Genomic DNA, 288358 nt, shown 5'->3' on the forward strand with positions numbered 1-288358 from the left:
GGCTGTGCAGCGTTGGGTGCGCTGGTGTCGTCTCTTCCCTGTCACCTCTCACATGCAATAGGACAGGCTTGTATTGTATTTCAGGCTGTGTTGTATGTGTATTGTACCTGTTTTTCTTATTCAATATGGAAAAACAGAAGTTATGCAGTGTTTGTAATACTAGATTCTCCCCATGTTCATCTGGCTCAGCATCATGTGAGCAGTGTAGTCAGTCATCTCAGAGTGCTGATATCAATATGGTAGAGAGTCCAGAGCCCTCCTGGTTTGGTGCTATCAAAACTATGATGTCTGATATGTCATCTCAGCTCACTGCAAATGCCAGTAAGACTCAGGAACTGCAACAAGCAGTGGTATGTCTAACTGCTAAACCAGCGCCATAACTACCTGTGTGCCAGGTGTGCCTGGCACACAGCGCAGTTGCCCTGCGGGCGCACGGCCAAAGGCTTGTAATGAGTCAAATTGACTCATTACAAGCATCCTGTTCTGTGCTGTGTGCACCTGTGCGCCACGCTGGAGGAGAGCAGCAGCGCCGGAGGCAGGGAAGGAGGAGGAGGGAGGGGGACTGGAGCCGCAGCAGCGCTCACAGCAGCTGACAGCCAATGCGGAAGTAGAGGGCATACCTCCCAACTGTCTAAATACTTAAAGAGGGGCGCGCTCCTGAAAGGGGGAGTGGCCTATTGAAAAGGGGCGTGACTTCACGGAGGACCTGCAATCGCGAGCCACGCCCCCAATTTTCATCACTGACGGGGCATGCCCAGCGCTCTGTGAGCTGCTGGCATGCCACCTCTCCTCCTGTCTCCAGTGAATAGACGCTGCGCACGCTGCTCTGCTAAGCAGGGCAGCGATGACAGGAGCCTCCCGGCTTCCCCCCCCCCCCCCCCACCGTGAGACACTGCGGCCCGTGGGTGGGACAGCGGGACAGTCCCAAAAAACTGGAACTGTCCCGCGAAAATTGGAACAGTTAGGAGGTATGGGAGAGGGGGCTGCTGCAGCGGCGCCTCTACCAATGACATAGCGCTGCTGCGGCTCCAGTCCCCCTCCCTCCTCCTCCTTCTCCGCTGCCTGGGAATGGATCTCCCTGCACGAGGAGCCTGACTGCCAGCGGGGAGAGATGGTAAGTATCTCTCTCTCTTTCTCTCTCTCTTCTGGCTGCCGTAATGTGTAAAAAGGGGGACACTGTCTGCCGCAATGTGTAAAAAGGGGGACGCTGTCTGCCGTAATGTGTAAAAAGGGGGACGCTGTCTGCCATAATGTGTAAAAAGGGGGACGCTGTCTGCCATAATGTGTAAAAAGGGGACTCTGTCTGCCGTAATATGTAAAAAGGGGACTCTGTCTGCCGTAATGTGTAAAAAAGGGGACGCTGTCTGCTGCAATGTGTAAAAAAGGGGACGCAGTCTGCTGCAATGTGTAAAAAGGGGGACGCTGTCTGCCATAATGTGTAAAAAGGGGACGCTGTCTGTCGCAATGTGTAAAAAAGGGGCGCTGTCTGTCGTAATGTGTAAAAAGGGGACGCTGTCTGGCGTAATGTGTAAAAAGGGGGACGCTGTCTGCCGTAATGTGTAAAAAGGGGACGCTGTCTGCCGTAATGTGTAAAAAGGGGACGCTGTCTGCCGTAATGTGTAAAAAGGGGATGCTGTCTGCCGTAATGTGTAAAAAGGGGGACGCTGTCTGCTGTAATGTGTAAAAAGAGGGACGTTGTCTGCCGTAATGTGTAAAAAGGGGACGCTGTCTGTCATAATGTGTAAAAAGAGGAACGCTGTCTGCTGTAATGTGTAAAAAGGGGGACGGTGTCTACCGTAATGTGTAAAAAGGGGACTGTCTGCTGTAATGTGTAAAAAGGGGGACTGTCTGCTGTAATGTGTAAAAGGGGCTCTACCTGGTGTAGTGGTGCTACTGTGCAGCGTAATTTGAATAATGGAGACTTCTGTGCATCGTAGTATGAATTGGTATTATTTTGTGGCCATGCCCCTTCCCCATGAAGCCACGTCCCTATATATTTTTTGCGCGCCTATGGCGCGCACTGCCCCTGTCTTGCATGGGGGGGCGCCAATACAGTTTCTTGCACACAGCGCTAAATGCCTAGTTACGGCATTGTGCTAAACATCCCCCCCTGTCTGCTACAGGTGCACAAAAACGTGCTTTACCTCCACTTCTAACAGATACTGATGATGATATACAGGATGATGTGGACCCCATAAGTGCGGATTCCACCCCTGCACAGGGTATTAAACCTCTCATATTGGCTATTCGGGATGTGTTAAAGCTCCCCCAGGAGGATGCTAATACTCAGCAATCATTTTTCCTCCCACAAGACAAACTGACAGTCACATTTCCTGATTCCAAGGAATTGGATGACTTATTTAAAATAGCCTGGTAAAATCCAGATAAAAAATATCAGGTGTCAAAACGGTTTTTGCATACATTCCCCTTTACCCCTGAAGGCAGGAAATTTTGGGAAGAGTCTCCAGCAGTTTCTAAAAAAGGCGGTACTCCCAGCTCCGGGCTCCTTTACGGTAAAGGACCCGGCAGTTAGGAAAATTGAGACCACTCTGAAATCTATCTACACTGCTGCAGGGGTAGCTGAAAGACTGGTCATTGCTGGTTGGTGGATGACACATGTAATTAATTCCTGGGCTAATCAAATTAAGGAAGGTCTCTCGGGTGATATGACCGTAGTTAATACTGTTGCGTTCCTGAATCACATTCAGGACACGGCAAGAGTCCTCTGTGACTCCCTTAAAGAGATTTGCAATATTAATGCTAGGACCACGGCTATGGCTGTGTCTGCACGCAGAGCCATATGGTTGAGTCAGTGGATTGCTGGTGCTGACTCCAAACGTAATGTGGAATCTCTTCCCTGCACAGTTGAATGGATCTTTGGAGGTGAATTGGACGCAAGGATTTCCAAAGCTACTGCTGGAAAATCCACGTTTCTCCCTTCGGGGGCTCCACCTGCTAGACGTACCTACCCGGGACGTCTACTCAGTCTTTTTGGTCCTCCAGATTTTGATCTAGGACCAGAGGGGCCTCCAACGCAGCTAGAGGCTCCAGAGGAAAACCTAAGAAACCAGCCGTTGCCGGATCTCAGGACCAGAACACCAGTTCTGCTTCCGCAAAGACATCAGCATGACGGTGCCCACCCACCCCAAGGGGATCTCATGGTGGGAGCTCAGTTACGTCACTACAGCCACATCTGGGAAGGTTCCTGCCAAAATGCTTGGGTAAGGGACCTTATCTCTCAGGGTTACAAGCTGGAGTTCGATGGTGCTCCTCCCCAACGATTTATCAAATCAGGCTTACCAGCTTTGGAAAATATGCGTGGTACGCTACTACTGGCCATAAACAACGAGGACAGTGTCACGACTCCAGTCTGTTCGTAGTACCAAAACCAGATGGGTCTGTGAGACCCATTCTGAATCTTAAGCCCTTAAATCCTTACCTGAAGGTTTTCAAATTCAAGATGGAATCTTTGAGAGCAGTGATCGCAGGCCTGGAACAACAGGAATTCCTGGTGTCCCTGGATATCAAGGACACTTACCTCCATATCCCAATTTGGCCTCCTCATCAGGCCTATCTGAGATTTGCCCTACTGAACGATCACTACCAGTTTCAGGCATTACCCTTCGGCCTGTCTACAGCTCCGAGGGTGTTCACGAAGGTGATGACAGAAATTATGTTTCAGCTCAGGGTCCAGGGGGTCAATGTAATTCCATACCTGGACGATCTCCTGATAAAAGCGAGTTCCAGGGAGCTTCTATTGCTGCATATTGGGGGTCATTCCGAGTTGATCGCTCGCTAGCAATTTTTAGCAGCCGTGCAAACGCTATGCCACCGCCCACTGGGAGTGTATTTTAGCTTAGCAGAAGTGCGAACGGTTGTATCGCAGAGCGACTACAAAAATTTTTTGTGTAGTTTCAGAGTAGCTCAAAACCTACTCAGCGCTTGCGATCACTAAAGACTATTCAGTTCCGGATTTGACATCACAAACCCGCCCAGCGTTCGCCCAACCATGCCTGCGTTTTTCCTGGCACTCCTGCATTTTTCCGCACACTCCCTGAAAACGGTCAGTTGCCACCCAGAAATGCCCACTTCATGTCAATCACTCTGCGGCAAGCAGTGCGACTTTAAAGTGTCGCTACACCTTGTGTGAAACTACAATGCCTCGGTGATGTCATTCACATCAAATCGCATCTTCAAGTCCTCAACTGACCACATTACTGGAGGAGCGGTCAGGATCCGGTTGGCTGTGCTAGTCTCCCAGGAGAGCAGTCCAGAATTTCTACTCACCCTCTCTGGGCGTCTCACATCCATCGCTCGTCCACATGCATTTTCCTAACCAGACGCTGGCCACCTGTCACTCACTTTGCGAATAAATCCTTTGTGCCGAAAAAGGGTGTGTGTTCTGCATGACAGGGGGAGTGGCCTCGCGGCAGTGATGCAATAGCGAGCCACGCCTGCCCCCCCCCCCCCCCCCCCCGCTTTCTGTCACTGAGGGGCAGGGCTGTTTATAGCCAATTTGGCTCCCAGTGAGAGATTTCAAAATGCGCCCCCCCCACCCCTCCCATTGACATAAAAAAAAATGCGCCCCCCCATATATATAAAAAGAAAAAGCATGTGCGCGCGCTCTATCCCGACAAGGTATAAAGTGGGTATGAGAAGTGATGGTGCGTAGGTTGAGTCTGGGTATAAAGTGGATCTGAGAGGAGATGCTGGAGTGATTATTGTGGAGTAGGGTGAGAGTGATGAGGAACTGAAGCAAGAAGGACAGGAAAGTGGATATGAGTGGAGATGGGGGAGTACATATTGTCTAGTAGGGTGAGACTGATTATGAACTAGAGTGAGAAGAACAAGGAAAGTGGATATGAGAGGGGATTGCGGAGTACATATTGTGGAGTAGGGTGAGGATGATAAGGAACTTGAGTGAGAAGGACAGGACAGTGGAATGAGGGGGGATTGGGGGAGTACATGTTCTGTAGTAGGGTGAGGATGATGAGGAACTAAAGTAAGAAGGACAGGAAAGTGAATATGAGAGGGGATGGGATAGTAAATACTTTGGAGAAGGGTGAGGGCAAAGAGGACCTGGAGTAAGAAGGACAGGAAAGATGATATGAGAAGGGATTGGGGAGTACATATTGTGGAGTAGGGTGAGGATGATAAGGAACTTGAGTGAGAAGGACAGGAAAGATGATATGAGAGGGGATTGGGGAGTACATATTGTGGAGTAGGGTGAGGGTGATAAGGAACTTGAGTGAGAAGGACAAGACAGTGGAATGAGGGGGGATTGGGGGAGTACATGTTCTGTAGTAGGGTGAGGATGATGAGGAACTGGAGTAAGAAGGACAGGAAAGATGATATGAGAGGGGATTGGGAAGTACATATTGTGGAGTAGGGTGAGGATGATGAGGAACTGGAGTGAGATAGACAGGAAAGATGATATGAGAAGGGATTGGGGAGTACATATTGTGGAGTACGGTGAGGATGGTGAGGAACTGGAGTGAGATAGACAGGAAAGATGATATGAGAGGGGATTGGGAAGTACATATTGTGGAGTAGGGTGAGGGTGGTGAGGAACTGGAGCGAGATAGACAGGAAAGGTGATATGAGAGGGGATTGGGAAGTACATATTGTGGAGTAGGGTGAGGGTGGTGAGGAACTGGAGTGAGATAGACAGGAAAGATGATATGAGAGGAGATTGGGAAGTACATATTGTGGAGTAGGGTGAGGGTGGTGAGGAACTGGAGTGATAAAGACAGAACAGTGTATATGAGAAGGGATAGTGTAGTACATTTTGTAGAGTAGGGTGAGGGTGATGAAGAGCTGGAGTGAGAAAGACAGGAAAGATGAGATGGTGGAGAACATATTGTGGAGTAGGGTGAGGGTGAGAAGGACAGGAAAGTGTATGAGAAGAAGCATTGGAAATGGAATAGAGTAGTTTGGTCAGTAGATAGAGTGGAGGGGGTGGAGGGGAGAAGAGGTGGTGTAACATGGGGCATAATTCAGATCTGATCGCTAGCAGGCGACTTTTGCACTGTTGCGATCAGATAGACTCCGCCCACGGGGGAGTGTATTTTCGCTTTGCAAGTGTGTGAACGCATGTGTGTCAGAGCTGTACAAACAGATCTTGTGCAGTTTCTGAGTAGCCCAGAACTTACTCAGCCGCTGCAATCACATCAGCCTGTCCGGGCCAAGAATTGACGTCAGGAACCCTCCCTGCAAACGCATGGACACGCCTGCGTTCTTCCAACCACTCCCTGCAAACGGTCAGTTGACACCCACAAACGCCTTTTTCCTGTCAATCTCCTTGCGAACGCCCGTGCAAATGGATTCTTCGCACACACCCATCGCTGAGCGGCGATCCGCTTTGTACCCGTGCGACGTGCCTGTGCATTGCGGTGCATACGCACGCGCAGGTTAGACCTGATCGCAGGCTGTACGAAAACGCAGCCTAGCGATCAGGTCTGAATTAGGCCCATGGTTAGCCTCTGCAGATGGTGGAGTAGGATGAGGAGGAGCAGATAGCGTTGTTGTGTTATTAGGAATAGGAATAAGTGGTGGTTCTTCAGGATGGGAAGATGTCAGTGAAAATATGGTTCAGTATTTGTCTATAGCTTTACTGTAGCTGCATCAAATTTATACTAAGGGGGACATTTACTAAGCAGTGATAAGAGCAGAGAAGTGAGCCAGTGGAGAAGTTGCCCATGGCAACTAATCAGAACTGAAGTAACAGTTATAATTTGCATACTATAAAATGATACAGAGCTGCTGATTGGTTAATGGGGTCACTCCTCCACTGGCTCACTTCTCCGCTCTTATCACTGCTTAGTAAATGACCCCCTATATCCTGTATTATACACAAAATTAAAGCTGCAGATTTACGCTCTTTATTGAAACATTGCTTCAATGCTGCGGCTGCCTCTGATTGCCGAGGTTAGCTCGCAGCCGGCACCAAATTCCACATGCCAGCGGCTGTCCCTGATTGGCTGCTGCTCAATGAGTTGTGATTGGCTTGTTACCGGTGCCAAATTTAACTGCCACCACCACGGCCGCTTTTGACCGGCATTGGGAACAGTAACACTAAAGATGGGCACACACAGTGGACGATATGTTGTCCAAATCGATGGATCGGGCCGACATATCGGGCACATAGTCTAGTGTGTACCCGCTATATCGCAGACGGTGCGCACTCCTGCGTCTCGTCAGCGACATCCTCCGTCGGCCCTACATGCAGGTACGACGGGGGATGTCGTTAGGGAGGGCCATTATATATAATTGTATTTATATAGTTCTCTTTCTCCAGCAGGACTCAGTGTCTATAAATGATGGGTATTAGCAGGCTGCAGAATGGGGTTCTAGCAGTCAGAGTAATCCAGCAGTCCGTCCAGCGATTTCTCTGGGTCAGGCAATGTGAGTGGCTAATTGTTCCTGGTATAATTAATGACGGCATTGTATGAGCTGGGAGTGTGCCTACAGGTGATGTGTGTGACTGCAGATCCAGCCCCGGGGCGCAACACACGCAGAAGTGGAGTTTCCCACTGGTGGAATTCACAGCCCTGAGGTTGGGTGACCGGGTGATTGATGTCTCAGAGGTATCGCCCATCACCTCTATATAAAGCATAGGTGAAATACTCTGCAGATTATATAAAGTCGCTGCATTGTAAATAGAGCCTGGAGCTCAGCAATTGCAGACACTACACGACACAAGCCTTAGTATCGGCCAATGCCTCGGTGATGTCATTCACGTCAAATCGCATCATCGAGTCCACAACTGGGCACATTACTGGAGGAGTGGTCAGGATCCGGTTGGCTGTGCTAGTCTCCCAGGAGAGCAGTCCAGAATTCCTACACGCCCTCTCCGGGCGTCTCACATCCGTCGCTCGTCCGCATGCAGTTTCCTAACCAGACGCTGACCACCTGTCACTCACTTTGCGAATAAATCCTTTGTGCCGAAAAAGGGTGTGTGTTCTGCATGACAGGGGGAGTGGCCTCACGGCAGTGACGCAATAGCGAGCCACGCCCCTCCCCCACCCCCCCGTGTTTTGTCACTGAGGGGCATGGCTGTTTCTAGCCAATTTGGCTCCCAGTGCGAGATTTAAAAACGCACCCCCACCCCCCCATTGACATTAAAAAAAATGCGCCCCCCCATATATATAGAAAGAAAAAGCATGCGCGAGCACGCTCTCCCGGCAAGGGGGCGTGACCTCATTAAAATGGGCGTGTCCTCATCAAAATGGGCGTGTCCTCATCTGATCTCATCATCTCGGCCACCACAGGGGGAAAAAAAAAATCCCCATTTTACACAGTACGACAGGCAAGTGTCCCCATTTTACACATTACGGCAAGCACGTGTCCCCATTTTACACATTACGCAGGCAAGTGTCCCAATTTTACACATTACGCAGGCACGTGTCCCCATTTTACACATTACGCAGGCAAGTGTCCCCATTTTACACATTACGGCAGGCAAGTGTCCCCATTTTACACATTACAGCAGGCAAGAGTCCCCATTTTACACATTACGCAGGCAAGTGTCCCCATTTTACACATTACGCAGGCAAGAGTCCCCATTTTACACATTACGGCAGGCAAGTGTCCCCATTTTACACATTACGCAGGCAAGTGTCCCCATTTTACACATTACGCAGGCAAGTGTCCCCATTTTACACGTTACGCAGGCAAGTGTCCCCATTTTACACATTACGGCAGGCAAGTGTCCCCATTTTACACATTACGCAGGCACGTGTCCCCATTTTACACATTACAGCAGGCAAGTGTCCCCATTTTACACAGTACGGCAGGCAAGAGTCCCCATTTTACACATTACGGCAGGCAAGAGTCCCCATTTTACACAGTACAGCAGGCAAGAGTCCCCATTTTACACAGTACGGCAGGCAAGAGTCCCCATTTTACACAGTACGGCAGGCAAGAGTCCCCATTTTATACAGTACAGCAGGCAAGAGTCCCTATTTTATACAGTATGGCAGGCAAGAGTCCCCATTTTATACAGTACGGCAGGCAAGTGTCCCCATTTTACACAGTATGGCAGACAAGAGTCCCCATTTTATAAAGTACGGCAGGCAAGAGTCCCCATTTTATACAGTACGGCAGGCAAGAGTCCCCATTTTACACAGTACGGTAGGCAAGTGTCCCCATTTTATACATTATGCAGACAAGAGTCCCCATTTTATACAGTACGGCAGGCAAGAGTCCCCATTTTACACATTACAGCAGGCAAGAGTCCCCATTTTACACAGTACGGCAGGCAAGAGTCCCCATTTTACACATTACGGCAGGCAAGAGTCCCAATTTTACACAGTACAGCAGGCAAGAGTCCCCATTTTACACAGTACGGCAGGCAAGAGTCCCCATTTTACACAGTACGGCAGGCAAGAGTCCCCATTTTACACAGTACGGCAGGCAAGAGTCCCCATTTTACACATTACAGCAGGCAAGAGTCCCCATTTTATACAGTACGGCAGGCAAGAGTCCCCATTTTACACAGTACGGCAGGCAAGTGTCCCCATTTTACACAGTATGGCAGACAAGAGTCCCCATTTTATAAAGTACGGCAGGCAAGAGTCCCCATTTTATACAGTACGGCAGGCAAGAGTCCCCATTTTATACAGTACGGCAGGCAAGAGTCCCCATATTATACAGTACAGCAGACAAGAGTCCCCATTTTACACATTACGGCAGGCAAGAGTCCCCATTTTACACAGTACAGCAGGCAAGAGTCCCCATTTATACAGTACGGCAGGCAAGAGTCCGAATTTTATACAGTACGGCAGGCAAGAGTCCCCATTTTACACATTACAGCAGGCAAGTGTCCCCATTTTACACATTACAGCAGGCAAGTGTCCCCATTTTATACATTACGGCAGGCAAGTGTCCCCATTTTACACAGTACGGCAGGCAAGAGTCCCCATTTTACACATTACAGCAGGCAAGAGTCCCCATTTTACACAGTAAGGCAGGCAAGAGTCCCCATTTTATACAGTACGGCAGGCAAGAGTCCCCATTTTATACAGTACAGCAGGCAAGAGTCCCCATTTTATACAGTACGGCAGGCAAGAGTCCCCATTTTATACAGTACGGCAGGCAAGTGTCCCCATTTTACACAGTATGGCAGACAAGAGTCCCCATTTTATAAAGTACGGCAGGCAAGAGTCCCCATTTTATACAGTACGGCAGGCAAGAGTCCCCATTTTATACAGTACGGCAGGCAAGAGTCCCCATATTATACAGTACGGCAGGCAAGAGTCCCCATTTTACACATTACAGCAGGCAAGTGTCCCCATTTTACACAGTACGGCAGGCAAGAGTCCCCATTTTACACATATTGGCAGGCAAGAGTCCCCATTTTACACAGTACAGCAGGCAAGAGTCCCCATTTTACACAGTACGGCAGGCAAGAGTCCCCATTTTACACAGTACGGCAGGCAAGAGTCCCCATTTTACACAGTACGGCAGGCAAGAGTCCCCATTTTACACAGTACGGCAGGCAAGAGTCCCCATTTTATACAGTACGGCAGGCAAGTGTCCCCATTTTACACAGTACGGCAGGCAAGTGTCAAGTGGGGGAGAAGGAAGGGAGGGGGGGGGGGAGAGAGACTACTTACATTTGAAGAGGTTCTTCCCGCTCTTTGGGCCACCTCCCCTTCCTTGCACCGGATGTCTCCTCCTTCTAGCTTGGCTCCCCCTCCTCTTGTCATCGATACTCCTGCTCGGGGGTGGAGTTTTGCAGAATGATGCAATTGCGTCATGACGTCACAATGCAACCTCGTCATTCCGTGAAACTCCGCCCTCCAACCAGGAGTTCTCGGGAAGAGGGAGGAGGGGGAAGCAAGGACCTGCAAAGTGCCGCGGCGGGTGCACCGTGCGCTTGCACGGCTCGCCCGCCGCAAGAAACGGCACTGCTGAGGGGGCACGCCCATCACTTTGTGAGCTTCTGGCATGCCTCCAGTACTTGACAAGAGCAGCCCAACTGCCCCCATCCCCCACCACGGGCCACACATATTCCACAGCGCTGTACATAGAATATTTGGCCATTCACATCAGCCCCCCCCACCCCCCCCCATGGTGCTTACAATCTATGGGGGTCATTCCGAGTTGATCGCAAAAAAAGGCACTTCTGCGCATGTGTATGCGGCGCAATACGCCTGCGCGACGTACTTTCACAATGGCCGATGTAGTTTCACACAAGGTCTAGCGAAGCTTTTCAGTCGCACTGCTGGCCGCAGAGTGATTGACATGAAGTGGGCGTTTCTGGGTGTCAACTGACCGTTTTCAGGGAGTGTTCGGAAAAACGCAGGTGTACCAGGAAAAACGCAGGCGTGGCTGGGTGAACGCGTGTTTGTGACGTCAAATCCGGAACTGAACAGTCTGCAGTCATTGCAAGCGCTGAGTAGGTTTTGAGCTACTCAGAAACTGCACAAAAAAACTTTGTAGCCGCTCTGCGATCCTTTCGTTTGCACTTCTGCTAAGCTAAAATACACTCCCAGTGGAAGGCGGCTTAGCGTTTGCACGGCTGCTAAAAACTGCTAGCGAGCGAACAACTCGGAATGACCCCCTATAAGGGCCCGGGACTCCAGTCCCCACAGTCCCCCCCTGATGGCTGCCCTGCACCCCGCTATGACCCCCTGGTACTGCTGAGGTAATCTAGAGTCACTCCGGAGGAGCTGCGCGTCCCTGTCAGTCACAGTCTGTGTCCACTGCAGAGGGAAAATGGCGCCAGTGAGCTGCTAGATCCGCTCATAGTGATGCCCCGCCCCTTCAATGGTCTTCCCGCTCTTTTTTATACTGGCTGAGGTGATTTTGTGCCTAAAATGGAGTCAGTCCCCTTTTAAGTCTGTAATGCCAGTGTCGGTACTGTGTACATAGTGTACTTAGACTCAGTTCGCCCCCTCAGAAGCGGTGCGTCTGCACTGTGTACTGAGTCTGCAGACCCAGCCGCCCAATGTAAAAGCCATGCGTCTCCGTACCCTCTTACCGCCATAATGGCCGGTGACTCGCCAACCAGGACGCCGGCTTAGTACTCACCACTCTTCATTCTTCTGGCTCTGTTAGGGGTGGCGTGCTGCGAGAATGTATGCTCGCCATGGTGGGGCTTGCGAATAGTTCCCTCAGCAGCTAGTGTCCTGTCAGCGGGGAACGGGACCATTAACCCTTCAAGAGGTTGGGCCGTTCTCCCCTCTAAGTCCCACGAAGCAGGCAGGCTGGTGCCAACCAGCCCTGCCTGAAAATAACAATCATAGAAAATAAATGCAGAATACTCTTCAGGGGCTTCCATTAGCGTGACCGGCTCCTCCGGGCACATTTTCCAAACTGAGTCTGGTAGGAGGGGCATAGAGGGAGGAGCCAGCCCACACTATCAAATTCTTAAAGTGCCCAAGGCTCCCAGTGGACCCGTCTATACCCCAAGGTACTAAATGGATTCCCAGTATCACCAAAGACGTAAGAGAAAGGGGTGCTCTCTCTGTCTGCTGTATCTGAAAGGGGCGCTCTCTCTGTCTGTTGTATCTGAATAAGGGGTGCTCTGTCTGTCTGCTGTATCTGAAAGGGGCGCTCTCTCTGTCTGTTGTATCTGAAAGGGGCGCTCTCTCTGTCTGTTGTATCTGAATAAGGGGTGCTCTGTCTGTCTGCTGTATCTGAAAGGGGCGCTCTCTCTGTCTGTTGTATCTGAATAAGGGGTGCTCTGTCTGTCTGTTGTATCTGAATAAGGGGTGCTCTGTCTGTCTGTTGTATCTGAATAAGGGGTGCTCTGTCTGTCTGCTGTATCTGAATAAGGGGTGCTCTGTCTGTCTGCTGTATCTGAATAAGGGGTGCTCTGTCTGTCTGTTGTATCTGAATAAGGGGTGCTCTGTCTGTCTGTTGTATCTGAATAAGGGGTGCTCTGTCTGTCTGCTGTATCTGAATAAGGGGTGCTCTGTCTGTCTGTTGTATCTGAATAAGGGGTGCTCTGTCTGTCTGCTGTATCTGAATAAGGGGTGCTCTGTCTGTCTGCTGTATCTGAATAAGGGGTGCTCTGTCTGTCTGCTGTATCTGAATAAGGGGTGCTCTGTCTGTCTGCTGTATCTGAATAAGGGGTGCTCTGTCTGTCTGCTGTATCTGAATAAGGGGTGCTCTGTCTGTCTGCTGTATCTGAATAAGGGGTGCTCTGTCTGTCTGTTGTATCTGAATAAGGGGTGCTCTGTCTGTCTGTTGTATCTGAATAAGGGGTGCTCTGTCTGTCTGTTGTATCTGAATAAGGGGTGCTCTGTCTGTCTGCTGTATCTGAATAAGGGGTGCTCTCTCTGTCTGCTGTATCTGAAAGGGGTGCTCTCTCTGTCTGCTGTATCTGAATAAGGGGTGCTCTGTCTGTCTGTTGTATCTGAATAAGGGGTGCTCTGTCTGTCTGTTGTATCTGAATAAGGGGTGCTCTGTCTGTCTGTTGTATCTGAATAAGGGGTGCTCTGTCTGTCTGCTGTATCTGAAGGGGCGCTCTATCTCTGTCTGCTGTATCTGAAAGGGGCGCTCTCTCTGTCTGTTGTATCTGAAAGGGGCGCTCTATCTCTGTCTGCTGTATCTGAAAGGGGTGCTCTCTCTGCCTGCTGTATCTGAAAGGGGTGCTCTCTCTGTCTGTCTGCTGTATCTGAAAAAGGGGTGCTCTCTCTGTCTGCTGTATCTGAAAGGGGTGCTCTCTCTGTCTGTTGTATCTGAAAGGGGTGCTCTCTCTGCTGTATCTGAAAGGGGCGCTCTCTCTGTCTGTTGTATCTGAAAGGGGTGCTCTCTCTGCTGTGTCTGAAAGGGGTGCTCTCTCTGTCTGTCTGCTGTATCTGAAAAAGGGGTGCTCTCTCTATCTGCTGTATCTGAAAGGGGTGCTCTCTCTGTCTGCTGTATCTGGAAGGGGTGCTCTCTTTGCTGTATCTGAAAGGGGTGCTCTCTCTGTCTGCTGTATCTGAAAGGGGTGCTCTCTCTGCTGTATCTGAAAGGGGCGCTCTCTCTGTCTGTTGTATCTGAAAGGGGTGCTCTCTCTGCTGTGTCTGAAAGGGGTGCTCTCTCTGTCTGTCTGCTGTATCTGAAAAAGGGGTGCTCTCTCTATCTGCTGTATCTGAAAGGGGTGCTCTCTCTATCTGCTGTATCTGGAAGGGGTGCTCTCTTTGCTGTATCTGAAAGGGGTGCTCTCTCTGTCTGCTGTATCTGAAAGGGGCGCTCTCTCTGTCTGTTGTATCTGAATAAGGGGTGCTTTGTCTGTCTGTTGTATCTGAATAAGGGGTGCTCTGTCTGTCTGCTGTATCTGAATAAGGGGTGCTCTGTCTGTCTGTTGTATCTGAATAAGGGGTGCTCTGTCTGTCTGCTGTATCTGAATAAGGGGTGCTCTGTCTGTCTGCTGTATCTGAAAAAGGGGTGCTCTCTCTGTCTGCTGTATCTGTAGGGGCGCTCTATCTCTGTCTGCTGTATCTGAAAGGGGTGCTCTCTCTGTCTGTTGTATCTGAAAGGGGTGCTCTCTCTGCCTGCTGTATTTGAAAGGGGTGCTCTCTCTGTCTGTCTGTTGTATCTGAAAAAGGGGTGCTCTCTCTGTCTGCTGTATTTGAAAGGGGTGCTCTATATGTCTGCTGTATCTGAAAAAGGGGTGCTCTCTATCTGCTGTATCTGAAAGGGGTGCTCTCTCTGTCTACTGTATCTGAAAGGGGTGCTCTCTCTGTCTGCTGTATCTGAAAGGGGTGCTCTCTCTGTCTGCTGTATCTGAAAGGGGTGCTCTCTCTGCTGTATCTGAAAGGGGTGCTCTCTCTGCTGTATCTGAAAGGAGCGCTCTCTGACTGCTGTATCTGAAAGGGGTGCTCTCTCTGTCTGCTGTTTTTGAAAAAGGGGTGCTCTCTCTGTCTGCTGTATCTGAAAGGGGCGCTCTCTCTGCCTGCTGTATCTGAAACGGATGCTCTCTTTGTCTGCTGTATATGAAAGGTGTGCTCTCTCTGTCTGCTGATTCTGAGAGGGGTGCTCTCTCAGTCTGCTGTATCTGAAAAAGGGGTGCTCTCTCTGTCTGCTGTATCAGAAAAAGGGATGGTCTTTCTATCTGCTGTATCTGAAAGGGGTGCTCTTTCTATCTGCTGTATCTGAAAGGGGTGCTCTCTCTGTCTGCTGTATCTGAAAGGGGTGATCTCTTTGTCTGCTGTATCTGAAAGGGGTGCTCTCTCTGTCTGCTGTATCTGAAAAAGGGGTGATCTCTCTGTCTGCTGTATCTGAAAAAGGGGTGCTCTCTCTGCCTGCTGTATCTGAAAAAGGGGTGCTCTCTCTCTCTCTGCTATATCTGAAAGAGGTGATCTGTCCATCCGTCCAGGGGCTCCGCCCCAGTGTAAAATGAAAATAATAAAAGCTAAAAACAAAAAGCCTAAAATTATAATTATACAAAATATATATATATATATATATATATATTTTATTGTTTGTGCTGTACCCCAGTGTACTATACAATTTTTATTTTATTTTCATAAGTACTGTGACACTGCTGGTCAGACCGCAGTATATTATTTCCTACTCATAATACACGTATTGTGTGATGCTGTTGGTGAAGGCCAACTCCAGTGTTTGACTACCATTTCTGACTCATATACGTATTGTGCAATGCTGTTGGTGAAGGTCAACCGCTGTGTTCGACTAGCATTTCTGACTTATACATATATTTCTGACTCATTTGTGTGACACTGTAACAGCCGGTGTGTGATATAAAAAAAATAATTATACATATTTCTGACTCATTTGTCCAGCACTGTCGGTGAAGCTAAATCGCAATGTGTAAAAATTAGTGATGTGCACCGGAAATTTTTCGGGTTTTGTGTTTTGGTTTTGGATTCGGGTCCGCGGCCGTGTTTTGGATTCGGACGCGTTTTGGCAAAACCTCCCTGAAAATTTTTAGTCGGATTCGGGTGTGTTTTGGATTTGGGTGTTTTTTTACAAAAAACCCTCAAAAACAGCTTAAATCAGAGAATTTGGGGGTCATTTTGATCCCATAGTATTATTAACCTCAATAACCATAATTTACACTCATTTTCAGTCTATTCTGAACACCGCACACCTCACAATATTATTTTTAGTCCTAAAATTTGCACCGAGGTCGCTGGATGGCTAAGCTAAGCGACACAAGTGGCCAACACAAACACCTGGCCCATCTAGGAGTGGCACTGCAGTGTCAGGCAGGATTGCACTTCAAAAGAATTGTCCCCAAACAGCACATAATGCAAAGAAAAAAAGAGGCGCACCAAGGTCGCTGTGTGACTAAGCTAAGCGACACAAGTGGCCGACACAAATACCTGGCCCATCTAGGAGTGGCACTGCAGTGTCAGGCAGGATGGCACTTCAAAAATATTGTCCCCAAACAGCACATGATGCAAAGAAAAATGAAAGAAAAAAGAGGTGCAAGATGGAATTGTCCTTGGGCCCTCCCACCCACCCTTATGTTGTATAAACAGGACATGCACACTTTAACGAACCCATCATTTCAGCGACAGGGTCTGCCACACGACTGAGACTGAAATGACTGGTTGGTTTGGGCCCCCACCAAAAAAAGAAGCAATCAATCTCTCCTTGCACAAACTGGCTCTACAGAGGCAAGATGTCCACCTCATCATCAACCTCCGATTCCTCACCCCTTTCACTGTGTACATCCCCCTCCTCACAGATTATTAATTCATCCCCACTGGAATCCACCATCTCATGTCCCTGTGTACTTTCTGGAGGCAATTGCTGCTGGTGAATGTCTCCACGGAGGAATTGATTATAATTCATTTTGATGAACATCATCTTCTCCACATTTTCTGGAAGTAACCTCGTACGCCGATTGCTGACAAGGTGAGCGGCTGCACTAAACACTCTTTCGGAGTACACACTGGAGGGGGGGCAATTTAGGTAAAATAAAGCCAGTTTCTGCTAGAGATGTGCACTTGAAATTTTTCGGGTTTTGTGTTTTGGTTTTGGGTTCGGTTCCGCGGCCGTGTTTTGGGTTCGACCGCGTTTTGGCAAAACCTCACCGAATTTTTTTTGTCGGATTCGGGTGTGTTTTGGATTCGGGTGTTTTTTTCAAAAAACACTAAAAAACAGCTTCAATCATAGAATTTGGGGGTCATTTTGACCCCAAAGTATTATTAACCTCAAAAACCATAATTTTCACTAATTTTCAGTCTATTCTGAACACCTCACACCTCACAATATTATTTTTAGTCCTAAAATTTGCACCGAGGTCGCTGGATGACTAAGCTAAGCGACCCTAGTGGCCGACACAAACACCTGGCCCATCTAGGAGTGGCACTGCAGTGTCACGCAGGATGGCCCTTCCAAAAAACACTCCCCAAACAGCACATGACGCAAAGAAAAAAAGAGGCGCAATGAGGTAGCTGTGTGAGTAAGCTAAGCGACCCTAGTGGTCGACACAAACACCTGGCCCATCTAGGAGTGGCACTGCAGTGTCACGCAGGATGGCCCTTAGAAAAAACACTCCCCAAACAGCACATGACGCAAAGAAAAAAAGAGGCGCAATGAGGTAGCTGTGTGAGTAAGATAAGCGACCCTAGTGGCCGACACAAACACCTGGCCCATCTAGGAGTGGCACTGCAGTGTCACGCAGGATGGCCCTTCCAAAAAACACTCCCCAAACAGCACATGACGCAAAGAAAAAAAGAGGCGCAATGAGGTAGCTGTGTGAGTAAGATAAGCGACCCTAGTGGCCGACACAAACACCTGGCCCATCTAGGAGTGGCACTGCAGTGTCACGCAGGATGGCCCTTCAAAAAAATACTCCCCAAACAGCACATGACGCAAAGAAAAATGAAAGAAAAAAGAGGTGCAAGATGGAATTGTCCTTGGGCCCTCCCACCCACCCTTATGTTGTATAAACAGGACATGCACACTTTAACCAACCCATCATTTCAGTGACAGGGTCTGCCACACGACTGTGACTGAAATGACGGGTTGGTTTGGACCCCCACCAAAAAAGAAGCAATTAATCTCTCCTTGCACAAACTGGCTCTACAGAGGCAAGATGTCCACCTCATCATCATCCTCCGATATATCACCGTGTACATCCCCCTCCTCACAGATTATCAATTCGTCCCCACTGGAATCCACCATCTCAGCTCCCTGTGTACTTTGTGGAGGCAATTGCTGCTGGTCAATGTCTCCACGGAGGAATTGATTATAATTCATTTTAATGAACATCATCTTCTCCACATTTTCTGGAAGTAACCTCGTACGCCGATTGCTGACAAGGTGAGCGGCGGCACTAAACACTCTTTCGGAGTACACACTTGTGGGAGGGCAACTTAGGTAGAATAAAGCCAGTTTGTGCAAGGGCCTCCAAATTGCCTCTTTTTCCTGCCAGTATAAGTACGGACTGTCTGACGTGCCTACTTGGATGCGGTCACTCATATAATCCTCCACCATTCTTTCAATGGGGAGATAATCATGGGGGTCATTCCGAGTTGTTCGCTCGGTAAAAATCTTCGCATCGCAGCGATTTTCCGCTTAATGCGCATGCGCAATGTCCGCACTGCGACTGCGCCAAGTAAATTTGCTATGCACTTAGGAATTTTACTCACGGCATTTTCATCGTTCTGGCGATCGTAATGTGATTGACTGGAAATGGGTGTTACTGGGCGGAAACAGGCCGTTTTATGGGCGTGTGGGAAAAAACGCTACCGTTTCCGGAAAAAACGCAGGAGTGGGCGGAGAAACGGGGGAGTGTCTGGGCGAACGCTGGGTGTGTTTGTGACATCAAACCAGGAACGACAAGCAGTGAAATGATCGCAGATGCCGAGTAAGTCTGAAGCAACTCAGAAACTGCTACGAGGTGTGTAATCGCAATATTGCGAATACATCGTTCGCAATTTTAAGATGCTAAGATTCACTCCCAGTAGGCGGCGGCTTAGCATGAGCAAATCTGCTAAAATCCGCTTGCGAGCGAACAACTCGGAATGAGGGCCCATATGCAGTGCCAGTAGACGACATGTCCGTATCCGTAATCGTTGGCAGGTCCTTCAGTCCGGACCAGATGTCAGCATCAGCAGTCGCTCCAGACTGCCCTGCATCACCGCCAGCGGGTGGGCTCGGAATTCTGAGCCTTTTCCTCGCACCCCCAGTTGCGGGAGAATGTGAAGGAGGAGATGTTGACAGGTCGCGTTCCGCTTGACTTGACAATTTTCTCACCAGCAGGTCTTTGAACCCCAGCAGACTTGTGTCTGCCGGAAAGAGAGATCCAAGGTAGGTTTTAAATCTAGGATCGAGCACGGTGGCCAAAATGTAGTGCTCTGATTTCAACAGATTGACCACCCGTAAATCCTTGTTAAGCGAATTAAGGGCTCCATCCACAAGTCCCACATGCCTAGCGGAATCGCTCTGTGTTAGCTCCTCCTTCAATGTCTCCAGCTTCTTCTGCAAAAGCCTGATGAGGGGAATGACCTGACTCAGGCTGGCAGTGTCTGAACTGACTTCACGTGTGGCAAGTTCAAAGGGCAGCAGAACCTTGCACAACGTTGAAATCATTCTCCACTGCGCTTGAGACAGGTGCATTCCACCTCCTATATCATGCTCAATTGTATAGGCTTGAATGGCCTTTTGCTGCTCCTCCAACCTCTGAAGCATATATAGGGTTGAATTCCACCTCGTTACCACTTCTTGCTTCAGATGATGGCAGGGCAGGTTCAGGCGTTTTTGGTGGTGCTCCAGTCTTCTGTACGTGGTGCCTGTACGCCGAAAGTGTCCCACAATTCTTCTGGCCACCGACAGCATCTCTTGCACGCCCCTCTCGTTTTTTAAATAATTCTGCACCACCAAATTCAAGGTATGTGCAAAACATGGGACGTGCTGGAATTTGCCCATATTTAATGCACACACAATATTGCTGGCGTTGTCCGATGCCACAAATCCACAGGAGAGTCCAACTGGGGTAAGCCATTCCGCGATGATCTTCCTCAGTTGCCGTAAGAGGTTTTCAGCTGTGTGCGTATTCTGGAAACCGGTGATACAAAGCGTAGCCTGCCTAGGAAAGAGTTGGCGTTTGCGAGATGCTGCTACTGGTGCCGCCGCTGCTGTTCTTGCGGCGGGAGTCCATACATCTACCCAGTGGGCTGTCACAGTCATATAGTCCTGACCCTGCCCTGCTCCACTTGTCCACATGTCCGTGGTTAAGTGGACATTGGGTACAACTGCATTTTTTAGGACACTGGTGAGTCTTTTTCTGACGTCCGTGTACATTCTCGGTATCGCCTGCCTAGAGAAGTGGAACCTAGATGGTATTTGGTAACGGGGGCACACTACCTCAAGAAATTGTCTAGTTCCCTGTGAACTAACGGCGGATACCGGACGCACGTCTAACACCAACATAGTTGTCAAGGCCTCAGTTATCCGCTTTGCAACAGGATGACTGCTGTGATATTTCATCTTCCTCGCAAAGGACTGTTGGACAGTCAATTGCTTACTGGAAGTAGTACAAGTGGTCTTCCGACTTCCCCTCTGGGATGACCATCGACTCCCAGCAGCAACAACAGCAGCGCCAGCAGCAGTAGGCGTTACACGCAAGGATGCATCGGAGGAATCCCAGGCAGGAGAGGACTCGTCAGAATTGCCAGTGACATGGCCTGCAGGACTATTGGCATTCCTGGGGAAGGAGGAAATTGACACTGAGGATGTTGGTGGGGTGGTTTGCGTGAGCTTGGTTACAAGAGGAAGGGATTTACTGGTCAGTGGACTGCTTCCGCTGTCGCCTAAAGTTTTTGAACTTGTCACTGACTTATTATGAATGCGCTGCAGGTGACGTATAAGGGAGGATGTTCCGAGGTGGTTAACGTCCTTACCCCTACTTATTACAGCTTGACAAAGGCAACACACGGCTTGACAAATGTTGTCCGCATTTCTGTTGAAATACTTCCACACCGAAGAGCTGATTTTTTTTTGGTATTTTCACCAGGCATGTCAATGGCCATATTCCTCCCACGGACAACAGGTGTCTCCCCGGGTGCCTGACTTAAACAAACCACCTCACCATCAGAATCCTCCTTGTCAATTTCCTCCCCAGCGCCAGCAACACCCATATCCTCCTCATCCTGGTGTACTTCAACACTGACATCTTCAATCTGACTATCAGGAACTGGACTGCGGGTGCTCCTTCCAGCACTTGCAGGGGGCGTGCAAATGGTGGAAGGCGCATGCTCTTCACGTCCAGTGTTGGGAAGGTCAGGCATCGCAACCGACACAATTGGACTCTCCTTGTGGATTTGGGATTTCGAAGAACGCACAGTTCTTTGCTGTGCTTTTGCCAGCTTGAGTCTTTTCATTTTTCTAGCGAGAGGCTGAGTGCTTACATCCTCATGTGAAGCTGAACCACTAGCCATGAACATAGGCCAGGGCCTCAGCCGTTCCTTGCCACTCCGTGTGGTAATTGGCATATTGGCAAGTTTACGCTTCTCCTCCGACAATTTTATTTTAGATTTTTGAGTCCTTTTTTTACTGATATTTGGTGTTTTGGATTTTACATGCTCTGTACTATGACATTGGGCATCGGCCTTGGCAGACGACGTTGCTGGCATTTCATCGTCTCAGCCATGACTAGTGGCAGCAGCTTCAGCACGAGGTGGAAGTCGATCTTGATCTTTCCCTATTTTTGGAACCTCAACATTTTTGTTCTCCATATTTTAATAGGCACAACTAAAAGGCACCTCAGGTAAACAATGGAGATGGATGGATACTAGTATACTTATGGATGACGAGCGACTGCCGACACAGAGGTAGTTACAGCCGTGGACTACCGTACTGTGTCTGCTGCTAATATAGACTGGATGATAATGAGATAAAATTAAAATATATATATATATCACACTAGTACTGCAGCCGGACAGGTATATATTATGTAATGACGGACCTGCTGGACACTCTCTGTCAGCACTGCAGACTCCTAAAGTAAGCTACTAGTATCAAGAAGATAGAAAAAAAAAAACCACGGGTAGGTGGTATACAATTATGGATGGACGAGCGACTGCCGACACAGAGGTAGCTACAGCCGTGGACTACCGTACTGTGTCTGCTGCTAATATAGACTGGATGATAATGAGATAAAATTAAAATATATATATATATCACACTAGTACTGCAGCCGGACAGGTATATATTATGTAATGACGGACCTGCTGGACACTGTCTGTCAGACTCAGCACTGCAGACTCCTAAAGTAAGCTACTAGTATCAAGAAGATAGAAAAAAAAAAAACCACGGGTAGGTGGTATACAATTATGGATGGACGAGCGACTGCCGACACAGAGGTAGCTACAGCCGTGGACTACCGTACTGTGTCTGCTGCTAATATAGACTGGATGATAATGAGATAAAATTAAAATATATATATATATATATATATCACACTAGTACTGCAGTCGGACAGGTATATATTATGTAATGACGGACCTGCTGGACACTGTCTGCAGAATGCGTTTATAAAAACACCACACGACGAGTGTTTAACTTTTTCAGGCAGACAATCACAATATACTGGTGGTCAGCAGACAATCACAATACTGGTGGTCAGTGGTCACTGGTCAGTCACACTGGCAGTGGCACTCTGGCAGCAAAAGTGTGCACTGTACTTAAATGTACTCCTGCTATAACTGCTCCCCAGTCTCCCCCACAATTAAGCTGTGTGAGCAGTGAGCACTCAGCACTGTCAGATAATGATATACAGTATTACATATGATGCAGCACACTGGGCTGAGCACAGATATGGTATGTGACTGTGTCACACTGTGTATCGTTTTTTATCAGGCAGAGAACGGATTAATTAAACTGGTGGTCACTGGTCACACTATCAGCAGCAAGTAGTACTCCTCCTAATAATATGCTCCCCAAAATTTGTGTCTCTCTCTAGTACTCTAGTCTAAACGGAGAGGACGCCAGCCACGTCCTCTCCCTATCAATCTCAATGCACGTGTGAAAATGGCGGCGACGCGCGGCTCCTTATATAGAATCCGAGTCTCGCGATAGAATCCGAGCCTCGCGAGAATCCGACAGCGGGATGATGACGTTCGGGCGCGCTCGGGTTAACCGAGCAAGGCCGGAAGATCCGAGTCGCTCGGCCCCGTGTAAAAAAACCTGAAGTTCGGGCGGGTTCGGATTCCGAGGAACCGAACCCGCTCATCTCTAGTTTCTGCAAGGGCCTCCAAATTGCCTCTTTTTCCTGACAGTATACGTACGGACTGTCTGACGTGCCTACTTGGATGCGGTCACTGATATAATCCTCCACCATTCTTTCAATGGTGACAGAATCATATGCAGTGACAGTAGACGACATGTCAGTAATTGTTGGCAGGTCCTTCAGTCCGGACCAGATGTCAGCACTCGCTCCAGACTGCCCTGCATCACCGCCAGCGGGTGGGCTCGGAATTCTTAGCCTTTTCCTCGCACCCCCAGTTGCGGGAGAATGTGAAGGAGGAGCTGTTGACGGGTCACGTTCCGCTTGACTTGACAATTTTCTCACCAGCAGGTCTTTGAACCCCAGCAGACTTGTGTCTGCCGGAAAGAGAGATACAACGTAGGTTTTAAATCTAGGATCGAGCACGGTGGCCAAAATGTAGTGCTCTGATTTCAACAGATTGACCACCCGTGAATCCTGGTTAAGCGAATTAAGGGCTCCATCCACAAGTCCCACATGCCTAGCGGAATCGCTCTGTTTTAGCTCCTCCTTCAATGTCTCCAGCTTCTTCTGCAAAAGCCTGATGAGGGGAATGACCTGACTCAGGCTGGCAGCGTCTGAACTGACTTCACGTGTGGCAAGTTCAAAGGGTTGCAGAACCTTGCACAACGTTTAAATCATTCTTCACTGCGCTTGAGTCAGGTGCATTCCCCCTCCTTTGCCTATATCGTGGACAGATGTATAGGCTTGAATGGCCTTTTGCTGCTCCTCCATCCTCTGAAGCATATAGAGGGTAGAATTCTACCTCGTTACCACCTCTTGCTTCAGATGATGGCAGGGCAGGTTCAGGAGTGTTTGGTGGTGCTCCAGTCTTCGGCACGCGGTGGCTGAATGCCGAAAGTGGCCCGCAATTGTTCGGGCCACTGACAGCATCTCTTGCACGCCCCTGTCGTTTTTTAAATAATTCTGCACCACCAATTTCAATGTATGTGCAAAACATGGGACGTGCTGGAATTTGCCGAGATGTAATGCACGTACAATATTGCTGGCGTTGTCCGATGTCACAAATCCCCAGGAGAGTCCAATTGGGGTAAGCCATTCTGCGATGATGTTCCTCAGTTTCCGTAAGAGGTTGTAAGCTGTGTGCCTCTTATGGAAAGCGGTGATACAAAGGGTAGCCTGCCTAGGAACGAGTTGGCGTTTGCGAGATGCTGCTAATGGTGCTGCTGCTGCTGTTCTTGCTGCGGGAGGCAATACATCTACCCAGTGGGCTGTCGCAGTCATATAGTCCTGACCCTGCCCTGCTCCACTTGTCCACATATCCGTGGTTAAGTGGACATTGGGTACAACTGCATTTTTTAGGACACTAGTGACTCTTTTTCTGACGTCTGTGTACATTTTCGGTATCGCCTGCCTAGAGAAATGGAACCTAGATGGTATTTGGTACCGGGGACACAGTACCTCAATCAAGTCTCTAGTTGCCTCTGAATTAACGGTGGATACCGGAACCACGTTTCTCACCACCCAGGCTGACAAGACCTGAGTTATCCGCTTTGCAGCAGGATGACTGCTGTGATATTTCATCTTCCTCGCAAAGGACTGTTGGATAGTCAATTGCTTACTGGAAGTAGTACAAGTGGTCTTCCGACTTCCCCTCTGGGATGACGATCGACTCCCAGCAGCAACAACAGCAGCGCCAGCAGCAGTAGGCGTTACACTCAAGGATGAATCGGAGGAATCCCAGGCAGGAGAGGACTCGTCAGACTTGCCAGTGACATGGGCTGCAGGACTATTGGCTTTCCTGTGTAAGGTGGAAATTGACACTGAGGGAGTTGGTGGTGTGGTTTGCAGGAGCTTGGTTACAAGAGGAAGGGATTTAGTGGTCAGTGGACTGCTTCCGCTGTCATCCAAAGTTTTTGAACTTGTCACTGACTTCTGATGAATGCGGTCCAGGTGACGTATAAGGGAGGATGTTCCTAGGTGGTTAACGTCCTTACCCCTACTTATTACAGCTTGACAAAGGCAACACACGGCTTGACACCTGTTGTCCGCATTTGTGTTGAAATAATTCCACACCGAAGAGGTGATTTTTTTTTTGTATTTTGACCAGGCATGTCAATGGCCATATTCGTCCCACGGACAACAGGGCCAGTATATACTAAAAATCCGAGTTTGGACGATTTGTGTTTTTTTTTCTAAGTCCCAATCCGGGAATTCACTAAGCACCAATCTCGGCAGTGTCTGGTCTATTCGTAATGGTTTGAATGACAACGTTCCGAAATGCGAATGAATAGACCATCGGTCAAACGGTACCGTACTGCTATATATACTGGTGGTCACTGTCAGCAAAACTCTGCACTGTACTCCTCCTATATAATACAGCTGCTCCCCAGTCCCCACAATTAAGCAGTGTGAGCACAGATATATGCAGCACACTGAGCACAGATATGGAGTGTTTTTCAGGCAGACAACGTATACTGGTGGTCACTGGTCAGCAAAACTCTGCACTGTACTCCTCCTATATAATATACTGGTGGTCCCCAGTGCCCACAATAAAGCAGTGTGAGCACAGATATATGCAGCACACTGAGCACAGATATGGAGTGTTTTTCAGGCAGACAACATATACTGGTGGTCACTGTCAGCAAAACTCTGCACTGTACTCCTCCTATATAATACAGCTGCTCCCCAGTCCCCACAATTAAGCAGTGTGAGCACAGATATATGCAGCACACTGAGCACAGATATGGAGTGTTTTTCAGGTAGACAACGTATACTGGTGGTCACTGGTCAGCAAAACTCTGCACTGTACTCCTCCTATATAATACAGCTGCTCCCCAGTCCCCACAATTAAGCAGTGTGAGCACAGATATATGCAGCACACTGAGCACAGATATGGAGTGTTTTTCAGGCAGACAACGTATACTGGTGGTCACTGTCAGCAAAACTCTGCACTGTACTCCTCCTATATAATACAGCTGCTCCCCAGTCCCCACAATTAAGCAGTTTGAGCACAGATATATGCAGCACACTGAGCACAGATATGGAGTGTTTCTCTGACGTCCTAGTGGATGCTGGGACTCCGTAAGGACCATGGGGAATAGCGGCTCCGCAGGAGACAGGGCACAAGAATAAAAGCTTTAGGATCAGGTGGTGTGCACTGGCTCCTCCCCCTATGACCCTCCTCCAAGCCTCAGTTAGATTTTTGTGCCCGAACGAGAAGGGTGCAGGCTAGGTGGCTCTCCTGAGCTGCTTAGAATAAAAGTTTATTTTAGGTTTTTTATTTTCAGTGAGTCCTGCTGGCAACAGGCTCACTGCATCGTGGGACTAAGGGGAGAAGAAGCGAACTCACCTGCGTGCAGAGTGGATTGGGCTTCTTAGGCTACTGGACATTAGCTCCAGAGGGACGATCACAGGTTCAGCCTGGATGGGTCCCGGAGCCGCGCCGCCGGCCCCCTTACAGAGCCAGAAGAGCGAAGAGGTCCGGTGAAATCGGCGGCAGAAGACGGTCCTGTCTTCAACTAAGGTAGCGCACAGCACCGCAGCTGTGCGCCATTGCTCTCAGCACACTTCACACTCCGGTCACTGAGGGTGCAGGGCGCTGGGGGGGGAGCGCCCTGAGACGCAATATAACAGATATACCTTAGGTTGGCAAAAAGAAATACATCACATATAGCTCCTGGGCTATATGGATGTATTTAACCCCTGCCATTTTTCCAGAAAAGAGCGGGAGATAAGGACGTCGTGAAGGGGCGGAGCCTATCTCCTCAGCACACAAGCGCCATTTTCCCTCACAGCTTCGCTGGAAGGACGGCTCCCTGACTCTCCCCTGCAGACCTGCTACAGAATCAGGGTAAAAAAGAGAAGGGGGGGCACTATTGGCAGCTAATAATAAAAACAGCAGCTATAAAAGGGAGTAACACTTATATAAGGTTATCCCTGTATATATATATAGCGCTTGGTATGTGCTGGCAAACTCTCCCTCTGTCTCTCCAAAGGGCTGGTGGGGTCCTGTCCTCTATCAGAGCATTCCCGGTGTGTGTGCTGTGTGTCGGTACGTGTGTGTCGACATGTATGAGGAGGAAAATGATGTGGAGGCGGAGCAATTGCCTGGGTTAGTGATGTCACCCCCTAGGGAGTCGACACCTGACTGGATGATCGTATTTAAAGAATTACGTGACAATGTCAGCACTTTGCAAAAAACTGTTGACGACATGAGACAGCCGGCAAATCAATTAGTGCCTGTCCAGGCGTCTCAGACACCGTCAGGGGCCCTAAAACGCCCGTTACCTCAGTGGGTCGACACAGACCCAGACACAGTTACTGAGTCTAGTGTCGACGGTGAGGAGACAAATGTAATGTCCAGTAGGGCCACACGTTACATGATCACGGCAATGAAGGAGGCATTGAACATTTCTGACACTACAAGTACCACAAAGAAGGGTATTATGTGGGGTGTGAAAAAACTACCAATAGTTTTTCCTGAGTCAGATGAATTAAATGAGGTGTGTGATAAAGCGTGGGTTTCCCCCGACAAAAAACTGCTAATTTCTAATAAATTATTGGCACTATACCCTTTCCCGCCAGAGGTTAGGGCGCGTTGGGAAACACCCCCTAGGGTAGATAAAGCGCTCACACGTTTATCTAAACAAGTAGCGTTACCGTCTCCTGATACGGCCACCCTCAAAGAACCAGCTGATAGAAGGCTGGAAAATATCCTAAAAAGTATATACACACATACTGGTGTTATACTGCGACCAGCTATCGCTTCAGCCTGGATGTGCAGTGCTGGAGTCGCGTGGTCGGATTCCCTGACTGAAAATATTGATACCCTGGACAGGGACAATATATTGTTAACTATAGAGCATTTGAAGGATGCATTACTATATATGCGTGATGCACAGAGGGATATTTGCACCCTGGCATCAAGAGTAAGTGCTATGTCCATTTCTGCCAGAAGAGCATTATGGACGCGACAGTGGTCAGGGGATGCGGATTCCAAACGACATATGGAAGTATTGCCGTATAAAGGGGAGGAGTTATTTGGGGCTGGTCTATCGGACCTGGTGGCCACGGCAACGGCTGGAAAGTCCACCTTTTTACCCCAGGTCACCTCACATCAGCAGAAAAAGACACCGTCTTTTCAAACTCAGTCCTTTCGTTCCCATAAGTAAGCAAAAGGCCACTCATTTCTGCCCCGGGGCAGAGGAAGAGGAAAAAGACTGCACCATGCAGCCGCTTCCCAGGAGCAGAAGCCCTCCCCTGCTTCTGCCAAGTCTTCAGCATGACGCTGGGGCTTTACAAGCAGACTCAGAGACGGTGGGGGCCCGTCTCAAGAATTTCAACGCCAGTGGGCTCACTCGCAAGTGGATCCCTGGATTCTACAGGTAGTTTCGCAGGGTACAAACTGGAATTCGAGGCGTTTCCCCCTCGCCGGTTCCTGAAGTCTGCTCTACCAAAGTCTCCCTCCGACAGGGAGGCAGTTTTGGAAGCCATTCACAAGCTGTATTCCCAGCAGGTGATAATCAAGGTACCCCTCCTACAACAAGGAAAGGGGTATTATTCCACGCTGTTTGTGGTACCGAAGCCGGACGGCTCGGTGAGACCAATTTTAAATCTGAAATCCTTGAACACTTACATAAAAAGGTTCAAATTCAAGATGGAGTCACTCAGAGCAGTGATAGCGAACCTGGAAGAAGGGGACTATATGGTGTCTCTGGACATCAAAGATGCTTATCTCCACGTCCCAATCTACCCTTCTCACCAAGGGTACCTCAGGTTTGTACTACAAAACTGTCATTATCAGTTTCAGACGCTGCCGTTTGGGTTGTCCACGGCACCTCGGGTCTTTACCAAGGTAATGGCCGAAATGATGATTCTTCTTCGAAGAAAAGGCATCTTAATTATCCCTTACTTGGACGATCTCCTGATAAGGGCAAGGTCCAGGGAACAGTTAGAAGTCGGAGTAGCACTATCTCAGGTAGTGTTACGTCAGCACGGGTGGATCCTAAATATTCCAAAATCGCAGCTGATTCCAACGACACGTCTACTGTTCCTAGGAATGATTCTGGACACAGTCCAGAAGAAGGTGTTTCTCCCGGAGGAGAAGGCCAGGGAGTTATCCGAGCTAGTCAGGAACCTCCTAAAACCAGGCCAGGTGTCAGTGCATCAGTGCACGAGGGTCCTGGGAAAAATGGTGGCTTCTTACGAAGCGATTCCATTCGGAAGATTCCATGCAAGAACGTTTCAGTGGGATCTACTGGACAAATGGTCCGGATCGCATCTTCAGATGCATCAGCGGATAACCCTGTCGCCAAGGACAAGGGTGTCTCTTCTGTGGTGGCTGCAGAGTGCTCATCTACTAGAGGGCCGCAGATTTGGCATTCAGGATTGGATCCTGGTGACCACGGATGCCAGCCTGAGAGGCTGGGGAGCAGTCACACAGGGAAGAAATTTCCAGGGCTTGTGGTCAAGCATGGAAACATCTCTTCATATAAACATTCTGGAACTAAGGGCCATTTACAATGCCCTAAGTCAAGCGAAACCCCTGCTTCAGGGTCAGGCGGTATTGATCCAATCAGACAACATCACGTCAGTCGCCCACGTAAACAGACAGGGCGGCACGAGAAGCAGGAGGGCAATGGCAGAAGCTGCAAGGATTCTTCGCTGGGCGGAAAATCATGTGATAGCACTGTCAGCAGTGTTCATGATGGTGTCCCGTCTAAACAAAAAACTAGACAGGTATTGCGCCAGGTCAAGGGACCCTCAGGCAATAGCGGTGGACGCTCTGGTAACACCGTGGGTGTACCAGTCAGTGTATGTGTTCCCTCCTCTGCCTCTCATACCAAAAGTACTGAGAATCATAAGAAGGAGAGGAGTAAGAACTATACTCGTGGTTCCGGATTGGCCAAGAAGGACTTGGTACCCGGAACTTCAAGAGATGCTCACGGAAGACCCGTGGCCTCTACCTCTAAGAAAGGACCTGCTCCAGCAGGGGCCTTGTCTGTTCCAAGACTTACCGCGGCTGCGTTTGACGGCATGGCGGTTGAACGCTGGATCCTGAAGGAAAAAGGCATTCCAGATGAAGTCATCCCTACCCTGATCAAAGCCAGGAAGGATGTAACCGCAAAACATTATCACCGCATTTGGCGAAAATATGTTGCGTGGTGTGAGGCCAAGAAGGCCCCTACAGAGGAATTTCAACTGGGTCGTTTCCTCCATTTCCTGCAAACAGGACTGTCTATGGGCCTAAAATTAGGGTCCATTAAGGTTCAAATTTCGGCCCTGTCGATTTTCTTCCAGAAAGAACTGGCTTCCGTGCCTGAAGTTCAGACATTTGTAAAAGGGGTACTGCATATACAGCCTCCTTTTGTGCCTCCAGTGGCACCTTGGGATCTCAATGTTGTTTTGAGTTTCCTAAAGTCACATTGGTTTGAACCACTCACCACTGTGGACTTAAAATATCTCACATGGAAGGTGTCGATGCTGTTAGCCCTGGCTTCAGTCAGGCGTGTGTCAGAATTGGCGGCTTTATCATATAAAAGCCCTTACTTAATTTTTCATTCTGACAGGGCAGAATTGAGGACTCGTCCTCAATTTCTCCCTAAGGTGGTTTCTGCATTTCACATGAACCAACCTATTGTGGTACCTGCGGCTACTAGGGACTTGGAGGACTCCAAGTTGCTTGACGTTGTCAGGGCCCTGAAAATATATGTTTCCAGGACGGCTGGAGTCAGAAAATCTGACTCGCTGTTTATCCTGTATGCACCCAACAAGCTGGGTGCTCCTGCTTCTAAGCAGACGATTGCTCGTTGGATTTGTAGTACAATTCAGCTTGCACATTCTGTGGCAGGCCTGCTACAGCCAAAATCTGTAAAAGCCCATTCCACAAGGAAAGTGGGCTCATCTTGGGCGGCTGCCCGAGGGGTCTCAGGCTTTACAACTTTGCCGAGCAGCTACTTGGTCAGGGGCAAACACGTTTGCTAAATTCTACAAATTTGATACCCTGGCTGAGGAGGACCTGGAGTTCTCTCATTCGGTGCTGCAGAGTCATCCGCACTCTCCCGCCCGTTTGGGAGCTTTGGTATAATCCCCATGGTCCTTACGGAGTCCCAGCATCCACTAGGACGTCAGAGAAAATAAGATTTTACTCACCGATAAATCTATTTCTCGTAGTCCGTAGTGGATGCTGGGCGCCCATCCCAAGTGCGGATTGTCTGCAATACTTGTATATAGTTATTGTTACAAAAATTCGGGTTATTATTGTTGTGAGCCATCTTTTCAGAGGCTCCTTTCGTTTATCATGCTGTTAACTGGGTTCAGATCACGAGTTGTACGGTGTGATTGGTGTGGCTGGTATGAGTCTTACCCGGGATTCAATATCCTTCCTTATTATGTACGCTCGTCCGGGCACAGTACCCTAACTGAGGCTTGGAGGAGGGTCATAGGGGGAGGAGCCAGTGCACACCACCTGATCCTAAAGCTTTTATTCTTGTGCCCTGTCTCCTGCGGAGCCGCTATTCCCCATGGTCCTTACGGAGTCCCAGCATCCACTACGGACTACGAGAAATAGATTTATCGGTGAGTAAAATCTTATTTTTTCAGGCAGACAACGTATACTGGTGGTCACTGGTCAGCAAAACTCTGCACTGTACTCCTCCTATATAATATACTGGTGGTCCCCAGTGCCCACAATAAAGCAGTGTGAGCACAGATATATGCAGCACACTGAGCACAGATATGGAGTGTTTTTCAGGCAGACAACATATACTGGTGGTCACTGTCAGCAAAACTCTGCACTGTACTCCTCCTATATAATACAGCTGCTCCCCAGTCCCCACAATTAAGCAGTGTGAGCACAGATATATGCAGCACACTGAGCACAGATATGGAGTGTTTTTCAGGCAGACAACGTTATCTGGTGGTCACTGGTCAGCAAAACTCTGCACTGTACTCCTCCTATTTAATACAGCTGCTCCCCAGTCCCCACAATTAAGCAGTGTGAGCACAGATATATGCAGCACACTGAGCACAGATATGGAGCGTTTTTCAGGCAGACAACATATACTGGTGGTCACTGGTCAGCAAAACTCTGCACTGTACTCCTCCTATATAATACAGCTGCTCCCCAGTCCCCACAATAAAGCAGTGTGAGCACAGATATATGCAGCACACTGAGCACAGATATGGAGTGTTTTTCAGGCAGACAACATATACTGGTGATCACTGGTCAGCAAAACTCTGCACTGTACTCCTCCTATATAATACAGCTGCTCCCCAGTCCCCACAATAAAGCAGTGTGAGCACAGATATATGCAGCACACTGAGCACAGATATGGAGTGTTTTTCAGGCAGACAACGTATACTGGTGGTCACTGGTCAGCAAAACTCTGCACTGTCCTATATAATACAGCTGCTCCCCAGTCCCCACAATTAAGCAATAAGCAGCACAAATATTATTAATAAATGGAGAGGACGCCAGCCACGTCCTCTCCCTAACATTTCCAATGCACGAGTGAAAATGGCGGCGACGTGCGGCTGCTTATATAGAATCCGAATCTCGCGAGAATCCGACAGCGGGATGACGACGTTCGGGCGCGCTCGGATTAACCGAGCCATACGGGAGAATCCGAGTATGCCTCGGACCCGTGTAAAATGGGTGAAGTTCGGGGGAGTTCGGTTTCCGAGAAACCGAACCCGCTCATCACTAGTAAAAATATATATTTCTTACTCATTTGTGCGACACTGTAACCGCCAGGGTGTGATATAAAAAATAATACATATTTCTGACTCATTTGTGCGACTCTGTTACTGCATATGATGCTGTTACCATTGAAAGAATGGTTGATGATTATTTTAGTGATAGCATCCAAATAGGCACGCCCTCTGACTGCCTGACAGCACAGCCAGGCTACGCTGCCAGGGGTCAATCTAATTGCGGACGAATTGGGGGGGGGGGGGGGGGGGGCAGCCTCACACATGCTAGGCGGCTCCCACCGTGTGCAGAGACGAACGCAGATCTGGTTGCACATGCAGCAATCTGCGTTCATCTCTTAGTAACCCCCACTGTACTTAGGGGGTCATTTCGAGTTGATCGCTCGCTAGCTACTTTTTGCAGTGCTGCAATAAGATAGACGCCGCCTATAGGGGATTGTATTTTCGCTTTGCAAGTGTGCGAACGCTTGTGCAGCCGAGCGGTACAAAAAAGTATTGTGCAGGTTCTGTGTTGCCCAGAACTTACTCAGCCGCTGCGATCGCTTCAGCCTGTTCGTGTCTAGAACTGACTTCAGACACCCGCCCTGCAAACGCTTAGACACGCCTGCGTTGTTCCAAGCACTCCCAGAAAATGGTCAGTTGACACCCACAAAAGTCCTCTTCCTGTCAATCTCTTTGCGATCGGCTATGCAAATGGATTCTTTGTTAAATCCATCGCTCAGCAACGATCCATTTTGTACCCGTACGACGTGAATGCGTATTGCGGTGCATACGCATGTGCAGTTTTGACTTGATCGCACCGCAGCAAAAAAACCTAGCATGCCATCAGGTCTGAATGACCCCAATGTTAGTCTGTAACATGATAAGGATGGGGTGGCAGAAAATCTATACATATGGGGGGGGGGGGGGGGGTGACATCCCCTTTCTCCTGTCATTAGCCTGAGAAGGCCAGACACAGACATACCATGGTTTCACTGATGATCAATGGTCCTACCTGAAGCTTCAGGAGCTGCTCTAGATGTCTGCTGGGGGCTCTTTCTGAGTCGCACGCAACGTGGCTGTAGTTGCGACAAGCCAGGGAAGCCGGATTTACCAGCTTATGCCAATGCGAGAATCCGTACAATCTGCCTGCATGCGGGAAGCCGCACTGCCCACTGACTTTGCGCCAACCACCGCAACTGTCATCATTACTAGCAGCACATGCGCAGGAGATCCATCATAAACAGGCTGACCTTCCTCATATGCGTTACATCCACGACACTCCTACTGGACAATGTGGTTCCATGCGCTGGCATCGTGCCCACCCATTTGCCAACCATGAAATGCTCATTTTCACAGACAGATCCGGCCAAGTTGCCGTCCAACTCGGCATCGGACGGACGCAAAGGTACGTAAGTTCCCATCTGCACAGGCACTGTATGCAAAAGCTCACTGCGTGCGACCATGCACAGCGGACCTCCTAACTGTCCCGATTTTCGCGCGGCAGTCCCATTTTTCTGGGACTGTCCCGCTGTCCTACCTGCAGACCGCAGTGTCCTGCGTTGGGGGGAAGTTGGGAGATCCCACTGCCCCTCGCCGCTCCCAGAGAGAGGGGCTGGGGTATTGCCTATCAGCTCACGGAGTGCTGGATATGCCCCCAGAGTGTTGAATATGGGAGGCGTGGCTCACAATCGCGGCATTCCCACAAAAACACACCCCTTTTGCTGAGATCACGCCACCTTTTTTGGTCGCGCACGCTGGAGTCCCGATTAGCACATGCAGAAAGTTGAGAGGTATGCACAGAGATCCATGCCACTTACCACTAGAGATGAGCGCCGGAAATTTTTCGGGTTTTGTGTTTTGGTTTTGGGTTCGGTTCCGCGGCCGTGTTTTGGGTTCGACCGCGTTTTGGCAAAACCTCACCGAATTTTTTTTTGGCGGATTCGGGTGTGTTTTGGATTCGGGTGTTTTTTTTTAAAAAACACTAAAAAACAGCTTAAATCATAGAATTTGGGGGTCATTTTGATCCCAAAGTATTATTAACCTCAAAAACCATAATTTACACTCATTTTCAGTCTATTCTGAATACCTCACACCTCACAATATTATTTTTAGTCCTAAAATTTGCACCTAGGTCGCTGGATGACTAAGCTAAGCGACCCTAGTGGCCGACACAAACACCGGGCCCATCTAGGAGTGTCACTGCAGTGTCACGCAGGATGTCCCTTCCAAAAAACCCTCCCCAAACAGCACATGACGCAAAGAAAAAAAGAGGCGCAATGAGGTAGCTGTGTGAGTAAGATAAGCGACCCTAGTGGCCGACACAAACACCGGGCCCATCTAGGAGTGTCACTGCAGTGTCACGCAGGATGTCCCTTCCAAAAAACCCTCCCCAAACAGCACATGACGCAAAGAAAAAAAGAGGCGCAATGAGGTAGCTGTGTGAGTAAGATAAGCGACCCTAGTGGCCGACACAAACACCGGGCCCATCTAGGAGTGTCACTGCAGTGTCACGCAGGATGTCCCTTCCAAAAAACCCTCCCCAAACAGCACATGACGCAAAGAAAAAAAGAGGCGCAATGAGGTAGCTGTGTGAGTAAGATAAGCGACCCTAGTGGCCGACACAAACACCGGGCCCATCTAGGAGTGTCACTGCAGTGTCACGCAGGATGTCCCTTCCAAAAAACCCTCCCCAAACAACACATGACGCAAAGAAAAAAAGAGGCGCAATGAGGTAGCTGTGTGAGTAAGATAAGCGACCCTAGTGGCCGACACAAACACCGGGCCCATCTAGGAGTGTCACTGCAGTGTCACGCAGGATGTCCCTTCCAAAAAACCCTCGCCCAAACAGCACATGACGCAAAGAAAAAAAGAGGCGCAATGAGGTAGCTGTGTGAGTAAGATAAGCGACCCTAGTGGCCGACACAAACACCGGGCCCATCTAGGAGTGTCACTGCAGTGTCACGCAGGATGTCCCTTCCAAAAAACCCTCCCCAAACAGCACATGACGCAAAGAAAAAAAGAGGCGCAATGAGGTAGCTGTGTGAGTAAGATAAGCGACCCTAGTGGCCGACACAAACACCGGGCCCATCTAGGAGTGTCACTGCAGTGTCACGCAGGATGTCCCTTCCAAAAAACCCTCCCCAAACAGCACATGACGCAAAGAAAAAAAGAGGCGCAATGAGGTAGCTGTGTGAGTAAGATAAGCGACCCTAGTGGCCGACACAAACACCGGGCCCATCTAGGAGTGTCACTGCAGTGTCACGCAGGATGTCCCTTCCAAAAAACCCTCCCCAAACAGCACGACGCAAAGAAAAAAAGAGGCGCAATGAGGTAGCTGTGTGAGTAAGATAAGCGACCCTAGTGGCCGACACAAACACCGGGCCCATCTAGGAGTGTCACTGCAGTGTCACGCAGGATGTCCCTTCCAAAAAACCCTCCCCAAACAGCACATGACGCAAAGAAAAAAAGAGGCGCAATGAGGTAGCTGTGTGAGTAAGATAAGCGACCCTAGTGGCCGACACAAACACCGGGCCCATCTAGGAGTGTCACTGCAGTGTCACGCAGGATGTCCCTTCCAAAAAACCCTCCCCAAACAGCACATGACGCAAAGAAAAAAAGAGGCGCAATGAGGTAGCTGTGTGAGTAAGATAAGCGACCCTAGTGGCCGACACAAACACCGGGCCCATCTAGGAGTGTCACTGCAGTGTCACGCAGGATGTCCCTTCCAAAAAACCCTCCCCAAACAGCACATGACGCAAAGAAAAAAAGAGGCGCAATGAGGTAGCTGTGTGAGTAAGATAAGCGACCCAAGTGGCCGACACAAACACCTGGCCCATCTAGGAGTGGCACTGCAGTGTCACGCAGGATGGCCCTTCCAAAAACTACTCCCCAAACAGCACATGACGCAAAGAAAAATGAAAGAAAAAAGAGATGCAAGATGGAATTGTCCTTGGGCCCTCCCACCCACCCTTATGTTGTATAAACAGGACATGCACACTTTAACCAACCCATCATTTCAGTGACAGGGTCTGCCACACGACTGTGACTGAAATGACGGGTTGGTTTGGACCCCCACCAAAAAAGAAGCAATTAATCTCTCCTTGCACAAACTGGCTCTACAGAGGCAAGATGTCCACCTCATCATCATCCTCCGATATATCACCGTGTACATCCCCCTCCTCACAGATTATCAATTCGTCCCCACTGGAATCCACCATCTCAGCTCCCTGTGTACTTTGTGGAGGCAATTGCTGCTGGTCAATGTCTCCACGGAGGAATTGATTATAATTCATTTTAATGAACATCATCTTCTCCACATTTTCTGGATGTAACCTCGTACGCCGATTGCTGACAAGGTGAGCGGCGGCACTAAACACTCTTTCGGAGTACACACTTGTGGGAGGGCAACTTAGGTAGAATAAAGCCAGTTTGTGCAAGGGCCTCCAAATTGCCTCTTTTTCCTGCCAGTATAAGTACGGACTGTGTGACGTGCCTACTTGGATGCGGTCACTCATATAATCCTCCACCATTCTTTCAATGGTGAGAGAATCATATGCAGTGACAGTAGACGACATGTCCGTAATCGTTGTCAGGTCCTTCAGTCCGGACCAGATGTCAGCATCAGCAGTCGCTCCAGACTGCCCTGCATCACCGCCAGCGGGTGGGCTCGGAATTCTGAGCCTTTTCCTCGCACCCCCAGTTGCGGGAGAATGTGAAGGAGGAGATGTTGACAGGTCGCGTTCCGCTTGACTTGACAATTTTGTCACCAGCAGGTCTTTCAACCCCAGCAGACTTGTGTCTGCCGGAAAGAGAGATCCAAGGTAGGCTTTAAATCTAGGATCGAGCACGGTGGCCAAAATGTAGTGCTCTGATTTCAACAGATTGACCACCCGTGAATCCTTGTTAAGCGAATTAAGGGCTCCATCCACAAGTCCCACATGCCTAGCGGAATCGCTCCGTGTTAGCTCCTCCTTCAATGTCTCCAGCTTCTTCTGCAAAAGCCTGATGAGGGGAATGACCTGACTCAGGCTGGCAGTGTCTGAACTGACTTCACATGTGGCAAGTTCAAAGGGCATCAGAACCTTGCACAACGTTGAAATCATTCTCCACTGCACTTGAGACAGGTGCATTCCACCTCCTATATCGTGCTCAATTGTATAGGCTTGAATGGCCTTTTGCTGCTCCTCCAACCTCTGAAGCATATAGAGGGTTGAATTCCACCTCGTTACCACTTCTTGCTTCAGATGATGGCAGGGCAGGTTCAGTAGTTTTTGGTGGTGCTCCAGTCTTCTGTACGTGGTGCCTGTACGCCGAAAGTGTCCCGCAATTCTTCTGGCCACCGACAGCATCTCTTGCACGCCCCTGTCGTTTTTTAAAAAATTCTGCACCACCAAATTCAAGGTATGTGCAAAACATGGGACGTGCTGGAATTTGCCCATATTTAATGCACACACAATATTGCTGGCGTTGTCCGATGCCACAAATCCACAGGAGAGTCCAATTGGGGTAAGCCATTCCGCGATGATCTTCCTCAGTTGCCGTAAGAGGTTTTCAGCTGTGTGCGTATTCTGGAAACCGGTGATACAAAGCGTAGCCTGCCTAGGAAAGAGTTGGCGTTTGCGAGATGCTGCTACTGGTGCCGCCGCTGCTGTTCTTGCGGCGGGAGTCCATACATCTACCCAGTGGGCTGTCACAGTCATATAGTCCTGACCCTGCCCTGCTCCACTTGTCCACATGTCCTTGGTTAAGTGGACATTGGGTACAACTGCATTTTTTAGGACACTGGTGAGTCTTTTTCTGACGTCCGTGTACATTCTCGGTATCGCCTGCCTAGAGAAGTGGAACCTAGATGGTATTTGGTAACGGGGGCACACTGCCTCAATAAATTGTCTAGTTCCCTGTGAACTAACGGCGGATACCGGACGCACGTCTAACACCAACATAGTTGTCAAGGCCTCAGTTATCCGCTTTGCAGAGAAACAATGGAAAGAAAAGGATTGTCTCTTTGTTGGCGCACTATAAGAAGAAGAATGAGTATTTAAAATTTAACTTTTAATTCCATATGGATAAAATACCTGACAATGTGAAAAATCATGAGACAAAATTACAAACATTACACAACAATAATAAAAAAATAACAGATCCTACTATGTGTCTTTATTGTGTCCATATAATTTATAATGCTTGACTGTGTGCAACTATAGTCAGAGCCTGACCACACGTAAATAACTGCTCATGTAAACCCTCATTCATTCAGGTATCTTTATTAATTACAATTTAAAAGGAGGGGTATAATACTGTGATCAGCAGTCCTTACTCATTAAGGTTTAAGGCTTTATTCCATGTTCATATTTATGCATGTGTGAAAGGAACCAAGTTATGTCAACTCTACATACAGTGATACTCAGTAGTTATTGCTCAAAATCCCGCAATTATGGCTCATGTATGGCTTTATCGTATAATTATTAGGTTGCTGTCTTATAGCATTACAGTGAATCGTGATTATAGTGATACAATCCTAGGGCTGCTTCTCTGTCTATTGGTTACACTCAGTGACCTGACAAGAGTATTTATGTATCAAAGATGTATTTCCACCATAAAGATAAATATAAGTGTCAGCTATCCGCTGTGTCTATTTATAACACAGAATTCCCACAGTCTAAGTACTATGCTGGCTAAATTTCAGGGGGATTCATTTGTATCTCCCACTTGTGGCTGTTCTATTGGTGTCTCAAAAGATAGCACCAGTAGTTAATTTTATAGCCTAGCCACATTCATTACAACAGTTATCACTTAGACTGCAGGTTTCCATACACTTTGTTAAGTCGTCACCAGTAGACCATCATGTCTATTTATTATATATAATATCCTGCTATAATATGATCCTGAAGCTGCTCCTCTGTATATCGATTACACTCTGTAGCCTAATCAGAGATACGCTTCCTACCTTAAGGATAAGTGTCAGCTGTCCGCTGTATATATATAACACAAAATTTCACACAGCCTGAATGTTCTACTAACTCGATTTGTCTAGGTGGTTCAATGGTATCTTTCTCTTATGGTTGTGCTATTGCCCTCTCATAAAATAGCAGTAATAAATAATTTTCATAGCATCACTACATTCATTGTAACAGTTGTCACTTGAACTGCAGGTCTCTATTCGATTTATTAAGATGTCCCTGATTATCCTGCTATAATGCAATCCTAAAGCTACCCCTCTGTCTGGTGGTTACACTCAGTAACCTGATCAGAGGTGTGCTTCCACCATGAAGATAAATATCAGTTGTCCGCTGTGTATACTTATGGCACAAAATTTCCCACAGTCTGAATGTTCTGCTAACCAATTTTATCGGGTTGGTTAACTTGTATCTTACCCTTGTGGTTGTTCTATTGCTCTCTCACAGAATAGCAACAGTATCTTTCATATTATTGTTACATACATTGTAACAGTTGCCACTTAAACTGCAGGTCTCTATTCACTTTATTGAGATGTCCCTGGTAAACTGCCGTATTTATTTATTATGTATGGTATCCTGCAAAAAATATACACAGCCGCGTTTGAAGATAATATCCGACAATTGGGCCACACTAGCTCTCACTGTTGAGTAGGTATAAATGATCTGCTGTGTGCATTAATTACACACCTTCCCCATAGTATATGACATAATGTGCTTGCGTGCTATGCTGGTCTAATTTGACCACATGCGTTCTTGCTAATCAGCTCAGGATTGAAATTCTACCTCTAGGGTAATGTAGCTATTCAGTTAATGACTCAGTATATCTGTGTGTATATTATTTATTTCCAAGTTTTATTGCTCATATAATATACACCTTATAGCTCACCTCACCTCTATCTCAGAGGATCTGACTGCTATTGAGTGAGCGTGAGCTGTTCACTATATTTGCTGATCATACAGAGTTCCCTCAGTCATTAAAAAAACTATATCTGCCTGATGGACTGATTGAATTGGATCAGGTTTGTTCTATCTGATAAGCTTCAGGTCCAGTTCTATCATATACTGAGCACAATGGCCCCCCTATTAAATGAACGTAAACCTGTAATCACCTATCAGTGATCTTTCATCCCATCCATGAGCTTGATTATATCATATACACACTGCACCTAATGGCTAAGAATTCTTATGGTAGATTTAGCTCTATGCACACATTTTTTAAAAACATTCATTAAACTATTATTGACACATAGCAAGTGAGCTGGCGTCCTGGCGCCGCTCTGAAACGCTTTGCAGCAGGATGACTGCTGTGATATTTCATCTTCCTCGCAAAGGACTGTTGGACAGTCAATTGCTTACTGGAAGTAGTACAAGTGGGCTTACGACTTCCCCTCTGGGATGACCATCGACTCCCAGCAGCAACAACAGCAGCGCCAGCAGCAGTAGGCGTTACACGCAAGGATGCATCGGAGGAATCCCAGGCAGGAGAGGACTCGTCAGAATTGCCAGTGACATGGCCTGCAGGACTATTGGCATTCCTGGGGAAGGAGGAAATTGACACTGAGGGAGTTGGTGGGGTGGTTTGCGTGAGCTTGGTTACAAGAGGAAGGGATTTACTGGTCAGTGGACTGCTTCCGCTGTCGCCCAAAGTTTTTGAACTTGTCACTGACTTATTATGAATGCGCTGCAGGTGACGTATAAGGGAGGATGTTCCGAGGTGGTTAACATCCTTACCCCTACTTATTACAGCTTGACAAAGGCAACACACGGCTTGACACCTGTTGTCCGCTTTTCTGTTGAAATACCTCCACACTGAAGAGCTGATTTTTTTGGTATTTTCACCAGGCATGTCAACGGCCATATTCCTCCCACGGACAACAGGTGTCTCCCCGGGTGCCTGACTTAAACAAACCACCTCACCATCAGAATCCTCCTGGTCAATTTCCTCCCCAGCGCCAGCAACACCCATATCCTCCTCATCCTGGTGTACTTCAACACTGACATCTTCAATCTGACTATCAGGAACTGGACTGCGGGTGCTCCTTCCAGCACTTGCAGGGGGCGTGCAAATGGTGGAGGCGCATGCTCTTCACGTCCAGTGTTGGGAAGGTCAGGCATCGCAACCGACACAATTGGACTCTCCTTGTGGATTTGGGATTTCGAAGAACGCACAGTTCTTTGCGGTGCTTTTGCCAGCTTGAGTCTTTTCATTTTTCTAGCGAGAGGCTGAGTGCTTCCATCCTCATGTGAAGCTGAACCACTAGCCATGAACATAGGCCAGGGCCTCAGCCGTTCCTTGCCACTCCGTGTGGTAAATGGCATATTGGCAAGTTTACGCTTCTCCTCCGACAATTTTATTTTAGGTTTTGGAGTCCTTTTTTTACTGATATTTGGTGTTTTGGATTTGACATGCTCTGTACTATGACATTGGGCATCGGCCTTGGCAGACGACGTTGCTGGCATTTCATCGTCTCGGCCATGACTAGTGGCAGCAGCTTCAGCACGAGGTGGAAGTGGATCTTGATCTTTCCCTAATTTTGGAACCTCAACATTTTTGTTCTCCATATTTTAATAGGCACAACTAAAAGGCACCTCAGGTAAACAATGGAGATGGATGGATACTAGTATACTTATGGATGGACTGCCGAGTGCCGACACAGAGGTAGCTACAGCCGTGGACTACCGTACTGTACTGTGTCTGCTGCTAATATAGACTGGATGATAATGAGATGTAGTATGTATAAAGAAGAAAGAAAAAAAAACCACGGGTAGGTGGTATACAATTATGGATGGACTGCCGAGTGCCGACACAGAGGTAGCTACAGCCGTGGACTACCGTACTGTACTGTGTCTGCTGCTAATATAGACTGGATGATAATGAGATGTAGTATGTATATATAAAGAAGAAAGAAAAAAAAAACCACGGGTAGGTGGTATACAATTATGGATGGACTGCCGAGTGCCGACACAGAGGTAGCTACAGCCGTGAACTACCGTACTGTGTCTGCTGCTAATATAGACTGGTTGATAATGAGATGTAGTATGTATAAAGAAGAAAGAAAAAAAAAACCACGGGTAGGTGGTATACAATTATGGATGGACTGCCGAGTGCCGACACAGAGGTAGCTACAGCCGTGGACTACCGTACTGTACTGTGTCTGCTGCTAATATAGACTGGATGATAATGAGATGTAGTATGTATAAAGAAGAAAGAAGAAAAAAAACACGGGTAGGTGGTATACAATTATGGATGGACTGCCGAGTGCCGACACAGAGGTAGCTACAGCCGTGGACTACCGTACTGTACTGTGTCTGCTGCTAATATAGACTGGATGATAATGAGATGTAGTATGTATAAAGAAGAAAGAAAAAAAAAACCACGGGTAGGTGGTATACAATTATGGATGGACTGCCGAGTGCCGACACAGAGGTAGCTACAGCTGTGGACTACCGTACTGTACTGTGTCTGCTGCTAATATAGACTGGATGATAATGAGATGTAGTATGTATGTATAAAGAAGAAAGAAAAAAAAACCACGGGTAGGTGGTATACAATTATGGATGGACTGCCGAGTGCCGACACAGAGGTAGCTACAGCCGTGAACTACCGTACTGTGTCTGCTGCTAATATAGACTGGTTGATAATGAGATGTAGTATGTATAAAGAAGAAAGAAAAAAAAACCACGGGTAGGTGGTATACAATTATGGATGGACTGCCGAGTGCCGACACAGAGGTAGCTACAGCCGTGGACTACCATACTGTACTGTGTCTGCTGCTAATATAGACTGGATAATAATGAGATGTAGTATGTATAAAGAAGAAAGAAAAAAAAAACCACGGGTAGGTGGTATACAATTATGGATGGACTGCCGAGTGCCGACACAGAGGTAGCTACAGCCGTGGACTACCGTACTGTACTGTGTCTGCTGCTAATATAGACTGGTTGATAATGAGATGTAGTATGTATAAAGAAGAAAGAATAAAAAAACCACGGGTAGGTGGTATACAATTATGGATGGACTGCCGAGTGCCGACACAGAGGTAGCTACAGCCGTGGACTACCGTACTGTACTGTGTCTGCTGCTGTATAGACTGGATGATAATGAGATGTAGTATGTATAAAGAAGAAAGAAAAAAAAAACCACGGGTAGGTGGTATACAATTATGGATGGACTGCCGAGTGCCGACACAGAGGTAGCTACAGCCGTGGACTACCGTACTGTACTGTGTCTGCTGCTAATATAGACTGGATGATAATGAGATGTAGTATGTATGTATAAAGAAGAAAGAAAAAAAAACCCACGGGTAGGTGGTATACAATTATGGATGGACTGCCGAGTGCCGACACAGAGGTAGCTACAGCCGTGAACTACCGTACTGTGTCTGCTGCTAATATAGACTGGTTGATAATGAGTTGTAGTATGTATAAAGAAGAAAGAAAAAAAAAAACACGGGTAGGTGGTATACAATTATGGATGGACTGCCGAGTGCCGACACAGAGGTAGCTACAGCCGTGGACTACCGTACTGTACTGTGTCTGCTGCTAATATAGACTGGATGATAATGAGATGTAGTATGTATAAAGAAGAAAGAAAAAAAAACCACGGGTAGGTGGTATACAATTATGGATGGACTGCCGAGTGCCGACACAGAGGTAGCTACAGCCGTGGACTACCGTACTGTGTCTGCTGCTAGTAGACTGGATGATAAATAATGATATAAAAAATATATATATATCACTACTGCAGCCGGACAGGTATATATTATATAATGACGGACCTGCTGGAGTGGACACTGTCTGTCAGCAGAATGAGTTTTTTAATTTTTATAGAATAAAAAAACACCACACAAGTCACACGACGAGTGTACTTTTTCAGGCAGACATTCAATCACAATATACTATACTGGTGGTCAGTGTGGTCAGGTCACTGGTCACAGTGGTCAGTGGTCAGTCACACTGACATTGGCACTCTGGCAGCAAAAGTGTGCACTGTTTAATATGTACTCCTGGCTCCTGCTATAACCTATAACTGCTCCCCAGTCTCCCCCACAATTAAGCTGTGTGAGCACAGTCAGATATTATACATAGATGATGCAGGACACTGGGCTGAGCACAGATATGGTATGTGAGTGTGACTGAGTCACTGTGTATCGTTTTTTTCAGGCAGAGAACAAGAACAGAACGGATTATTAAATAATAATAAATTATAAAATTGCACTGGTGGTCAGGTCACTGGTCATCAGTCACTAGTATAACTCCTCCTAAGCTCCAGTAAGTAAATGAAGTGTCTCACTCTCACTCTCCTATCTATTTTAATTTCTAAACGGAGAGGACGCCAGCCACGTCCTCTCCCTATCAATCTCAATGCACGTGTGAAAATGGCCGCGACGCGCGGCTCCTTATATAGAATCCGAGTCTCGCGATAGAATCCGAGCCTCGCGAGAATCCGACAGCGTGATGATGACGTTCGGGCGCGCTCGGGTTAACCGAGCAAGGCGGGAAGATCCGAGTCGCTCGGACCCGTGTAAAAAAACATGAAGTTCGGGCGGGTTCGGATTCAGAGAAACCGAACCCGCTCATCTCTACTTACCACACCCACGATAACGCACCAGCCAATCAGCTCCTAACTGTCATTTTTCAAACCCAGACTGTAACACGGCAGTTAGGAGCTGATTGGCTGATACTTTATCTCTCTCCACTTTTCCACTGAAATGTAATTGTCTGTAATAGTTAAAACCCCTCCTAAAATATTACTGTCACATTTATACAACAATCACTAGCTGTTCTACCCGTTCTCCGCACGGGAGTGTCTGATTGTCACGGTTGTACATATACATAAGTGTTAATAATTTTGTAAATCTATAGAGATGTAAATTTGAGACGTGTTAATGATAGTAAATATTAATCCATGGTTCTTGGCGTTACCCGTGGAGCACCCGTAGCAGAGATGGTAAAAAGTGATAGGACCATTTTTGTAGTTTATTACATTCTACACACTGGAGGTGCAATCCAAACTGTGATCCGATTGTCCGTTTGGGTGTTATCGTTCACGCAACGCAAGCCACGTGTCGGTAATTACGTCATTATGTCAACCACCTTGTCATCCCCTTAGGGGAGGTTTATTAAAATTCTGATTACGTAGTTTTCCTATTTCCCACCTGAAGAATACCTATGTTACATTTCATCTTCCTAACATATCGGGAAGTAAGAGAATTAGGGGGACATTTACTAAGCAGTGATAAGTGCGGAGAAGTGAGCCAGCGGAGAAGTTGCCCTATCAACCAATCAGCAGCTCTGTATCATTTTATAGAATGCAAATTATAGATGTTACTTCAGTGCTGATTGGTTGCCATGGGCAACTTCTCCACTGTCTCACTTCTCCGCTCTTATCACTGCTTAGTAAATGTCACCCTTAGTGAAGAGTCAGTGAGTGAGTGAGTGAGTGAGTGAGTGAGTGAGTGAGTGAGTGGGTGATTGAGTGATGAGTCAGTGAGTAAGTGAGGGCTTTGGCATTTACATATATATATATATATATATATTTTTTTTTTTTTTTTTTAAAGGAAAAATTACTTCACAGAAAGGGTAGTGGACAAGTGGAATAGCCTCCCATTAGAGGTGGTAGAGGCTAAGACTGTAGAGCAATTTAAACATGCTTGGGATAGACATATGAATATCCTTACAAAGAATTAAGGTTCAAGAAGGGTTGAGATTACCTAAAGGATAAAAAAAGGGGCAGACTAGATGGGCCAAGTGGTTCTTATCTGCCGTCACATTCTATGGGCGTCATTCCGAGTTGTTCGCTCGTTATTTTTTTCTCGCAACGGAGCGATTAGTCGCTAATGCGCATGCGCAATGTCCGCAGTGCGACTGCGCCAAGTTAATTTGCTATGCAGTTAGGTATTTTACTCACGGCATTACGAGGTTTTTTCTTCGTTCTGGTGATCGGAGTGTGATTGACAGGAAGTGGGTGTTTCTGGGCGGAAACTGGCCGTTTTATGGGTGTGTGTGAAAAAACGTTACAGTTTCTGGGAAAAACGCGGGAGTGGCTGGAGAAACGGAGGAGTGTCTGGGCGAACGCTGGGTGTGTTTGTGACGTCAAACCAGGAACGACACTGACTGAACTGATCGCAGATGCCGAGTAAGTCTGGAGCTACTCAGAAACTGCTAAGAAGTGTCTATTCGCAATTCTGCTAATCTTTCGTTTGCAATTTTGATAAGCTAAGATTCACTCCCAGTAGGCGGCGGCTTAGCGTGTGCAAAGCTGCTAAAAGCAGCTTGCGTGCGAACAACTCGGAATGACCCCCTATGTTTCTATATTAGAGATGAGCGTGTTCGGTTTTACTCGGATTTACTCGGTTCTCAAAACAGCATCTTATTGGCTCATGGATGTCACGTGTTTTGGATAGCCAATCAGAACAATCTGGATAAAACCAAACTGGCATTAATTCTGGCGTTACATCCGAACCCGCTCATCTCTAATATATAGTACATATAGATAAATTTATTTATTGGACCTTTTTCCTCCTACAATAATTGTAACGTAATCTTCATTTTAAGGCGTTGGACTACTCCTGGCCAGAATACACCTCCAATAACTGATAAACGCATTTCCTGTTGCTTGCGAGAATGCTGCACGACCTTCCCCCAAATCGGGGGACGCCTCCCTAAAACGCTCTCCATCCTCGCCTCAAATCTCTATGAGGGCAAAGAGTGGGTTTTAGCATACAGCGCATGCACAGAGACGAATATATGCATTATTGTGTATTTCCGTCACGTTCTGATTTGTACGGATCTCGTCGGGTCTGTTTTTGCGTGCAATGGCTGCTTTGGGGTGGGCACCAGCAACGAGCTCGCACTTAGCTGTTCTGTCACATGCGAGTTGTGATGGGAGTGTCATGGGTTTGTACAGTAGCTAGAGGTCCGTGCTACTCTCCTGTGAGTGTCACAGGTGTGGATGTAACGCTCCATGCCAGCCGTGTGTCTACGGGGAAGGGAAGCCGGTATCGGGTGCGCAAAATTAGGGGAGCAATGTCCCAAATCTGGATTTGCACTTTTTTACCTTTTCTAAATGATCCTAGCAGCAGGAATTGGGTGAATGCAATGCCAGGAAGAAATGCGTTACAGCCGACGCATTAACCTTCCGACACCAACCCTGTTGTGAAATCAGGGCAGCCTGTTCCCAACAGTGCATTAATGCCACAGGCGTCGCAGCGATCGGTGTGTGTGTATACACAGCCAGTGGCATTAAGTGCACTTATTCTAGGCATGCCTATGCACAGGTAAATCTGCACCTGGGAGCCAGGTGAACCGAGGTGTCTGCCTCTGATACAGAATGTGCAGATAGATTGTATCACCCCGTCCAAGCTGTCTCCTACAGGTGTGGTGGCAGAGCACGCTGAAGCCAGGAGAAGGAGGAGGAGGAGGAGAAGAAGGAGGACGTGTCCACACCTTCACACTGCTCCCTGTGTACCAGACAGTTGCAGCAAGGGAAACATTTCATTCCTCCTGCCTGCCAGTGACTGCACATACTATAGTCAGAGATCTCCAACCTGAGACAGCGACCCAACTGAGATGAGCCAGGGGACAGCCGGGGACTAGACTGGAAGGGTCAGCTGGGAACAGAGTAAGCAGATTGGAGACAGTGACTGAAAGAAGAGGACACACAAGGCGAAAGAGTGAGAAGGTTTATCATAGGGACAAGAGGGTCCTGTGGAAGGGACCATGTTACAGTAGATAAGGGGTCATTGGTAGAAAGGTAAAGGTTCACAGCTCCTGATAACAGCTCAGTTGAGGTTAGTTGGACGGGGTTAGCTCTAAGCCGTGACGGAGGAAAGTCAGACAGGTGGGGGCGACAGTGATAGAAGAGACCGTTAGAGGAGGTGAATGGTAGAAATAAATCGCCCACTCAAGACGTAAGGAGAATTCCAGGCCTGTGTCCTATCCCAGCCACCACCACCACCACCACCTCCACCAACTGTGGAGATGTCTGCCATTGTGGAGACAGTGGGATTTTTCTTCGGGGTGACCGGCTCCGTCATGTTGGGCATCACCCTCTTCAACGCCAACTGGCGCGTTTCCTCCGTCGACGGGAACGTCATCACGACATCCACGTTGTTCGAAAACCTGTGGATGAGCTGCGCCACCGACTCCACCGGAGTGTACAACTGTCGAGATTTCCAGTCCTTGCTGGCACTGTCAGGTGAGAAGGTCCTCAGGGTTGGATGGGTTGGAGATGACCATGTCTGTGGAACTTGAGTATCTGGGGAAGGGTGGGCGGAAAGAAGTGTTGCTGGTATGATTTACAAAAATCTGGAGTGGGTATGATTGGGAAGAAGATCTGGGATATAGAAAACTGTATGTAGAGTAGACTGTCCTTTAAAGTAGATGCACATTGGTTCCATATTTTATGAAATTGCCACCAACTTCTGCCATAAACTAGAGGTTACCATAAAGTCTCCCAAGATGAAGATTGCATGTACGTTCTAAACTTACTGTAGATATATATTTGTACGGATTTTATATACATTGTGTGTGTGTGTGTGTGTGCGTGGTAATAGATGACGTTGGGACAGAGAAAATCCTGACTTCATAGGAAGCTACAGGTTGCAGAACATATGGACGCTATAAATGACCATTACACTGTTTGAGCAGACTGTGTTGCAGCGAACGTTACACGGTGTAAAGTGCGGACTCTGTGGAAAGCTCGAGCTTATCTGTCATTATCTTAATATTTAACTATATTATAAACAAAGGTTTCTGTGCTACCTTCCTCTGCTCGCTGCAACAAATGCTGCTTCTTCTGCAGATATATGGAAGTAAGGCACCTTTTAGGCTTTATTATTTTAATAGATTATCTGTAGTAAGGCATATGATGTGTGATATGGCTGGGATTAATACAGCACTAGACACCCCAACAGTCCAGGTTTTTAGTATGTCCATGGTTTAGCACAGATGATTAAATCAAATTGACTGAAGTACTAAGGAAGTCACCTATTGCCAAGCATGGATATACTTAAAACCTGGACTGTTGGGGTGCCTTGAGGAAAGCATTTGAGGACTTCTGTACTAGTGAGTTACCTCTTAATACTCTAAAACATATTATTTTAAGGAGATGAGTTACTGCTTCTTATCTATACATATCATAAAATGGTAAGGGTTGTGTCTGTACATTGCAATCTTTTTTGGAGAAATATACTTCTAGGAACTGTTTATGACTTATGTAGAATTATTTTTTTTTTCTCTGTCTGTTCCTGCCCCCGCCACACAAAAACTACTTGATGAATTTTGATCATATTTTCACTATTATACGTGTAGCTTAGTGAGCAGTGACCTAGAAGAAACTGAGGTATGTACAGTATGATCTCGATGTTGCATCAGGGAGAGACGCAATAAAGGAAAAACCAGATGCTCGACACTCGGCTTGTACAGTGTGCAGGCTCCTCAAGTCCAAAATGTGTATATATATATTAGAAAATGAAGTATAAAAAGCGCCTGGTAGTGTTGGTGACTCACTCCTCGTGAAAAAAATTGTGATAATAAAACAGATAAATTATAGTAAACTTAGCTGCGGGTATTTCTGGTAGATGACTCTTATAGACAGCACATGTAAAGGAGAGATAAAATAGACATAGTGTGTACTGTTTTTAAAAAACCACAGGTGTTTTTCTGTATATATAACATACAATTTATAGGAACTATGCAGGTTCCAATTTTAAAGGAGAAACTATGTTTAGTTAAAAACAATAGTTTAATAGACACACTCCTGCCAGAACATGCAGGTTACACATATAGATAAAATAATACACAAAATCAAAGGACATATATAGCAGCTGGTTCAATTATAAAAATGCAGGTATTAATCGTACAATGTTAAAAAATATAGCAGGCTTATCTGTCCACAAATCTGGGTATTGGATTAAATTTCATCCATAAATGCAAGTATCAAACGTACAGGATATAAGGTAAAAACATGGCTTATCTGTCCACGGATAGGAAGTCAGAAAGGGGTGGGCATCCAGTCCCTGTCCCAACGCGTTTCGTCCTAGAATGAGGACTTCTTCAAGGGGGTGTATATATATATATATATATATATATATTGCACACCCCAAAAAACGCTATGGGCGTATGCATAGATATCAGGACCAGCTGCTTCTCCCATAAGCAGCTTTGCGTGGCTTGCTCACCAGTTAGTAGCTCCAAGCCTCTTTTTGTGTTTCTCCCTGGAGGAAAAACTGCAAATATTGTTTACAAAGAAATGTTGTGATCAATGTGTACAATATAAAATTGCATCACAATATTAGATGGCACTACTGTCTATGTAAAACTAGTTGCTCTGTGCAATAACAGACATCCCCACGAGTGAAGTTGTGTACAAATGCTAGTAATACATAGAGTGTAATAAGGCACTCTAAAGATGGGTTACTGCTTCATATACTACATACTGTAGAGGAGGTGGGATACTGCTTCATATACTGCATACAGTGTAATCAGGCACCCAGGGGGAGGGATACTGCTTCATATACTGCATACAGTGTAATAAGGCATTCAGGAAGTGGGCTACTTCTTCATATACCGCATACAGTGTAATCAGGCACCCAGGGGGTGGGATACTGCTTCATATACTGCATACAGTGTAATCAGGCACTCAGGAGGAGGGATACTGCTTCATATACTGCATACAGTGTAATCAGGCTCTCAGGAGGTGGGATACTGCTTCATATACTGCATACAGTGTAATCAGGCACCCAGTGGGCGGGATACTGCTTCATATACTGCATACAGTGTAATCAGGCACCCAGGGGGCGGGATACTGCTTCATATACTGCATACAGTGTAAACAGGCTCTCAGGAGGTGGGTTACTGCTTCATATACTGCATACAGTGTAATCAGGCACCCAGTGGGCGGGATACTGCTTCATATACTGCATACAGTGTAATCAGGCACTCAGGAGGCGGGTTACTGCTTCATATACTGCATACAGTGTAATCAGGCACCCAGGGGGCGGGATACTGCTTCATATACTGCATACAGTGTAATCAGGCACCCAGGGGGCAGGATACTGCTTCATATACTGCATACAGTGTAATCAGGCTCTCAGGAGGTGGGATACTGCTTCATATACTGCATACAGTGTAATCAGGCACCCAGGGGGAGGGATACTGCTTCATATACTGCATACAGTGTAATAAGGCATTCAGGAAGTGGGCTACTTCTTCATATACCGCATACAGTGTAATCAGGCACCCAGGGGGTGGGATACTGCTTCATATACTGCATACAGTGTAATCAGGCACTCAGGAGGAGGGATACTGCTTCATATACTGCATACAGTGTAATCAGGCTCTCAGGAGGTGGGATACTGCTTCATATACTGCATGCAGTGTAATCAGGCACCCAGGGGGCGGGATACTGCTTCATATACTGCATACAGTGTAATCAGGCACCCAGGGGGCGGGATACTGCTTCATATACTGCATACAGTGTAATCAGGCACCCAGGGGGCGGGATACTGCTTCATATATTGCATACAGTGTAATCAGGCTCTCAGGAGGAGGGATACTGCTTCATATACTGCATACAGTGTAATCAGGCACCCAGGGGGCGGGATACTGCTTCATATACTGCATACAGTGTAATCAGGCTCTCAGGAGGAGGGATACTGCTTCGTATACTGCATACAGTGTAATCAGGCACTCAGGAGGTGGGATACTGCTTCATATTCTCCATACATTGTAATCAGGCACCCAGGGGGCGGGATACTGCTTCATATACTGCATACAGTGTAATCAGCACTCAGGAGGCGGGTTACTGCTTCATATACTGCATACTGTGTAATCAGGCACTCAGGGGGCGGGATACTGCTTCATATACTGCATACAGTGTAATCAGGCACTCAGGGGGCGGGTTACTGCTTCATATACTGCATACTGTGTAATCAGGCACTCAGGGGGCGGGATACTGCTTCATATACTGCATACAGTGTAATCAGGCACTCAGGAGGAGGGATACTGCTTCATATACTGCATACAGTGTAATCAGGCACCCAGGGGGCGGGATACTGCTTCATATACTGCATACAGTGTAATCAGCACTCAGGAGGCGGGTTACTGCTTCATATACTGCATACTGTGTAATCAGGCACTCAGGGGGCGGGATACTGCTTCATATACTGCATACAGTGTAATCAGGCACTCAGGAGGAGGGATACTGCTTCATATACTGCATACAGTGTAATCAGGCACTCAGGAGGTGGGTTACTGCTTCATATACTGCATACAGTGTAATCAGGCACCCAGGGTCGGGATACTGCTTCATATACTGCATACAGTGTAATCAGGCACCCAGGGGTCGGGATACTGCTTCATATACTGCATACAGTGTAATCAGGCACCCAGGGGTCGGGATACTGCTTCATATACTGCATACAGTGTAATCAGGCTCTCAGGTATCTGTACATTTTATATATTCAATCTATAAGAATTGTACTTGACATACTCTATATACACCTCCTCTGCTATGTCTGTAACTCACACTTTACACTGAATGTGTGGTATATATTCACCGTGTCAGTAACCTTGGCTCCTTTACTTGTTATCAGTGTGACAGTGTAATGGTTAGCATTATTAGCTTGCAGCACTGAGGTCATGGGTTCCATTCCCACCACAACCCATAACTGTGTGGAGTTTGTGTGTTCTCCCCATGCTTTTGTGGGTTTCCTCCGAGTACTTCAGTTTACTCCCACACTCACAAAACACACGCAAGGTTAATGGGCATCCAACAAGCAAATTAACCCTATTGTGAATGTGTGTGCGTGTACACGTGATAGGGAATATAGATTGTAAGCTCCACGGGGGCAGGGGCTGATGTGAATGGCCAAATATTCTCTGTACAGCGCTGTAGAATATGTGTGGCCCGTGGTGGGGGATGCGGGCAGTTGGGATGCTCCTGTCAAGGACTGGGGGCATGCCAGAAGCTCACAAAGCGATGGGCGTGCCCCCTCAGCAGTGCCGTTTCTTGTGGCGGGCGAGCTGTGCAATCGCACGGGGCGCCCGCCGCGGCACTTTGCGGGTCCTTGCTTCACCCTTCTCCCTCTTCCCGAGTACTCCTGCTCGGGGGACAGAGTTTTGCGGAATGACGAGGTTGCGTCGTGACGTCACAACGCAATCGCATCATTCCGTGAAACTCCGCCCCCCGAGCAGGAGTACTGATGACAAGAGGAGGGGGAGCCAAGCTAGAAGGAGGAGGCGGCCGGCGCGAGGAAGGAGAGGTGGACCGAAGAGCGGGAAGAACCTCTTCAAATGTAAGTAGTCTCTCTCCCCCCCTCCGTTTCCCTTCCTCCCCCCCCCCACTTGACACCTGCCTGCTGTACTGTGTAAAATGGGGACACGTGCCTGCTGTAACGTGTAAAATGGGGACACTTGCCTGCGTAATGTGTAAAATGGGGACTCTTGCCTGCCGTACTGTGTAAAATGGGGACACTTGCCTGCCGTAATGTGTAAAATGGGGACACTTGCCTGCCGTAATGTGTAAAATGGGGACACTTGCCTGCGTAATGTGTAAAATGGGGACTCTTGCCTGCCGCACTGTGTAAAATGGGGACACTTGCCTGCGTAATGTGTAAAATGGGGACACTTGCCTGCGTAATGTCTAAAATGGGGACTCTTGCCTGCCGCACTGTGTAAAATGGGGACACTTGCCTGCGTAATGTGTAAAATGGGGACTCTTGCCTGCCGTAATGTGTAAAATGGGGACACTTGCCTGAGTAATGTGTAAAATGGGGACACTTGCCTGCCGTAATGTGTAAAATGGGGACACTTGCCTGCGTAATGTGTAAAATGGGGACTCTTGCCTGCCGTACTGTGTAAAATGGGGACTCTTGCCTGCCGTAATGTGTAAAATGGGGACACTTACCTGCCGTAATGTGTAAAATGGGGACACTTGCCTGCCGTACTGTGTAAAATGGGGACACTTACCTGCCGTAATGTGTAAAATGGGGACACTTGCCTGCGTAATGTGTAAAATGGGGACACTTGCCTGCGTAATGTGTAAAATGGGGACACTTGCCTGCGTAATGTGTAAAATAGGGACTCTTGCCTGCCGTAATGTGTAAAATGGGGACACCTGCCTGCGTAATGTGTAAAATGGGGACTCTTGCCTGCCGTACTGTGTAAAATGGGGACTCTTGCCTGCCGTAATGTGTAAAATGGGGACACTTGCCTGAGTAATGTGTAAAATGGGGACACTTGCCTGCGTAATGTGTAAAATGGGGACACTTGCCTGCCATAATGTGTAAAATGAGGACACGTGCCTGCGTAATGTGTAAAATGGGGACTCTGCCTGTCGTACTGTGTAAAATGGGGACATTTTTTTTTTTTCCCCCTGTGGTGGCCGTGATGATGAGATCAGATGAGGACACGCTCATTTTAATGAGACCACGCCCATTTTAATGAGGTCACGCCCCCTTGCCGGGAGAGAGTGCTCGTGCATGCTTTTTCTTTCTATATATATGGGGGGGCGCGCATTTTTTTTTTATGTCAATGGGGGGGTGGGGGGGGGTGCATTTTGAAATCTCGCACTGGGAGCCAAATTGGCTAGAAACAGCCATGCCCCTCAGTGACAGAAAACGGGGGGGCTCGCTATTGCGTCACTGCCGTGAGGCCACTCCCCCTGTCATGCAGAACACACACCCTTTTTCGGCACAAAGGATTTATTCGCAAAGTGAGTGACAGGTGGTCAGCGTCTGGTTAGGAAAATGCATGCGGACGAGCGACGGATGTGAGACACCTGGAGAGGGCGTGTAGGAATTCTGGACTGCTCTCCTGGGAGACTAGCACAGCCAACCGGATCCTGACCACTCCTCCAGTAATGTGCCCAGTTGTGGACTTGATGATGCGATTTGGTGTGAATGTCATCACCGAGGCATTGGCCGATACTAAGGCTTGTGTCGTGTAGTGTCTGCAATTGCTGAGCTCCAGTATCTATTTACAATGCAGCGACTTTATATAATCTGCAGAGTATTTCACCTATGCTTTATATAGAGGTGATGGGTGATACCTCTGAGACATCAATCACCCGGTTACCCAACCTCAGGGCTGTGAATTCCACCAGTGGGAAACTCCACTTCTGCGTGTGTTGCGCCCCGGGGCTGGATCTGCGGTCACACACATCACCTGTAGGCACACTCCCAGCTCATACAATGCCGTCATTAATTATACCAGGAACAATTAGCCAATCACAATGCCTGACCTAGAGAAATCGCTGGACGGTCTGCTTGATTACTCTGACTGCTAGAACCCCATTCTGCAGCCTGCTAATACCCATCATTTATAGACATTAAGGGGGACATTTACTAAGCAGTGATAAGAGCGGAGAAGTGAGCCAGTGGAGAAGTTGCCCATGGCAACCAATCAGCACTGAAGTAACATCTATAATTTGCATACTATAAAATGATACAGAGCTGCTGATTGCTTGATGGGGAAATTTCTCCACTGGCTCACTTCTCCACTCTTATCACTGCTTAGTAAATGTTCCCCTGAGTCCTGTTGGAGAAAGGGAACTATATAAATACAATTATATATATATAATTCGGCAGCATGGCCCTCCCTAATGACATCCCCCGTCGTACCTGCATGTAGGGCCGACGGAGGATGTCGCTGACGAGACGCAGGAGTGCGCACCGTCAGCGATATAGCGGGTACACACTAGACTATGTGCCCGATATGTCGGTCCGATCCGTCGAATCGGACAACATATCGTCCACTGTGTGTGCCCATCTTTAGTGTCACTGTTCCCAATGCCGGCCAAAAGCCGTGGTGGTGGCAGTTAAATTTGGCACCGGTAACAAGCCAATCACAACTCATTGAGCAGCAGCCAATCAGGGACAGCCGTTAGCATGTGGAATTTGGTGCCGGCTGCGAGCTAACCTCGGCAATCAGAGGCAGCCGCAGTACTGAAGCAATGTTTCAATAAAGAGCGTAAATCTGCAGCTTTAATTTTGTGTATAATACAGGATATAGGGGGTCATTTACTAAGCAGTGATAAGAATGGAGAAGTGAGCCAGTGGAGACATTTCCCCATCAACCAATCAGCAGCTCTGTATAATTTTATAGTATGCAAATTATAGATGTTACTTCAGTTCTGATTGGTTGCCATGGGCAACTTCTCCACTGGCTCACTTCTCTGCTCTTATCACTGCTTAGTAAATTTCCCCCTTAGTATAAATTTGATGCAGCTACAGTAAAGCTATAGACAAATACTGAACCATATTTTCACTGACATCTTCCCATCCTGAAGAACCACCACTTATTCCTATTCCTAATAACACAACAACGCTATCTGCTCCTCCTCATCCTACTCCACCATCTGCAGAGGCTAACCACGGGCCTAATTCAGACCTGATCTCTAGGCTGCGTTTTCGTACAGCCTGCGATCAGGTCTAACCTGCGCACGCGTATGCACCGCAATGCACAGGCACGTCACACGGGTACAAAGCGGATCGCCGCTCAGCGATGGGTGTGTGCGAAGAATCCATTTGCACGGGCGTTCGCAAGGAGATTGACAGGAAAAAGGCATTTGTGGGTGTCAACTGACCGTTTTCTGGGAGTGGTTGGAAAAACGCAGGCGTGTCCAAGCGTTTGCAGGGAGGGTTCCTGACGTCAATTCTTGGCCCGGACAGGCTGAAGTGTTCGCAGCGGCTGAGTAAGTTCTGGGCTACTCAGAAACTGCACAAGATCTGTTTGTACAGCTCTGCTACACATGCGATCACACACTTGCAAAGCGAAAATACACTCCCCCGTGGGCGGCGACTATGCGAACGCAGGACTGCATAATAAACCCTAGCGAGCGAACAGGTCTGAATTACGCCCCATGTTACACCACCTCTTCTCCCCTCCACTCTATCTACTGACCAAACTACTCTATTCCAATGTCTCTTATCATACACTCTCCTGTCCTTCTCACCCTCACCCTACTCCACAATGTTCTCCACCATCTCATCTTTTCTGTCTTTCTCACTCCAGCTCTTCATCACCCACACCCCACTCCACAATATGTACTACACTATCCCTTCTCATATACACTGTTCTGTCTTTATCACTCCAGTTCCTCACCACCCTCACCCTACTCCACAATATGTACTACACTATCCCCTCTCATATACACTGTTCTGTCTTTATCACTCCAGTTCCTCACCACCCTCACCCTACTCCACAATATGTACTACACTATCCCCTCTCATATACACTGTTCTGTCTTTATCACTCCAGTTCCTCACCACCCTCACCCTACTCCACAATATGTACTTCCCAATCTCCTCTCATATCAACTTTCCTGTCTATCTCACTCCAGTTCCTCATCATCCTCACCCTACTCCACAATATGTACTTCCCAATCCCTTCTCATGTCATCTTTCCTGTCCTTCTTACTCCAGGTCCTCACCACCCTCACCCTACTCCACAATATGTACTCCCCAATCCCCTCTCATATCATCTTTCCTGTCTATCTCACTCCAGTTCCTCACCACCCTCACCCTACTCCACAATATGTACTACACTATCCCTTCTCATATACACTGTTCTGTCTTTATCACTCCAGTTCCTCACCACCCTCACCCTACTCCACAATATGTACTCCCCAATCTCCTCTCATACCATCTTTCCTGTCTATCTCACTCCAGTTCCTCATCATCCTCACCCTACTCCACAATATGTACTCCCCAATCCCTTCTCATATCATCTTTCCTGTCCTTCTTACTCCAGGTCCTCTTTGCCCTCACCCTACTCCAAAGTATTTACTACCCCATCCCCTCTCATATTCACTTTCCTGTCCTTCTTACTTCAATTCCTCATCCTCCTCACCCTACTACAGAACATGAACTCCCCCATCTCCTCTCATTCCACTGTCCTGTCCTTCTCACTCAAGTTCCTTATCACCCTCACCCTACTCCACAATATGTAATCCACAATCCCCTCTCATATCATCTTTCCTGTCCTTCTCACTCAAGTTCCTTATCATCCTCACCCTACTCCACAATATGTACTCCCCAATCCCCTCTCATATCCACTTTCCTTGTTCTTCTCACTCTAGTTCATAATCAGTCTCACCCTTTCTAGACAACATGTACTCCCCCATCTCCACTCATATCCACTTTCCTGTCCTTCTCACTCCAGTTCCTCATCACTCACACCCTACTCCACAATATTTACTCTACCATCTCCTCTCATATCCACTTTCCTGTCCTTCTTACTTCAGTTCCTCATCACTCGCACCCTACTCCGCAATATTTACTCCACAATCTCCTCTCATATCCACTTTCCTGTCCTTCTCACTCCAGTTCCTCATCACTCGCACCCTACTCCACAATATTTACTCCACCATCTCCTCTCATATCCACTTTCCTTGTTCATCTCACTCTAGTTCATAATAAATCTCACCCTACTAGACAATAATTACTCCCCCATCTCCTCTCATATTTACTTTCCTGTCCTTCTCACTTCAGTTCCTCATCACTCGCACCCTACTCCACAATAATCACTCCAGCAGCTCCACTCATATCCACTTTATACCCAGACTCAACCTACGCACCATCACTTCTCATACCCACTTTATACCCACACTCACCCTACTCACCATTTCTTCTCACCTCCATTGTCTCCCCCTACTCTCGCTACCCACTATCTCTTCCCACCTCCATTTTCTTCTCCTTCTCACCCTACCCACTATGTCTTCCCACTGTCTTTTTATTCTTCTACTCACTTTCTCCCACTGTGTCTTTTGGGCTAGGCACCTTAGTGCCAGTGAGCCTCGGGCAAGAGCCTAAGTTGCCTAATGGATGATACAGATATGTCTCATGGCAATTATACTCTCTGCTAAAGTTTACTCTACACTGCCATCTCTTCTCACCTCCAATATCCCTTCAGTCTCATCGCCCTTTGTTCTCACCGATGACTTACAGTACCACGTTCTTGCTCTATACAGCATGTCTCCTTCAATACAGACAACTCTCCAGATAAGACCATCTACAATACGTCAGTGCATCAAAAGATTCCAAAGTTCTGTATGATAAAGACACTCATGTAAATAAACTCTGAACGAGACAACCTGAAAGCAGGTTCGCTAATAATTCATTTACAGAACTGATCGATGTATGTACTGTACTGGAAACTTTCACATATTATGTTTTTATTTACGTACTACTTTAGGACTGTCGTTCTTTACTCCGTCTTATATTTTACTGAGTGAAACCCCATAAAGAAAAAGAGCTGGGCCTGCCAAAACCAATTTAACTTGTCGTAGGGCTTATTTATGAAAATGATAATGTATTCAAGATTACATAAGAGGCTCCAAAATGCAGTCCACAAGGCACCCTTATGGTCCAGGTTTTACATATATCCGCGCTCTCCAAGCGTCGACGGTGAAGTCACCGACCCGTATATATTGCCGGGTCAGGCCGCCGGTCTGGAAGCGGTCTCACCGAGTCGCACCCGGGAAGGTGCCGTGCACAAATCCCGGGTGCCACTCGGAATTTAGGTATAAAAGCAGTATTAGAGTGGTTTAAATGTGTATGTTTTTTTTGTTTTTGTTTTTTAAATTTTATATATTTTTATTGCTAATTGGTCAATCGGTTTTTTTGTTTTGTTTTGTTTTTTATTCTTCCGGTATTGACAATCTTTGTTGCATCGGTTGGCCGGCAGGCTACTCATCCCATCTGCCTGAATTTCGTACGTGGCGGCTGGAGCCGTCTCCTTTTTTTCTTTTCCGCGGCATTCCCTACGCTGATGATTGGACGTAAATTCATATTCATAAAAGACGCTGGAGTAAGTCAGGAATAAAATAACATTTATATAGTAGAAGCTTTAGGAGGGTTAAAGAGCCAACAAATTAGTCATCTGCAAGACGGACATCCCCGTTCTCTTCTGGGAATGGTGCTTTTTCTGTAGTCATTTATTGTATGTATGCCTTGCAATTGAAAGCTGAGTACATTGCACTAATGTACAGTTTATTGATCTGACTGGCACTCCCATGCTCCATTACATAAGAAGTATGCAATATAATGTTTCCTCCATTTGCTGCTTACAACTTAATGACGAATAGCAAGAGATGACATTTATTCATAGCTGTTACCTCCAAAAGTCTGCCAAGTGCCTGGCATGACCCTGGAGAACATACAAGCAAGGACACACGGGCAAGAAAACGTTGGGACATCATCAACACAGCAACAGATTCACAACGAACTGACACAATTGCAGACATCAGACCATCTCTCGTTAAAATGCCAACATTAATAATTTACAATACTTCCTGCACAAACACTCATAGACTTCAAGTGTGGCAATAAAATCTGACAATGTGGCCTTGTTGAGAGCCGGGTCAGGCCGTTCCTGCGTTGGGTAAATCACACTCTCTCCTCTCCTGGATCATATTTCCTGTCGGAACATTGGGGGTAATTCTGAGTTGATCGCAGCAGCAAATTTGTTAGCAGTTGGGCAAAACCATGTGCACTGCAGGGGGGGCAGAAGTAACACATGCAGAGAGAGTTAGGTTTGGGTGGGGTGTGTTCAAACTGAAATCTAAATTGCAGTGTAAAAATAAAGCAGACAGTATTTACCCTGCACAGAAACAAAATAACCCACTCAAATTTAAATCTCTCTGCAAATGTTTTATCTGCCCACCCCCCTGCAGTGCACATGGTTTTGCCCAACTGCTAACAAATTTGCTGCTGCGATCAACTCTGAATTAGCCCCATTGCCTCATGCTTTATCCAGTCACCCTGCTCTGTACTTCCCCACCGTCTGTACTCTGGGGGTCCCAGGATTACCCTTTTGGGCCTTTCCGCTGTCTGTGGTTCTTGTTATTTGTTGTATAATTCTTTGGCAGTTCTATCTGGGGAGTAAATTGGTTATATCCATCCACCTCCTATCAGATATCCAAGAAGATCTCAACTATGCCAAAGCTTGAACTCATTAAAAAATTGTGTATCTTTGTCGCTCTCCCAGACTCCCGAACTTGCTCCAATGCTCCGCCGAGCACGCGAGTTAGATTGTGGAATCCTGCCCACATCCGAGGCATCAACCTGATCACAATCTAGCGACCTCTTTTTTCCCCCCTAGAGGCTCTATTTTCATTGGACAGCGTTATCCCTACATTGTCCAATGAAAATAGAGGCTCTATGATAAACGATGGCGCCGGATTGTGATCAGGTTGATGCCTTGATAAAGCGAGACAGGTGAAACGTACGTCTGCATTTCTGCAACACTCTGCCTTCTCCACATGATAAAAAGTTAGGTTGTAAACAGTATTAGCGCTCTCAGTGAAATTTAAGTGAGACGTAATGATCGGATTTCTCTCAGCTGATCATCTCTTTGATCAAAATGAGCTGAAATATAGTGTTTAACTGCAACAATCCACTGTGGATCTAATAGACTAAGAATATTATAAGTGAATATCTAACTTTGTAAAAAAAAAAGGTGTAGATTCGTTGAAAAGCGGCAGGAGAATGCTGCAGCACTATTACAGTACAATGAGGACTGATTGGGCACACACGTAGATACAAATATAACAACTACAGTATATAAACAGGAGCAAGAAAATGTCTATCTCATGGGTGGGGAACCTCAGGCCCGCGGGCCGTATAAGGCCTGCAGAGCCACTTGATCCGGTCCGGCCAGGCTCACCTAACCGTGAAGATGTTGGGCGCCCGCTGAGATTTTGTAACTAGCGGGCGCCCGGCTTCTTCCCCTCAGCAGCAGCCGGAGGCAGGAGCTCACTCCTGAGCTCCAGCTTCCGGCTCTGGCAGTGTGCGTGAGCGGCTGTGTGGCGCTATGGGAGAGATGTCATGATGTCTCTCCCATAGTTCTGAGGAGCAGACGGCCAAGCGGAGGGCAACGGTCTGGAAGCAGGAGCAGGGCTGGTGAGTATTGTGGTTTTATTTTCCTTTCAGTGTGTGTGTGTAAGCGGCGCTACTAGAGGGCATATCTAATGGGGCATATTTAATGGGGCATAACAACTAACTGGGGGCATATCTAATGGGGCATAACAAGTTACTGGGAGCATATGTACTGGGGGCATATGTACTGGGGCATAACAACTGACTGGGGGTATATCTGCTGGGGGCATATCTAATGGGGCAGAACAAGTGACTGGGGGCATATGTACTGAAAGAAATTGTACAAATGGGAATTAACCTTTCATGAGGGTTTCTTAACCAGGGTAAATGGAAGGAATAAATATTTAACTATAGATAGTCTCTAATGCACAGCATTTACAACTAATTAGGCTATAGAATTATGTGAGTGTGATGAGAAATACTAACTGCCTAATTATGGTATACAGTATTGGTTAGCAACGAAATAACACACTACGGGTGACTGGTCTTGGAATAAACCTTGAGTAAGGTGAAGAGTTTAGAGGCCAAATCGAATATGGGCGGGATGTATTAATGGGAAAATGCGGTAAAAACTCAGTTTTCTGGGTTTTACCGAATCTTCTATATGCACTAAACCCAGCCGCCAGATTTCCGATGCGGAGGGTGAAGACAGCAAAAGCTGGAATTACCCCACAGCAGCCTATGGGCTTCTCTCTGCATGGGATGCTGTCAGAGGGATCCAATCGGATCAGACGACCATGCTGTGCAGCGATTGGTTATCAGCTGGTGTGCGTCCCAAGGTTGCGTCATCATACACAATCGGTGGATCTGAGATGCCGCCAGTGGACGTCTCTTCGCAAATCACGACGGCTGCGGCATTTGGATACGTGCGCACAGCCGCCGCGTACGGGATCGCAGCTGCAACACCGTTTCTGAATCAGGCACATGGACAGATGTACAAGTGCGTCAGAGTCGTGACTGTCTAATTTACACTCGAATGGCAACAGAATAGGAATGTATTCCACAAATAACCGGGTACAATCCCGCTTCCTATTTATTATTCACATGTACCAGAGTGAAAATAAGATACCGATAGTCACTACATACAGTATATACATATATCAGAAGTCTCTGGGGACTGTTTTCTCCGGGGACAAATGATTTATAAGTCAGTTGTAGTTTATAATACAGAGAGCAAACAAATAACAACGTAAAAAATAAAAATGATATCCCTGCTATATGAGCATGGCAGCCACCGGGGGGGGGGACTGTGGGGACTGGTGTCCTGCACCCTTACATAGAGGGAGGCCCGCCCTTGGCTCCTACCACCAATACCTGGGGAACTGCACTAGGCTATAAAAGAACAGCGAGCTGATGTACAGGGAGAACTTCTTAAAACAATCCTTCCCTGCGCATCAGCTCTCTGAACCGTTCCTGTAGGTCCGCAATGCTCCACCTGTATGTGACATCACAATGTATGACATCACATAGGGGTGGAGCGGTGCCACAGAATTTTTTTTTGGTTTTTTTTTGTCAGCCCCGGGCCCCACAATTTCTGATGGCAGTCCTGTCTATGTGTACGGGCAGACCGGCTGATTTATAGTCTAAGAGTATATGAAGAACTACTATATACGATATGTATTTTGGGGATGTAGTTATGTGGTGGGAATAGAGTGGGAATAGAATCTCGCCACTGAGCCCACAGCGCGGCGAGCGCAGCAAGCCCAAAAGGGGCTTTGTTGCGCTGGCCCCCCGCCAGTATTCTGCGGCCGGCATCCCGGCAGCCGGTAAAACATGCCCAACCCATATTTTGAACGATTTACAGCTTATCGTTGGAAATGAAGGCAATAGTGACACCGTGACAAGAACAAATATGAGGTCTCATACATTCAGACGTGGGCTTAGCTGCTATCACTGCTTACATGGAAGCGGCAGCGATAGCACTAATATGGTAATGCCGCAGTAGACGTCACACCTCCTGCCGTATCACTGATCCCAGCTGCATCCAACGACGCAGTGTAGGATCATCTGTGACATCATCGCCTGGCTGCGTGACCCAAGCCACCGCCGCATCTGCCGCAGAGAGGCCAGGAAATCTCCATCCTACGACAGAGATCCTAGAGCAACACTTGAATTGCCCAGCCGGGCGACATCTAGCGGCCGCCTGGTGTGCAAAAAACTTGAATTCCCCCCATAGAGGTGAGGAGCAGCGTTAGCCTTTTATTATACAGAATATAGTCATATACCTGTGCTCTGTTTTAGTTTCTCAGTTACTGTGATGTAAGGTCCTGTGTACCCTTTATTGTTCTAATGTGTGTCGTATGTACGGCGCTGCCAAACACTTGTGGCGCCTTATAAATAAAATGTAATAATAATCTGTATTATATACTTAGTCACTACACTCAGTATCATTCCACAGTGCAACGCGTGACTGTAAGCTGTCGCCGTGCACATTATCACTAGAGATGCACCCTGCAGTTACGCTCCCACCCCAGTGCGGCCCTTTATCTCTGCAGCTGGTGTGTTCGGAGCCAGGACCTTGACACTGGGAATGTGCACACCTCAGCCATTCTTTCTCTCTGGCAATAAAGCAGTCAGTCACAGGCCCAGCATTACTATAACCTGCAATAAAACTAATTCTTTTATTGACTGCTATAAGTCCATCATCTGGTGGTATATGTCACCTGCCAGCCAGGAAAGCAGAGTCTGTGCTACATCTCCTACCTGAGCTGCTGACTCTATTACAGTACAAGGGGCCTCGCTACGCTGGACGGAACTAACAGGGTGCATCAGCTATATGGGGTGCAACTTCTCATGGTCTGTACACTGGGTGCAATTCTCAGTACACGTGCTTATACAGTGTGTGTAGCTTACTACACAGTATAACTTCTCATGGTCTGTACACTGGGTGCAATTCTCAGTACACGTTCTTATACAGTGTGTGTAGCTTACTACACAGTATAACTTCTCATGGTCTGTACACTGGGTGCAATTCTCAGTACACGTTCTTATACAGTGTGTGTAGATTACTACACAGAATAACTTCTCATGGTCTGTACACTGGGTGCAATTCTCAGTACACGTTCTTATACAGTGTGTGTAGCTTACTACACAATGCAACTTCTCATGGTCTGTACACTGGGTGCAATTCTCAGTACACGTTCTTATACAGTGTGTGTAGCTTACTACACAATGCAACTTCTCATGGTCTGTACACTGGGTGCAATTCTCAGTACATGTTCTTATACAGTGTGTGTAGCTTACTACACAATGCAACTTCTCATGGTCTGTACACTGGGTGCAATTCTCAGTACACGTTCTTATACAGTGTGTGTAGCTTACTACACAGTATAACTGCTTGTGCTTAGTGCACTGGGTGCAATTCTCAGTACACGTTCTTATACAGTGTGTGTTGATTACTACACAGTATAACTTCTCATGTTCTATACACTGGGTGCAATTCTCAGTACATGTTCTTACACAGTGTGTGTTGATTACTACACAGTATACCTTCTCATGTTCTGTACACTGGGTGCAATTCTCAGTACACGTTCTTATACAGTGTGTGTTGATTACTACACAGTATAACTTCTCATATTCTATATACTGGGTGCAATTCTCAGTACATGTTCTTAATCTTATACAGTGTGTGTTGATTACTACACAGTATAACTTCTCACGGTCTGTACACTGGGTGCAATTCTCAGTACACGTTCTTATACAGTGTGTGTAGCTTACTACACAATGCAACTTCTCATGGTCTGTACACTGGGTGCAATTCTCAGTACATGTTCTTATACAGTGTGTGTTGATTACTACACAGTAAAACTTCTCACAGTCTGTACACTGGGTGCAATTCTCAGAACACGTTCTTATACAGTGTGTGTAGCTTACTACACAATGCAACTTCTCATGGTCTGTACACTGGGTGCAATTCTCAGTACATGTTCTTATACAGTGTGTGTTGATTACTTCACAGTATAACTTCTCATGGTCAGTGCACTGGGTGCAATTCTCAGTACACGTTCTTATACAGTGTGTACAGATTACTACACAATATAACTTCTCATGGTCTGTACACTGGGTGCAATTCTTAGTACTCGTTCTTATACAGTGTGTGTAGATTACTTCACAGTATAACTTTTCATGGTCTGTACACTGGGTGCAATTCTCAGTACACGTTCTTATACAGTGTGTGTAGATTACTACACAGTATAACTTCTCATGGTCTGTACACTGGGTGCAATTCTCAGTACACGTTCTTATACAGTGTGTGTAGATTACTTCACAGTATAACTTCTCATGGTCTGTACACTGGGTGCAATTCTCAGTACACGTTCTTATACAGTGTGTGTAGATTACTACACAGTATAACTTCTCAAGGTCTGTACACTGGGAGCAATTCTCAGTACTCGTTCTTATACACTGTGTGTTGCTTACTACACAGTATAACTTCTCATGTTCTATACACTGGGTGCAATTCTCAGTACATGTTCTTATACAGTGTGTGTAGCTTACTACACAATGCAACTTCTCAAGGTCTGTTCTCTGGGTGCAATTCTCAGTACACGTTCTTATACAGTGTGTGTAGCTTACTACACAATGCAACTTCTCATGGTCTGTACACTGGGTGCAATTCTCAGTACATGTTCTTATACAGTGTGTGTAGCTTACTACACAATGCAACTTCTCATGGTCTGTACACTGGGTGCAATTCTCAGTACACGTTCTTATACAGTGTGTGTACCTTACTACACAGTATAACTGCTTGTGCTTAGTGCACTGGGTGCAATTCTCAGTACACGTTCTTATACAGTGTGTGTTGATTACTACACAGTATAACTTCTCATGTTCTATACACTGGGTGCAATTCTCAGTACATGTTCTTATACAGTGTGTGTTGATTACTACACAGTATAACTTCTCACGGTCTGTACACTGGGTGCAATTCTCAGTACTCGTTCTTATACAGTGTGTGTAGCTTACTACACAATGCAACTTCTCATGGTCTGTACACTGGGTGCAATTCTCAGTACATGTTCTTATACAGTGTGTGTTGATTACTACACAGTATAACTTCTCACGGTCTGTACACTGGGTGCAATTCTCAGTACACGTTCTTATACAGTGTGTGTAGCTTACTACACAATGCAACTTCTCATGGTCTGTACACTGGGTGCAATTCTCAGTACATGTTCTTATACAGTGTGTGTTGATTACTACACAGTATAACTGCTTGTGCTCAGTGCACTGGGTGCAATTCTCAGTACTCATTCTTATACAGTGTGTGTAAATTACTACACAGTATAACTTCTCATGGTCTGTACACTGGGTGCAATTCTCAGTACACGTTCTTATACAGTGTGTGTAGATTACTACACAGTATAACTTCTCATGGCCTGTGCACTGGGTGCAATTCTCAGTACACGTTCTTATACAGTGTGTGTAGTTTACTACACAGTATAACTTCTCATGGCCTGTGCACTGGGTGCAATTCTCAGTACACGTTCTTATACAGTGTGTGTAGCTTACTACACAGTATAACTTCTCATGGTCTGTACACTGGGTGCAATTCTCAGTACACGTTCTTATACAGTGTGTGTAGCTTACTACACAGTATAACTTCTCATGGCCTGTGCACTGGGTGCAATTCTCAGTACTCGTTCTTATACAGTGTGTGTAGATTACTACACAGTATAACTTCTCATGTTCTGTACACTGGGTGCAATTCTCAGTACATGTTCTTATACAGTGTGTGTTGATTACTACACAGTATAACTGCTTGTGCTCAGTGCACTGGGTGCAATTCTCAGTACTCGTTCTTATACAGTGTGTGTAAATTACTACACAGTATAACTTCTCATGGCCTGTGCACTGGGTGCAATTCTCAGTACTCGTTCTTATAGAGTGTGTGTAGCTTACTACACAATGCAACTTCTCATGTTCTGTACACTGGGTGCAATTCTCAGTACATGTTCTTATACAGTGTGTGTTGATTACTACACAGTATAACTTCTCATGGTCTGTGCACTGGGTGCAATTCTCAGTACTCGTTCTTATACAGTGTGTGTAAATTACTACACAGTATAACTTCTCATGGTCTGTACACTGGGTGCAATTCTTAGTACACGTTCTTATACAGTGTGTGTAGCTTACTACACAGTATAACTGCTTGTGCTCAGTGCACTGGATGCAATTCTCAGTACTCGTTCTTATACAGTGTGTGTAGCTTACTACACAATGCAACTTCTCATGTTCTGTACACTGGGTGCAATTCTCAGTACTCGTTCTTATACAGTGTGTGTAAATTACTACACAGTATAACTTCTCATGGTCTGTGCACAGGGTGCAATTCTCAGTACTCGTTCTTATACAGTGTGTGTAAATTACTACACAGTATAACTTCTCATGGTCTGTACACTGGGTGCAATTCTCAGTACACGTTCTTATACAGTGTGCGTAGCTTACTACACAGTATAACTTCTCATGGTCTGTATACTGGGTGCAATTCTCAGTACACGTTCTTATACAGTGTGTGTAAATTACTACACAGTATAACTACTCATGGTCTGTATACTGGTGCTCAGTACACGTTCTTATACAGTGTGTGTAGCTTACTACACAATGCAACTTCTCATGGTCTGTACACTGGGTGCAATTCTCAGTACACGTTCTTATACAGTGTGTGTAGATTACTACACAGTATAACTTCTCATGGCCTGTTCTCTGGGTGCAATTCTCAGTACTCGTTCTTATACAGCGTGTGTAGATTACTACACAGTATAACTTCTCATGGCCTGTGCACTGGGTGCAACTCTCAGTACTCGTTTTTATAAAGCGTGTGTAAATTACTACACAGTATAACTTCTCATGGTCAGTGCACTGGGTGCAATTCTCAGTATTCGTTCTTATGCAGTGTGTATAGATTACTACACAGTACATCTTATTGTGCTCAGTGCACTGGATGCAATTCTCAGTACACGTGCTTATACAGTGTATACAGATTACTACACAGTATAACTTCTCATGGTCAGTGCACTGGGTGCAATTCTCAGTACTCGTTCTTATACAGTGTGTGTAGATTACTACACAGTATAACTTCTCATGGTCTGTACACTGGGTGCAATTCTCAGTACTCGTTCTTATACAGTGTGTGTAGATTACTACACAGTATAACTTCTCATGGTCTGTACACTGGGTGCAATTCTCAGTACTCATTCTTATACAGTGTGTGTAGATTACTACACAGTACATCTTATTGTGCTCAGTGCACTGGGTGCAATTCTCAGTACACTCGCTTATACAGTGTATACAGATTAATACACAGTATAATGTCTCATGGCCTGTGCACTGGGTGCAATTCTCAGTACTCGTTCTTATACAGTGTGTGTAGATTACTACACAGTACATATTATTGTGCTCAGTGCAGTGGGTGCAATTCTCAGTACACTTTCTTTTACAGTGTGCGTAGCTTGCTACACAGTATAACTTCTTGTGCTTAGTGCACTGGGTTCAATTCTCAGCACACATGCTTCTTATACAGTGTGTATAGGTTAATACATAGTACAACTTTTTGTGCTCAGTGTGATGGCTGTAATCATCAGCACCTGTTCTTATACAGTGTGTATAGATTACTGCACACTGTACACAGTACTACTTCTTGTGCTCAGTGCAATGGCTGTAATCATCAGCACCTGTTCTTATACAGTGTATATAGATTACTACACACTGTACACAGTACTACTTCTTGTGCTCAGTGCAATGGCTGTAATCATCAGCACCTGTTCTTATACAGTGTATATAGATTAATACACAGTATAACTTCTTGTGCTCAGTACAATGGCTGTAATCATCAGCACCTGTTCTTATACAGTGTATATAGATGAATACACAGTATAACTTCTTGTGCTCAGTGCAATGGCTGTAATCATCAGCACCTGTTCTTATACAGTGTGTATAGATTACTACACACTGTACACAGTACTACTTCTTGTGCTCAGTGCAATGGCTGTAATCATCAGCACCTGTTCTTATACAGTGTATATAGATTAATACACAGTATAACTTCTTGTGCTCAGTGCAATGGCTGTAATCATCAGCACCTGTTCTTATACAGTGTGTATAGATTACTACACAGTATAACATACTTGCCTACCCTCCCGGAATGGGCGGGAGGCTCCCGAAATTCGGGTGACCCTCCCGACCCCCGGAAGAGCAGGCAAGTTTCCCAATTTCAGGGGTCACCCTCTGCCCGGCCGCCCACTTAGCGCATAAAGTGGGCGGTCCGGGCAGGCGATGACGCGATTCTTGTTGAATCGCGTCATCATAGCCACGCCCCCTGCTGTATAATGCCGGTAATAGCGGCATTACACAGCGGGGGGCGTGGCTTACATGACGTGTCCAGCAGCCATGCCCCCGTTCCGCCTCTGGCCCGCCCCCATTCCGCCTCTGGCCGCCCCCCTTAGCACGTCCCCACACTACCCGCCTGCCCTGCTGAGCCGACTGGCTGCTCTCTCCCGGAGAGAGCAGCCCAAAAGTCGGTAAGTATGCAGTATAACTTCCTGTGCTCAGTGCAATGGCTCTAATCATCAGTATCTGCTCATATACAGTGTGTATAGATTACTACACAGTATAACTTCCTGTATTCAGTGCAATGGCTTTAATCATCAGTATCTGCTCATATACAGTGTGTATAGATTACTACACAGTATAACTTCCTGTGTTCAGTGCAATGGCTCTAATCATCAGTATCTGCTCATATACAGTGTAAATAGATTACTACACAGTATAACTTCTTGTGTTCACTGCAATGGCTGTAATCATCAGTATCTGCTCATATACAGTGTGTATAGATTACTACACAGTATAACTTCTTGTGCTCAGTGCAATGGCTCTAATCATCAGTATCTGCTCATATACAGTGTGTATAGATTACTACACAGTATAACTTCCTGTGTTCAGTGCAATGTCTCTAATCATCAGTATCTGCTCATATACAGTGTATATAGATTACTACACAGTATAACTTCCTGTGCTCAGTGCAATGGCTCTAATCATCAGTATCTGCTCATATACAGTGTGTATAGATTACTACACAGTATAACTTCCTGTGTTCAGTGCAATTGCTCTAATCATCAGTATCTGCTCATATACAGTGTGTATAGATTACTACACAGTATAACTTCCTGTGTTCAGTGCAATGGCTCTAATCATCAGTATCTGCTCATATACAGTGTGTATAGATTACTACACAGTATTACTTCTTGTGTTCAGTGCAATGGCTCTAATCATCAGTATCTGCTCATATACAGTGTGTATAGATTACTACACAGTATAACTTCTTGTGCTCAGTGCAATGGCTCTAATCATCAGTATCTGCTCATATACAGTGTGTATAGATTACTACACAGTATAACTTCTTGTGCTCAGTGCAATGGCTCTAATCATCAGTATCTGCTCATATACAGTGTATATAGATTACTACACAGTATAACTTCCTGTGCTCAGTGCAATGGCTCTAATCATCAGTATCTGCTCATATACAGTGTATATAGATTACTACACAGTATAACTTTCTGTGCTCAGTGCAATGGCTCTAATCATCAGTATCTGCTCATATACAGTGTATATAGATTACTACACAGTATAACTTCTTGTGCTCAGTGCAATGGCTCTAATCATCAGTATCTGCTCATATACAGTGTATATAGATTACTACACAGTATAACTTCCTGTGTTCAGTGCAATGGCTCTAATCATCAGTATCTGCTCATATACAGTGTATATAGATTACTACACAGTATAACTTCTTGTGTTCACTGCAATGGCTGTAATCATCAGTATCTGTTCATATACAGTGTATATAGATTACTACACAGTATAACTTCTTGTGTTCACTGCAATGGCTGTAATCATCAGCACCTGTTCTTATACAGTGTATATATTACTACACAGTATAACTTCTTGTGTTCACTGCAATGGCTGTAATCATCAGCACCTGTTCTTATTCAGTGTATATATAGATTACTACACAGTATAACTCATACTTGCCCACTCTCCCGGAAAGGCCGGGAGGCTCCCGAAATTAGGGTGGCACTCCCGGCCCCCCGGGGAAGGGGGCAAGTCTCCCGCATCACGCTTGCCCCCCCCGCCGCACCACGCTCTCCTCCCGCTGCTCCCCACGGCCCCCACCACTTTAAGCCCGTTAAACAGAAAAAAGGGGCGGGGCGATGATGCGATCGCGCTAATTTGCGTCATCGTAGCCCCGCCCCCTGCTCTGCAATACCGATATTGTGGACATTACAGAGGAGGGGCGTGGCTATGATGATGCAAACTCATCAATACGCCCCCGTACCGCCTCCTCCATGCCCCCTCTTGTGTGACCTTGCTGCTCCCTCCCGGAGGGAGCAGCCACAAAGTAGGTAAGTATGGTATAACTTCTTGTGCTCAGTGCAATGACTGTAATCAGCAGCACCTGTTCTTATTCACTGTATATATAGATTACTACACAGTATAACTTCTTGTGCTCAGTGCAATGACTGTAATCATCAGCACCTGTTCTTATACAGTGTATATATAGATTACTACACAGTATAACTTCTTGTGTTCACTGCAATGGCTGTAATCATCAGCACCTGTTCTTATACAGTGTATATATTACTACACAGTATAACTTCTTGTGTTCACTGCAATGGCTGTAATCATCAGCACCTGTTCTTATTCAGTGTATATATAGATTACTACACAGTATAACTTCCTGTGTTCAGTGCAATGGCTCTAATCGTCAGTATCTGCTCATATACAGTGTATATAGATTACTACACAGTATAACTTCGCGTTCACTGCAATGGCTGTAATCATCAGTATATGTTCATATACAGTGTAAATAGATTACTACACAGTATAACTTCTTGTGTTCACTGCAATGGCTGTAATCATCAGCACCTGTTCTTATACAGTGTATATATTACTACACAGTATAACTTCTTGTGTTCACTGCAATGGCTGTAATCATCATCACCTGTTCTTATTCAGTGTATATATAGATTACTACACAGTATAACTTCTTGTGCTCAGTGCAATGACTGTAATCATCAGCACCTGTTCTTATTCAGTGTATATATAGATTACTACACAGTATAACTTCTTGTGCTCACTGTAATGGCTGTAATCATCAGCACCTGTTCTTATACAGTGTATATAGATTACTACACAGTATAACTTCTTGTGCTCAGTGTAATGACTGTAATCATCAGCACCTGTTCTTATTCAGTGTATATACATATTACTACACAGTATTACTTCTTGTGCTCAGTGCAATGACTGTAATCATCAGCACCTGTTCTTATGCAGTGTATATACATATTACTACACAGTATTACTTCTTGTGCTCAGTGCAATGACTGTAATCATCAGCACCTGTTCTTATTCAGTGTATATATAGATTACTACACAGTATAACTTCTTGTGCTCAGTGCAATGGCTGTAATCATCGGCACCTGTTCTTATTCAGTGTACATTGGCCCTCATTCCGAGTTGTTCGCTCTGTAATTTTCTTCGCATCGCAGCGATTTTCCGCTAACTGCGCATGCGCAATGTTCGCACTGCGACTGCGCCAAGTAAATTTGCTATGAAGATTGGTATTTTACTCACGGCATTACGAGGTATTTTCTTCGTTCTGGTGATCGTAATGTGATTGACAGGAAGTGGGTGTTTCTGGGCGGAAACTGACCGTTTTATGGGAGTGTGTGAAAAAACGCTGCCGTTTCTGGGAAAAACGCGGGAGTGGCTGGAGAAACGGAGGAGTGTCTGGGCGAACGCTGGGTGTGTTTGTGACGTCAAACCAGGAACGACAAGCACTGAACTGATCGCACTGGAAGAGTAAGTCTGGAGCTACTCAGAAACTGCACAGAGAAGTCTTTTCGCAATATTGCGAATCTTTCGTTCGCAATTTTGATAAGCTAAGATTCACTCCCAGTAGGCGGCGGCTTAGCGTGTGCAATGCTGCTAAAAGCAGCTTGCGAGCGAACAACTCGGAATGAGGGCCATAGATTAATACACAGTATAACTTCTTGTGCTCAGTGCAATGACTGTAATCATCAGCACCTGTTCTTATGCAGTGTACATAGATTAATACACAGTATAACTTCTTGTGCTCAGTGCAATGGCTGTAATCATCAGCACCTGTTCTTATTCAGTGTACATAGATTAATGCACAGTATAACTTCTTGTGCTCAGTGCAATGACTGTAATCATCAGCACCAGTTCTTATACAGTGTACATAGATTAATACACAGTATAACTTCTTGTGCTCAGTGCAATGGCTGTAATCATCAGCACCTGTTCTTATACAGTGTACATAGATTACTACACAGTATAACTTCTTGTGCTCAGTGCAATGGCTGTAATCATCAGCACCTGTTCTTATACAGTGTACATAGATTACTACACAGTATAACTTCTTGTGCTCAGTGCAATGACTGTAATCATCAGCACCTGTTCTTATTCAGTGTACATAGATTAATACACAGTATAACTTCTTGTGCTCAGTGCAATGGCTGTAATCATCAGCACCTGTTCTTATTCAGTGTACATAGATTAATGCACAGTATAACTTCTTGTGTTCTGTGCAATGGATGTAATCATCAGCACCTGTTCTTATTCAGTGTACAAAGATTACTACACAGTATAACTTCTTGTGCTCGGTGCAGTGGATGCAGTCCGCGGTACCTGTTACTTTTTCAGTATATATGGATTACTCCACAGTACCACTTCTCATGTTCGGCATGCTAAATGTAATTCTCAGTATCTGTTCAGTGTGTGTGTGTGTATGTGTGTGTGTGTGTGTGTGTGTGTGTGTGTGTGTGTGTATGTGTGTGTGTGTGTGTGTGTGTGTGTGTGTGTGTGTGTGTGTGTGTGATGCGCTCTAATAGAGGCCTGTTACGTTTTAGTGCGCGGTTTATTTGTTTATGCCTCTGACGTAACATAATCCGCCGCCCTGAGAGCGCGTTACTGGTTTATGGCGTTTGCACAGAGTCATCATCTTTACAACGCATTTGTGTGTATTGGATTTTCTATGTGCAACAGTTTCTCTAGGAAGGCGTCATATTATTCCCAGCGTGGCTTGTGTGCTTTACAAAGCGGCCGTAACACACGCTTTTATAGTTTTACACATGTGGACACAGCGGATCGTGCGACATAACGGGAGGCGGACGGCGGCTTCTCACGGACAGATGTGCCGGATGTGACTAGAGGGGTCTATTTACTAAGCCTCGGATGGAGATAAAGTACCAGCCAATCAGCCCTAGCTGTCATTTTTTCAAAACCCAGCCTGTGACATGGCAGTTAAAAGCTGATTGGCTGGTACTTTATCTCCATCCACTTTATCTCCACCCAAGGCTTAGTAAATAGACCATAATGGGGTGGAAATTGAGTGTATAAAAACCCCCTATTAAACCCTTCAAGCAGGAGTGGGCTCACTGCCTGCAGCAAGGCAGTGTAAGGCTGTCAGCTTGCTGATTGGTGGACGGCTGGAGCTATCCACCAATCAGAGGGCAGCATTCTCTACCTGCCTCCTAGACTACAGGCAAACAGTGAACGGCTGTCAGCACGCTGATTGGCGTATACCTGGAGCCGTCCGCCAATCAGAGTGCAGCATTCCCTAACTGCCTCCCAGACTGCAGCCAGACAGTGAATGGCTGTCAGCACGCTGATTGGTGAATGTCTGGAGCCGTCCACCAATCAGAGTGCAGCATTCTCTAACTGCTTCCTAGACTGCAGGCAGACAGTGAACAGCTGTCAGCATGCTGATTGGTGCATGGCTGGAGCCCTCCACCAATCAGAGACTGCAGACAGACAGTGAACGGCTATCAGCACGCTGATTGGTGTATGGCTGGAGCCGTCCACCAATCAGAGTGCAGCATTCCCAAACTGCCTCCCAGACTGCAGCCAGACACTGAATGGCTGTCAGCACGCTGATTGGTGGAGGGCTGGCGTTATCCACCAATTAAAGAGCTGACAGCCATTCACTGTATGGAAGCATGTGGAGAGATGGTGAAATGGGAGACGCAACCCAGAGTGCCTTGCGCCGTACGTCGGGCGCTCTTTATACCCACAGCCCGCTTTGTGAAGGCGACGGGCACACTTTACGCACAGGGCTGCGGAGACCATTCAGGCAGAGCCGCGCTTTGTAATATTACATCGTCGTTATTAATCGCCCATGATAATATTTGCTGGAAACAACCCGCCAGTTATCTGACACATATCACTCTGCACACTAATGGAATGATTAAGATAAGCTTTATGGCTTATGTGTTACCACAAGGAAAACACTTGTTAATGGCGCATATGTCACGCTGACCAGGCTCGCTGAAAAGCGTTCTGTTCGTGTTTATTTGTCTCTTGTGTTTGATTTGTGTAACGCGGTATTTGGCCGAGCGCTTCGCATGTAAATGTCTGCTTTGTAATGTAATCCCTGTGATCTTCTAGTGCTTCTAAAAAGCCTGGGTAAGTGGGTCAACATTACACCGCTGCTGGCCCTGGCTAATTCTCCTGTTGACACTAATAATTGTCTGATTATTCTCCTGTTGACGCTAATAATTGTCTGATTATTCTCCTGTTGACACTAATACCTCTCTGATTATTCACGGCATGCACCGGGCCCGGCGTAATCCTCCAATATTAGCAGTTTGCACATCTCCGGCGTGAAATGTATTCATGGTGAGGTTTCGAAATCCCATGACACAGGAAAGGTGACGCCGGAACCAAGGGGGGGGAGGGTAACGCCGCGGTGCACAGGGCGGTCAGTAAAAGACACAGGAGACTTTTTAGTCTCATGTGAGTGGTAGATACGTTCTACTGGATAGGGTATCTAACCAGGCTTGGCCGGATGTACCGTTGGTAAAGATAGAGTAATGTCTGACTACTATTCCGTTGGGTGCTTCCTCACCCACACGTCTTACCTTGTGTGGAGGAGGAATGGGGAGGTGTGTTAATGTCTTGGGAGTGTGGTGGCATAATAGCACATTACCAGCATCGAGAAGCGGGAGCCAGGAGCTAGGTCTCCATGAATGTGGCGGGCGCATAGTGAGGGTACACTGAAGGGAATACGGCTGACACAGGGGTGTGACTCCCAGAGGCAATTGAGTCGCCTGCCTCTGAGCTCCAAGCCTTGAATGGGCACCTGCATGTACAACAGCACCTGTGTGGTTCACAGCGGGATTCAAGTGTGACCGCTGCTCATCCAGCAGAGCTTTGCTGCACCCTGCTAACACCGGCAATGGGGGACAGGACGGCTCCCATCTGGTACTGCTCAGCCTGTATTGCAGCAAGTAACAGTGCACCTACTGCTGCTGCTGGACCCACCAGCCGTCTGCGACATGCGCATAGTGAGGGTGCACTAACATGATTCAGCTGGCGCATAGTGAGGGTGCACTAACATGATTCAACTGGCGCATAGTGAGGGTGCACTAACATGATTCAGCTGGCGCATAGTGAGGGTACACTAACATGATTCAGCTGGCGCATAGTGAGGGTGCACTAACATGATTCATCTGACACATAGTGAGGGTGCACTAACGGCGATGCGGCTGACACATAGTGAGGGTGCACTAACATGATTCAGTTGACGCATAGTGAGGGTGCACTAACATGATTCAGCTGGCACATAGTGAGGGTGCACTAACATGATTCAGCTGACTCATACTCAGCTGATGCATAGTGAGGGTGCATTAGCATGATTCAGCTGACGCATAGTGAGGGTGCACTAACATGATTCAGCTGGCGCATAGTGAGGGTGCAATAACATGATTCAGCTGGCGCATAGTGAGGGTGCACTCACATGATTCAGCTTGCGCACCGTGAGGGTGCACTAACATGATTCAGCTGGCTCATATTCAGCTGATGCATAGTGAGGATGTACTAACATGATTCAGCTGGCGCATAGTGAGGGTGCACTATCATGATTCAGCTGACGCATAGTGAGGGTGCACTAACATGATTCAGCTGGCACATAGTGAGGGTGCACTAACATGATTCAGCTGGCGAATAGTAAGGGTGCACTAACATGATTCAGCTTGAGCACCGTGAGGGTGCACTAACATGATTCAGCTGGCTCATATATGGCTGACGCATAGTGAGGGTGCACTGGCATGATTCAGCTGGCGCATTGTGAGGGTGCACTAACATGATTCAGCTGGCGCATAGTGAGGGTACACTAACATGATTCAGCTTGCGCACCGTGAGGGTGCACTAACATGATTCAGCTGGCTCATATTCAGCTGACGCATAGTGAGGGTGCACTAGCATGATTCAGCTGGCGCATAGTGATGGTGCACTATCATGACTCAGCTGACGCATAGTGAGGGTGCACGAACATGATTCAGCAGGCGCATAGTGAGGGTGCACTAACATGATTCAGCTGGCACATAGTGAGGGTGCACTAACATAATTCAGCTGACTCATATTCAGCTAAAGCATAGTGAGGGTGCACTAACATGATTCAGCTGGCGCATAGTGAGGGTGCACTAACGTGATTCAGCTGGCGCATAGTGAGGGTGCACTAACATGATTCAGCTGGCGCATAGTGAGGGTGCACTAACATGATTCAGCTGGCGCATAGTGAGGGTGCACTAACGTGATTCAGCTGGCGCATAGTGAGGGTGCACTAACATGATTCAGCTGACACATAGTGAGGGTGCACTAACATGATTCATCTGACACATAGTGAGGGTGCACTAACATGATTTAGCTGAAGCATAGTGAGGGTGCACTAACATGAGTCAGCTGACACATAGTGAGGGTGCACTAACATGATTCAGCTGATGCATAGTGAGTGTGCACTAACATGATTCAGCTGATGCATAGTGAGTGTGCACTAACATGATTCAGCTGATGCATAGTGAGGGTGCACTAACATGATTCAGCTGGCTCATATTCAGCTGACACATAGTGAGGGTGCACTAGCATGATTCAGCGGGCGCATAGTGAGGGTGCACTAACATGATTCAGCTGGTGCATAGTGAGGGTGCACTATCATGATTCAGCTGACGCATAGTGAGGGTGCACTAACATGATTCAGCTGGAGCATACTGAGGGTGCACTAACATGATTCAGCTGGCGCATAGTGAGAGTGCACTAACATGATTCAGCTGGAGCATAGTGAGGGTGCACTAAGGGGTATGTGTATCAAATCTTCTGAAGAGGAGAAATGTAGAAGTTTGAGTGTAGACTCTCCCGAGCATACCCCAGCCTAGCGTGAGTGCGGCTGTCTCTCTTTCCTATTTTCATGTCACCCAGGCCGGCAGATTTGGGTTTTATACAATCATCACTTAATATACAGTAAAAAAGACCCAATATAGAAGCTGACCTCCTTCCCAGCTAACTGCCCGCTGCTACAGGACCGATCAGGTGGCAAATGTTTGCGCCGGCGATAAGCGCCATGCCAGCAGTTTTATGGTGCCAGGGACTTTGGACGTTGGCTATACCGGCAGAGCACGGCGGATGGTGGCTGCAGGGTGTTGCAGCAGAATAACTGTTGAGTCCGGGAAGTGATAAGACACCTACTGTACTTTCATTTGTTCATTTTGCGTCATGTACCTGTGTGACCGGCCCGAGCCGTGTATGCCATGTCCAGTGTCTGACGCAGCTGCATTTTACCGGAACACCAGCCTAAGTCCTTATTCCCAGTACCCGTTATACAAGTTGTATTTATGACCACAGCGCACGGGAAATGCGCGGTGGGTGCACGTGGGATTGGAGATGCACTTGTACATTTGTTATAACGTTCTTGTGGGAACCCGGCACAACGCGTTCCTCTCCCCTCTCTTATCTCCCGGGTCTCTGTGGGGGGGAGAATCATTATATTATTATTACGCATGCAGTGAGAGTGTTGCTGACTGTGCAGTTACACAATGGGTTACATTGTGTTCTATGGATATTCCGCCATTGTATCTGAAATGTTACATTGCTGCAGATACGTCAAGAGAAACGCAGGATAGAATTGTGAATGTTGCTTTTGTTCTATCTGCACACAAACAGCGCAACCCTGACTGTGGCACAAAGTATGTACAGTAGTGAGAGGAGCAGGGTCCCACAGCAGCACAGAGTATATCAGGAGAGGAGTGATGTGTCAGTGAGGACAGGGCTGCATGTGGCAGGGGCAGTGACATGATGTGAGGAGGGGAATGGAGGCAGCAGGAAGTCACAGACTGAAAGTTATATAGTGGGAGGAGCAGGGTCCCAGCAGCACAGAGTATATCAGGAGATGAGTGATGTGTCAGTGAGGACAGGGCTGCATGTGACAGGGGCAGAGACATGATGTGAGGAGGGGAATGGAGGCAGCAGGAAGCCACAGACTGAGAGTTATATAGTGGGAGGAGCAGGGTCACCAGCAGCACAGAGTATATCAGGAGATGAGTGATGTGTCAGTGAGGACAGGGCTGCATGTGACAGGGGCAGTGACATGATGTGAGGAGGGGAATGGAGGCAGCAGGAAGCCACAGACTGAGAGTTATATAGTGGGAGGAGCAGGGTCACCAGCAGCACAGAGTATATCAGGAGATGAGTGATGTGTCAGTGAGGACAGGGCTGCACGTGACAGGAGCAGTGACATGATGTGAGGAGGGGAATAGAGGCAGCAGGAAGCCACAGACTGAGAGTTATATAGTGGGAGGAGCAGGGTCCCCAGCAGCACAAAGTATATCAGGAGATGGGTGATGTGTCAGTGAGGACAGGGCTGCATGTGACAGGAGCAGTGACATGATGTGAGGAGGGGAATGGAGGCAGCAGGAAGCCACAGACTGAGAGTTATATAGTGGGGTAGAGCAGGGTCTCCAGCAGCACAGAGTATATCAGGAGATGAGTGATGTGTCAGTGAGGACAGGGCTGCATGTGACAGGGGCAGTGACATGATGTGAGGAGGGGAATGGAGGCAGCAGGAAGCCACAGACTGAGAGTTATATAGTGGGGTAGAGCAGGGTCTCCAGCAGCACAGAGTATATCAGGAGATGAGTGATGTGTCAGTGAGGACAGGGCTGCATGTGACAGGGGCAGTGACATGATGTGAGGAGGGGAATGGAGGCAGCAGGAAGTCACAGACTGAGAGTTATATAGTGGGAGGAGCAGGGTCCCCAGCAGCACAGAGTATATCAGGAGATGAATGATGTGTCAGTGAGGACAGGGCTGCATGTGACAGGGGCAGTGACATGATGTGAGGAGGGGAATAGAGGCAGCAGGAAGCCACAGACTGAGAGTTATATAGTGGGAGGAGCAGGGTCACCAGCAGCACAGAGGATATCAGGAGATGAGTGATGTGTCAGTGAGGACAGGGCTGCATGTGACAGGGGCAGTGACATGATGTGAGGAGGGGAATGTAGGCAGCAGGAAGCCACAGACTGAGAGTTATATAGTGGGAGGTGCAGGGTCCCCAGCAGCACAGAGTATATCAGGAGATGAGTGATGTGTCAGTGAGGACAGGGCTGCATGTGACAGGGGCAGAGACATGATGTGAGGAGGGGAATGGAGGCAGCAGGAAGCCACAGACTGAGAGTTATATAGTGGGAGGTGCAGGGTCCCCAGCAGCACAGAGTATATCAGGAGATGAGTGATGTGTCAGTGAGGACATGGCTGCATGTGACAGGGGCAGGGACATGATGTGAGGAGGGGAATGGAGGCAGCAGGAAGCCACAGACTCAGAGCTATATAGTGGGAGGAGCAGGGTCCCCAGCAGCACAGAGTATATCAGGAGATGAGTGATGTGTCAGTGAGGACAGGGCTGCATGTGACAGGGGCAGTGACATGATGTGAGGAGGGGAATGGAGGCAGCAGGAAGCCACAGACTGAGAGTTATATAGTGGGAGGAGCAGGGTCCCCAGCAGCACAGAGTATATCAGGAGATGAGTGATGTGTCAGTGAGGACAGGGCTGCATGTGACAGGGGCAGTGACATGATGTGAGGAGGGGAATGGAGGCAGCAGGAAGCCACAGACTGAGAGTTATATAGTGGGAGGAGCAGGGTCCCCAGCAGCACAGAGTATATCAGGAGATGAGTGATGTGTCAGTGAGGACAGGGCTGCATGTGACAGGGGCAGTGACATGATGTGAGGAAAGGGAATGGAGGCAGCAGGAAGCCACAGACTCAGAGCTATATAGTGGGAGGAGCAGGGTCCCCAGCAGCACAGAGTATATCAGGAGATGAGTGATGTGTCAGTGAGGACAGGGCTGCATGTGACAGGGGCAGTGACATGATGTGAGGAGGGGAATGGAGGCAGCAGGAAGCCACAGACTGAGAGTTATATAGTGGGAGGAGCAGGGTCCCCAGCAGCACAGAGTATATCAGGAGATGAGTGATGTGTCAGTGAGGACAGGGCCGCATGTGACAGGGGCAGTGACACGATGCGAGGAGGGGAATGGAGGCAGCAGGAAGCCACAGACTGAGAGTTATATAGTGGGAGGAGCAGGTCTCCCAGCAGCACAGAGTATATCAGGAGATGAGTGATGTATCAGTGAGGACAGGGCTGCATGTGACAGGGGCAGTGACATGATGTGAGGAGGGGAATGGGGGCAGCAGGAAGCCACAGACTGAGAGTTATATAGTGGAAGGAGCAGGGTCCCCAGCAGCACAGAGTATATCAGGAGATGAGTGATGTGTCAGTGAGGACAGGGCTGCATGTGACAGGGGCAGTGACATGATGTGAGGAGGGGAATGGAGGCAGCAGGAAGTCACAGACTGAGAGTTATATAGTGGGAGGAGCAGGGTCCCAGCAGCACAGAGTATATCAGGAGATGAGTGATGTATCAGTGAGGACAGGGCTGCATGTGTCAGGGATAGTGACATGATGTGAGGAGGGGAATGGAGGCAGCAGGAAGCCACAGACTGATAGTTATATAGTGGGAGGAGCAGGGTCTCCAGCAGCACAGAGTATATCAGGAGATGAGTGATGTGTCAGTGAGGACAGGGCTGCATGTGACAGGGGCAGTGACATGATGTGAGGAGGGGAATGGAGGCAGCAGGAAGTCACAGACTGAAAGTTATATAGTGGGAGGAGCAGGGTCCCAGCAGCACAGAGTATATCAGGAGATGAGTGATGTATCAGTGAGGACAGGGCTGCATGTGACAGGGGCAGTGACATGATGTGAGGAGGGGAATGGGGGCAGCAGGAAGCCAGAGACTGAGAGTTACATAGTGGGAGGAGCAGGGTCCCCAGCAGCACAGAGTATATCAGGAGATGAGTGATGTGTCAGTGAGGACAGGGCTGCATGTGACAGGGGCAGTGACATGATGTGAGGAGGGGAATGGAGGCAGCAGGAAGCCACAGACTCAGAGCTATATAGTGGGAGGAGCAGGGTCCCCAGCAGCACAGAGTATATCAGGAGATGAGTGATGTGTCAGTGAGGACAGGGCTGCATGTGACAGGGGCTGTGACATGATGTGAGGAGGGGAATGGAGGCAGCAGGAAGCCACAGACTCAGAGTTATATAGTGGGAGGAGCAGGGTCCCCAGCAGCACAGAGTATATCAGGAGATGAGTGATGTGTCAGTGAGGACAGGGCTGCATGTGATAGGGGCAGTGACATGATGTGAGGAGGGGAATGGAGGCAGCAGGAAGCCACAGACTGAGAGTTATATAGTGGGAGGAGCAGGGTCCCCAGCAGCACAGAGTATATCAGGAGATGAGTGATGTGTCAATGAGGACAGGGCCGCATGTGACAGGGGCAGTGACACGATGCGAGGAGGGGAATGGAGGCAGCAGGAAGCCACAGACTGAGAGTTATATAGTGGGAGGAGCAGGGTCCCCAGCAGCACAAAGTATATCAGGAGATGGGTGATGTGTCAGTGAGGACAGGGCTGCATGTGACAGGAGCAGTGACATGATGTGAGGAGGGGAATGGAGGCAGCAGGAAGCCACAGACTGAGAGTTATATAGTGGGGTAGAGCAGGGTCTCCAGCAGCACAGAGTATATCAGGAGATGAGTGATGTGTCAGTGAGGACAGGGCTGCATGTGACAGGGGCAGTGACATGATGTGAGGAGGGGAATGGAGGCAGCAGGAAGCCACAGACTGAGAGTTATATAGTGGGGTAGAGCAGGGTCTCCAGCAGCACAGAGTATATCAGGAGATGAGTGATGTGTCAGTGAGGACAGGGCTGCATGTGACAGGGGCAGTGACATGATGTGAGGAGGGGAATGGAGGCAGCAGGAAGTCACAGACTGAGAGTTATATAGTGGGAGGAGCAGGGTCCCCAGCAGCACAGAGTATATCAGGAGATGAATGATGTGTCAGTGAGGACAGGGCTGCATGTGACAGGGGCAGTGACATGATGTGAGGAGGGGAATAGAGGCAGCAGGAAGCCACAGACTGAGAGTTATATAGTGGGAGGAGCAGGGTCACCAGCAGCACAGAGGATATCAGGAGATGAGTGATGTGTCAGTGAGGACAGGGCTGCATGTGACAGGGGCAGTGACATGATGTGAGGAGGGGAATGTAGGCAGCAGGAAGCCACAGACTGAGAGTTATATAGTGGGAGGTGCAGGGTCCCCAGCAGCACAGAGTATATCAGGAGATGAGTGATGTGTCAGTGAGGACATGGCTGCATGTGACAGGGGCAGGGACATGATGTGAGGAGGGGAATGGAGGCAGCAGGAAGCCACAGACTCAGAGCTATATAGTGGGAGGAGCAGGGTCCCCAGCAGCACAGAGTATATCAGGAGATGAGTGATGTGTCAGTGAGGACAGGGCTGCATGTGACAGGGGCAGTGACATGATGTGAGGAGGGGAATGGAGGCAGCAGGAAGCCACAGACTGAGAGTTATATAGTGGGAGGAGCAGGGTCCCCAGCAGCACAGAGTATATCAGGAGATGAGTGATGTGTCAGTGAGGACAGGGCTGCATGTGACAGGGGCAGTGACATGATGTGAGGAGGGGAATGGAGGCAGCAGGAAGCCACAGACTGAGAGTTATATAGTGGGAGGAGCAGGGTCCCCAGCAGCACAGAGTATATCAGGAGATGAGTGATGTGTCAGTGAGGACAGGGCTGCATGTGACAGGGGCAGTGACATGATGTGAGGAAAGGGAATGGAGGCAGCAGGAAGCCACAGACTCAGAGCTATATAGTGGGAGGAGCAGGGTCCCCAGCAGCACAGAGTATATCAGGAGATGAGTGATGTGTCAGTGAGGACAGGGCTGCATGTGACAGGGGCAGTGACATGATGTGAGGAGGGGAATGGAGGCAGCAGGAAGCCACAGACTGAGAGTTATATAGTGGGAGGAGCAGGGTCCCCAGCAGCACAGAGTATATCAGGAGATGAGTGATGTGTCAGTGAGGACAGGGCCGCATGTGACAGGGGCAGTGACACGATGCGAGGAGGGGAATGGAGGCAGCAGGAAGCCACAGACTGAGAGTTATATAGTGGGAGGAGCAGGTCTCCCAGCAGCACAGAGTATATCAGGAGATGAGTGATGTATCAGTGAGGACAGGGCTGCATGTGACAGGGGCAGTGACATGATGTGAGGAGGGGAATGGGGGCAGCAGGAAGCCACAGACTGAGAGTTATATAGTGGAAGGAGCAGGGTCCCCAGCAGCACAGAGTATATCAGGAGATGAGTGATGTGTCAGTGAGGACAGGGCTGCATGTGACAGGGGCAGTGACATGATGTGAGGAGGGGAATGGAGGCAGCAGGAAGTCACAGACTGAGAGTTATATAGTGGGAGGAGCAGGGTCCCAGCAGCACAGAGTATATCAGGAGATGAGTGATGTATCAGTGAGGACAGGGCTGCATGTGTCAGGGATAGTGACATGATGTGAGGAGGGGAATGGAGGCAGCAGGAAGCCACAGACTGATAGTTATATAGTGGGAGGAGCAGGGTCTCCAGCAGCACAGAGTATATCAGGAGATGAGTGATGTGTCAGTGAGGACAGGGCTGCATGTGACAGGGGCAGTGACATGATGTGAGGAGGGGAATGGAGGCAGCAGGAAGTCACAGACTGAAAGTTATATAGTGGGAGGAGCAGGGTCCCAGCAGCACAGAGTATATCAGGAGATGAGTGATGTATCAGTGAGGACAGGGCTGCATGTGACAGGGGCAGTGACATGATGTGAGGAGGGGAATGGGGGCAGCAGGAAGCCAGAGACTGAGAGTTACATAGTGGGAGGAGCAGGGTCCCCAGCAGCACAGAGTATATCAGGAGATGAGTGATGTGTCAGTGAGGACAGGGCTGCATGTGACAGGGGCAGTGACATGATGTGAGGAGGGGAATGGAGGCAGCAGGAAGCCACAGACTCAGAGCTATATAGTGGGAGGAGCAGGGTCCCCAGCAGCACAGAGTATATCAGGAGATGAGTGATGTGTCAGTGAGGACAGGGCTGCATGTGACAGGGGCTGTGACATGATGTGAGGAGGGGAATGGAGGCAGCAGGAAGCCACAGACTCAGAGTTATATAGTGGGAGGAGCAGGGTCCCCAGCAGCACAGAGTATATCAGGAGATGAGTGATGTGTCAGTGAGGACAGGGCTGCATGTGATAGGGGCAGTGACATGATGTGAGGAGGGGAATGGAGGCAGCAGGAAGCCACAGACTGAGAGTTATATAGTGGGAGGAGCAGGGTCCCCAGCAGCACAGAGTATATCAGGAGATGAGTGATGTGTCAATGAGGACAGGGCCGCATGTGACAGGGGCAGTGACACGATGCGAGGAGGGGAATGGAGGCAGCAGGAAGCCACAGACTGAGAGTTATATAGTGGGAGGAGCAGGTCTCCCAGCAGCACAGAGTATATCAGGAGATGAGTGATGTATCAGTGAGGACAGGGCTGCATGTGACAGGGGCAGTGACATGATGTGAGGAGGGGAATGGAGGCAGCAGGAAGCCACAGACTGAGAGTTATATAGTGGGAGGAGCAGGGTCCCCAGCAGCACAGAGTATATCAGGAGATGAGTGATGTGTCAATGAGGACAGGGCCGCATGTGACAGGGGCAGTGACACGATGCGAGGAGGGGAATGGAGGCAGCAGGAAGCCACAGACTGAGAGTTATATAGTGGGAGGAGCAGGTCTCCCAGCAGCACAGAGTATATCAGGAGATGAGTGATGTATCAGTGAGGACAGGGCTGCATGTGACAGGGGCAGTGACATGATGTGAGGAGGGGAATAGAGGCAGCAGGAAGCTACAGACTGAGATTTATATAGTGGGTGGAGCAGGGTCCCACAGCAGCACAGAGTATATCAGGAGATGAGTGATGTGTCAGTGAGGACAGGGCTGCATGTGATAGGGGCAGTGACATGATGTGAGGAGGGGAATGGAGGCAGCAGGAAGTCACAGACTGAGAGTTATATAGTGGGAGGAGCAGGGTCCCCAGCAGCACAGAGGATATCAGGAGATGAGTGATGTGTCAGTGAGGACAGGGCTGCATGTGACAGGAGCAGTGACAGGATGTGAGGAGGGGAATGGAGGCAGCAGGAAGTCACAGACTGAGAGTTATATAGTGGGAGGAGCAGGGTCCCCAGCAGCACAGAGGATATCAGGAGATGAGTGATGTGTCAGTGAGGACAGGGCTGCATGTGACAGGGGCAGTGACATGATGTGAGGAGGGGAATGTAGGCAGCAGGAAGCCACAGACTGAGAGTTATATAGTGGGAGGTGCAGGGTCCCCAGCAGCACAGAGTATATCAGGAGATGAGTGATGTGTCAGTGAGGACATGGCTGCATGTGACAGGGGCAGGGACATGATGTGAGGAAAGGGAATGGAGGCAGCAGGAAGCCACAGACTCAGAGCTATATAGTGGGAGGAGCAGGGTCCCCAGCAGCACAGAGTATATCAGGAGATGAGTGATGTGTCAGTGAGGACAGGGCTGCATGTGACAGGGGCAGTGACATGATGTGAGGAGGGGAATGGAGGCAGCAGGAAGCCACAGACTGAGAGTTATATAGTGGGAGGAGCAGGGTCCCCAGCAGCACAGAGTATATCAGGAGATGAGTGATGTGTCAGTGAGGACAGGGCCGCATGTGACAGGGGCAGTGACACGATGCGAGGAGGGGAATGGAGGCAGCAGGAAGCCACAGACTGAGAGTTATATAGTGGGAGGAGCAGGTCTCCCAGCAGCACAGAGTATATCAGGAGATGAGTGATGTATCAGTGAGGACAGGGCTGCATGTGACAGGGGCAGTGACATGATGTGAGGAGGGGAATGGAGGCAGCAGGAAGCCACAGACTGAGAGTTATATAGTGGAAGGAGCAGGGTCCCCAGCAGCACAGAGTATATCAGGAGATGAGTGATGTGTCAGTGAGGACAGGGCTGCATGTGACAGGGGCAGTGACATGATGTGAGGAGGGGAATGGAGGCAGCAGGAAGTCACAGACTGAGAGTTATATAGTGGGAGGAGCAGGGTCCCAGCAGCACAGAGTATATCAGGAGATGAGTGATGTATCAGTGAGGACAGGGCTGCATGTGTCAGGGATAGTGACATGATGTGAGGAGGGGAATGGAGGCAGCAGGAAGCCACAGACTGATAGTTATATAGTGGGAGGAGCAGGGTCTCCAGCAGCACAGAGTATATCAGGAGATGAGTGATGTGTCAGTGAGGACAGGGCTGCATGTGACAGGGGCAGTGACATGATGTGAGGAGGGGAATGGAGGCAGCAGGAAGACACAGACTGAGAGTTATATTTGGGAGGAGCAGGGTCCTCAGCAGCACAGAGTATATCAGGAGATGAGTGATGTGTCAGTGAGGACAGGGCTGCATGTGACAGGGGCAGTGACATGATGTGAGGAGGGGAATGGAGGCAGCAGGAAGTCACAGACTGAAAGTTATATAGTGGGAGGAGCAGGGTCCCAGCAGCACAGAGTATATCAGGAGATGAGTGATGTGTCAGTGAGGACAGGGCTGCACGTGACAGGAGCAGTGACATGATGTGAGGAGGGGAATAGAGGCAGCAGGAAGCCACAGACTGAGAGTTATATAGTGGGAGGAGCAGGGTCCCCAGCAGCACAAAGTATATCAGGAGATGGGTGATGTGTCAGTGAGGACAGGGCTGCATGTGACAGGAGCAGTGACATGATGTGAGGAGGGGAATGGAGGCAGCAGGAAGCCACAGACTGAGAGTTATATAGTGGGTAGAGCAGGGTCTCCAGCAGCACAGAGTATATCAGGAGATGAGTGATGTGTCAGTGAGGACAGGGCTGCATGTGACAGGGGCAGTGACATGATGTGAGGAGGGGAATGGAGGCAGCAGGAAGCCACAGACTGAGAGTTATATAGTGGGGTAGAGCAGGGTCTCCAGCAGCACAGAGTATATCAGGAGATGAGTGATGTGTCAGTGAGGACAGGGCTGCATGTGACAGGAGCAGTGACAGGATGTGAGGAGGGGAATGGAGGCAGCAGGAAGTCACAGACTGAGAGTTATATAGTGGGAGGAGCAGGGTCCCCAGCAGCACAGAGTATATCAGGAGATGAATGATGTGTCAGTGAGGACAGGGCTGCATGTGACAGGGGCAGTGACATGATGTGAGGAGGGGAATGGAGGCAGCAGGAAGCCACAGACTGAGAGTTATATAGTGGGAGGAGCAGGGTCACCAGCAGCACAGAGGATATCAGGAGATGAGTGATGTGTCAGTGAGGACAGGGCTGCATGTGACAGGGGCAGTGACATGATGTGAGGAGGGGAATGTAGGCAGCAGGAAGCCACAGACTGAGAGTTATATAGTGGGAGGTGCAGGGTCCCCAGCAGCACAGAGTATATCAGGAGATGAGTGATGTGTCAGTGAGGACATGGCTGCTTGTGACAGGGGCAGGGACATGATGTGAGGAGGGGAATGGAGGCAGCAGGAAGCCACAGACTCAGAGCTATATAGTGGGAGGAGCAGGGTCCCCAGCAGCACAGAGTATATCAGGAGATGAGTGATGTGTCAGTGAGGACAGGGCTGCATGTGACAGGGGCAGTGACATGATGTGAGGAGGGGAATGGAGGCAGCAGGAAGCCACAGACTGAGAGTTATATAGTGGGAGGAGCAGGGTCCCCAGCAGCACAGAGTATATCAGGAGATGAGTGATGTGTCAGTGAGGACAGGGCTGCATGTGACAGGGGCAGTGACATGATGTGAGGAGGGGAATGGAGGCAGCAGGAAGCCACAGACTGAGAGTTATATTGTGGGAGGAGCAGGGTCCCCAGCAGCACAGAGTATATCAGGAGATGAGTGATGTGTCAGTGAGGACAGGGCTGCATGTGACAGGGGCAGTGACATGATGTGAGGAAAGGGAATGGAGGCAGCAGGAAGCCACAGACTCAGAGCTATATAGTGGGAGGAGCAGGGTCCCCAGCAGCACAGAGTATATCAGGAGATGAGTGATGTGTCAGTGAGGACAGGGCTGCATGTGACAGGGGCAGTGACATGATGTGAGGAGGGGAATGGAGGCAGCAGGAAGCCACAGACTGAGAGTTATATAGTGGGAGGAGCAGGGTCCCCAGCAGCACAGAGTATATCAGGAGATGAGTGATGTGTCAGTGAGGACAGGGCCGCATGTGACAGGGGCAGTGACACGATGCGAGGAGGGGAATGGAGGCAGCAGGAAGCCACAGACTGAGAGTTATATAGTGGGAGGAGCAGGTCTCCCAGCAGCACAGAGTATATCAGGAGATGAGTGATGTATCAGTGAGGACAGGGCTGCATGTGACAGGGGCAGTGACATGATGTGAGGAGGGGAATGGAGGCAGCAGGAAGCCACAGACTGAGAGTTATATAGTGGAAGGAGCAGGGTCCCCAGCAGCACAGAGTATATCAGGAGATGAGTGATGTGTCAGTGAGGACAGGGCTGCATGTGACAGGGGCAGTGACATGATGTGAGGAGGGGAATGGAGGCAGCAGGAAGTCACAGACTGAGAGTTATATAGTGGGAGGAGCAGGGTCCCAGCAGCACAGAGTATATCAGGAGATGAGTGATGTATCAGTGAGGACAGGGCTGCATGTGTCAGGGATAGTGACATGATGTGAGGAGGGGAATGGAGGCAGCAGGAAGCCACAGACTGATAGTTATATAGTGGGAGGAGCAGGGTCTCCAGCAGCACAGAGTATATCAGGAGATGAGTGATGTGTCAGTGAGGACAGGGCTGCATGTGACAGGGGCAGTGACATGATGTGAGGAGGGGAATGGAGGCAGCAGGAAGTCACAGACTGAAAGTTATATAGTGGGAGGAGCAGGGTCCCAGCAGCACAGAGTATATCAGGAGATGAGTGATGTATCAGTGAGGACAGGGCTGCATGTGACAGGGGCAGTGACATGATGTGAGGAGGGGAATGGGGGCAGCAGGAAGCCAGAGACTGAGAGTTACATAGTGGGAGGAGCAGGGTCCCCAGCAGCACAGAGTATATCAGGAGATGAGTGATGTGTCAGTGAGGACAGGGCTGCATGTGACAGGGGCAGTGACATGATGTGAGGAGGGGAATGGAGGCAGCAGGAAGCCACAGACTCAGAGCTATATAGTGGGAGGAGCAGGGTCCCCAGCAGCACAGAGTATATCAGGAGATGAGTGATGTGTCAGTGAGGACAGGGCTGCATGTGACAGGGGCAGTGACATGATGTGAGGAGGGGAATGGAGGCAGCAGGAAGCCACAGACTCAGAGTTATATAGTGGGAGGAGCAGGGTCCCCAGCAGCACAGAGTATATCAGGAGATGAGTGATGTGTCAGTGAGGACAGGGCTGCATGTGATAGGGGCAGTGACATGATGTGAGGAGGGGAATGGAGGCAGCAGGAAGCCACAGACTGAGAGTTATATAGTGGGAGGAGCAGGGTCCCCAGCAGCACAGAGTATATCAGGAGATGAGTGATGTGTCAATGAGGACAGGGCCGCATGTGACAGGGGCAGTGACACGATGCGAGGAGGGGAATGGAGGCAGCAGGAAGCCACAGACTGAGAGTTATATAGTGGGAGGAGCAGGTCTCCCAGCAGCACAGAGTATATCAGGAGATGAGTGATGTATCAGTGAGGACAGGGCTGCATGTGACAGGGGCAGTGACATGATGTGAGGAGGGGAATGGAGGCAGCAGGAAGCCACAGACTGAGAGTTATATAGTGGGAGGAGCAGGGTCCCCAGCAGCACAGAGTATATCAGGAGATGAGTGATGTGTCAATGAGGACAGGGCCGCATGTGACAGGGGCAGTGACACGATGCGAGGAGGGGAATGGAGGCAGCAGGAAGCCACAGACTGAGAGTTATATAGTGGGAGGAGCAGGTCTCCCAGCAGCACAGAGTATATCAGGAGATGAGTGATGTATCAGTGAGGACAGGGCTGCATGTGACAGGGGCAGTGACATGATGTGAGGAGGGGAATGGAGGCAGCAGGAAGTCACAGACTGAGAGTTATATAGTGGGAGGAGCAGGGTCCCAGCAGCACAGAGTATATCAGGAGATGAGTGATGTATCAGTGAGGACAGGGCTGCATGTGTCAGGGATAGTGACATGATGTGAGGAGGGGAATGGAGGCAGCAGGAAGCCACAGACTGATAGTTATATAGTGGGAGGAGCAGGGTCTCCAGCAGCACAGAGTATATCAGGAGATGAGTGATGTGTCAGTGAGGACAGGGCTGCATGTGACAGGGGCAGTGACATGATGTGAGGAGGGGAATGGAGGCAGCAGGAAGACACAGACTGAGAGTTATATTTGGGAGGAGCAGGGTCCTCAGCAGCACAGAGTATATCAGGAGATGAGTGATGTGTCAGTGAGGACAGGGCTGCATGTGACAGGGGCAGTGACATGATGTGAGGAGGGGAATGGAGGCAGCAGGAAGTCACAGACTGAAAGTTATATAGTGGGAGGAGCAGGGTCCCAGCAGCACAGAGTATATCAGGAGATGAGTGATGTGTCAGTGAGGACAGGGCTGCACGTGACAGGAGCAGTGACATGATGTGAGGAGGGGAATAGAGGCAGCAGGAAGCCACAGACTGAGAGTTATATAGTGGGAGGAGCAGGGTCCCCAGCAGCACAAAGTATATCAGGAGATGGGTGATGTGTCAGTGAGGACAGGGCTGCATGTGACAGGAGCAGTGACATGATGTGAGGAGGGGAATGGAGGCAGCAGGAAGCCACAGACTGAGAGTTATATAGTGGGTAGAGCAGGGTCTCCAGCAGCACAGAGTATATCAGGAGATGAGTGATGTGTCAGTGAGGACAGGGCTGCATGTGACAGGGGCAGTGACATGATGTGAGGAGGGGAATGGAGGCAGCAGGAAGCCACAGACTGAGAGTTATATAGTGGGGTAGAGCAGGGTCTCCAGCAGCACAGAGTATATCAGGAGATGAGTGATGTGTCAGTGAGGACAGGGCTGCATGTGACAGGAGCAGTGACAGGATGTGAGGAGGGGAATGGAGGCAGCAGGAAGTCACAGACTGAGAGTTATATAGTGGGAGGAGCAGGGTCCCCAGCAGCACAGAGTATATCAGGAGATGAATGATGTGTCAGTGAGGACAGGGCTGCATGTGACAGGGGCAGTGACATGATGTGAGGAGGGGAATGGAGGCAGCAGGAAGCCACAGACTGAGAGTTATATAGTGGGAGGAGCAGGGTCACCAGCAGCACAGAGGATATCAGGAGATGAGTGATGTGTCAGTGAGGACAGGGCTGCATGTGACAGGGGCAGTGACATGATGTGAGGAGGGGAATGTAGGCAGCAGGAAGCCACAGACTGAGAGTTATATAGTGGGAGGTGCAGGGTCCCCAGCAGCACAGAGTATATCAGGAGATGAGTGATGTGTCAGTGAGGACATGGCTGCTTGTGACAGGGGCAGGGACATGATGTGAGGAGGGGAATGGAGGCAGCAGGAAGCCACAGACTCAGAGCTATATAGTGGGAGGAGCAGGGTCCCCAGCAGCACAGAGTATATCAGGAGATGAGTGATGTGTCAGTGAGGACAGGGCTGCATGTGACAGGGGCAGTGACATGATGTGAGGAGGGGAATGGAGGCAGCAGGAAGCCACAGACTGAGAGTTATATAGTGGGAGGAGCAGGGTCCCCAGCAGCACAGAGTATATCAGGAGATGAGTGATGTGTCAGTGAGGACAGGGCTGCATGTGACAGGGGCAGTGACATGATGTGAGGAGGGGAATGGAGGCAGCAGGAAGCCACAGACTGAGAGTTATATTGTGGGAGGAGCAGGGTCCCCAGCAGCACAGAGTATATCAGGAGATGAGTGATGTGTCAGTGAGGACAGGGCTGCATGTGACAGGGGCAGTGACATGATGTGAGGAAAGGGAATGGAGGCAGCAGGAAGCCACAGACTCAGAGCTATATAGTGGGAGGAGCAGGGTCCCCAGCAGCACAGAGTATATCAGGAGATGAGTGATGTGTCAGTGAGGACAGGGCTGCATGTGACAGGGGCAGTGACATGATGTGAGGAGGGGAATGGAGGCAGCAGGAAGCCACAGACTGAGAGTTATATAGTGGGAGGAGCAGGGTCCCCAGCAGCACAGAGTATATCAGGAGATGAGTGATGTGTCAGTGAGGACAGGGCCGCATGTGACAGGGGCAGTGACACGATGCGAGGAGGGGAATGGAGGCAGCAGGAAGCCACAGACTGAGAGTTATATAGTGGGAGGAGCAGGTCTCCCAGCAGCACAGAGTATATCAGGAGATGAGTGATGTATCAGTGAGGACAGGGCTGCATGTGACAGGGGCAGTGACATGATGTGAGGAGGGGAATGGAGGCAGCAGGAAGCCACAGACTGAGAGTTATATAGTGGAAGGAGCAGGGTCCCCAGCAGCACAGAGTATATCAGGAGATGAGTGATGTGTCAGTGAGGACAGGGCTGCATGTGACAGGGGCAGTGACATGATGTGAGGAGGGGAATGGAGGCAGCAGGAAGTCACAGACTGAGAGTTATATAGTGGGAGGAGCAGGGTCCCAGCAGCACAGAGTATATCAGGAGATGAGTGATGTATCAGTGAGGACAGGGCTGCATGTGTCAGGGATAGTGACATGATGTGAGGAGGGGAATGGAGGCAGCAGGAAGCCACAGACTGATAGTTATATAGTGGGAGGAGCAGGGTCTCCAGCAGCACAGAGTATATCAGGAGATGAGTGATGTGTCAGTGAGGACAGGGCTGCATGTGACAGGGGCAGTGACATGATGTGAGGAGGGGAATGGAGGCAGCAGGAAGTCACAGACTGAAAGTTATATAGTGGGAGGAGCAGGGTCCCAGCAGCACAGAGTATATCAGGAGATGAGTGATGTATCAGTGAGGACAGGGCTGCATGTGACAGGGGCAGTGACATGATGTGAGGAGGGGAATGGGGGCAGCAGGAAGCCAGAGACTGAGAGTTACATAGTGGGAGGAGCAGGGTCCCCAGCAGCACAGAGTATATCAGGAGATGAGTGATGTGTCAGTGAGGACAGGGCTGCATGTGACAGGGGCAGTGACATGATGTGAGGAGGGGAATGGAGGCAGCAGGAAGCCACAGACTCAGAGCTATATAGTGGGAGGAGCAGGGTCCCCAGCAGCACAGAGTATATCAGGAGATGAGTGATGTGTCAGTGAGGACAGGGCTGCATGTGACAGGGGCAGTGACATGATGTGAGGAGGGGAATGGAGGCAGCAGGAAGCCACAGACTCAGAGTTATATAGTGGGAGGAGCAGGGTCCCCAGCAGCACAGAGTATATCAGGAGATGAGTGATGTGTCAGTGAGGACAGGGCTGCATGTGATAGGGGCAGTGACATGATGTGAGGAGGGGAATGGAGGCAGCAGGAAGCCACAGACTGAGAGTTATATAGTGGGAGGAGCAGGGTCCCCAGCAGCACAGAGTATATCAGGAGATGAGTGATGTGTCAATGAGGACAGGGCCGCATGTGACAGGGGCAGTGACACGATGCGAGGAGGGGAATGGAGGCAGCAGGAAGCCACAGACTGAGAGTTATATAGTGGGAGGAGCAGGTCTCCCAGCAGCACAGAGTATATCAGGAGATGAGTGATGTATCAGTGAGGACAGGGCTGCATGTGACAGGGGCAGTGACATGATGTGAGGAGGGGAATGGAGGCAGCAGGAAGCCACAGACTGAGAGTTATATAGTGGGAGGAGCAGGGTCCCCAGCAGCACAGAGTATATCAGGAGATGAGTGATGTGTCAATGAGGACAGGGCCGCATGTGACAGGGGCAGTGACACGATGCGAGGAGGGGAATGGAGGCAGCAGGAAGCCACAGACTGAGAGTTATATAGTGGGAGGAGCAGGTCTCCCAGCAGCACAGAGTATATCAGGAGATGAGTGATGTATCAGTGAGGACAGGGCTGCATGTGACAGGGGCAGTGACATGATGTGAGGAGGGGAATAGAGGCAGCAGGAAGCTACAGACTGAGATTTATATAGTGGGTGGAGCAGGGTCCCACAGCAGCACAGAGTATATCAGGAGATGAGTGATGTGTCAGTGAGGACAGGGCTGCATGTGATAGGGGCAGTGACATGATGTGAGGAGGGGAATGGAGGCAGCAGGAAGTCACAGACTGAGAGTTATATAGTGGGAGGAGCAGGGTCCCCAGCAGCACAGAGGATATCAGGAGATGAGTGATGTGTCAGTGAGGACAGGGCTGCATGTGACAGGAGCAGTGACAGGATGTGAGGAGGGGAATGGAGGCAGCAGGAAGTCACAGACTGAGAGTTATATAGTGGGAGGAGCAGGGTCCCCAGCAGCACAGAGGATATCAGGAGATGAGTGATGTGTCAGTGAGGACAGGGCTGCATGTGACAGGGGCAGTGACATGATGTGAGGAGGGGAATGTAGGCAGCAGGAAGCCACAGACTGAGAGTTATATAGTGGGAGGTGCAGGGTCCCCAGCAGCACAGAGTATATCAGGAGATGAGTGATGTGTCAGTGAGGACATGGCTGCATGTGACAGGGGCAGGGACATGATGTGAGGAAAGGGAATGGAGGCAGCAGGAAGCCACAGACTCAGAGCTATATAGTGGGAGGAGCAGGGTCCCCAGCAGCACAGAGTATATCAGGAGATGAGTGATGTGTCAGTGAGGACAGGGCTGCATGTGACAGGGGCAGTGACATGATGTGAGGAGGGGAATGGAGGCAGCAGGAAGCCACAGACTGAGAGTTATATAGTGGGAGGAGCAGGGTCCCCAGCAGCACAGAGTATATCAGGAGATGAGTGATGTGTCAGTGAGGACAGGGCCGCATGTGACAGGGGCAGTGACACGATGCGAGGAGGGGAATGGAGGCAGCAGGAAGCCACAGACTGAGAGTTATATAGTGGGAGGAGCAGGTCTCCCAGCAGCACAGAGTATATCAGGAGATGAGTGATGTATCAGTGAGGACAGGGCTGCATGTGACAGGGGCAGTGACATGATGTGAGGAGGGGAATGGAGGCAGCAGGAAGCCACAGACTGAGAGTTATATAGTGGAAGGAGCAGGGTCCCCAGCAGCACAGAGTATATCAGGAGATGAGTGATGTGTCAGTGAGGACAGGGCTGCATGTGACAGGGGCAGTGACATGATGTGAGGAGGGGAATGGAGGCAGCAGGAAGTCACAGACTGAGAGTTATATAGTGGGAGGAGCAGGGTCCCAGCAGCACAGAGTATATCAGGAGATGAGTGATGTATCAGTGAGGACAGGGCTGCATGTGTCAGGGATAGTGACATGATGTGAGGAGGGGAATGGAGGCAGCAGGAAGCCACAGACTGATAGTTATATAGTGGGAGGAGCAGGGTCTCCAGCAGCACAGAGTATATCAGGAGATGAGTGATGTGTCAGTGAGGACAGGGCTGCATGTGACAGGGGCAGTGACATGATGTGAGGAGGGGAATGGAGGCAGCAGGAAGACACAGACTGAGAGTTATATTTGGGAGGAGCAGGGTCCTCAGCAGCACAGAGTATATCAGGAGATGAGTGATGTGTCAGTGAGGACAGGGCTGCATGTGACAGGGGCAGTGACATGATGTGAGGAGGGGAATGGAGGCAGCAGGAAGTCACAGACTGAAAGTTATATAGTGGGAGGAGCAGGGTCCCAGCAGCACAGAGTATATCAGGAGATGAGTGATGTATCAGTGAGGACAGGGCTGCATGTGACAGGGGCAGTGACATGATGTGAGGAGGGGAATGGGGGCAGCAGGAAGCCAGAGACTGAGAGTTACATAGTGGGAGGAGCAGGGTCCCCAGCAGCACAGAGTATATCAGGAGATGAGTGATGTGTCAGTGAGGACAGGGCTGCATGTGACAGGAGCAGTGACAGGATGTGAGGAGGGGAATGGAGGCAGCAGGAAGTCACAGACTGAGAGTTATATAGTGGGAGGAGCAGGGTCCCCAGCAGCACAGAGGATATCAGGAGATGAGTGATGTGTCAGTGAGGACAGGGCTGCATGTGACAGGGGCAGTGACATGATGTGAGGAGGGGAATGGAGGCAGCAGGAAGCCACAGACTCAGAGCTATATAGTGGGAGGAGCAGGGTCCCCAGCAGCACAGAGTATATCAGGAGATGAGTGATGTGTCAGTGAGGACAGGGCTGCATGTGACAGGGGCAGTGACATGATGTGAGGAGGGGAATGGAGGCAGCAGGAAGCCACAGACTCAGAGTTATATAGTGGGAGGAGCAGGGTCCCCAGCAGCACAGAGTATATCAGGAGATGAGTGATGTGTCAGTGAGGACAGGGCTGCATGTGATAGGGGCAGTGACATGATGTGAGGAGGGGAATGGAGGCAGCAGGAAGCCACAGACTCAGAGTTATATAGTGGGAGGAGCAGGGTCCCCAGCAGCACAGAGTATATCAGGAGATGAGTGATGTGTCAATGAGGACAGGGCCGCATGTGACAGGGGCAGTGACACGATGCGAGGAGGGGAATGGAGGCAGCAGGAAGCCACAGACTGAGAGTTATATAGTGGGAGGAGCAGGTCTCCCAGCAGCACAGAGTATATCAGGAGATGAGTGATGTATCAGTGAGGACAGGGCTGCATGTGACAGGGGCAGTGACATGATGTGAGGAGGGGAATGGAGGCAGCAGGAAGCCACAGACTGAGAGTTATATAGTGGAAGGAGCAGGGTCCCCAGCAGCACAGAGTATATCAGGAGATGAGTGATGTGTCAGTGAGGACAGGGCTGCATGTGACAGGGGCAGTGACATGATGTGAGGAGGGGAATGGAGGCAGCAGGAAGTCACAGACTGAGAGTTATATAGTGGGAGGAGCAGGGTCCCAGCAGCACAGAGTATATCAGGAGATGAGTGATGTATCAGTGAGGACAGGGCTGCATGTGTCAGGGATAGTGACATGATGTGAGGAGGGGAATGGAGGCAGCAGGAAGTCACAGACTGAGAGTTATATAGTGGGAGGAGCAGGGTCCCAGCAGCACAGAGTATATCAGGAGATGAGTGATGTGTCAGTGAGGACAGGGCTGCATGTGACAGGGGCAGTGACATGATGTGAGGAGGGGAATGGAGGCAGCAGGAAGACACAGACTGAGAGTTATATTTGGGAGGAGCAGGGTCCTCAGCAGCACAGAGTATATCAGGAGATGAGTGATGTGTCAGTGAGGACAGGGCTGCATGTGACAGGGGCAGTGACATGATGTGAGGAGGGGAATGGAGGCAGCAGGAAGTCACAGACTGAAAGTTATATAGTGGGAGGAGCAGGGTCCCAGCAGCACAGAGTATATCAGGAGATGAGTGATGTATCAGTGAGGACAGGGCTGCATGTGACAGGGGCAGTGACATGATGTGAGGAGGGGAATGGGGGCAGCAGGAAGCCAGAGACTGAGAGTTATATACAGAGGCGTAACAAGGGTAGGGTGAGTGGGGCACGTGCCCTGGGCACCTTGGCAGGCCCAGGAGAGGGGGGCGCCCCACTCGCCCCTGTCACGCTGAAATGTGAGGGAAGGAGAGCGCAGCGTCTCTTCCTCCCCTCACCGCCGCTGCCAGCACTAGCAGCGCTGCCAGCAGCGCTGCTGTGTCCGGTCTCCGGCGGCGTTAGCCAATCAGAGCTTGCGGACCGGCTCCTGATTGGCTGCCGGTCCGCGAGCTCTGATTGGCTAGCAAACCGGCGCAAGACAGCCGCCGGAGACCTGGAGCGGTGAGGGGAAGGAGAGGCGCTGCGCTCTCCTCCCTTCACATAGATATCAACAAGCGGTGAGTGACGGGGGGGGGGGGGGGGGGGGGCGGCACGGCACAGTGGGGCATGTATCTGGAACCGAGTGGGGCATGTAACTGGCACTGAGTGGGGCATGTATCTGGCACTGTGGGGCATTGTAACTGGCACTGTGGGGCATTGTAACTGGCACTGTGGGGCAATGTAACTGGCACTGTGGGGCATGTAACTGGCACTGTGGGGCATGTATCTGGCACTGTGGGGCAATGTAACTGGCACTGTGGGGCATGTATCTGGCACTGTGGGGCATGTATCTGGCACTGTGGGGCAATGTAACTGGCACTGTGGGGCATGTATCTGGCACTGTGGGGCAATGTAACTGGCACTGTGGGGCATTGTATCTGGCACTGTGGGGCATTGTATCTGGCACTGTGGGGCAATGTAACTGGCACTGTGGGGCATGTAACTGGCACTGTGGGGCATGTATCTGGCACTGTGGGGCATGTATCTGGCACTGTGGGGCAAAGTAACTGGCACTGTGGGGCATGTATCTGGCACTGTGGGGCAATGTAACTGGCACTGTGGGGCATGTATCTGGCACTGTGGGGCATGTATCTGGCACTGTGGGGCAATGTAACTGGCACTGTGGGGCATGTATCTGGCACTGTGTGACTGTGTGTCACACTGCATGTGACAGGAGCAGTGACATGATGTGAGGAGGGGAATGGAGGCAGCAGGAAGCCACAGACTCAGAGTTATATAGTGGGAGGAGCAGGGTCCCCAGCAGCACAGAGTATATCAGGAGATGAGTGATGTGTCAGTGAGGACAGGGCTACATGTGACAGGAGCAGTGATATGATGTGAGGAGGGGAATGGAGGCAGCAGGAAGCCACAGACTCATAGTTATATAGTGGGAGGAGCAGGGTCCCCAGCAGCACAGAGTATATCAGGAGATGAGTGATGAGTCAGTGAGGACAGGGCTACATGTGACAGGGCAGTGACATGAAGTCAGGAGGGAAAAAGAGCCACAGCAGCACAGAGTATATCAGGAGATGAGTGATGTGTCAGTGAGCACAGGACTGCATGTGACAGGAGCAGTGACATGATGTGAGGAGGGGAATGGAGGCAGCAGGAAGCCACAGACTGAGAGTTATATACTGGAAGGAGAAGGGTCCCCAGCAGCACAGAGTATATCAGGAGATGAGTGATGTGTCAGTGAGGACAGGGCTGCATGTGACAGGGGCAGTGACATGATGTGAGGAGGGGAATGGGGGCAGCAGGAAGCCACAGACTGAGAGTTATATAGTGGGAGGAGCAGGGTCCCCAGCAGCACAGAGTATATCAGGAGATGAGTGATGTGTCAGTGAGGACAGGGCTGCATGTGACAGGGGCAGTGACATGATGTGAGGAGGGGAATGGAGGCAGCAGGAAGTCACAGACTGAGAGTTATATAGTGGGAGGAGCAGGGTCCCCAGCGGCAGAGAGTATATCAGGAGATGAGTGATGTGTCAGTGAGGACAGGGCTGCATGTGACAGGGGCAGTGACATGATGTGAGGAGGGGAATGGAGGCAACAGGAAGCCACAGTCTGAGAGTTATATAGTGGGAGGAGCAGGGTCCCCAGCGGAACAGAGTATATCAGGAGATGAGTGATGTCAGTGAGGACAGGGCTACATGTGACAGGGCAGTGACATGAAGTGAGGAGGGAAAAAGATCCACAGCTGCACAGAGTATATCAGGAGATGAGGGATGTGTGAGTGAGGACAGGGCTGCATGTGACAGGGGCAATGTCATAATGTGAGGAGGGGAATGGAGGCAGCAGGAAGCCACAGACTGAGCGTTATATATTGGGAGGAGCAGGGTCCCCCAGCAGCACAGAGGATATCAGGAGATGAGTGACGTGTCAGTGAGGACAGGGCTGCATGTGACAGGGGCAGTGACATGATGTGAGGAGGGGAATGGAGGCAGCAGGAAGCCACAGACTGAGAGGTATATATTGGGAGGAGCAGAGTCCCCAGCAGCACAGAGTATATCAGGAGATGAGTGATGTCAGTGAGGACAGGGCTGCCTGTGACATGATGTGAGGAGGGAGAAAGATCCCCAGCAGCACAGAGTATATCAGGAGATGAGTGATGTGTCAGTGAGGACAGGGCTGCATGTGACAGGGGCAGTGACATGATGTGAGGAGGGGAATGGAGGCAGCAGGAAGCCACAGACTGAGAGTTATATAGTGGGAGGAGCAGGGTCCCCCAGCAGCACAGAGTATATCAGGAGTGATGTATTGGAGAGAACAGGGCCATATTTATATCTGTCACCCTTCCTGGGCCATGGTTAAAGTTCTGTGCTCTTAGATGACTTTTGGAGACTTCCAGCTGTGTCGCTATGCTACGGACACAATAACGGGCTGACGATCGGCTTCACCCCGTCCCGGGACTGACCCACGTAACCCAGGTCCACAAACTGACCAGGAATGACAAAAAAAAAAACTCAACAGCAGATAAAGGAACTTATGACAGAACAGTTTATGGTCCGTGCAGCTGAATGAGAGGGCTGGCTCGGGGACAAAGATGTCTGTATGAACTTTGCAAACCACAAACTTTAATCTCCCATTGAATTCATCTTCCTCTGTCCTTCGACAGTCAGCTCCCTGTCTCCGCTTTCTGCGCTCGCACCACAGCGGTAACTTAGACACTGTCAACAAAGCCTTTGCAGGTGATGAAATATGACTTGGGCTCAGGAAATTTTGCAATGGCACGCTGAATAATAAAATGTAACAATACGGCCATGAATCACAGGTGTGGCGGTTTCGGCGTATTGAATCACTTCTGATATACTAAGCTACCATATCCTCCCAGACTGGCACACTGTATAAATCAATTACCAACAATTAGCATTTGTAACGTTACCCATTAACACTGGCTGAGATGTTTGGGACGCAGAAGTCGATAGCGTGCGAGCGGTGAACACACCGGAGGTACAGTAGAATTCACGTGAAGCTGTAAATTGTCAAAGTCTAGTGATCCTTGCCCGCCCCTTTCCGTTTACAGTGCCACTATGCCAACCTTGTAAATGGCTTTGCCCGGGCGCCAAGTATATAATAATGCAAGATAAGTTCTTCTGTTTGCAAAAAAAAAAAAAGGTTCCAACAATTGCACTTGTGATACGAAAGCCTGGATGAAACACCCCTCTCGTTGCATTTAGCCGGGTCTTGATCTGGGGTGGCAGCTCTTGTTAAATGAAAGGGAATTTTGTATGCACCGCACTGCGCCGGCGTGTCGCACGGCTGCAATGAGCATCGGCGCCCTGCAACGGGATTGTGCAAAGGATCCATTTGCACGGACGATTGCAAGGAGATTGACAGTAAGAAGGCGTTTGTGGGTGGCAACTGAGCGTTTTCAGGGAGTGTCCGGGAAAATGCAGGCGTGTCCAAGCGTTTTCAGGGAGGGTTCCTGACGTCAATTCCGGTCCCGGACAGGCTGATGTGATCGCAGCGGCTGAGTAAGTCCTGGGCTGCGCAGAGACTGCACAAGATCTGTTTGTACAGCTCTGCTACACTCCCCTGTAGGCAGTGACTATCTGATCGCAGGACAGCAAAAATTGCTGCCTAACGATCAGATCTGAATGACCCCCCACATACTGTATATGGGGAATATTCATTATCCTTTAAATGTCACAATTTCCACACTCCCCGTGATCCCTGCAGCCAGGCAGCCCGGTAATAAGGTGACGGCGGGGGGGGGGGGGGGAGGCTGCGGAGAGGCACCCAGCAATGTCCCATCGGGGAACACGGCCGCATCGCGATTTCTGCAGCCGGGCACCCCCGGTAATAAGGTGATGGTAGAGGGGAGCAGGGGGAGGTGGAGAGATACCCAGCAATGTCCTGGCCGGGAAAGGGGGGAGGGGCCTGCGGAGCCATCTCTGCAGCTGGGGCACCACAGGTAATAAGGTGATGGTAGAGGGGGGCAGGGGGAGGTGGAGAGATACCCAGCAATGTCCCGGCCGGGAAAGGGGGGAGGGGCCTGCGGAGCCATCTCTGAAGCTGGGGCACCACAGGTAATAAGGTGATGGTAGAGGGGGGCAGGGGGAGGTGGAGAGATACCCAGCAATGTCCCGGCCGGGAAAGGGGGGAGGGGCCTGCGGAGCCATCTCTGCAGCTGGGGCACCACAGGTAATAAGGTGATGGTAGAGGGGGGCAGGGGGAGGTGGAGAGAGACCCAGCAATGTCCCGACGGGGAAAGGGGGGGAAGGGGCGGGGCCCGCGGAGCCATCTCTGCAGCTGGGGCACCACCGCAGGTAATAAGGTGATGGTAGAGGGGGGCAGGGGGAGGTGGAGAGTGACCCAGCAATGTCCCGGTGGGGAAAGGAGGGGGGGGCTGCGGAGCCATCTCTGCAGCTGGGGCACCACAGGTAATAAGGTGGCGGCGGGGGGTATCCGGACTCTAGGTCGACACGCATTAGGTCGACACCTATTGGTCGACATTGAGTTGGTCGACACATGAAATAGGTCGACACTGCCATTAGGTCGACCTGAACACAGGCGACGTGGAAAAAGGTCGACATGAGTTTTTCATATATATTTTTTCCCTTATTTGAACTTTTTCATACTTTACAATATACGCGGACTACAATTGGGAACGGAAACCTGCATCGAGCGCAGCGGTGGCAGAGCGAGTCACCTTGCCCGAAGCATGGCGAGCGAACCCGGTGCACTAGTTGGGGTTCCCGGTCACTTTACGAAGAAAACGACACCGCGAAAACATAAAAAAACTCATGTCGATCTTTTTCCACGTCGACCTAATGACCTCGTTGACCCATCCGGAGGGCGCCGCACCATGGCAAGATCCACTACTGCTGTACCCTCCACTGCCCGCTGTGTCCCCCGGCTGTGTCCCCCTGTGAAGGGAACTAGACGCGTAGCGTCTAGTTTCCCTTCATGGAGAGGACCTTTGCTGTGCGGTGCGCGATGACGTCATCATGCACCGCTCAGCATTTCAGCGGCGCTACTACTGTACAGGGGGCGTATCTGTACACGCCCCCTGTATGAAGCCACGCCCCTATGCACTGCCCAGGGCGCAAAAAGGGCTCGAACCGGCCCTGCGCGATCTATCAATATACCACACCCCAAAATATGTGCATACAGAGTTAGAAATATGACCCAAGGTGTAAGCTGTGTATTTTAGTTATACTACCCCCTTATTATATACAACCTCCATAGACAAGCATTATGCACCTATTCATACATGTGTGTAGGTTGGGAGAAAGGACTGGCAGGCTCTGGATTGGGAAGACAAATATTTAGGGCTGGAATAATTTGGGGTGATTAGGGCAACTATCATTCCGTGCGACATTCATGTGTTCGTAGTAGTGCGTGACTCTCCAACGTGAGAACGCAGCGGGCGGCGCTAACAATGGTCGGCAGAGGATCAGTAACGGAAGGAAACATTTGTGATTCAATATTGAAATCCTCACATTTAAAACATTTCTGTGTCGATGTCGGATGAACTTTTTTTTTTTACCGCGCAAAAGCCCTAGGGGTATATTTACAAAGATTCGTGTTTTGGCCGTTTTGAAGGGTGTTTGATCTCGAATGGTATCGGGTGCATTTTACTGCAACTTTTTGAATCCTGATACGATCATTCACTAAGCTGCCGAGTTTTGCACATTCGTTTTTTCCGATGTCGATGTGATTTGTAATATCAGGCAGTGTTTTGCGGGAGTGATGAGTAAAACACTGCCTGAAAAAACACAAGGAATCCCGGCCGGATCTGTGAGATCCGTGCAGGGCTTCATTGTGTACCTTAAAAAGTTGTTTAAAGTCTTAAAAAATCTGAAAAAAATTGCGTCGGGTCCCCCCTCCAAAGCACAACCAGCCTCGGGCTCTTTGAGCCGGTCCTGGTTAAAAGAATATGGGGAAAAAAATGACAGGGGTTCCCCCCTATTTAATCAACCAGCACCGGGCTCTGCGCCTGGTCCTGGTTCCAAAAATACGGGGGACAAAAAGCATAGGTGTCCCCCGTATTTTTTAAACCAGCACCGGGCTCCACTAGCTGGGGAGATAATGCCACAGCCGGGGGACACTTTGATATCGGTCCCTGCGGCCGTGCCATTAAAACCCCAACTAGTCACCCCTGGCCGGGGTACCCTGGAGGAGTGGGGACCCCTTCAATCAAGGGGTTACCCCCCTCCAGCCACCCAAGGGCCAGGGGTGAAGCCCGAGGCTGTCCCCCCCATCCAAGGGCGGCGGATGGGGGGCTGATAGCCTTGTGAGAAATTGTGAATATTGTTTTTAGTAGCAGTACTACAAGTCCCAGCAAGCCTCCCCCGCAAGCTGGTACTTGGAGAACCACAAGTACCAGCATGCGGTGGAAAACCGGGCCCGCTGGTACCTGTAGTACTACTACTAAAAAAATACCATAATAAAAACAGGACACACACACGTGACAGTACAACTTTATTACATACATGCACACCTCCATACATACATACTTACCTATGTTCCCACGAGGCTCGGTCCTCTTCTCCATGTAGAATCCTAGGGGTACCTGTGAAAAAAATTATACTCACATAATCCAGTGTAGAATCCGACCTTTGAATAATCCACGTACTTGGCAAAAAAATAAAACGGAAACCCGACCACGCACTGAAAGGGGTCCCATGTTTACACATGGGACCCCTTTCCCCGACTGCCAGGACTCCCCCTGACTCCTGTCAAAGAGGGTCCCTTCAGCCAATCAGGGAGCGCCACGTCGTGGCACTCTCCTGATTGGCTGTGTGCTCCTGTAGTGTCTGTCAGGCAGCACACGGCACAGATACAATGTAGCGCCTATGCGCTCCATTGTAGCCAATGGTGGGAACTTTGCGGTCAGCGGTGAGGTTACTTTCGGTCAATTTTTTTTTACAGATTTTACACTTAACAGACCCTTTCCCATAGATAACCATGCACAGATCTCACTGATCCGTGCATGGTTGTCCAAACTCGACTGGAAAAAGCAGGTCTATTTTATTGCTGCTTTTTTTAACGAATCGAAAAAAAACAGACCCTCACTTGAGCACTCAGAAACTAACACACAAATACGAATGAATAGTAAATGCCCGTATTCTATGAAATAACAGCCGCGTTTGACCGATGGTCTATTCATTCGTATATCTGAACGAAGTCATTCAAACCATTACGAATAGTCCAAACACTGCCGAGATTGGTGCTTAGTGAATTCCCGGATTGGGACTCAGAAAAAAAAACACAAATCGGACAAACTCGGATTCTTAGTAAATACTGGCCCTAGTTGGTATAATTCGATGTTCACGCAGCTGAGCGATTACGGGCAGACTGCGCATGCGTCATGGTATCTTTGCGATGTAGCTCGCAGTGAGCACCTTGAGTCCTGTTGGAAAAAGAGCACAATATAAATAAAATTATTATTAAAAACGCAGATTGACGGAAGGGACCATTTAGGGGAGGTGACTGGGAGTGGCAACAAAAATGCAGGCGTGTCACAGCCGTTTTTGGGGTGCGTGCCTGCCTCCAGCTGTGATCGTGTGCGTAGAGAAACACGGTGCCAGCGTCGCTACCGGTTGTCAACTCAGAGTACTAATCGCTCACATTGAAGCCATATTCTGGTGGAGAAACTGCCCCTAGCCTGGGGCAGCTGCAAGTTTTGATGCTGCAACCGATGGTGGCGTCTAAAGCAGAGACGTGCGCAGGCCCTCGTGTTTTGGCTTTGGTTCGGTTTTGGATTCATTTAAAATGGATAAAAACATTTTTGGACCTGTTGTTGTACCTATAGTATTATTAGCATCAAAAACATTTATTTTCAGTCACTTCTGGCATGAAATGGTGCCTTTATTCGCCAGCGAGGGGTGGCCATGCCATTAAAAATGCACAAGAATCGTTTTTTAGATTCGTGATCCAACCCCAGAGGGACCTAAGCTGGAACTTGGTTCGAGGCAAATACCTCAAAGTTCAGATGTGAACACTGATCTCTACTTTAAAGACGCACCAGGCGTGATTGAGGCATCTGGAGACACTGACAGCGGGCATCTAAGTCCTTCCGTGTTGGGACACGTGGCTGTACACCAGGGAACGGCTTTGTAGTGACAATTGTATTTGGTCACAGGTCGGCAAAATACACAAACATGGAGAAGCTGAGTCCAATCCAATATTAGGTCCATGTTCTTGAGCCCCCGTAACTCAGTGGTGTTGCTGGAATCTTTTCCATAGGTCGAGGAGAGAAGGTGACTTGTTGTTATTAGTGTGAGATGGACTGGAGGAGAAGATGTGACTTGTTATTAGTGTAGGATGGACTGGAGGAGAAGATGTGACTTGTTATTAGTGTAGGATGGACTGGAGGAGAGGAAGTGACTTGTTATTAGTGTAGGATGGACTGGAGGGGGTATATTTACTAATATTCGTGTTTTTGCCATTTTTAAGGGTGTTTGAACTCGAATGGTATCGGTGCATTTTACTGCAACTTTTTGAATCCTGATACGGTCAGTTACTAAGCTGCCGAGTTTTGCACATTCGTTTTTTCCGATGTCGATGTTATTCGTAATGTCAGGCAGTGTTTTACGGGAGTGATGAGTAAAACAGTGCCTGACAAAACACAAGGAATCCCGGCCGGATCTGTGAGATCCATGCAGGGCTTCATTGTGTACTTTAAAAAAGTGTTTAAACTGTTAAAACATCTGAAAAAAATTGCGTGGGGTCCCCCCTCCTAAGCACAACCAGCCTCTGGCTCTTTGAGCCAGTCCTGGTTGTAAAAATATGGGGGGAAAATTGACAGGGGTTCCCCCATATTTGAACAACCAGCACCGGGCTCTGCGCCTGGTCCTGGTGCAAAAAATACGGGGGACAAAAAGCGTAGGAGTCCCCCGTATTTTTTGAACCAGCACCGGGCTCCACTAGTCAGAGAGATAATGCCAGAGCCGGGGGACACATTTATATAGGTCCCTGCGGCCCTGGCATTAAATCACTAACTAGTCACCCCTGGCCGGGGTACCCTGGAAGAGTGGGACCCCTTAAATCAAGGGGTCCCCCCCCTCCAGCCACCCAAGGGCCAGGGGTGAAGCCCGAGGCTGTCCCCCCCCCCCATCCAAGGGCGGCGGATGGGGGGCTGATAGCCTTGTGCAAAAATAAGAATATTGTTTTTTTGCAGCAGTACTACAAGTACCACAAGTACCAGCATGCGGTGGCAAAACGGGCCCTCTGGTACCTCTAGTACTACTACAAAAAAAATACCCAACAAAAAACAGGACACACACACCGTGACAGTAAAACTTTATTACATACATGCACACCTTCATACACACATACTTACCTATGTTCACACGAGGCTCGGTCCACTTCTCCATGTAGAATCCACGGGGTACCTGTGACAAAAATGATACTCACATAATCCAGTGTAGCAAGTGTCCTCTTTATAATCCACGTACTTGGCAAAAAAACAAACCGGAAACCCGAACCACGCACTAAAAGGGATCACATGTTTACACATGGGACCCCTTTCCCCGACTGGCGGGAACCCCCATGACTCCTGTCAAAGAGGGTCCCTTCAGCCAATCAGGGAGCGCCACGTCGTGGCACTCTCCTGATTGGCCGTGCGCTCCTGAGCTGTCAGTCAGGCTTTTTTTGGTAGTAGTACTAGAGGTACCAGCGGGCCCGTTTTGCCACCGCATGCTGGTACTTCAAGTACCAGCTTGCGGGGGAGGCTTGCTGGGACTTGTAGTACTGCTACAAAAAACAATATTCTTATTTTTTCACAAGGCTATCAGCCCCCCATCCGCCGCCCTTGGATGGGGGGGGGACTGCCTCGGGCTTCACCCCTGGCCCTTGGGTGGCTGGAGGGGGGGACCCATTGATTTAAGGGGTCCCCACTCCTCCAGGGTACCCCGGCCAGGGGTGACTAGTTAGTGATTTAATGCCAGGGCCACAGGGACCTATATAAAAGTGTCCCCCGGCTGTGGCATTATCTCTCTGACTAGTGGAGCCCGGTGCTGGTTCAAAAAATACGGGGGACCCCTACGCTTTTTGTCCCCTGTATTTTTAGCACCAGGACCAGGAGCAGAGCCCGGTGCTGGTTGTTCAAATATGGGGGAACCCCTGTCAATTTCTTTCCCATATTTTTACAACCAGGACCGGCTCAAAGAGCCAGAGGCTGGTTATGTTTAGGGGGGGGGGGGGGGAGGGACCCCACTCAATTTTTTTTTCCAGTTTTTACAGTAAACAGACCCTTTCCCATAGATAACCATACACAGATCTCACTGATGCGTGCATGGTTATCCAAACTCACCTGGAAAAAGCAGGTCTATTTTTTTGCTGCTTTTTTTAATGAATCGCAAAAAAATACACCCGCACTTGAGCACTCAGAGACTAACACCCAAATACGAATGAATAGTGAATACCCCTGTTGTATGAAATATCAGCCGCGTTTGACCGATGGTCTATTCATTCGTATTTTTGAACTTTGCCGTTAAAACCATTATGAATAGCCCAAACACTGCCGAGATTTGTGCTTAGTGAATTCCCGTGTTGGTACTTAGAAAAAAACCCACAAATCGGTCAAACTCGGATTATTAGTAAATATAGGCCCAGGAGAGAAGATGACTTGTTATTAATGTGACATGGACTGGAGGAGAGGAGGTGACTTGTTATTAGTGTGGGATGGACTGGAGGAGAGAAGGTGACTTGTTATTAGTGTGACATGGACTGGAAGAGAGGAGGTGACTTGTTGTTAGTGTAGGATGGACTGGAGGAGAGAAGGTGACTTGTTATTATTGTGGGATGGACTGGAGGAGAAGATGTGACTTGTTATTAGTGTCGGATGGACTGGAGGAGAGGAGGTGACTTGTTATTAGTGTGAGATGGACTGGAGGAGAGAAGGTGACTTGTTATTATTGTGGGATGGACTGGAGGAGAAGATGTGACTTGTTATTAGTGTAGGATGGACTGGAGGAGAGGAGGTGACTTGTTATTAGTGTGGGATGGACTGGAGGAGAGAAGGTGACTTGTTATTAGTGTGAGATGGACTGGAGGAGAGGAGGTGACTTGTTATTAGTGTGGGATGGACTGGAGGAGAGGAGGTAACTTGTTATTAGTGTGGGATGGACTGGAGGAGAGAAGGTGACTTGTTATTAGTGTGACATGGACTGGAGGAGAGGAGGTGACTTGTTATTAGTGTGGGATGGACTGGAGGAGAGAAGGTGACTTGTTATTAGTGTGGTATGGACTGGAGGAGAGAAGGTGACTTGTTATTAGTGTGAGATGGACTGGAGGAGAGAAGGTGACTTGTTATTAGTGTGACAACGACTGGAGGAGAAGAGGTGACTTGTTATTAGTGTGAAATGGACTGGAGGAGAGAAGGTGACTTGTTATTAGTGTGTCATGGACTGGAGGAGAAGAGATGACTTGTTATTAGTGTGGGATGGACTGGATGAGAGGAGGAGACTTATTAGTGTGAGATGGACTGGAGGAGAGAAGGTGACTTGTTATTAGTGTGGTATGGACTGGAGGAGAGAAGGTGACTTGTTATTAGTGTGGGATGGACTGGAGGAGAGGAGGTGACTTGTTATTAGTGTGAGATGTACTGGAGGAGAGGAGGTGACTTGTTATTAGTGTGGGATGGACTGGAGGAGAGAAGGTGACTTGTTATTAGTGTGGTATGGACTGGAGGAGAGAAGGTGACTTGTTATTAGTGTGGGATGGACTGGAGGAGAGGAGGTGACTTGTTATTAGTGTGAGATGGACTGGAGGAGAGGAGGTGACTTGTTATTAGTGTGAGATGGACTGGACGAGAGAAGGTGACTTGTTATTAGTGTGGTATGGACTGGAGGAGAGAAGGTGACTTGTTATTAGTGTTGGATGGACTGGAGGAGAGAAGGTGACTTGTTATTAGTGTGGGATGGACTGGAGGAGAGGAGGTGACTTGTTATTAGTGTGAGATGGACTGGAGGAGAGGAGGTGACTTGTTATTAGTGTGAGATGGACTGGAGGAGAGAAGGTGACTTGTTATTAGTGTGGTATGGACTGGAGGAGAGAAGGTGACTTGTTATTAGTGTTGGATGGACTGGAGGGGAGAAGGTGACTTGTTATTAGTGTGGGATGGACTGGAGGAGAGAATGTAAGAGGCACGGGGGTGGGGCCCTGGGGAACAAAATTCGAATCGCTCACTTACCAGCCTACGTACCTCACGCCTCCTGTCCTCCACCTACAGTCCGTCGAAGTAGCTCAGACGATACTGGCACACGTCCAGACACAGAAGAACTTCCTGGGGTGACCTGAAACGAATGAGGGACACACTACGCAGGGGTGGCCTACACTGGGCTCAGTGAAGGGTCATCATTGGCACTTGTGGCCTCAGACTGGGTGCCCCCGTAGTGGTGCGAAGCACCAGGGGCGACCCTGAACGAAAACGCCCAAAGTGGAGGTGGGGGAGGGGCAACATACACCATGAACACACACAAAACACCTTTATGCTCACCAGCTATATACTCGGCTTCCGCCAGACGACTGGCCCTTCTTCTTCTTTGCTCCTGTAAGAGAACACACAACACAGCCCACGGGACGTGGCGCTGCTTACACTTTATGACGGAGAGACACTTATACAAAGGTTATAGCACAACACCGTAATACTGTTTCAACCTTGTGGTACTCACCAACGCGTACTTCCGACAGCCTACCTTCCATGGGGGCCTGGCTGTGGGGAAAACTGAGAACTCATCACACACGTGGCGTAGCGCCAACTTATGCGAACCTGCGGTGTAGCACCGACTTCAGCAACCTGCGGCCTAACGCCGACTGCAGCAACCTGCGGCGTAACGCCGACTTCAGCAACCTGCGGCCTATCGCCGACTTCAGCAACCTGCGGCCTATCGCCGACTTCAGCAACCTGCGGCCTATCGCCGACTTCAGCAACCTGCGGCCTATCGCCGACTTCAGCAACCTGCGGCGTAATGCCGACTTCAGCAACCTGCGGCGTAACGCCGACTTCAGCAACCTGCGGCCTGACGCCGACTTCGGCAACCTGCGGCCTATCGCCGACTTCAGCAACCTGCGGCCTATCGCCGACTTCAGCAGCACACAATTGTGTTGGGCTTCCTTGCCCTGGAGGCCCCCTACCTATGACTGCCTATCTGGGGGGTAATGGGGCCTTGCGCCCTCTGCTGATCAGGCCACGGGCCTGCCTATGTTGCCTCAGGCCTAGTGCCTGTTTTGCCCCATGGGCCTAGTGCCCGCCTACTGGTGCCACAGGCCAGTGGCCTGACTATCCCTATGGGCCTAGTGCCCACTATGTGCCCCCGGGCCTAATGCCCACTCAACTGTGCCACGGGCCAGGAGGGCCAGTCCAGAAATGCCCACGGGCCGGGAGGGCCCGACTTTATGCCCACAGGCCGGAAGGGCCTGACAATGCCCACGGGCCTAATGCCCGATCCCTGGTGGTCTAGGGGTGGGGGTGGGCACCTGCACTTACCCGTCCAAAGGGCCACGGCTGGACCAAGCCTGGTCCGGCCACGCCCACCGCGTTGTCTTCGCCGGAGGCGGGATGGCTCCCACCACCTCCGGGCTTCCTGGAGACTTCACCTGGGCAGCGGTGGCCGGTGCAAGCTCTTTTGCGTTGCACACCGCTGGCCCAGGGCTTCCGAGGTCTTCACCGACGGGGGTCGGCTCCTTGTACTTCACCCGGCGGGCGGCGGCGTGTCTCAGCTCTTTTGCAACTACCGCCGCCCTCCGGGACTTCCGGCGCCGTCTTCGTTCTTCTATCTTCAGGAGCTCTTCTCCGCTCCTTCTCCGTCGCCGAACTGACTTCCCGCGCCCGGCGCTGGCTAAAACAAACCAGTGCCGGGGCTATGACGCGGCGAGCCGGGATTGGCTCGCCGCCGCCACTCCCGATTGGCTGCCAGTTCACGAGCCGTGATTGGCTCGCGTCTGGCGCCAAATTCAAAAAGCGGCGCTGTGATTGGCGGGGCCGGAGTCCCGGAGGATGCAGGCCTGCCGCCATCACCCGCGTGGAGCGGCGGTGGATATGCACTGCCGCCCCCACGCCCGCTGCCGAACTCTGCACTCAGCGGGGCAGGTGGAGACCGGACCAGATCCGGTCCCCAGCACCGCCCGAAACCCGCGCTACCTCCGGCCACATGGGACGGCGCCGGGCCGTCCCAGGTGAGGAGGGACGCGCACGCTAGTAGCAGGGCCAGTGACCGCACGAGGACACTGGCCCTTGCTACAAGAAGGTGACTTGTCATTAGTGTGGGATGGACTGGAGGAGAGGAGGTGACTTGTTATTATTGTGGGATGGACTGGAGGAGAGGAGGTGACTTGTTACTAGTGTGGGATGGACTGGAGGAGAGGAGGTGACTTGTTATTATTGTGGGATGGACTGGAGGAGAGGAGGTGACTTGTTATTAGTGTGACATGGACTGGAGGAGAAGAGATGACTTGTTATTAGTGTTGGATGGACTGGAGGAGAGAAGGTGACTTGTTATTAGTGTAGGATGGACTGGAGGAGAGGAGGTGACTTGTTATTAGTGTGGGATGGACTGGAGGAGAGAAGGTGACTTGTTATTAGTGTGGGATGGACTGGAGGAGAGAAGGTGACTTGTTATTAGTGTGGGATGGACTGGAGGAGAAGATGTGACTTGTTATTAGTGTGGGATGGACTGGAGGAGAGGAGGAGACTTATTATTAGTGTGAGATGGACTGGAGGAGAGGAGGTGACTTGTTATTAGTGTGAGATGGACTGGAGGAGAGAAGGTGACTTGTTATTAGTGTGGGATGGACTGGAGGAGAAGAGATGACTTGTTATTAGTGTGGGATGGACTGGAGGAGAGAAGGTGACTTGTCATTAGTGTGGGATGGACTGGAGGAGAGGACGTGACTTGTTATTATTGTGGGATGGACTGGAGGAGAGGTGACTTGTTATTAGTGTGGTATGGACTGGAGGAGAAGAGATGACTTGTTATTAGTGTTGGATGGACTGGAGGAGAGAAGGTGACTTGTTATTAGTGTGGTATGGACTGGAGGAGAGAAGGTGACTTGTTATTAGTGTAGGATGGACTGGAGGAGAGGAGGTGACTTGTTATTAGTGTGGGATGGACTGGAGGAGAGAAGGTGACTTGTTATTAGTGTGGGATGGACTGGAGGAGAAGATGTGACTTGTTATTAGTGTGGGATGGACTGGAGGAGAGGAGGAGACTTATTATTAGTGTGGGATGGACTGGAGGAGAGGAGGTGACTTGTTATTAGTGTGAGATTAGTGACCTACTATATGGGCAGTCGTGGAATCATCCAGAGGAGAATTCTACCTTTCCATAATTTGTTAATGACAGCGGTTTAAACACGTCTTATTTTGTCATTTAATATTAATAAATATTAAACCTAGTATACTATACTGTGAAGATATGGTGTATTTGAAAAGCACTGTATGGCATTTTTACTTCCATGATTGAGAGGTTATATAACAAAGAGAAACTGGTGGAGAAGGTCACCTCGCTATGATGTAAAATAGTTTAGAAGAGGTCATCATATATACTGTATTTCACTTTCCAAACTTCCATTGTTTAATCTATGCTGCTGACATATGGTGGTGAATGTCATTATGTATGTATATACAGCATACAGTACTTTGGGAATCACCAGCGTCTGAGAGGTAAGAGGTACACCTTAATGTAATAACAAGCTCTGAACGTTCCTAGGGTTCCCAGCATGAATGAAATACTGGTGTCAGTGCAGGGAACGGTGGCTCTCTATAGCAGTGGGAGGATCTGACGTCTGTGTCTGACAGAAGATTATAGGTGATCATTACATACTGGCCCTTTCATGGGGCAAATTCCCAGCGCATTCTTGCTAAATCCACAAAGGATTACCTTGTTGATGCATGTAGATCCATTCAAGTGGCTATTTGTTGATCCAATAGCAAGAAAGAGTATCTCACCTGGTAACGACACTGGGGGGTGACAAAGGAGAAAGCTGCCTCGGATTGCGTTCCGTGTAACTCTAGGCAAGTCACCTCACCTGCCAGTGCCTCAGGCACCAAATTACCTTCTGAGAAAGGACTCGGTGTGCCTTATCTAAACGTGTGTACCGTGAAAAGCACTTTCCCATACATCTATTCAGTCTATTATTTCTATAATTACCGATTTCACGCTTGCGGCATCTCAATGCTGGATGGACAGCATTGCAATTTTGCAATAGTAGCTATAGGATTTCCAAACAGTTGTTGTGTCTGGCCTGTCTATCACCTCACATGGATGTCCCGAGGCTTCACAGCCAAATACTCATACCTACATAGCTTAGGCGGCACACTGCTGCGACCGATTTATTATAATTTGCCGTAGTCGGGTCTGCGACATTTGGGGTGGGGATCGTCTAATATTGTGATGTATATTTTATATTGTACACATTGATCATAAAATTTCTTTGTAAACAATATTTGCAGTTTTTCCTTCAGAGATTAGCAAAGAAAGATGCTTGAGGCTACAAACTCGTGAGTAAGCCAGGTAAAGCTGCCCGTGGGAGAAGCAGCTGGTCCTGGGATGTACCTCTGCAGCCCTGAGCGACTTGTTGATTGCCATAGCAAAGCAGACACAGGAAACTGAAAAGGAAAATTGTTGAGTATAAGAGGTTTACATGGTATAAACACAATCCCACCTGCGCCACATCCTGTTAGGATCTCTGTCTCAATTAGGTTCCTCTGCAGAGCAGTCACTTTAAGTCTGGTTCCGTTACATAACTTGAGGAAGTGAGTTCAGAAATTCCAAGGGGTAGTTGGTGGCATCAACCTGGTCTATGACTGTGTTTTCAGAAAGGTATAGCACTTTGATGGGCCATCTATTGGATTGACGTGTAAACTAAGGCTTTAAGTGTCAAGACAACCTGCCTGATTAGTGATTAATATAGAGCCTGATTTTCTTGTGAAATAGATCTTGTACAATATATATATATATATATATATATATATATATATATATGTATTTATATATACATACACATATTACTATGCGTTCAGGATGTGCAATATATTTATATATACAGGTTGAGTATCCCTTATCCAAAATGCTTGGGACCAGAGGTATTTTGGATATGGGATTTTTCCGTATTTTGGAATAATTGCATACCATAATGAGATATCATGGCGATGGGACCTAAATCTAAGCATAGAATGCATTTATGTTACATATACACCTTATACACACAGCCTGAAGGTCATTTTAGCCAATATTTTTTATAACTTTGTGCATTAAACAAAGTGTGTGTACATTCACACAATTCATTTATGTTTCATATACACCTTATACACACAGCCTGAAGGTCATTTAATACAATATGTATAATAACTTTGTGTATTAAACAAAGTTTGTGTACATAGAGCCATCAAAAAACAAAGGTTTCTCTATCGTCCTTGTGGATGCTGGGGTTCCTGAAAGGACCAAGGGGAATAGCGGCTCCGCAGGAGACAGGGCACAAAAAGTAAAGCTTTCCGATCAGGTGGTGTGCACTGGCTCCTCCCCCTATGACCCTCCTCCAGACTCCAGTTAGATTTTTGTGCCCGGCCGAGAAGGGTGCAATCTAGGTGGCTCTCCTAAAGAGCTGCTTAGAGAAAGTTTAGCTTAGGTTTTTTATTTTACAGTGAGTCCTGCTGGCAACAGGATCACTGCAACGAGGGACTTAGGGGAGAAGGAGTGAACTCACCTGCGTGCAGGATGGATTGGCTTCTTGGCTACTGGACATCAGCTCCAGAGGGACGATCACAGGTACAGCCTGGATGGTCACCGGAGCCGCGCCGCCGGCCCCCTTGCAGATGCTGAAGTAAGAAGAGGTCCAGAATCGGCGGCTGAAGACTCCTGCAGTCTTCTAAAGGTAGCGCACAGCACTGCAGCTGTGCGCCATTTTCCTCTCAGCACACTTCACACGGCAGTCACTGAGGGTGCAGGGCGCTGGGAGGGGGGCGCCCTGGGAGGCAAATGAAAACCTTTTTTGGCGAAAAATACCTCACATATAGCCCCCAGAGGCTATATGGAGATATTTAACCCCTGCCAAGATTCACTAAATAGCGGGAGACGAGCCCGCCGAAAAAGGGGCGGGGCCTATCTCCTCAGCACACAGCGCCATTTTCTCTCACAGAAAGCCTGGAGAGAAGGCTCCCAGGCTCTCCCCTGCACTGCACTACAGAAACAGGGTTAAAACAGAGAGGGGGGGCACTGATTTTGGCGATATTGAGATATATATAAAGATGCTATAAGGGAAAACACTTATATAAGGTTGTCCCTATATAATTATAGCGTTTTTGGTGTGTGCTGGCAAACTCTCCCTCTGTCTCCCCAAAGGGCTAGTGTGGGTCCTGTCCTCTGTCAGAGCATTCCCGGTGTGTGTGCTGTGTGTCGGTACGTGTGTGTCGACATGTATGAGGACGATGTTGGTGAGGAGGCGGAGAAATTGCCTGTAATGGTGATGTCACTCTCTAGGGAGTCGACACCGGAATGGATGGCTTATTTAGGGAATTACGTGAGAATGTCAACACGCTGCAAGGTCGGTTGACGACGTGAGACGGCCGACAAACTATTAGTACCGGTCCAGGCGTCTCAGAAACACCGTCAGGGGCGTTAAAAACGCCCATTTACCTCAGTCGGTCGACACAGACACAGACACGGACACTGAATCCAGTGTCGACGGTGAATAAACAAACGTATTTCTCATTAGGGCCACACGTTAAGGGCAATGAAGGAGGTGTTGCATATTTCTGATACTACAAGTACCACAAAAAAGGGTATTATGTGGGAGTGAAAAAACTACCTGTAGTTTTTCCTGAATCAGATGAAATAAAATGAAGTGTGTGATGATGCGTGGGGTTACCCCGATAGCAAATATTGGCGTTATACCCTTTCCCGCCAGAAATTAGGGCGCGTTGGGAAACACCCCTTAGGGTGATAAGGCGCTCACACGCTTATCAAGTGGCGTTACCGTCTCCAGATACGGCCGCCCTCAAGGAGCCAGCTGATAGGAAGCTGGAAAGATATCCTAAAAAGTATATACACACATACGGTGGTTATACTGCGACCAGCGATCGCCATCAGCCTGGAGATGCAGTGCTGGGTTGGCTTGGTCGGATTCCCTGACTGAAAATATTTTATTCATATAGAGCATTTAATAGGATGCATTCTATATATATGTACGTGAGATGCACAGAGGGATATTTGCTCTCTGGCATCAAGATAAGTACGTTGTCCATATCACCCAGAAGATGTCATGGACACGACAGTGGTCAGGTGATACAGATCCCATACGGCACATGGAAGTATTGCCGTATAAAGGGAAGGAGTTAGTTGGGGTCGGTCCATCGGAGGGGACCACGGCAACAGCTGGGAAATCCAACCTTTTTACCCCAAGTTACATCTCAGCTGAAAAAGACACCGTCTTTTCAGCCTCAATCCTTCCTTTCCCATGAGGGCATGCAGGCAAAAGGCCAGTCATATCTGCCCAGACATAGAGGTAAGGGAAGTAGACTGCAGCAGGCAGCCCCTTCCCAGGAAAAGAAGCCCTCCACCGCGTCTGCCAAGTCCTCAGCATGACGCTGGGGCCATGCAAGCGGACTCAAGGTGGGGGGGTAGTCTCAAGAGTCTCAGCGCGCAGTGGGATCACTCGCAGGTTGACCCCTAGATAGTACAAGTATTATCCCAGGGGTACAGATTGGAGAGTCGAGACATCTTCTCCTCGCAGGTTTCTGAAGTCTGCTTTACCAACGGCTCCCTCCGACAGGGAGGCAGCATTGGAAACAATTCACAAGCTGTATATCCAGCAGGTGATAATCAAAGTACCCCTCCTACAACAAGGAAAAGGGTATTATTTTTCCACACTATATTGTGGTACTGAAGCCAGACGGCTTGGTGAGACATAGTCTAAACTGAAATCTTTGAACACTTACATAAAAGGTTCAAATCGAGATGGAGTCACTCAGAGCAGTGATAGCGAACCGGAAAAAAGGGGACTATATGGTGTCCCTGGACATCAAGGATTACCTCCATGTCCAAATTTGCCCTTCTCAACAAGGGTACCTCTGGTTCGTGGTACAGAACTGTCAATATCAGTTTCAGACGATGCCGTTTGAATTATCCACGGCACCCCGGGCCTTTTACCAAGGTAATGGCCGAAAAGATGTTTCTTCAAAGAAAAAAGGCATCTAAATTATCCCTTACTTGGACGATATCCTGAAAAGGGCAAGTTCCAGAGAACAGTTGGAGGTCGGAAGAGCACTATCTAAAGTAGTTCTACGACAGCACGACTGGATTCTAAATATTCCAAGAATCGCAGCTGTTTTCCGACGATACGTCTGCTGTTCCTAGGAATGATTCTGGGCATAGTCCAGAAAAAGGTGTTCCTCCGGGAGGAAAAAGCCAAGGAGTTATTCGACCTAGTCAGAAACCTCCTAAAACCAGGCCAAGTATCAGTGCATCAATGCACAGGAGTCCTGGGAAAAATTGTGGCTTCTTCCGAAGCGATTCCATTCGGCAGATCTCAGGGGATTTGCTGGACGAATGGTCCGGATCGCATTTTCAGATGCATCAGCGGATAATCCTGTCTCCAAGGACAAGGGTGTCTCTTCTGTGGGGGCTGCAGAGTGCTCATCTTTTAGAGGGCAGCACACTCAGCATTCAGGACTGTGTTCTGGGGACCACGGATACCAGCCTGAGAGGCTGGGGAGTAGTCACACAGGGAAAAAATTTCCAAGGAAGTGTGGTCAAGTTTGGAGACTTCTCTCCACATGAATATACTGGAGCTAAGGGCAATTTACAATGCTCTGAGCCTAGGAAGACTCCTGCTTCAAAGTCAACCGGTGCTGATCCAGTAGGACATCATCATGGCGGTCGCCCACGTTATCAGACGGGGCGACACAAGAAGCAGGAGGGCAATGACAGCAAGGATTCTTCGCTGGGCGGAAAATCATGTGATAACACTGTCAGCAGTGTTCATTCCGGGAGTGGGCAACTGGGAAGATTTCCTCAGCATAAATGAATTCCACCCGGAAAAGTGGAAACTTAATCTGGAAGTTTCCACATGATTGTAAACCGTTGGGAAAGACCAAAGGTGGTTATGATGGCGTCCCACCTGAAGCGCCAGGTCAAGAGACACTCAGGCAATAGCTGGGACGCTCTGGTAACACCGTCGGTGTACCAGTCGGTGTATGTGTTCCATCCTCTGCTTTTCATACCCAATGTATTGAAAATAATAGGAAGGAGAGGAGTAAGAACTATACTCGTGGCTCCGGTTTGGCCAAGAAGGACTTGGTTCCCGGAACTTCAAGAGATACTAAGAAGGGTCTTGATTCGGCAAGAACCGTGTCTGTTCCGGGACTTACCGCAGCTGCGTTGACGCCAAGGCGGGTGAACGCCGGATCCTAAGGGAAAGAGGCATTCCGGAAGAGGTCATCCCTACCCTGGTCAGAGCCAGGAAGGAGGTGACCGCACAACATTATCACCACTTAGGTGAAAATATGTGCCAGGGTGTGAGTCCAAGAAGGCTCCACGGAAGAATTTCAACTAGGTTAATTTCTACATTTCCTGCAAACAGGAGTGTCTATGGGTCTCAAATTGGGTCCATTAAGGTTCAAATTTCGGCCTGTTGATTTTCTTCCAGAAAGAAATTGGCTTCAGTTCCTGAAGTCCAGAAGTTGTTAAGGGAGTACTGCATATACAGCCCCTTTGATGTCTCCAGTGGCACTGGGCGATCTCAACGTAGTTTTGGGATTCCTAAAAAATCACATTGGTTTAAACAACTCAAATCTGTGGATTTGATATATCTCACATGGAAAATGACCATGCTGTTGGTCCTGGCCTCGGCCAGGCGAGTGTCAGAATTGGCGGCTTTATCTCACAAAGCCATATCTGATTGTCCATTCGGACAGAGCAAAGCTGCGGACTCGTCCCCAGTTTCTCCTTAAGGTGGTGTCAGCGTTTCACCTGAACCAGCTTATTGTGGTACCTGCGGCTACTAGGGACTTGGAGGACTCCAAGTTGCTGGATGTTATCAGGGCCCTGAAAATATAGTTTCCAGGTTGGCTGGAGTCAGGAAATCTGACTTGCTGTTTATCCTGTATGCACCCAACAATGCTGGGTGCTTCTGCTTCTAAGCAGTCGATTGCTCGTGGGATTGGTAGCACAATTCAACTTGCACATTCTGTGGCAGGCCTGCCACAGTCTAAATCTGTTAAGGCCCATTCCACAAGGAAGGTGGGCTCATCTTGGGCGGCTGCCCGAGGGGTCTCGGCATTACAACTTTGCCGAGCAGCTACGTGGTCGGGGGAGAACACGTTTGTAAAATTCTACAAATTTGATACCCTGACAAAAGAGGACCTGGAGTTCTCTCATTCGGTGCTGCAGAGTCATCCGCACTCTCCCGCCCGTTTGGGAGCTTTGGTATAATCCCCATGGTCCTTTCAGGAACCCCAGCATCCACAAGGACGATAGAGAAAATAAGAATTTACTTACCGATAATTCTATTTCTCGGAGTCCGTAGTGGATGCTGGGCGCCCATCCCAAGTGCGGATTATCTGCAATACTTGTACATAGTTATTGCTAACTAAATCGGGTTATTGTTGTTGTGAGCCATCTTTTCAGAGGCTCCGCTGTTATCATACTGTTAACTGGGTTCAGATCACAGGTTGTACAGTGTGATTGGTGTGGCTGGTATGAGTCTTACCCGGGATTCAAAATTCCTCCCTTATTGTGTACGCTCGTCCGGGCACAGTACCTAACTGGAGTCTGGAGGAGGGTCATAGGGGGAGGAGCCAGTGCACACCACCTGATCGGAAAGCTTTACTTTTTGTGCCCTGTCTCCTGCGGAGCCGCTATTCCCCTTGGTCCTTTCAGGAACCCCAGCATCCACTACGGACTCCGAGAAATAGAATTATCGGTAAGTAAATTCTTATTTTCACTATCTCACTCTCACTCAAAAAAGTCCGTATTTCGGAATATTCCGTATTTCGGAATATTTGGATATGGGATACTCAACCTGTATTGCACACCCTGAATGCATAGTTATATATGTATGGAGTTAATGTGAAAACTCCTGAACATGTGCAAAAGAGGCTTCAGCCTAACCTAGTGCTTACTCCAGCTCAAAAGGTGGAACAGCCCCCTCCCAGAGCCGTGGTGCCTTCTTGCCATGCTTTCTATATCCCGCCAACCCTTCCTTTATATAAATTAATCTACCGACTCCCAAAGCATTCATCTGGGGATTTAGAACAGAATTCACCTTGAAAAATAATCCAAGTTTTAATCTAATCAGATTTTAATTTTCCCTATTGCTCTAATGTAAGAAGTAGGGATTATACTAGTCACTCTGTTTGCAGAAATTACTGTTCAGTATCCAGTCATTGTTTTGTAGCCATTGCCAGCAATGTACTAAACCTTGGAGATTGTAAAAGCGGAGAGAAATAAAGTAACAGGCAATCAGTTCCTAACTATAATGTTACAGGCTGTGTTTGAAAATGACAGCGATGAACTGATTGGCTGGTACTTTATCTCTCTATACTTTATCACTCTCCAATGCTTAGTAAATCTCCCCCATATATATAACAGCATATGTTGCATGCACTGCAGTGGATTTCATGTGTAGTGGTGCAGTGGTTTTCCTGTGTAATGCATGTGCTGCAGTGGTTTTCCTGTGTAATGCATGCTGCAGTGGTTTTCCTGTGTAATGCATGTGCTGCAGTGGTTTTCCTGTGTAATGCATGCTGCAGTGGTTTTCCTGTGTAAAGCATGTGCTGTAGTTGTTTTCCGGTGTAATGCATGCTGCAGTGGTTTTCCCGTATAATGCATGCAATGCAGTGGTTTTCCTGTGTAATGCATGCAATGCAGTGGTTTTTCGCTGTAATGCATGGCTGCAGTGGTTTTCCTGTGTAGTGAATGTGCTGCAGTGGCTTTCCTCTCTAATACATGCGCTGCAGTGGTTTTCCCGTGTAATGCATGCAATGCAGTTGTTTTCCTGTGTAATGCATGCAATGCAGTGGTTTTTAGCTGTAATCCATGGCTGCAGTGGTTTTCCTGTGTAGTGAATGTGTTGCAGTGGCTTTCCTCTCTAATACATGCGCTGCAGTGGTTTTCCTGTGTAATACATGCTCTGCAGTGGCTTTCCTGTGTAATGCATGTGGTGCAGTGGCTTTCCTGTGTAATGCATGTGGTGCAGTGGTTTTCCTGTGTAATGCATGTGCTGCAGTGGTTTTCCTGTGTAATGCATGTGGTGCAGTGGCTTTCCTGTGTAATGCATGTGGTGCAGTGGCTTTCCTGTGTAATGCATGTGGTGCAGTGGTCTTCCTGTGTAATGCATGTGCTGCAGTGGCTTTCCTGTGTAATGCATGTGGTGCAGTGGCTTTCCTGTGTAATGCATGTGGTGCAGTGGCTTTCCTGTGTAATGCATGTGTTGCAGTGGCTTTCCTGTGTAATGCATGTGCTGCAGTGGCTTTCCTGTGTAATGCATGTGGTGCAGTGGCTTTCCTGTATAATGCATGTGGTGCAGTGGCTTTCCCGTGTAATACATGTGCTTCAGTGGTTTTCCCGTGTAATGCATGTGGTGCAGTGGCTTTCCTGTGTAATGCATGTGGTGCAGTGGCTTTTCTGTGTAATGCATATGCTGCAGTGGCTTTCCTGTATAATGCATGTGGTGCAGTGGCTTTCCTGTGCAATGCATGTGCTGCAGTGGCTTTCCCGTGTAATACATGTGCTGCAGTGGTTTTCCCGTGTAATGCATGTGGTGCAGTGGTCTTCCTGTGTAATGCATGTGCTGCAGTGGTTTTCCTGTGTAATACATGTGCAGCAGTGGTTTTTCCCATGTAATGTATGTGCTGCAGTGGCTTTCCTGTGTAATGCATGTGCTGCAGTGGCTTTCCTGTGTAATACATGTGCTGCAGTGGTTTTCCCGTGTAATGCATGTGCTGCAGTAGTTTTCCCGTGTAATGCATGCACTGCAGTGGTTTTCCTGTGTAATGCATCTGCTGCATTGGGTTTGTGAATTTTTAGTGCATGCGAAGTTGCAAATAATCGCTCAGTCTGCATTGCGTGCAGTTTTTGTGCATCTCTAAATCAGGCCATAAGTGTCCTGGGTGCTGTAATTGGTCCAGTACAAGTGTTGGTGGTGCATGCGTCGGTGCACTGAAGCTGGTATACAAGTTGAGCGTGAGCATCTCAGTGCAGGGAGCTACAGCAGAGGAAGTACTTGTCCTGTGTAATGCATGTGCTGCAGTGGTTGTCCTGTGTAATGCATGTGCTGCAGTGGTTTTCCTGTGTAATGCATGTGCTGCAGTGGTTTTCCTGTGTAATGCATGTGCTGCAGTGGTTTTCCCATGTAATGCATGTGTTGCAGTGGCTTTCCTGTGTAATGCATGTGTTGCAGTGGCTTTTCTGTGTAATGCATGTGGTGCAGTGGCTGTCCTGTGTAATGCACGTGGTGCAGTGGCTTTCCTGTGTAATGCATGTGGTGCAGTGGCTTTCCTGTATAATGCATGTGGTGCAGTGGCTTTCCTGTGTAATGCATGTGGTGCAGTGGCTTTCCTGTGTAATGCATGTGGTGCAGTGGCTTTTCTGTGTAATGCATATGCTGCAGTGGCTTTCCTGTATAATGCATGTGGTGCAGTGGCTTTCCTGTGTAATGCATGTGGTGCAGTGGTTTTCCGGTGTAATGCATGTGGTGCAGTGGTTTTCCGGTGTAATGCATGTGGTGCAGTGGATTTCCTGTGAAATGCATGTGCTGCAGTGGTTTTCCTGTGTAATGCATGCACTGCAGTGGTTTTCCTGTGTAATGCATGTGCTGCAGTGGTTTTCCTGTGTAATACATGTGCTGCAGTGGTTTTTCCCATGTAATGTATGTGCTGCAGTGGTTTTCCTGTGCAATGCATGTGCTGCAGTGGCTTTCCCGTGTAATGCATGTGCTGCAGTGGTCTTCCTGTGTAATGCATGTGCTGCAGTGGTCTTCCTGTGTAATGCATGTGCTGCAGTGGTCTTCCTGTGTAATGCATGTGCTGCAGTGGCTTTCCTGTGTAATACATGTGCAGCAGTGGTTTTCCCGTGTAATGCATGTGCTGCAGTAGTTTTCCAGTGTAATGCATGCACTGCAGTGGTTTTCCTGTGTAATGCATCTGCTGCATTGGTTTTGTGAATTTTTAGTGCATGCAAAGTTGCAAATAATCGCTCAGTCTGCATTGTGTGCAGTTTTTGTGCAGCTCTAAATCAGGCCATAAGTGTCCTGGGTGCTGTGATTGGTCTAGTACAAGTGTTGGTGGTGCATGCGTTGGTGCACTGAAGCTGGTGTACAAGTTGAGCGTGAGCATCTCAGTGCAGGGAGCTACAGCAGAGGAAGTACTTGTCCTGTGTAATGCATGTGCTGCAGTGGTTTTCCTGTGTAATGCATGTGCTGCAGTGGTTTTCCTGTGTAATGCATGTGCTGCAGTGGTTTTCCCATGTAATGCATGTGTTGCAGTGGCTTTCCTGTGTAATGCATGTGTTGCAGTGGCTTTCCTGTGTAATGCATGTGGTGCAGTGGCTTTCCTGTGTAATGCATGTGGTGCAGTGGCTTTCCTGTGTAATGCATGTGGTGCAGTGGCTTTCCTGTATAATGCATGTGGTGCAGTGGCTTTCCTGTGTAATGCATGTGGTGCAGTGGCTTTCCTGTGTAATGCATGTGGTGCAGTGGCTTTTCTGTGTAATGCATATGCTGCAGTGGCTTTCCTGTATAATGCATGTGGTGCAGTGGCTTTCCTGTGTAATGCATGTGGTGCAGTGGTTTTCCAGTGTAATGCATGTGGTGCAGTGGATGTCCTGTGTAATGCATGTGCTGCAGTGGTTTTCCTGTGTAATGAATGCACTGCAGTGGTTTTCCTGTGTAATACATGTGCTGCAGTGGTTTTCCTGTGTAATACATGTGCTGCAGTGGTTTTTCCCATGTAATGTATGTGCTGCAGTGGTTTTCCTGTGCAATGCATGTGCTGCAGTGGCTTTCCCGTGTAATGCATGTGCTGCAGTGGTCTTCCTGTGTAATGCATGTGCTGCAGTGGTCTTCCTGTGTAATGCATGTGCTGCAGTGGTCTTCCTGTGTAATGCATGTGCTGCAGTGGTTTTCCTGTGTAATACATGTGCAGCAGTGGTTTTCCCGTGTAATGCATGTGCTGCAGTAGTTTTCCCGTGTAATGCATCTGCTGCATTGGTTTTGTGAATTTTTAGTGCATGCAAAGTTGCAAATAATCGCTCAGTCTGCATTGTGTGCAATTTTTGTGCAGCTCTAAATCAGGCCATAAGTGTCCTGGGTGCTGTGATTGGTCTAGTACAAGTGTTGGTGGTGCATGCGTCGGTGCACTGAAGCTGGTGTACAAGTTGAGCGTGAGCATCTCAGTGCAGGGAGCTACAGCAGAGGAAGTACTTGTCCTCTGCAGAATAAACATGTACAAATGCTGTAATAATGCAGTAGCGTTACAACACGTGGACCATTGAAAAGAAGTGGTTCCGGTAGTTAATTCTTTACTATTGGCAGTAAAATAACCAGGGGAGAGAACTAAGTGGAGATTTACAGCTCATTACATCTGACTATCCTGTACTGAAAGGGGAGAACTGTTCAATGAGCCCATTATTCAGTATAATTGCATCTTAATCCTTATTTTAAAGCACATAATGTACTGTGTGAGAGGCAATGGTGCCAGCTTCCTGTACACTATCACTGCTACATCCTGCAGTATGGTCATTGTACAGTACCTCCCTGCAGTATGGGCATTCTACAGTACAATCCTGCAGTATGAGCATTATACAGTACAATCCTGCAGTATGTACATTATACAGTACAATCCTGCAGTATGAGCATTATACAGTACAATCCTGCAGTATGTGCATTACACAGTACAATCCTGCAGTATGGGCATTATACAGTACAATCCTGCAGTATGGGCATTATACAGTACAATCCTGCAGTATGAGCATTATACAGTACAATCCTGCAGTATGTACATTATACAGTACAATCCTGCAGTATGTACATTATACAGTACAATCCTGCAGTATGAGCATTATACAGTACAATCCTGCAGTATGAGCATTATACAGTACAATCCTGCAGTATGAGCATTATACCGTACAATCCTGCAGTATGGGCATTGTACAGTACCATCCTGCAGTATGGTCATTGTACAGTACTGCCATGCAATATGAGCATTATACAGTACTGTCCTGCAGTATCAGCATTATACAGTACAACCCTGCAGTATGAACATTATACAGTACAATCCTGCAGTATGATCATTATACAGTACTGCCCTGCAGTATGATCATTATACAGTACTGCCCTGCAGTATGATCATTATACAGTACTGTCCTGCAATATGAGCATTATACAGTACAATCATGCAGTATGTACATTATACAGTACAAATATGCAGTATGGGCATTATACAGTACAAATATGCAGTATGGCCATTATACAGTACAAATATGCAGTATGGGCATTATACAGTACAAATATGCAGTATGGCCATTATACAGTACAAATATGCAGTATGGCCATTATACAGTACAAATATGCAGTATGGCCATTATACAGTACAAATATAAAAAGAAGAACAATTGGGTGCGCTATCAATAGCAGCTGGTAAGGGGATGGTAAGTCCCCAAAAGATGAACAACAAGAAAATAAAAAATTACCAGCGCTGGCTGATCATGTAGATAATGAAACAATCCAATAACCAAAAGGCTTCAATATAAAGTATCACATTTATTATACAAATGTAAATAATTAAATGATTAACATTAAAATTAAATCATAAAAAATATAAAAAATAGGGGTAAAATTGTATATCAGTTTTCAATGGGAATGCCACAAGGTGCCTGAATTATTAAAAAGTCCACATTAGGCAATTTATTGACACTCAAAAGGACCTTGATCACTGGAGATGTCCATCACTAGTCGGTTATTTTTGCATAAACCGACAAATTGCAAATGTGAGGTAGTTACCAGTGATCCTTGGAGCAGATAGAGTCCACCTGTAGTTAACTGGATCAGTTGTCCTCTTTGGCATGGAGGGATATGTCCAGAATAGTGGATACTGCTAGATGATTGTCCCAATTGTAGTATTACCGAGTGTCAGGAGAGCCAGTGGTGCTGATGAACATCTTACTTGCTCCTGAGGAAGCTGGACCATTTAAAACCAGCGAAACGCGTTGAGCTACTATTTCATCCTGATATTCATCAGCACCACTGGCTCTCCTGACACTCGGTAATACTACAATTGGGACAATCATCTAGCAGTATCCACTATTCTGGACATATCCCTCCATGCCAAAGAGGACAACTGATCCAGTTAACTACAGGTGGACTCTATCTGCTCCAAGGATCACTGGTAACTACCTCACATTTGCAATTTGTCGGTTTATGCAAAAATAACCGACTAGTGATGGACATCTCCAGTGATCAAGGTCCTTTTGAGTGTCAATAAATTGCCTAATGTGGACTTTTTAATAATTCAGGCACCTTGTGGCATTCCCATTGAAAACTGATATACAATTTTACCCCTATTTTTTATATTTTTTATGATTTAATTTTAATGTTAATCATTTAATTATTTACATTTGTATAATAAATGTGATACTTTATATTGAAGCCTTTTGGTTATTGGATTGTTTCATTATCTACATGATCAGCCAGCGCTGGTAATTTTTTATTTTCTTACAGTACAAATATGCAGTATGGCCATTACACAGTACAAATATGCAGTATGGGCATTACACAGTACAAATATGCAGTATGGGCATTATACAGTACAAATATGCAGTATGGCCATTATACAGTACAAATATGCAGTATGGCCATTATACAGTACAAATATGCAGTATGGCCATTATACAGTACAAATATGCAGTATGGGCATTATACAGTACAAATATGCAGTATGGGCATTATACAGTACAAATATGCAGTATGGCCATTATACAGTACAAATATGCAGTATGGCCATTATACAGTACAAATATGCAGTATGGCCATTATACAGTACAAATATGCAGTATGGCCATTATACAGTACAAATATGCAGTATGTGCATTATACAGTACAAATATGCAGTATGGCCATTATACAGTACAAATATGCAGTATGGACATTACACAGTACCATCCTGCAGTATGGACATTATACAGTACAAATATGCAGTATGGGCATTATACAGTACAAATATGCAGTATGGCCATTATACAGTACAAATATGCAGTATGGACATTACACAGTACCATCCTGCAGTATGGACATTATACAGTACAAATATGCAGTATGGGCATTATACAGTACAAATATGCAGTATGGCCATTATACAGTACAAATATGCAGTATGGGCATTATACAGTACAAATATGCAGTATGGACATTATACAGTACAAATATGCAGTATGGGCATTATACAGTACAAATATGCAGTATGGCCATTATACAGTACAAATATGCAGTATGGCCATTATACAGTACAAATATGCAGTATGGGCGTTATACAGTACAAATATGCAGTATGGGCATTATACAGTACAAATATGCAGTATGGCTATTATACAGTACAAATATGCAGTATGGCCATTATACAGTACAAATATGCAGTATGGCCATTATACAGTACAAATATGCAGTATGGGCATTATACAGTACAAATATGCAGTATGGCCACTATACAGTACAAATATGCAGTATGGCCACTATACAGTACAAATATGCAGTATGGGCATTATACAGTACAAATATGCAGTATGGCCATTATACACTACAAATATGCAGTATGGGCATTATACAGTACAAATATGCAGTATGGACATTATACAGTACAAATATGCAGTATGGCCATTATACAGTACAAATATGCAGTATGGGCATTATACAGTACAAATATGCAGTATGGCCATTATACAGTACAAATATGCAGTATGGGCATTATACAGTACAAATATGCAGTATGGCCATTATACAGTACAAATATGCAGTATGGCCATTATACAGTACAAATATGCAGTATGTGCATTATACAGTACAAATATGCAGTATGGGCATTATACAGTACAAATATGCAGTATGGCCATTATACAGTACAAATATGCAGTATGGACATTATACAGTACAAATATGCAGTATGGGCATTATACAGTACAAATATGCAGTATGGACATTATACAGTACAAATATGCAGTATGGACATTACACAGTACCATCCTGCAGTATGGACATTATACAGTACAAATATGCAGTATGGCCATTATACAGTACAAATATGCAGTATGGGCATTATACAGTACAAATATGCAGTATGGACATTATACAGTACAAATATGCAGTATGGGCATTATACAGTACAAATATGCAGTATGGCCATTATACAGTACAAATATGCAGTATGGGCATTATACAGTACAAATATGCAGTATGGTCATTATACAGTACAAATATGCAGTATGGCCATTATACAGTACAAATGTGCAGTATGGGCGTTATACAGTACAAATATGCAGCATGGGCATTATACAGTACAAATATGCAGTATGGCCATTATACAGTACAAATATGCAGTATGGCCATTATACAGTACAAATATGCAGTATGGCCATTATACAGTACAAATATGCAGTATGGCCATTATACAGTACAACTATGCAGTATGGCCATTATACAGTACAAATATGCAGTATGGCCATTATACAGTACAAATATGCAGTATGGCCATTATACAGTACAAATATGCAGTATGGGCATTATACAGTACAAATATGCAGTATGGCCATTATACAGTACAAATATGCAGTATGGCCACTATACAGTACAAATATGCAGTATGGGCATTATACAGTACAAATATGCAGTATGGCCATTATACACTACAAATATGCAGTATGGGCATTATACAGTACAAATATGCAGTATGGCCATTATACAGTACTGTCCTGCAGTATGGTAATTCCAAAGTACAAACCTGCAGTATGGACATTGGGGGTGATTCCGAGTTGTTCGCTCGTTAGCTGATTTTAGCAGCATTGCACATGCTAAGGTGCCGCCCTCTGGGAGTGAATCTTAGCTTAGTAGAATTGCGAACGAAAGATTAGCAGAATTGCGAATAGAAATTTCTTAGCAGTTTCTGAGTAGCTCGAGACTTACTCACAAATACAAATAGCGATCAGTTCAGTCAGTTTCGTTCCTGGTTTGACGTCACAAACACGCCCAGCGTTCACCCAGCCACTCCCCCATTTCTCCAGACACTCCCGCGTTTTTCCCTGAAACGCCATGCGTTTTTCCGCACACTCCCAGAAAACGGCTAGTTTCCGCCCAGAAACACCCACTTCCTGTCAATCACACTACGATCAGCAGAACGATTAAAAAACTTTGTTAGGCCGTGAGTAAAATACCAAACGTTTGTGCTAATGTACTTGGCGCAGGCGCGCTGCGTACATTGCGCATGCGCAGTTTGCGACTAATCGCTCCGTAGCGAAAAAAAATAACGAACAACTCGGAATGGCCCCCATTATACAGACATAAATGAGCCCTTTAGTTAGTGACATAGTAAACGGGAGATAAACTTAAACCCTAATACCCCTATCAGACTTTTGCTTGACGGGAATTTGCCGGATCTAAAAGCCGTCAAGTTCCTGGGTCTCAGCCCCGATCCTGGGGGTGGGGGTGGGGGGGGGGGGGGGGGGGGGGGGTTATGGGGACGGGGTGGGCGTTTAGCCCTACCAAAATCCTAAGCAAAAACCCGGGATTTGGGTGCCAGTGTGAAAGGGGAATTACACTGAGCATGCTGTAATCATCTCACGCCCCCTTGTGGTCAATTTAGATTCTGCAACTTCTTTTGGAACCTCAGCAGCACATACTGAGCACTCTGTATGAAGCTATGGGTTTTCTTATAGGTTGTGCTGTCTTTGCACTGGAAACAGGGACAAGAGCCAAATATAGATGACAAGCAACGGCGTTTGCAGACAACTATAATTTCCAATATGTTTATTAATTCCATTCTTGTGCGTCACCTGGATGAAATGGGGGGCGCAATTTTGGCGGCACGGTCAAATTTGTAGCAAATCACTGTTGGTTTTGACCTGTAGATTTAATTGCAATTTGGAAGGTAAAAATTTCACGTCACTATCGACGACCAGCGGCCAAAATTGCCAGCAGTTTGAGACATAAAGCGTCAGTAAATGTCTAGGTCGGTGAGATTGCTCGGACTGCGTGCATTTTCTCCTGTCTATCTTGCCAGAAAGTAATGGCGGCACATATTAAATACAGTATATGTATTTAATATACATTTAATTAAGAAGCTGAAACAATTTAATAAATATATTTCTGGTGCTTAATTATTGAATTATTTTTGTATTATATTATATTAATAGATTTAGGGGGATATGTACTAAGCAGTGATAAAAGTGGAGAAGTGAGCCAGGGAAGAAGTTGCCCATGGCAACCAATCAGCTGCTCCTCATAAATTTATAGTATGCAAATTATGGGGCAGATGTAAGAACGTATGCTATGTGATTTTTGCGCATAGCGCACGCTAACTGCTGCTCTTACCGCATCACCGGAATGTATGAAGTGGCTCACAGTGGGATCCCAATGATTGCACTTTGCGCCTGCTGCCCGTTCGTCGGCGGCGCTGCGCCTATGTCTAGCCGATGCACTCCCGATGTACGACGGCCGGGACAGCGCGGCACCGATCGTTATGTCCCTTGTGTCTCTTCGCCAGGTCGGGGCTGGCGTCGGACGTGTTTTACAGGTTGTTTTTTTTTTTTTTGTCCTTTTAAACAACTTTATTGTTCGCCGCCACCACGTCTCCCCTGCGGCCTCTGACGTCACCCCTACACGTCTCCTCAAAGCCCGGCACCGCGCGGCGTCCTCACAGCCTAACCGCGTATGTGCTGCCTCACTCCGCAGGGCCCGCTGGGAGCTGAGGTGACGCCGCATGCACGCTACTACAGCTTGCGGCGAAAACAGTCTGGCCGATGTGGGAGGACGCGTGTCGCGGGACAGGTGACATAGCGCCCTCCCACATCGGCGGGGGGCCTCTATAATACATTGTGGTGGCGGGACAGGACGTATCACCACGATAATGTGGCGATACAACAGCAGGTAAATAACGCTCGTTAGAAGGTTTTTCATACATCTGCCCCTATGAATGTTACGTCAATGCTGATTGGTTGCCATGGAGAAGTGAGCCAGTGGAGAAATTTCCTCATCAACCAATCAGCAGCTCTGTATCATTTTATAGTATGCAAATTATAGATGTTACTTCAGTGCTGATTGGTTGCCATGGGCAACTTCTCCACTGGCTCACTTCTCCGCTTTTATCACTGCTTAGTACATGTCCCCCTTAGTGTGCCTGGAGGCAATTTGTGACCTTGCAGTTTATCACAAGCTATCTTATAAGGTAGCGACGTCTTAGTAACAATATTTACTGAAATATGAAAGAATTAAGTGGTCTATTTACTAAACCTTCGATGGAGATAAAGTACCAGCCAATCAGCTGCCAATTGTCATTTTTCAAACATAGCCTATAGAATGACAGTTAGCAGCTGATTGGCTGGTACTTTATCTCCACCCGAGGCTTAGTAAATAGACCCCAAAGCCTGTTAGTGGGGGGAACCGCTGCTGGGAAGTGCTGACATTGGTTGTATATATGTCTCCAGGTTACCTGCAAGCTTCCCGGGCCCTGATGATTTCCTCGCTGGTGTTTGGACTTTTCGCATGCCTCAGTGGGATGATCGGGCTACAGTGTACCAAGGTGGCTGAGGGGAATGAAGCGCTGAAGGGGAAATTTGCCACGGTTGCTGGAGCGTTGTCGGTGTTTTCAGGTGAGATGAGACTCGGCTCTTGTGGGAGCCCCATCCCCACCCTTGTCCAGCCCAGGAGAAGTCTGGATGGGAGATGCAGTTGGCCTGTTCGAGGGGGGGAGTCCAGGTTTCAATGCCACTAAGCCCATCACTGGCAAAATGCCATGAATTGCTGATCAGTGTTGAGGGTGAGGGTGAGGGACTAAAATGATGTGATTCACCTACTCTTGCGGGCATGCAGGAGGCATGCATGATCAAAACACTCAATGTCCACTTCACAGCACTCCCCCATCAATGGCCACCTCACAGCAACCGCCCTCTGTCAGTGTCCACCTCACAGTACTCCCCCTATAATTTCCACCTCACAGCACCCCCTCATCGATATCCACCTCACAGCACCCCCTTATCAATGTCCACCTCACAGCACCCCCTTATCAATGTCCACCTCACAGCACTGCCCCATCAGTGTCCACCTCACAGCACCCCCTTATCAATGTCCACCTCACAGCACCCCCTTATCAATGTCCACCTCACAGCACTGCCCCATCAGTGTCCACCTCACAGCACTCCACCCTTCAATGTCCACCACACAGTACTCCCCCTTTACTGTCCACCACACAGCAATCACACGTCAATGTCCACCTCACAGCACCCCCTTATCAATGTCCACCTCACAGCACCCCCTTATCAATGTCCACCTCACAGCACTCCCCCGTCAATGTCCACCACACAGTACTCCCCCATCAATATCCACCTCACAGCACTCCCCCGTCAATGTCCACCACACAGTACTCCCCCGTCAATGTCCACCTCACAGTACTCCCCCATCAATATCCACCTCACAGCACCCCCTTTTCAATGGGTCTAATTCAGACCTGATCGTAGCCCTGCTAAATTTTGCAGGGCTACGATCAGGCACACTGACATGCGGGGGGACGCCCAGCACAGGGCTAGTCCGCCCAGCATGTCAGGCCCGCCCCCTCCCCCCCTCCCCCGCAGAAGTACAAAAACATCGCACAGCGGCGATGCATTTGCACTTTAGGAGTACCTCCCGGCCAGCGCAGCTTTTGCGTGCTGGCCGGTAGCTACTCATCGCTACCCGGGTTGCTTCGGCTGCATGTGACGTCACGCAGCCGCTGCGGCCCGCCTCCCGCACGGTCCGGCCACGCCTGCTTTGGCTGGACCACGCCCACAAAACGGTGACCAAATGCCGCCGTGCCGCCCCCTCCCGCCCAGCAACCGCCTCTGCCTGTCAATCAGGCAGAGGTGATCGCTAGGCAACGACAGCCGTCGGCTGTCAGCCATGCGCCAGCGAACTGTGGCGCCGGCGCGTGCCCACTTCTGATCTGATCACTGCAATGAACGGCAGCGATCAGAATGACCCCAATGTCCACCACGCAGCACCTCCTTATAAATGTCCACCTCACAGCACCCCCTTATAAATGTCCACCTCACAGCACGCCCCCATCAATGTCCACCTCACAGCACTCCCTTATAAATGTCCACCTCACAGCACCCCCTTATCAATGTCCACCTCACAGCACCCCCTTATAAATGTCCACCTCCCAGCACTCCCTTATCAATGTCCACCTCACAGCACCCCCTTATAAATGTCCACCTCCCAGCCCCCCCTTATCAATGTCCACCTCACAGCACACCCCCATCAATGTCCACCTCCCAGCACTCCATTATAAATGTCCACCTCACAGCACACCCCCATCAATGTCCACCTCACAGCACTCCCTTATCAATGTCCACCTCACAGCACCCCCTTATAAATGTCCACCTCACAGCACACCCCCATCAATGTCCACCTCACAGCACCCCCTTATCAATGTCCACCTCACAGCACCCCCTTATAAATGTCCACCTCCCAGCACTCCCTTATCAATGTCCACCTCACAGCACACCCCCATCAATGTCCACCTCACAGCACACCCCCATCAATGTCCACCTCACAGCACACCCCCATCAATGTCCACCTCACAGCACCCCCTTATAAATGTCCACCTCAGAGCACGCCATCAATGTCCACCTCACAGCACCCCCTTATAAATGTCCACCTCCCAGCACTCCCTTATCAATGTCCACCTCACAGCACCCCCTTATCAATGTCCACCTCACAGCACCCCCTTATAAATGTCCACCTCCCAGCACTCCCTTATCAATGTCCACCTCACAGCACCCCCTTATAAATGTCCACCTCCCAGCCCCCCCTTATCAATGTCCACCTCACAGCACACCCCCATCAATGTCCACCTCCCAGCACTCCATTATAAATGTCCACCTCACAGCACACCCCCATCAATGTCCACCTCACAGCACTCCCTTATCAATGTCCACCTCACAGCACCCCCTTATAAATGTCCACCTCACAGCACCCCCTTATCAATGTCCACCTCACAGCACCCCCTTATAAATGTCCACCTCCCAGCACTCCCTTATCAATGTCCACCTCACAGCACACCCCCATCAATGTCCACCTCACAGCACACCCCCATCAATGTCCACCTCACAGCACACCCCCATCAATGTCCACCTCACAGCACCCCCTTATAAATGTCCACCTCAGAGCACGCCATCAATGTCCACCTCACAGCACCCCCTTATAAATGTCCACCTCAGAGCACACCCCCATCAATGTCCACCTCACAGCACCCCCTTATAAATGTCCACCTCAGAGCACACCCCCATCAATGTCCACCTCAAGGCACACCCCCATCAATGTCCACCTCACAGGACTCCTCTGCTTCAATAACCACAACACAGCAACAGCAACTCCCCCCTCCCCCTCCCCTTTCATGGCCCTCCTGGATCCGCCTGTATAATCTCCTGGGATTTCTGACACACAGCAGCCTCTAGAGTAGGGCTGGCCAAACCAGTCCTCGAGATCTACCAACAGATCACATTTTCCAGACCACTTAGCTGGTGCACAGGTGTAGTCATTACTAATTAAGATGTGCTGCATTCATTCCTAACTGACAATTCTACACATCTCCAGGAGGCCTGGAAAATATGAACTGTTGGTAGATCTCGAGGACCGGTTTGGCCAGCCCTACTCTAGAGTTTATAGAAGGGTGTATAAAACAAAAACCATCCAGTAAAGGGGCAGCTCTGCGGGTGAGGGTGGCCAGGAGAAGTAGTCAGTGGCCCCCACAGTCACCAGCCTCAGTACAATACAGCATTGACGGGATGTGCGGGAATGGGAGGAGTCGCAGGAGTGTGCAGCAGGTGCGTGACACAAAGCACCACCTCTGATGTGTCCAGCACTTTTCTTTGTCCACGCCATGAAGAATTCCGGCTGATCTGGGGTCAAAGCAGGGTCCTTCCCATTACCAGGAAGATGTACCTGTAATAAAGTGTAGTATTCCTCATCACTAAACATCATTTCCAGGTTGTGGCTGTACGTATACTGTCTATATGCTGTTACATCTGACGTGCTCATTTTCCTGCACCCTCTGTCTCCAGGACTCTGCGCCGGAATTTCCGTCTCCTGGTACGCATTCAACATCACCCAGGAGTTCTTCAATCCCTATTACCCCGGAACCAAGTACGTATTGATTGTCAGCTCACCTGGCAACAACTTATAGTACAGACAGCAGAGAAAGACTGAAAGATATAATGAAATAACTAGACAGGGGGTCTCCACCTAGAAAATATAATAGCAGCTATCTGATTATATGGTGATTAGTTTATACTTGTATTAGCCAAGTCCCTGGATACACTTCAGAGGAATTCTTTTCAAAAGCAACTATGAAAACTAAATAGTATTGTGTGGAAGATATACATTATAGGCTTGGGCGGCAAGGTAGCATAGTGATTAGCATTGTTTTCTCACAGCAATTGAGGCTCTATCTGTGTGGAGTTTGTATGTTCCCTTTTGTGTTTCCATGGGATCCCTCTGAGTGCTCGGTTCACATCTCACACTCAATAAAACATACTGGTTGGTTATTTGGTTTCTGACAGAAAGGAAATTTGCTATGTACGCACACCTATGTGATAGGGAATATAGATTGCAAGCTCCATCGAGGCAGGGACTGACTGAATGACTGACGTATTCTACTGGATGGAAAGCGCTGCTTAGTATGCGTGCGCTATAATCTGCCAATAAATATATTTACAGTAAGACCATTGCAAGTGAGCAGGCATGTTTGCCCATTGTAAACTTCTGCAGAAATAGGGAAACACCTTTTCCCTAGAAACTGGGAAAAGTTATTGCTTAATGTTTGCATTCAGTCTACTGTAGCTTTATCAAATATTACCTAATGGTGGCAATCAATAGCTAAAAGGATAAACAGCAACGAGCAAATGCAAAGCTAAATAAAAGAAATGGAAACATCCTAAAATACTGTGTGCTGCTGTGAAGCATTTTGAGTGGTTGCGTGTTGTCTTGGACCCTCCCACTACAGACTTTACCCCACACAAGGATTTGTGTGGTTCATTGGGTTGACCCTAACTAGGTCGACAGTCATTCGGTCGACCACTATTGGTCGACAGTGACTAAGTCGACACCTGAAATAGGTCGACACCAGTGGCGTAACTAGAAATTTTTCTCCCCCAAGCCAAAAAATTCTTCGGCGCCCCCCCCCCCCTTCATGCTCCATAATTGGGAGCAAGAAAGGGATAAATATGCGCGCGCCGAAGGCGCGCGCGTCAAAAAAGGGGCGTGGTTTTGTTGGAGTGGGCGTGGTTTCGCATAAAGGGGCATGGCATTGCAGGAAAAGACTACCTTATACCCCAGTTTTGCACCCTGCACGCCCAGACGTTGGCCACCACAGGAAAGAAAAATAATCCTGATTCATGCCCCTTACATTATTTGTCATTTTTCCTCCTTATAGTAATGCCCAGTATACATTATTCCACATACTGCAATGGCCCTTAGACATTATGCCGCACTCAATAATGCACATGACACATTATGCCACACACCATAATGCCCCCGACACATTATGCCACACACCGTAATGCCTGTGACACATTATGCCACACACTGTAATGCCCCCGACACATTATGCCACACACCGTAATGTCTGTGACACATTATGCCACACACCGTAATGCCTGTGACACATTATGACAAGAATCGCAATGCCTGTTATACATTATGCTACACACTGCAATGCCCCTGATACATTATAGCACATACAATGTCTGACACATTATGACACACACCGCAATGTCCGTGATACATTATGCCACACACTGCAATGCCCGATACATTATAGCACATACAATGCCTGTGACACATTATGCCACACACTGCAATGACCTTGAGACATTATACCACAATGCCCGTGATATAGTATACCATACACCGTAATGCCTGTGACACATACCGCAATGCCCTGCCCGTTATACCCTATGCCACACATCGCAATGCCCGTTATGTATTATGCCACACTGCAATGACCCTGAGACATTATACCACATACCACAATGCCCGTGATATAGTATACCACACACCGTAATGCCTGACACATTATGACACACACCGCAATGTCCGTGATACATTATGCCACACACTGCAATGACCCTGAGACATTATACCACATATCACAATGCCCGCGATATAGTATACCATACACCGTAATGCCTGTGACACATTATGACACACACCGCAATGTCCGTGATACATTATGCCAAACACCGTAATGCCCATTACACATTAAGTCCTACAGTAAGGCTTCTAATTACTTTTCAATTACCTGCTCGTTGTCAGGGGTTTCATGCACTGGGTGTCATGCTCGTTGCCAGGGGTTTCATGCTCTTGGTTCCATGCACGGTGCCAGGGGTTTTCATGCTCAGGGTGTCATGCTCGTTGCCAGGGGTTTCATGCACTGGGTGTCATGCTCGTTGCCAGGTGTTTCATGCACTGGGTGTCATGCTCGTTGACAGGTGTTTCATGCACTGGGTGTCATGCTCGTTGCTAGGAGGTAGTCCTTGTTGCTAGGGCTGTGCTCCCAGTGCCACATATGTCCCCAGTGCCAGATATTCCCCCACAGTGCCAGGTACTTACATGCCCCAGTGCCAAATATAGTCGTCCCCCCCATGTGCCAGGTACACATATACCCCCCCAGTGCCACATATGCCCCCAGTGCCAGATATTCCCCCCAGTGCCACATATGCCCCCAGTGCCAGATATGCCCCCAGTGCCATATATTCCCCCCCAGTGCCAAATATGCCCCCAGTGCCAGATATTCCCCCCCAGTGCCAGATATTCCCCCCGTGCCATATATGAGCCCAGTGCCAGATATTCCCCCCGTGCTATATATGCCCCCAGTGCCAGATATCCCCCCCAGTGCCATATATGCCCCCAGTGCCAGATATTCCCCCCCCAGTGCCAGATATCCCCCCCCCAGTGCCAGATATTCCCCCCAGTGCCAGATATTCCCCCCAGTGCCATATATGCCCCAGTGCCAGATATCCCCCCCCAGTGCCAGATATTCCCCCCAGTGCCATATATGCCCCAGTGCCAGATATCCCCCCCAGTGCCATATATGCCCCCAGTGCCAGATATTCCCCCCAGTGCCATATATGCCCCCCGTGCCATATATGCCCCCAGTGCCAGATATCCCCCCCCAGTGCCATATATGCCCCCAGTGCCAGATATTCCCCCCCAGTGCCATATATGCCCCAGTGCCAGATACCCCCCCCCAGTGCCAGATATGCCCCCAGTGCCAGATATTCCCCCCACTGCCAGAAATGCCCCAGTGCCAGATATTCCTCCCTCCCCCCCATCGTGCCATATATGCCCCCAGTGCCAGATATTTACCCCCCCCCCCCGTCGCTTTTTGGAGGGACACGGAGGGCACAGCTCGTCTCTCCTGTGTCCCTCCTGCTGCATCATCTCCGGCGGCCGCGGGTCTAATAGGGGGGAAGTGCCGGTTCGTGAGCCAATTAGAGCTCACGGACGGCACTTCCCCCTATTAGACCCGCGGCCGCCGGAGATGATGCAGCAGGAGGGACACAGGGAGGCGCGCTGTCCCTCCGTGTCCCTCCAACAAGCGGCGGAGGGAAGGAGACTGCAGACTGACATGCGGACGCTCGTCCGCATGTCAGTCTGCTGTAAATCAGTGGCGCCCCCGCAGCCCCTCGCCCCCAAGCCACCGCGAGGACTGCGGGGGCAGTAGTTACGCCACTGGTCGACACGGTCATCATGAGGGTTTTTTATGTGTAGTTTTCTTCATAAAGTGATCGGGAACCCCAATTAGTGCACCGTGTCCCCTCCCATTCCCAATCGTAGTCCACGTGGATGGTAAAGTATTAAAAAGTTAAACATCAGGTGTCAACCTGCAGAACAAAAAAGGAAGAATAGAGGTGGATGGTTGCGCTGTAAGGATTTATGCAGGCCTGGGGGTAGTCTAGGAGTTCCCTACAAACTCCAAACGGTAAAAATGCACAAAAATTGTTAAAGTGACTCCTCCCACTTAGCGCTAATCCAATGCTACACTTTTTGCAGGAACTTCTATTTTCTCAATAAAATGTAATGTACCGGCTTGATGTGAATAAGGGCCCTCATTCCGAGTTGTTCGCCTCGGTAAAAATCTTCGCATCGCAGCGATTTTCCGCTTAATGCGCATGCGCAATGTCCGCACTGCGACTGCGCCAAGTAAATTTGCTATGCAGTTAGGATTTTTACTCACGGCTTTTTCATCGTTCTGGCGATCGTAATGTGATTGACAGGAAATGGGTGTTACTGGGCGGAAAACAGGCCGTTTTATGGGCGTGTGGGAAAAAACGCTACCGTTTCCGGAAAAAACGCAGGAGTGGCCGGAGAAACGGAGGAGTGTCTGGGCGAACGCTGGGTGTGTTTGTGACGTCAAACCAGGGACGACAAGCACTGAACTGATCGCAGATGCCGAGTAAGTCTGGAGCTACTCAGAAACTGCTACGAGGTGTGTAATCGCAATATTGCGAATACATCGTTCGCATTTTTAAGATGCTAAGAATCACGCCCAGTAGGCGGCGGCTTAGCATGAGCAAATCTGCTAAAATCCGCTTGCGAGCGAACAACTCGGAATGAGGGCCAAAATATGAATTTTAATACTACACAAGGGCCCTCATTCCGAGTTGTTCGCTCGCAAGCGGATTTTAGCAGATTTGCTCATGCTAAGCCGCCGCCTACTGGGAGTGAATCTTAGCATCTTAAAAATGCGAACGATGTATTCGCAATATTGCGATTACACCTCTCTTAGCAGTTTCTGAGTAGCTCCAGACTTACTCGGCATCTGCGATCAGTTCAGTGCTTGTCGTCCCTGGTTTGACGTCACAAACACACCCAGCGTTCGCCCAGACACTCCTCCGTTTCTCCGGCCACTCCTGCGTTTTTTCCGGAAACGGTAGCGTTTTTTCCTACACGCCCATAAAACGGCCTGTTTCCGCCCAGTAACACCCATTTCCTGTCAATCACATTACGATCGCCAGAACGATGAAAAAGCCGTGAGTAAAAATCCTAACTGCATAGCAAATTTACTTGGCGCAGTGCGGACATTGCGCATGCGCATTAAGCGGAAAATCGCTGCGATGCGAAGATTTTTACCGAGCGAACAACTCGGAATGAGGGCCAATGATTAAAAGTGAGACAAAAACAGAACCCAACATGGGAAACAGAGTCCTACCAAGATGATAATCGGAGCCGCAGGTGTTATGAATGCAAGGTATTTCCCGGGAACAATACCCTGCATGTGGCTCCGTCAGGCGTGTTCCCCAGTGGTCCCTTTCACAGTCAAGGATGTCCAGAAGCACAGGAAAGTACTGGAAAGCAGGTGCCGACGCGTTTCGGGACATCAAAGTCCCTTTTTCAAGGCTTTTTCATACAGCCTTGAAAAAGGGACTTTGATGTCCCGAAACGCGTCGGCACCTGCTTTCCAGTACTTTCCTGTGCTTCTGGACATCCTTGACTGTGAAAGGGACCACTGGGGAACACGCCTGATGGAGCCACATGCAGGGTATTGTTCCCAGGAAATACCTTGCATTCATAACACCTGCGGCTCCGATTATCATCTTGGTAGGACTGTGTTTCCCATGTTGGGTTCTGTTTTTGTCTCACTTTTAATCATTGTGTAGTATTAAAATTCATATTTTATTCACATCAAGCCGGTACATTACATTTTATTGAGAAAATAGAAGTTCCTGCAAAAAGTGTAGCATTGGATTAGCGCTAAGTGGGAGGAGTCACTTTAACAATTTTTGTGCATCAGGTGTCAACCTGTTCTATGTCGACAATTTTAATGTGTCGACCATTTTCCTATATCGACCATTTCAGTGTCGACCAATAGTGGTCGACCTAGTGACTGTCAACCTAAATAGTGTCGACCTACCATCCGGATACCAGATTTCACAGTCTGAGACGATGATTTATTCTCACCCTACAGATATGAGATTGGGCCGGCGCTTTACCTCGGCTGGTCGGGGTCCCTACTGGATATCGTTGGAGGGGGGCTGATGTGCTGCTCCTACAAGCAGGTGACGAAGGCTAAAAGGTAAGTGCTGGGAAACATGTGGTGGATGTGGGTGTGTGCGTGACTGGGCCCAGGACCAGCCTAGATTTACCCAATTTGCCCCTTTGTACATTGTCTATGTACCGGCCCATCACCCATTTGAATTGCGTCATTGAGGCTCCTCCCCTGTGATGTTTTGCAGTTATTCACAGCTTTGTATCGTAGACGCGATGATGGGATTCATGTTGAATTACGTCGTCACTGCCCATAGTCATATATAGTTCACAGGGAGGCCAGGGGTGAATGGCCCACATTTCCGGGATCCAGAAGGCTTCCCCACCAATATCAAAAGTCTCCTGGGAGAGTGGGCATGTATGATATGTATACATTAATACAGTACATAAATAATACAAGACTAACGTTGGGCTGTGTGAGGATATGGCATGGTGTAGTACTGTCTGTACTGGGCTGTGTGTGTGTAGATATATGGCATGGTGCAGTTGTGTCTGTACTGGGCTGTGTGTGTATATGGCATGGTGTAGTAGTGTCTGTACTGAGCTGTGTGTGTATATATGGCATGGTGTAGTAGTGTCTGTACTGGGCTGTGTGCGGATACATGGCATGATGTAGTAGTGTCTGTACTAGGTGTGTGTATATATGATTTGGTGTAGTAGTGTCTGTATGGGCTGTGTATGTAATGTATATGGCATGGTGTAATAGTGTCTGTACTGGGCTGTGTGTTTATACATGGCATGGTGTAATAGTGTCTGTACTGGGCTGTGTGCTTATATGGCATGGTGTAGTAGTGTCTGTACTGGGCTGTGTGTGGATACATGGCATGATGTAGTAGTGTCTGTACTAGGCTGTGTGTATATATGATTTGGTGTAGTAGTGTCTGTATGGGCTGTGTATGTATATGGCATGATGTAGTAGTGTCTGTACTGGGCTGTGTGTATATATGATTTGGTGTAGTAGTGTCTGTATGGGCTGTGTATGTATATGGCATGGTGTAATAGTGTCTGTACTGGGCTGTGTGTGTGTATATGGCATGGTGTAATAGTGTCTGTACTGGGCTGTGTGTTTATACATGGCATGGTGTAGTAGTGTCTGTACTGGGCTGTGTGCTTATATGGCATGGTGTAGTAGTGTCTGTACTGGGCTGTGTGTGGATACATGGCATGCTGTAATAGTGTCTGTACTAGGCTGTGTGCTTATATGGCATGGTGTAGTAGTGTCTGTACTGGGCTGTGTGTGGATACATGGCATGATGTAGTAGTGTCTGTACTGGGCTGTGTGTGTATATATGACATGGTGTAGTAGTGTCTGTACTGGGCTGTGTATGTATATATGGCATGGTGTAGTAGTGTCTGTACTGGGCTGTGTGCTTATATGGCATGGTGTAATAGTGTCTGTACTAGAATGTGTGCTTATATGACATGGTGTAGTAGTGTCTGTACTGGGCTGTGTATGTATATATGGCATGGTGTAGTAGTGTCTGTACTGGGCTGTGTGCTTATATGGCATGGTGTAGTAGTGTCTGTACTGGGCTGTGTGTGTGTATATGGCATGGTGTAGTAGTATCTGTACTGGGCTGTGTGTGTATACATGGCATGGTGTAGTAGTGTCTGTACTGGGCTGTGTGTGTATACATGGCATGGTGTAGTAGTGTCTGTACTGGGCTGTGTGTGTATATATGGCATGGTGTAGTAGTGTCTGTACTGGGCTGTGTGTGGATACATGGCATGATGTAGTAGTGTCTGTACTGGGCTGTGTGTGTATATATGACATGGTGTAGTAGTGTCTGTACTGGGCTGTGTATGTATATATGGCATGGTGTAGTAGTGTCTGTACTGGGCTGTGTGTGTATATATGGCATGGTGTAGTAGTGTCTGTACTGGGCTGTGTATGTGTATACATGGCATGGTGTAGCAATGTCTGTACTGGGCAGTGTGTGTGTGTATATATGGCAAGGTGTAGTAGTGTCTGTACTGGGCTGTGTGTGTGTATACATGGCATGGTGTAGTAGTGTATGTACTGGGCTGTGTGTGTGTATATATGGCATGGTGCAGTAGTGTCTGTACTGGGCTGTGTGTGCATACATGGCATGGTGGAGTAGTGTCTGTACTGGGCTGTGTGTGTATATATGGCATGATGTAGTAGTATCTGTACTGGGCTGTGTGTGTATATATGGCATGGTGTAGTAGTGTCTGTACTAGGCTCTGTGTATATATGATATGGTGTAGTAGTGTCTGTACTGGGCTATGGTGGTCATTCCGAGTTGATCGCTCGCTAGCAGTTTTTAGCAGCCATGCAAACGCTATGCCGCCTCCCACTGGGAGTGTATTTTAGCTTAGCAGAAGTGCGAACGAACGGATCGCAGAGCGGCTACAAAGTTTTTTTGTGCAGTTTTAGAGTAGCTCAAAACCTACTCAGCGCTTGCGATGACTTCAGACTGTTCAGTTCCTGTTTTGCCGTCACAAACACGCCCTGCATTCGCCCAGTCACGCCTGCGTTTTTCCTGGCACGCCTGAGTTTTTTCGACCACTCCCTGAAAACGGTCAGTTGCCTCCCAGAAACGCCCACTTCATGTCAATCACTCTGCGGCAACCAGTGCGATTGAAATGCTTCGCTAGACCCTGTGTGAAACTACATCGTTCGTTGTAATAGTACGTTGCGCGTGCGCATTGCGCCGCATACGCATGCGCAGAACTGCCATATTTTTGGCCTCATCGCTGCACAGCGAACGAATGCAGCTAGCGATGAACTCGGAATGACCACCTATGTGTGTATATGGCATGGTGTAGTAGTGTCTGTACTTTGCTGTGTGTGCATATGACATGGTGTAGTAGTGTCTGTTCTGGGCTGTGTGTTTGTATATGGCATGGTGTAGTAGTGTTTGTGCTGCATATGTGTGCTGACCACTATTGTTTCTGATTGTTTTATTTCCTGTATTTTACAGTAAGTACACCTATAATTATCGGTCAACGAATTCGGTGTCTGCTGCTAAGCCAGCGCCTCAAACTGCTCTCCCGCGCTATGAATCCAGCAACAGTATCTCAAAATATGGCAAGAATGCATATGTATAGGACTATACACTGATGAAGACTGTGCAACACAAAGTGCGTTCCGGCCGCAGCGCCTCTTCGCACGGCCTCCATCCATATCAAGCTTCTGTCTTCCGTTTTCAACAATGGTCCATCAGCATTTTCATTCCCCAGGCCTTGGTGCGTTGCTGCACCATCCAAACACTGGACATCAGAGAGTAATATATTGGGTTTTATTTTTCATGGAAATATTGATCTTTTGGTGTTGGCAAATTAATTTTGGGCTTTTACAGGAAATCGCTTGTATGTACCTTTAACCTAAAGTCTGTAATGTCCAAAGACGGTTGATCCAGGCCGGCTTGAGTGCTACAAGTTATTAAAAACAAGACTTCATATGAAAGGTCCAATTTCAAGGACCTTCTCCAACTTGCTCAGTTTCAATAAGAAGACTTCATATGAAAGGTCCAACTTCGAGGACCTTCTCCAACTTGCTCAGTTTCAATAAGAAGACTTCATATGAAAGGTCCAACTTCGAGGACCTTCTCCAACTTGCTCAGTTTCAAAAAGAAGGCTTCATATGAAAGGTCCAACTTCAAGGACCTTCTCCAACTTGCTCAGTTTCAAAAAGAAGACTTCATATGAAAGGTCCAACTTCGAGGACCTTCTCCAACTTGCTCAGTTTCAAAAAGAAGACTTCATATGAAAGGTCCAACTTCGAGGACCTTCTCCAACTTGCTCAGTTTCAAAGAGAAGACTTCATATGAAAGGTCCAACTTCGAGGACATTTGGCAACTTGCTCCGTTTCCACCTACAATGTTTTATACCTACAATTTCTGCTGAAGAAATATTCTTTTAAGATTTACTAAACACTATTTTTTTAATGTATTAAAAAAAAAATACTTTGTATTCTGTGAATTTGATTATGCTGTTGCAGCTTTTTCAGAGTCCAAGTCTATGGGGTCCGTTATCGAAGGATATACTGTAGGATTCCGCCATTGTTAGTGCGGCGATTCCGCTGGAAAGACATTTATATACCGGAAAGAATCGTGACAGTGGCGGATTTCTGTAATGAGTTTAAGAGACTTGTTGGAACGCTTATAGAAATAAAGACAACCGATGACTTGTGGTAATGACCTAGCTCTCCTCTCAGGAACGACGTGCAATTTGTTCCATGGCGGCTTTCGCCAATACCGGGATGAGCGGAAACATCATTTCCACGAGCAACATCATAAATTCCTAAACTGTATTAGATTGTGAGCTTTTTTTCTTTTTTGCATTGTCTATTTTTGTAAAAACCTGTCTTAATTGTTGTCGATAATTATTCCAAGTATTAACAGTTGAATGCAATCTGAAAAATTAAACTATTGTTTGATATCATTTGAGGAGTGATGGGTGTTCCACGACTGTAACAAATGCGATGGTCGCATCAACAGGTGGTCCTCACGTTCATCCTGTAATTTCTTCTGCCTCAAAGAAACCCCTGACTGTGGCATCCCAATGGCCTTCTAACCCTCCCTTCTAGCAGCCTAAACCTAACCCTCCAACCCCCACAGCCTAACCCTATCTGCAACCGGGGTCCTTAAGGCATAAGCAAACACGGGGGAGGGGGGGGGGGGGGTTCCAGTTGTCCAGAAACCAGTTCCCCACAGCCTGGCCAGCAGCCACTACATGCAGTATAAAGGTCGGAATGTGTTAGTGTAAAAGACACGCAAAGTTTATTCTTACATTTAAAAGTGCCACTTTGGAATTTTAGATTGTGGCAACAGCACAAAAAAGACCAACATTGTATGTTACTCATAAAAAAAAGCTATGTGTGTGATGTCTGCATGGTTTCACTTTTTGACAGCTGCTGATAATCAGTAAAATAGTAGTGCTATTTAAAAACCTTGGGTACACATTTCACTGCCAGGTCTAAAATAAAAGTATGACCAAAAGAGGCCATGGTCATACCAAGTTCAAGTCAAATGAATATTGATGAAGGTCCACCTGTTAAACAAAAAATGTAAACTTATTTTGGTCCTTCAGAAAATACGTCACTAGATGCAACTTTAGCTTGAACCAGGGCCGGCAAAAGAAATCTTGGGGCCCTATACAGTGATAGCTCTGGGGCCCCCTCAGATGAACTGCACTCCCCAGACCTGAACACCGCACAGCAGACCCTACCAGATGAGACCAGTGCAGGGCATGGGAATCCAGGCCAGTGGAGCTGCTGCCATGTCCCGTAACTGCCTGCAACAGAGCCGAACCCGGAAGAGTGGATGCACACTCGCTCCGCACAGTCACTGTGTGTGAGAGGCTCCTGTCACTCTGAGGCTGCGCCCACACCGCCTACAGCTCACTGTCCTATTTGAACAAAACGGCTCACTACCCTGACGGGTACTCATCAGCATATAATTGAGGCCCCTCTGATCCTTGAGGCCCGGTACAGTTGTCCTCTTTGTACACCCCCCCCCCCCCCCGCGCCCCCATGACGCCGGCCCTGGCTTGAACAACAGCTTTAGACAGACTGGCGTTCAACTTTTAAGTACCGTATATACTCGAGTATAAGTCGACCCGAATATAAGCCGAGGCACCTAATTCTACCACAAAAACCTGGGAAAACTTATTGACTCGAGTATAAGCCTAGGGTGGGAAATGCAGCTCTAGCCGTACACAGCCCTCAGTGCCAGATATGCCCTCATAGTGCCAGATATGCCCCCACAGTGCTGCCAGATATGCCCCCACAGTGCTGCCAGATATGCCCCCACAGTGCTGCCAGATATGCCCCCACAGTGCTGCCAGATATGCCCCCACAGTGCTGCCAGATATGCCCCCACAGTGCTGCCAGTTATGCCCCCACAGTGCTGCCAGATATGCCCCCACAGTGCTGCCAGATATGCCCCCACAGTGCTGCCAGTTATGCCCCCACAGTGCTGCCAGTTATGCCCCCACAGTGCTGCCAGATATGCCCCCACAGTGCTGCCAGATATGCCCCCACAGTGCTGCCAGATATGCCCCCACAGTGCTGCCAGATATGCCCCCACAGTGCTGCCAGATATGCCCCCACAGTGCTGCCAGTTATGCCCCCACAGTGCTGCCAGATATGCCCCCACAGTGCTGCCAGATATGCCCCCACAGTGCTGCCAGATATGCCCCCACAGTGCTGCCAGATATGCCCCCACAGTGCTGCCAGATATGCCCCCACAGTGCTGCCAGATACGTTCCCTCCCCAAGTGCCAGGTATGCCCCACAGTGCTGTTACTTACCCCTCCGTCGATCCCGCGCTGTCTTCTGGAGGGACACGAAGCACACAGCGTGCGCGGCTCTCCTGTGTCCCTCCTGCATCTTCGGCGGCCGCGGCGGGTCTATTATAGGAAGTGCCGGTTCGTGATCAGAGGTCACGAACGGGTATTTCCTGTAATAGAACCGCCGCTGCTGCCGCCGGAGATGCAGGAGGGACACAGGAGCGCCGCGCGCTGTGCGCTCCATGTCCCTCCTTCACACTGCTCTGCCTCTGCCTGCACTGACTCGAGTATAAGCCGAGGTGGCTTTTTCAGCACAAAAAAAAGTGCTGAAAAAGTCGGCTTATACTCGAGTATATACGGTATATTACTTGGCCAAAACAAATTCTGGAGTTTGGGTCTGGTCAGCGTTCATAAGGGCCTAATTCAGACCTGATCCGCGTTGTGCGAAATCGCACAGCGGCCGATTATCGAATGACTGCGCATGCAAAATCCTGCATTTGGTCACTAGGCGAACTCAGTTTGATTGACAGGAAGCGGACATTTGGGGGTGGTAACTGGTCGTTTTCTGGGAGCATCAGGAAAAATGCAGGCGCTCCAAAGCGTCCGCACTGCGTAGGCAGACTTGCACGGGACGGATTTTCACTATGTCTGGGCGGTGACTACCTGATCGCAAACCTCTGCAAATTTGCAGGGGAGCGATCCGGTCTGAATCAGGCCCATAGATCGATGACTGCAGAAAAATGCAGTTTGCATGACATCATCAGTGTAGTCAATTTCCAGTGTAGAGAGTTGTGCTGATATACAATTTTGCATTGCTTTTTTCCCAGTTTTTTTTTCTTAATCCCAATGCCAAAATGAACCCTCAAATTGTAGTCCGGTTATCCTGAAAACCAGGATTTTGAAAATAATTTCGGCACTGGAATGAAAACCTGGAATTCATAAATAATTTCGGAACTGGACTGAAAACCTGGAATTCATAAATAATTTCAGGACTGGACTGAAAACCCGGAATTCATAGATAAATTTGGTACTGCAATCCATAGTCCTGATGTTATCTGATACAGGTCAGACTGCAGTCGTAACATGAATTGTGACATCACTGACCTGTGCTTGAATCAACACCCCCCCCCCCCACTCTGTACATTTTTGTAGCGAGTCTGCAAAGCTGTCAGTCACTCTGTGGGCCTAATTCACACCTGATCGATATGCTGCATTTTCCCACAGCCTGCGATCAGGTCTAAACTGCGCATACGTATGCATCGCAATGCGCAGGCGCATCGCACGGGTACAAAGCGGATCGCCGCTCAGTGATGGGTTTGTGCGAAGGATCCGGTCGCACAGGCGATGGCAAGGAGATTGACAGGAAGAGGGCGTTTGTGGGTGGCAACTGACCGTTTTCAGGGAGTGGTTGGAAAAACGCAGGTGTGTCGAATCGTTTGCAGGGAGAGTTCCTGACGTCAGTTCCGGGCCCGGACAGGCTGAAGTGATCGCAGCGGCTGAGTAAGTTCTGGGCTACTGAGAGACTGCACAAGAACTGTTTGTACCGCTCGGCTGCACATGCGATCGCACACTTGCACAGCTACAATACACTCCCGTACGGGCGGAGCCTATCTGATCGCAGCAGTGCAAAAATCGCCTGCTGCGGCAGTTTGCAACTCAGGAGTGACAGACAGCATAGTGGTCAGATTTTGTTAAGTCATACTTGCCGATATTGCTGACCCCTCTTCCCGAAGGGGGCAGCCTGGTCGGCGAACAGGAGGGCGTGTCCGGTAGTAAGGGGGGCGTGATGGCATAAAATACGACATTGTGCTCCACCCCCCGCTATCCAATGCCGAGGAAGCAGGCGCTGGAGAGCGGGGGGCGGAGCTATGATGACGCGATTCAGCGCAAATCGCATCATCGGGTCCCCCTCGGACCGCCCACTGGTGCGCCGTTGTGGGCGGCCAAGCAGGAGCAGCGGGGGGATGAGGGACACTTGCCTACCTTTCTGGGCTGGGCGAGAGCGCTACACGATTTTCGGGAGCCTCCCTGCCATTCCGGGAGGGTAGGCAAGTATGTGTTAAGTGTAAACACTACTTCTTTCATGTATACCATTTGGCTAATTCATTAATGTCAAGTGGTGACTTTAAATGTCAATCCATCCTCACCATCGAATGCAAATGAATACAATACTTTCTAAATCAATACAGCTCTCCAAAATGAATAGTAATTTCCCCTCACATCCAATGAAATAAACAATTATTACGCTTTACAGTAGCTCAGACAGCGCTTCACACTGCCGTCAGTAGCCAAGAAACTGCGTACGACGACACAGGTAAGATACCGTCTGCATTTTTGTCTTTTCTGAAAAGACAGGAAAACATTACAGCCGATCCATACGTAAGAACAATACACTAGAGCCAAAAATGAGGTGAGAACAATAATGGCAGACATATTGTCAAGGCACGATTCACTAAAACCTGATTCCAGGAAAAAATATCTTTAGGGGTCAATTCAATTAGACGCAGGCGTGAAAGGTCACGCCAAACTTGATTTCAGCCCTTACAGCTGAATTAATACAGCCACTAACTGGGAGCTTCTTAATGTTCTCCTTTGAACCTAAAGAACTGTTGTGGATCAGGTGTGTGTGTTTGCGGGATCCGGTTAGGGTCCTAGCGCTCAGGATGCCGGCAGTAGGAATCCCAAAACTGGAATCCTGACGTCGATCGAAATGCCTTTGGTCCTGAACGGGGTGTGTGTTAGGCTTAGGCTTCGCAGAGGAAGGGTTAGGCACCACAAGGGAGGGTTAGGCTTCGAAGGAGGGAGGGTTAGGTTTAGGCTGTGGGGAGGGGGTTAGGCATAACCAGGAAGGGTTAGGCTTCAGGGGAGGGAGGGTTAGGTTGTGGAGAGGGGGTTAGCACCACCGGGGAGGCTTAGGGATAGGCTGCGTGAGGGGAGAGTTAGGGTCAGGCTGCGGGAAAGGAGGGTTAGGGATTAAGGGTACTATACTTAGCAAGTGGGTGCCGCCATCCCAAGTGCTTGGATTTCGATACCATTCCATGTAGGTAGGAGTACACCTCCACCTCCCTATACAGATTAGTCAAAACACAGTCATAAAGAATAGCTCAGAGGTCCAAAATGAAGCATAATCCAACAACAAAGTCAGAGGTTTAGAACGTATCATGGCAGGAAATAGATTCCGAGCGGAGTCCCGCAACGGAGCCTGGTCAGTACGCAATTGGTTCGGTCAAGGAGAAAACAGGTAGGTGGTCGACAAACGAGACAAATGACTGGAGCATCAGTCTCACAGTTCGCAAAGGGTCCACAAAGAAGGATCTCTGGTATGGCTCCACGTGTAGATCTATCGGCCACAGATTTACTATAGGTTTCTAAAGAAGTCATAGCAGTAGAAGTCTTCCGTTATTCCAATAACTGTTGGATAATGTTTAAGTAACTATGGAAACTTTGAAGAATTAACAACGTCACTTAAGATAATGTCACTGTGACTTTGTGTGGTCAGGATCCCGGCGTACGGGATGACGGCAGTCAGGAATACCGACGCCGGATTTTCCGACACTGCTCGGAATACCAATGCTGCGATTCCGGCATGGATCGCAACGCCAGTGCCGAGATCCTGATACTATCCCGTTTTAAAGTGTACCGTGGATATCAGACAGTGCATAGGGGATACAGAGAGTAACACGGGTGCCAGGCGACAACAGTATAGAAAAGTCTCTTGCGGCTTTCGTAATGAATTACGGGTGTTCTCTCCATTACAGTGACCCTTATCTCAAATCCTATGCAGGTGGGAAGTCTACCCGCTTGCTACATTTTATGTTCGTTGTACCTTCCACAGCCCATGGGAAATGATACCAAACTGAGGTTCAAAGTTACTCATACCATATGAATAACAAGAAGATGAGCATACCCACTGAGCAATGTATGGATCCTCTATTACGGTTTATCAGGTCCAGTGAGTCAAATAACACAACCAATATAAATTAAGGGATGGTATCAGGATCCCGGCGCTTGGGTTGCTGCCGGTCATAATACCGACAGCCGCGTCCCGACGTGCAAGAACCCGACACCTGCTAGGTAAGCAACCTAACCCTAATTCCCAACCCCTCTAACTCTAACACTACCTACCTGCAGCCTGATCCTCACCGTTCACCCCCTCCGCAGCCTAACCCTAACTCTGCCCGGTGGTGCCCAAACCTACCCCCCCTCCCCGCAGCCTAAATATAACCCTCCCACCATCTGCAGCCTAACCCTAACCGCCCCCCCCCCTCCCTTCAACCCACCCCTACCCCCGCAGCCTAACCCTTCCCCCGCAACCTAAACCCCCCCCCCCCCGCCCCCTCGGTGTTGCGACTGCCGGGATCCCGAACGCCAATTAAAGCTGAGTACACACTGAGCTATATATCAGCCAAATATATCAATATATAGATATATCCCTCCAATGGCCAATGTATATCGTGAGCCCGTCAGTGGGTGTGTACCCCAATATCTCTGTGAACAACATCTGCCGATCAAAACCAAGCTAGGTTGACAACAACTTGGACAGACAGCAACTACAACAGTGACAATGACAGACTCTGAGACTACGACGCATTTGAGCCGCACACCACCCGTCCCGGGGCTGCTGTCTCGCCAGCGGCCGTCGCCGTGTGCAGCAATGGCCGGTGGGCAAAGCCGAGACGTACAAAGTAGACAAAAGATGCCTAGATGTGAAAACATCTAACCTACAGCCGTATCTACAGCCAAGGCCTGGGAGACCCCTGACATCCAGGGCCACCCGTCTCCTTCCACACCCCCCGATGGGTCGCCCCACATGAGCTGTACGTCAGGAACAGCGGTCTCTGTGCCCATAGATGCGTACTGACGCCGAAAAACAATGCAGGAACCAAGGCCGCTGTTGAAGGCACTGATAAAGCAGCTGCCGGGACCCCATAGAGAGAATATCGGCCTCCTGCATAGGCCCACTGGCCCAGAGGATCACATCAACATGGCCCTTACCAATCTTATCTGGGCGATGCCATAAATATTGTAAAGTGGGGCGCCAGGGTGCAATGACGCGTTTACTGGCACCATACCCCCACCCCCATGGGGCATCCAATGATGGGCCCAGGTATAAAACTGGCCCTGTACCAGACATATCGTGCAGGCCAGCAACACAGCTATATGCAGCTCTGCTCTATGGCACAGAGACATGTGCAGCGCCCCCTGCTGTAACAACCAGGGAACACATCAGCAACTAAATAAGCTATTCCGACACTCGCCTCTGGGGGGCGCTGTGATTGGTAATTCAATGGGCATATGCGCTAGCCAATCACAGCGCAGCGGGGGCGTGTCTAGGTGAGTGGCAAATCTCCGTCAGGCTCAGCTAATGGAAAAGTGACAAGGGCGTGCGGACGTTGGGAATTACTTAGCAAGTCATGTGAAGGCAACGGACCAATCACAGGGCGGCAAGTGGCGAAGAGGCGCTTAAAAGCAACCAATGAACAGGAGAAGAGACGGACCCAAAGGAACAAGCTACGGCCAATGAGAGGTGGGTGAGGGCGGAAGTGCCGCTTGTACGCCGCTGTCTCTAGGAGACGTGAGGCGTCATGCGTGAGGAGTAGAGTGCTGATGACTGGCCCTTTCGCCGAGCTGTTGACCAATCAGGAGCCCCCACGCTATCTCGGCCGTGAATGTGGTTGGTCAGTACAAGGAACCCGGAAGCGGCTCTGGGAACAGGAGACAGGTTGTCGTGTGTGACGTCATCAAACCCGGAAGCAAAAGTCCTGGTGTCACAGTGTGTGCAGGATAATGTGACAGGGGAGCTGCAGGTACTCACTCCGTGTAATTCTATCCTGCTGCCAGTGTCTGTGTGCCCCAGTGTATGTATGTATGCTGTATGTATGTATATATATATATATATATATATGTGTATGATGTATGTATATATGCATGCTGTATGTATTATGTATGTATTATATTTGTATATATGCTGTATGTATGTCTATCTATCTATATATACACACACTATGTACTGTACTCTTCATATGTGGATATACTGTACTCTGTGTGTATATAGACTGTGTGACTGTGCTGTCAGCGTGTATCTCTGTATAAGGGCAGGGTGAGGGGTGTATATAGACTGTGTGACTGTGCTGTCAGTGTGTATCTCTGTATAAGGGCAGGGTGAGGGGTGTATATAGACTGTGTGACTGTGCTGTCAGCGTGTATCTCTGTATAAGGGCAGGGTGAGGGGTGTATATAGACTGTGTGACTGCGCTGTCAGTGTGTATCTCTGTATAAGGGCAGGGTGAGGGGTGTATATAGACTGTGTGACTGCGCTGTCAGTGTGTATCTCTGTATAAGGGCAGGGTGAGGGGTGTATATAGACTGTGTGACTGCGCTGTCAGTGTGTATCTCTGTATAAGGGCAGGGTGAGGGGTGTATATAGACTGTGTGACTGTGCTGTCAGCGTGTATCTCTGTATAAGGGCAGGGTGAGGGGTGTATATAGACTGTGTGACTGTGCTGTCAGCGTGTATCTCTGTATAAGGGCAGGGTGAGGGGTGTATATAGGCTGTGTGACTGCGCTGTCAGTGTGTATCTCTGTATAAGGGCAGGGTGAGGGGTGTATATAGACTGTGTGACTGCGCTGTCAGCGTGTATCTCTGTATAAGGGCAGGGTGAGGGGTGTATATAGACTGTGTGACTGTGCTGTCAGCGTGTATCTCTGTATAAGGGCAGGGTGAGGGGTGTATATAGACTGTGTGACTGCGCTGTCAGTGTGTATCTCTGTATAAGGGCAGGGTGAGGGGTGTATATAGACTGTGTGACTGCGCTGTCAGTGTGTATCTCTGTATAAGGGCAGGGTGAGAGGTGTATATAGACTGTGTGACTGCGCTGTCAGCGTGTATCTCTGTATAAGGGCAGGGTGAGGGGTGTATATAGACTGTGTGACTGCGCTGTCAGTGTGTATCTCTGTATAAGGGCAGGGTGAGGGGTGTATATAGACTGTGTGACTGCGCTGTCAGTGTGTATCTCTGTATAAGGGCAGGGTGAGGGGTGTATATAGACTGTGTGACTGTGCTGTCAGTGTGTATCTCTGTATAAGGGCAGGGTGAGGGGTGTATATAGACTGTGTGACTGCGCTGTCAGTGTGTATCTCTGTATAAGGGCAGGGTGAGGGGTGTATATAGGCTGTGTGACTGCGCTGTCAGTGTGTATCTCTGTATAAGGGCAGGGTGAGGGGTGTATATAGACTGTGTGACTGCGCTGTCAGCGTGTATCTCTGTATAAGGGCAGGGTGAGAGGTGTATATAGGCTGTGTGACTGCGCTGTCAGTGTGTATCTCTGTATAAGGACAGGGTGAGGGGTGTATATATACTGTGTGACTGAGCTGTCAGTGTGTATCTCTGTATAAGGGCAGGGTGAGAGGTGTATATAGACTGTGTGACTGCGCTGTCAGTGTGTATCTCTGTATAAGGACAGGGTGAGGGGTGTATATATACTGTGTGACTGTGCTGTCAGTGTGTATCTCTGTATAAGGGCAGGGTGAGAGGTGTATATAGACTGTGTGACTGTGCTGTCAGTGTGTATCTCTGTATAAGGGCAGGGTGAGAGGTGTATATAGACTGTGTGACTGCGCTGTCAGTGTGTATCTCTGTATAAGGACAGGGTGAGGGGTGTATATATACTGTGTGACTGAGCTGTCAGTGTGTATCTCTGTATAAGGGCAGGGTGAGGGGTGTATATAGACTGTGTGACTGCGCTGTCAGCGTGTATCTCTGTATAAGGGCAGGGTGAGGGGTGTATATAGACTGTGTGACTGCGCTGTCAGCGTGTATCTCTGTATAAGGGCAGGGTGAGGGGTGTATATAGACTGTGTGACTGAGCTGTCAGCGTGTATCTCTGTATAAGGGCAGGGTGAGGGGTGTATATAGGCTGTGACTGCTGTCAGCGTGTATCTCTGTATAAGGGCAGGGTGAGGGGTGTATATAGACTGTGTGACTGCGCTGTCAGTGTGTATCTCTGTATAAGGGCAGGGTGAGGGGTGTATATAGACTGTGTGACTGTGCTGTCAGCGTGTATCTCTGTATAAGGGCAGGGTGAGGGGTGTATATAGACTGTGTGACTGCGCTGTCAGCGTGTATCTCTGTATAAGGGCAGGGTGAGGGGTGTATATAGACTGTGTGACTGTGCTGTCAGCGTGTATCTCTGTATAAGGGCAGGGTGAGGGGTGTATATAGACTGTGTGACTGCGCTGTCAGCGTGTATCTCTGTATAAGGGCAGGGTGAGGGATGTATATAGGCTGTGTGACTGTGCTGTCAGCGTGTATCTCTGTATAAGGGCAGGGTGAGGGGTGTATATAGACTGTGTGACTGTGCTGTCAGTGTGTATCTCTGTATAAGGGCAGGGTGAGGGATGTATATAGACTGTGTGACTGCGCTGTCAGCGTGTATCTCTGTATAAGGGCAGGGTGAGGGGTGTATATAGACTGTGTGACTGCGCTGTCAGTGTGTATCTCTGTATAAGGGCAGGGTGAGGGGTGTATATAGACTGTGTGACTGTGCTGTCAGCGTGTATCTCTGTATAAGGGCAGGGTGAGAGGTGTATATAGGCTGTGTGACTGCGCTGTCAGTGTGTATCTCTGTATAAGGGCAGGGTGAGGGGTGTATATAGACTGTGTGACTGAGCTGTCAGCGTGTATCTCTGTATAAGGGCAGGGTGAGGGGTGTATATAGACTGTGTGACTGAGCTGTCAGTGTGTATCTCTGTATAAGGGCAGGGTGAGGGGTGTATATAGACTGTGTGACTGTGCTGTCAGCGTGTATCTCTGTATAAGGGCAGGGTGAGGGGTGTATATAGACTGTGTGACTGTGCTGTCAGTGTGTATCTCTGTATAAGGGCAGGGTGAGGGGTGTATATAGACTGTGTGACTGTGCTGTCAGTGTGTATCTCTGTATAAGGGCAGGGTGAGGGGTGTATATAGACTGTGTGACTGCGCTGTCAGCGTGTATCTCTGTATAAGGGCAGGGTGAGGGGTGTATATAGACTGTGTGACTGAGCTGTCAGCGTGTATCTCTGTATAAGGGCAGGGTGAGGGGTGTATATAGACTGTGTGACTGTGCTGTCAGTGTGTATCTCTGTATAAGGGCAGGGTGAGGGGTGTATATAGACTGTGTGACTGTGCTGTCAGTGTGTATCTCTGTATAAGGGCAGGGTGAGGGGTGTATATAGACTGTGTGACTGCGCTGTCAGCGTGTATCTCTGTATAAGGGCAGGGTGAGGGGTGTATATAGACTGTGTGACTGCGCTGTCAGTGTGTATCTCTGTATAAGGGCAGGGTGAGGGGTGTATATAGGCTGTGACTGCTGTCAGTGTGTATCTCTGTATAAGGGCAGGGTGAGGGGTGTATATAGACTGTGTGACTGCGCTGTCAGTGTGTATCTCTGTATAAGGGCAGGGTGAGAGGTGTATATAGACTGTGTGACTGCGCTGTCAGTGTGTATCTCTGTATAAGGGCAGGGTGAGGGGTGTATATAGACTGTGTGACTGCGCTGTCAGTGTGTATCTCTGTATAAGGGCAGGGTGAGGGGTGTATATAGACTGTGTGACTGCGCTGTCAGTGTGTATCTCTGTATAAGGGCAGGGTGAGAGGTGTATATAGACTGTGTGACTGCGCTGTCAGTGTGTATCTCTGTATAAGGGCAGGGTGAGGGGTGTATATAGACTGTGTGACTGCGCTGTCAGTGTGTATCTCTGTATAAGGGCAGGGTGAGGGGTGTATATAGACTGTGTGACTGCGCTGTCAGCGTGTATCTCTGTATAAGGGCAGGGTGAGGGGTGTATATAGACTGTGTGACTGTGCTGTCAGTGTGTATCTCTGTATAAGGGCAGGGTGAGGGGTGTATATAGACTGTGTGACTGCGCTGTCAGTGTGTATCTCTGTATAAGGGCAGGGTGAGAGGTGTATATAGACTGTGTGACTGCGCTGTCAGTGTGTATCTCTGTATAAGGGCAGGGTGAGGGGTGTATATAGACTGTGTGACTGCGCTGTCAGTGTGTATCTCTGTATAAGGGCAGGGTGAGGGGTGTATATAGACTGTGTGACTGCGCTGTCAGCGTGTATCTCTGTATAAGGGCAGGGTGAGGGGTGTATATAGACTGTGTGACTGTGCTGTCAGCGTGTATCTCTGTATAAGGGCAGGGTGAGGGGTGTATATAGGCTGTGACTGCTGTCAGTGTGTATCTCTGTATAAGGGCAGGGTGAGAGGTGTATATAGACTGTGTGACTGTGCTGTCAGTGTGTATCTCTGTATAAGGGCAGGGTGAGGGGTGAATATAGACTGTGTGACTGCGCTGTCAGTGTGTATCTCTGTATAAGGGCAGGGTGAGGGGTGTATATAGACTGTGTGACTGAGCTGTCAGCGTGTATCTCTGTATAAGGGCAGGGTGAGGGGTGTATATAGACTGTGTGACTGTGCTGTCAGTGTGTATCTCTGTATAAGGGCAGGGTGAGAGGTGTATATAGACTGTGTGACTGCGCTGTCAGTGTGTATCTCTGTATAAGGGCAGGGTGAGGGGTGTATATAGACTGTGTGACTGTGCTGTCAGTGTGTATCTCTGTATAAGGGCAGGGTGAGGGGTGTATATAGACTGTGTGACTGCGCTGTCAGCGTGTATCTCTGTATAAGGGCAGGGTGAGGGGTGTATATAGACTGTGTGACTGAGCTGTCAGCGTGTATCTCTGTATAAGGGCAGGGTGAGAGGTGTATATAGACTGTGTGACTGTGCTGTCAGTGTGTATCTCTGTATAAGGGCAGGGTGAGGGGTGTATATAGACTGTGTGACTGCGCTGTCAGTGTGTATCTCTGTATAAGGGCAGGGTGAGGGGTGTATATAGACTGTGTGACTGTGCTGTCAGTGTGTATCTCTGTATAAGGGCAGGGTGAGAGGTGTATATAGACTGTGTGACTGCGCTGTCAGTGTGTATCTCTGTATAAGGGCAGGGTGAGGGGTGTATATAGACTGTGTGACTGCGCTGTCAGCGTGTATCTCTGTATAAGGGCAGGGTGAGGGGTGTATATAGACTGTGTGACTGTGCTGTCAGCGTGTATCTCTGTATAAGAGCAGGGTGAGAGGTGTATATAGACTGTGTGACTGTGCTGTCAGCGTGTATCTCTGTATAAGAGCAGGGTGAGAGGTGTATATAGACTGTGTGACTGCGCTGTCAGTGTGTATCTCTGTATAAGGGCAGGGTGAGGGGTGTATATAGGCTGTGTGACTGCACTGTCAGCGTGTATCTCTGTATAAGGGCAGGGTGAGGGGTGTATATATACTGTGTGACTGTGCTGTCAGTGTGTATCTCTGTATAAGGGCAGGGTGAGGGGTGTATATAGACTGTGTGACTGCGCTGTCAGCGTGTATCTCTGTATAAGGGCAGGGTGAGAGGTGTATATAGGCTGTGTGACTGCGCTGTCAGTGTGTATCTCTGTATAAGGGCAGGGTGAGGGGTGTATATAGACTGTGTGACTGTGCTGTCAGTGTGTATCTCTGTATAAGGGCAGGGTGAGGGGTGTATATAGACTGTGTGACTGTGCTGTCAGTGTGTATCTCTGTATAAGGGCAGGGTGAGGGGTGTATATAGACTGTGTGACTGCGCTGTCAGTGTGTATCTCTGTATAAGGGCAGGGTGAGAGGTGTATATAGACTGTGTGACTGTGCTGTCAGTGTGTATCTCTGTATAAGGGCAGGGTGAGGGGTGTATATAGACTGTGTGACTGTGCTGTCAGTGTGTATCTCTGTATAAGGGCAGGGTGAGAGGTGTATATAGACTGTGTGACTGCGCTGTCAGTGTGTATCTCTGTATAAGGGCAGGGTGAGGGGTGTATATAGACTGTGTGACTGAGCTGTCAGTGTGTATCTCTGTATAAGGGCAGGGTGAGGGGTGTATATAGACTGTGTGACTGTGCTGTCAGTGTGTATCTCTGTATAAGGGCAGGGTGAGGGGTGTATATAGACTGTGTGACTGCGCTGTCAGTGTGTATCTCTGTATAAGGGCAGGGTGAGGGGTGTATATAGACTGTGTGACTGTGCTGTCAGCGTGTATCTCTGTATAAGAGCAGGGTGAGGGGTGTATATAGGCTGTGTGACTGTGCTGTCAGCGTGTATCTCTGTATAAGGGCAGGGTGAGAGGTGTATATAGACTGTGTGACTGTGCTGTCAGTGTGTATCTCTGTATAAGGGCAGGGTGAGGGGTGTATATAGACTGTGTGACTGCGCTGTCAGCGTGTATCTCTGTATAAGGGCAGGGTGAGAGGTGTATGTATACTGTGTGACTGAGCTGTCAGCGTGTATCTCTGTATAAGGGCAGGGTGAGGGGTGTATATAGGCTGTGTGACTGTGCTGTCAGTGTGTATCTCTGTATAAGGGCAGGGTGAGGGGTGTATATAGGCTGTGTGACTGTGCTGTCAGTGTGTATCTCTGTATAAGGGCAGGGTGAGGGGTGTATATAGGCTGTGTGACTGTGCTGTCAGTGTGTATCTCTGTATAAGGGCAGGGTGAGGGGTGTATATAGACTGTGTGACTGCGCTGTCAGCGTGTATCTCTGTATAAGGGCAGGGTGAGGGGTGTATATAGGCTGTGTGACTGCGCTGTCAGTGTGTATCTCTGTATAAGGGCAGGGTGAGGGGTGTATATAGACTGTGTGACTGAGCTGTCAGTGTGTATCTCTGTATAAGGGCAGGGTGAGAGGTGTATATAGACTGTGTGACTGCGCTGTCAGTGTGTATCTCTGTATAAGGGCAGGGTGAGGGGTGTATATAGACTGTGTGACTGCGCTGTCAGTGTGTATCTCTGTATAAGGGCAGGGTGAGGGGTGTATATAGACTGTGTGACTGTGCTGTCAGTGTGTATCTCTGTATAAGAGCAGGGTGAGGGGTGTATATAGACTGTGTGACTGTGCTGTCAGTGTGTATCTCTGTATAAGAGCAGGGTGAGGGGTGTATATAGACTGTGTGACTGTGCTGTCAGTGTGTATCTCTGTATAAGGGCAGGGTGAGAGGTGTATATAGACTGTGTGACTGCGCTGTCAGTGTGTATCTCTGTATAAGGGCAGGGTGAGGGGTATATATAGACTGTGTGACTGCGCTGTCAGCGTGTATCTCTGTATAAGGGCAGGGTGAGGGGTGTATATAGACTGTGTGACTGCGCTGTCAGTGTGTATCTCTGTATAAGGGCAGGGTGAGGGGTGTATATAGACTGTGTGACTGCGCTGTCAGCGTGTATCTCTGTATAAGGGCAGGGTGAGGGGTGTATATAGACTGTGTGACTGCGCTGTCAGCGTGTATCTCTGTATAAGGGCAGGGTGAGGGGTGTATATAGACTGTGTGACTGCGCTGTCAGTGTGTATCTCTGTATAAGGGCAGGGTGAGGGGTGTATATAGACTGTGTGACTGTGCTGTCAGCGTGTATCTCTGTATAAGGGCAGGGTGAGGGGTGTATATAGACTGTGTGACTGTGCTGTCAGTGTGTATCTCTGTATAAGGGCAGGGTGAGGGATGTATATAGACTGTGTGACTGAGCTGTCAGTGTGTATCTCTGTATAAGGGCAGGGTGAGAGGTGTATATATACTGTGTGACTGCTCTGTCAGCGTGTATCTCTGTATAAGGGCAGGGTGAGAGGTGTATATAGACTGTGTGACTGCGCTGTCAGCGTGTATCTCTGTATAAGGGCAGGGTGAGAGGTGTATATAGACTGTGTGACTGCGCTGTCAGTGTGTATCTCTGTATAAGGGCAGGGTGAGGGGTGTATATAGACTGTGTGACTGTGCTGTCAGTGTGTATCTCTGTATAAGGGCAGGGTGAGGGGTGTATATAGACTGTGTGACTGCGCTGTCAGTGTGTATCTCTGTATAAGGGCAGGGTGAGGGGTGTATATAGGCTGTGTGACTGTGCTGTCAGTGTGTATCTCTGTATAAGGGCAGGGTGAGGGGTGTATATAGACTGTGTGACTGCGCTGTCAGTGTGTATCTCTGTATAAGGGCAGGGTGAGGGGTGTATATAGACTGTGTGACTGTGCTGTCAGCGTGTATCTCTGTATAAGGGCAGGGTGAGAGGTGTATATAGACTGTGTGACTGCGCTGTCAGCGTGTATCTCTGTATAAGGGCAGGGTGAGGGGTGTATATAGACTGTGTGACTGCGCTGTCAGCGTGTATCTCTGTATAAGGGCAGGGTGAGGGGTGTATATAGACTGTGTGACTGCGCTGTCAGTGTGTATCTCTGTATAAGGGCAGGGTGAGGGGTGTATATAGACTGTGTGACTGTGCTGTCAGTGTGTATCTCTGTATAAGGGCAGGGTGAGGGGTGTATATAGACTGTGTGACTGTGCTGTCAGCGTGTATCTCTGTATAAGGGCAGGGTGAGGGGTGTATATAGACTGTGTGACTGTGCTGTCAGTGTGTATCTCTGTATAAGGGCAGGGTGAGGGGTGTATATAGACTGTGTGACTGTGCTGTCAGTGTGTATCTCTGTATAAGGGCAGGGTGAGGGGTGTATATAGACTGTGTGACTGCGCTGTCAGTGTGTATCTCTGTATAAGGGCAGGGTGAGGGGTGTATATAGACTGTGTGACTGTGCTGTCAGCGTGTATCTCTGTATAAGGGCAGGGTGAGGGGTGTATATAGACTGTGTGACTGTGCTGTCAGTGTGTATCTCTGTATAAGGGCAGGGTGAGGGGTGTATATAGACTGTGTGACTGCGCTGTCAGCGTATATCTCTGTATAAGGGCAGGGTGAGGGGTGTATATAGACTGTGTGACTGCGCTGTCAGTGTGTATCTCTGTATAAGGACAGGGTGAGGGGTGTATATAGACTGTGTGACTGCGCTGTCAGCGTGTATCTCTGTATAAGGGCAGGGTGAGGGGTGTATATAGACTGTGTGACTGTGCTGTCAGTGTGTATCTCTGTATAAGGGCAGGGTGAGAGGTGTATATAGACTGTGTGACTGTGCTGTCAGTGTGTATCTCTGTATAAGGGCAGGGTGAGGGGTGTATATAGACTGTGTGACTGCGCTGTCAGTGTGTATCTCTGTATAAGGACAGGGTGAGGGGTGTATATAGACTGTGTGACTGCGCTGTCAGCGTGTATGTCTGTATAAGGGCAGGGTGAGGGGTGTATATAGGCTGTGTGACTGTGCTGTCAGTGTGTATCTCTGTATAAGGGCAGGGTGAGGGGTGTATATAGACTGTGTGACTGCGCTGTCAGCGTGTATGTCTGTATAAGGGCAGGGTGAGGGGTGTATATAGGCTGTGTGACTGTGCTGTCAGTGTGTATCTCTGTATAAGGGCAGGGTGAGGGGTGTATATAGACTGTGTGACTGTGCTGTCAGTGTGTATCTCTGTATAAGGGCAGGGTGAGAGGTGTATATAGACTGTGTGACTGTGCTGTCAGCGTGTATCTCTGTATAAGAGCAGGGTGAGGGGTGTATATAGACTGTGTGACTGAGCTGTCAGCGTGTATCTCTGTATAAGGGCAGGGTGAGAGGTGTATATAGGCTGTGTGACTGCACTGTCAGCGTGTATCTCTGTATAAGGGCAGGGTGAGAGGTGTATATAGGCTGTGTGACTGCACTGTCAGCGTGTATCTCTGTATAAGGGCAGGGTGAGGGGTGTATATAGACTGTGTGACTGCGCTGTCAGTGTGTATCTCTGTATAAGGGCAGGGTGAGGGGTGTATATATACTGTGTGACTGTGCTGTCAGCGTGTATCTCTGTATAAGGGCAGGGTGAGAGGTGTATATAGACTGTGTGACAGTGCTGTCAGTGTGTATCTCTGTATAAGGGCAGGGTGAGGGGTGTATATAGACTGTGTGACTGTGCTGTCAGCGTGTATCTCTGTATAAGGGCAGGGTGAGGGGTGTATATAGACTGTGTGACTGTGCTGTCAGCGTGTATCTCTGTATAAGGGCAGGGTGAGAGGTGTATATAGACTGTGTGACTGCTGTCAGTGTGTATCTCTGTATAAGGGCAGGGTGAGGGGTGTATATAGACTGTGTGACTGCGCTGTCAGCGTGTATCTCTGTATAAGGGCAGGGTGAGGGGTGTATATAGACTGTGTGACTGTGCTGTCAGTGTGTATCTCTGTATAAGGGCAGGGTGAGAGGTGTATATAGGCTGTGTGACTGCGCTGTCAGCGTGTATCTCTGTATAAGGGCAGGGTGAGGGGTGTATATAGACTGTGTGACTGCGCTGTCAGCGTGTATCTCTGTATAAGGGCAGGGTGAGGGGTGTATATAGACTGTGTGACTGCGCTGTCAGTGTGTATCTCTGTATAAGGGCAGGGTGAGGGGTGTATATAGACTGTGTGACTGTGCTGTCAGTGTGTATCTCTGTATAAGGGCAGGGTGAGGGGTGTATATAGACTGTGTGACTGCGCTGTCAGCGTGTATCTCTGTATAAGGGCAGGGTGAGGGGTGTATATAGACTGTGTGACTGCGCTGTCAGCGTGTATCTCTGTATAAGGGCAGGGTGAGAGGTGTATATAGACTGTGTGACTGAGCTGTCAGCGTGTATCTCTGTATAAGGGCAGGGTGAGGGGTGTATATAGACTGTGTGACTGTGCTGTCAGTGTGTATCTCTGTATAAGGGCAGGGTGAGAGGTGTATATAGACTGTGTGACTGTGCTGTCAGTGTGTATCTCTGTATAAGGGCAGGGTGAGGGGTGTATATAGACTGTGTGACTGCGCTGTCAGTGTGTATCTCTGTATAAGGGCAGGGTGAGAGGTGTATATAGACTGTGTGACTGTGCTGTCAGTGTGTATCTCTGTATAAGGGCAGGGTGAGGGGTGTATATAGACTGTGTGACTGTGCTGTCAGTGTGTATCTCTGTATAAGGGCAGGGTGAGGGGTGTATATAGACTGTGTGACTGCGCTGTCAGTGTATATCTCTGTATAAGGGCAGGGTGAGGGGTGTATATAGACTGTGTGACTGCGCTGTCAGTGTGTATCTCTGTATAAGGGCAGGGTGAGAGGTGTATATATACTGTGTGACTGTGCTGTCAGCGTGTATCTCTGTATAAGGGCAGGGTGAGGGGTATATATAGACTGTGTGACTGCGCTGTCAGTGTGTATCTCTGTATAAGGGCAGGGTGAGGGGTGTATATAGGCTGTGTGACTGCGCTGTCAGCGTGTATCTCTGTATAAGGGCAGGGTGAGAGGTGTATATAGACTGTGTGACTGCGCTGTCAGTGTGTATCTCTGTATAAGGGCAGGGTGAGGGGTGTATATAGACTGTGTGACTGCGCTGTCAGTGTGTATCTCTGTATAAGGGCAGGGTGAGGGGTGTATATAGACTGTGTGACTGCGCTGTCAGTGTGTATCTCTGTATAAGGGCAGGGTGAGGGGTGTATATAGACTGTGTGACTGTGCTGTCAGCGTGTATCTCTGTATAAGGGCAGGGTGAGGGGTATATATAGACTGTGTGACTGCGCTGTCAGTGTGTATCTCTGTATAAGGGCAGGGTGAGGGGTGTATATAGGCTGTGTGACTGCGCTGTCAGCGTGTATCTCTGTATAAGGGCAGGGTGAGAGGTGTATATAGACTGTGTGACTGCGCTGTCAGTGTGTATCTCTGTATAAGGGCAGGGTGAGGGGTGTATATAGACTGTGTGACTGCGCTGTCAGTGTGTATCTCTGTATAAGGGCAGGGTGAGGGGTGTATATAGACTGTGTGACTGCGCTGTCAGTGTGTATCTCTGTATAAGGGCAGGGTGAGGGGTGTATATAGACTGTGTGACTGTGCTGTCAGCGTGTATCTCTGTATAAGGGCAGGGTGAGGGGTGTATATAGACTGTGTGACTGTGCTGTCAGCGTGTATCTCTGTATAAGGGCAGGGTGAGAGGTGTATATAGACTGTGTGACTGTGCTGTCAGTGTGTATCTCTGTATAAGGGCAGGGTGAGGGGTGTATATAGGCTGTGTGACTGCGCTGTCAGCGTGTATCTCTGTATAAGGGCAGGGTGAGGGGTGTATATAGACTGTGTGACTGCGCTGTCAGTGTGTATCTCTGTATAAGGGCAGGGTGAGGGGTGTATATAGACTGTGTGACTGCGCTGTCAGTGTGTATCTCTGTATAAGGGCAGGGTGAGGGGTGTATATAGACTGTGTGACTGTGCTGTCAGCGTGTATCTCTGTATAAGGGCAGGGTGAGGGGTGTATATAGACTGTGTGACTGTGCTGTCAGTGTGTATCTCTGTATAAGGGCAGGGTGAGGGGTGTATATAGACTGTGTGACTGCGCTGTCAGCGTGTATCTCTGTATAAGGGCAGGGTGAGAGGTGTATATAGACTGTGTGACTGCGCTGTCAGTGTGTATCTCTGTATAAGGGCAGGGTGAGGGGTGTATATATACTGTGTGACTGTGCTGTCAGCGTGTATCTCTGTATAAGGGCAGGGTGAGGGGTGTATATAGACTGTGTGACTGCGCTGTCAGCGTGTATCTCTGTATAAGGGCAGGGTGAGGGGTGTATATAGACTGTGTGACTGTGCTGTCAGTGTGTATCTCTGTATAAGGGCAGGGTGAGGAGTGTATATAGACTGTGTGACTGTGCTGTCAGTGTGTATCTCTGTATAAGGGCAGGGTGAGGGGTGTATATAGACTGTGTGACTGTGCTGTCAGCGTGTATCTCTGTATAAGGGCAGGGTGAGGGGTGTATATAGACTGTGTGACTGTGCTGTCAGCGTGTATCTCTGTATAAGGGCAGGGTGAGGGGTGTATATAGACTGTGTGACTGTGCTGTCAGTGTGTATCTCTGTATAAGGGCAGGGTGAGGGGTGTATATAGACTGTGTGACTGCGCTGTCAGCGTGTATCTCTGTATAAGGGCAGGGTGAGGGGTGTATATAGACTGTGTGACTGTGCTGTCAGCGTGTATCTCTGTATAAGGGCAGGGTGAGGGATGTATATAGACTGTGTGACTGCGCTGTCAGTGTGTATCTCTGTATAAGAGCAGGGTGAGGGGTGTATATAGACTGTGTGACTGCGCTGTCAGTGTGTATCTCTGTATAAGGGCAGGGTGAGGGGTGTATATAGACTGTGTGACTGCGCTGTCAGCGTGTATCTCTGTATAAGGGCAGGGTGAGAGGTGTATATAGACTGTGTGACTGCGCTGTCAGCGTATATCTCTGTATAAGGGCAGGGTGAGGGGTGTATATAGACTGTGTGACTGCGCTGTCAGTGTGTATCTCTGTATAAGGGCAGGGTGAGGGGTGTATATAGACTGTGTGACTGTGCTGTCAGCGTGTATCTCTGTATAAGGGCAGGGTGAGGGGTGTATATAGACTGTGTGACTGTGCTGTCAGCGTGTATCTCTGTATAAGGGCAGGGTGAGGGGTGTATATAGGCTGTGTGACTGTGCTGTCAGTGTGTATCTCTGTATAAGGGCAGGGTGAGGGGTGTATATAGGCTGTGTGACTGTGCTGTCAGCGTGTATCTCTGTATAAGGGCAGGGTGAGAGGTGTATATAGACTGTGTGACTGCGCTGTCAGCGTGTATCTCTGTATAAGGGCAGGGTGAGGGGTGTATATAGGCTGTGTGACTGTGCTGTCAGTGTGTATCTCTGTATAAGGGCAGGGTGAGGGGTGTATATAGGCTGTGTGACTGTGCTGTCAGCGTGTATCTCTGTATAAGGGCAGGGTGAGAGGTGTATATAGACTGTGTGACTGCGCTGTCAGCGTGTATCTCTGTATAAGGGCAGGGTGAGAGGTGTATATAGACTGTGTGACTGTGCTGTCAGTGTGTATCTCTGTATAAGGGCAGGGTGAGAGGTGTATATAGACTGTGTGACTGCGCTGTCAGTGTGTATCTCTGTATAAGGGCAGGGTGAGAGGTGTATGTATACTGTGTGACTGAGCTGTCAGCGTGTATCTCTGTATAAGGGCAGGGTGAGAGGTGTATATATACTGTGTGACTGTGCTGTCAGCGTGTATCTCTGTATAAGGGCAGGGTGAGGGGTGTATATAGACTGTGTGACTGTGCTGTCAGCGTGTATCTCTGTATAAGGGCAGGGTGAGGGGTGTATATAGACTGTGTGACTGTGCTGTCAGCGTGTATCTCTGTATAAGGGCAGGGTGAGGGGTGTATATAGACTGTGTGACTGTGCTGTCAGTGTGTATCTCTGTATAAGGGCAGGGTGAGGGGTGTATATAGGCTGTGTGACTGTGCTGTCAGTGTGTATCTCTGTATAAGGGCAGGGTGAGGGGTGTATATAGACTGTGTGACTGTGCTGTCAGCGTGTATCTCTGTATAAGGGCAGGGTGAGAGGTGTATATAGACTGTGTGACTGCGCTGTCAGCGTGTATCTCTGTATAAGGGCAGGGTGAGGGGTGTATATAGACTGTGTGACTGCGCTGTCAGCGTGTATCTCTGTATAAGGGCAGGGTGAGAGGTGTATATAGACTGTGTGACTGCGCTGTCAGTGTGTATCTCTGTATAAGGGCAGGGTGAGAGGTGTATATAGACTGTGTGACTGTGCTGTCAGTGTGTATCTCTGTATAAGGGCAGGGTGAGGGGTATATATAGACTGTGTGACTGCGCTGTCAGCGTGTATCTCTGTATAAGGGCAGGGTGAGGGGTGTATATAGGCTGTGTGACTGAGCTGTCAGTGTGTATCTCTGTATAAGGGCAGGGTGAATATAGACTGTGTGACTGTGCTGTCAGTGTGTATCTCTGTATAAGAGCAGGGTGAGGGGTGTATATAGACTGTGTGACTGCGCTGTCAGCGTGTATCTCTGTATAAGGGCAGGGTGAGAGGTGTATATAGACTGTGTGACTGAGCTGTCAGCGTGTATCTCTGTATAAGGGCAGGGTGAGAGGTGTATATATACTGTGTGACTGTGCTGTCAGCGTGTATCTCTGTATAAGGGCAGGGTGAGGGGTATATATAGACTGTGTGACTGCGCTGTCAGTGTGTATCTCTGTATAAGGGCAGGGTGAGGGGTGTATATAGACTGTGTGACTGCGCTGTCAGCGTGTATCTCTGTATAAGGGCAGGGTGAGGGGTGTATATAGACTGTGTGACTGTGCTGTCAGCGTGTATCTCTGTATAAGGGCAGGGTGAGGGGTGTATATAGACTGTGTGACTGTGCTGTCAGTGTGTATCTCTGTATAAGGGCAGGGTGAGAGGTGTATATAGGCTGTGTGACTGTGCTGTCAGTGTGTATCTCTGTATAAGGGCAGGGTGAGGGGTGTATATAGGCTGTGTGACTGAGCTGTCAGTGTGTATCTCTGTATAAGGGCAGGGTGAATATAGACTGTGTGACTGTGCTGTCAGTGTGTATCTCTGTATAAGAGCAGGGTGAGGGGTGTATATAGACTGTGTGACTGCGCTGTCAGCGTGTATCTCTGTATAAGGGCAGGGTGAGAGGTGTATATAGACTGTGTGACTGAGCTGTCAGCGTGTATCTCTGTATAAGGGCAGGGTGAGAGGTGTATATATACTGTGTGACTGTGCTGTCAGCGTGTATCTCTGTATAAGGGCAGGGTGAGGGGTATATATAGACTGTGTGACTGCGCTGTCAGTGTGTATCTCTGTATAAGGGCAGGGTGAGGGGTGTATATAGACTGTGTGACTGCGCTGTCAGCGTGTATCTCTGTATAAGGGCAGGGTGAGGGGTGTATATAGACTGTGTGACTGTGCTGTCAGCGTGTATCTCTGTATAAGGGCAGGGTGAGAGGTGTATATAGACTGTGTGACTGCGCTGTCAGCGTGTATCTCTGTATAAGGGCAGGGTGAGGGGTGTATATAGACTGTGTGACTGAGCTGTCAGTGTGTATCTCTGTATAAGGGCAGGGTGAGGGGTGTATATAGACTGTGTGACTGTGCTGTCAGCGTGTATCTCTGTATAAGGGCAGGGTGAGGGGTGTATATAGACTGTGTGACTGCGCTGTCAGTGTGTATCTCTGTATAAGGGCAGGGTGAGAGGTGTATATAGACTGTGTGACTGTGCTGTCAGTGTGTATCTCTGTATAAGGGCAGGGTGAGGGGTGTATATAGGCTGTGTGACTGCGCTGTCAGCGTGTATCTCTGTATAAGGGCAGGGTGAGGGGTGTATATAGGCTGTGTGACTGCGCTGTCAGTGTGTATCTCTGTATAAGGGCAGGGTGAGGGGTGTATATAGACTGTGTGACTGCGCTGTCAGTGTGTATCTCTGTATAAGGGCAGGGTGAGGGGTGTATATAGACTGTGTGACTGCGCTGTCAGCGTGTATCTCTGTATAAGGGCAGGGTGAGGGGTGTATATAGACTGTGTGACTGTGCTGTCAGCGTGTATCTCTGTATAAGGGCAGGGTGAGGGGTGTATATAGACTGTGTGACTGCGCTGTCAGTGTGTATCTCTGTATAAGGGCAGGGTGAGGGGTGTATATAGGCTGTGTGACTGTGCTGTCAGCGTGTATCTCTGTATAAGGGCAGGGTGAGGGATGTATATAGGCTGTGTGACTGCGCTGTCAGCGTGTATCTCTGTATAAGGGCAGGGTGAGGGGTGTATATAGACTGTGTGACTGCGCTGTCAGTGTGTATCTCTGTATAAGGGCAGGGTGAGAGGTGTATATAGACTGTGTGACTGCGCTGTCAGCGTGTATCTCTGTATAAGGGCAGGGTGAGGGGTGTATATAGACTGTGTGACTGAGCTGTCAGCGTGTATCTCTGTATAAGGGCAGGGTGAGGGGTGTATATAGACTGTGTGACTGTGCTGTCAGCGTGTATCTCTGTATAAGGGCAGGGTGAGGGGTGTATATAGACTGTGTGACTGTGCTGTCAGTGTGTATCTCTGTATAAGGGCAGGGTGAGGGGTGTATATAGACTGTGTGACTGCGCTGTCAGCGTGTATCTCTGTATAAGGGCAGGGTGAGGGGTGTATATAGACTGTGTGACTGCGCTGTCAGCGTGTATCTCTGTATAAGGGCAGGGTGAGGGGTGTATATAGACTGTGTGACTGCGCTGTCAGCGTGTATCTCTGTATAAGGGCAGGGTGAGGGGTGTATATAGACTGTATGACTGCGCTGTCAGCGTGTATCTCTGTATAAGGGCAGGGTGAGAGGTGTATATAGACTGTGTGACTGCGCTGTCAGTGTGTATCTCTGTATAAGGGCAGGGTGAGAGGTGTATATAGACTGTGTGACTGTGCTGTCAGTGTGTATCTCTGTATAAGGGCAGGGTGAGAGGTGTATATAGACTGTGTGACTGTGCTGTCAGTGTGTATCTCTGTATAAGGGCAGGGTGAGGGGTGTATATAGACTGTGTGACTGCGCTGTCAGTGTGTATCTCTGTATAAGGGCAGGGTGAGGGGTGTATATAGACTGTGTGACTGCGCTGTCAGTGTGTATCTCTGTATAAGGGCAGGGTGAGAGGTGTATATAGGCTGTGTGACTGCGCTGTCAGCGTGTATCTCTGTATAAGGGCAGGGTGAGGGGTGTATATAGACTGTGTGACTGTGCTGTCAGCGTGTATCTCTGTATAAGGGCAGGGTGAGAGGTGTATATATACTGTGTGACTGTGCTGTCAGCGTGTATCTCTGTATAAGGGCAGGGTGAGGGGTGTATATAGACTGTGTGACTGCGCTGTCAGTGTGTATCTCTGTATAAGGGCAGGGTGAGAGGTGTATATAGACTGTGTGACTGTGCTGTCAGCGTGTATCTCTGTATAAGGGCAGGGTGAGGGGTGTATATAGACTGTGTGACTGCGCTGTCAGCGTGTATCTCTGTATAAGGGCAGGGTGAGGGGTGTATATAGACTGTGTGACTGTGCTGTCAGTGTGTATCTCTGTATAAGGGCAGGGTGAGGGATGTATATAGGCTGTGTGACTGTGCTGTCAGCGTGTATCTCTGTATAAGGACAGGGTGAGAGGTGTATATAGACTGTGTGACTGTGCTGTCAGCGTGTATCTCTGTATAAGGGCAGGGTGAGGGGTGTATATAGACTGTGTGACTGTGCTGTCAGCGTGTATCTCTGTATAAGGGCAGGGTGAGGGGTGTATATAGACTGTGTGACTGCGCTGTCAGTGTGTATCTCTGTATAAGGGCAGGGTGAGAGGTGTATATAGACTGTGTGACTGTGCTGTCAGCGTGTATCTCTGTATAAGGGCAGGGTGAGGGATGTATATAGGCTGTGTGACTGTGCTGTCAGCGTGTATCTCTGTATAAGGACAGGGTGAGAGGTGTATATAGACTGTGTGACTGCGCTGTCAGCGTGTATCTCTGTATAAGGGCAGGGTGAGGGGTGTATATAGACTGTGTGACTGTGCTGTCAGCGTGTATCTCTGTATAAGGGCAGGGTGAGGGGTGTATATAGACTGTGTGACTGTGCTGTCAGTGTGTATCTCTGTATAAGGGCAGGGTGAGGGGTGTATATAGACTGTGTGACTGTGCTGTCAGCGTGTATCTCTGTATAAGGGCAGGGTGAGAGGTGTATATAGACTGTGTGACTGCGCTGTCAGCGTGTATCTCTGTATAAGGGCAGGGTGAGGGGTGTATATAGACTGTGTGACTGAGCTGTCAGCGTGTATCTCTGTATAAGGGCAGGGTGAGGGGTGTATATAGACTGTGTGACTGAGCTGTCAGCGTGTATCTCTGTATAAGGGCAGGGTGAGGGGTGTATATAGACTGTGTGACTGTGCTGTCAGTGTGTATCTCTGTATAAGGGCAGGGTGAGAGGTGTATATAGACTGTGTGACTGTGCTGTCAGTGTGTATCTCTGTATAAGGGCAGGGTGAGGGGTGTATATAGACTGTGTGACTGCGCTGTCAGTGTGTATCTCTGTATAAGGGCAGGGTGAGGGGTGTATATAGACTGTGTGACTGCGCTGTCAGCGTGTATCTCTGTATAAGGGCAGGGTGAGGGGTGTATATAGACTGTGTGACTGTGCTGTCAGTGTGTATCTCTGTATAAGGGCAGGGTGAGAGGTGTATATATACTGTGTGACTGTGCTGTCAGTGTGTATCTCTGTATAAGGGCAGGGTGAGGGGTGTATATAGACTGTGTGACTGCGCTGTCAGTGTGTATCTCTGTATAAGGGCAGGGTGAGGGGTGTATATAGACTGTGTGACTGCGCTGTCAGCGTGTATCTCTGTATAAGGGCAGGGTGAGGGGTGTATATAGACTGTGTGACTGCGCTGTCAGTGTGTATCTCTGTATAAGAGCAGGGTGAGGGGTGTATATAGACTGTGTGACTGCGCTGTCAGTGTGTATCTCTGTATAAGGACAGGGTGAGGGGTGTATATAGACTGTGTGACTGCGCTGTCAGCGTGTATCTCTGTATAAGGGCAGGGTGAGGGGTGTATATAGACTGTGTGACTGCGCTGTCAGTGTGTATCTCTGTATAAGAGCAGGGTGAGGGGTGTATATAGACTGTGTGACTGCGCTGTCAGTGTGTATCTCTGTATAAGGACAGGGTGAGGGGTGTATATAGACTGTGTGACTGCGCTGTCAGTGTGTATCTCTGTATAAGGGCAGGGTGAGAGGTGTATATAGACTGTGTGACTGTGCTGTCAGTGTGTATCTCTGTATAAGGGCAGGGTGAGGGGTGTATATATACTGTGTGACTGCGCTGTCAGTGTGTATCTCTGTATAAGGGCAGGGTGAGAGGTGTATATAGACTGTGTGACTGTGCTGTCAGCGTGTATCTCTGTATAAGGGCAGGGTGAGGGGTGTATATAGACTGTGTGACTGTGCTGTCAGTGTGTATCTCTGTATAAGGGCAGGGTGAGAGGTGTATATAGACTGTGTGACTGTGCTGTCAGCGTGTATCTCTGTATAAGGGCAGGGTGAGGGATGTATATAGACTGTGTGACTGTGCTGTCAGCGTGTATCTCTGTATAAGGGCAGGGTGAGAGGTGTATATAGGCTGTGTGACTGCGCTGTCAGTGTGTATCTCTGTATAAGGGCAGGGTGAGGGGTGTATATAGACTGTGTGACTGAGCTGTCAGTGTGTATCTCTGTATAAGGGCAGGGTGAGGGGTGTATATAGACTGTGTGACTGTGCTGTCAGTGTGTATCTCTGTATAAGGGCAGGGTGAGGGGTGTATATAGACTGTGTGACTGCGCTGTCAGTGTGTATCTCTGTATAAGGGCAGGGTGAGAGGTATATATAGACTGTGTGACTGTGCTGTCAGCGTGTATCTCTGTATAAGGGCAGGGTGAGGGGTGTATATAGACTGTGTGACTGTGCTGTCAGCGTGTATCTCTGTATAAGGGCAGGGTGAGGGGTGTATATAGACTGTGTGACTGTGCTGTCAGCGTGTATCTCTGTATAAGGGCAGGGTGAGGGGTGTATATAGACTGTGTGACTGCGCTGTCAGTGTGTATCTCTGTATAAGGGCAGGGTGAGAGGTGTATATAGGCTGTGTGACTGTGCTGTCAGTGTGTATCTCTGTATAAGGGCAGGGTGAGAGGTGTATATAGACTGTGTGACTGTGCTGTCAGCGTGTATCTCTGTATAAGGGCAGGGTGAGGAGTGTATATAGACTGTGTGACTGTGCTGTCAGTGTGTATCTCTGTATAAGGGCAGGGTGAGGGGTGTATATAGACTGTGTGACTGCGCTGTCAGCGTGTATCTCTGTATAAGGGCAGGGTGAGGGGTGTATATAGACTGTGTGACTGCGCTGTCAGTGTGTATCTCTGTATAAGGGCAGGGTGAGGGGTGTATATAGACTGTGTGACTGTGCTGTCAGCGTGTATCTCTGTATAAGGGCAGGGTGAGGGGTGTATATAGGCTGTGTGACTGTGCTGTCAGCGTGTATCTCTGTATAAGGGCAGGGTGAGAGGTGTATATAGACTGTGTGACTGTGCTGTCAGTGTGTATCTCTGTATAAGGGCAGGGTGAGAGGTGTATATAGACTGTGTGACTGCGCTGTCAGCGTGTATCTCTGTATAAGGGCAGGGTGAGGGGTGTATATAGGCTGTGTGACTGTGCTGTCAGTGTGTATCTCTGTATAAGGGCAGGGTGAGAGGTGTATATAGACTGTGTGACTGCGCTGTCAGCGTGTATCTCTGTATAAGGGCAGGGTGAGGGGTGTATATAGGCTGTGTGACTGTGCTGTCAGTGTGTATCTCTGTATAAGGGCAGGGTGAGGGGTGTATATAGACTGTGTGACTGCGCTGTCAGCGTGTATCTCTGTATAAGGGCAGGGTGAGGGGTGTATATAGGCTGTGTGACTGTGCTGTCAGTGTGTATCTCTGTATAAGAGCAGGGTGAGGGGTGTATATAGACTGTGTGACTGTGCTGTCAGTGTGTATCTCTGTATAAGGGCAGGGTGAGAGGTGTATATAGACTGTGTGACTGCGCTGTCAGTGTGTATCTCTGTATAAGGGCAGGGTGAGGGGTGTATATAGACTGTGTGACTGCGCTGTCAGCGTGTATCTCTGTATAAGGGCAGGGTGAGGGGTGTATATAGACTGTGTGACTGCGCTGTCAGCGTGTATCTCTGTATAAGGGCAGGGTGAGGGGTGTATATAGACTGTGTGACTGCGCTGTCAGCGTGTATCTCTGTATAAGGGCAGGGTGAGGGGTGTATATAGACTGTGTGACTGTGCTGTCAGTGTGTATCTCTGTATAAGGGCAGGGTGAGAGGTGTATATAGACTGTGTGACTGTGCTGTCAGTGTGTATCTCTGTATAAGGGCAGGGTGAGAGGTGTATATAGACTGTGTGACTGCGCTGTCAGTGTGTATCTCTGTATAAGGGCAGGGTGAGGGGTGTATATAGACTGTGTGACTGTGCTGTCAGTGTGTATCTCTGTATAAGGGCAGGGTGAGGGGTGTATATAGACTGTGTGACTGCGCTGTCAGTGTGTATCTCTGTATAAGGGCAGGGTGAGGGGTGTATATAGGCTGTGTGACTGTGCTGTCAGTGTGTATCTCTGTATAAGGGCAGGGTGAGGGGTGTATATAGACTGTGTGACTGTGCTGTCAGTGTGTATCTCTGTATAAGGGCAGGGTGAGGGGTGTATATAGACTGTGTGACTGTGCTGTCAGCGTGTATCTCTGTATAAGGGCAGGGTGAGGGGTGTATATAGACTGTGTGACTGCGCTGTCAGTGTGTATCTCTGTATAAGGGCAGGGTGAGGGGTGTATATAGACTGTGTGACTGTGCTGTCAGCGTGTATCTCTGTATAAGGGCAGGGTGAGAGGTGTATATAGACTGTGTGACTGCGCTGTCAGCGTGTATCTCTGTATAAGGGCAGGGTGAGGGGTGTATATAGACTGTGTGACTGCGCTGTCAGCGTGTATCTCTGTATAAGGGCAGGGTGAGGGGTGTATATAGACTGTGTGACTGTGCTGTCAGCGTGTATCTCTGTATAAGGGCAGGGTGAGGGGTGTATATAGACTGTGTGACTGTGCTGTCAGTGTGTATCTCTGTATAAGGGCAGGGTGAGGGGTGTATATAGACTGTGTGACTGTGCTGTCAGTGTGTATCTCTGTATAAGGGCAGGGTGAGGGGTGTATATAGACTGTGTGACTGCGCTGTCAGTGTGTATCTCTGTATAAGGGCAGGGTGAGGGGTGTATATAGACTGTGTGACTGTGCTGTCAGCGTGTATCTCTGTATAAGGGCAGGGTGAGGGGTGTATATAGACTGTGTGACTGTGCTGTCAGTGTGTATCTCTGTATAAGGGCAGGGTGAGGGGTGTATATAGACTGTGTGACTGCGCTGTCAGCGTATATCTCTGTATAAGGGCAGGGTGAGGGGTGTATATAGACTGTGTGACTGTGCTGTCAGTGTGTATCTCTGTATAAGGGCAGGGTGAGGGGTGTATATAGACTGTGTGACTGTGCTGTCAGCGTGTATCTCTGTATAAGGGCAGGGTGAGAGGTGTATATAGACTGTGTGACTGTGCTGTCAGCGTGTATCTCTGTATAAGGGCAGGGTGAGAGGTGTATATAGACTGTGTGACTGCGCTGTCAGTGTGTATCTCTGTATAAGGGCAGGGTGAGGGGTGTATATAGACTGTGTGACTGTGCTGTCAGTGTGTATCTCTGTATAAGAGCAGGGTGAGGGGTGTATATAGACTGTGTGACTGCGCTGTCAGTGTGTATCTCTGTATAAGGGCAGGGTGAGGGGTGTATATAGACTGTGTGACTGTGCTGTCAGCGTGTATCTCTGTATAAGGGCAGGGTGAGGGGTGTATATAGACTGTGTGACTGCGCTGTCAGTGTGTATCTCTGTATAAGGGCAGGGTGAGGGGTGTATATAGACTGTGTGACTGCGCTGTCAGCGTGTATCTCTGTATAAGGGCAGGGTGAGGGGTGTATATAGACTGTGTGACTGTGCTGTCAGCGTATATCTCTGTATAAGGGCAGGGTGAGGGGTGTATATAGACTGTGTGACTGTGCTGTCAGTGTGTATCTCTGTATAAGGGCAGGGTGAGAGGTGTATATAGACTGTGTGACTGTGCTGTCAGTGTGTATCTCTGTATAAGGGCAGGGTGAGGGGTGTATATAGACTGTGTGACTGCGCTGTCAGTGTGTATCTCTGTATAAGGACAGGGTGAGGGGTGTATATAGACTGTGTGACTGCGCTGTCAGCGTGTATCTCTGTATAAGGGCAGGGTGAGGGGTGTATATAGACTGTGTGACTGTGCTGTCAGTGTGTATCTCTGTATAAGGGCAGGGTGAGAGGTGTATATAGACTGTGTGACTGTGCTGTCAGTGTGTATCTCTGTATAAGGGCAGGGTGAGGGGTGTATATAGACTGTGTGACTGCGCTGTCAGTGTGTATCTCTGTATAAGGACAGGGTGAGGGGTGTATATAGACTGTGTGACTGCGCTGTCAGCGTGTATGTCTGTATAAGGGCAGGGTGAGGGGTGTATATAGACTGTGTGACTGAGCTGTCAGCGTGTATCTCTGTATAAGGGCAGGGTGAGAGGTGTATATAGGCTGTGTGACTGCACTGTCAGCGTGTATCTCTGTATAAGGGCAGGGTGAGAGGTGTATATAGGCTGTGTGACTGCACTGTCAGCGTGTATCTCTGTATAAGGGCAGGGTGAGGGGTGTATATAGACTGTGTGACTGCGCTGTCAGTGTGTATCTCTGTATAAGGGCAGGGTGAGGGGTGTATATATACTGTGTGACTGTGCTGTCAGCGTGTATCTCTGTATAAGGGCAGGGTGAGAGGTGTATATAGACTGTGTGACAGTGCTGTCAGTGTGTATCTCTGTATAAGGGCAGGGTGAGGGGTGTATATAGACTGTGTGACTGTGCTGTCAGCGTGTATCTCTGTATAAGGGCAGGGTGAGGGGTGTATATAGACTGTGTGACTGCGCTGTCAGCGTGTATCTCTGTATAAGGGCAGGGTGAGGGGTGTATATAGGCTGTGTGACTGTGCTGTCAGCGTGTATCTCTGTATAAGGGCAGGGTGAGGGGTGTATATAGACTGTGTGACTGTGCTGTCAGCGTGTATCTCTGTATAAGGGCAGGGTGAGAGGTGTATATAGACTGTGTGACTGCTGTCAGTGTGTATCTCTGTATAAGGGCAGGGTGAGGGGTGTATATAGACTGTGTGACTGCGCTGTCAGCGTGTATCTCTGTATAAGGGCAGGGTGAGGGGTGTATATAGACTGTGTGACTGTGCTGTCAGTGTGTATCTCTGTATAAGGGCAGGGTGAGAGGTGTATATAGGCTGTGTGACTGCGCTGTCAGCGTGTATCTCTGTATAAGGGCAGGGTGAGGGGTGTATATAGACTGTGTGACTGCGCTGTCAGCGTGTATCTCTGTATAAGGGCAGGGTGAGAGGTGTATATAGACTGTGTGACTGAGCTGTCAGTGTGTATCTCTGTATAAGGGCAGGGTGAGGGGTGTATATAGACTGTGTGACTGCGCTGTCAGCGTGTATCTCTGTATAAGGGCAGGGTGAGAGGTGTATATAGACTGTGTGACTGTGCTGTCAGCGTGTATCTCTGTATAAGGGCAGGGTGAGAGGTGTATATATACTGTGTGACTGTGCTGTCAGTGTGTATCTCTGTATAAGGGCAGGGTGAGGGGTGTATATAGACTGTGTGACTGCGCTGTCAGTGTGTATCTCTGTATAAGGGCAGGGTGAGAGGTGTATATAGACTGTGTGACTGTGCTGTCAGCGTGTATCTCTGTATAAGGGCAGGGTGAGGGGTGTATATAGACTGTGTGACTGTGCTGTCAGTGTGTATCTCTGTATAAGGGCAGGGTGAGGGGTGTATATAGACTGTGTGACTGCGCTGTCAGTGTGTATCTCTGTATAAGGGCAGGGTGAGAGGTGTATATAGACTGTGTGACTGTGCTGTCAGCGTGTATCTCTGTATAAGGGCAGGGTGAGGGGTGTATATAGACTGTGTGACTGCGCTGTCAGTGTGTATCTCTGTATAAGGGCAGGGTGAGGGGTGTATATATACTGTGTGACTGCGCTGTCAGCGTGTATCTCTGTATAAGGGCAGGGTGAGGGGTGTATATAGACTGTGTGACTGTGCTGTCAGTGTGTATCTCTGTATAAGGGCAGGGTGAGGGGTGTATATAGACTGTGTGACTGTGCTGTCAGCGTGTATCTCTGTATAAGGGCAGGGTGAGGGGTGTATATAGACTGTGTGACTGCGCTGTCAGCGTGTATCTCTGTATAAGGGCAGGGTGAGGGGTGTATATAGACTGTGTGACTGCGCTGTCAGCGTGTATCTCTGTATAAGGGCAGGGTGAGGGGTGTATATAGACTGTGTGACTGTGCTGTCAGTGTGTATCTCTGTATAAGGGCAGGGTGAGGGGTGTATATAGACTGTGTGACTGTGCTGTCAGTGTGTATCTCTGTATAAGGGCAGGGTGAGGGGTGTATATAGACTGTGTGACTGCGCTGTCAGTGTGTATCTCTGTATAAGGGCAGGGTGAGGGGTGTATATAGACTGTGTGACTGTGCTGTCAGCGTGTATCTCTGTATAAGGGCAGGGTGAGGGGTGTATATAGACTGTGTGACTGTGCTGTCAGTGTGTATCTCTGTATAAGAGCAGGGTGAGGGGTGTATATAGACTGTGTGACTGTGCTGTCAGCGTGTATCTCTGTATAAGGGCAGGGTGAGGGGTGTATATAGACTGTGTGACTGTGCTGTCAGCGTGTATCTCTGTATAAGGGCAGGGTGAGGGGTGTATATAGACTGTGTGACTGCGCTGTCAGTGTGTATCTCTGTATAAGGACAGGGTGAGAGGTGTATATAGGCTGTGTGACTGTGCTGTCAGTGTGTATCTCTGTATAAGGGCAGGGTGAGGGGTGTATATAGACTGTGTGACTGCGCTGTCAGTGTGTATCTCTGTATAAGAGCAGGGTGAGGGGTGTATATAGACTGTGTGACTGTGCTGTCAGCGTGTATCTCTGTATAAGAGCAGGGTGAGGGGTGTATATAGACTGTGTGACTGTGCTGTCAGCGTGTATCTCTGTATAAGAGCAGGGTGAGGGGTGTATATAGACTGTGTGACTGTGCTGTCAGCGTGTATCTCTGTATAAGGGCAGGGTGAGAGGTGTATATAGACTGTGTGACTGCGCTGTCAGTGTGTATCTCTGTATAAGGGCAGGGTGAGAGGTGTATATAGACTGTGTGACTGTGCTGTCAGTGTGTATCTCTGTATAAGGGCAGGGTGAGAGGTGTATATAGACTGTGTGACTGTGCTGTCAGCGTGTATCTCTGTATAAGGGCAGGGTGAGAGGTGTATATAGACTGTGTGACTGTGCTGTCAGCGTGTATCTCTGTATAAGGGCAGGGTGAGGGGTGTATATAGACTGTGTGACTGTGCTGTCAGCGTGTATCTCTGTATAAGGGCAGGGTGAGAGGTGTATATAGACTGTGTGACTGTGCTGTCAGCGTGTATCTCTGTATAAGGGCAGGGTGAGGGGTGTATATAGACTGTGTGACTGCGCTGTCAGCGTGTATCTCTGTATAAGGGCAGGGTGAGGGGTGTATATAGACTGTGTGACTGTGCTGTCAGCGTGTATCTCTGTATAAGGGCAGGGTGAGGGATGTATATAGGCTGTGTGACTGTGCTGTCAGTGTGTATCTCTGTATAAGGGCAGGGTGAGAGGTGCAGTTACTGCTTCTGCCTCTGTTATACATATAAATGATCTGTGTTACGTTACGTGTGCTGACAGGTGCAGCGGAGAGAGGACTTGGACATCGGGAACGAGAGTGCCACACCGGCATGGAGAGAGAAAGACGAGGTGTGAGCGGGGTCCTGTCTTCTCTCTCCCTACTGTGTGTGATCCTGGATCTACACCTGGATGGTGAGCATTTATCTCATTGTAATGTCATTGTAGTGTAAGAACACTGGGATCTCTGTTTCTGAGATGACTTGTACTTGTAGGTTTGTTCTTACCAACCGTTCTGGAAGAACACCTTCTCCGACGTCTTGTACTATTTGTTTAGTGCCAACAGATGGATCAACCGGTCGCGGGAGTCTTTTCAATGCTCAAACTTTCAGAGCCGTATTAAGGGACTTAGGGTGCATACACACGGTGAGATTCGGACTTATCCGATTCTCACCGTGCGACAGGGGGCCGGGTCGGCACTTAGCCAGTATCGCAAGCACATAATAACTGTGCTTGCGATGCTGGCTATGTGCGATTTCAATCCTGACTATCTCTTCTATAGAGATAGTCAGGATTGACTTGCCTGCACAGCCTATTTTTTCTTCCGATGCCGACCGCGCGGGGCCGCGCATCGGATCGGGATCGCAAGGTGACTGTCACCTTGCGATCTGCACTATATTTTCTTCCGATTCTGACTATATAGTCAGAATCGGAAGAAAATATAGTGCAGATCGCAAGGTGACAGTCACCTTGCGATCCCGATCCGATGCGCGGCCCCGCGCGGTCGGCATCGGAAGAAAAAATAGGCTGTGCAGGCAAGTCAATCCTGATTATCTCTATAGAAGAGATAGTCAGGATTGAAATCGCACATAGCCAGCATCGCAAGCACAGTTATTATGTGCTTGCGATACTGGCTAAGTGCCGACCCGGCCCCCTGTCGCACGGTGAGAATCGGATAAGTCCGAATCTCACCGTGTGTATGCACCTTTAGTGTAATATCCGTTAAATGTTTACAATGGAAAATTAAATGGTTAAAATGCAAATACAAAAATGCACCCTTCAATAGGACGCGTCGTCATGTTTTTTTTTTCAATCAGAAAGTTTCTCTGAGGATATTACATTCTACAGGAGACGTACAGTGCAAGTAAAAACAATGCGTTCTAATCTGAGCAACATATTACCTGTCCTCTGTGTAATTCAACATTTTCATTAGTTTTAAAATGAATGTAATGAACGCTTCCAGTAATAAGCAATGTCATGTTTATAGACAGAGCAGGATAATTAGGAATATAGTATGTTAATGCGGTCGGGGCAAATCAAAACGCAATCCTCCCCCCCCCCCCCCATATTAATCTGTTCTTGCAAACACTGTAACATTTGTAAGCACTGGAATTAGTAAAAAAAAAAAAAAAGTCAACAACATATACAGGTCCCATAAAGAACCTACAGCTATAATGTATCTCCCTATGGAATCAATATAACATAATCAAGTTTCATATGCATATGTGTGGAAAAAAATCATACCATTTTTAGTCCAATGTTCCAATACAGAGTTATAATACATTTTTAGAACCCATTATTAAAACCCTTCATGGACAAAAAAAGGGGGAAAAAAAATAAAATCTAAAGGCAATAAGCATACCAGTAGTCTGCCCGCTAAGCTGTTTCAGCATGGCCGCACGCCCTGCCTGATTTTAAATTGATTAACGGCGCACTTCACTTATTGCGGTGCCCAGCTGAAGCAGTGTGCCCTCTTCCAACCCGACCCGCGGGCTGCAGTGTCCTACATTTGGGGAAAGTTGGGGTTTAGCTCCCGTGAATAGATGCTGTGTGCATCTATTCATAGTGAGGTCAGAGCTTGGGGTCAGCACAGCATGTCCGTTAATGCTGGATACATCCCCAAGAGTGACAGAGACAAGGCCATTCCTCCTCAATTTTCGGATGCAAACGCACCAAAAGTGCCTGATTTTTTTCCCTCGATGGCGCCCCGCCTGTTCTTCACTCTTAAGCTTGAGGACTGTAGAAGCACACCTTTTGCTGTCACCAAGACGGTCGCTTGGGTAAGGAAGAACAATTAAAAACTAGTGAAATGGTTGAAGAAATTAGTCTCTCTTTGTGGGATCCTTCTGCTATTGTAAACTGTCCAAGTTTTAGCCTTCTCCTACATGGCAGATTATCAAAAACATACATGTTTTTATTTTAATGAAACTGTTTTGGAGTTCTAATTCTATGGGGTCAATTCTATTCGGCAACTAAAGAATAGCGCCGGGAATTAGCTCCCGACGCTATTCAATTCAGCTAAAGTTAAGTCGGCGATGTCCCGTTCTCGCCGACTTAACAGGTAGTTTTGTCGGGAGAACGGGCATTCTCCGACTTAACTACCCGGCGCGAGGCTGATTCCCGACAGAATCAGCCTCGCGCCGGCCGCGAGGCTGCACTTTTGTCGGGTTTCTTCTCTCATCCCCCGGGGATGAGAGAAGAATTCCCGACAATTGCGGGCAACTAGTAGCAGAATTGAATAGCGTCGGGAGCTAATTCCCGGCGCTATTCTTTAGTTGCCGAATAGAATTGACCCCTATATGTGAAGTTATCACCATTTTTACTTAGTAAGCACTGTGTGGCTTTTTGTCATATGACCATTTCAACTTAATAATTGTGACTTTTTTTGTCATATTAAACTCAATAATGTTCTGTCACACGTGTTCCTAAAGAATTCATGTTTCAGATTTGGATATGGAGTGAATTGTTTGAGCTACAGTAAATTAATTTAGATTGTCCTTCCATTTTAGGTTCTGTTTTGATTTGAGTAATACTTACACCCCCACATGTCGTGCATGCTCTGGTGGGTCTTGTGCTATCGCACATCAGAGAGTTAGAAATAGGCCTTTATGCACTGACCTGTGGCTATAAATTTGATCAGTAATCTTGGCGCCTACAATCTAATGCGTGGGCTGTAAACCTGGCAGATGACCGTTTCTAGATGTGGGTAACCTGGCCCGTGCTCTATTGGACCTGTCAAGTGCATTCTGTCATTTCATGAAGCAAAATCCCACTTATAAATCCACTAGTAATTGTTGACATCGCTGAGACACAAAGTGCCTCATACCTCAGTGATGTTGCTGGTGACTAGCGAATTCATTCAAAGGTTGCTCTGGCTCACCAAATGGCTGCCTGCCCCAAGCTTAGTTGACCGGCCCTTTGAAATTGCCATCATGGGCTCGAGTGGAAGAGCGCCCCTAGAGGTCTCATTACCATGGAATAGGTCATCTTTCTGACATGGGACAGCTGATTATTCTGTATGATGTCTGGTAACTGTGTCTCTCGTGTGTTTGATGGACAGGATCTCTGGCCGCCAGCCAGGCAGAGGTGGAGAACCATCTGGAGATGGGCCGGAAGCTCCTGGCCGCGGGACAGCTGGCTGAGGCTCTCTCTCACTATCACTCGGCTGTGGGTGAGTACAGGGCTACGTATGGCATAATCCGTGGTGATATGTGATCATAATAGTTGTATGAACTCCTGAGATCTGACGCCATCGCTTCCTCCGTCATTATTAACACTTGTGTATTATAAGGAGTAACGGAACCTCTGCTGCAAGTCGCACAGTAAGAGCAGAGTTGGCTGGCGATGTGAGAATATATGACACTGTGCAGACCACTGATTGTGCGGGATTACCCTCCACACAGCACGTTCCGCCACCTGAGCCCACTGCGAAATGCAGCTGAACTGTAATAATGTGGAGATAATGGTACGCGATGAGGCGCATATTCCCAGAACGTGAGCCTTAGTGCAGACTGTGAGGCTGTGTGCATACTGGGGTTTTCCTGTATACATCCTCCGATACACAGCATGTAGTTACTGCTTTGTGCACCAGGGGGCAGCACTCCCACACTCCTGACAGCTGGCCAGTCGGCATACTGTAATTACAGGGTAATCTATGAACTCCGGTTGAAGTGTATTGTGTCACGCCGCTACAGTAACTTCTTTATATCCCTCTTATTGCAGACGGAGACCCCAGCAACTACCTGACGTATTACAAGCGGGCAGCGGTTTATCTGGCGATGGGGAAGTTTAAATCGGCTCTCCCGGATCTCAGCAAGGCCATAGCGCTGAAGCCGGACTTCCTGGCGGTAGGGGCTGGGTAATGGGAGGCTGTTGGGGGAGGGAGGTGGGGGTTAGGGCAGAGCAGGTTCTCATAGCGGTGGGTTGTGGATTTGGTGGAAGGGAAGTACCAGCAGTGTCCCCCCCCCGAGCCCGTCTCCTCCGTGTGAGGCTTCTCTCCTCCCTGAGCTCACCTTTGGACCTTGCGTTACGGTTTTGACAGATGTATCGCCACCGCAGAGTAGCGCGAAGCACATATTCTTCCTTTTGCATCAGACAGGGTGGGCCGTACCCCAGTAACACGATCATGGTTCGTGGGGTCCGGCCAGCCGCTTACTGGTATCCTTATTGCATCTGTGTGGTTGTTTTCCCGCAGGCCAGACTGCAAAGGGGGAACATATTGCTGAAGCAGGGGGACACGGAGGAGGCCAGAGAGGATTTCCAGGCTGTGGTGAGTTGCCCACATCAATCAAGTGCAACCTTTCCATATAGATTGTATTGCATGTGTATAGTTCTTGCAGCCACTTACAATAATGTGTGTACATAGCGGCAGCTGGTCCTACTGGAGCTTACAGTCTAATTACCCATGCATCGTCAATGTACAGAGCTACAGAATATGTTGTCGCCTTATAAATAAAGTATATTAATACAACTTTAGGGTCCGCCCTGACAGAAGCCGATTAACCTTCCAGTATCCTCCCCCCCCCCCCCGGCAGATGCAGAGTAACCCCACCAACGAGGAGGCCAGGAACCAGCTGGAGCGACTGCGGGAGCTGGAGGCTAGCCGGGAGGAGGCCTGGGCGGCCCATGACAGAGAGGATTATGGGGAAGCCATCAGCTGGCTGGAGAAAGTGATTGAGGTAATGCGTGGCTGGATGTCTGACCCCGCTGTATGTACCTTGTTATCAGGGCCAGTGAATGGCATTTATACCTGTAACATGTTTGTATGGCTCTGCCCTCTCTAGCACTCCCCCTGGGATCCCAGTGTTCGGGAGCTGAGGTCTGAGTGTTACCTCCAAATTGGAGATGTAAGCAAGGCCATCCATGATCTGAAGCCCACAACCAAGCTCCGTAATGACAACAGAGCTGCCTTCCTGAAACTGAGCCAGCTCTATTACACCATGGGCGCGCACGAGGAGAGCCTGAGGTGAGGGGGGCCTGTATACACCATGGGGGCGCACGAGGAGAGCCTGAGGTGAGGGGGGGCCTGTATACACCATGGGGGAGCACGAGGAGAGCCTGAGGTGAGGGGGGGCCTGTATACACCATGGGGGAGCACGAGGAGAGCCTGAGGTGAGGGGGGGCCTGTATACACCATGGGGGAGCACGAGGAGAGCCTGAGGTGAGGGGGGGCCTGTATACACCATGGGCGCGCACGAGGAGAGCCTGAGGTGAGGGGGGATCTGTATTACACTATGGGGGTGCCTGAGGTGAGGGGGGATCTGTATTACACTATGGGGGTGCCTGAGGTGAGGGGGGATCTGTATTACACTATGGGGGAGCCTGAGGTGAGGAGGGGGGATCTGTATTACACTATGGGGGAGCCTGAGGTGAGGAGGGGGGATCTGTATTACACTATGGGAGAGCCTGAGGTGAGGGGGGATCTGTATTACACTATGGGGGAGCCTGAGGTGAGGGGGGATCTGTATTACACTATGGGGGAGCCTGAGGTGAGGAGGGGGGATCTGTATTACACTATGGGGGTGCCTGAGGTGAGGAGGGGGGATCTGTATTACACTATGGGGGAGCCTGAGGTGAGGAGGGGGGATCTGTATTACACTATGGGAGAGCCTGAGGTGAGGGGGGATCTGTATTACACTATGGGGGAGCCTGAGGTGAGGGGGGATCTGTATTACACTATGGGGGAGCCTGAGGTGAGGGGGGGGATCTGTATTACACTGTGGGGGAGCCTAAGGTGAGGGGGGATATGTAATACACTATGGGGGAGCCTGAGGTGAGGGGGGATATGTATTACACTATGGGGGAACCTGAGGTGAGGAGGGGGGATCTGTATTACACTATGGGAGAGCCTGAGGTGAGGGGGGGATCTGTATTACACTATGGGGGAGCCTGAGGTGAGGAGGGGGGATCTGTATTACACTATGGGAGAGCCTGAGGTGAGGGGGGATATGTATTACACTATGGGGTGCCTGAGGTGAGGGGGGATCTGTATTACACTATGGGAGAGCCTGAGGTGAGGGGGGATCTATATTACACTATGGGGGAGCCTGAGGTGAGGGGGGATCTGTATTACACTATGGGGGAGCCTGAGGTGAGGAGGGGGGATCTGTATTACACTATGGGGGAGCCTGAGGTGAGGGGATCTGTATTACACTATGGGGGTGCCTGAGGTGAGGGGGGATCTGTATTACACTATGGGGGAGCCTGAGGTGAGGAGGGGGGATCTGTATTACACTATGGGGGAGCCTGAGGTGAGGAGGGGGGATCTGTATTACACTATGGGAGAGCCTGAGGTGAGGGGGGATCTGTATTACACTATGGGGGTGCCTGAGGTGAGGGGGGATCTGTATTACACTATGGGGGAGCCTGAGGTGAGGAGGGGGGATCTGTATTACACTATGGGGGAGCCTGAGGTGAGGAGGGGGGATCTGTATTACACTATGGGAGAGCCTGAGGTGAGGGGGGATCTGTATTACACTATGGGGGAGCCTGAGGTGAGGGGGGATCTGTATTACACTATGGGGGAGCCTGAGGTGAGGGGGGGGGTCTGTATTACACTGTGGGGGAGCCTAAGGTGAGGGGGGATATGTAATACACTATGGGGGAGCCTGAGGTGAGGGGGGATATGTATTACACTATGGGGGAACCTGAGGTGAGGAGGGGGGATCTGTATTACACTATGGGAGAGCCTGAGGTGAGGGGGGGATCTGTATTACACTATGGGGGAGCCTGAGGTGAGGAGGGGGGATCTGTATTACACTATGGGAGAGCCTGAGGTGAGGGGGGATATGTATTACACTATGGGGTGCCTGAGGTGAGGGGGGATCTGTATTACACTATGGGAGAGCCTGAGGTGAGGGGGGATCTGTATTACACTATGGGGGAGCCTGAGGTGAGGGGGGGGATCTGTATTACACTGTGGGGGAGCCTAAGGTGAGGGGGGATATGTAATACACTATGGGGGAGCCTGAGGTGAGGGGGGATATGTATTACACTATGGGGGAACCTGAGGTGAGGAGGGGGATCTGTATTACACTATGGGAGAGCCTGAGGTGAGGGGGGGATCTGTATTACACTATGGGGGAGCCTGAGGTGAGGAGGGGGGATCTGTATTACACTATGGGAGAGCCTGAGGTGAGGGGGGATATGTATTACACTATGGGGTGCCTGAGGTGAGGGGGGATCTGTATTACACTATGGGAGAGCCTGAGGTGAGGGGGGATCTATATTACACTATGGGGGAGCCTGAGGTGAGGGGGGATCTGTATTACATTATGGGGGAGCCTGAGGTGAGGAGGGGGGATCTGTATTACACTATGGGGGAGCCTGAGGTGAGGAGGGGGGATCTGTATTACACTATGGGGGTGCCTGAGGTGAGGGGGGATCTGTATTACACTATGGGGGAGCCTGAGGTGAGGAGGGGGGATCTGTATTACACTATGGGGGAGCCTGAGGTGAGGAGGGGGGATCTGTATTACACTATGGGAGAGCCTGAGGTGAGGGGGGATCTGTATTACACTATGGGAGAGCCTGAGGTGAGGGGGGATCTGTATTACACTATGGGGGTGCCTGAGGTGAGGGGGGATCTGTATTACACTATGGGGGAGCCTGAGGTGAGGAGGGGGGATCTGTATTACACTATGGGGGAGCCTGAGGTGAGGAGGGGGGATCTGTATTACACTATGGGAGAGCCTGAGGTGAGGGGGGATCTGTATTACACTATGGGGGAGCCTGAGGTGAGGGGGGGATCTGTATTACACTATGGGGGAGCCTGAGGTGAGGGGGGGGATCTGTATTACACTGTGGGGGAGCCTAAGGTGAGGGGGGATATGTAATACACTATGGGGGAGCCTGAGGTGAGGGGGGATATGTATTACACTATGGGGGAACCTGAGGTGAGGAGGGGGGATCTGTATTACACTATGGGAGAGCCTGAGGTGAGGGGGGGATCTGTATTACACTATGGGGGAGCCTGAGGTGAGGAGGGGGGATCTGTATTACACTATGGGAGAGCCTGAGGTGAGGGGGGATATGTATTACACTATGGGGTGCCTGAGGTGAGGGGGGATCTGTATTACACTATGGGAGAGCCTGAGGTGAGGGGGGATCTATATTACACTATGGGGGAGCCTGAGGTGAGGAGGGGGGATCTATATTACACTATGGGGGAGCCTGAGGTGAGGGGGGATCTGTATTACACTATGGGAGAGCCTGAGGTGAGGGGGGGATCTGTATTACACTATGGGGGAGCCTGAGGTGAGGGGGGATCTGTATTAGGATCTGTATTACACTATGTGTGAGCCTGAGGTGACGGGGGATCTGTATTACACTATGGGGGAGCCTGAGGTGAGGGGGGATATGTATTACACTATGGGGGTGCCTGAGGTGAGGGGGGATCTGTATTACACTATGGGGGAGCCTGAGGTGAGGGGGGATATGTATTACACTATGGGGGTGCCTGAGGTGAGGGGGGATCTGTATTACACTATGGGGGAGCCTGAGGTGAGGAGGGGGGATCTGTATTACACTATGGGAGAGCCTGAGGTGAGGGGGGGATCTTTATTACACTATGGGAGAGCCTGAGGTGAGGGGGGGATCTGTATTACTCTATGGGGGAGCCTGATGTGAGGGGGGATCTGTATTACACTATGGGGGAGCCTGAGGTGAGAAGGGGGTATCTGTATTACACTATGTGTGAGCCTTAGGTGACGGGGCATCTGTATTACACTATGGGGGTGCCTGAGGTGAGGGGGGATCTGTATTACACTATGTGTGAGCCTTAGGTGACGGGGCATCTGTATTACACTATGGGGGAGCCTGATGTGAGGGGGGATCTGTATTACACTATGGGGGAGCCTGAGGTGAGAAGGGGGTATCTGTATTACACTATGTGTGAGCCTTAGGTGACGGGGCATCTGTATTACACTATGTGTGAGCCTGAGGTGAGAAGGGGGTATCTGTATTACACTATGTGTGAGCCTGAGGTGACGGGGCATCTGTATTACACTATGGGGGTGCCTGAGGTGAGGGGGGATCTGTATTACACTATGGGAGAGCCTGAGGTGAGGGGGGAATCTGTATTACACTATGGGGGAGCCTGAGGTGAGGGGGGGGGAAATCTGTATTACACTATGGGGGAGCCTGAGGTGAGAGGGGGATCTGTATTACACTATGGGGGAGCCTGAGGTGAGGGGGGATCTGTATTACACTATGGGGGAGCCTGAGGTGAGGGGGGATCTGTATTACACTACGGGAGAGCCTGAGGTGAGGGGGGATCTGTGTCTCACACACGTTACACACGTGTTCTCTGGGTTGTGTTGTAGCCATGTGCGGGAGTGTCTGAAGCTGGATCAGGATGACAAACCTTGCCTATCACACTATAAGCAAGTGAAGAAGCTTTCCCGGCAGCTGGAGTCCGCCGAGGAATTAGTCCGAGACCAGAGGTAAGTGCGTCTCCCATCCTTTCCCCGGCAGGGACGAGTCACTGTGGGGGCGGTGAAACATTAGGAGACACTACTGTGTATAATAACACTGCGCTATCACCGAATGATTCCCCTGGGCGTTTACCTCTCTTTGAATACTCACGCCTGGTGCCGTTATCGCCGCGGTGCCGATCACAAAGTCTCATTCAGTAATCCTACCATCGGCCGCAGCACTTTGAAGGCGTCCTGCGGCTGGCCTTCTAGAGCTCAGTAACGTTAGTATCCGGACCATCGCTTACGGCGAACCGCTTGTGTCCTGCGCAGGTTTGAAGCCGCCATTGAGAAGTTCGAAGCCGCCATAAAGACGGAGCCAAATGTTGAGATTTACAGAAAAAGAGCCAAAGAGAGGATCTGCCACTGCTTGTCCAAGGTGCGTACCGTGACCCCCGACCTTACCTGCGCACGTCTCTGTGTGACCGTACAGGGTAAGGGCGCAATTAACTCATCAGGAAATAATACACGTCGCACAGAATTATGGGTGAGATCTGCACTCGTCAGGTTATTATCTCCGTCTCTCACCGTGCACGCTACTGGCGAATCCCCAGGTAAGCTTCCTGAGAGTACGAGGAGCGTTTAACCCACCGTACTCTGTCCCCCCCAGAGCCAGCACACGGAGGCAGCCATTAAAGTATGTACAGAGGCGATACAGAGGGACCCGCAGAATGCGCAGACGCTGAGAGACCGGGCGGAGGTCTTCATCCTGAACGAGGAGTATGAAAAAGGTCTGTGTGGGGGGGCATTTAACGATTCGAATCCAATTAGGTGCGCAATTTATGCGGTAGATACAATATTACCACAGTACGCAAGCCCCCGATACCAGCGCTGTCCAGTTAAAAATAATGGTCGTAGTGCTATTTACCACAAAAACCCGTGGGAATAAAAAAAGTCTGAAAACCCCCCTCCCCCCCAAAGAAAAATAATAATATAATAATAATTGGGTAACCATAATTATGTTTTATTCCTGTTCCGAAGAAAAATGTTTTTGTTTTTTTTAATGCCCACTTTGTACATTTCTTCTTCAAGTAAAAAATAAATTAAAAAAAATGGCAAAAAAATCAATAAACTTTTTTTTAAATTGCAAACGAATAAAATGCTAAAGGGGAAAAAGCTGATTTTGGGATAATTTTTTTGAGGCCACCAAGAAAGAAAAAAAAAAGGTAAACAAACAGATAGGAAAAAAAAACCCAATTATAATAAATACTGTAATTAAATTTGGGGTGCGTAAACTAAAGCAAAAGTTTATTTTGAGGTTATGAAAAACTTCCAATTGCCTAATTAGTCATTATGGGAGTAAGGTGGGGGGGGGGGGGTCCAAGGGGTTTTGGGGCAAGTCCTCACTTTTTTTATTTTAAAATATGTATTTTCCCTGATTTTACACCTGCTCTGGGGCTGCAAGAAATGAGCCGCGTTGAATAGTACAAACCTCGCAGCTGCTGGAGAAAACTGTGTTTTATGAAAAATTTGCTTTCAGTTGAATTTGTACCGTAGGTGTGCCCCAGTGCAAAATACTCTTTCCTCCATATTTGTCGGTTCCCTGCATCCTATGGCCTTCATTCCGAGTTGTTCGCTCGCTAGCTGCTTTTAGCAGCATAGCACACGCTAGGCCGCCGGCCTCTCGGAGTGTATCTTAGATTAGCAGAATTGCAAACGAAAGATTAGCAGAATTGCGAATAGAAAATTCTTAGCAGTTTCTGAGTGGCTCTGGACCTACTCCTAGACTGCGATCACCTCAGTCCGTTTAGTTCCTGGTTTGACGTCACAAACGCGCCCTGCGTTCGGCCAGCCACTCCCCGGTTTCTCCAGACACTCCCGCGTTTTTCCCTGACACGCCTGCGTTTTTTTTGCACAACGCCGGGAAAACGCTGAGTTACCACCCAGAAACGCCCCTTTCCTGTCAATCATTTACCGATCAGCAGTGCGACTGAAAAGTGCCGCAGAATCCACAGCAAAACTGCTAAGTTTTTAGTTAAATAACTAAGCGCATGCGCCCTGCGTGCCTTGCGCATGCGCAGTTTGCAACAAATCGCAGCATAGCGAAAATCGGCAACGAGCGAACAACTCTGAATGACCCCCCCCCCCCATATCCTTTCCCAGTTGCTAACATTTGGTTTGCTCTCGCCTCGCTCTTCCAGCCGTGGAGGATTTCCAGCAGGCGAAGGAACTAGACGGTGACAATGAAGAAATAAAGGAAGGCTTGGAGAGGGCTCAGAAGCTGCTCAAACAGTCCCAGAAGCGAGATTACTACAAAATCCTGGGCGTGAAGAGGTAACGCTGGCTGAGGGTTGTGCGGGTGATGTGGGGGAATGTACATTTCCTGATTGTGGGCCCGTATGTATTAGGGAAATAGATGATGAGTAGCCGAGCGCCGCTCTCTTACAGAAACGCCAACAAGCAGGAAGTGATCAAAGCGTACAGGAAGCTGGCGCAGCAGTGGCACCCCGACAACTTCCAGTCGGAGGAGGAGAAGAAAGCGGCGGAGAAGAAATTCATTGATATCGCAGCAGCCAAAGAAGTGTTAACAGATCCAGGTATGTTGGTGCACAGTCTTATATAATGGGGTAGGTTGCTGTACTTGCACTGGTATGGCAATGTTTGGGCTTCCAGTAACAACAGAACACTTTGTGTTACTACTTTAAGCTGGTTTATCTACATTGGACTTTGAGACCCACTTGCACTTTCTCCGCCATATCTCTCTTCTCTCCTCTCCTCCTCCTCTTCTTCTTCTCCTTGTTCTCTTCTCTCCTCTCTTCTCCTCCTCTCCTCTGTTCTCCTTCTTCTCTTCTCTCCTCTCTTCTCCTCCTCTCCTCTGTTCTCCTTCTCTTCTCTCCTCTCTTCTCCTCCTCTCCTCTTCTCTTCTCTCCTCCTCTTCTCTCCTCTCTTCTTCTCCTCTTCTCTCTTCTCTCCTCTCTTCTCTCCTTCTCTCCTCTCTTCTCTCCTCCTCTTCTCTCCTCTCTTCTCCTCCTTCTCTCCTCTCTTCTCCTCTTCTCTTCTCCTCTTCTCCTCCTCTCTTCTCCTCTTCTCCTCCTCTCTTCTCCTCTTCTCCTCCTCTCTTCTCCTCTTCTCCTCCTCTCTTCTCCTCTTCTCCTCCTCTCTTCTCCTCCTCTTCTCTCCTATCTTCTCTCCTCTTCTCTCTCCTCCTCTTCTCTCCTCTCCTCTTCTCTAAATCACTGGGCACAATTCAAAAAGGAGGGACAGAAGTTAAAATATGTTTCTGCATGCAGACTCCTGTCATTCAGTAAGGTGTACCTAGGTAGTTAGTGCGGTATCCAAGAGCTCCGTGACAGTTCCGGAATCTTTTTATTTTGTTATTTAAAGCTATTTAGCTTTACCACGATCCTATACACTTCTATATTTCGCCTGGGAAACCTTTTTCCATTATAAGAATTGTACAATACCAAGGACCAAGCAATGTTCTTTCTCTATCGTCCTAAGTGGATGCTGGGGTTCCTGAAAGGACCATGGGGAATAGCGGCTCCGCAGGAGACAGGGCACAAAAAAGTAAAGCTTTTACCAGATCAGGTGGTGTGCACTGGCTCCTCCCCCCATGACCCTCCTCCAGACTCCAGTTAGATTTTGTGCCCGAACGAGAAGGGTGCAATCTAGGTGGCTCTCCTAAAGAGCTGCTTAGAGAAAGTTTAGCTTAGGTTTTTTACTTTACAGTGAGTCCTGCTGGCAACAGGATCACTGCAACGAGGGACTTAGGGGAGAAGTAGTGAACTCACCTGCGTGCAGAGTGGATTTGCTGCTTGGCTACTGGACACTAGCTCCAGAGGGACGATCACAGGTACAGCCTGGATGGTCACCGGAGCCGCGCCGCCGGCCCCCTTGCAGACGCTGAAGAGAGAAGAGGTCCAAAATCGGCGGCTGAAGACTCCTGAGTCTTCATAAAGGTAGCGCACAGCACTGCAGCTGTGCGCCATTTTCCTCTCAGCACACTTCACACAACAGTCACTGAGGGTGCAGAGCGCTGGGGGGGGCGCTCTGAGAGGCAAATAAAAACCTTATTAGAGGCAAAAAATACCTCACATATAGCCCACAGAGGCTATATGGAGATATTTAACCCCTGCCTAACTTCAAAAATAGCGGGAGACGAGCCCGCCGAAAAAGGGGCGGGGCCTATCTCCTCAGCACACAGCGCCATTTTCTCTCACAGAAAAGCTGGAGAGAAGGCTCCCAGGCTCTCCCCTGCACTGCACTACAGAAACAGGGTTAAAACAGAGAGGGGGGGCACTGATTTTGGCGATATTGTATATATATAAAAGATGCTATAAGGGAGAAACACTTATATAAGGTTGTCCCTATATAATTATAGCGTTTTTTGGTGTGTGCTGGCAGACTCTCCCTCTGTCTCCCCAAAGGGCTAGTGGGTCCTGTCCTCTGTCAGAGCATTCCCGGTGTGTGTGCTGTGTGTCGGTACGTGTGTGTCGACATGTATGAGGACGATGTTGGTGAGGAGGCGGAGAAATTGCCTGTAATGGTGATGTCACTCTCTAGGGAGTCGACACCGGAATGGATGGCTTATTTAGAGAATTACGTGAGAATGTCAACACGCTGCAAGGTCGGTTGACGACATGAGACGGCCGACAATCTATTAGGACCGGTCCAGGCGTCTCAGAAACACCGTCAGGGGTTTTAAAAACGCCCATTTACCTCAGTCGGTCGACACAGACACAGACACGGACACTGAATACAGTGTCGACGGTGAATAAACAAACGTATTTCTCATTAGGGCCACACGTTAAGGGCAATGAAGGAGGTGTTACGTGTTTCTGATACTACAAGTACCACAAGAAAGGGTATTATGTGGGAGTGAAAAAACTACCTGTAGTTTTTCCTGAATCAGATAAAATAAAATGAAGTGTGTGATGATGCGTAGGGTTACCCCGATAGCAAATATTGGCGTTATACCCTTTCCCGCCAGAAATTAGAGTACGTTGGGAAACACCCCTTAGGGTGATAAGGCGCTCACACGCTTATCAAGTGGCGTTACCGTCTCCAGATACGGCCGCCCTCAAGGAGCCAGCTGATAGGAAGCTGGAAAAATATCCTAAAAAGTATATACACACATACGGTGGTTATACTGCGACCAGCGATCGCCATCAGCCTGGAGATGCAGTGCTGGGTTGGCTTGGTCGGATTCCCTGACTGAAAATATTTTATTCATGTAGAGCATTTAATAGGATGCATTCTATATATATGTATGTGAGATGCACAGAGGGATATTTGCTCTCTGGCATCAAGATAAGTGCGTTGTCCATATCTCCCAGAAGATGTCAGGGACACGACAGTGGTCAGGTGATACAGATCCCATACGGCAGATGGAAGTATTGCTGTATAAAGGGAAGGAGTTATTTGGGGGTCGGTCCATCGGACCTGGGGACCACAGCAACAGCTGGGAAATCCAACCTTTTTTACCCCAAGTTACATCTCAGCTAAAAAAGACACCGTCTTTTCAGCCTCAATCTTTCCTTTCCCATGAGGGCATGCAGGCAAAAGGCCAGTCATATCTGCCCAGACATAGAGGTAAGGGAAGTAGACTGCAGCAGGCAGCCCTTTCCCAGGAAAAGAAGCCCTCCACCGCGTCTGCCAAGTCCTCAGCATGACGCTGGGGCCGTGCAAGCGGACTCAAGGTGGGGGGGTAGTCTCAAGAGTCTCAGGGCGCAGTGGGATCACTCGCAAGTTGACCCCTAGATCGTACGAGTATTATCCCAGGGGTAAAGATTGGAGAGTCGAGACATCTTCTCCTCGCAGGTTCCTGAAGTCTGCTTTACCAACGGCTCCCTCCGACAGGGAGGCAGCATTGGAAACAATTCACAAGCTGTATATCCAGCAGGTGATAATCAAAGTACCCCTCCTACGACAAGGAAAAGGGTATTATTTTTCCACACTATATTGTGGTACTGAAGCCAGACGGCTTGGTGACACATAGTCTAAATCTAAAATGTTTTGAACACTTACATAAAAGGTTCAAATCGAGATAAAGTCACTCAGAGCAGTGATAGCGAACCGGAAAAAAGGGGACTATATGGTGTCCCTGGACATCAAGGATTACCTCCATGTCCAAATTTTGTCCTTCTCATCAAGGGTACCTCTGGTTCGTGGTACAGAACTGTCAATATCAGTTTCAGACGATGCCGTTTGAATTATCCACGGCACCCCGGGCCTTTTTACCAAGGTAATGGCCGAAAAGATGTTTCTTCAAAGAAAAAAGGCATCTAAATTATCCCTTACTTGCACGACCTAAAAAGGGCAAGTTCCAGAGAACAGTTGGAGGTCGGAAGAGCACTATCTAAAGTAGTTCTTCGACGGCACGACTGGATTCTAAATATTCCAAGAATCGCAGCTGTTTTCCGACGATACGTCTGCTGTTCCTAGGGATGATTCTGGACACGGTTCAGAAAAAGGTTTTTCTTCCCGAGGAAAAAGCCAAGGAGTTATCCGACCTGTCAGGAACCTCCTAAAACCAGGAAAGGTGTCTGTACATCAATGCACAAGAGTCCTGGGAAAAATGGTGGCTTTTTACGAAGCAATTCCATTCGGCAGATTCCATGCAAGAATTTTCCAAAGGGATCTGTTGGACAAATGGTCAGGGTCGCATCCTCAGATGCACCTGCGAATAACCCTGTCGCCAAGGACAAGGGTATATCTTCTGTGGTGGTTGCAAAAGGCTCATCTATTGGAGGGCCGCAGATTCGGCATACAGGATTTGATCCTGGTGACCACGGACGCCAGCCTGAGAGGCTGGGGAGCAGTCACACAAGGAAGAAACTTCCAGGGGGTATGGACGAACCTGGAAAAGTCTCTTCACATAAACATTCTGGTACTAAGAGCAATCTAAAATGCTCTAAGCCAGGCGGAACCACTTCTGCAAGGAAAACCGGTGTTGATTCAGTCGGACAACATCACGGCGGTCGCCCATGTAAACAGACAGGGCGGCACAAGAAGCAGGAGTGCAATGGCAGAAGCTGCCAAGATTCTTCGCTGGGCGGAAAATCACGTAATAGCACTGTCAGCAGTGTTCTTCCCGGGCGTGGACAACTGGGAAGCAGACTTCCTCAGCAGACACGATATTCACCCGGGAGAGTGGGGTCTTCATCCAGAAGTCTTCCACATGCTAATAAACTGTTGGGAAAGACCAATGGTAGACATGATGGCGTCTCGCCTCAACAAGAAACTGGACAAGTATTGCGCCAGGTCAAGAGATCCACAGGCAATAGCTGTGGACGCACTGGTAACACCTTGGGTGTACAAATCAGTATATGTGTTTCCTCCTCTGCCTCTCATACCAAAGGTATTGAAGATTATACGGTGAAGAGGAGTAAGAACAATACTAGTGGCTCCGGATTGGCCAAGAAGGACTTGGTACCCGGAACTTCAAGAGTTGGTCACGGACAACCCGTGCCCTCTACTTCTGAGAAGGGACCTGCTACAACAGGGTCCCTGTCTCTTTCAAGACTTACCGCGGCTGCGTTTGACGGCATGGCGGTTGAACGCCAGATCCTAAAAGGGAAAGGCATTCCAGAAGAAGTCATTCCTACCTTGATTAAGGCAAGGAAGGAAGTCACCGCGAAACATTATCACCGCATTTGGCGAAAATATGTCGCGTGGTGCGAGGATCGGAGTGTTCCGACGGAGGAATTTCAACTGGGTCGTTTCCTACATTTCCTACAATCAGGATTGTCTATGGGTCTCAAATTGAGATCTATTAAGGTTCAAATTTCGGCCCTGTCAATATTCTTCCAAAAAGAATTGGCCTCAGTTCCTGAGGTACAGACTTTTGTTAAAGGAGTACTGCATATACAGCCTCCTGTGTTGCCTCCGGTGGCACCGTGGGATCTAAATGTAGTTTTAGATTTCCTCAAATCCCATTGGTTTGAACCATTGAAAAATGTGGATTTTAAATATCTCACATGGAAAGTGACTATGTTACTGGCCCTGGCTTCCGCCAGGAGAGTATCTGAATTGGCGGCTTTATCTTATAAAAGCCCTTATCTAATCTTCCATTCGGATAGGGCAGAACTGAGGACTCGTCCGCATTTTCTCCCTAAGGTGGTATCAGCGTTTCACCTGAACCAACCTATTGTGGTGCCTGCGGCCACTGGCGACTTGGAGGACTCCAAGTTGTTGGACGTTGTCAGAGCCTTAAAAATATACATTTCAAGGACGGCTGAAGTCAGAAAATCTGACTCGCTGTTGATACTATATGCACCCAACAAGTTGGGTGCCCCTGCTTCTAAGCAGACGATTGCTCGTTGGATTTGTAACACAATTCAACTTGCTCATTCTGTGGCAGGCCTGCCACAGCCTAAATCTGTTAAGGCCCATTCCACAAGGAAGGTGGGCTCATCTTGGGCGGCTGCCCGAGGGGTCTCGGCATTACAATTCTGCCGAGCAGCTACGTGGTCGGGGGAAAACACGTTTGTAAAATTCTACAAATTTGATACCCTGGCAAAAGAGGACTTGGAATTCTCTCATTCGGTGCTGCAGAGTCATCCGCACTCTCCCGCCCGTTTGGGAGCTTTGGTATAATCCCCATGGTCCTTTCAGGAACCCCAGCATCCACTTAGGACGATAGAGAAAATAAGAATTTACTTACCGATAATTCTATTTCTCGGAGTCCGTAGTGGATGCTGGGCGCCCATCCCAAGTGCGGATTATCTGCAATACTGTACATAGTTATTGTTAACAAATTCGGGTTATATTGTTAAGGAGCCATCTTTAAGAGGCTTTTTCTGTTATCATACTGTTAACTGGGTTTAGATCACAAGTTGTACGGTGTGATTGGTGTGGCTGGTATGAGTCTTACCCGGGATTCAAATTGCCTCCCTTATTGTGTACGCTCGTCCGGGCACAGTACCTAACTGGAGTCTGGAGGAGGGTCATGGGGGGAGGAGCCAGTGCACACCACCTGATCTGGTAAAAGCTTTACTTTTTTGTGCCCTGTCTCCTGCGGAGCCGCTATTCCCCATGGTCCTTTCAGGAACCCCAGCATCCACTACGGACTCCGAGAAATAGAATTATCGGTAAGTAAATTCTTATTTTTTTTAGATAACTGAAGGTTACACAATCTATTTGAAACATAGTATTAAAAGTTTTAATTTTGAAGCTATTTTTAAAGCGTGCCCAACAAAGGATTTTTCTTTCCTTTTCTCTTCATTAAACTATGGGGTATATGCAATTGTGGTCGAATTCCGGCTGGAATTCGACCGTTTTTAAATTCAACACAATTCGACTGTCGAATTCCGGCCCCTTTCAGTTCATGGTTCGGGTATGCATTTTTCTTTTCTTGCCAAGTACGTGGATTACAAAAAAGAACAGGACCGATCTACACTGGATTTTGGTGAGTATAATTTTCTTTTCAGGTACCCCATGGATTCTACTTGGAGAAGTGGACCGAACATCGTGTCAACATAGGCAAGTATGTGTGTGTCGGCATGTATGTAATAAAGTTTTACTAGCACGGTGTGCGTGTCCTGTTTTTATTTGGGTATTTTTTTTGCAATAGAACTACAGGTACCAGCGGGCCCGTTTCCCCCCCGCATGCTGGTACTTGTGGTTCTCCAAGTACCAGCTTGCGGGGGAGGCTTGCTGGGACTTGTAGTTCTGCTGCAAAAAACAATATTCTTTTTTTTTACACAAGGCTATCAGCCTCCCATCCGCAGCCCATGGATGGTGGGGGACAGCCTCGGGCTTCACCCCTGGCCCTTGGGTGGCTGGAGGGGGGTACCCCTTGATTGAAGGGGTCCCCACTCCTCCAGGGTACCCCGGCCAGGGGTGACTAGTTGGGGTTTTAATGCCACGGCCGCAGGGACTGATATAAAAGTGTCCCCCGGCTGTGGCATTATCTCTCCAGCTAGTGGAGCCCGGTGCTGGTGTTAAAAATACGGGGGACCCCTACGTTTTTTGTTCCCCATATTTTTGGCACCAGGACCGGACGCAGAGCCCGGTGCTGGTTCTAAAAATACGGGGGATCCCCTGTCAATTTCCCCCTCGTATTTTTACAACCAGGACTGGCTCAAAGAGCCCGAGGCTGGTTATGCTTAGGAGGGGGGACCCCACGCATTTTTTTCCTATGATTTTAACCCATTCCCACTGAAAACCAGTAAAAAATAATATTCTTTTAAAAAATATATAAATAATACTTGTGTCTCCCTAATAGACAAACCAAGTAGATAATCCCTTCTAATATAAATAGATATGCTATTAGCAATAAAAAAAAACACCAAAAAAAACATGTTTTTAATTTTTTTTATTAGATTCCGCCAGCAAAGTGAGGCGGAATGAAATTGACGAAATTACTGTCGAAAAGCACTGTTGTCGAATCGACATTCTTCAATTGAATATACTTTTGTCGAAAAGCCGCATTTTTACCACTGCAGACATGTCGAATTTAAAAAATGTCGAATTGCAAAAAGTCGAATCTGAAACGTCCATTTTTTTGTCGAAAATGGCCCGTTTTTCGACTTTTGCGGCAATTCGCCGGCAATTGCATATACCCCTATGTAACTTCAGACTCATGGGTGCACCACCAGCCGTAAATTGGTGCGCAACCTATCATTTAGGTCAGTGTTTTACATAAGATATACTAGATACATTGGAGTTTCAGTGCTCCTATTTCCCTTTGCATCCAGTGTAGAGAGCCCAGGTCTCGCTGTTTCGCTGAGTATATTCATAAATGCAATATATGGACACAGGCAAACCGACATAAGAAAATACTCTGCGATCACAAAGCTACAGATTACGGCATATTTCCTTCACCTTAGAAGGATGGGGTGGAGTCCGTAACCTAGAACCGAATACCTGGTACAGTATCTGTCAGATTTGCTTGCATTGGCTAATTACACCCCATTCTAGATGGCTTCCAAGGGCCGCTCTCCCAGGGCAGTTGAGTTACAATGTATTAAGAGCACAGAATGTGGATTGCTTGTTAGGTAATTGCAGCGATCGGAGTGACCCGAGCCCCTCTTTTTTTTCCCTTTCAGAAATGCGCCAGAAGGTTGACGCTGGAGAAGATCCACTGGACCCGGAAAACCAGCAAGGCTCCGGGCACCACCAGCAATGGCCGTTTGGGTTTAACCCCTACAGCTCGGGCAATTTCCACTTCAAATTCAACTTCAATTGACCGTTGTGGGTCTCCTCCTGAAGAACTGATACCTCGTTACTCATGCAGACCGTTTACAGTGGGGAGGTGCGGAAGGGTAACCGCACCCCAATATATGAACAGCGGTGGCCCGAGGTTTTTATGGCGGTGACTGGGCTAAATCTGGCCGGGTTATTTATCAATGTGACCGTTAATGGCGTGTCTCTTCCGCCTTGAGGCATAAAATATCCAAAGCACTGCACCGTGAAGATTTGCTTTTAATGGACCTATAGGAAAGAGGCGCAGAAAACACATATAAACTATCAGGACTAACCACGTCAGATTCTTTTTAAATACTATCAGAGGCGGAAAAATTACATTTATGGACTCGCAAAGAATGAAAAAAAACAAAACTTGGGGGCTGGGGAGAAAAAAAATATTGTAAAATAAAAAAAATTCTAATTTTAAATGAAACCCTTTCTGACAATATTTATTGATTCTCGGAATGAAACTGGTTCAGGCGCTAGACTTGCACCATATTATCTTTTTATCAATCTCATCAATCCATGTGGGCTGTGACCGCCCAGAGGCCACTGGTTATTACTTATTGTTATATCAAGTATTTAAGAACAGTAACACCCCCCCCCCCCCCCCTTTACTGACTTTTATTATAACAATTTGGTAGTTCACGGCTGGTTGTGCAGTTTGCAGAAGCTGTACACTGTCCCTGTCACATCCAGCCCTGTCCTCACTGACACATCTCCTTGGCTCCTGATATACTCTGTGCTGCTGGGGGCCCTGCTCCTTCCACTATATAACTCTCAGTCTGTGGCTTCCTGCTGCCTCCATTCCCCTCCTCACATCATGTCACTGCCCCTGTCATATGCAGCCCTGTCCTCACTGACACATCACTCATCTCCTGATACACTCTGTGCTGCGGGGGACCCTGCTCCTCCCACTATATAACTCTCAGTCTGTGGCTTCCTGCTGCCTCCATTCCCCTCCTCACATCATGTCACTGCCCCTGTCACATGCAGCTCTGTCCTCACTGGCACATCACTCATCTCCTGATATACTCTGTGCTGCTGTGGACCCTGCTCCTCCCACTATATAACTCTCAGTCTGTGGCTTCCTGCTGCCTCCATTCCCTTTCCTCACATCATGTCCCTGCCCCTGTCACATGCAGCCCTGTCCTCACTGACACGTCACTCATCTCCTGATATACTCTGTGCTGCTGGGGACCCCGCACCTCCCACTATATATCTCTCAGTCTCTGGCTTCCTGCTGCCTACATTCCCCTCCTCACATCATGTCACTGCCACTGTCACATGCAGCCCTGTCCTCACTGACACATCACTCATCTCCTGATATACTCTGTGCTGCTGGGGACCCTGCTCCTCCCACTATATAACTCTCAGTCTGTGGCTTCCTGCTGCCTCCATTCCCCTCCTCACATCATGTCACTGCCCCTGTCACATGCAGCCCTGTCCTCACTGACACATCACTCATCTCCTGATATACTCTGTGCTGCTGGGGACCCTGCTCCTCCCACTATATAACTCTCAGTCTGTGACTTCCTGCTGCCTCCATTCCCCTCCTCGCATCGTGTCACTGCCCCTGTCACATGCAGCCCTGTCCTCACTGACACATCACTCATCCCCTGATATACTCTGTGCTGCTGGGGACCCTGCTCCTCCCACTATATAACTCTCAGTCTGTGGCTTCCTGCTGCCTCCATTCCCCTCCTCACATCATGTCACTGCCCCTGTCACATGCAGCCCTGTACTCACTGACACATCACTCATCTCCTGATATACTCTGTGCTGCTGGGGACCCTGCTCCTCCCACTATATAACTCTCAGTCTGTGACTTCCTGCTGCCTCCATTCCCTTTCCTCACATCATGTCCCTGCCCCTGTCACATGCAGCCATGTCCTCACTGACACATCACTCATCTCCTGATATACTCTGTGCTGCTGGGGACCCTGCTCCTCCCACTATATAACTCTCAGTCTGTGGCTTCCTGCTGCCTCCATTCCCCTCCTCACATCATGTCACTGCCCCTGTCACATGCAGGTCTGTCCTCACTGGCACATCACTCATCTCCTGATATACTCTGTGCTGCTGTGGACCCTGCTCCTCCCACTATATAACTCTCAGTCTGTGGCTTCCTGCTGCCTCCATTCCCTTTCCTCACATCATGTCCCTGCCCCTGTCACATGCAGCCCTGTCCTCACTGACACATCACTCATCTCCTGATATACTCTGTGCTGCTGGGGACCCTGCTCCTCCCACTATATAACTCTCAGTCTGTGGCTTCCTGCTGCCTCCATTCCCCTCCTCACATCATGTCACTGCCCCTGTCACATGCAGCTCTGTCCTCACTGGCACATCACTCATCTCCTGATATACTCTGTGCTGCTGTGGACCCTGCTCCTCCCACTATATAACTCTCAGTCTGTGGCTTCCTGCTGCCTCCATTCCCTTTCCTCACATCATGTCCCTGCCCCTGTCACATGCAGCCCTGTCCTCACTGACACATCACTCATCTCCTGATATCCTCTGTGCTGCTGGGGGACCCTGCTCCTCCCACTATATAACTCTCAGTCTGTGGCTTCCTGCTGCCTCCATTCCCCTCCTCACATCATGTCACTGCTCCTGTCACGTGCAGCCCTGTCCTCACTGACACATCACTCATCTCTTGATATACTCTGTGCTGCTGGGGACCCTGCTCCTCCCACTATATAACTCTCAGTCTGTGGCTTCCTGCTGCCTCCATTCCCTTTCCTCACATCATGTCCCTGCCCCTGTCACATGCAGCCCTGTCCTCACTGACACATCACTCATCTCCTGATATCCTCTGTGCTGCTGGGGGACCCTGCTCCTCCCACTATATAACTCTCAGTCTGTGGCTTCCTGCTGCCTCCATTCCCCTCCTCACATCATGTCACTGCTCCTGTCACGTGCAGCCCTGTCCTCACTGACACATCACTCATCTCTTGATATACTCTGTGCTGCTGGGGACTCTGCTCCTTCCATTATATAACCCTCAGTCTGTGGCTTCCTGCTGCCTCTATTCCCCTCCTCACATCATGTCACTGCCCCTGTCACATGCAGCCCTGTCCTCACTGACACGTCACTCATCTCCTGATATACTCTGTGCTGCTGGGGACCCTGCACCTCCCACTATATAACTCTCAGTCTCTGGCTTCCTGCTGCCTACATTCCCCTCCTCACATCATGTCACTGCCACTGTCACATGCAGCCCTGTCCTCACTGACACATCACTCATCTCCTGATATACTCTGTGCTGCTGGGGACCCTGCTCCTCCCACTATATGACTCTCAGTCTGTGGCTTCCTGCTGCCTCCATTCCCTTTCCTCACATCATGTCCCTGCCCCTGTCACATGCAGCCCTGTCCTCACTGACACATCACTCATCTCCTGATATCCTCTGTGCTGCTGGGGGACCCTGCTCCTCCCACTATATAACTCTCAGTCTGTGGCTTCCTGCTGCCTCCATTCCCCTCCTCACATCATGTCACTGCCCCTGTCACATGCAGCCCTGTCCTCACTGACACATCACTCATCTCCTGATATACTCTGTGCTGCTGTGGACCCTGCTCCTCCCACTATATAACTCTCAGTCTGTGGCTTCCTGCTGCCTCCATTCCCTTTCCTCACATCATGTCCCTGCCCCTGTCACATGCAGCCCTGTCCTCACTGACACATCACTTATCTCCTGATATCCTCTGTGCTGCTGGGGACCCTGCTCCTCCCACTATATAACTCTCAGTCTGTGGCTTCCTGCTGCCTCCATTCCCCTCCTCACATCATGTCACTGTCCCTGTCACATGCAGCCCTGTCCTCACTGACACATCACTCATCTCCTGATATACTCTGTGCTGCTGTGGACCCAGCTTCTCCTGGGTGCAGCCGTTCCAGTGAGGCTCTGTATATTCTATAGGTCACGTCTGCTCCATGACGCAATGTCACATGATACTAATGCACAGCATATGGCATGGAGAGAGCACAGTACTCAGCGGCCTGATCCGATAAGATAATACGGGATATTTATAGCCTGATGGCTTTATAAGTCCAAACTCTAGTGTGATAACAGGATGCTACGCTGCACGGGGAAGGCTGTTTCCTCATCACGGGATTTACTAACGCTAGCATAATATCAGAAACTCCGACCATATACAATATATGACTATCACGTGTGTACACTGGCCCAAGATGCGCTTATTCACATGCTCCAAATATATTCTTTTATAATTTGTACTTTCCCTTTCCATTCATTCGTAGTCGTCCCTCAGACCCGATAACTCTTCAGGGTCTTGCTGCTCTGGTCCAGGCCCTTTAAGTAGCATAGGTCCATTTTTATCATCCAGGTTCCCTATCCGTACGTTTGTTTGGAGTCGTGGAGGAAACCTGTGAAATGCGTCAAGAACGTACAAAATCCACACACAGGGCGGTAGAGGGAATTGAACGAACAAGCAATACTAGCCACTCTGCCCTCATGTCTCTGCCATCGTTACCTATTGTAGCTCCAGACCTCCACTTTACTAGGCCGAAACTTGGCTGACCCATTCTGGCCTTACTGCAGCAGAGAACGCAGATTAATCTGTGTCCTCTGCTTATATGTTCCCCTTCCTCCTGGATACTCTGCTTAATGCTGCGTTTCGTGAGTAGTGACCTGCTGCATCATAAGAGTATCTGATCCCGCACCTGCGCTAGAACTGCCCATAAGCTATTGGGCTTCTGTATTTTATGTAGGCATATACTTTTGATGGAAACGTTTACCCGAACCCGCTTGTTTGTGAGACCATCAGGGCTTATAGTATTTGGAGGCCCCCCTATTACAGCCTGGGTACCACCTTCGAAGTGTTTTAGATATCAGCCACTGCAACCGCTGCCTAACACACTGGGTGACTACACAGCGAGTAAACCAGTGTCATCCTGGATAGTTATCGCCACGGTAGCTCAGAATCGTTCGCGTTCGGCCGTTATGACGATAACTTATTATTGACGCTGTAATAACATTCTTGATAAATAGACCCCAATATCCGCCAGCTGCCTCTCTCTCTGCCTCGATGAAGAATTTTTACCATCCTCTCCCAGAGTCACTTAGGGCCGGTCACCGCTTTTCACCTCCCACGTATAGTTACAGGCGAGAGTGGCTCAGAATGCTGCTATTATAGCAATAAAACGTCCGACAACAATCCGATGTTTCGATCAATACCACGACTACCGTTGGGTTAATATTGTCAATTATTAATCGCACGTCACCTGGTCTTGTTGTTGTTGCACTGAGATTATGTCACTTTATAGACCTCATGCTGACCGTTCCCTAATAGCCAGGAGGGAGGAGGTACGGAGAGGTGTGAGGAAGTGAGGCTAACCACTGACACAGAGGAGAACGTGCTTGCAGCTTCATAGGTAACAAGCTTCTTCCAACTGTCACTTATCACCAGCGTCAGTATGCAGGAGTCATTCATTTGGAATTTTGGTGCCCCACAAGCCGTGGCACCTTAGGTGAGCGAATGCATCCCTCCTTTACGCTTTTTTTTTTTTTCTGTACCTGTCAATCACTCACTCCCGCCCGCCCTCTGACCTCACCCATCGTCCTGGTCCCGTCCCCAGGCTGTCACTGATAACTTGAATGAACTTTGTCCACTTCCTTATCATTAAACCAACAGAGGTTTCCCACTGAGCAGACACAAAGGACTAGCAGCGCAGCGGACGCCAGGTCTCCCCTCCGCAGCGCCACCATGTGCACCGGGAAATGTTCTCGCTTCGTCGGCCTCTCGCTTCTCCCCATGGCGTTCATATCCATCATCGCCAACCTCCTGCTGATATTCCCTAACGGCGAGACGAAATGGACCGACCATATCACACTCCAAGTCTGGCTGATGTCCGGAATCCTGGGCGGAGGTCTCTTTGTGAGTATAATATTAATTTAATCGGGGTGATGTTACTAATTCGCGACAGTTAGGAGCTGATTGGCTGATACTTTATCTCTTTCCACTTTATCTCTCTCCGTGGCTTAATAAATAGACCCCTGTGTTACCGCACAATTAAGCATGCATTCTAAGCATACCAATTTCTTTCTGTCCCCTCCGGGAGGGGGCAGCCTGGATGGCACTACAGGATGTGTGGCATTGTCATTGATGGGCGGTGTGGGTGCGTCAGGGGTCTAAAATAAAAAAATTGGATTTCGAAATAAAATAGCTAACACGTATTAATGTTTATTTTTCCACATCAAATCAGTTGTTACATAATCTGTATACAGCTGTGGACAAATATTGTTGATATGACATATGGCACTTCATATCCCCCTGCAGGGTGACACAGACAGAAGGGGGGTATGAACCTGCCCCTCCCCCTGCAGGGTGACACAGACAGAAGGGGGGTATGAACCTGCCCCTGCAGGGTGACACAGTGACATAGACAGAAGGGAGCTATGAGCCCGTCCCTCCCCCTGCAGGGTGACACAGACAGAAGGGAGCTATGAGCCTGTCCCTCCCCCTACAGGGTGACACAGACAGAAGGAAGTTATGAGCCTGTCCCTCCCCCTGCAGGGTGACACAGACAGAAGGGAGCTATGGGCCCGTCCCTCCCCCTGCAGGGTGACACAGACAGAAGGAAGTTATGAGCCTGTCCCTCCCCCTGCAGGGTGACACAGTGACACAGACAGAAGGGAGCTATGAGCCTGTCCCTCCCCCTACAGGGTGACACAGACAGAAGGAAGTTATGAGCCTGTCCCTCCCCCTGCAGGGTGACACAGACAGAAGGGAGCTATGAGTCTGCCCCTCTCCCTGCAGGGTGACAGTGACACAGACAGAAGGGAGCTATGAGCCTGTCCCTCCCCCTACAGGGTGACACAGACAGAAGGAAGTTATGAGCCTGTCTCTCCCCCTGCAGGTTGACACAGACAGAAGGGAGCTATGAGCCTGCCCCTCCCCCTGCAGGGTGACACAGACAGAAGGGAGCAATGAGCCTGTCCCTCCCCCTGCAGGGTGACACAGACAGAAGGGAGCTATGAGCCTGTCCCTCCCCCTGCAAGGTGACACAGTGACACAGACAGAAGGGAGCTATGAGCCTGTCCCTCCCCCTACAGGGTGACACAGACAGAAGGGAGCTATGAGCCTGTCCCTCCCCCTACAGGGTGACACAGACAGAAGGAAGTTATGAGCCTGTCCCTCCCCCTGCAGGGTGACACAGTGACACAGACAGAAGGGAGCTATGAGCCTGCCCCTCCCCCTGCAGGGTGACCCAGACAGAAGGGAGCTATGAGCCTGTCCCTCCCCCTGCAGGGTGACACAGTGACACAGACAGAAGGGAGCTATGAGCCTGCCCCTCCCCCTGCAGGGTGACCCAGACAGAAGGGAGCTATGAGCCTGTCCCTCCCCCTGCAGGGTGACACAGTGACACAGACAGAAGGGAGCTATGAGCCTGTCCCTCCCCCTACAGGGTGACACAGACAGAAGGGAGCTATGAGCCTGTCCCTCCCCCTACAGGGTGACACAGACAGAAGGAAGTTATGAGCCTGTCCCTCCCCCTGCAGGGTGACACAGTGACACAGACAGAAGGGAGCTATGAGCCTGCCCCTCCCCCTGCAGGGTGACACAGACAGAAGGGAGCTATGAGCCTGTCCCTCCCCCTGCAGGGTGACACAGACAGAAGGGAGCTATGAGCCTGTCCCTCCCGCTGCAGGGTGACACAGACAGAAGGGAGCTATGAGCCTGCCCCTCTCCCTGCAGGGTGACACAGTGACACAGACAGAAGGGAGCTATGAGCCTGTCCCTCCCCCTGCAGGGTGACACAGACAGAAGGGAGCTATGAGCCTGTCCCTCCCCCTACAGGGTGACACAGACAGAAGGGAGCTATGAGCCTGTCCCTCCCCCTACAGGGTGACACAGACAGAAGGAAGTTATGAGCCTGTCCCTCCCCCTGCAGGGTGACACAGTGACACAGACAGAAGGGAGCTATGAGCCTGTCCCTCCCCCTGCAGGGTGACACAGACAGGAGGGAGCTATGAGCCTGTCCCTCCCCCTGCAGGGTGACACAGTGACACAGACAGAAGGGAGCTATGAGCCTGTCCCTCCCCCTGCAGGGTGACACAGACAGAAGGGAGCTATGAGCCTGTCCCTTCCCCTACAGGGTGACACAGACAGAAGGGAGCTACGAGCCTGTCCCTCCCCCTACAGGGTGACACAGACAAAAGGAAGTTATGAGCCTGTCCCTCCCCCTGCAGGGTGACACAGTGACACAGACAGAAGGGTGCTATGAGCCTGTCCCTCCCCCTACAGGGTGACACAGTGACACAGACAGGAGGGATCTATGAGCCTGTACCCCCCCCCCCCACCCTACAGGGTGACACAGACAGAAGGGAGCTATGAGCCTGTCCCTCCCCCTACAGGGTGACACAGACAGAAGGGAGCTATGAGCCCGTCCCTCCCCCTGCAGGGTGACACAGATAGAAGGGAGCTATGAGCCTGTCCCTCCCCCTGCAGGGTGACACAGTGACAGACAGAAGGGAGCTATGAGCCTGTCCCTCCCCCTGCAGGGTGACACAGTGACAGACAGAAGGAAGCTATGAGCCTGTCCCTCCCCCTGCAGGGTGACACAGACAGAAGGGAGCTATGAGCCTGTCCCTCCCCCTACAGGGTGACACAGACAGAAGGGAGCTATGAGCCCGTCCCTCCCCCTGCAGGGTGACACAGACCGAAGGGAGCTATGAGCCTGCCCCTCTCCCTGCAGGGTGACACAGTGACACAGACAGAAGGGAGCTATGAGCCTGTCCCTCCCCCTGCAGGGTGACACCGTGACACAGTCAGAAGGGAGCTATGAGCTTGTCCCTCCCCCTGCAGGGTGACACAGTGACACAGACAGAAGGGAGCTATGAGCCTGCCCCTCCCCGTGCAGGGTGACACAGACAGAAGGGAGCTATGAGTCTGCCCCTCCCCCTGCAGGGTGACACAGACAGAAGGGAGCTATGAGCCTGTCCCTCCCCCTGCAGGGTGACACAGACAGGATGGAGCTATGAGCCTGTCCCTCCCCCTGCAGGGTGACACAGTCAGAAGGGGAGCTATGAGCCCGTCCCTCCCCCTGCAGGGTGACACAGACAGAAGGGAGCTATGAGCCTGTCCCTCCCCCTGCAGGGTGACACAGTGACAGACAGAAGGGAGCTATGAGCCTGTCCCTCCCCCTGCAGGGTGACACAGTGACAGACAGAAGGAAGCTATGAGCCTGTCCCTCCCCCTGCAGGGTGACACCGTGACACAGTCAGAAGGGAGCTATGAGCTTGTCCCTCCCCCTGCAGGGTGACACAGTGACACAGTCAGAAGGGAGCTATGAGCCTGTCCCTCCCCCTACAGGGTGACACAGTGACACAGACAGGAGGGATCTATGAGCCTGTACCCGCCCCCCCAACCTACAGGGTGACACAGACAGAAGGGAGCTATGAGCCTGTCCCTCCCCCTACAGGGTGACACAGACAGAAGGGAGCTATGAGCCCGTCCCTCCCCCTGCAGGGTGACACAGATAAAAGGGAGCTATGAGCCTGTCCCTCCCCCTGCAGGGTGACACAGTGACACAGACAGAAGGGAGCTATGAGCCTGTCCCTCCCCCTGCAGGGTGACACCGTGACACAGTCAGAAGGGAGCTATGAGCTTGTCCCTCCCCCTGCAGGGTGACACAGTGACACAGACAGAAGGGAGCTATGAGCCTGCCCCTCCCCGTGCAGGGTGACACAGACAGAAGGGAGCTATGAGTCTGCCCCTTCCCCTGCAGGGTGACACAGACAGAAGGGAGCTATGAGCCTGTCCCTCCCCCTGCAGGGTGACACAGACAGGATGGAGCTATGAGCCTGTCCCTCCCCCTGCAGGGTGACACAGTCAGAAGGGGAGCTATGAGCCCGTCCCTCCCCCTGCAGGGTGACACAGACAGAAGGGAGCTATGAGCCTGTCCCTCCCCCTGCAGGGTGACACAGTGACAGACAGAAGGGAGCTATGAGCCTGTCCCTCCCCCTGCAGGGTGACACAGTGACACAGACAGAAGGGGGCTATGAGCCTGTCCCTCCCCCTGCAGGGTGGCACAGTGACATAGACAGAAGGGAGCTATGAGCCTGTCCCTCCCCCCGCAGGGTGACACAGTGACAGACAGAAGGAAGCTATGAGCCTGTCCCTCCCCCTGCAGGGTGACACAGACAGAAGGGAGCTATGAGCCTGTCCCTCCCCCTACAGGGTGACACAGACAGGATGGAGCTATGAGCCTGTCCCTCCCCCTACAGGGTGACACAGACAGAAGGGAGCTATGAGCCCGTCCCTCCCCCTGCATGGTGACACAGATAGAAGGGAGCTATGAGCCTGTCCCTCCCCCTGCAGGGTGACACAGTGACAGACAGAAGGGAGCTATGAGCCTGTCCCTCCCCCTGCAGAGTGACACAGACAAAAGGAAGATATGAGCCTGTCCCTCCCCCTGCAGGGTGACACAGTGACAGACAGAAGGGAGCTATTTGCCTGCCCCTCCCCCTGCAGGGTGACACCGACAGAAGGGAGCTATGAGCCTGCCCCTCCCCCTGCAGGGTGACACAGACAGAGGGGGCTATGAGCCTGCTGTAGGATGTGCCCGGCGCTGGTCTTCTCCTGTGGACGCGGCTCCCTGCGCTGGGTACATAGATGCCGGCTGCAGCAGTGTACTTCTCTCTCACTATGTCTCCTTATGCTCCCGCAGATGCTGTGCCCGTCATGTAACGCTATCCGCGCCGGCGGTAAGGGCTGCTGTGGAGAGGGCTGCTGTGGAAACCGCTGCCGGGTATGTGTTGGCTGGAATGTTATCGCTGTGAGAAGCCGCATCTCCCCAGGGTTGTATGTCTGTGTGTTTCACCTCTGATGCAGTCACATGCCGGGGAAGGAGAGTAATGTGACGGGGTTATCCTTATTACTGGAGTACAGACAGTCGTCACATGACACCGGCCGGATACTAACTCCAATCATGGAATTATTCTATTCAAGCGCTCTGCCCATAACTATATAACAAGAGTACATCCCGGCAGATCTGAACGCACGCCAATCTGGCCGGTGGAACCGTAAGGATTTACGGTAAAATGATGCACAATGGCCCTTATTGCGAGATGATCGTAGCTGTGCTAAATTTAGCACAGCTATGATCATTCACACTGACATGCGGGGGGACGCCCAGCACAGGGCTAGTCCGCACCGCTTGTCAGTGCCCCCCCCCTCCCCCCGCAGAAGTGCAATGGCATAGCACAGCGGCGATGCCTTTGCACTTTTAGAGTAGCTCCCGACCAGCGCAGCTTTAACGCGCTTGCCGGGAGCTACTCGTCGCTCCCCGGCCCGCAGCGGCTGCGTATGACGTCACGCAGCCGCTGCGGCCCACTCTCCGCACGGTCCGGCCACGCCTGCATTGGCCGGACCGCGCCCACGAAACGGCGGCCAAACGCAGCTGTTCCGCCCCCTCCCGCCTCTGCCTGTCAATCAGGCAGAGGCGATCGCAGCCTCGCTACGGCCCTCGGCCGCCTGGCCTGCGCACTATGGCGCCGCGGCGCATGCGCAGTGGGTACCCGTTCGCTCGGCTGCGATAAAAGCAGCGAGCGAACGGATCAGAATGACCCCCATTAAGCAGTCACCATCATGCACCGGCACCACATCACTGAGACATATATCAGATTATCCGAGCCTTTATCAGCCATCTCCCATTATAAATGTCCCTTCCGGTGAGCGTTATCTGCACCCTTAATTCACCTTAATCTTGGATACTAAATATTGGAGTAATCCAACATTGCTTTGAAAGGTGATTCATACAAATGTGTCCTCCTACATCTTTTCCGCAGTCATGCCAAACAGCCCCTCTCTCCCTTTTTACTAGCCTGCTGTATATGGAGGGGAAAGGGGGGGATCCCTGCGTCACTTACAGCTCTCTCCTTCCTTCTATCCTTTGGTCAGGAAGCTCAAAAACCCTGCTAGTCTGGCGTCTTGCTAGCATCCTGGCTGTCTGGTTCTTCCATCTGCTGCTGCACAAGAGGGAGAGCTTGTCACCGTGCTCCGGCTAGGGGGTGTCCCCTGCTCCCCCCCTTTATCCGGCTCTTCCGCCATCAGAGATGTACATAAAACATCGGGTTTACTTACATCTCTGAATCATAGTTACTTACACTCCCGGATACTGCTAAAGGGTCCCGTTTGAAGCCAAGGGACCACCAAGGAATTTCTGGGCAAGGACAGTGATTTGCTGCAGTCACTAGCATGACTTCTGTCCGGGCTTTTCTCCTCACTGGCATACGGAAAACCTGTCTTACCTGCTGTGGAGAGTGGACAACCTCCGATAACCCAATTGCATCTTATATAAAGCATATTACTGTATATTACCCTGCAATGCACTGAAACAATGTATGTTCTATGTGTGTCTTCTGTCAGATGTTACGCTCGGCCATATCTTCAATATTTGGAGGACTTGGAAGCTTTTACTGCGTTGCGGTGTCCGGGACGGCTCTGAACGACGGACCGCTGTGCAACCTGAACAACCAGACCGGCAACCAGGCAAAGTGGGGCTACCACCTAAAGGGCCTGGAGTAAGCAAACACCATGTATATACACCAATGAAAGGTTCTCTGTTCTTCTACAATAAACCACACTGTGTCTAATCGTTACTATCTGATCACAAATCACTGCAAATTCGCAGAGGTGCCATCCCGCCTCCGCCCCCCCTGTTCGCACCGCATCACCCCCACATTGCTCCGTCTCCTCCCTGAAAACGGAGCGTTGCCCGCCCCCGCCACGCGACCGCCTCTGACTGGTTGACATGTAGAGGCGTTTGCATTTTTTTGTGCTTATTTTGGACAATTGATTTCTGTTTACTCCGAAGTGCGAGCAGAATCACCACAATGACTCGTGCAAAACGGAGCTTTGCGGGAAAACACACCGTTTGGCCCAGGTGCAAAGTTGCGGTGACACAAGTTCCGCTTATTTTTGTAAATCTGCCTTTTTGTGGGTTTGATAGTTGACGAGTAGAGCTGAGGCAATGACCGTCGATTCATACTGCCATGCGGCGGAGTTGGGGCAGTTCTGGAATCCCCTAAATGCGAAACGCGCAGTACTTTGCTGTGGAATGAGATGAACATACTGTGAATAGTTTTGGGGGAAAAAATGTCACTTATCACTATTTGTCATTGTTTGTTTTGCAGGAATAGTTACTTATTTAATAAGACGTCATGGGATGACTGCATGCAGCCCCCTAAGGTCGTACTCTGGAACATCGTGCTTTTCTCCATCCTCTTGGGCATCGGAGCTATACAGTTTGTCCTATGTGCCATTCAGATTCTCAACAGTCTCTTCGGGGTAATGTGCGGAGACTGCAGGAAAAAAGGGAAAGTGAGTATTATTAATGTTTTATATCGATAGCCTCAGCTTCTGTGTGGTCGTCAGTGTCGGAATGGGGCATGAAGGGCCCACCGGGGGAATGCAGTGATAGTGACCCATACTTAGGGGTGTGGCCAGCCTACGAAGGGGGTGTGGCCAGCCTCCACAGAGGCTTGAAATACACAATAGTTTAGTGCAGTGTAATGCAACATATCTACCATGTATAATACAAGTGCACAGTCTGGAACCTGATTACTAGAGGAAGGAGTGGGCCTTCAGCCAGTGGGGCCTACCGGTGGTTTCCCTGGTACCCCTGTGGGCCAGTCCGACCCTGGTGGTCGTTGTATTATGTCACTACCGTGTGATACAATCTGTGCAATGTACAGCACAGGAAAGAAGTGACTATGATGTCATCATAATGCCACCGCAACGGCAAATTTGCATTCTTAGTAGGTCAAAAATTTGGGTAAGCCGCGGAAATCTCTACTAAGACACACAGGATGCTCCAGGCTTTGCTGTAATTCCCGGCACCGCCAGCCCCGCCCCTCTGCATAACATCATGTGCTCTCAGGGCGTGGCCGGCACAGGGCGCCGGGACACCCAGATATGGAGGCGGCATTACTGATGCTATCTCCAGAGCAGGGGCGCTTTAAGAGAGGAGGAGGCCCGTGTTCAGCCTCCTCCGTTCGGGTCCCCTCCTCTCTGCCCAGAGTGCTGTAGAGTCTGAGCACTAGAGGGCTCAGACTCTACTGCGCATGTGCAGATCTCCTTGAAAATGGCGCGGTGGCCATTTCCCCCGAGATTTCTCTACTGCGCATGCGCAAAAGTCCGTGAAAATGGCCGCTGAGCCATTTTCACTGTGTTTTCACAGCGCTGCGGATGCCGGCGCTGGACTCCGGAGGGGTGAGTATTGAACCAATTTCAGGGTCTCCCTTGCCCTATACATTCCTATAGCAGCGTTGCATGGCCACGCCCCTTTTACCCGTGGCCATGCCCCTCTTCTGAATTTGCACCGATTTTTTGTTTTAGAGTGTTGGAGGGTGTGCTTAAGCAACCTTAGTAATACACATAGAAAAATATAGCTCCCCTTTCCCTCCTGTCTCTCCTCTGGTTCAGAAGCTAACCTGATATTCCCGAGTCTCTGCCTACATTGCATACTGTCTTGCCCACATTCTGGCTGCCTGGTTCTGCTGCTGCACAAGAGGGAGAGCTAGTGATGTCAGCGTGTTCCAGCCAGGGGGCTACCTGACTGAGAAGAGCCCGGGGTACAGTATGCCCTATGCCCCCACCTTAATCTGGCTATGGTCAGATGTATGCACTGGCGTTTATTATAATGCTGTTTTTTATCTAGTTTTTTTTTTAACTTTGTACTATGCGTTATGTATTATCCATTACTGACAGCGTTGCTTTTCTCTTCTACAGAATGAAGGCTGAAAGGAGCGACTCTACGATGGGGTGTCTGACCGCTGTCACCTCTGACCTCTGTCTGTAACCCAACACTTATTGACGTTATAATGACGTGTCTTATAATGTGGATTTAAAGAAAGAAAATCCTGATCCCCTTTATGCAGAAGAAAACTTTTTTCATTGTCAGAGCAGGTTTATTTTTGGTAACTTTACTGGCAGCAATCGATGGCTGCAACTCTTGAAATATAATCTTTTAATATTAAAATATACAGTGGGGATCGAAAGTTTGGGCACCCCAGGCAAAAATTCATTTTAATGTGCAAAAAGAAGCCAAGGAAAGATGGAAAAATCTCCAAAAGGCATCAAATTACAGATTAGACATTCTTATAACATGTCAAAAAAGTTTGATTTTATTTCCATCATTTACACTATCAAAATAACAGAAAACAAAAAATGGCGTCTGCAAAAGTTTGGGCACCCTGCAGAGTTAATACCTTGTACTGCCCCCTTTGGATAGCTGAGACCTGGCAGTGTCATGGATTGTTCTCAATCATCGTCTGGAAAGACCAGGTGATGTCAATCTCAAAGGTTTTAAAAACCCAGACTCATCTGACCTTGCTCCAACAATCAGCACCATGGGTTCCTCTAAGCAGTTGTGTAGAACACTGAAACTTAGAATAGTTGACGCTCACAAAGCAGGAGAAGGCTATATGAAGATAGCAAAGCGTTATCAGATGCCCATATCCTCTGTTCGGAATGTAATTAAGAAATGGCAGTCATCAGGAACAGTGGAAGTTAAAGCAAGATCTGGAAGACCAAGAAAAATATCAGACAGAACAGCTCGCAGGATTGTGAGAAAAGCAAGTCAAAATCCACGTTTGACTGCATGATCCCTCCAGGAAGATCTGACAGACACTGGAGTTGTGGTACACTATTCCACTATAAAGAGATAATTGTACAAATATGGTCTTCATGGAAGAGTCATCAGAAGAAAACCTCTTCAACGTCCTCACCACAAAAATCAGCGTTTGAAGTTTGCAAATGAACACATAGACAAGCCTGATGCATTTTGGAATAAAGTTCTGTGGACCGATGAGGTTAAAATAGAACTTTTTGTCCGGAATGAGCAAAGGTACGTTTGGAGAAGGAAGGACACGGAATTTAATGAAAAGAACCTCTGTCCAACTGTTAAGCATGGGGGTGGATCAATCATGCTTTGGGGTTGTATTGCAGCCAGTGGCACAGGGAACATTTCACGAGTAGAAGGAAAAATGGATTAAATAAGATTCCAGCAAATTTTGGATGCTAACTTGATGCCATCTGTGAAAAAGCTGAAGTTAAAGAGAGGCTGGCTTCTACAAATGGATAATGATCCTAAACACACTTCAAAATCCACGGTGGATTACATCAAGAGGCGTAAACTGAAGGTTTTGCCATGGCCTTCACAATCTCCTGACCTCAACATAATTGAAAATCTATGGATAGACCTTAAAAGAGCAGTGCGTCACAGACAGCCCAGGAATCTCAAAGAACTGGAAGACTTTTGTAAGGAAGAATGGGCGAAGATACCTCAAACAAGAATTGAAAGACTCTTGGCTGGCTACAAAAGCGTTTACAAGCTGTGATACTTGCCAAAGGGGGCAGTACAAGGTATTAACTCTGCAGGGTGCCCAAACTTTTGCAGACGCCATTTTTTGTTTTCTGTTCTTCTGAAAGTGTAAATGATGGAAATAAAATCAAACTTTTTTTGACATGTTATAAGAATGTCTAATCTGTAATTTGATGCCTTTTGGAGATTTTTCCATCTTTCCTTGGCTTCTTTTTGCACATTAAAATGAATTTTTGCCTGGGGTGCCCAAACTTTCGATCCCCACTGTAATGTAATTATCACTTTACTACTGTTTTCTGCACTCATGAAATTGCCGGCGCCACGACCTAATCTGCTTATCTATTGGCATAAATAATTATGTGTATATCTGTCTCCTTATGAGATTGCGGCATCAGCGGGAGGTCAGTGCAGGAAGTAATTAATCAGGAGGGGTATGACCGCACCTCTGCTTATGTAGCATGCATGGGGGGCTTCTGAGTAGAGGATCCTGCGAGCTTCCGTATCTGTCACCTGCCGCATGCTGCACGTTTGCAGGGTACAGTAACACTGAGCACCTGCACTTTACTGTAACGCAACCGGATAGCGGGCGGGATGGCCGTTCTAGTAAACGCATCATGCCATGTAAAGATGGCAGTCTCTCCAGTCTTACAGATGGAGGGCTAGATCTAGTGCCAGACGGTACCGGCAATTGCTGCTGAATTATCAAGTCAGTTCCCGCCTGTCCGATGCAAGTACTACCGTTATCTATCCGTGTATTCTAGGCTGTAGCTGCAAGAATAATATACTCCATTGCGATTCTATGTCACATATCACACGTGGGCCGTAATTCACAGCCATCAGTCTCATTCTGTCAGATTTGCACAGGACTAAGCAATGATTGGTCGCTGTGCGTTACCGCCTGAGGGCATGGTCTGTAGCTAAGTATTGTGCCTGTTTTATAACCTCATCCTATAATAAAGACACTGATGTATAATGCAGGATTTGTCCTCTGTTGTAATGTTTATTCCTCATTAAACCGTATATTTATTTACCGATGTGAAACATTTCCTGTGACCATTTTGTGAGCTGCATACAGTAATTCAGGCTGTTCTACGGTGGACGTCTAAAGCCGGGTATACACTATATTTATCATCCGATATATCACTGTCCCCTTACCTGCCCCTAACCTTATTACTAATGTATAAACAATGCAAGTATCAAAATAATCTCCTTTAATCCTACGTTTCAGGGTCTTCCCCCATCGGGGATGAAAGCTTTCATGCCGCAACAAAGTATTCCTATCAGTGCTTTAGGTGTGGGTGAGGATGAGAGCTTTCATGTCGCAACAAATTATTCCTATCAGTGCTTTAGGTGGGGGTGAGGATGAGAGCTTTCATGTCGCAACAAAGTATTCCTATCAGTGCTTTAGGTGGGGGTGAGGATGAGAGCTTTCATGCCGCAACAAAGTATTCCTATCAGTGCTTTAGGTGGGGGTGAGGATGAAAGCTTTCATGTCGCAGCAAAGTATTCCTATCAGTGCTTTAGGTGTGGGTGAGGATGAGAGCTTTCATGTCGCAACAAAGTATTCCTATCAGTGCTTTAGGTGGGGGTGAGGATGAAAGCTTTCATGTCGCAGCAAAGTGTTCCTATCAGTGCTTTAGGTGTGGGTGAGGATGAAAGCTTTCATGTCACAGCAAAGTGTTCCTATCAGTGCTTTAGGTGTGGGTGAGGATGAAAGCTTTCATGTCACAGCAAAGTGTTCCTATCAGTGCTTTAGGTGTGGGTGAGGATGAGAGCTTTCATGTCGCAACAAAGTATTCCTATCAGTGCTTTAGGTGTGGGTGAGGATGAGAGCTTTCATGTCGCAACAAAGTATTCCTATCAGTGCTTTAGGTGGGGGTGAGGATGAAAGCTTTCATGTCGCAACAAAGTATTCCTATCAGTGCTTTAGGTGTGGGTGAGGATAAAAGCTTTCATGCCGCAACAAAGTATTCCTATCAGTGCTTTAGGTGTGGGTGAGGATGAGAGCTTTCATGTCGCAGCAAAGTGTTCCTATCAGTGCTTTAGGTGTGGGTGAGGATGAAAGCTTTCATGCCGCAACAAAGTATTCCTATCAGTGCTTTAGGTGTGGGTGAGGATGAAAGCTTTCATGTCGCAGCAAAGTGTTCCTATCAGTGCTTTAGGTGTGGGTGAGGATGAAAGCTTTCATGCCGCAACAAAGTATTCCTATCAGTGCTTTAGGTGTGGGTGAGGATGAGAGCTTTCATGTCGCAACAAAGTATTCCTATCAGTGTTTTAGGTGGGGGTGAGGATGAAAGCTTTCATGTCACAGCAAAGTATTCCTATCAGTGCTTTAGGCGTGGGTGAGGATGAAAGCTTTCATGCCGCAACAAAGTATTCCTATCAGTGCTTTAGGTGTGGGTGGGGATGAAAGCTTTCATGCCGCAGCAAAGTATTCCTATCAGTGCTTTAGGTGTGGGTGAGGATTAAAGCTTTCATGCCGCAACAAAGTATTCCTATCAGTGCTTTAGGTGTGGGTGAGGATGAAAGCTTTCATGCCGCAACAAAGTATTCCTATCAGTGCTTTAGGCGTGGGTGAGGATGAAAGCTTTCATGCCGCAACATGGTATTCTTATCAGTGCTTTAGGTGTGGGTGAGGATGAAAGCTTTCATGTCGCAGCAAAGTGTTCCTATCAGTGCTTTAGGTGTGGGTGAGGATGAAAGCTTTCATGCCGCAACAAAGTATTCCTATCAGTGCTTTAGGTGTGGGTGTGGATGAAAGCTTTCATGCCGCAACAAAGTATTCCTATCAGTGCTTTAGGTGTGGGTGAGGATGAGAGCTTTCATGTCGCAACAAAGTATTCCTATCAGTGCTTTAGGTGTGGGTGAGGATGAGAGCTGTCATGTCGCAACAAAGTATTCCTATCAGTGCTTTAGGTGGGGGTGAGGATGAAAGCTTTCATGTCGCAGCAAAGTGTTCCTATCAGTGCTTTAGGTGTGGGTGAGGATGAAAGCTTTCATGTCACAACAAAGTGTTCCTATCAGTGCTTTAGGTGTGGGTGAGGATAAAAGCTTTCATGCCGCAACAAAGTATTCCTATCAGTGCTTTAGGTGTGGGTGAGGATAAAAGCTTTCATGCCGCAACAAAGTATTCCTATCAGTGCTTTAGGTGTGGGTGAGGATAAAAGCTTTCACGCCGCAACAAAGTATTCCTATCAGTGCTTTAGGTGTGGGTGGGGATGAAAGCTTTCATGCCGCAGCAAAGTATTCCTATCAGTGCTTTAGGTGTGGGTGAGGATTAAAGCTTTCATGCCGCAACAAAGTATTCCTATCAGTGCTTTAGGTGTGGGTGAGGATGAAAGCTTTCATGCCGCAACAAAGTATTCCTATCAGTGCTTTAGGCGTGGGTGAGGATGAAAGCTTTCATGCCGCAACATGGTATTCTTATCAGTGCTTTAGGTGTGGGTGAGGATGAAAGCTTTCATGTCGCAGCAAAGTGTTCCTATCAGTGCTTTAGGTGTGGGTGAGGATGAAAGCTTTCATGCCGCAACAAAGTATTCCTATCAGTGCTTTAGGTGTGGGTGTGGATGAAAGCTTTCATGCCGCAACAAAGTATTCCTATCAGTGCTTTAGGTGTGGGTGAGGATGAGAGCTTTCATGTCGCAACAAAGTATTCCTATCAGTGCTTTAGGTGTGGGTGAGGATGAGAGCTTTCATGCCGCAACAAAGTATTCCTATCAGTGCTTTAGGTGGGGGTGAGGATGAAAGCTTTCATGTCGCAGCAAAGTATTCCTATCAGTGCTTTAGGTGTGGGTGAGGATGAGAGCTGTCATGTCGCAACAAAGTATTCCTATCAGTGCTTTAGGTGGGGGTGAGGATGAAAGCTTTCATGTCGCAGCAAAGTGTTCCTATCAGTGCTTTAGGTGTGGGTGAGGATGAAAGCTTTCATGTCACAACAAAGTGTTCCTATCAGTGCTTTAGGTGTGGGTGAGGATGAAAGCTTTCATGTCACAGCAAAGTGTTCCTATCAGTGCTTTAGGTGTGGGTGAGGATGAAAGCTTTCATGCCGCAACAAAGTATTCCTATCAGTGCTTTAGGTGTGGGTGAGGATGAGAGCTTTCATGTCGCAACAAAGTATTCCTATCAGTGCTTTAGGTGGGGGTGAGGATGAAAGCTTTCATGTCGCAACAAAGTATTTCTATCAGTGCTTTAGGTGTGGGTGAGGATAAAAGCTTTCATGCCGCAACAAAGTATTCCTATCAGTGCTTTAGGTGTGGGTGAGGATGAGAGCTTTCATGTCGCAGCAAAGTGTTCCTATCAGTGCTTTAGGTGTGGGTGAGGATGAAAGCTTTCATGCCGCAACAAAGTATTCCTATCAGTGCTTTAGGTGTGGGTGAGGATGAAAGCTTTAATGTCGCAGCAAAGTGTCCCTATCAGTGCTTTAGGTGTGGGTGAGGATGAAAGCTTTCATGCCGCAACAAAGTATTCCTATCAGTGCTTTAGGTGTGGGTGAGGGGATGAGAGCTTTCATGTCGCAACAAAGTATTCCTATCAGTGCTTTAGGTGGGGGTGAGGATGAAAGCTTTCATGTCACAGCAAAGTATTCCTATCAGTGCTTTAGGTGTGGGTGAGGATGAGAGCTTTCATGCCGCAACAAAGTATTCCTATCAGTGCTTTAGGTGTGGGTGGGGATGAAAGCTTTCATGCCGCAGCAAAGTATTCCTATCAGTGCTTTAGGTGTGGGTGAGAATTAAAGCTTTCATGCCGCAACAAAGTATTCCTATCAGTGCTTTAGGTGTGGGTGAGGATGAAAGCTTTCATGCCGCAGCAAAGTATTCCTATCAGTGCTTTAGGTGTGGGTGAGGATGAAAGCTTTCATGTTGCAGCAAAGTATTCCTATCAGTGCTTTAGGTGTGGGTGGGGATGAAAGCTTTCATGCCGCAACAAAGTATTCCTATCAGTGCTTTAGGTGTGGGTGTGGATGAAAGCTTTCATGCCGCAACAAAGTATTCCTATCAGTGCTTTAGGTGTGGGTGAGGATGAAAGCTTTCATGTTGCAGCAAAGTATTCCTATCAGTGCTTTAGGCGTGGGTGAGGATGAAAGCTTTCATGCCGCAACAAAGTATTCCTATCAGTGCTTTAGGCGTGGGTGAGGATGAAAGCTTTCATGCCGCAACAAAGTATTCCTATCAGTGCCTTAGGTGTGGGTGGGGATGAAAGCTTTCATGCCGCAGCAAAGTATTCCTATCAGTGCTTTAGGTGTGGGTGAGGATGAAAGCTTTCATGCCGCAACAAAGTATTCCTATCAGTGCTTTAGGTGTGGGTGTGGATGAAAGCTTTCATGCCGCAACAAAGTATTCCTATCAGTGCTTTAGGTGTGGGTGAGGATGAAAGCTTTCATGTTGCAGCAAAGTATTCCTATCAGTGCTTTAGGCGTGGGTGAGGATGAAAGCTTTCATGCCGCAACAAAGTATTCCTATCAGTGCCTTAGGTGTTGGTGGGGATGAAAGCTTTCATGCCGCAGCAAAGTATTCCTATCAGTGCTTTAGGTGTGGGTGAGGATGAAAGCTTTCATGCCGCAACAAAGTATTCCTATCAGTGCTTTAGGTGTGGGTGTGGATGAAAGCTTTCATGCCGCAACAAAGTATTCCTATCAGTGCTTTAGGTGTGGGTGAGGATGAAAGCTTTCATGTTGCAGCAAAGTATTCCTATCAGTGCTTTAGGTGTGGGTGAGGATGAAAGCTTTCATGCCGCAACAAAGTCTTCCTATCAGTGCTTTAGGTGTATGGAGAGGTAGTTACACCATCTTGGTTAGAAGCCATTTTCACATCTGAAAACTACATAATCTGGACTAATTGTATAATTTCATTTGACCTCACTTACAGATGTGACAGGTTTAGGGGGCAGGGCCAGCACAGGGCACGCTGTCATCCTGGCACGTCGCTGCCTATGGGTGCAGGTTTCAGCTTGCGCTGAATATTCCCTGTGCACACTTGCATCTGTAGTTGTGCTGAGGCTCCTAGTGCTTTTTGTTAATTGTATACTGTATTGTACTTTTTTCTGCCCTGCAGTTTCCCCCCTGAGCAATGCTGCGGATCACATGTGACGCCCTATAATAATAATAATAACCTTTATTAGTTGTTACTGTATAGGGTTAAATGGGCCAGTACAACAGATGTCTTGATCAAACAAGCACCAGAAATATTGAAATTGTCTGGAAGATCACTCTGTGCCTGTGTGTGCCTGGCAGTACAATGGTCATAATGACATGGCAATTCAACTAGTATTCAATAAGAGTCAGAAGGAAGTTTCCTTCTTGGATTTGAGTCTATACATCTCTGGGGTCCAGGTTAATGCCAAAACCTATAGAAAGGCCACGGACTCTAACAGCTTTATTGACCAAACGAGCCAGCACCATGCAAACTGGTTGGATGGGATCCCGTTCAGCCAGTTTGCTCGGATAAAAAGAAATTGTACAGATCAACATATATGCGTCAACAACTGAATGAAATGTCCGCACTTTTTCTAAAGAAAGGGTATTCTGACAATCTCTTGGATAGGGCAAGATCAAAAGTAGCGACAATAGAACGGGAGAAGCTATTAGAAGTTAACAGCAGTCCCAAACTCAAGGATGAGCGTTTTAGGTGGGCATTTATTAGTCAGTATAATAAATCCTTCAAAAGTATAGAACGAGTGTTTAGGGGTAATTGGAACATTTTAAAACAGGATTCAGTTCTGGGCCCGATGCTACCTGAGAAACCACTTTTCATCTATAGGAGAGCCCCGACACTCAAAAATCAGCTAGTGAAAAGCAGCATGGAAAATAATCCCAGACAAAGTATTAGAACTAAGGGTTTCCATTGCTGCGGTGAGTGTTTAATGTGTAGGACTGTGAAATCGCCTTTGAGAAAAGTTACAGAATTCACAGTGAATGGCCAAACACATCCAATAAGAGAGTTCATAACCTGTCACTCCAAGAATGTGATCTACATTTTGGAGTGTACGTGTGGACTCTTTTATGTTGGAAAAACGGGGAGATGTGCTAGGGTCAGATGGGACGAGCACATCTATAATATTCGCAAGGGTCTAGATACCCATCTCACTTCAAAAAAGTACATGAGTCAAGAGAATGTTTTTTTAAATCATTTTGTGGAATTCAGATGATTCTCCCAAAATGGCGAACTAGAGATGTACAGAAAAGGCTATCACAAGTAGAAAACCGATGGATCCACCGTTTGAATACCCTTACACCAAGGGGCTTAAACGGTGAATTCAAATTAAAATGTTTCCTTACTTAATTTCATTTATCTTCTCCCGCTTTTCACCATTTCTTTAATCCATATGGTTAATGCATTATGGGGTATCTATTACTATGTTATATGGTAATGTTTTGTTTTTATATGTTTTGTTTTTATGGTTACTGGGATGAATATTATGTGGACTAACAATTCGGGGGCAATGCCACTGTTGGAGTTATGAATATGTCCAGCTGCATCGCTGATGGCAATAATCCTAAATAAGCTGCTTTGTATGAAGTCCGCCGCTATGGAACGCAGGCATAGCAACTTCCGGACGTTCGTGAATCGCATTTGGAACACAAATACCGGAAGTCCTGGAAATCGGTGACCCGCATGTTGAACTTCCGCTTCCGGCGACGATGTTCTCCGGCGTGTGAGGTTTTCTGTGCCGGAATTGGGTTCAGCTGCTATTCCTCGTTAAGAGGGTTTAAATATTCAAGCTTCAGACACCACAACCATGCTTCTGACGAAGGACGGATCCCGTCCGAAACGCGTTAAGCGTGGTTGTGTTTTACGTGGACTCCTGCACTCATCGATCAGCTACCAGGGTGAACTTTCTATGGTGTGGCGGTGGGCATCCGGAGCTCATTCACCTTCCAACTTGACATCTGGTGCCATTTGATTCCCCGTGAAAGATCTGAGCGATGGTGATGTGATATATGGAGACTATGACATGCTGTTTTAAAGTTGTTTTCTTGTACGTGCATTGTGTACATATTACATGTGTTCCCTTTTAAAGGCTTGCTACACTATATTTGTGTTTCTTTATAAGTACCTCCAACAAATATCCTTGCAAGAGGATTAGGCGGCGCTTATATTTATTTCCGTAGATTCTATGTTGGTCCTAATACAAATGAACACTACTGAATTTCCTTGAGAAGGAAGGACTTCGGTGTGACCATCTGAGTGTATGCGATAAGGAATTTAAAGGACATTTCTGTTTCATTACATGGTGAATCAACCCTCATTATATCATTTCCACATGGGTGATATTTAACATGGTTACTGGGGAGCGCTATTACTAGTATACATTTATTTTCTTCACCTGGCAGTACAATGGGTAATAATCCTGTGTATACACTGGAGAACACAAGATACAGGACCAATCCTGGTCCTACTCGGCTCCATATTTACTACAAGCACAGTAATAGAAAGTGTCACTGCAGCCGGGCAGGATGGTGCCAAGGAGGCAGGTCTTAGGGCTGTCATGTCTTCTGCTTTTCTGCACGTCTGCTGGGAAGGTGCGGGGGTATAATGCTTTATACATCTATATCCATAATGCTGGAATTGGTGTCCCAGGGAATTTGCAGTGGGGTCCAGCTCAAAATAAGGCTGAGGAATCCCTTCTAAAGGTGATGTATGCTTTACTGGGGGGTATTTACTACACTGTGCAGAACATTCTTCTCACAGGCTTCCAAACATGAGCACACTACTGCCATACAGCAGTCCCCATAGGTTTCTAAGAGATACATTCTGGCTGCATGTACACAGTTTCGGAAACTGTAGTTTTGCAGGACTTTGCCCCAATCTCCTGTATATTTGCCCAGATCTGTGACTTTGTGACTCATTTGCTAAGGCCGGGCGGAGACACAACGCTAGGCGGAGTCACAGATCTGGCATGTTGCCCCCCCCCCCCTCCTGCTGTGCTCGCTGTGTGTGTCGGGCCCGCCCTCCCTCCCTCCCGCTCCTGCCTCCGTCCTCAGTGGTCTCAGTGATGCTCGGTGCGTCCCGCTGCCGTGTGTGCAAGCCGCAGCCGCTAAACCTGGTAGTGCTGTTGTGCGCTCCCCGCCTCCCTCCTCCACACATGTTCTGGCGGCGGTGCAGGAGAGGCAGGCAAGGGATCCCTGTTTGCCCCTATGATCACACCATCCGCCAGACACGCCTCCGTCTCCTCCTCCTTTCCCCAGTCCGGACCACGCCCCTGCGCCTGCTGCTGCAACACCGGTGCCCCACGAGCTCCGACGCATGGGCATGCTTGACCAGAGCCTGGTGATAAATTCACCGCCAGACTGCACCCTGTGGCCAAAGGGGGAGAGAGTCCGGGGAGGGAGGGGGACACCCACACCTGACATCTTCCCTGTGTCTGTGCATTAGTGATAAGCTCCCAGCACACACACTGAGTATGTGATCGTATATTAGGGGTGTGTATAGTCAGATATAAGCAGGGATACACACTGTGTATGTGATTTAATATAGGGGGAAGGGTCTGTATACTCATATATAATCTGCATTTCCCTATGCCTTCCCTACCCACCTGTATTTCTACCACACCTCTATAACACCCTGCGTGTCCTTAGCCTAGCCCACCTGCCTGTCTGTATGTTGTTTTGAATGCCCTGCCTACCTGCTTCTTTCTATGTTTTAACTACCGAACGGCATCTGCCTATGCTCTCCCTACCTACCTGCATTTTTGGATGATCTCACTGCTTATTTCTAAATTATGTACACATACCATTTGATTAACACACTAGGTCATTCATCCTGCCCTGCGTCCGCTCTTCACGCCATCGCAAGGCAGTGGCGCACCCATGGGGGTTTCCGAGCACCCAGAAACCCCCCTCCCCCTCCACTTTAGCTGCATGAGTATTATTAATGGCTGTCTAGCGTCCTCTGCAGCCTGCTGTCATCCTGGTGGCACTTGTAGGTGCAATAAAAGTTTACTTTATTTTAATTATAGTACATATATATATATCCATGTGCATACATATATACACATGTATATACATACATACATACATATAAACACACACACACACACACACACACACACACACACACACACACAATAGATATATATATATATACACATGTGTATATATATATGTACTGTATGTGTGTGTACACACATATATATATATATATATATATATATGTATGCATGTTTAATATGCTATGTATATGTGTATATGTATGTGTGTATGTATATATGTATATATATATATATATATATATATATACATACACAGAGAGGCGGCACTCACGGCTGATGGTTTCAAGGACAAAAAACGCCACACAAGGGGCTTGTTTCAACTTTTCAATTCAACAGAATTTTCGTCAGGATACATACACATCATGAATAAACTTACCTTATATCCCCTCACCAAATGTGTTCAGGTGTGTTCACCGCCGGGACCCGGCTCCCCGGCCGCGTCACTCACAGATGACGTGATCGCGCTGAACGGCGCACGCCAGCATCACCATCACCATAGAAACCCGGGGTGTGTATACAACAAAAGGGGAGGGGAGTACAGCAGCTACAAACATGAAAACAATCAAGAGCATGTATAATATATATACAATGAATTAAATATGTTTAATATCCCATTATTAGAATTGATTAAAGTTAAAGGCACCAAAAAATAAGATTTTACTTACCGATAAATCTATTTCTCGGAGTCCGTAGTGGATGCTGGGGTTCCTGAAAGGACCATGGGGAATAGCGGCTCCGCAGGAGACAGGGCACAAAAAGTAAAGCTTTTCCAGATCAGGTGGTGTGCACTGGCTCCTCCCCCTATGACCCTCCTCCAGACTCCAGTTAGGTACTGTGCCCGGACGAGCGTACACAATAAGGGAGGATTTTGAATCCCGGGTAAGACTCATACCAGCCACACCAATCACACCGTACAACTTGTGATCTAAACCCAGTTAACAGTATGATAACAGCGGAGCCTCTGAAAGATGGCTTCCTTCAACAATAACCCGAAATTGTTAACAATAACTATGTACAATTATTGCAGATAATCCGCACTTGGGATGGGCGCCCAGCATCCACTACGGACTCCGAGAAATAGATTTATCGGTAAGTAAAATCTTATTTTCTCTATCGTCCTAGTGGATGCTGGGGTTCCTGAAAGGACCATGGGGATTATACCAAAGCTCCCAAACGGGCGGGAGAGTGCGGATGACTCTGCAGCACCGAATGAGAGAACTCCAGGTCCTCCTTAGCCAGAGTATCAACTTTGTAAAATTTTACAAACGTGTTCTCCCCTGACCACGTAGCTGCTCGGCAAAGTTGTAATGCCGAGACCCCTCGGGCAGCCGCCCAAGATGAGCCCACCTTCCTTGTGGAGTGGGCCTTTACAGATTTAGGCTGTGGCAGGCCTGCCACAGAATGTGCAAGTTGGATTGTGCTACAGATCCAACGAGCAATCGTCTGCTTAGACGCAGGAGCACCCATCTTGTTGGGTGCATACAATATAAACAACGAGTCAGATTTTCTGACTCCAGCTGTCCTTGCAATATATATTTTTAATGCTCTGACAACGTCCAGTAACTTGGAGTCCTCCAAGTCACTTGTAGCCGCAGGCACTACAATAGGCTGGTTCAGATGAAATGCTGACACCACCTTAGGGAGAAAATGCGGACGAGTCCGCAGTTCTGCCCTGTCCGAATGGAAAATCAGATATGGGCTTTTGTAAGATAAAGCTGCCAGTTCTGACACTCTCCTGGCCGAAGCCAGGGCTAGAAGCATGGTCACTTTCCATGTGAGATATTTCAAATCCACCTTTTTTAGTGGTTCAAACCAATGAGATTTTAGAAAGTCCAAAACCACATTGAGATCCCACGGTGCCACTGGAGGCACCACAGGAGGCTGTATATGCAGCACTCCCTTAACAAAGGTCTGGACTTCAGGGACTGAAGCCAATTCTTTTTGAAAGAAAATCGACAGGGCCGAAATTTGAACCTTAATAGATCCCAATTTGAGACCCATAGACAATCCTGATTGCAGGAAATGTAGGAATCGACCCAGTTGAAATTCCTCCGTCGGAGCACTCCGATCTTCGCACCACGCAACATATTTTCGCCAAATTCGGTGATAATGTTGCACGGTTACTTCCTTCCTTGCTTTAATCAAAGTAGGAATGACTTCTTCCGGCATGCCTTTTTCCTTTAGGATCCGGCGTTCAACCGCCATGCCGTCAAACGCAGCCGCGGTAAGTCTTGAAACAGACAGGGACCCTGCTGAAGCAAGTCCCTCCTTAGAGGTATAGGCCACGGATCTTCCGTGATCATCTCTTGAAGTTCCGGGTACCAAGTCCTTCTTGGCCAATCCGGAACCACTAGTATCGTTCTTACGCCTCTTTGCCGTATAATTCTCAATACTTTTGGTATGAGAGGCAGAGGAGGAAACACATACACCGACTGGTACACCCAAGGCGTTACCAGCGCGTCCACAGCTATTGCCTGCGGATCTCTTGACCTGGCGCAATACCTGTCCAGTTTTTTGTTGAGGCGAGACGCCATCATATCCACCATTGGTCTTTCCCAACGGGTTACCAGCATGTGGAAGACTTCTGGATGAAGTCCCCACTCTCCCGGGTGAAGATCGTGTCTGCTGAGGAAGTCTGCTTCCCAGTTGTCCACTCCCGGGATGAACACTGCTGACAGTGCTATCACATGATTCTCTGCCCAGCGAAGAATCCTTGCAGCTTCTGCCATTGCACTCCTGCTTCTTGTGCCGCCCTGTCTGTTCACATGGGCGACTGCCGTGATGTTGTCCGACTGGATCAACACCGGTTTTCCCTGAAGCAGAGGTTCTGCCTGGCTTAGAGCATTGTAGATTGCTCTTAGTTCCAGAATGTTTATGTGAAGAGACGTTTCCAGGCTCGTCCATACTCCCTGGAAGTTTCTTCCTTGTGTGACTGCTCCCCAGCCTCTCAGGCTGGCGTCCGTGGTCACCAGGATCCAATCCTGTATGCCGAATCTGCGGCCCTCCAATAGATGAGCACTCTGCAACCACCACAGAAGAGACACCCTTGTCCTTGGAGACAGGGTTATCCGCAGGTGCATCTGAAGATGCGACCCTGACCATTTGTCCAACAGATCCCTTTGGAAAATTCTTGCGTGGAATCTGCCGAATGGAATTGCTTCGTAAGAAGCCACCATTTTTCCCAGGACTCTTGTGCATTGATGTACAGACACCTTTCCTGGTTTTAGGAGGTTCCTGACAAGCTCGGATAACTCCTTGGCTTTTTCCTCCGGGAGAAAAACCTTTTTCTGAACCGTGTCCAGAATCATCCCTAGGAACAGCAGACGAGTTGTCGGCATTAACTGGGATTTTGGAATATTCAGAATCCACCCGTGCTGTTTTAGCACTTCTTGAGACAGTGCTAATCCCATCTCTAGCTGTTCTCTGGACCTTGCTCTTATTAGGAGATCGTCCAAGTATGGGATAATTAATATGCCTTTTCTTCGAAGAAGAATCATCATCTCGGCCATTACCTTTGTAAAGACCCGAGGTGCCGTGGACAATCCGAACGGCAGCGTCTGAAACTGATAGTGACAGTTTTGTACAACGAACCTGAGGTACCCCTGGTGTGAGGGGTAAATTGGAACGTGGAGATACGCATCCTTGATGTCCAAGGATACCATAAAATCCCCCTCTTCCAGGTTCGCTATCACTGCTCTGAGTGACTCCATTTTGAACTTGAACTTCTTTATGTACAGGTTCAAGGACTTCAGATTTAGAATAGGCCTTACCGAGCCATCCGGCTTCGGTACCACAAAAAGAGTGGAATAATACCCCTTCCCTTGTTGTAGAAGAGGTACCTTGACTATCACCTGCTGAGAGTACAGCTTGTGAATGGCTTCCAAAACCGTCTCCCTTTCGGAGGGGGACGTTGGTAAAGCAGACTTCAGGAAACGGCGAGGTGGATCTGTCTCTAATTCCAACCTGTACCCCTGAGATATTATCTGCAGGATCCAGGGATCTACTTGCGAGTGAGCCCACTGCGCGCTGTAATTTTTGAGACGACCGCCCACCGTCCCCGAGTCCGCTTGAGAAGCCCCAGCGTCATGCTGAGGCTTTTGTAGAAGCCGGGGAGGGCTTCTGTTCCTGGGAAGGAGCTGCCTGTTGCTGTCTCTTCCCTCGACCTCTGCCTCGTGGCAGATATGAATAGCCCTTTGCTCTCTTATTTTTAAAGGAACGAAAGGGCTGCGGTTGAAAAGTCGGTGCCTTTTTCTGTTGGGGAGTGACTTGAGGTAGAAAGGTGGATTTCCCGGCTGTAGCCGTGGCCACCAAATCTGATAGACCGACTCCAAATAACTCCTCCCCTTTATACGGCAAAACTTCCATATGCCGTTTTGAATCCGCATCGCCTGTCCACTGTCGCGTCCATAAAGCTCTTCTGGCCGAAATGGACATAGCACTTACCCGTGATGCCAGTGTGCAGATATCCCTCTGTGCATCACGCATATAAAGAAATGCATCCTTTATTTGTTCTAACGACAGTAAAATATTGTCCCTGTCCAGGGTATCAATATTTTCAATCAGGGACTCTGACCAAACTACCCCAGCACTGCACATCCAGGCAGTCGCTATAGCTGGTCGTAGTATAACACCTGCATGTGTGTATATACTTTTTTGGATATTTTCCATCCTCCTATCTGATGGATCTTTAAGTGCGGCCGTCTCAGGAGAGGGTAACGCCACTTGTTTAGATAAGCGTGTTAGCGCCTTGTCCACCCTAGGAGATGTTTCCCAGCGCTCCCTAACCTCTGGCGGGAAAGGGTATAATGCCAATAATTTCTTTGAAATTTTCAGCTTTTTATCAGGAGCAACCCACGCTTCATTACACACGTCATTTAATTCTTCTGATTCAGGAAAAACTATAGGTAGTTTTTTCACACCCCACATAATACCCTGTTTAGTGGTACCTGTAGTATCAGCTAAATGTAACGCCTCCTTCATTGCCAAAATCATATAACGTGTGGCCCTACTGGAAAATACGGTTGATTCGTCACCGTCACCACTGGAGTCAGTGCCTGTGTCTGGGTCTGTGTCGACCGACTGAGGCAAAGGGCGTTTTACAGCCCCTGACGGTGTTTGAGTCGCCTGGACAGGCACTAATTGATTGTCCGGCCGTCTCATGTCGTCAAACGACTGCTTTAGCGTGTTGACACTATCCCGTAGTTCCATAAATAAAGGCATCCATTCTGGTGTCGACTCCCTAGGGGGTGACATCCTCATATTTGGCAATTGCTGAGCCTCCACACCAATATCGTCCTCATACATGTCGACACACACGTACCGACACACAGCAGACACACAGGGAATGCTCCTAACGAAGACAGGACCCACTAGCCCTTTGGGGAGACAGAGGGAGAGTTTGCCAGCACACACCAAAAGCGCTATATATAACAGGGATAGCCTTATAATAAGTGCTCCCTTATAGCTGCTTTATATATATAAAAATATCGCCATAAATTTGCCCCCCCTCTCTGTTTTACCCTGTTTCTGTAGTGCAGTGCAGGGGAGAGACCTGGGAGCCGTCCTGACCAGCGGAGCTGTGAGAGGAAATGGCGCCGTGTGCTGAGGAGATAGGCCCCGCCCCTTTTCCGGCGGGCTCGTCTCCCGCTATTTTGTGAATCCAGGCAGGGGTTAAATATCTCCATATAGCCTCTGGGGGCTATATGTGAGGTATTTTTAGCCTTTATATAGGTTACATTTGCCTCCCAGGGCGCCCCCCCCCAGCGCCCTGCACCCTCAGTGACTGCGTGTGAAGTGTGCTGAGAGGAAAATGGCGCACAGCTGCAGTGCTGTGCGCTACCTTTAGAAGACTGCAGGAGTCTTCAGCCGCCGATTTTGGACCTCTTCTGACTTCAGCATCTGCAAGGGGGCCGGCGGCGCGGCTCCGGTGACCATCCAGGCTGTACCTGTGATCGTCCCTCTGGAGCTGATGTCCAGTAGCCAAGAAGCCAATCCATCCTGCACGCAGGTGAGTTCACTTCTTCTCCCCTCAGTCCCTCGTTGCAGTGATCCTGTTGCCAGCAGGACTCACTGTAAAATAAAAAACCTAAGCTAAACTTTTTCTAAGCAGCTCTTTAGGAGAGCCACCTAGATTGCACCCTTCTCGGCCGGGCACAAAAATCTAACTGGAGTCTGGAGGAGGGTCATAGGGGGAGGAGCCAGTGCACACCACCTGATCTGGAAAAGCTTTACTTTTTGTGCCCTGTCTCCTGCGGAGCCGCTATTCCCCATGGTCCTTTCAGGAACCCCAGCATCCACTAGGACGATAGAGAAACAAATAATACATGATTAGTCACAATCGTTTAGGAGATCGTGGACTAGTTAAAGCAAGATAACGGTATCATCTCATTTAAACCTCTAGGATGCACCGTATCCAAACGGTGTATCCACCGAGATTCACAACGTAGCAGGGCCGATCCACGATCCCCGCCTCGCAAACGAGGCGGGATGTGATCGATCATTCGGTACTTTAGACTGACCAAATTGTGGCGTGCCTCTAAAAAGTGGCGTGCCACCGGTTGGTCGCTAGTGCCATTATTTAGCGCCAGTCGTATCGCTGACCTGTGGGCCGTCATACGCTCTTTAAACTTACGGGTCGTTTTGCCCACATACGCAAGGCCACAAGGGCACACAATCTGATATACTACGTATGACGATTCACAGGTAAGATGATGCTGAATCTGGTACTTTTTACCTGTACGTGGATGATGAAATATTTCACCCGCAAGCAAAAACTTACAGGTGGTACAACTGCATTTGAAACAACCATTCTTTTTCTGTTGCAGAAAACCCATGCGGGGTGCCCCTCTACCTGAAATATCAGTCCTCACTAGTATGTCTTTAAGGTTTCTGGCACGTCTATAGCATGGCATTAATCTCGTGTCATTTAATCCCAAATCCTCATCCGATTGGATAAGGTTCCAATGTTTCTTTGCAATGTTTTTGATCTTATTAGAGGCTGTATTAAATGTATTAACCCACGGAAATGACAACGAGGAATTATCCTTCTGTTGTTTAGATAATAATGAATTCCTATCCATGGCCAAAACCTTCCTTTTACTTTCCTGAAGATACTGATAATTATAACCTCTGTCCACAAATTTATTGATTAAATCATCAATTTGAGTTGCAGCTAGTCCAGCATCACTGTTGATCCGCAAAATGCGGATCATTTGTGAGTAGGGCAACCCACCCTTCAAATTCCTGGGATGGCAACTGGAATTATGTAGAAAGGTATTCCGGTAAGTGCTTTTGCTAAACACACTGGTATCAATTCTAGGCCCATTCCGAGTAATCATCACGTCTAAAAATGCAATCTGGTGTTGACTCATTGTGTAAGTTAATTTAATGGGGCTAGTAGTATCGTTATGACTATCCAGAACACCAATCAACATCTCTCTAGGACCTTTCCAAAATAGCAAAAGATCGTCTATATACCTAGTGTAAAAAAATACATTCGAGGCAATAGATGGATCTCTAAAAAATAAATCAAATTCAACATCAAACATATAGATATTTGCATAGGTCGGTGCGACGGCAGAACCCATCGCACACCCACAGGGCCCATTGAATTGCTTGTACGAGTGCCGGTCCATTTTTTCATTCTATATATATATATATATATATATATATATATATATATATATATATATATATATATACACACACACACACACACACACACACACGTTTTACGGACCCAGCATATACTGGGTCACCTCAGTCCCCACCCCCGTGATTGGCTCCGCCCAGTTCTGAACCCCCCCCCCCCCCATGCAAATCCTGCGTTTGCCACTGCAAGGACCTGTACTTTTCTCACAATAACAGTTAAGTACATAACACATTAAAGGTAAGTTTTATTTCACTGCAACCGTCGATCTCAGCCACGCTCTTTCCTATAAGGGTAGAATATTCAGAATATTGGCAGCAAAAGCATCAACACTGAACAACTAAAATGGATACAATTACTGTAAGAAATTTGAGTACTAGCTATCTTGTAACAAACCGGACCTCTCAGTGGTTCCAACTGTATCTAGATTTAGATCTAAATTAACAATGTAACCCCTTCCCTCTGAGTTTATACTGCGCAGCGACTAATGGCCAAAATGTTGGTGCACATGAAGTCCCTCATGAGTAAGACATTAATTAAAGTACATGCAGCAGGGTCCCTTTATATCCTGTGGAATTGCTCCTAAATATCTACTCTGTACACTTTCTTGGTCAGCCGCAGTGTATTCCAGTCCTGTCACTTTCAATACGGTGCAAAGCTGAGTACATCCAAATACAATGCAGCGTAAAGAAACTGAAATGGAGCCTGAATTAACTGATATACATTTGTATCCACTTATTTGTCGTAAGTCTGCTGCACTGTCTTGTGCTAGTATTTCTGACGTGTGTCTGAGGAAACTGAGGTTAATTAGTTCGGTTTAGTCTAGTTATAGTAAATAACCGGGGAGGCTTTCTCGGGGGATGACCGGATGCTAGGCTCATGGAGTGGACAACTGATATGATAGCTAATCGCTAAACTGAATTAAGTCCATCTCGTTGGACAAAATCCGACTGAAGTAATTCCCTGACTGGATTTTAGACTGCGTAACACAAAATATTATTGACCCTTTCGTGGCTGAATGCCACTTGAATTTATTATATTCCTCTAATAACACTGCTGGGCGGATTACGGGGGTCATTCCGAGTTGTTCGCTCGCAAGCTGCTTTTAGCAGCATTGCACACGCTAAGCCGCCGCCTACTGGGAGTGAATCTTAGCTTCTTAAAATTGCGAACGAAAGATTCTCAAAATTGTGACCACACACCTCTTAGCAGTTTCTGAGTAGCTCGAGACTTACTCGACATCTGCGATCAGTTCAGTGCTTGTCGTTCCTGGTTTGACGTCACAAACACACCCAGCGTTCGCCCAGACACTCCCCCGTTTCTCCAGCCACTCCCGCGTTTTTCCCAGAAACGGTAGCGTTTTTTCACACACACCCATAAAACGGCCAGTTTCCGCCCAGAAACACCCACTTCCTGTCAATCACATTACGATCACCAGAACGAAGAAAAAACCGTGAGTAAAATTCCTAACTGCATAGCAAATTTACTTGGCGCAGTCGCAGTGCGGACATTGCGCATGCGCACTAAGCGGAAAATCGCTGCGATGCGAAAAAATTTACAGAGCGAACAACTCGGAATGACCACCTACATGCAGTACTGGGAGGTAATTGGATAAAGCCCCTTCCGTATGGTGCCGCTATATAACTACTCCTTCTGGGTGAGGTAGTAAACCCCCCTTCAGTGGGAGGCCCTTTTCTGGCAGAGTCTATGTAAGTTCACTCCTTTTTACCACATATGGGGTGTATGGTACTGCCTCTTTTCCCCGTGTGTGCATGCCTTCCCTCACTGTTCTAGTTGGGTTGGTCACCTGTCCTTGGTCACTTCCCTGCAGGTGAATCGAGGCCGGATCTTTCTCCCAGCGCCGCCCCCAGCCAGGACTCTCCTCTCCGTGCGACGTCACTACTGCAGCCGCCCCTTCAGGCAGCGTCAGATACCGGGAATCTCCGCTCTCCGGGACCCGATCACCGCACTGTCCTCAGCTCTCTCCTCTGTTGGTGTCTGCGGGGATCGCAATGCTGGGGGCCGGATCAGCCGCTCGGCGCCGTCTCTCAATGCCCAGCTCCGTCCTTGCTTTGTCCTCTCCTCAGCCGCTGCCGCTCTGCCGCGCTAACGGTCTGTCAGCTCCCCTTTTTATTGCTTCTCTCCTCGCGGCTCCTCTTGCCGCTCACCGCACGCACTTGCTGTCCCTCGTGCAGGCTCACGGTTCAGACCCTGGGGCCACGCGCCTCCACTGCTCCCAGCCCACTTACTGCCCTGTCCTGCACAATTACCCTCCATGAGGGGTCACAGTTATTGCTGGCAGTCCCTTTTCCCTCTGTGAGGGCCATAGGTATTATATTTTAATAAAATACATCATTAGGGGGGGAATTTCTGTATTTTGGAAACCTGCACGACTTAAACATAAGTTTCCCCAAGTAGTTGCCTACTCACAGATATATATATATATATATATATATATATATATATATATATATATATATATATATATATATCATAACCTCAGGGTATTACATTATACAATTCTAAGCTAAATTACAATATTTTAATTTCTAATAATTTTATCATTATTTCACCTGTTGATGACATTAGTATCTAATGAAAATATATGCCGCCTCCTGGCGAATTTGGTTCAGCCCACAAAATGGCCGCCTGCGGTGTGTGGACGACAGGAGAAATAATATTTGTGTACAGAACTTTCCTGTTAACTAAACTTCTCCTCCAACACAGGTAGCGGAACCGCAGGAATATCTGAATGAGACCCTCGTGTATGCTATACTATATCAACTGAGCTTTGCTTATGGATTACAGAAATATTGTATATTTACATAAACACTCAGAAGTTACTCACTGAATGCTGCCATATTCCTATAAATGACCCTGCCACATTTCAGGTGACTGAATACGATGAGTAAGGAACCTGTTCTACTTGCTACGCCAAATATGTTACCCCTTAAATCATTTACAATGTCATTCTTATGAAAAGAAAGTTTATCAGTTTACATGGCATCATAATGACAGATTGCATGGTCGCATGACCTAAGACCTGTTTCCCAAACTCGCACCTTAAACCCCCATTTACAATCCTGATTTTTTTAAAAAATGATGCTTCAGCACATGTGATTTCATTAGTCATACTGATTTATAATCTGATTGACTATCTGTGCTCAAGCCTGGATATCCTTAAAACCTGGACTGTGAGGCAGCTTTGAGGAATCCCGACACGGATCTGAATGCTTCAGTATCCCATATAGGGACTGAAATCCGGTACCGGAATCCCAACCGCTGGGGTCCTGAACGAGTGGTTAGGTAAGGGTTGGGCTGCAGGGAGAGGAAGGTTAGCGTTAGGCACCTCCGGGGAGAGGTAGGGTTAGGCTGTGATAAGGGAGACTTAGGGTTAGGGGGGCATTGGGGAAAGGTCAGTATACTTACCTTGTCGAGATTCTCACTATCGGGATACCGCGGTCAGTAACCCAAGCTATGTACAGCACAACTTAGGCTGGGTACACACCTGACCGACACATCTCCGTACCCGCCGTTGAGCCAAAGGAGCGGCAGTTCCAGGTAAGTATACACACTTACCAATCAGAGGCTTGACGTGTATTTCAGGAAACCCAGCTGAGCAGGCATTTGAATTTGCTCGCCCCCAGCTGTGACGGCAGCCCCTGCAGTAAGTGTACGGGCAGTCGGCGTACCACCCCGTACACACAGCCAGATGCCGTATATCTGAAGATATAGTTTCCGTCATCTGTGCTGCACCGCTGACGCGGTATGTCTGTGGATGACATTGTTCACAGACATATCGGGGGTACACACCCGCCGACGGGGTCTCGATCTATCGGGCGTTCTCTTGTACAGACGATATGTCGCCTAGTCTGTACCCAGCTTAAGATGAACAGTATAAGGCTTCAGCAGTGTCACGCCAAAGTGGCAGATTTAACAACGAATGATATTCTAATTATCACTTGTTACTAATCATCATTAGTGCTCCAACCAATCAGCTCCTGACTGCCATGTGTTTGAAAAATTACAGTTAGGAGCTGATTGGATGGAGCACCATTTACGATTAGTAATGCGTGATAACTAGAATATAACTCATAATAAATCTGCCCCTAATATTAGTTTACATAGTATGATTGCTACACAAGCATTTACAACTCAGTACATACACAGCGGCCAGGCACTCAGCACATTTACTCATTTACTCCACATTTTATCAAGCATAAGCTGTGTTAGAGCCACAGGTCTCAGGAAAGCCATGTGTAGGGGATGTACAAGGCTAATTAAGTCTCGTGTTATCCTCAGATAGGTGTAGTTGTCCAGTGGCACTCCGTCACCTCTAAAAATACCATTGGTTGGTTAACTCATGACAGGTTCAAGGCTTATTCTGGTCAAACACTTGAAGATAGAAACATAGAGTTTGACGGCAGATAAGAACCACTTGGCCCATCTAGTCTGCCCCCTTTTTTTTTACATTACTTTTTTCTCTAACCTTGTTTGATCCTTATTTCTTTGTAAGGATATCCTTATGTCTATACCATGCATGTTTAAATTGCTCTACTGTCTGAGCCTCTACCACCTCTGATGGCAGGCTATTCCACTTATCCACTAACCTTTCTGTGAAGTAATCTTTCCTTAAATTTCCCATGAACCTCCCCCCCCTGGGATTTTGACAAGCCAGATGGTTCTGGCTTGTCAAAATCATGGAGGGGTCATGAACGCAAATGGATGATTGCATGTGTGATGACTGTAGAAACACTATTGTAATGTGCAAATATAAAATATCTGAGGATAGTCTAGGGCTGTCCATGTTAGCTATGTATGAGCTGACATTTCTTAAAGAGGGATTTATTTGCAGGGCTAATTTTATGTGCAGATTCCAGTCGGGCTGCCTCCCTTTCGGCTGAGGCGTATCTGTCTCTATACTCACGTTTGAGTCTGGCCGCTATTTGGATTGCAGAGCCTCTAACCACGGCTTTCAGAGAACACCAATGAGTAAAAAAGGATGTATCCTCTGGGCAATTAGTAGTCAGATATAGATCTAGAGATTGCTGTATGGCCTGGTGAGCCTCAGGGCGGGCAAGAAGGTACGAGCCTAGTCTCCAGGGACCATGGGGGACCACCCTTTTACTGGTATCCCAAACTACAAGAAGTGGCGAGTGATCTGACCAAGACATAGGTAATATGTCAACCTTACCTATAGCCGCTAACGTCCATTTATCCACTAATGCCAAGTCTATTCTAGAGTATGAACTATGGACGTGGGAATAAAAAGTGTAATCCCGCTCTGTAGGGTGTTTGGCCCTCCATACATCATACAACGCATATTCAGCTAGCAGTTGACCAAATTTGCCTGAGGGATCCTGGGCTGGACAACTACGTAGGATTCGGGTTGGACGGGAGCGGTCAATAGTAGGATCTAACACCATATTGAAGTCTCCAAGGATCAATAGCACACCCCTAGTACGATCCTGGAGGATTCTACAAAAGGTTCTGAGAAATGATATTTGTTTGGTATTTGGGGCATAGCAAGAGACCAGAGTGGTCTCTACATTATCTAGCTGACCTACTAAGATTAAATATCTCCCGTCAGGATCTTCATATTTAGAGGACAAAACAAACGGGCAGTGTTGCGCTATAAGAAGAGCCACGCCAGCTTTCTTGGCAGGCCCATTTGCAGTATAACAATGGGGGTAACGTGAATTAGTGAAGAGGGGGGATTCTGACTCTGAAAGTGCGTCTCCTGCACCGCTACCACTTGCGCCTTAAGCTCATGAAAATAATTTAAGGCCAATCTTCACTTTTGGGGAGAGTTAAGCCCTTTGGCATTAATAGTAGAGAGGTGCACTTGAAATTTTTCGGGTTTTGGGTTCGGTTCCGCGGCCGTGTTTTGGGTTCGACCGCGTTTTGGCAAAACCTCACCGAATTTTTTTTGTCGGATTCGGGTGTGTTTTGGATTCGGGTGTTTTTTTCAAAAAACACTAAAAAACAGCTTAAATCATAGAATTTGGGGGTCATTTTGACCCCAAAGTATTATTAACCTCAAAAACCATAATTTCCACTCATTTTCAGTCTATTCTGAATACCTCACACCTCACAATATTATTTTTAGTCCTAAAATTTGCACCGCTGGATGACTAAGCTAAGCGACCCTAGTGGCCGACACAAACACCTGGCCCATCTAGGAGTGGCATTGCAGTGTCACGCAGGATGGCCCTTCCAAAAAACACTCCCCAAACAGCACATGACGCAAAGAAAAAAAGAGGCGCAATGAGGTAGCTGTGTGAGTAAGATAAGCGACCCTAGTGGCCGACACAAACACCTGGCCCATCTAGGAGTGGCACTGCAGTGTCACGCAGGATGGCCCTTCCAAAAAACACTCCCCAAACAGCACATGACGCAAAGAAAAAAAGAGGCGCAATGAGGTAGCTGTGTGAGTAAGATAAGCGACCCTAGTGGCCGACACAAACAGCTGGCCCATCTAGGAGTGGCACTGCAGTGCCACGCAGGATGGCCCTTCCAAAAAACACTCCCCAAACAGCACATGACGCAAAGAAAAAAAGAGGCGCAATGAGGTAGCTGTGTTAGTAAGATAAGCGACCCTAGTGGCCGACACAAACACCTGGCCCATCTAGGAGTGGCACTGCAGTGTCACGCAGGATGGCCCTTCCAAAAAACACTCCCCAAACAGCACATGACGCAAAGAAAAAAAGAGGCGCAATGAGGTAGCTGTGTGAGTAAGATAAGCGACCCTAGTGGCCGACACAAACACCTGGCCCATCTAGGAGTGGCACTGCAGTGTCACGCAGGATGGCCCTTCCAAAAAACACTCCCCAAACAGCACATGACGCAAAGAAAAAAAGAGGCGCAATGAGGTAGCTGTGTGAGTAAGCTAAGCGACCCTAGTGGCCGACACAAACACCTGGCCCATCTAGGAGTGGCACTGCAGTGTCACGCAGGATGGCCCTTCCAAAAAACACTCCCCAAACAGCACATGACGCAAAGAAGAAAAAAAGAGGCGCAATGAGGTAGCTGTGTGAGTAAGCTAAGCGACCCTAGTGGCCGACACAAACACCTGGCCCATCTAGGAGTGGCACTGCAGTGTCACGCAGGATGGCCCTTCCAAAAAACACTCCCCAAACAGCACATGACGCAAATAAAAATGAAAGAAAAAAGAGGTGCAAGATGGAATTGTCCTTGGGCCCTCCCACCCACCCTTATGTTGTATAAACAGGACATGCACACTTTAACCAACCCATCATTTCAGTGACAGGGTCTGCCACACGACTGTGACTGAAATGACGGGTTGGTTTGGACCCCCACCGAAAAAGAAGCAATTAATCTCTCCTTGCACAAACTGGCTCTACAGAGGCAAGATGTCCACCTCATCATCATCCTCCGATAGATCACCGTGTACATCCCGCTCCTCACAGATTATCAATTCGTCCCCACTGGAATCCACCATCTCAGCTCCCTGTGTACTTTGTGGAGGCAATTGCTGCTGGTCAATGTCTCCACGGAGGAATTGATTATAATTCATTTTAATGAACATCATCTTCTCCACATTTTCTGGAAGTAACCTCGTACGCCGATTGCTGACAAGGTGAGAGGCGGCACTAAACACTCTTTCAGAGTACACACTGGAGGGAGGGCAACTTAGGTAGAATAAAGCCAGTTTGTGCAAGGGCCTCCAAATTGCCTCTTTTTCCTGCCAGTATAAGTACGGACTGTCTGACGTGCCTACTTGGATGCGGTCACTCATATAATCCTCCACCATTCTTTCAATGGTGAGAGAATCATATGCAGTGACAGTAGACGACATGTCCGTAATCGTTGTCAGGTCCTTCAGTCCGGACCAGATGTCAGCATCAGCAGTCGCTCCAGACTGCCCTGCATCACCGCCAGCGGGTGGGCTCGGAATTCTGAGCCTTTTCCTCGCACCCCCAGTTGCGGGAGAATGTGAAGGAGGAGATGTTGACAGGTCGCGTTCCGCTTGACTTGACAATTTTGTCACCAGCAGGTCTTTGAACCCCAGCAGACTTGTGTCTGCCGGAAAGAGAGATCCAAGGTAGGTTTTAAATCTAGGATCGAGCACGGTGGCCAAAATGTAGTGCTCTGATTTCAACAGATTGACCACCCGTGAATCCTTGTTAAGCGAATTAAGGGCTCCATCCACAAGTCCCACATGCCTAGCGGAATCGCTCCCTTTTAGCTCCTCCTTCAATGCCTCCAGCTTCTTCTGCAAAAGCCTGATGAGGGGAATGACCTGACTCAGGCTGGCAGTGTCTGAACTGACTTCACGTGTGGCAAGTTCAAAAGGTTGCAGAACCTTGCACAACGTTGAAATCATTCTCCACTGCGCTTGAGACAGGTACATTCCACCTCCTATATCGTGCTCAATTGTATAGGCTTGAATGGCCTTTTGCTGCTCCTCCAACCTCTGAAGCATATATAGGGTTGAATTCCACCTCGTTACCACTTCTTGCTTCAGATGATGGCAGGGCAGGTTCAGGCGTTTTTGGTGGTGCTCCAGTCTTCTGTACGTGGTGCCTGTACGCCGAAAGTGTCCCGCAATTCTTCTGGCCACCGACAGCATCTCTTGCACGCCCCTGTCGTTTTTTTAAAAATTCTGCACCACCAAATTCAAGGTATGTGCAAAACATGGGACGTGCTGGAATTTGCCCATATTTAATGCACACACAATATTGCTGGCGTTGTCCGATGCCACAAATCCACAGGAGAGTCCAATTGGGGTAAGCCATTCCGCGATGATCTTCCTCAGTTGCCGTAAGAGGTTTTCAGCTGTGTGCGTATTCTGGAAAGCGGTGATACAAAGCGTAGCCTGCCTAGGAAAGAGTTGGCGTTTGCGAGATGCTGCTACTGGTGCCGCCGCTGCTGTTCTTGCGGCGGGAGTCCATACATCTACCCAGTGGGCTGTCACAGTCATATAGTCCTGACCCTGCCCTGCTCCACTTGTCCACATGTCCGTGGTTAAGTGGACATTGGGTACAACTGCATTTTTTAGGACACTGGTGAGTCTTTTTCTGACGTCCGTGTACATTCTCGGTATCGCCTGCCTAGAGAAGTGGAACCTAGATGGTATTTGGTAACGGGGGCACACTACCTCAAGAAATTGTCTAGTTCCCTGTGAACTAACGGCGGATACCGGACGCACGTCTAACACCAACATAGTTGTCAAGGCCTCAGTTATCCGCTTTGCAACAGGATGACTGCTGTGATATTTCATCTTCCTCGCAAAGGACTGTTGGACAGTCAATTGCTTGGTGGAAGTAGTAAAAGTGGGCTTACGACTTCCCCTCTGGGATGACCATCGACTCCCAGCAGCAACAACAGCAGCGCCAGCAGCAGTAGGCGTTACACGCAAGGATGCATCAGAGGAATCCCAGGCAGGAGAGGACTCGTCAGAATTGCCAGTGACATGGCCTGCAGGACTATTGGCATTCCTGGGGAAGGAGGAAATTGACACTGAGGGAGTTGGTGGGGTGGTTTGCGTGAGCTTGGTTACAAGAGGAAGGGATTTACTGGTCAGTGGACTGCTTCCGCTGTCGCCCAAAGTTTTTGAACTTGTCACTGACTTATTATGAATGCGCTGCAGGTGACGTATAAGGGAGGATGTTCCGAGGTGGTTAACGTCCTTACCCCTACTTATTACAGCTTGACAAAGGCAACACACGGCTTGACAAATGTTGTCCGCATTTCTGTTGAAATACTTCCACACCGAAGAGCTGATTTTTTTGGTATTTTCACCAGGCATGTCAACGGCCATATTCCTCCCACGGACAACAGGTGTCTCCCCGGGTGCCTGACTTAAACAAACCACCTCACCATCAGAATCCTCCTTGTCAATTTCCTCCCCAGCGCCAGCAACACCCATATCCTCCTCATCCTGGTGTACTTCAACACTGACATCTTCAATCTGACTATCAGGAACTGGACTGCGGGTGCTCCTTCCAGCACTTGCAGGGGGCGTGCAAATGGTGGAAGGCGCATGCTCTTCATGTCCAGTGTTGGGAAGGTCAGGCATCGCAACCGACACAATTGGACTCTCCTTGTGGATTTGGGATTTCGAAGAACGCACAGTTCTTTGCGGTGCTTTTGCCAGCTTGAGTCTTTTCATTTTTCTAGCGAGAGGCTGAGTGCTTCCATCCTCATGTGAAGCTGAACCACTAGCCATGAACATAGGCCAGGGCCTCAGCCGTTCCTTGCCACTCCGTGTGGTAAATGGCATATTGGCAAGTTTACGCTTCTCCTCCGACAATTTTATTTTAGATTTTGGAGTCCTTTTTTTACTGATATTTGGTGTTTTGGATTTTACATGCTCTGTACTATGACATTGGGCATCGGCCTTGGCAGACGACGTTGCTGGCATTTCATCGTCTCGGCCATGACTAGTGGCAGCAGCTTCAGCACGAGGTGGAAGTGGATCTTGATCTTTCCCTAATTTTGGAACCTCAACATTTTTGTTCTCCATATTTTAATAGGCACAACTAAAAGGCACCTCAGGTAAACAATGGAGATGGATGGATACTAGTATACTTCTGGATGGACGAGCGACTGCCGACACAGAGGTAGCTACAGCCGTGGACTACCGTACTGTGTCTGCTGCTAATATAGACTGGATGATAATGAGATGAAATTAATATATATATATATATATATATATATATATATAATATCACTAGTACTGCAGCCGGACAGTTATATATATTTATTATGTAATGACTGATGACGGACCTGCTGGACACTGTCAGCTCAGCAGCACCGCAGACTGCTACAGTAAGCTACTATAGTAGTATGTATCAAGAAGAAAGAAAAAAAAAAAACACGGGTAGGTGGTATACAATTATGGATGGACGAGCGACTGCCGACACAGAGGTAGCTACAGCCGTGGACTACCGTACTGTGTCTGCTGCTAATATAGACTGGATGATAATGAGATGAAATTAATATATATATATATAATATCACTAGTACTGCAGCCGGACAGGTATATATATTTATTATGTAATGACTGATGACGGACCTGCTGGACACTGTCAGCTCAGCAGCACCGCAGACTGCTACAGTAAGCTACTATAGTAGTATGTATCAAGAAGAAAAAAACAAAAACAAAACACGGGTAGGTGGTATACAATTATGGATGGACGAGCGACTGCCGACACAGAGGTAGCTACAGCCGTGGACTACCGTACTGTGTTTGCTGCTAATATAGACTGGATGATAATGAGATGAAATTAATATATATATATATATAATATCACTAGTACTGCAGCCGGACAGGTATATATATTTATTATGTAATGACTGATGACGGACCTGCTGGACACTGTCAGCTCAGCAGCACCGCAGACTGCTACAGTAAGCTACTATAGTAGTATGTATCAAGAAGAAAGAAAAAAAAAAAACACGGGTAGGTGGTATACAATTATGGATGGACGAGCGACTGCCGACACAGAGGTAGCTACAGCCGTGGACTACCGTACTGTGTCTGCTGCTAATATAGACTGGATGATAATGAGATGAAATTAATATATATATATATATAATATCACTAGTACTGCAGCCGGACAGGTATATATATTTATTATGTAATGACTGATGACGGACCTGCTGGACACTGTCAGCTCAGCAGCACCGCAGACTGCTACAGTAAGCTACTATAGTAGTATGTATCAAGAAGAAAGAAAAAAAACACGGGTAGGTGGTATACAATTATGGATGGACGAGCGACTGCCGACACAGAGGTAGCTACAGCCGTGGACTACCGTACTGTGTCTGCTGCTAATATAGACTGGATGATAATGAGATGAAATTTATATATATATATATATATATAATATCACTAGTACTGCAGCCGGACAGGTATATATATTTATTATGTAATGACTGATGACGGACCTGCTGGACACTGTCAGCTCAGCAGCACCGCAGACTGCTACAGTAAGCTACTATAGTAGTATGTATCAAGAAGAAAGAAAAAAAAAAAAACCACGGGTAGGTGGTATACAATTATGGATGGACGAGCGACTGCCGACACAGAGGTAGCTACAGCCGTGGACTACCGTACTGTGTCTGCTGCTAATATAGACTGGATGATAATGAGATGAAATTAATATATATATATATAATATCACTAGTACTGCAGCCGGACAGGTATATATATTTATTATGTAATGACTGATGACGGACCTGCTGGACACTGTCAGCTCAGCAGCACCGCAGACTGCTACAGTAAGCTACTATAGTAGTATGTATCAAGAAGAAAGAAAAAAAAAAAAAAAACACGGGTAGGTGGTATACAATTATATATATATTATATACAATTATATATATATATATATTAAACTGGTGGTGATTAATTAAACTGGTGGTCAGGTCACTGGTCACACTATCAGCAACTTGCAAGTAGTACTCCTAAGCAGACAATCACAATATATACTGGTGGTCAGTGTGGTCACAATGGCAGTGTGGCACTCTGGCAGCAAAAGTGTGCACTGTACGTTAAAATTAGAGATGAGCGCCTGAAATTTTTCGGGTTTTGGTTTTGGGTTCGGTTCCGCGGCCGTGTTTTGGGTTCGAACGCGTTTTGGCAAAACCTCACCGAATTATTTTTGTCGGATTCGGGTGTGTTTTGGATTCGGGTGTTTTTTTCCAAAAACACTAAAAAACAGCTTAAATCATAGAATTTGGGGGTCATTTTGATCCCAAAGTATTATTAACCTCAAAAACCATAATTTACACTCATTTTCAGTCTATTCTGAATACCTCACACCTCACAATATTATTTTTAGTCCTAAAATTTGCACCGAGGTCGCTGTGTGAGTAAGATAAGCGACCCTAGTGGCCGACACAAACACCGGGCCCATCTAGGAGTGGCACTGCAGTGTCACGCAGGATGTCCCTTCCAAAAAACCCTCCCCAAACAGCACATGACGCAAAGAAAAAAAGAGGCGCAATGAGGTAGCTGTGTGAGTAAGATTAGCGACCCTAGTGGCCGACACAAACACCGGGCCCATCTAGGAGTGGCACTGCAGTGTCACGCAGGATGTCCCTTCCAAAAAACCCTCCCCAAACAGCACATGACGCAAAGAAAAAAAGAGGCGCAATGAGGTAGCTGTGTGAGTAAGATTAGCGACCCTAGTGGCCGACACAAACACCGGGCCCATCTAGGAGTGGCACTGCAGTGTCACGCAGGATGTCCCTTCCAAAAAACCCTCCCCAAACAGCACATGACGCAAAGAAAAAAAGAGGCGCAATGAGGTAGCTGTGTGAGTAAGATTAGCGACCCTAGTGGCCGACACAAACACCGGGCCCATCTAGGAGTGGCACTGCAGTGTCACGCAGGATGTCCCTTCCAAAAAACCCTCCCCAATCAGCACATGATGCAAAGAAAAAGAAAAGAAAAAAGAGGTGCAAGATGGAATTATCCTTGGGCCCTCCCACCCACCCTTATGTTGTATAAACAAAACAGGACATGCACACTTTAACCAACCCATCATTTCAGTGACAGGGTCTGCCACACGACTGTGACTGATATGACGGGTTGGTTTGGACCCCCCCCAAAAAAGAAGCAATTAATCTCTCCTTGCACAAACTGGCTCTACAGAGGCAAGATGTCCACCTCATCTTCACCCTCCGATATATCACCGTGTACATCCCCCTCCTCACAGATTATCAATTCGTCCCCACTGGAATCCACCATCTCAGCTCCCTGTGTACTTTGTGGAGGCAATTGCTGCTGGTCAATGTCTCCGCGGAGGAATTGATTATAATTCATTTTAATGAACATCATCTTCTCCACATTTTCTGGATGTAACCTCGTACGCCGATTGCTGACAAGGTGAGCGGCGGCACTAAACACTCTTTCGGAGTACACACTTGTGGGAGGGCAACTTAGGTAGAATAAAGCCAGTTTGTGCAAGGGCCTCCAAATTGCCTCTTTTTCCTGCCAGTATAAGTACGGACTGTGTGACGTGCCTACTTGGATGCGGTCACTCATATAATCCTCCACCATTCTATCAATGTTGAGAGAATCATATGCAGTGACAGTAGACGACATGTCCGTAATCGTTGTCAGGTCCTTCAGTCCGGACCAGATGTCAGCATCAGCAGTCGCTCCAGACTGCCCTGCATCACCGCCAGCGGGTGGGCTCGGAATTCTGAGCCTTTTCCTCGCACCCCCAGTTGCGGGAGAATGTGAAGGAGGAGATGTTGACAGGTCGCGTTCCGCTTGACTTGACAATTTTGTCACCAGCAGGTCTTTCAACCCCAGCAGACCTGTGTCTGCCGGAAAGAGAGATCCAAGGTAGGCTTTAAATCTAGGATCGAGCACGGTGGCCAAAATGTAGTGCTCTGATTTCAACAGATTGACCACCCGTGAATCCTTGTTAAGCGAATTAAGGGCTGCATCCACAAGTCCCACATGCCTAGCGGAATCGCTCCGTGTTAGCTCCTCCTTCAATGCCTCCAGCTTCTTCTGCAAAAGCCTGATGAGGGGAATGACCTGACTCAGGCTGGCAGTGTCTGAACTGACTTCACGTGTGGCAAGTTCAAAGGGCATCAGAACCTTGCACAACGTTGAAATCATTCTCCACTGCACTTGAGACAGGTGCATTCCACCTACTATATCGTGCTCAATTGTATAGGCTTGAATGGCCTTTTGCTGCTCCTCCAACCTCTGAAGCATATAGAGGGTTGAATTCCACCTCGTTACCACTTCTTGCTTCAGATGATGGCAGGGCAGGTTCAGTAGTTTTTGGTGGTGCTCCAGTTTTCTGTACGTGGTGCCTGTACGCCGAAAGTGTCCCGCAATTCTTCTGGCCACCGACAGCATCTCTTGCACGCCCCTGTCGTTTGTTAAAAAATTCTGCACCACCAAATTCAAGGTATGTGCAAAACATGGGACGTGCTGGAATTGGCCCAGATTTAATGCACACACAATATTGCTGGCGTTGTCCGATGCCACAAATCCACAGGAGAGTCCAATTGGGGTAAGCCATTCCGCGATGATCTTCCTCAGTTGCCGTAAGAGGTTTTCAGCTGTGTGCGTATTCTGGAAAGCGGTGATACAAAGCGTAGCCTGCCTAGGAAAGAGTTGGCGTTTGCGAGATGCTGCTACTGGTGCCGCCGCTGCTGTTCTTGCGGCGGGAGTCCATACATCTACCCAGTGGGCTGTCACAGTCATATAGTCCTGACCCTGCCCTGCTCCACTTGTCCACATGTCCGTGGTTAAGTGGACATTGGGTACAGCTGCATTTTTTAGGACACTGGTGACTCTTTTTCTGAGGTCTGTGTACATTTTCGGTATCGCCTGCCTAGAGAAATGGAACCTAGATGGTATTTGGTACCGGGGACACAGTACCTCCAACAAGTCTCTAGTTGGCTGTGCAGTAATGATGGATACCGGAACCACGTTTCTCACCACCCAGGATGCCAAGGCCTCAGTTATCCGCTTTGCAGTAGGATGACTGCTGTGATATTTCATCTTCCTCGCAAAGGACTGTTGAACAGTCAATTGCTTACTGGAAGTAGTAAAAGTGGGCTTACGACTTCCCCTCTGGGATGACCATCGACTCCCAGCGGCAACAACAGCAGCGCCAGCAGCAGTAGGCGTTACACGCAAGGATGCATCGGAGGAATCCCAGGCAGGAGAGGACTCGTCAGAATTGCCAGTGACATGGCCTGCAGGACTATTGGCATTCCTGGGGAAGGAGGAAATTGACACTGAGGGAGTTGGTGGGGTGGTTTGCGTGAGCTTGGTTACAAGAGGAAGGGATTTACTGGTCAGTGGACTGCTTCCGCTGTCACCCAAAGTTTTTGAACTTGTCACTGACTTATTATGAATGCGCTGCAGGTGACGTATAAGGGAGGATGTTCCGAGGTGGTTAACGTCCTTACCCCTACTTATTACAGCTTGACAAAGGGAACACACGGCTTGACACCTGTTGTCCGCATTTCTGGTGAAATACCTCCACACCGAAGAGCTGATTTTTTTGGTATTTTCACCTGGCATGTCAACGGCCATATTCCTCCCACGGACAACAGGTGTCTCCCCGGGTGCCTGACTTAAACAAACCACCTCACCATCAGAATCGTCCTGGTCAATTTCCTCCCCAGCGCCAGCAACACCCATATCCTCCTCATCCTGGTGTACTTCAACACTGACATCTTCAATCTGACTATCAGGAACTGGACTGCGGGTGCTCCTTCCAGCACTTGCAGGGGGCGTGCAAATGGTGGAAGGCGCATGCTCTTCACGTCCAGTGTTGGGAAGGTCAGGCATCGCAACCGACACAATTGGACTCTCCTTGTGGATTTGGGATTTCAAAGAACGCACAGTTCTTTGCGGTGCTTTTGCCAGCTTGAGTCTTTTCAGTTTTCTAGCGAGAGGCTGAGTGCTTCCATCCTCATGTGAAGCTGAACCACTAGCCATGAACATAGGCCAGGGCCTCAGCCGTTCCTTGCCACTCCGTGTGGTAAATGGCATATTGGCAAGTTTACGCTTCTCCTCCGACAATTTTATTTTAGGTTTTGGAGTCCTTTTTTTACTGATATTTGGTGTTTTGGTTTTGACATGCTCTGTACTATGCCATTGGGCATCGGCCTTGGCAGACGACGTTGCTGGCATTTCATCGTCTCGGCCATGACTAGTGGCAGCAGCTTCAGCACGAGGTGGAAGTGGATCTTGATCTTTCCCTAATTTTGGAACCTCAACATTTTTGTTCTCCATATTTTAATAGGCACAACTAAAAGGCACCTCAGGTAAACAATGGAGATGGATGGATTGGATACTAGTATACAATTATGGACAGGCTGCCGAGTGCCGACACAGAGGTAGCCACAGCCGTGAACTACCGCACTGTACTGTGTCTGCTGCTAATATATAGACTGGTTGATAAAGAGATAGTATACTCGTAACTAGTATGTATGTATAAAGAAAGAAAAAAAAACCACGGTTAGGTCACTGGTATATACAATTATGGACGGGCTGCGGAGTGCCGACACAGAGGTAGCCACAGCCGTGAACTACCGCACTGTACTGTGTCTGCTGCTAATATATAGACTGGTTGATAAAGAGATAGTATACTCGTAACTAGTATGTATGTATGTATAAAGAAAGAAAAAAAAACCACGGTTAGGTCACTGGTATATACAATTATGGACGGGCTGCGGAGTGCCGACACAGAGGTAGCCACAGCCGTGAACTACCGCACTGTACTGTGTCTGCTGCTAATATATAGACTGGTTGATAAAGAGATAGTATACTCGTAACTAGTATGTATGTATAAAGAAAGAAAAAAAAACCACGGTTAGGTCACTGGTATATACAATTATGGACGGGCTGCGGAGTGCCGACACAGAGGTAGCCACAGCCGTGAACTACCGCACTGTACTGTGTCTGCTGCTAATATATAGACTGGTTGATAAAGAGATAGTATACTCGTAACTAGTATGTATGTATAAAGAAAGAAAAAAAAACCACGGTTAGGTCACTGGTATATACAATTATGGACGGGCTGCGGAGTGCCGACACAGAGGTAGCCACAGCCGTGAACTACCGCACTGTACTGTGTCTGCTGCTAATATATAGACTGGTTGATAAAGAGATAGTATACTCGTAACTAGTATGTATGTATAAAGAAAGAAAAAAAAAACACGGTTAGGTCACTGGTATATACAATTATGGACGGGCTGCCGAGTGCCGACACAGAGGTAGCCACAGCCGTGAACTACCGCACTGTACTGTGTCTGCTGCTAATATATAGACTGGTTGATAAAGAGATAGTATACTCGTAACTAGTATGTATGTATAAAGAAAGAAAAAAAAACCACGGTTAGGTCACTGGTATATACAATTATGGACGGGCTGCGGAGTGCCGACACAGAGGTAGCCACAGCTGTGAACTACCGCACTGTACTGTGTCTGCTGCTAATATATAGACTGGTTGATAAAGAGATAGTATACTCGTAACTAGTATGTATGTATAAAGAAAGAAAAAAAAAACCACGGTTAGGTCACTGGTATATACAATTATGGACGGGCTGCGGAGTGCCGACACAGAGGTAACCACAGCCGTGAACTACCGCACTGTACTGTGTCTGCTGCTAATATATAGACTGGTTGATAAAGAGATAGTATACTCGTAACTAGTATGTATGTATAAAGAAAGAAAAAAAAACCACGGTTAGGTCACTGGTATATACAATTATGTACGGGCTGCCGAGTGCCGACACAGAGGTAGCCACAGCCGTGAACTACCGCACTGTACTGTGTCTGCTGCTAATATAGACTGGTTGATAAAGAGATAGTATACTACTAATATTATATACTGGTGGTCAGGTCACTGGTCACTAGTCACACTGGCAGTGGCACTCCTGCAGCAAAAGTGTGCACTGTTTAATTTTAATATAATATTATGTACTCCTGGCTCCTGCTATAACCTACTGGCACTGCAGTAGTGCTCCCCAGTCTCCCCCACAATTATAAGCTGTGTGAGCTGAGCAGTCAGACAGATATATAATAAGATGATGCAGCACACTGGCCTGAGCCTGAGCAGTGCACACAGATATGGTATGTATGTGACTGAGTCACTGTGTGCTGTGTATCGCTTTTTTCAGGCAGAGAACGGATTATAAATAAAAGTGGTGGTCACTGGTCACTATCAGCAAAACTCTGCACTGTACACTACTGAGTACTCCTAATGCTCCCCAAAATTAGTAAATCAAGTGTCTAAACGGAGAGGACGCCAGCCACGTCCTCTCCCTATCAATCTCAATGCACGTGTGAAAATGGCGGCGACGCGCGGCTCCTTATATAGAATCCGAGTCTCGCGATAGAATCCGAGCCTCGCGAGAATCCGACAGCGTCATGATGACGTTCGGGCGCGCTCGGGTTAACCGAGCAAGGCGGGAAGATCCGAGTCGCTCGGACTCGTGAAAAAAAACATGAAGTTCTGGTGGGTTCGGATTCAGAGGAACCGAACCCGCTCATCTCTAGTTAAAATATGTACTCCTGCTCTCAGACTCTAACTGCTCCCCACTGTCTCCCCCACAAGTCAGATATACAGTCACACTATCACTTCAGCAAGTAGTAGTACTCCTCCTAATGCTCCCCAAAATGACTAAAGTAAATACTGTGTCTCTCTCTACTCTAGTCTCACTCTCTTCTCTATAAACGGAGAGGACGCCAGCCACGTCCTCTCCCTATCAATCTCAATGCACGTGTGAAAATGGCGGCGACGCGCGGCTCCTTATATAGAATCCAAGTCTCGCGATAGAATCAGAGCCTCGCGAGAATCCGACAGCGGGATGATGACGTTCGGGCGCGCTCGGGTTAACCGAGCAAGGCGGGAAGATCCGAGTCGCTCGGCCCCGTGTAAAAAAACCTGAAGTTCGGGCGGGTTCGGATTCCGAGGAACCGAACCCGCTCATCTCTAATTAATATATACTATGTGCACCATGTTCAACTACAAATAGAGCTGATGACTCCGTAGACCAATTTCTGTGCGTAAACTGATATACCTGATAGGGGGGGGGGGGGGGGGACATATCAGAGAACAGGAGGGAAGACATAAGGAAAATAAAAAAGACAAAACTAAATTGATCTCTCTTGAGATCACAACCAGTCGCCATGATGTGGCGGCTGTGTAGGCTAAAGGGGGGGTTAGTGGCATATCACCTACCCGCCACCATACTTTTATACTGTAAGATAAGGAATACAAGAACATCTTGACAATACGAGAACAGATGAATACACAAGCGTGTAAGCAAAACCTTAAGAGTAGATAAAGCGGAACAGAAACGCTCCAACATGGAAACATAACTCAGGAATCAAACGCTAGAATCATTCCAGCGACTCTTACTACGTATTAAGCTGCCCCAAGAGGCCAACATTAATAATAAACTGCTATGTCCGAGGAGGCGCCAGGCACAATGCCCGAAAAAAAAAAAAACAGGGGAATTAATAAAGCAAAATATGCAATCTGGAAAATACGTCTGAAACACAGACAAATCGCCCACCATACTCAGCGCCTCCCCAAACACACCACGGCCTGTTCAGACAGGGGCAAAGAAAATAATGACATAGCAAACAACTAAACAACGATATCTGGAGAGTCACTGGGGTCACAACAGTAGAAACATAGCAGCTATGTAAGCTGTCCGACCCAGAGCAGACGCCCTCACTTCACCGAGGACCAGTCCTGCTGAAGTCGACGGGGGGAGGAGTCCGCAGAAGGTCCCGCAATGTTCCATGACTTAAGCAATTTCGCCCCTTCATCTGCAGTAGAAATAGAGACAGTAGAGCCATCTCGTGGAATCAACAGCTTGGTAGGGAAACCCCAGCGATAAGGGATATCAGCCTTTCTGAGGGCCGCAGTGATAGGGTGAAACGATCGTCGTTTATAGAGGGTGGCAGCAGACAAATCACCGAAGAGCTGAAGTCCTTGAAGGGCTGAAGATGTGTCAGACGTTGGTCTAGATTAGGGGTGGGCAACAGGCGGCCCGTGGACCGATCCTGCCTGGCCCGCTGTGCCCCACCAGAGTGCAATGACAAGCGGCCCGACATGCCGCTTGTCATTGCACTGCTCTCAGACGCGGCGCCGCTGAGGAAATCCCGGTCACGTCACAGGGTCAGCTGACCGGGATTTCCTCTGTTATCATGCGCTGGGAGGCACGGGGGCGGGCACTGCAGTGAGCAGGAGCGGCGGCCGAGAAGCGGCGGCCAGTGAGGAGAGGTAGCGGCGGGCAGCGAGCGGGAGCAGGAGAGGCCACATCAGCAGTGACTCCGGCCGGCAGCAGCGCAGATCATCGGACAGCGGGGATCGTCTGCCACTGTGACAAACAGGTAAACCCCCTGTCCAGCCAGCCCCTGGATCACTGCTTAAGCTGCCATATAGGTTTAGGGGTGGGGAGGGAGGGGAGTTAAAAACTGCAATATGGGTTTAGGTGAGGGGGGGGGGACAGGGGGTAGGGACTGTCTGCCGTAATGTGTAAAAAGGGGGCGCTGTCTGCCGTAATGTGTAAAAAGGGGACGCTGTCTGCCGTAATGTGTAAAAAGGGGGACGCTGTGCCGTAATGTGTAAAAAGGGGGCGCTGTCTGCCGTAATGTGTAAAAAGTGGACGCTGTCTGCCGTAATGTGTAAAAAGTGGACGCTGTCTGCCGTAATGTGTAAAAACGGGACGCTGTCTGCCGTAATGTGTAAAAACGGGGGCGCTGTCTGCCGTAATGTATAAAAACGGGGGCGCTGTCTGCCGTAATGTATAAAAACGGGGGCGCTGTCTGCCGTAATGTGTAAAAAGGGGACGCTGTCTGCCGTAATGTGTAAAAACGGGGGCGCTGTCTGCCGTAATGTGTAAAAAGGGGACGCTGTCTGCCGTAATGTGTAAAAACGGGACGCTGTCTGCCGTAATGTGTAAAAACGGGGGCGCTGTCTGCCGTAATGTGTAAAAACGGGACACTGTCTGCCGTAATGTGTAAAAACGGGGGCGCTGTCTGCCGTAATGTGTAAAAAGGGGACGCTGTCTGCCGTAATGTGTAAAAACGGGACGCTGTCTGCCGTAATCTGTAAAAACGGGGGCGCTGTCTGCCGTAATGTGTAAAAACGGGACGCTGTCTGCCGTAATGTGTAAAAACGGGGGCACTGTCTGCCGTAATGTGTAAAAAGGGATCTCTTTTTGAGTATTTTGTGTGTGGCCCTCGAATATTCGCTGGAAGTGTTAAGCGGCCCCCCAGCTGAAATACTTGCCCACCCCTGGTCTAGATGCTTTCAACAAGGCCTCCTTAACGTGAAAGTAGTGCATCTTCATTAAGACATCTCTAGGGACATCGTCTGGAGCCGCTCTGGCCTTCGGTAGCCGGTGTATTCGATCAATAAGGAAGTCCGCAGATGAAGACTGAGGTAACAGAGCTTTAAATAAGGCCACGGCGTAATCGTGTAAACTGCTGTGTGACACCGACTCGGGGACCCCACGCAATTTAAGATTGCTACGACGTGATCTGTCCTCCAAATCCGTGACCTTGTCCCGTAAAAGTTTCACCTCCGCCTCTAATGCATCATGAGAGTCCAGTAGGCCGTTACGGGACCCCACGACTTCCTCCATTTTAGTTTCCAAATGGTCAGTGCGGCCACCCAGGTCATCTATAGATTGTTGACATGCCGTTAAGGTGGTACGGAACTCGGCCGCCACCTCCTCCTTAAAGCGAGACAAAAGTAGCTTCATAGTGCCCACAGTGAGGGCATCTCCATCTCCGACCTTGTCCAGACTCGCAGCGGCTGTAGATGCAGAAGGGGGCGCCTCCAGGGAGGGAGGAGTCTGAAGGACTGCGTCCTTTGCAGAGGTCCCAGTGGCTTTAGGACGAGACATTTTCGGAGGTGACTTGAAAAATGAAAGCTGCTGGACAGGTTTTGACGGTTTGCCGCATCTAGAAGGCATAATAAGGCACAGAAGAAAACAGCTCAACGGTTCCAGACACAGAAGATAGAAAAATCTGAAGGCTCCACTGTCTCAGAGCTATCAAGACATCACGTAGATAATGGCAGGGGTAGGAGATAACTCTCGCATTACATTGGCATGAGCAAGGCTGACAGGGCTATGCAGCTAGCCATCCTCGTATGCACGTAGAAGAAACACCGGGGGGAGCTCCAGCCCAGCACCCCAAGCGCACTGGGGACAATCAGACTATGGTGGCAGGCTATATACAATCAAGGCCGCTATGAGGGTTATTATAATTTAAAGAACTCCCGGCAGCTCCAGGTGTAGATAGAAGGGTGCAGCCCATCAACAGGGGAGGGTTCCAGGCGGAGTAGGGAGGTATCAGTAGGGCTGTGGGCCAGGCCCGTCGTGGTCGCCCCCACGGCCGTAGTATTCTAAACTTCCAACTTCAGCCCCCGGAGTCAGTGTAAAGAAGCTGGAGGCCACAGCCACCCGCTAACGGAGGAAGCTGCGCAATCCTCCTGTGCTGCCCAGCGAGCCACCCACAGCCGTGGACGGACTCGCAGAGGGGCAGGGGTACTGCAGGACCCCCGGGAGCCCAGAGGTGAGCAAGCGGTGGGGGGATCCCGTCGGCCGCACGGGGCAGTTCTCACCCCTGGGGGCGGGAAGGTGCTATCCAGGATGTAATGTGGTGGGGGCCCCAGGTGAACGGGGGGCAGCCGCAGAGAGAGCTGCTGATCTCCAGACAGGGAGGGAGGAGGAGGCCACGGCCTGGCCGGCGGTCCGCCCGCAGCAGCGGGGGACGGGCGCTCGTCCAGATCTCGTGGGAAGGGGAAGGAGTAGTCACCTCAGTGGAGCCGGGGCAGCAAGCCGTACATACGCGGGGGCCGCTAGACGTCCTCTCCAGGCTCCCCTGAGTCTCTCCTCGTTGCTCGGCAACCAAGATGGCCGCCGCCCGGGCTCCGGAGCGCTCAGCCCGGCCCCGATCCGGTCCCGGATCGCTTCTGCTGGTCGGTAGGGAGCACTGGGCAGGCCAAGGTAACGTCCAGGCAGGGGACATGGTCCAGGCAGGCTCCACAGGCGTCCCGGGATAGTAAACCACTCGGCCGGGGGTAGGAGTAATAATTGAGGCCCCGGCTTCAGGGCAGTGAGTAGGCCGCAATCCGAGGGAGCCAGGAAACCGGCTCCCTGATTCCGCAGCTCTAACTCACCGCATACACCACTGGTATAGGACGCTGACCAGTGCAGATAGGGCAGGAAATAGGTGCGAGGAGGCTATATTATTACTCAAAAACTCCTAGGTCCCTGGGAGCTCATGTAAAGTTCAGCCTGCTCAATCAGCCTCCAGGCCACGCCCCCCATGAGCTGACATTTCTAACAATGTACTCATAGGGAAGCCTCCTTCCACCATTTTTGCACTCTCTGAACATGTTGGGATGAGCAGTACAAGTAAAGATGGTGACATAGAAATTGAGGATGCTAGTGTGGAAGTGCAACAGGATGAGGGGAATATTTGTGTATCTGACAGTAATTAGGATGCTGATGAGGATGTTGATTGTGTCAAAGTAAGTCAGCCACCAGGGGCCGCAGTTCTTGCCTGTGATTAAAAAAAAAAAGGCTGTTCTCATGCCTGGGTATAAGACTAAAAAAGCCAGCTCTTGTGGTGGTATTATTTTTACCCAAATCCTGTCAACATTTGTCATGTCAACTGTACCATTTGTGTAGCCAAAGTAAGTAGAGGTAGTGATGGTAATCATCTAGAAACCACCTCCCTGTTATATATTTTGCATTGAGTGTATGGAAGTTATTTATCAAAATCTGAAAAAAATCCTGTAATATAATAACAAGTTGTCCAGTATCAGCTATCAGCAGTTTGGACCAGCACATGCAATCTCCGTCCCCAACACCCTTATCATCAACCTTTTCATTAAATGATTAGATGTGGTCCATTCCAAAAAACTGGGGTTGTAGGGGCCTGAACAAACCCAGCATTTCAGCCAAAAAAGTGACAATTCCAGTCACTGAAGTGCTTGGTTTGTTAAACTGTGCATGTCCTTTTTAATATACAACATAAAAGGTGGTTGGAAGGGTCCAAGGACAATTCCATCTTGCACCACTTTTCTTTTCATAATGGGATTTATTTGTGGGGGGCATTGGTGTCAGTCTATTTTGCATAGACGAAGATTTTTTATTGGTTATTGCTCTAATCCATTACTAATTTTCTACATATTTTTAAACAGAAATAACAGCCATGCACATCTCTAATGATAATAGTAATGCAGAGATCTCAGTTTTACATATATTTGCAAACTTATGGTAAGCCAAAAGCCTCATCAAGGTGTCTCAGTTTTGGTGGTTCTACACTACATAATAATACCACCCACTTTGCACCATATATTCCTATACCTGCCTCTCAGCACAGTGATGCACAGAATGGCAATTTGCGCGATCTATTTCTTGGGTATCACAGGTACATGTAAAGAAGAGGTTAATCTAGACGTCACGTGATGCAGATGTCCTGGACTCCGCAGGGTGATTGCAGCTGCTGTCAGTGGGTGTGGATCAGTGGGTCGACCAGAATTAGGTCGACAATCACTAGGTTGACCCCATACGGTCGACATGCAATAGGTCGACTGGGTCAAAAGGTCGATGTGTTATCTGGTTGACATGAAAAAGGTAGACACAAGAAAAGGTCGACAGAAATAATCACATTCCTGATCCTACTAGAAAAAAAAAGTAAAACAGTCTATGAGCGAAGATTGTGGGAAAATTAGCCGGATGCAAAACCACCCAGGTCCCATATTTACGTTCGAAACTCCCCTGTATTGCTAAACTGATTCATACAGTTGCCCAAAACATCGGGGCTGACCAATGGAAATTGACCCTGTTGGAGGGGTATGTCCACACCTCTGCTTATGTAGCATGCATGGAGTACTTCTGAGTAGAGGATCCTGTGAGCTTATGTAACTGCCACCTGCCGCAGGTTAGCGCGCACTGGACGCGAGGGGTTGCAAATGCTAGTGACAAGGACCTAATTTGGCATTGTCGAAGTCAAAAATATTACATACACACCACATACAAACTCCAAACATATGGGTCTCTGTGTGTGCGCATACATGCAGTGTGCACAGTGATATGCGGTAGCATACGCATTCACATAGACAAGCCACAAAGATATAGTCAACACATATTTCATACAACACATAAATTAAACATGTCAAGCACCAGACATTATAATGTATTAAATTATATAACAGAGTTTAACATCATTTAATATCATATCGTATTATTGGAACGGAACAAGATAAACATATCATGCTTAGTGTCAAAATGATCAGGAGAATGTGTGTGTTAATTTGATAGCTATGGGTAGATTGTAGCACATTGCAACAATTAGTTATGACCAAATGTATGAATACAAAGGATTTCCTGAAGACACATATGCCAGCAACCTAGGACAAAAGCCCTCACACTGACCTATGATCCGTCGAGTTCTTGAGAGGTCTGGCCCCTGGACCAATGGACAAAGATGAAACCCACTGTTGTATACACCCATTATTTTACTGTATAAAGGGACTCAAATTCCAGGCAGCTCTCTCTCTGATACACACACACACACACACACACACACACACACACACACACACACACACACACACACACACACACACACCCATCCCCCATTATCAGAAGTCTCCTACCTGAGGACTGGCTGCCTGGGACCAGAGAAACTAAGAGTATGTATGTTGGCTGTAACTGATTCTTTTGTAACTACAACTGCTTCTTGTGTAATTGTAACTCCATAACCATATGTATATGTATTATAACTGAATGATATACTGTACATATGTTATATTGTATGCATACCCTTTTAATATCAAATATATATATCTCTGAGCGTTGGACCTCAGCCTACAATGTGTGCAATTGCTTGCTTTCTCTTAAGGGATGTAGTGTTTGCGACGTGCAGTGCACTTTTATCGTATATGGTAATAAGATGCGCCTTGTGTCTGCAGTATATATTAACGCTGGCATTGAAATGTTTTATTATAAATAATTTGAACTTTACAGTATCAATAGTTACAGTTGCTAGCATAGGCCCCCAGATTTTATACTGACCCCCCCCCCTTACTGGGTAATGTGGAAGGCAGCTCTGTGACGTCAGGGGCGTGCAGGATTTAATAACGCAATTTTATCATAACACCCCGCCTATTGCAGCGCACTGCTCCGCTGTATAATAGTGCAGATTACATCTCTGTGTGGCCCCAATCTGGGATCTCCCACTATTTTGGGATTCTCATGGATATTCCGGAAGACAAGGTATGAGTGTGAGTCGGATCATATTTATACTGGCCTCATATCTAATACTATATCATATGAATATTCTATGCATCATGTAATATACTGTACATGTCCGTCAGTCTAGCTGCATGCGCCATGTTTGCAGGGTACAGTAACACTGAGCACCTGCACTTTACTGTAACGCAACCGGTTAGCGGGCGTGATGGCCGTTCTGGTAAACACATCATGCCATGTAAAGATGGCAGTCTCTCCAGTCTTACAGATGGAGGGGTAGATCTAGTGCCAGGCGGTTCCGGCAATTGCTGCCCAGTTATCAAGTCAGTTCCCTCCTGTCCGACGCAAGCGCTACCGTTATCTATCCGTGTATTCTAGGCTGTAGCTGCAAGAATAATATACACCATTGCGATTCTATGTCACATATCACACGTGGGCCGTAATTCACAGCCATCAGTCTCATTCTGTCTCCAGATTTGCACGGGACTAAGCAATGATTGGTTGCTGTGCGTTACCACCTGAGGGCGTGGTCTGTAGCGCGGTATTGTGTCTGTTATATAACCTCATCCTGTAATAAAGACACTGATGTATAATGCAGGATTTGTCCTCTGTTGTAATGTTTATTCCTCATTAAACTGTATATTTATTTACCGCTGTGAAACATTTCCTGTTACCATTTTGCCAGCTGCATACCGTAATTCCGGCTGTTCTACGGTGGTCATCCTAAAGCCGGGTACACACTAGACCAGAGGTTCCCAAACTGTGTGCCGTGGCTCCCTGGGGTGCCTTGGGACACTTGCAGGGGTGCCCTGGGTTGGTGGTCCAGGACCAATTCAAATTATTCATGGTCAATATAATAGGCAAAACCAGTGCTGGTGGCTGCCAGTCATAAAATATGTGGCCAAACAGAAGCAAATCTTGTCCCTCACCACACAACTGACCCTAAGGATGACATATAAACTAGAGATGAGCGCCGGAAATTTTTCGGGTTTTGTGTTTTGGTTTTGGGTTCGGTTCCGCGGCCGTGTTTTGGGTTCGACCGCGTTTTGGCAAAACCTCACCGAATTTTTTTTGTCGGATTCGGGTGTGTTTTGGATTCGGGTGTTTTTTTCAAAAAACCCTAAAAAACAGCTTAAATCATAGAATTTGGGGGTAATTTTGATCCCAAAGTATTATTAACCTCAAAAAACATAATTTACACTCATTTTCAGCCTATTCTGAACACATCACACCTCACAATATTATTTTTAGTCCTAAAATTTGCACCGAGGTCGCTGTGTGAGTAAGATAAGCGACCCTAGTGGCCGACACAAACACCGGGCCCATCTAGGAGTGGCACTGCAGTGTCACGCAGGATGTCCCTTCCAAAAAACCCTCCCCAAACAGCACATGACGCAAAGAAAAAAAGAGGCGCAATGAGGTAGCTGTGTGAGTAAGATTAGCGACCCTAGTGGCCGACACAAACACCGGGCCCATCTAGGAGTGGCACTGCAGTGTCACGCAGGATGTCCCTTCCAAAAAACCCTCCCCAAACAGCACATGACGCAAAGAAAAAAAGAGGCGCAATGAGGTAGCTGACTGTGTGAGAAAGATAAGCGACCCTAGTGGCCGACACAAACACCGGGCCCATCTAGGAGTGGCACTGCAGTGTCACGCAGGATGGCCCTTCCAAAAAACCCTCCCCAAACAGCACATGACGCAAAGAAAAAAAGAGGCGCAATGAGGTAGCTGACTGTGTGAGTAAGATTAGCGACCCTAGTGGCCGACACAAACACCGGGCACATCTAGGAGTGGCACTGCAGTGTCACGCAGGATGTCCCTTCCAAAAAACCCTCCCCAAACAGCACATGACGCAAAGAAAAAAAGAGGCGCAATGAGGTAGCTGTGTGAGTAAGATTAGCGACCCTAGTGGCCGACACAAACACCGGGCCCATCTAGGAGTGGCACTGCAGTGTCACGCAGGATGTCCCTTCCAAAAAACCCTCCCCAATCAGCACATGATGCAAAGAAAAAGAAAAGAAAAAAGAGGTGCAAGATGGAATTATCCTTGGGCCCTCCCACCCACCCTTATGTTGTATAAACAAAACAGGACATGCACACTTTAACCAACCCATCATTTCAGTGACAGGGTCTGCCACACGACTGTGACTGATATGACGGGTTGGTTTGGACCCCCCCCAAAAAAGAAGCAATTAATCTCTCCTTGCACAAACTGGCTCTACAGAGGCAAGATGTCCACCTCATCTTCACCCTCCGATATATCACCGTGTACATCCCCCTCCTCACAGATTATCAATTCGTCCCCACTGGAATCCACCATCTCAGCTCCCTGTGTACTTTGTGGAGGCAATTGCTGCTGGTCAATGTCTCCACGGAGGAATTGATTATAATTCATTTTAATGAACATCATCTTCTCCACATTTTCTGGATGTAACCTCGTACGCCGATTGCTGACAAGGTGAGCGGCGGCACTAAACACTCTTTCGGAGTACACACTTGTGGGAGGGCAACTTAGGTAGAATAAAGCCAGTTTGTGCAAGGGCCTCCAAATTGCCTCTTTTTCCTGCCAGTATAAGTACGGACTGTGTGACGTGCCTACTTGGATGCGGTCACTCATATAATCCTCCACCATTCTATCAATGTTGAGAGAATCATATGCAGTGACAGTAGACGACATGTCCGTAATCGTTGTCAGGTCCTTCAGTCCGGACCAGATGTCAGCATCAGCAGTCGCTCCAGACTGCCCTGCATCACCGCCAGCGGGTGGGCTCGGAATTCTGAGCCTTTTCCTCGCACCCCCAGTTGCGGGAGAATGTGAAGGAGGAGATGTTGACAGGTCGCGTTCCGCTTGACTTGACAATTTTGTCACCAGCAGGTCTTTCAACCCCAGCAGACCTGTGTCTGCCGGAAAGAGAGATCCAAGGTAGGCTTTAAATCTAGGATCGAGCACGGTGGCCAAAATGTAGTGCTCTGATTTCAACAGATTGACCACCCGTGAATCCTTGTTAAGCGAATTAAGGGCTGCATCCACAAGTCCCACATGCCTAGCGGAATCGCTCCGTGTTAGCTCCTTCTTCAATGCCTCCAGCTTCTTCTGCAAAAGCCTGATGAGGGGAATGACCTGACTCAGGCTGGCAGTGTCTGAACTGACTTCACGTGTGGCAAGTTCAAAGGGCATCAGAACCTTGCACAACGTTGAAATCATTCTCCACTGCACTTGAGACAGGTGCATTCCACCTACTATATCGTGCTCAATTGTATAGGCTTGAATGGCCTTTTGCTGCTCCTCCAACCTCTGAAGCATATAGAGGGTTGAATTCCACCTCGTTACCACTTCTTGCTTCAGATGATGGCAGGGCAGGTTCAGTAGTTTTTGGTGGTGCTCCAGTTTTCTGTACGTGGTGCCTGTACGCCGAAAGTGTCCCGCAATTCTTCTGGCCACCGACAGCATCTCTTGCACGCCCCTGTCGTTTTTTAAAAAATTCTGCACCACCAAATTCAAGGTATGTGCAAAACATGGGACGTGCTGGAATTGGCCCAGATTTAATGCACACACAATATTGCTGGCGTTGTCCGATGCCACAAATCCACAGGAGAGTCCAATTGGGGTAAGCCATTCCGCGATGATCTTCCTCAGTTGCCGTAAGAGGTTTTCAGCTGTGTGCGTATTCTGGAAAGCGGTGATACAAAGCGTAGCCTGCCTAGGAAAGAGTTGGCGTTTGCGAGATGCTGCTACTGGTGCCGCCGCTGCTGTTCTTGCGGCGGGAGTCCATACATCTACCCAGTGGGCTGTCACAGTCATATAGTCCTGACCCTGCCCTGCTCCACTTGTCCACATGTCCGTGGTTAAGTGGACATTGGGTACAGCTGCATTTTTTAGGACACTGGTGACTCTTTTTCTGAGGTCTGTGTACATTTTCGGTATCGCCTGCCTAGAGAAATGGAACCTAGATGGTATTTGGTACCGGGGACACAGTACCTCCAACAAGTCTCTAGTTGGCTCTGCAGTAATGATGGATACCGGAACCACGTTTCTCACCACCCAGGATGCCAAGGCCTCAGTTATCCGCTTTGCAGCAGGATGACTGCTGTGATATTTCATCTTCCTCGCAAAGGACTGTTGAACAGTCAATTGCTTACTGGAAGTAGTACAAGTGGGCTTACGACTTCCCCTCTGGGATGACCATCGACTCCCAGCGGCAACAACAGCAGCGCCAGCAGCAGTAGGCGTTACACGCAAGGATGCATCGGAGGAATCCCAGGCAGGAGAGGACTCGTCAGACTTGCCAGTGACATGGCCTGCAGGACTATTGGCATTCCTGGGGAAGGAGGAAATTGACACTGAGGGAGTTGGTGGGGTGGTTTGCGTGAGCTTGGTTACAAGAGGAAGGGATTTACTGGTCAGTGGACTGCTTCCGCTGTCACCCAAAGTTTTTGAACTTGTCACTGACTTATTATGAATGCGCTGCAGGTGACGTATAAGGGAGGATGTTCCGAGGTGGTTAACGTCCTTACCCCTACTTATTACAGCTTGACAAAGGGAACACACGGCTTGACACCTGTTGTCCGCATTTCTGGTGAAATACCTCCACACCGAAGAGCTGATTTTTTTGGTATTTTCACCTGGCATGTCAACGGCCATATTCCTCCCACGGACAACAGGTGTCTCCCCGGGTGCCTGACTTAAACAAACCACCTCACCATCAGAATCCTCCTGGTCAATTTCCTCCCCAGCGCCAGCAACACCCATATCCTCCTCATCCTGGTGTACTTCAACACTGACATCTTCAATCTGACTATCAGGAACTGGACTGCGGGTGCTCCTTCCAGCACTTGCAGGGGGCGTGCAAATGGTGGAAGGCGCATGCTCTTCACGTCCAGTGTTGGGAAGGTCAGGCATCGCAAACGACACAATTGGACTCTCCTTGTGGATTTGGGATTTCAAAGAACGCACAGTTCTTTGCGGTGCTTTTGCCAGCTTGAGTCTTTTCAGTTTTCTAGCGAGAGGCTGAGTGCTTCCATCCTCATGTGAAGCTGAACCACTAGCCATGAACATAGGCCAGGGCCTCAGCCGTTCCTTGCCACTCCGTGTGGTAAATGGCATATTGGCAAGTTTACGCTTCTCCTCCGACAATTTTATTTTAGGTTTTGGAGTCCTTTTTTTTCTGATATTTGGTGTTTTGGATTTGACATGCTCTGTACTATGACATTGGGCATCGGCCTTGGCAGACGACGTTGCTGGCATTTCATCGTCTCGGCCATGACTAGTGGCAGCAGCTTCAGCACGAGGTGGAAGTGGATCTTGATCTTTCCCTAATTTTGGAACCTCAACTTTTTTGTTCTCCATATTTTATAGGCAGAACTAAAAGGCACCTCAGGTAAACAATGGAGATGGATGGATTGGATACTAGTATACAATTATGGACGGACTGCCACGGTTAGGTGGTATAAAAAAACCACGGTTAGGTGGTATATATTATAATAATAATACAATTATGGATGGACGGACTGCCTGCCGACTGCCGACACAGAGGTAGCCACAGCCGTGAACTACCACACTGTACACTGGTTGATAAAGAGATAGTAGTATACTCGTAACAACTAGTATGACACTATGACGACGGTATAAAGAATGGAAAAAAAACCACGGTTAGGTGGTATATATTATAATAATAATACAATTATGGATGGACGGACTGCCTGCCGACTGCCGACACAGAGGTAGCCACAGCCGTGAACTACCGCACTGTACACTGGTTGATAAAGAGATAGTAGTATACTCGTAACAACTAGTATGACACTATGACGACGGTATAAAGAATGGAAAAAAAACCACGGTTAGGTGGTATATATTATAATAATAATACAATTATGGATGGACGGACTGCCTGCCGACTGCCGACACAGAGGTAGCCACAGCCGTGAACTACCGCACTGTACACTGGTTGATAAAGAGATAGTAGTATACTCGTAACAACTAGTATGACACTATGACGACGGTATAAAGAATGAAAAAAAAACCACGGTTAGGTGGTATATATTATAATAATAATACAATTATGGATGGACGGACTGCCTGCCGACTGCCGACACAGAGGTAGCCACAGCCGTGAACTACCGCACTGTACACTGGTTGATAAAGAGATAGTAGTATACTCGTAACAACTAGTATGACACTATGACGGTATAAAGAATGAAAAAAAAACCACGGTTAGGTGGTATATATTATAATAATAATACAATTATGGATGGACGGACTGCCTGCCGACACAGAGGTAGCCACAGCCGTGAACTACCGCACTGTACACTGGTTGATAAAGAGATAGTAGTATACTCGTAACAACTAGTATGACACTATGACGACGGTATAAAGAAAGAAAAAAAAATACCACGGTTAGGTGGTATATATTGTAATACAATTATGGATGGACGGACTGCCTGCCGAGTTCCGACTGCCGACACAGAGGTAGCCACAGCCGTGAACTACCGCACTGTACTGTGTCTGCTGCTAATATAGACTGGTTGATAAAGAGATAGTATACAATACATACAACAATATACTGCTATACTGGTGGTCAGGCACTGGTCACCACTAGTCACACTGGCAGTGGCACTCCTGCAGCAAAAGTGTGCACTGTTTAATTTTAAATTAATATAATATTATGTACTCCTGGGGGCTCCTGCTATAACAACCTGCAGTGCTCCCCAGTCTCCCCCACAATTATTATAAGCTTTGCCTTTTATACATTGATGTGCAGCACACTGGGCTGAGCTGAGTGCACACAGACTGAGTCACACTGTGTGACTGGCTGCTGCTGTGTATCGTTTTTTTTCAGGCAGAGAACGGATATAGCAGAGAACGGATATATTAAAATAAATAAAAGTTAACTAACAACAACTGCACTGGTCACTGTGGTAAACTCTGTCTGACTCTGCACAATCTCTCTCTCTCTTCTAATCTAATTTCTAATGGAGAGGACGCCAGCCACGTCCTCTCCCTATCAATCTCAATGCACGTGTGAAAATGGCGGCGACGCGCGGCTCCTTATATAGAATCCGAGTCTCGCGAGAATCCGACAGCGTCATGATGACGTTCGGGCGCGCTCGGGTTAACCGAGCAAGGCGGGAGGATCCGAGTCTGCTCGGACCCGTGAAAAAAACATGAAGTTCGTGCGGGTTCGGTTTCAGAGAAACCGAACCCGCTCATCTCTAATATAAACGCGATCTACTTAATGTAATATTTCTTTCTAAATTTCTCAATAAGAATTTTTTGGCCTAGGGGTGTCGTGAAAAAAATTCTGATATTCTAGGGCGCCGTGATTCGAAATAGTTTGGAATCCACTGCACTAGACGATATATTGTCCGACATATCACTGTCTCCTTATCTGCCCCTGACCTTTTTACTAATGTATAAACAATGCAAGTAGCAACATAACCTCCTTTAATCCTACGTTTCGGGGTGTTCCCCCATCGTCAGGGACAGTGTTACAGCAATTAACAAATTTACATTCCTATATACCCACAGACCCATTAGCCCCTCAGTGGACACACCTGCAGGAGCCGCCATCCAGCATCCGGAGCCAAGCGCTGGGAGCGAATTGCGCAACCCGTGATGTCACCTGGCAGCGCCTGCCAGTGAGAACGCACATTACAAACACTTCAGGCTGCTGCGAGACAATAGCGTGAGCAGAGCTGTCTTAACAGCAGTGTAGGCCCCTGGGCACAGCAATGCACTGGGGCCCCTACCCACCCATCAGCGGTAGGGATGGGGGGTGCTATCAGCGGCAGTTTTGAAGTCCCGCGGGGGGTGGGGGGTGTTCTATCTTTCGCTCAGCATGTAGGACCTGGAGAAATCATTTCTGATAATTACTCCTTTACTGCACAGATGGGGCGGGAAGGAGAACACTAAACTGTAGAAGGGGACATTGTGCTGAATGAAGGGGCCGTGGTATATGACTTCCAGTGTGGTATTATTATCCTTTATTTATATGGCGCCACAAGGGTTCCGCAGCGCCCAATTACAGAGTACATAAATAATCAAACAAGAAAACAGCAACTTACAGTTGACGACAATATAGGACAAGTACAGGGCAAATAAACATAGTTACATCAGCAGATGACACTGGAATAAGTATCAGGTGGCAGAAGACTGCTGGATTTGGTGCAGTTGCAGATTATTAAAGTAAGAAAGGATAAGCACATGAGGGAAGAGGGCCCTGCTCGTGAGAGCTGGTAGGGGGTGTTTAATACATAGGGGAGGGGTGGATAGTGGAGTGGGCTTAATATTCATCATTTTCCAGGGGTCAGGGCAGCTTGCTTTACTGAAGATATCTCCAGTTCCTGGAAATAGATTTCTTAGCTTTAATGGGATAAAAAAAAAACCTAGAGAGTTCCACCTTTCAGGAGGTACTGGGGACTTGGGGATCAGACTTCAGGAGCCAGAGCAATCCACCAACAAATATATAAAACTGCATATTAGGTGTGTGGAGCTAGATCAGGGACCAGCTGCTTGAAGTCTAATATTTCTGGTTCTGGGCATAGTAGATACAAGCTGCCAGTGTCCACTGAAAGGGGAGAGTCCCAGCTTTTGGAATATACCCTCAGAAAAACTCTAAGTCAGACAGAACCCGAGATATCTGGCTGGGAAGAACAATTAACAGGCTTGGATGGGGACCACTGCTTTGAAGTTGGATATCTCCGGTTCCCTAGGGCCGATTTTCAAAAATCTGGTACCCTTGGAAAGAGGGGACCCTCAGCTATTAGCATAGGGCCCTTTTGCTCCTGGGGCCCTTGGGCAAGAGCCCAATGAGCCCATACGAAAAGACGGCCCTGAGCGTGAGAGCCTCCGATACCACATGTGCAAAATAGAAAGGTGATACAGTAATGCAAATGTTAAAGTAGTATTACATAATAACCGAGCAATGAAGAAAGAAAGGAGAAAAAGACAACACTGAAGCGGTTTTATCAGCACTCTGGAATATTATCCACACTAGAATATTAATTAGGTAATAACTACATTGCTTATAAAAATTAAAAAAATGCAAACCAATTGTTTGATTTAAACTATTTTGGGTCAAGGTATTTAAAATAAACACCCATTTACTCTCCTTTTGTAATAAAACCTTTCCTCTGTCGCCATTCCTAATGTGTGCTGGTACATGGTCTATAATCATTGCTCGCTGCGCCCGGCAACAAGGTGATGACTAAGGGCCTAATTCAGACCTGATTGCTATTGTGCGAATTTCCAAGATGGACGATTATCGATCGACTGCGCATGCGTACAGATCACAGTGCGCAGGCGCAAGGCCAAACGGTGTAAAAAATCCCGCAGCTTTTTTGATCGCTAGGCGAACACAGTCGGATTGACAGGAAGCGGACATTTGGGGGTGGTAACTGGGCGTTTTCTGGGAGTGTCAGATGAAAACGCAGGCGTGCCCAAGCGTTTTCAGGGCAGGTGTGTGACGTCAGCTGCGGCCCGATCATCCTGTGTGTATCACACTATAGGAGTAAGTCCTGGGCTACGCACAGGCTGCACAGACTGGAAAAATCATTCCATGGTGAGTGAGTTGTGAACGGATCTGCAGCTGACCGACGTTCGCTGAGATTTTTGCACGCCGTACGCAGACTTGCACGAGGTGGCTTTTCACTCTGTCTGGGCGGCGACTATCCAATCGGAAACCTCTGCAAATTCCAAGAGGAGCGATCAGGTCTGATTTAGGCCCCTATATCCACTATCAAGTGCTTGGTGAATGGCTGTCCTATACTGAGCCACGCGTTCCTTAAACTGGTGCAGTTACCTAATGTCGTCTGCAGTTAAACGGTCAAAGTCTCATTACGGGGTATGGCCAGTTCTTTATTTTTGATCATCTCAAGTTCTTTTGTAACCCCTCTATACAAATATTTCTGACCTGTCATTTAAGGCTTGGTCTCCCTGGTTGGGATCAGAGGTAACGCATTTTGGGGGTCATTCCAAGTTGATCGCTCGCTAGCTGTTTTTAGCAGCCATGCAAACGCATAGTCGCCGCCCACGGGGTAGTGTATTTTTGCTTTGCAAGTGTACGCACACCTGTGCAGCCGAGCTCTGCAAAAACATTTTGTGCAGTTTCTGAGTAGGTCTGGACTTACTCAGCCCTTGCGATCACTTCAGCCTGTCTGGTCCTGGAATTGACATCAGACACCCGCCCTGCAAATGCTTGGACACGCCTGTGTTTTTCCAAACACTCCCAGAAAACGGTCAGTTGCCACCCACAAGCGCCTTCTTCCTGTCAATCTCCTTGCGATCGGCTGTGCAAATGGATTCTTTGTTAAATCCATTGCTCAGCAGCGAACCGCTTTGTACCTGTACGTCGCACCTGCGCATTGCGGTGCATACGCATGCACAGTAGTGACCTGATCAATGCGCTGCGAAAAACGGCAGCGTGCAATCAGGTCGGAATGACCCCCTTAGTGTGAGTATGGCGAGCTCTTATGTAAAAGGTGAGGATGAAAGCTTTCATGCCGCAACAAAGTATTCCTATCAGTGCTTTAGGTGTATGGAGAGGTACTAGTTACATAATGTTGGATAGAAGCAATTTTCACATCTAAAAACTGTATATAATCTGGACTAAGTTTATAAATTATTTTGACCACACTACAGATGTGACAGGTTTAGGGGGCAGGGCCAGCACAGGGCACGCTGTCGTCCTGGCACGTCGCTGCCGATGGGTGCAGGTTTCAGCTTGCGCTGAATATTCCCTGTGCACACTTGCATCTGTAGCTGTGCTGAGGTTTATAGTGCTATTTGTTAATTGTATACTGTATTGTACTTTTTACTGTCCTGCAGTTTCCCCCCTGAGCAATGCTGCGGATCACATGTGGCGCCCTATAATAATAATAATAACCTTTATTAGCTGTTACTGTATAGGGTTAAATGAGCCAGTACAACAGATGTCTTGATCAAACAAGCACCAGAAATATTGAAATTGTCTGGAAGATCACTATGTGCCTGTGTGTTCCTGGCAGTACAATGGGTAATAACCCAATGTATACACTGGGGAACACAAGGGGGATGAGATGGCACTCGCCAGACTTCTAAGCTAGAATAGTTTCCAATGCTTTTTATTCAAAGAATATGCCAGCCAACGTTTCAGTCCATCCTGGGACCTTTTTCAAGGCTCTCACAGGTACAAATAAGTCAGCAAAAAAAAAAAAAAAAAAAAAGGGGGGGGGAGGGGTCCGATGGACGGGAACATAAGGTACAGATGGGTCCTCCATTTTCTTGGCTGTTTCTGCACCTAGGCAGAGGTTTAGTCATGCCTAGGCAATAGCTTGGGTTGCTGAGTTTAATCACGGACAGGCGCATTGAGGCACGACTAGTTTCTCAGCATGCAATACACATCTCTACCACTGGGTGGCTAATGCTCAACTAATCGGGTACTTTAGATCGAATAGCGGCGGATTGATCTACAGTACAAACTCTGGCAAATGGTCAGTGACGACTGTAATGTTAATATACTGTCCTGTGCTGCATACTGTACACACAGATGGTGACCAATGGTCAGACGGAGAGAGTAAAAAAAAAAATTATACAGACACAAATGAACGTGTTAAAACATTTATGCAGATGCAACTAATGTGTGAAAGGAATAATGTAGCTCATTGACTTTAAAGTATGTACAGTGCACTAAATGAGCGTCTGAGTCCCATAAATCAGGGTATATCTGCATGAGCGTCATTCCGCTATCTAAAATACACAGCAGTAATAAGCACCCATAGACATACCAATAAATATAAATTAGTGTATCCTGACGCAATTAACTGTTCGAGCAACACAGTACTGTAGAACATCAGTGATAGAGAATCTGTGTTGTACTTTATGAGAAGGGATCACTGCTACTGTACCATTTACACATCTACAGTATAAACGCGCCTGCAGTTCTCTATGTGATTTTCATATACAGTATACTGTAGTATTGTGTTGCACATTTATTGTAACCTGGCCTCCCTCCCTGTCTACTGTATGAACTGTGCAGGCTCCCTGGGGGGAAGAGGGAAGTGGGATGGGGGTAGGGGCAGGTGGTGGCTTAATACCATGTTCTGCTATATTAGCATCCAAGTCCCTTAATGGCATAAAGGGGAGGGGGAAGGGGGAGGGAGGAGGTGGGAATTAACCAGCAGAGTTCAGAGACACTGTCGAAAATATTAATTGTCTGTCAGGACCCAAAAAAAGAAACCAATAAATCAATAAATAAAAATAGTGTGTACAGACACAAACGAATGTGTTAAAGCAATGGTCCATTGACATTTGGTTTATGTGAGCTATTAAATTAAATTCAATTAAAATGGACTTAAAGCTTAAAATCTCCAGTTCTGAGGGTCCAATCTGCTCAAAATCAGGTTGCAATAGAAGGGGAGATTATTAGCTACCAGAATATACCAACCCCAAGTTTCTGTGACCCCACAATGCTCATGGCACGCATCGGAACCCATGGTGGTTCTGAATTAACGGGCCCATTATAGTCTAAGGGAATATAGGTCCACTTTGCGTCCTGCTATCTCTGGTTCTGGGCAGGGACGTGCAGTCAGGGGAGGCAGTGCCTCCCCTGTCATTACTGATTAAAATAATATAAAGAAGATACTTATGACACATATTCTGTGTCATAAGTATTTGCTTTATATTATCCTAATCACCGCTCGCCGCGTCATCGCTCCGCCCCCTCTGGCTGACTTATATAAGTCAGCGCGAGGGAGCGGCTGTCAGTCCGACGGCGGAGGAGGAGTGGAGAAGAGCTCCTGAAGGTTGAAGACGCCGGAAGTCCTAGATGGGCGGCGGCTATGCAAAAGAGCTTAGCAGCAGCCGCCCACCAGGTGAAGACGCTGGAAGCCCTGGGGAAGGCGGCGGCCATGCAAAAGAGCTTTAAGGCCGCCGCCTCCCAGGTGAATATTTAGAGGAAGACGCTGGAAGCCCTGGGGAGGTGGCGCCCCCCCCAGGTGAAGACGCCTGAAGCCCTGGGGAAACGGCGGCCATGCAAAAGAGCTTAAAGGCCGCCGCCCCCAGGTGAAGACCTTGTGCAATAAAACTTATTTTTTAAGACTGTGTGGTGTTTTTATTTTAATATTTTCTTTACAGGTGGGCAACAGGTGCCAGCAGGCCATTTATGTCCGGGCATGCTGGCACTTGTGGTTCTCCAAGTGCCAGCATGCTGGGGCAGGCTTGCTGGGACCTGTAGGCCACCTGTAAAGAACAATATTACTATTCTTTACAGGCGGACTACAGGTGCCAGCGGGCCCATTATGTCCGGGCATGCTGGCACTTGTGGTTCTCCAAGTGCCAGCATGCTGGGGCAGGCTTGCTGGGACCTGTAGGGCACCTGTCAAGAACAATTTTAACAATGAACCCCGCACCCACCGCCACCAGGGGTGCAGGGCATAGCACCGGGCTATCAGCCTAGTGCTGGTTATTGCTCGGGAGGGGGACCCCATGTTTATTTTTTGGGGTCCCCACTTCCGAGGAATTCCAGCCCTGGGCTGACTAGCTTGGGGGGTAGATTAATGCTATGGCAGGGGGACCCCCATACAGAGTGTCTCCCCTGCTATGGCATTACCCCCCCCCTGGTTGGTTCTGCCTGGTGCTTTACAAATAAAGGGGGGGGGGGGCTACGCTTTTTTTTTTCCTCTATGGGGGGATGTTAGCTGCTTGTGCCTCCCCAGCCACTGACCTCACCGCACGCCACTGGTTCTGGGTGTCCCAGAGACTCGGGACCAGTACCATACAGAAGAGGAGATGCTTCACTTTCAGGGCAGACCAACCACTAGTTTATGTGACACCGCAAAGGGAAACGGCAAGAAACCGTGTGTCGGGTCTCCTCCAGTTGTCCGCCCAGCTTGCACAGGATGCAGGGTTTCTGGCTAGATAGGAAATACTGTTCAGAAATGTTAAGCATGGTAATTTGGCATCCAGGAACTTAGGGAGAAGTTTTTTTCTCTCTCCATTATACTTAGTAAAGTGACACATGGCGCTGTACGTTACAAGCTATTCCTGCTATTCTATACTCAAATACAAAATACTGTACAGAGACGCTAAGCACAGTGATATAGAGCTTTCAAATAGAATTGCTTTTTGCTGGCGTGTTTGTATAGTCATGCATGGATCAGTGAGATCTGTGAATGCTTCTCTGTGTAAAAGGGTCAGAAACAGTTAAAAATGGGAAAAAAAGATAGCGTGGGGTCCCCCCTCCTAAGCATAACCATCCTCGGGCTCTTTGAGCCGGTCCTGGTAGTTTAAATACGGGGGGGAAATTGACTGGGGTCCCCCAGTATTTAAACATCCAGCACCGGGCTCTTGGGCCGGCCCTGGTTCCAAAAATACGGGGTACAAAAGACATAGGGCTCCACTAGCCGAGAAGATAATGCCACAGCCGGGGGACACTTTTATACTGGTCCCTGCGGCCATCGCATTACCCCCCCCCCCCAACTAGTCACCCCTGGCCTGGGTACCCAGGAGAAGTGGGGGCCGCTTAAATCAAGGGGTCCCCCCCTCCAGGCACTCATGGGCCAGGGGTGAAGCCTGAGGCTGTCCCCCCATCCCTGGCTGGTGGATGGGGGGCCGATAGCCTTTTCCATTGTAAAAAAGAATATTGTCTTTTGTTTTAGAACTACAAGTACCAGCAAGCCTTCCCTGCTTGCTGGTACTTGGAGAACCACAAGTACCAGCATGTGGAGAAATAACAGGCCAGCTGATACCTGTAGTTCTACAACAAAAGAAATACCCAAATAATAACAAGACACGCACACCGTGACAGTACAAATTTATTAAAACACACTTACACACTCATACATACTTACCTACATCCCACGCCAGCCAATCACGTCCCATTCTCCAATAGAATCCAATAGGGTTAACTGTGAAACCCCCCCCAAAATACTCACCTATTATACGTGTTGATCGGTCCTCTTCTTTCTCCCACATGATGTCCAAGACTCCTTTCCTTTCATCTTCCTGTGTGTCTGTATCTGCGATCTGGATTTCTTCCCACCAGGCAGTTGTCTGACCATGTTCCAGTCCACTCCCAACCTGTATGCTGTGTTGTTTCCCTCTAGGTACCAGATGTGCCACATCTTGGAAGGTGGTCCATAGCAATGTCGATAACTGTTGGTTCCGATAGATCTTGACCAAACGGTAATGTGTTTTTAACACCCTGACTTGGACTCGTCCGTTCTCAACCATGACAAGGGCACTTGCCACAAAGACCTCGTGTTGAGTGGGAATTAGACTTGCTTCGATCAATGCATCATACTTCCGGCCACTCGGCCCACACTGAGCCTTGCCCCATAAAATGATTTCAGAATTGGGCTGAAGTCTCACCGGCTTCCCATCTGTCAGCTTGACCTTCCCAATTTTGCCCGTCTTGTGCACGAATCGCTGGTGGCATTGAAGCACCTTAATGATCTTCTGCAGGGCTTGTTTGTTAACATTCACTCCCTCCATCAACTTGCCACTCAAGGTTGCTACCAGCTCATCCGGACACTTGTGTAGCACGTTCATCCCCAGGATAATGGGGGCAACCTTGTCTTTATCAGTCATGGTGACCAAGCATCCCTGCCGAGGTAGCAGTGTTCCCCCAATCTTGATATCCGCTTCCCAGTTGCCCACGCATGATATCTCGAGGCCATTCCTGGCTATTAGCTGGAGCCACGTGGGAGGTGGGGAGACCAACTCTGTTCTCACCCCAGGGTCATCGAAGGGTCGGAAGTTGGATGGTGGTTATCTGTAATCTGGTGTCGGGCATTGCAGGGATCTCTACACCATTGATAACTACCGGTATCATTGGACATTGTCCTATAAATTGGGGCCTCCATTGGTCTGGATCCGGGTCTACTCCCGATATTCTCTCTGAGGTTCGGTCCTTGTCCTCATGGCCTCGGCATTTAAATACTCATGGCGATCACAGTTCCTATCAACGTGCCCCGGGTTTTGACACCGCAAACAGATGGGGCGTCCCTGACTGTCTAATTGGTCCGAGGGGCATCTCCCAAACTACCAGTGGCCCTTAGGTGGCCTTTGCCGTTCGGGTCGCCATCGGGGTTCTTTGGCACCAGCCGTTGGCTGTCTCGCCCTATGTCGCATCTCTCTCTGAATTTCTGCCATCCCAACTGTGAGTTCTTCCATCTGCTTCCTCAATGCCTGCAGCAGGTCTACAGAGGGATGTTGGGTGCCTTGACTGGCCATGTCCTTGGCTCTCTGCATTCTCTTGGGGCTAGCGGCTGGGGCCTCCCAAAGTTCTGAGGATCTTTGACAACCCACCATTTCTGGGTATTCTTCTCCTCGGTCTGTGCGATCACCCACGATCGTGATTGTGGCCTCTTTGAATTCTAGGAATGTTTTACTCGCCATCTGTATTCTTAACATATGTAACTGTGCCCTCACACTCTCTTTCAAAGCTCCCTCAATGAATTGGACCATTAAAGCTTCATCTGTGTTCCTCACCTCTACTTTATCCACCTCTCGAATTGCTCAGAGTGTTTCTTGTAGACTTAGGGGGTCATTCCTAGTTGACCGCTCGCTGCCGATTTTTGCAGCGCAGCGATCAGGTAAAAAAATGGCAAAACTGTGCATGCATATGCGCTGCAATGCACACGCACATCGTACGGGTACAAAGAGCATCATTGCTGTGCACTGCTTCTAGCGATGAATCCATTCGCACAGCCGGTCACAAGGAGATTGACAGGAAGAGGGCGTTTATGGGTGTCAACTGACTATTTTCTGGGAGTAGTTGGGCAAATGCAGGCATGTTCAGGTGTTTGCAGGGCGGGTATCTGACGTTAATTCCAGAATCATCGCACAGGATAAGTAACTACAGTGCTGATCTTGTTTTGCACAAAATGTTTTTGTACCGCTTGGCTGCACATGCAATCGCACACTTGCAAAGCGAAAATACACTCCCCCGTGGGTGGCGACAATGCATTTGCACGGCTGCTAAAAGTAGCTAGTGTGTGATCAACTTTGAATGAGGGCCCCAGTGCGTAGTCTCTGAGGCTTTCGCCTGGTCGCTGCTTGTGTTCGTACAATTTCATTTTTAGTTTCGGAAGGGTCTTAGTTTTGAATGTTGTAGACAATTTCTTCAGGACCTGTTTTACCTCCTTTTTGACATCTGTGGGCCATGATATTACTTCTCTAAGGGCTGAACCCGTTAGTTGGCCTACCATAATTTCTATTTTTTGTTGTTCACTTAACGCATAGAGCCGGAACATGAATTCAAGTTTGTTTTCGAATGCCACAAAGGTAGTTTTTGGAGGATTGTCAGTGTCTCCGCTGTAAGTCGGGAGCCATGGGGCTCCGAAGTAGTATGGTAGTGTGATTGGAGCATTTGTTACTGCGAGTGGTTCTTGTTGCTCAACATTCGGTGTTACCGCTGCATTCGGTGCTACTGCTGGTGCTACCGGTGGTGCTTCTTGCACTACCTGTTGCTCTATTTTCCTATTTTCAGCAGTCCTGTCAACTCAACCCAGATCCTGTTCGGTATGATGCCAAATTAATGTAGTGCACTGGTCAGGAGTATCCTCTTCTTACCTTTGGGTGGGATGCACTGTGAAGGGATTCGCTCAGGTTTGCTGTTCTTGGTGGTTGGAAGGAACCTTCTTAGACTGGAAAATGGACAACAATATGCAACTGCTTAAGTTTTACTCTCGTAAAATAGAATGAGGTAGTAGGACAACACTTTTGGGATAATCCTCATATCAATAGAAACATTTTAGTGCAATTTACTTGTTCAACCTAATCAGGATAATGAATCCACAGTACTTGTTGGGGTGTCACCACCTCACTGAAGTTGACCTGTTGCCTAGTGGTAATCAACAAAACATAAACAGCATATGGTATAAGCAACACACAATGGAGACGTCACAGAATATAAACTTCACGTAAAACATCAATATTAAATAACATAACCCTTCAGGTACTCAAGTATTATTATTATTGTTCCATTCAAACGGGTGCTGTAACCCAACCTGTGCACAGGGTTTTGGCTACACTGGGGTGAGTAACTTCTCGCCTTCAACACTGGCTGGTGAATCCCACACACTATGAGCGTCCTTAGGTAGGAAGTAAACAATGAATCCGGGGCTGAAAGTAATCAATTTGTGGGAGACCTGAGGCTGGTGGTTTAAGGACAAATTAGTCAGTGGGTGTGATATAGTTTGTACCACAAGATGGTGCTGTCCTCTGTGTCTCTATGTTGCAAGTTCTAGTGTCTCACTGTCCCTGGGTCAAGGACCTGCTAAGGAGAATTCACAACCACTGGGTAGCTAAAATCTCCTTTGCTGTTCCAATACTGTGCAATGTAGGGCCTCTCTTAGAATTTCAGACTGCCATGGACTGGCTGGAATAACAGTCTATGGATTGTGCAACATACACCTGAACTTGCTTGGGCCAATCCTGTCCAGGTAAACAAGGGAATGGATAGGTTCATAACCACACTCTGTATGACTTAACTGCAGGTACTGATGGGCATTACATTCAGAACGTACTCCCCTTGCTGAGTAAGGGGCAGGGGAGGCGAGGTATGCCGTAATAAGGCACTTTCTTCCCCTTGCCAGATCACTACCAGATTCCCTGAATTGGCCACTGGCCTTGACTCACGGATTTGCAGCCAACTGCAATCAGTGCGGCTCCACTCTGCCCCTGTTGTACACTGCTGACCTCTCCAACATGCGGCTCACTCTCTCCGGCTGCACACCACTGACCTCTCCAACATGCAGCTGCACTCTGTCGCGGCCCTCGCGTCTGACGTCACAGCTGCCTCCTCAGTCTCCCGTGCGCCAATCCCAGCCAATCAGGACTCCTTTCTCTTTAGGGCTGACAGCCATCAAGCCAGGCAGGTCCCGCCTCTTGTGTGTTTCTTAAAGGGTCCCCCCCTCTGGCAATTAACCCCGTGTTGGCGTGCAATCTGCACTAGTCCTCTTGTACCAGTTCTGTACAGTGACACAGGCTGTTACTTTGTGGGATGTTACAGGTGTGTTTGACTTCTTTGTCTTAGTCTCTTACAGCATTGGAATACAATGCATATGTGCGGCGGGCACTTTTCGGGTTTTGTGTTTTGGTTTTAGATCTGGATCTCCTTCGGGTTTTGGACCTGGATTGGTTTTACCAAAACCACCCTTTCGGGTTTTGGTTTTGGATCTGGATGTTTTTTGAAAACAACAAACATAAAAATCACAGCATTTGGGGGTAATTTTGCTCCTACGGTCTTATTAACCTCAATAACATTCATTTCCACTCATTTCCAGTCTATTCTGAATGCCTCACACCTCACAATATTGTTTATAGGCCAAAAGATTGCGCCGAGGTAGCTGTATGACTAAGCTAAGCCACACAAGTGGGCGGCACAAACACCTGGCCCATCTAGGAGTGGCACTGCAGTGTCAGACAGGTGGCAGTTTTAAAAAAATGGTCCCCAAAGAGCGCATAATGCAAAGAAAAAAAAGAGGTGCAAGATGGAATTGTCCTTGGGCCCTCCCACCCACCCGTATGTTGTATAAACAGGACATGCACACTTTAACAAACAAATCATTTCAGCAACAGAGTCTGCCACACAACTGTGGCTTAATTGATTGGTTTGTTTTGGCCTCCACCAAAAAAGATGCAAATAATCCCCATATAAAAAAGAAGCAATTCATCTCTCCTTGAACAAACTGGCTCTACAGAGGCAAGATGTCGTCCTCATCCTCCAATTCCTCACCCCTTTCAGTGTGTACATCCTCATCCTCACAAAGTATTAATTCGTCCCCATTGGAATCCACCATCACAGGTCCCTGTGTACTTTCTGGAGGAAATTGCTGGTGAAGGTCTTCTCAGAGGAATTTAGAATTCAATTTGATGAACATCATCTTCTCCACATTTTGTGGAAGTAACCTCCTACGCCGATCGCTGACAAGGTTACCGGCTGCACTAAAATCTCTTTTGGAGTACACACTGGAAGGGGGGCAACGTAGGTAAAATTAAGCCAGTTTGTGTAAGGGCCTCCAAATTGCCTCTTTATCCTGCCAGTATACATATGGACTATCTGACATGCCTACAGTGATGCTGTCACTCATATAATCCTCCACCATTCTTTCAATGGTGACAGCATCATATGCAGTGACAGTAGTCATGTCAGTAATTGTTGTCAGCTCCTTCAGTCTGGATCAGATGTCAACAGTTGCTACTGACTGCCCTGCATCAACGCCAGCGGGCGGGTTAGGAAATTTTATCCTTTTCCTCGCAGCCCCAGTGGCTGGAGAAAATGAAGGAGGAGCTGTTGACAGGTCACATTCCGCTTGAGTTGACAATTTTCTCACCAGCAGGTCTCTGAACCTCTGCAGACTTGGGTCTGCCAGAAAAGGAGATACAACGTAATGACCTGACTCAAGCTGGCAGTGTCTGAACTGACTTCAAGTGTGGCAAGTTCAGAGGGTTGCAGAACCTTGCACAACACGGAAATCATTCTCCACTGCTCTTGAGTCAGGTGCATTCCCCCACCTTCGCCTATATCGTAGGCAGATGTATAGGGTTGAATGGCCTTTTGTTGCTCTTCCATCCTCTGAAGCATATAGAAGGTTGAATTCCATCTCGTTGCCACCTCTTGCTTCAGGTGATGGCAGGGCAGGTTCAGGAGTGTTTGCTAATGCTCCAGTCTTCGTCACGCAGTCGCTGAATATTGAAAGTGGCCCGCTATTTTTCGGGCCACCGACAGCATCTCTTGCATGCCTAGTGAAGTGGAATCTAGATGGGATTTGGTACCAGGAACACAGTACGTCCATCAACTGTCTAAATCCAACTGCATCTAACAGCAACATAGTTGTTATGGCCTCAGTAATCCGCTTTGCAACAGGGTGACTGCTGTTATATTTCCTCTTCCTGAATAATGGAAGATAGACAAACTAGAGGCGCTGAGAATAACTCCTGGATTTCTCACACAAGTTTTAATTAAAAAACATGTTTTATTCATATTAATTACAATAAAAACAATATCAAAAATGCATGTAAAAAGTTCTTAGGAACCATTGGCTAGGTTCCATACAAGTTATGACATACAACTAACGGTTACACCATGCTGGGAATGATCTTAACGTGGGGTGTGGGATGAGTCTCACCATGCCTTGGTGCTGCGGTGGGCCAGCTGATGTAACAGATCTGGTTCAAGGCTGAAAGGCTCAGCACCACCGCAGAGGGCTTTCCAGAATATCCAGGCAATCTCCTCCCCCTTGGTCTCCAGCATTTTTAATGCACAAAGTCCAAACAACGCATTTCGGTGATAGACACTTTTCTCAAGAATGGATAGTGTGCTCCTTCCTCTTCTGGTTTTTATACCTTACTGAAAGAGATTTGATTGAATCTTAATTGCAATTTCCCACCTCTCTACTACCCCAGAAGTCGTCTGTCCTTCTTTCTTTACTTCCCCATGTATTGCTGATTCACATGCACTAAGCTCCGTTCCGCTTTTCCGTAACTGGAAGTGATGCCTTGCATTTCACTGACCACTTCCGGTTGCGTTCCACCGCGCGTGTGTCTCGTACCGGTGTTTTATCTTGTGAAGACCTTATGATGTTTTCTCGTTTATACACTCCTCCTTATTGTCCATTGGCCCTCATTCCGAGTTGTTCGCTCGGTATTTTTCATCGCATCGCAGTGAAAATCCGCTTAGTACGCATGCGCAATGTTCGCACTGCGACTGCGCCAAGTAACTTTACTATGAAGAAAGTATTTTTACTCACGGCTTTTTCTTCGCTCCGGCGAACGTAATGTGATTGACAGGAAATGGGTGTTACTGGGCGGAAACACGGCGTTTCAGGGGCGTGTGGCTGAAAACGCTACCGTTTCCGGAAAAAACGCAGGAGTGGCCGGGGAAACGGTGGGAGTGCCTGGGCGAACGCTGGGTGTGTTTGTGACGTCAACCAGGAACGACAAGCACTGAAATGATCGCACAGGCAGAGTAAGTCTGGAGCTACTCTGAAACTGCTAAGTAGTTAGTAATCGCATTATTGCGATTACATCGGTCGCAATTTTATGAAGCTAAGATTCACTCCCAGTAGGCGGCGGCTTAGCGTGTGTAACTCTGCTAAAATCGCCTTGCGACCGATCAACTCGGAATGAGGGCCATTATTCAGTAAATAAAGTTGATGTCTGTTATCTTTGCTCATCTCAAAAGACACGGACATTCTTCCTTACAATACTGTCACCATCTTTAAAGTGGGAAAGGACCCGTTTTCATCATTTTTTACTTAGGAATCTTTCCCGACTCATTTAATTTCTAATGTGGTACTTAGTATTCCCACATAGTCCATCCCTTGAAATGAGTTAGGAATTTTTCCATTTTCTCCAGGTAGCATGTATAAAACGAAAATGAATAAAATTACAAATTAGACATATGTGCAAATTAAAATAATTCAACATTTATAACCGAATAAAGACCACATGAGAAATTAAGGAGTTGAAGAGAAGGGCTGAA

The 288358-nt window shown here is 48.3% G+C and overlaps 3 protein-coding genes across 3 annotated transcripts; all 3 read left to right on the plus strand.

Moving 5' to 3' along the window:
- The first annotated feature begins 48195 nt into the window (after nt 1-48195).
- Nucleotides 48196-149376, plus strand: CLDN15 (claudin 15). The gene is made up of 5 exons (XM_063930758.1): nt 48196-48991; nt 135372-135536; nt 138984-139065; nt 144890-144997; nt 147915-149376. The coding sequence occupies exons 1-5, from the start codon at nt 48775-48777 to the stop codon at nt 148039-148041; spliced, it is 699 nt and encodes a 232-aa protein (XP_063786828.1). The 5' UTR covers nt 48196-48774; the 3' UTR covers nt 148042-149376.
- A 7357-nt stretch (nt 149377-156733) lies between these two features.
- Nucleotides 156734-205589, plus strand: LOC134935907 (dnaJ homolog subfamily C member 3-like). Its single transcript, XM_063930759.1, has 13 exons — nt 156734-157030; nt 184338-184469; nt 187615-187725; nt 188277-188401; nt 188749-188823; nt 189089-189232; nt 189338-189519; nt 193877-193996; nt 194300-194405; nt 194637-194757; nt 196168-196300; nt 196415-196563; nt 205018-205589. Exons 2-13 carry the CDS (start codon nt 184388-184390, stop codon nt 205155-205157), a joined length of 1488 nt encoding a protein of 495 aa, XP_063786829.1. The 5' UTR covers nt 156734-157030; nt 184338-184387; the 3' UTR covers nt 205158-205589.
- A 5152-nt stretch (nt 205590-210741) lies between these two features.
- Nucleotides 210742-220166, plus strand: TM4SF5 (transmembrane 4 L six family member 5). The gene is made up of 5 exons (XM_063930760.1): nt 210742-211059; nt 215855-215935; nt 217555-217709; nt 218322-218508; nt 219919-220166. The coding sequence occupies exons 1-5, from the start codon at nt 210889-210891 to the stop codon at nt 219928-219930; spliced, it is 606 nt and encodes a 201-aa protein (XP_063786830.1). The 5' UTR covers nt 210742-210888; the 3' UTR covers nt 219931-220166.
- The last annotated feature ends 68192 nt before the right edge of the window (nt 220167-288358 follow it).

This window comes from Pseudophryne corroboree, chromosome 6, assembly GCF_028390025.1.
Source record: "Pseudophryne corroboree isolate aPseCor3 chromosome 6, aPseCor3.hap2, whole genome shotgun sequence".
Taxonomy (NCBI): domain Eukaryota; kingdom Metazoa; phylum Chordata; class Amphibia; order Anura; family Myobatrachidae; genus Pseudophryne; species Pseudophryne corroboree.

Coding starts and splice junctions, on each gene's coding strand:
- CLDN15 (XM_063930758.1), top strand. CDS start 48,775: ATGTCTGCCATTGTGGAGACAGTGGGATTTTTCTTCGGGGTGACCGGC. Junction 48,992..135,371: donor GTCCTTGCTGGCACTGTCAG/GTGAGAAGGTCC, acceptor ATATGTCTCCAG/GTTACCTGCAAGCTTCCCGG. Junction 144,998..147,914: donor CAGGTGACGAAGGCTAAAAG/GTAAGTGCTGGG, acceptor TGTATTTTACAG/TAAGTACACCTATAATTATC.
- LOC134935907 (XM_063930759.1), top strand. CDS start 184,388: ATGGAGAGAGAAAGACGAGGTGTGAGCGGGGTCCTGTCTTCTCTCTCC. Junction 194,758..196,167: donor GAACGAGGAGTATGAAAAAG/GTCTGTGTGGGG, acceptor TCGCTCTTCCAG/CCGTGGAGGATTTCCAGCAG. Junction 196,564..205,017: donor AGAAGTGTTAACAGATCCAG/GTATGTTGGTGC, acceptor TTTCCCTTTCAG/AAATGCGCCAGAAGGTTGAC.
- TM4SF5 (XM_063930760.1), top strand. CDS start 210,889: ATGTGCACCGGGAAATGTTCTCGCTTCGTCGGCCTCTCGCTTCTCCCC. Junction 215,936..217,554: donor GCTGTGGAAACCGCTGCCGG/GTATGTGTTGGC, acceptor GTCTTCTGTCAG/ATGTTACGCTCGGCCATATC. Junction 217,710..218,321: donor TACCACCTAAAGGGCCTGGA/GTAAGCAAACAC, acceptor TTTGTTTTGCAG/GAATAGTTACTTATTTAATA.